General features: G+C 43.1%; 2 protein-coding genes and 1 pseudogene across 10 annotated transcripts; 1 reads left to right on the top strand and 2 right to left on the bottom strand.

Moving 5' to 3' along the window:
* Positions 1 to 81,087: 81,087 nt before the first annotated feature.
* On the bottom strand, positions 81,088 to 180,646 carry MTR (5-methyltetrahydrofolate-homocysteine methyltransferase). 8 transcript variants are annotated; one of them, XR_004302512.1, is made up of 33 exons: positions 176,747 to 177,704; positions 172,348 to 172,437; positions 170,109 to 170,178; positions 168,247 to 168,339; positions 166,744 to 166,850; positions 165,209 to 165,268; positions 164,354 to 164,448; positions 153,972 to 154,072; positions 152,778 to 152,839; positions 151,474 to 151,541; positions 149,029 to 149,108; positions 146,094 to 146,206; positions 142,681 to 142,821; positions 140,032 to 140,217; positions 128,065 to 128,244; positions 125,996 to 126,112; positions 125,587 to 125,727; positions 119,737 to 119,826; positions 118,325 to 118,477; positions 116,443 to 116,550; positions 115,210 to 115,310; positions 108,833 to 108,900; positions 108,131 to 108,251; positions 100,859 to 100,940; positions 96,755 to 96,853; positions 95,608 to 95,683; positions 92,726 to 92,881; positions 91,290 to 91,486; positions 88,404 to 88,604; positions 87,469 to 87,661; positions 86,266 to 86,378; positions 83,738 to 85,826; positions 81,088 to 81,824 (listed from the first exon to the last, which is right to left on the bottom strand). XR_004302512.1 is itself a non-coding variant. In XM_032430285.1 (33 exons), exons 1-33 carry the CDS (start codon positions 180,212 to 180,214, stop codon positions 85,740 to 85,742), a joined length of 3,798 nt encoding a protein of 1,265 aa, XP_032286176.1. In that variant the 5' UTR covers positions 180,215 to 180,646; the 3' UTR covers positions 81,088 to 85,739. The 8 variants fall into 8 exon arrangements, 6 of the variants coding, with proteins under 6 accessions (XP_032286176.1, XP_032286177.1, XP_032286175.1 ...); XR_004302513.1 differs by having other exon boundaries at positions 84,132 to 85,826; XM_032430285.1 differs by adding an exon at positions 180,181 to 180,646 and having other exon boundaries at positions 81,088 to 85,826; positions 176,747 to 176,961.
* On the top strand, positions 159,883 to 160,003 carry LOC116648463 (annotated as a pseudogene).
* A 13,817-nt stretch (positions 180,647 to 194,463) lies between the features above and the next one.
* ACTN2 (actinin alpha 2) lies at positions 194,464 to 263,820 on the bottom strand. 2 transcript variants are annotated; one of them, XM_032430291.1, is made up of 21 exons: positions 263,629 to 263,820; positions 237,737 to 237,851; positions 236,721 to 236,840; positions 235,858 to 235,944; positions 231,714 to 231,801; positions 229,986 to 230,064; positions 226,462 to 226,543; positions 223,582 to 223,667; positions 220,831 to 220,923; positions 218,845 to 219,075; positions 216,011 to 216,158; positions 214,101 to 214,251; positions 211,263 to 211,371; positions 209,698 to 209,838; positions 208,011 to 208,193; positions 205,215 to 205,349; positions 203,945 to 204,124; positions 203,163 to 203,309; positions 201,163 to 201,228; positions 200,204 to 200,362; positions 194,464 to 198,763 (listed from the first exon to the last, which is right to left on the bottom strand). In XM_032430291.1, exons 1-21 carry the CDS (start codon positions 263,752 to 263,754, stop codon positions 198,605 to 198,607), a joined length of 2,685 nt encoding a protein of 894 aa, XP_032286182.1. In that variant the 5' UTR covers positions 263,755 to 263,820; the 3' UTR covers positions 194,464 to 198,604. The 2 variants fall into 2 exon arrangements, with proteins under 2 accessions (XP_032286182.1, XP_032286184.1); XM_032430293.1 differs by lacking the exon at positions 223,582 to 223,667 and adding an exon at positions 222,332 to 222,417.
* Positions 263,821 to 288,358: the final 24,538 nt, after the last annotated feature.

Here is a 288,358-nt window from a genome sequence, read left to right as displayed (position 1 = left end):
TTAAAAGAAAAATCAGAGTGGAGGAATCTACCATCCAGAACTTGCATTAGGGAAATGCAATGGGGATGCCAGTAGGGGAGCTCCTTCCGTCGAGGCTCCAAACTTCAAGAGTGGATGGGGGAGAGTGATGTCACCAAGATGATGCAATTGGAGTCCCCAGCCTCTGGCCCCTAGCCAGGATCAACAATTTGACAACCACCCATGAGTGAAAACAATTCTGAGACAGCTCTGGAGTCCACTTAAGAAACTTCAGCAACACAATGGAACAAAAAGAATAACCACACAAGAATAACCATACAGGAAGAGAAGACAGCCTCCTTTTGCCTGCATCATCCCCTCCCCAAAGCCAGCATTGCTGGACACTGAGATGGCATTCTCTAGCTAGAAAGAATTTCCCTCACCAGGAAAGGGGGATGGGGTGACTGACTAGCTTCCCCAGCTTTTCGGGTCACAGCTCAAAAGTCCTGCTTTGATTTCACCTCACCCAGACAAGCAAAGCTCAGATGTAGAGAGTTGGCTAGGAACAAGGAAGAAAAGCAGGGACTAGTAATAGCAGCCACACAATGGAAGTGATGGAGGATCCCAGTGACGCCCAACCCTGGCCTCCACTGCCATGTGTACACCCATGGGGAGAGCCTTCAGTCACAGGAGGGCATACCAACAGGCAGGGCCCCTGCAGCTGCTTGTGGGCCTGGATCTGGCCCTATCTCCTGTCGCTGGCCTGTACCAGTAGGCTTACCTGCAGACAGTCCCTCCAGCTGTGCACCTGCATGCCCCCAGCCTGACTCCTGACACTGGCTTCCATTGCCTTGCACCCATGGTGAGAACCAGCACACATGGTAGTTCACACCAACATCGAGGGTCCCCAAAGTTGCCAGGGTGCCCACAGTTGGCCTCAGCTCTTGCTGTTTGCCCTGACCCCCCAGGTGGGCAAAATGGGTAAAGGGGGGGGGGAAGTACAAATTAATGTACAGCAGAGTGACTATAGTTAATAATACCACATTGCATATTCCAAAATAGCTAGGAGAGGGGAACTTTCATTACAAGGGGGAAAAAATTAACTATGTATGGTGATGGATGTTGACTAGAGTTATTGTGGTGATCATTTTGCAATATCTACAAATATCATTTGTACAAAAATCATTACATTGTGCATCTGAAACAAAAAAAAACTATAACTATAATAATTTGCTAATGGATACACAATACAAAAAGATATAAATTTTGATATGAAAAACAGAGTGTGGAGGTGAGGGAGTAAAAAGAGTTTTTGTATGTGATTAAAGTTAAGATGTTATCAGCTTAAAACAGACTGTTATATCTATGTTTCAAGTCAACCACAGGGTAACCACAAAACAAAAACCTGTAGTAGTTACACACAAGATAGAGAGAGGAATCAAAGTCTACCACTACAGGAAAATCATCAATTCACAAAGGAAGACAGAAAAAGAGGAAGAAAGGAACAAAAGAACTACAAAACAATTAACAAGATGGCAATACTAAGTCTTTACCTATCAATAATTACTCTAAGTATACATGGATGAAATTCTCTAATCCAAAGGCACAGAGTGAAGGGTGCTTGGGTTGCTCAGTCCGTTAAGTGTCTGCCTTCGGCTCAGGTCATGATCCCGGGGGTCCTGGGATCAAGCCCCACATCGGGCTCCCTGATAAGTGGGGAGCCTGCTTCTCCCTCTCCTCCCCAATCATGCTCTTTCTTTCTGTCTCTCTCTCAGATAAATAAATAAAAATCTTTTTAAAAATTTTATTTAAAAAAAAAGGCACAGAGTAGCTGAGTAGATTTTTTAAAAAACAACAAAGAGAAAACACACACACACAAACACACACAAGACCCAACTATATGCTGTCTACAAGAGGCACACTTCAACTTCAAGGACACACATAGGCTCAAAGAGAAAAGATGGAAAGAGATAGTCCATGCAAATGGAAACCAAAAGAGAAGAGAGGTAGCTATCCTTCTATTAAACAAAATTGACTTTAAGTCAAAAACTGTAATAAGAGACAAGGTAATTGTGATGATAAAGGGGTCAATTCATCAAGAGGCTATAAAAATTATAAAAATATGTGAAACCAACATCGGAGCACCTACTTATATTAAACAAATACTAACAGACCTGAAGAGTAAAATAGACAATACGACAATTAGCAGGGGCTTTGATATCCCCCACTTTTAACAATATATAGATTACCCAAACAGAAAACCAATAAGGAAACACTGGACTTGAACTACACTTTAGACTAAATGGACCAAACAGACATATACAGAACGTTCCATTAACAGTAACAGAATACACATTCATCTTAAGGGCACATGAAACATTCTCCAGGATAGAAGAAAATTAGGTTACATTCATTCATAGACTACATTCATACATGCATTCATATGTTAGGTTACAAAAACAGTCAGCAAATTTAAAAATATTGAAATCATACCAAGTACCTTTTCTGACCACAATGGTATGACACTAGAAATCAATAATAGGAGGAAGACTGGAAAGTTCACAAATATGTGGAGATTAAACAACACACTTCTGAATAAGTAATGGGTCAAAGATGAGAGAAAAAAAGATACTGAAACAAAAATGGAAACATAGCATACCAAAACTTATGAGATGCAGAAAAGACAATGCTAAGGAGGAGGTATATAGCAATAAATGTTTACATTAAGAAAAAAAATCAAATAAACCACCTAACTTTACAACTCAAGGAACTAGAAAAACAAGAACAAACTAAGTGCAAAGTTAGAAGGGAGGAGGTTAGAGCAGAAATTAATGAAATAGAGAACAAAAAAACAATTGACAAGATCAACAAAACTAAACGATGGTTTTTTTAAAACAAAATTTATGAACCTTTAGCTAGACTTACTAAGAAAAAAAAGGGGGGACTCAAAATTACAAATGAAAGAAAAGACATTACAACTGATACCACAAAAGTACAAAGTATTATAAGAGACTTAGGAAAATTATATGCCAACAGATTGGAGAATCTAGAAAAAAATGGATAAATATCTAGAAACATAGAACCTACCAAGACTGAATTATGAAGAAATACAAAATCTGAACAGACCAATAACAAGTAGGAGATTGAGTCAGTTATGAAGAACTTCCCAACAAAGAAAAGTCAGGGATCAGATGGCTTCACAGATGAATTCTACCAAACATTTAAAGAAGAATTAACAGTAATTCTTCTCAAACTCTTTCCAAAAACTGGAAAGGAAGGAACACTCCTCAATTCACCTTATGAGGTCAGCATTACCTTGATACCAAAGCTAGACAAGGACACTTCAAGAAAGAAAACTATGGGCCAATATCATAAATGAGAATATTCTCAACAAAATACTAGCAAACTGAATTAAACAACACATTCAAAGGGTCACTCGCTATGATCAAGTGGGATTTCTCCCTGGGAAGCAACGATGATTGGACATAGGGAAATCAACAAAGGTGATTAATAGAATGAAAGACAAAAATCATATGATCAACTCAAAGGATGCAGAAAAATCATTTGACAAAATTCAATATCCTTTCACGATAAAAACTCTCAACAATTTGGGCATAGAAGGAGCATATCTCAATATGATAAAGGCATATATATGACAAAGCTACCGTTAACATCATAGTCAATGGAGGAGGATTAAAAGCTTCCCCTCTAAGATCAGGAATGAGACAAGGGTGCCCACTCTCACCACTCCTACTCTGATTAAAAACAAAACAACAGGAACAACAAAAGAACAGTTCAAGGGCTTAATTTTTTTTTTTAAGATACAATAGGAATTTTATTCCGTTTATTTTGTTTTTTCAGTTCCATTCATTTTCTTGCTCAGGTCTCCACCAGCAAAGGTGCAGTCCAGCATTGGTAGGCTGTGGTCACCTCAAAGGCATGGACAGTAGCAGCAGAAAGCGTGGGGTTTTCCAAATCACCCGGGCAACAGCAATGGTGCTCACTTGGCTTGGCTGGACGAAATGTAGCCACACAGACATTTTTAAAGACTCCGGGCAGCTTTGCAGGACAATCTCCCTCGTTAAGTGCCCCTCATTAGCTAAAACAACAGCAGATAATCTCCAAAACCAAAACCATCCTGAGTGGCAAAGCTGTTATCTACTGCAATATAATTGCCCACACCTCGTGGCTTAATACAACCACCATTTTCCTACAGTACCTCACAGTCACGTGGGTCAGGAATTCAGGAAGCGCTCACCAGGCAATTCTCCTGGTCCACGTGGTCTCTCAGCGGAACTCACTTAGTGGGGAGCCCAGGACAGCTTCCGACCTTTGGTGGGGACGGCTGGAAAACTGGGCTCCTCTGGGATCATGGACCAAACTCCCAGTACATGGGAAACCACCATGCTGCTTTCTTCTGTATGAATTTGATGACTTAAAAGTAGATTCATACAATATTTTATGCTTTTGTGACTGGCTTATTTCACTCCTCATTATGTTTTCAGGGTTCATCCATATTGTAGCATTGTCAGAATTCCCTTCCTTTGTGTTTTGTTGTTGTTGTTGTTGTTGTTTTTAAATGTTTTATTTATTTATTCATGAGAGTCAGAGAGAGAGAGAGAGAGAGGCAGAGGCAGAGGGAGAAGCAGGCTCCCCGCCTAGCAGGGAGCCCGATGCGGGACTTGATCCCAGGACTCTGGGATCATGACCTGAGCCGAAGGCAGACGCTTAACCATCTGAGCCACCCAGGCGCCCTGTTTTTTTTAAGATATTATTTATTTGAGAGAGAGAGTGAGAGAGCGAGCATGAGCAGGGGGAGAGGCAGAGAGAGAAGCAGTCTCCGCTGAGCACGGAGCCTGCTCAGGGCTCGATCCCAGGACCCACGCCGGAGGCAGACGCTTAACAGACTGAGCCACCCAGGCGCCCCTCCCTTCTTTTTCAAGGCTGAATAGTATTCAGTGTACGGATGTGTACCACCCTGGATCCCGCTGTTTATCCGTTCATCCATCAGTGGATGCCTGGGAATAACACTGTTATGAACATGGGTGTACTAGTATCTGTTGGAGTCCCTGCGGTCACCAGAAGTGATTGTTTTGAGGACTCAAAAAGTGAAAAATCACAGGTGAGAAACTGTAAAGCGAAGAAGAGTTCCTAAAAAGAAATAAACACAGACTGATGTCTGCAGCTGCCTTCTAGGCATTTGGAGCGAGGCTCCTGTGGGCAGATGACATTTGTGTAACAGGACCAGGAACAGCAGAGCAACCTGCTCCGATCCTTGGACACATCTGAAGTTGTTCTCCCACTTCCCTTTGTGACCAAAGATAAACATTTGAGAACCATCTGGCTGAGATGAGGGAGTAGCCTGCGGCTATAGTCTCGGATGCACTAATTGTTCAAGAAATATTTACTGAGTGCCTCTGTGTGCCAGACACGGTCCTCGGTGCTTGGGATATACCTATGAACAAAGCAGACAAAAGTCCGGCTTCAGGGGCGCCTTGGTGGCTCAGTCATTAAGCGTCTGTCTTCGGCTCAGGTCATGGTCCCAGGGTCCTGGGATCGAGCCCCGCATCGGGCTCCCTGCTCGGCGGGAAGCCTGCTTCTCCCTCTCCCACTCCCCCTGCTTGTGTTCCCTCTCTCGCTGTCTCCCTCTCTCTAATAAATAAATAAAATCTTTAAAAAAAAAAAAAAAGTCCGGCTTCATCCTAGTGAGGGGGGGATGGACAGATGCTTAAAAATATGCTTCATGATTAAGTCACTTAGCCAATATTATATATCAGCATCACTGAATTCATCCACTCATTCATTTATTTAATCACTCAACAAATATTCACTGGATACCTTTTTATTCTTAAATAAAAAGGCATTTTAAAAAATAGAGCTAGGGGGGTACCTGGGTGGCTCAGTCAGTGGAGAGGCCCACTCTTGATTTTGGCTCAGGTTCTGATCTCGGGTCAGGTCATGATCTCAGGGTCCTGTGATCGAGCCCCAAGTGGGGCTCCCCGATCAGTGAGGTGTCGGCTTAAGATTCTCTCCCTCCCTCTTCCTCTGCCCCTCCCTCACTCATGCATGCACTAGTGTGCACACCCTTTCCTTCTCTCCTTCTCTCAAATAAGTCTTAAAAAGAAAATAGAGCTGGGACAGAACTGTGCATTGGACGACATGCTATTTACTGGCTCTTCAGAGCTAAGCTAACAAGCATCCTGTGTGTGAAATACTGTGCATTGTGTTTTCTTTTCTAGCACTGGTATTTATATTAAAGAAGACATGAAACAAAGATCCGAACTAAAAAGAAGACTAGAGATTGTGTTCAGTTGCTGGAAACTCAATTGTAATATAAATTAGAATCTCTATGATAAGTTGTATTAATGGCATTAAAAATGAGGATGAAATAAACACAGCGTTATTTGAGGCATGCTTCCATAATTTCAGACCTATTCTTCAGTTATGTTGCAATTAGAAAACAACAAGCCAGACTTCCCAAAAGCCTGAAAAAAATCACTAGACTCTAAAAATGTGCTTATGCATATTTAGCATCTCAATGGCAACAACTCTCTTTTATGCTTTTCAGTTCAGACTATTACTAATATCTGGTCAGAAAGCACAGCCATAAAATTACACCTAAGAGCTTATGTGTATCAGAATGATAAGAAATAGTCCATTGTGCACCAGTTCGATTTGACATTCCTTAAAGAATGGCATGTCATTTCAGGGCTGCAAAAGAGAAAGGAACATTTAGAAACTATCGAGAGATTAGATAAAGTAGAAACTAAGACCGATCATCCAGTTTGGCTAAAAAACGAGTTTCTTCCTCCAACTCGAGGGTCCGTGGTGGGCGGGAGGCTCTTCTATGCAGTTCTGCCTGGAGGAGAGTGGGAGGTTCCCCTCTGGAGCTCAGGCTGTCCCTGGGAGAGAGAGCAGCACAGAAGGACGGGCAGGAGATCACCCAGCCCCCACCTCCCCCACCCAAGCCCCTCTCTCCCTTCTACTTTCTACATTGGCAAAAAAAAAATCCACCTTACATGCTGCCTGCGTGTTGGGACTCTTGTGGAACACAACTCTGAATATTTTTATATTTGATCAAAAATATTTGATGAAAATACATGCAGTGTAAGCACGTGACATTAAGCTTTATGATTGTAATGTAGGTGCCCGACATTAGGCTTCTGATTGCCAAGACGTTCCCTGCAAAGACATCCATCTCCAATGAGCACATCGCCAGCCATAAGACACAGCTCTTAGCAAAATGTTTAGCCAGAGAAGGAATCAGGCCACCCCAACCCAGGAAATTCCCTCTCAGAAAGTCCTGGGTAAGCGACATAATGACAGTTTGAGTGACCCCGCTTCTCCCGCCAGTTGCCCCAATTCCCACTCTTATGCCTTAAATGAGCCAGTAAAGAGTGAACTCAAGAAACTCTACTAGACACCCTACCCTCAGACCTTAATAAAGGCAGAAATCCAGGTCCATCCTCTCTCTCTACTTAGACCTTGCTGTACCATGTACTCTGCAGGACCTGTGAGTAATACATCTTGTTCCTCAAAGTTTCCTGATAGTTCTTGCTGAAGTGCATCCTGCAACCAAAATAAGAACCACAGGGCTGGTCCAACCCCCACATCGGCTCTGGTCGGGGCATGTCTGCGGGGGCTCGCTATGAGTAATATCGGCCCAGGCGTTCCTAGATGATAGCATCCCTGTCAGTAGGCCAGCACAGCACTATGGCTCTATGGGATTAAGGAGCCTCAGTCCCTTCCCAAAGGAAATGCCTCCAACCTCCTACATATCCCGGGTTGCTGAAACGATGAACGATGCGGCCGGCGGAAAGAGCAAGGCTTTGAGGAGGAATCATGAGAGGCGCTAGTGAGCAGGCCATGTCTAGCTGGCGAGGGAAAGAATGGGGGTGTGAGGTCTGCCAGATGGCAGCCACAAGAACCCCCTTTCCATGCGGGGGCCAGGCCTGTGCCCCAGCAAATGGCTGTGATAGGAGGAGCACCCCATCAGATTTGCCAACTGTGTGCACATTGCCTCAGTTTCCTTGTTTGTGAAGGAGGGGTGTGGTGGGGATTAAAGCGTTAATAAGGGAAAGGATTCAGTAAGTATCAGCTTTCATCCTGGCCTCAGTCATCAAGGCAGAGCTGGCTCCCTAAAACCCCCCCCGCAGAGGGCTCATTGGTCAAATTCTCGTGGATTCTGAATGCCCAAACCAAAAGGAACTGTGTAGCTCCTTTGAGGGTGCTGTCTCCAGACACAGCGCCAGGCTGAAGCTTCCCCAGTCCTTCACAGAAAGAGGAAAAGGGGGGCACATCGGTGGATCTCTGTGGAAGGTAGCCCACTGTCCTGTCCTTTACTGGGACAAAATGTCCTATGTTGCAGGATTATTCACTTCAGGGCTGCCCATAGAATGTGGCTGTCATTACTGCACACACACCTCCAGAGGGCTCCATCCACAGTCACCACAATGACAGCCTGGCCTGCTCATTTGCTGACATGGATGGTCGTCGGTTTTCTTGTCTTTCCTCTCCTTGTCATCTTCCTCATCTTTACTCTCCTCTTCCTCCTCCTCAGTGTCCTCACCAGCAGTCAGAGGAAGCAGGGAAGCCACCAAAATGTAGGTCCAGGGGCGCCCGGGTGGCTCAGTCGGTTAAGCATCTGCCTTCAGCTCAGGTCATGAGCCCTGGGTCCTTGGATCGAGCCCCGCATCAGGCTCCCTGCTGAGCTGGGAGTCTGCTTCTCCCTCTCCCTCTGCCCCTTCCCCCTGCTTGTGCTCTCTCTCTCAAATAAATAAATAAAATAAAATAAAATAAAATAAAATAAAATAAAAAAGAAGGTAGCTCCAGAGCCAGTCTTCACTCACCTGGGAATGGAGGCGTAGCCAGGGCATGAATGGAGAAAAGAGAGATAGGATCAGTTTATGTTCTATGTTTCAAAAAGGACATAGCAAACCTAATAAAGCAAACAAACAAAAACTCACCAGGAAACCTTAAGCATAAGAGAAAGAAAGGAGGAGATACTAGGATATAGACCTATGTCTCCTTTGTCCTATCCAGACAAATATATCTACAAGTCCCTGGTGGATAGCTAATGAACGATACAAAGATGAGTATCTGCATTCTGAAGCAAGCCACCTAAACATTCTCCTCACTACTCATTTACTATGCCAGTTTTCCAATTTCTGTTCTTTAAAATTCCACGCAATTTCTATTCTTAGAAGAAGTGAATAAACAGGGAGTCGGGGTGATATGGTCAAAAGAGTATAGGATGACAAAACAGGATTACTCATGGGCAGTTAGTAGGGGTGCTTACCAATGGAGAGCTTGGTAAATTTATTTTCTCCAAACCTCCTTGTTCAAGTAAATGAGGGAATTGTACTAGATGCTCTCTAAAGAGATCATTCTGAAATTCAATGTGGATTTTCCCAGCTACATCAAAAAGCCTGGAAATGAAGCCAGGGCGTTTAATACACTGAAGGGCTTTAATTCGGCTGACCCCCTTTTCCTGCGCTCAGATGCCACAGTTTACAGAATCAGCTTCCATAAACTGTAACCATTCAGTGTAAATGCCAGAGCCTGGGACTCCCAGGGAAGCTACAAGCCAGGGTCATATTTATTTCCCACCCACTGGACAACTATTTGATGGACATCTGTTTGCCTGGCTCAGGACGAGATCCCGGGGACCAGACAAAGAAGGCAGACTTCCTCTCTTTAGAGCTTTCAGAATCCAGGGGGTGGGGGGAGTTCAGCATGAACAATCCCCACCACTGCGATGTATGCTTTAAGAAAGTGTGAAGAGGGTTGTGGTCACCAATGCAGGTGCGCCCCATGCCAACCAGGTCTCCATAGCCCTCTGCAACATGACTCACAGGACTTCCCTGCGAAGAAAGACACAGTCTTCTGGCAGCAAACAGTGACACACATTACTATCTTCACTGATGATTTGGAAAGGTCAAAACATACCCTTGTGACAGAAGCCAGTTCTGCCTCAGGGAAGGGAACCAATAGGAATTCAAGTTGCAACCGTGCCATTTATTACTTGGAGGAAGCCACTGGGCCCCCCTGGGCTCCAGCGACTCTCGGCTGGGAAATGACCACCAACTTCTGGGCCCAGGGATGGCAGGAGTGGCTATATCCTGGGGAAGGCAGCTTCGATTTAATTATTCAAGCCATACCCCGCCCCCACTCTCCCGCTCTCACCCCCCACCCACCCCGCCCTGCCATCTCCCCTGTCTCTCTGTCTCCTTCCCCGGTTCCTCTCAGCCATAGTATCTCTAAGAAGACAGAAGGGAAGGCGTTGTGTTCCCCACCACCACCGCCCCCCCAACACCACTGGGATTCAGTGACCAGTAGGTGAGGGAGCTCTGCTTATATCTGATGCTAAAAAGCATCCGAGGGTCCGCGGCTCAGCCTCTCCTAGTGGGAGAGGAATAGCTGCTCATGGAATATGAAATATTAATGAGGAGAATATGAGTGCCCGGGCTTCCTCTCTCCTCAGGCCAAACCAAATCAATACAAGTCCCAGCTCCTGCCAGCAAAGGGCAAAACAGAAGTGTGCATTACCCATGGACAGCCAGAGAGCCAGTGGAACTATAGAATATTTGGAGCTGCAAGGCCCTGGAAGCTCCCCCCAACTGGACAGAGAGGAAAACGGATGCCCAGAATTTTGGAGATTTAGCCAAATTTTGGTGGCAGGGTCTTGGTTCAGACCCGTCTCTGAACAGGCTTTGCTGACACAAGTCACAATCAGGAGTCCCATTGGCCTCACAAAGTAATGGGGAGACAGGTCAAGGGGTGACATGTTGCAGAGGAACCCCAACTTCCTTGCTCTCAAAAGGAACCCCCCCCAAGTGGGAATGGAGAGAGAGAAAGAAGCACACCCAGATTCACCCACTGCCTTCACCCTGCCTGGACCGCTGGGCACACTGGTTTCCTCTATGCCTTGGGAGTAGCGACAGACATGACAAGAACTGGAATCCTGCTCAGGGTCCATCTGGTGTCTGGGGAGAGCCTGGGAGGAACCAGAGCCAGTGAGCCTCAGCCTGCACTAAACCAACAGTCCCCACGCATTCTGGGCGGCAAGGCACATCCACGACCTGCCCAGGCTACTTGGCTTGCAAATGAGGTAATAATAACAAAGCTCTTCCGAGCCAGTCTCATTTTCTAGGCACAGAGTCAGATAACCTTATTTAGTCCTATAATTTAAACCATTTTTTTTAAATCCTGCATTGGGAATTTACAGTGCTTTTATTTTTTAAGACTTTATCTTTTTAGAGCAGTTTAGGTTCACAAAACAATGGAAAGGGAAGGACAGAGTTCCTATACACTCCCTGTCCCCACATACACATGGCCTCTCCCATTAGGAATATCCCCACTGGAGTGGTACGTGTTACAATTAATGAACCTATGTTGACACATCATTATTGCCCAGAATCCACAGTTTACCTTAGGGTTCACTCTTGGTGTTGTATTGGTGGAGCTTTTTGAGCCTTTTTATTTAACTGGTAGTGTTTTCTTCCTTTCTTCCCCAGCTGTGAGTCTGGGGAAAAGCCCATCCTTCCACAAAGTGCTCTGGGGGTAAAAGGGCAACCCCAACATAAGAGAAAATATAGCATGCCTGACCCCATCCCCCTTCTCGTGGCATGTGAAATCACTGAGTGACACAGAATGTCAGTGACCCTCAGATTCGTGGGGGAAATGAGGACACCAATCTATCAAAAGGGCCACAGCCAAGAAGGAGACAAAAGGCCACCCTGCATACGTGTTACCTCAACAGCAGAGTGACAAGAAGCTATTCTGTCGTTGTTGGCTTTGCCAAAACTTGTGAGCACAGTCCTGTCAGCAAGCAGCAGGGGAGGGGAAGGGTGACAAGGGACATAGAGCAGGGTGACATCCACAGGAGTGGTTGGCCGGGTGCACCTGACACCAAAAGCTCTCTGTGCCTCCATTCAAGGAAGTTGGGCAAGAGAACATCTCACTAGCATGACTGACTTGACCAGGCCAGAAAGACAACCACAGAGGACAGAAGGACACCAAGGATCACAGATTGCTTTCTCAGCATCTGGAATTTTTATAATATTCTACCCAAACCTCTGCCTAGCAAAGACCTTATCACCAATCATAATGAATAATGAGTACCCACCTCCCTCCTCTGTGCTCCCACACACACATTCATCAGAGCACCTCAAGGAAGCTGGTGTGGCTCCATATGCTCGGTCCGGAGACATCTCTGCTCCCTGAGAGTCCCCACTGAGGACTCCAGTGGAGTTGGTGACCCCAGAACACCTGTCTGCTCTGGGGCCCTGGGGAGCTTGCTCCTCCTACAAGAAAGAACTTATAATGGCCAAATACATTGGGGTGTAGTGCGGATGTCTGCCTCACCTTCAGGCCTTTCCCCCCGCTTACTTCAGACACCACAAGAAGCTCAAACCTCCAGTTCAGCATCGCCCAACTCCTGTTGCTGCATTACTCATACCTCCCTCACATAAGCTGGTCCTCAGTTCTTCTCCCCCACCCAAACCCTCCACTGGACCTTTGGAAGGAAACTGTGTTCTGTCATCAAAACATTCCTCCATATCTTCAAACCCTTCTCTCCAGTATCTGTTTGCCCCTCGGCTCTGAAGACCCTGATTACTTTGCATTCTCTCAAATTGAGAGTGAGTTAACCACCTCAGAAAAGATGTCTTAGACCCCTTATAAAAGGGTCCTACCATTCCCACCCCAGTCTCTTTATTCGTTACCTTGTTTTATTTTCTTCATAACACTTATCATTACTTGAAATTGTCATGGTTGTTTGTATGTTTACCTGCATATTTGTTTGTTTCATCCTCTAGAATGCAAGCTCCATGACAGCTGTGTACTTTATTCATTGCTGTAGCCCTAGTGTCCTCATGGGCCCATAGTAGGTGCTCAATAAATATTTACCAAGTGGATGAATGAAGGAGCTATCTGCAGAGAGCACTGTGATGTCATGGAAGCACATGGGAAGAATTCTGGAAGCATGTGACCCGGAATGGCAGAGAAGGGACGAAAGAGAAGAACCAGAGAAGGCTCAAGGGGAGGACTAATGGAAGTTACCCAAGTAAAAACAGGTGGCTGGAGCCTTCTGCATAAAGATGGCAGCTTGGACCTATACACTTACTTTTGTTCCCATCTCAAATGAAAGTAAAGAAAAATGTTTTAAAGGCAAAAATTCTCATGAAAATAAGACAATGGGGAAAAAACAGATGGTTGGCAAGCTATTGGAAGTGATAACTAACTGGAAGACCCAAGAAAACTGAATCCTAAACCAGTATTGGGGAAAGCCAAAACTCAATCTACTTTACATCAGAGAAAGGCCAAAGGCTCAGGAACTGGCAGAACTGGTTACCTCTGGAAGACAAGTATGTGTGGTGGTGGGAGTGGGGGGAGGCATAAATATTATGACTCTATTTTCCATCAAAACAATGAAATAAACCAAAAAAGAAAAGGACTGGCATGGGACACAGGGATTACAACAGGTTGACTGACAGAGAAGCAAGACCAAGTAGAATGGTGCTAAATTGTTTACAAAGAAGATCCATCCACTCCCTAACTCCTGCCATACAAATGGGTGGATGCCCCTTCCCATCCCAGTGAGAGACTAGAGGCTTATTCTGAAAAGGGTCTCTACTCTAGTGATTGCAGGCCAGCTGGGGGTGAGAGTGCCATACTGAAAGCAAGGGGATTAAGTGAACCTTTATTTTACAGATGCCCAGATCCATAGCCTCCTTCCCCAACTCAGCTCCCAGCATGCTGGGAGGTGTGATATTGGAAGATACTTTGGGAGCCTGAGTAGCTCTGAAAGAAGAATTAACACTACTGACAGAGTTTTCCAATGCAACACCCAGCTCCATTCCCTACAGTCTCACAAGCCCCATCAAAAACTCAGAGCTTCCAATGTCCTCTTAATATAGTACTCTAAAATATGAGCAGACAACTAAGCATCACCAAACATTTGAGAAAAGGCCCTAAGATAGGTGCAAGAATCCAAAAATGTTTTTTAAAATAGTAAAAAAAGAACTTGAAAGAAACAAAGTCTATATAAAAAGAAAATTCAACAATTTTCTTTAATATCACCAGAGAGAGAAGATATTACTTCCACAAAACAAAAACAAGATGCTTTTTCAAAAAAGAATATGCAGAGAATTAAAAAAACTCTTGGAAATTAAAAACATGACCTCCTCAAAATCAATAAAAATAGGTCAAAACCTTGACATATAATAATGAAACTTGCAAATGTCAGAGACAAAGAGAAAATCCTGAAAGCAGCTTGGGGGAGGTGGTCCATAACCTACATGGGTAGAAACATTAGACTGGCAGCAGATCTATCCACAGAGACCTGGCAGGCCAGAAAAGACTGGTGTGATACATTCAGGGTGCTAAATGAGGAAAATATGCAGCCAAGAATACTTTATCCAGCTAAGCTGTCATTCAAAATAGAAGGAGTGATAAAAAGCTTCCAGGACAAATAGAAACTAAAAGAATTTGTGATAACTAAACCAGCCCTGCAAGAAATATTAAAGGGGATCTTTTAAGCAAAGAGAGAGCCCAAAAGTAACATAGACCAGAAAGGAACAGAGACAATATACAGAAACAGTGACTTTACAGGTAATACAATGGCACTAAATTCATATCTTTCAATAGTTACTCTGAATGTAAATGGGCTAAGTACCTCAATAAAGACACAAGAGTATCAGATTGGATAAAAAAGCAAGACCCATCGATATGCTGTCTGCAAGAGACTCATTTTAGACCCAAAGACACCTCCAGATTGAAAGTGAGGAAGTGGAAAACCATTTATCATGCTAATGGACATCAAAAGAAAGCTAGGGTAGCAATCCTTATATCAGACAAATTAGATTTTAAACCAAAAATGGTAATAAAAGATGAGGAAGGACAATATATCATAATTAAAGGGTCTAACCAACAAGATCTAACAAGTGTAAATATTTATGCCCCTAACATGGGAGCAGCCAATTGTATACACCAATTAGTAACAAAATTAAAGAAACACATTGATAATAATACAATAATAGTAGGAGACTTTAACACCCCACTCACTGCAATGGACAGATCATCTAAGCAGAAGATCAACAAGGAAACAAGGGCTTTGAATGACACACTGGACCAGATGGACTTCACCAATATATTCAGAGCATTCCATCCCAAAGCAACAGAATACACATTCTTCTTGAGTGCACATGGAACATTCTCCAGAATAGATCACATTCTGGGTCACAAATCAGGTCTCAAACAGTACCAAAAGATTAAGATCATTGCCTGCATATTTTCAGACCACAGTGCTTTGAAACTTGAACTCAATCACAAGAGGAAAGTTGGAAAGAACTCAAATACATGGAGGCTAAAGAGCATCCTACTGAAGAATGAATGGGTCAACCAGGAAATGAAAGAATTTTAAAACATCAGGAGAACAAATGAAAATGAAAACACAACTGTTCAAAACCTTTGGGATGCAGCAAAGGTGGTACTAAGAGGGAAGTATATAGCAATATAAGCCTTTCTCAAGAAACAAGGTCTCAAATATACAACCTAGGCTTACACCTAAAGGAGCTGGAGAAAGAACATCAAATAAAGCTTAACCCCAGCAGAATAAGAGAATCATAAAAATTAGAGCATAGATCAATGAACTAGAAACCAAAAGAACAGTAGAACAGATCAATGAAACTAAGAGCTGGTTCTTTGAAAAAAGTTAATAAAATCAATAAACCCCTGGCCAAACTTTCAAAAAGAAAAGAGAAAGGACCCAAATAAATAGAAGCATGAATGAAAGAGGAGAGATCACAACCAACACCAAAGAAATACAAACAATTATTAGAACATATTATGAGCAACTATATGCCAACAAATTAGGCAATCTGGAAGAAATGGATACATTTCTAGAGATGTATAAACTATGAAAACCTTTTGAAAAAGGAAGAAATAGAAAACCTGAGCAGACCCATAACCAGCAACGCACAAAGAAATGGAAAAACATTTCATGCTCAGGAATTAGAAGAACAAATATTGTTAAGATATCTATGCTACCTAGAACAATCTATACATTCAATGCAATCCCTACCTAAATACCATCAACTTTTTTCACAGAGCTGGAACAAATAATCCTAAAATTTATATGGGACCTGAAAAGACCCCGAATAGCCAGAGGAATGTTGAAAAAGAAAACCAAAATTGGTGGCATCACAATTCCAGACTTCAAGCTCTATTATAAAGCTGTAATCATCAAGACAGTATGGTACTGGCACAAAAACAGACACATAAATCAATGGAACTGAATATAGAGCCCAGAAATGGACCCTCAACTCTATGGTCAACTAATCTTCGACAAAGCAGGAAAGAAGATCCAATGTAAAAAGGACAGTCTCTTAAACAAATGGTGCTGGGAAAATTGGACAGCCACATGCAGAAGAATGAAACTGGACCATTTCCTTACACCATACACAAATACAGACTCAAAATGGATGAAAGACCTAAGTGTGAAAGTGGAATCCATCAACATCCTAGAGAAGAACACAGGCAGCAACCTCTATGACCTCGGCCACAGCAACTTCTTGCTAGACACACCTCCAAAGGAAAGGGGAACAAAGGCAAAAATGAACTATTGAGACTTCATCACGATAAAAAGCTTCTACACAGCAAAGGAAAGAGTCGACAAAACCAAAAGACAACCAACAGAATGGGAGAAGATATTTGCAAATGTCTTATCAGATAAAGAGCTAGTACCCAAAATCTATAAAGACCTTATCAAACTCAACACCCAAAGAACAATAATCCAATCAAGAAATGGGCAGAAGACATGAACAGACATTTCTCCAAAGAAGACATACAAATGGTCAACAGACACATGAAAAAAGGCTCAACATCACTGGGTATCAGGGAAATACAAATCAAGACCACAACGAGATACCACCTCACACCAGTCAGAATGGCTAACATTAGAAGTCAGGTAATGACAGATGTTGGTGAGGATGCGGAGACAGGGGTACCCTCTTACACTGTTGGTGGGAATGCAAGCTGGTGCAGTCACTCTGGAAAACAGTATGGAGGTTCCTCAAAAAGTTGAAAATAGAGCTACCCCAGGACTCAGCAATTGCACTATTAGTTATCCACCCCAAAGATACAAATGTAGTGATCTGAAGGGGCACCTGCACCCAATGTTTATAGCAGCAATGTCCACAAGAACCCAGATGTCCATCGACAGATGAATGGATAAAGAAGATGTGGTATACACACACACACACACACACACACACACACAACACACACACACACACACACACACAATGGAATACTACTCAGCCATCAAAAACATGAAATCTTGCCATTTGCAATGACGTGGATGGAACTAGAGGGTATTGTGCCAAGAGAAATTTATTTAAATCAGAGAAAGACAATTATCATATGATCTCACTCATATGTGGAATTTAAGAAACAAAACAGAGAATCATAGGGGAAGAGAGGAAAACATAAACCAAGATGAAATCAGAGAGGAAGACAAACCATAAGAGACTCTTAATCTTAGGAAACAAACTAAGGGTTGCTGGAAGGGAGGGGGGTGGTAGGATGGGGTAACTGGGTGATGGACATTAAGGGCACATGATATAATGAGCACTGGGTATTATATAAGACTGATGAATCACTGACCTCTACCTCTAAACTAATAATACATTATATGTTAATTAATTGGATTAAAAAAAAGAAAAACATGAGAGCAAAAATGAGAAATTAAGCAGAAGCAATGAAAAATAAAACTGAGGCATTCTCTTGGAAAATGAAACAGAAAGAGAGATGAATTATAGGACAGAAATGATAAGAAATTTGAAGTACCAATGTAGGAGGTCTAACACCCAAATAGTAATTCAGAGAGAAGAGAGATAAGGAAAAAATTATCAACAAAATAATATAATTTCTTAGAACCAAATGACATGAGTTTCCATTTGAAAGGGCCCAGGAAGTGCCCCGGATAATGTCATAAAATTTCAGAATACCAAAGACAAACAATAAAGCTGAAGTCAAAATGGCACCAGAAACAAAGGACAATGTCAAAATGTTTCAAAGTTTTGAAAGGAGCATTACTGCCAATGTAGAGCACTACATCCAATCAAATGATTACTCTGATAACAAGATAAAGGCAGATTTATATGTGAAAAGCCTTATAAATCTACATGACAAAAACCTTAGAAATTATAATTACCTGCGGAAGCTATTTGAGTATATTCTCCATCAAAACAATGAAATAAACAACAACAACAACAAAAAAGGCACAGGAAACAGGGAACTCAACAGGTTAACTGATAGAGAGGCAAGATTCAAGCAAGACCACCAAGGCACCAGGCATACAACACAGCCAGTCAGTCCAGACTGAGCCACATCAGGAAGATGAAATTAATAGAATACCTGCTGCATCTAAGTGTATTGAGAAGAAACTGAGACACTAACACAGAGTTTGGGGTTGAATTAATGATTAGTATTGGATTAGTGATAGAAACTAAGCAAATAAGCAAAGAACACCCTGCTTTAGAGGAAGAAAAATATTTTTCAGGAAAGTTAAAATAATTACAGTTTACTTCGTGGCTCAGCTCTGAACAGTGTTTAAAAGGTCATATTAAAGTAAACTCTAAATATTGATCTTACCAAAATTATGATATAAGCAAATATTTTTGGAAGTTGGTGGAGGGGGGTCAAATAGGTGGATGTTTGCAATGGGGGAAAAGATGAAAGAGAGACAAATATTCATTTTCCATAATGGACTATAAATTGAAATTATCTAAAGCTAAAAAATCTAGAAATAACCATCCAAAAGTTTAGCATGTTTAACATGTTGTCTTCTGGGAAAGGGGCTCAAAGGAGAGAGAAGTAGCAGGAGGTGTTGCCTTCATTAGCAAGCCTTTTAAAATATTTGCTTTTAAACTGTATTTAAAAAAAAAAATGGAATAAAGCAACAACAAAAATAAAAGCAAAAGGTAATGATAGAGCAAGACATTCTTGGCAGAGGAAATGGCAAGGCCTTGATTCAACATCACAGAATGTTCTGCTTAAATAAGGCTTGGAGAAGAGGCAAAGAGATGTAAAGAGGAGAAAGCAAAAGGAGATGAGTCTGGGAGTCCTTCTCTCACCTATATTGTGCAGAGCTCCAGGAGAATGTTGCTCCTGTCCTAACAATGAGAAAAAGCAGGATAGTCCACAGAATCCTAACTTGTCTTGAATCCAGCAGAAAGCTGTGGTTTCAGGGCAATCAAGGAAGCTGAATTCCAAAGAGTGACAAGCCCCTCCAAGGACAATGGGATATAGTAACTCTTTCACCATTGGAAGAACATGGGAGGAAAAAGAGGCTGTGGTAGAAGTGAGTAAGATGAAATCAGCTAAAAAGTGACCCAATTCCTAAAGGCCACGTGTGGCTAGCCCATCAGTTTAGAACTGGGAGCCCCAGTCACACAGAAATTTTTCATTCACCCCAAGACTTTTCCATGAACCTCTACTTGGTGCTCACAAGAAAGATTGGAGGTGGCAGGTCAGGGGACCTGAAAGAGCTCCTCTCATTGACACAGATGTGTGGGAAGTGAATGCTGCCTTTGGGGCCAGGCACAAAACATCATCTGCTTCCCCAGATGTTCTTCACACATGAGTCAAAAACCTTAAGCCATGGAAAGCAGCAGCAAATCTTTCTTTCCCTAAGGCTGCTGAGGAAGAGGAATGAAACCTGTTCTGCTTCTAGGGGAGAGGTAAAAACTCTCCTTCTTGCCCTAGGAATGAGCCAAAGATTTACTGTGTCTGGAGAAAGGATAGAATCATCAATCATCTGTCCTTAGAGGAGGGGCAGGAAAACTTCACTGACCCTGGGATCCTGCACCAATACATAGCAGGCATCTTGCTATTGTGAGAGAGAGGCAGGAAGCTCTCTCCTGCCCAAGACTTTCTATAGATACAAGGCAAAGTTTGCCTGTGATGGAAAGAGAGATAGGAATTCTAGGAAAGCTCACACCTGAGGCACACAAGTCCTGCCTAAAACTGAAGCTAGACCAATAGGACCATGAGAACCTCCCTATCCCTTCCTAATAAATTCAGCACTAAGTAATCAACAATAGCAGTTTACCAATGGAGAAGAGGAAAGGGTATGGAGAACCTGTGCTTAGATGTACAAAGATGGCTGAAAGCTGAAAGTGGAGTGAGAACACTGAGAAAAACCCACTGGCAGCCCAACCCTGAAGGAATATGAAGCCATGGTGCACTGAGGATAACAAACAGCAAGAAAACTCGAATTTTGCTCAACTAGATTGACTCATTCCCACCACCATCACCACCACCACACACACACACACACATATACCCTAACAAATGAAATAGAGTTTCTATTTCCAGATGTAAATACTGCTTACCTAAGTTTCTACTGTTCTATGAATGATGCCCATCATTCAGTAACAAATTACAAGACACATAGAAAAGCAAAAGAAAACACAACCCATGTGGTCAAGAGACAAAGCAATAAATAGAATCAGATTCAGAGATGATCCAGTTGTTGTAACTCTTAGACAAGGACTGGAAAATAACTGTGAATTATATGTTACAGAATCTAGTAAAAAAGATGGACTAATGCATGAACTTAATTTAAGCAGAGAGACAGACACTATTTTTAAAAAGTCAAACAGAAATGCCAGAAATGGAAAGCACAATATCAGATATGAATAATTTTTGATGGGTTTATTAGACAGAGCAGAGGGACGAAAATCAGTAAACCTGAATTTATATTTTTAAAAATGATCCAGAATAAAACAGGTATAAATATTAGGGATATAATGCATGGTTAATAATGTGTTGTATATTTGAGAGTTCTTAAGACAGTAGATCTTAAAAGTTCTCATCATAAGACAAAAAATTGTAACTATGTGTGGTAATGGATGTTAACTAGACTTATCATGGTAATCATTTCATTATATATGCAAATAACAAAATCATTTCATTGTATACTTGAAGTTAATATAATGTTAAATGTCAATTATGTCTCAATACAAAGGAAAAACCAACAGAAAAATAAAACAGATTTTACTTTAAAAAAAAAGTTAATGGGAAAAATGGATAAACAATTTGAATAGACATTACCCTGAAGAAGATATTTAAAAAGCCAATAATCACATGAAAATGTACTGAACATCATTAGTCATTAGGGAAATGCAAATGCAAATCAAAACCCCAATAAGATACCACTTCACACCCCCTAGGATGGCTAGAATTAAAAAGACACTAACAAGTTTTGGCAGAACGTAGAGAAATTGGAGCTCTCAGGATTGATGGTAGGAATGTAAAATGGTACAGCCAGTTTGGTAAACAGTTGGAAGTTTCTCAGAAAGTTGAACACAGACTCAGCAATTCTACTCCTGTTTTAGGTATATATATAAAAGAATTGAAAACAAGTGTTCGGAAAAATATTTATAGTAGTATCATTCATATTAATGAAAAGATGGAAACAATCCAAATGTCCATCAACAAACACATGTATAAACAAGATGTGGTATATCCATGCAAGGGAATATTATTCATCCATAAAATAGAAATGAAGTCCTGAACTTCATTCTATTGCTACATAGAGGGATGCTACAATAGGGATGAGCCTTGACAACATTACGTTAAGTAGAAGAAGCCACTCACAAAGACCACAGATTGTATCAACACATTTATATGGAAATGTCTAGAATGGGCAAATTGATAGAGACAGAAAGCAGCTGAGTGTTTGCCAGGAGCTGGGGAAAAGAAAGAAGGGAGTGACTACTGGAGGGTTCATGGCTTCTTTTTGGGTTGATGAAAATGTTTTGGAATTAGACAGGGATGATGGTTGCACAACCTTGTGAATGTACTAAAAACCACTGAATTGTACACTTTAAACAGGCGAATTTTATGGTATGTGAATTATATTTCAATTAAGAAAAAATTAATGGGAGGAAGATGTTGATAAAGAGAGAGTATAGACAACTCTTTTTTCATCAACTTGAAGGATGTTACAATACTGATAAAAGTTTGAAGACAGAAGAGAGAAGAAAACAGATGGAGGAAGGGATGGAGAGGGGTCCCTGAAGAAGCTGATGGGATAGAATCTAGAGCAGCTTTACAGAAACTAGCCACAGGAAGAATAAAGCTTTCCATTTATGGGCATGAGAAAGAAGGATGACAGCTGCAGGTATACAGCTAAGTGGGTATGTAGAAGGTCCAGAAGTTGAGAGGCTTGCCAAGACACTGTAGAGGCTCAATTGGATGGGGGCCTGAGGGGAAGGGAGGCATCAAGGGTAACTGATGGATGCCTCTCGAATTTGGAAACTTAATAACCTGGGCATTACTGGTATGGAAGCAAGACTGATTTGGGGACATTGATGAGGTCCATTTTGAATATGTTGACTTCAACACTTTGGCAGGACATCGGGGTGAAATGGTTAGCAAGCGGCTAGAAACTGAGAATTCCACAAAGTGGTCAGAGGTACAGATGGGTTGTGGAAAAGAGATACACAAAAATAACAGCTGAAGTTGTAGGAGTGGATAATCTCACCTACAGAGACAACAGAGAAAGGAGAGAAGAAGGCCAAGGGCAGAAGTCTGAGATATGTCTGCTTCTGAAGATAGGAGAACACAAAGGGACCCATAGAGACAGCAAAAGAGTGGCCCAGAATAAGTAGCATAATAGGAGGGGGAAAGCATCAGAAAGCCACAGCATGGGAGAGCTTCATGGACGAAAAGGGGTGTGATGGTATAACAGGTTCCCATAGGGATGATAACTACTATAAGGCTATTGAATATTATGAGATCTGCAGTAATTCTGAAGGAACAGTTCTCTAGAAAGAGTGCGAGTGCGAGTGAGATCCAGAGTCCTCTCCATGATCAAAGTCTGAGAAAGCTTAGTGCTGGGACTACAGAATACAATTCACTGCTCTTGACTTCTCATAAGAACAAAGCCAGAGAGCACTTTCTGGCAAATAATGCTCAACACAGTCTTATAGTATGACTTTTCACCACAGAATAGAGCACACCAGGCATGAATATTCCAGCCTGAAAGCCAGTGTCAGACCAAAAGGCTCTCTGGAATTCCATAAATTGGCATGGCATGGCATTGTTAAAACAGGCTAGCTGCCAAGTGGTCCAGCCCTCTCAATTTTTAGATGACGCAAATCCAGATTTTCCACATTTGGACTAAATTAATTTTCCCAAGGAAATTCTTTGGGTTGGAAGAGCCAGTTCTATAACTAAGGATCTCTGTCTTCTTTACTGCCATCTGTCTCCCCCCAGAATATCACTCACCTTTGTGAAATAACCTCCAGTGCTCTTTGGGAAGTGGTAAAGAGTAAGCAGCAGAAACAATGCCTAGAAAAATCTGCTCCTTAGCCTATCCCGTTGGAAATCTGCTCAGCCTGTTCTGTAGTGGTCTTCCAGCTGCAAAAGCAGATGCTTGTCCATTTGTCATTGATTTGGTAAATCTAGTAGAACATTCCTTTCCTTTCTTTCTCATGATGATTCTTGTTGCAGTGTGTCAACTGGGATGTTAGTGGATGACAGCATTTATCCAGCAATGACAGTGGTTGCCCTTAACATCAGCCATCAGAAGAAGCTTACTAAATGTTATTTGATGATGGTAAGGGCGCAGGAACCATCCACAGCATATATTCCCTTGTCACTTTTTCTTCGCTGCTCATAATCACAAAGAAGAATCGCATCTACACACGCACACGTATATTTTTAGCTTCCTGTCTCGAAGCATTTGGCAAGCTGAAAATTCATGCACCAGACACCTGCGAGGACCATCTTGCAGCTCACGGAAATGCAGCCTGCTCTGAACCAGCATCTGTTCTGCAGTGCAGGGCAATGGCATGGAGGAGCTCAGGGCAGGACCCCAAGACAAATGACATAGCAAGTGGAGCAGCAGGTGGGATTCTAAGCAGCCAGAACACAAGGAGCAGATGGGAGAAACTGAGCAGCCAAAAAGGGCTTCTGTACGCAAAATCCTCTGGATTCCTTCATGACCCCAAATGCCTGAAACCTGGAACAGATGACTGTCAGATCTAGAAAACAAGAAAAAAAAAGATATTTGGAAAAAAATACACATCACAGTCACCCAATACCAACAGCAAAGTCTTCCCGAAGTCCTCTGTGTCTAGAGGGCTGGGTGGCTGGGATGTAGGCAACTGACATTCATGAAAGCACAGTTTCCAATATTTAGAATCAAACTTGCAATTTCAAGGTAGTGACCAAGTTTGGCTACAGGTAGTCACCAAGTACTTGCTGGTTTTGCCGTTGTTCAGAGAACGTACCTTTATTGGATTTCACTAGTCCACTACAGGGGGGACAGTATAAAGGTTCTTGTTTGCCCAAACAAATTAGAATTTAAGTCAGAAGGACATCTTAGATCTTTCACCTCATTGTCATGGGCCTGGGACCTCGAGAGACAAGCATGAACATAAGGGGGTCTTTCTAAAGCCAAAAACAAACACAAACAGTACATCTGCTCTTCTCTCTCCCCCCTCCTCTGCCCTGTTCCTCCTCACTATTCCTCCTCCCCTCCTTTTCCTTTCCTTCCTTCCTTCCTCAAATGTTTTTATTATAGTTTGCCTTTGACTTCTACACAATTGGATAAACCCACTTCTTCTGGGAGTAATTGCTAAAAATATCAGATCATTTCTGTCCCCGTTTTTTGTTTTTTTTTTTTTTGCAACGCTGCATTAAAAGCATGGAAACAATAAAGGAAAGAACTTGTTCATAATCACATCATCCCATCAGCTGTGTAACTTTTCCTTGTTGCCTTCCAGTCCTTGTTTATGGGATTTGTACATGCATTGCACAGAAAGGGATTGTATTTACAGTCTGCCTTTTCCACTGAATTCTGAACCCTCATTCTTTCCCTACTGCATCTGTCCGTCCGGGCCATGCACACCAGAGTACAAACTAGCACCAGCAGGAACTTGGTGGGCTCGGCTCACTGTTTCAGCGTCCATCATACTGGAGGCATCCAATACCTATTTTTGAATACATCTGATCTTCACAATTGTACTTTTTAACGGCTACTTGGGTTCCATTGAGTAGATCACATGGTTATTTCCTGCCGTCGAGTGTTTGCTTCCAACTTTCCACTCACCTATGTATAAAAATATATGTATAACAAAATACCAGCCATCATCATATCTACGGCTTTTTCCCTCTCCTTCAGTTATTTCCTTAATATGAAGGTCTCATGTGGGTTGTCCATGGTTTAAGTGGACTTAACGTTCTTATACTTCTTGATATGTATTTCCAAATTACTCTTCCAGCAGAGACAGTCTCTCGCCATGACTGAGCGTGCTTTGTCAGAGAAACTTCCACCTGCCTCCTAGGGGCAGAGCCAGACCCCTGGGAGATCTCGCTGCTTTCCGTCCTTGGTTTTAAAAGAGTAACCAGATGCTTTTCTTGTCCTCTGTGCATGTTCCCAAGCGCTTCCTGAAAGCCATCACCTCTATCTTTGGTTTAAATCACTAAGAGGAGGCTAGGAGCTGGATCCCATCTAGGAGCTGACGCTGACAGCAAGTTGGAGCACAGGGACGCCTCTTGGAGCTCTTGGCTGCCACGTGGGTTGAAGGCAGCCTTCACACATCTGCTCCTTGATTGCAGGACCTCATCCTCTGCTCCAGCATCGCTTACTTTGCACAAGATGTGTCTGTGTAAAAATTTTGTTTCCCCACCCACTCCTTCTCTGCAGTTACCCCATGCCCAGACAGCACCCAGCGCACTACATCTGTTGGGAGCACGTGGGACATCGGCTCCTAGAGGAAATTCACACAGAACTTACAGTCCAGCCACATCCAGGCATTGCCAGTTACCCTGCCATGTGCCCGTTGAGGGGACAGTAGAAGACCCTGGACGCTAGTGATGGAAGCCCTTGTTCTATTTCTAGAAGCTGCAAGATCATGAGTGATTCACTTACCACCTACAATCCTCGGTCCCCCTCTCTGTGAAAGAGAGAGAATAACAGCTCTCCTGTTTCTCCAGCTCCTGGTGAGAATCAGTGAAACAATGTATGTGAACACTTTGCAAACTGTGAAGTGTTACGCGATGTAGAGCATTGTTGTTACCCTGCAGTACCGACCATGAGGTACACAAGAGACCAGTGGGGTGGCAGGCGCCCTGTTGACCTTCCTACTCGGTCCTTACTCGCTGAACCCCAGTTGTGCTCGGGTGGCAGGTAGCTCTGTGGCTGGTGCACAGGCACAGGTCATGACTGATATACAGGGGTCACGGAAATTCCATGCCCTCTTTGCTGCTTTGAAGTAAGCACGTGATCTGATGCAGACCGTGACCCCTGCAGGAAAGCAAAGCAGTGAGGGGTGGCTGGCCCTGCGGGAAAGACAGCCCTCCCTCACATAAGGAGAAAGGCACGTGAGGAGAAAGCCTCCCCTTTCTCTCTGCTTGTGTTGCCACGTGAGTGCTGGTGCTTGGTGCCACTGGCCCTGGGCACGACAGCTGCCCTCTAGCACCGCAGCAAGGGAAAGCCAAGAGCAGCTCGGGTGCTGATCCAGGGTCCCGACTTGGTTGAACCAGTGCATCGACACCTTCTGGAACCGCCAATCTCCAGATTCCTTGTTTTGTGCGATTTGCTATGAAAACCAGTTATTCTCTGAAAGGCACAAAGGGGACATGCCTGGGGGTGATGCAGTGGTTGGATTGAGCACATCGTGGTGGGCATGCCTGATTCCTCGTCCTCTGCTTCCATTCACTCTGCTTTATTGTGGTTCACTCTTAAAATTACAGTAATGAGTACATCTCTGAGGCAAAAGCAAAACCATATATGAATTTAGGAGTGGAAATAAAATATGAAAACTATGCAATGAAGGGAACAGTGGGCACTGGGGACTAGCAATGGGCTGGCAGGTCTACCCCCCACCCCGGACACAGGGAGGCTAGGACAGAGAATGGGGCGGTGTGGGCATGGCCCTGGGTGCGGGGTAAACATGGGGATTCTAGGGCTTGAGGAGAAACTGTGAGGAGGAGAAAGACCTTCCCCCTGGAATACTGCCACCTACCCTCTATCTGGCTTTCCCCAAATGCAGCTCTTACTCCCATAATTAGGCTGGATAGTTTGCCTTTATTACCATAGAAGTTATCAACTTAGCTTTTTGTTTAGGTTTTGTTTGTTTGTTTATTTCTAATTAGGCTCCACACCCAGCGTGGAGCCCAACTCGGGGCTTGAACTCACAGCCCTGAGATCAAGACCTGAGCCAAGATCAAGAGCCTGGCACTTAACCAGCTGAGCCACGCAGGCACCCCTAGTTTTGCACCTTAAGTGCATGGAACTTTACCAAGTGCAATCCTTGGTTCATGACGCATAATCATCACTGGTCCTTACATAACCCCTCTTCCTTTCATGATTTATTTTTATTACATAACAAACACAGCTAAGCCAACCTCACCCGAGACTTAAAAATTTCCCAATGACATGCACCCACCTATGTGCTCATCTACTTCCCCGCCTGCTTCCTGCAGCAAGTTAACACCTTGGATTTTGTGTTTATCGTTCTTACCCCCTTTTTCCTCTTTGTGTGTGTTTTACTCCATATATTTTTTTGAATTTTAAAGTGTATCTGTTTAATTATAACCATTAATGCAACATCTGCCTCAATAATTTCATTTCGATAATAAAAAATGATGGTATAATGATGGTTTAAAGCTGGTTCAATCGTAATTTTAGAGGCTTACTTATCAAGAGTGAAAATAGAAGACTATTAAAAAATAGCTAAAAAGGTAATGTGTGTCATAGTGCTTAATGTTTCTGTAACTGTTGGTAAGGCTTACATCTAAATTTGATGCAGAATTCTTAATGGCACTGAAATAGTTTTCTCAGCCACATGGTATATACCGGTACTGAGTCTGGAAGAGACTGGCTATGGGTACCACTCCTTGTCTTCAGTTGTGACTGCGCAATATCAGCAAGTGCACTTTGTATCTTTTCCAGAATCATGTCCCCTCGATAAACAACATCCTCCAGACATGTAGCAGCTTAAGTGCCGTTAAGATCCATCCAAGTTGGGCGCCTGGGTGGCTCAGTTGGTTAAGTGACTGCCTTCGGTTCAGGTCATGATCCTGGAGTCCTGGGATCGAGTCCCGCATCGGGCTCCCTGCTCGGCAGGGAGTCTGCTTCTCCCTCTGACCCTCACCCCTCTCATGTGCTCTCTCTCATTCTCTCTCTCTCAAATAAATAAATAAAATCTTAAAAAAAAATAAAAAAATAAATGTACTTTAATCATTTAAAAAAAAAAAAAAAGATCCATCCAAATTGTCTCATGTGGCTGGCGCTAATCTATTTTCACTGTGGTTTGGTAGTCCATTGTGTGGATATGCCACAATTTATCTATTTTCTTGTCAAAGGACATCGGGCTGTTTTCAATGTCTTCATGAAAAGTCTTGCATGTATCTTAATGCACAAGTGCTAAAGATTCTCTTGAGTATTTACCTAGAAGTGGAATTGCAAATATGTAGGTATTGCAATAGACATGATAATGCCAAATTATTTTACAAAATGGTCACTACATTATTTTCCTACTGGCAATATAGAGGAGATCCCAATGACCATTTTATTGCTAATATTTAGCATTGTCAGATTTAACTTTTATAATCATATGGGTATAAAATAGGGTCTACTTGTGCACATGCTGTACAATCCCCCGAGGCTTTTACCATCTTTTTATGTATTTATTGGCCATATGTGGTTTGTCTTAGATAAAATACATTTTTATGTTTTTTTGCTCATTTTTCTATATTGGGTTGTTTTCTTTTTCCTATTGATATGTAGGAATTCTCTCTTATTCTTGAGTAATCTTATTGGTTATTTTTTTGTGGTGCAAATATCCTCTCTCTCATCTCTTGCAAGGATAGATATACAATTATTCTCAGAAACAATATATTCTAAATACACATTAAGAAAGACTTCAGTATTTGGTATTGTCAGCTTTTTGGAATTTGGCCATTTTAGTAAGTGTGGGATAGTATCTTGTTTTAATTTGCAATTCCCTAATGACGAATAATGTTGAGCAGCTTTTCATATGCTTATTTGCCATCTGTGGATCTTCTTTGGTGAGGTGTCCAGATATTTTGCCCAGTTTTTTTCAGTTGGGTCCTTTGTTTTCTTATTGAGTTTTAGGATTTCTTTGTATATTTTGGATACTAGTCATTTTTGCAAGTATTTTCTCCCACCCTGGGTCTTCTCTTTTCATTCCCTTAGCAGTAGCTTTTACAGAAAATTCTTTTGAATTTGAATAGAGTCCAGCTTATCAACTTTTTTCTTCTGTGCATCATGTTTTTGGTGTATCCAAAAACTCATCACCAAACCCAAGGTCACTAGATTTTTTTCCTGTGTTTTCTTCTTGAACTTCCTTAGTTTTGCATTTTGTATTTAGGTCCAAGATGTATTCTGAGTTAATTTGTATGGAAGTTGTATGGTCTGTGTCTAGACTTTTGTTCTTTGGTGTGTGTGTGTGTGTGTGTGCTTCTGCATATGGTCATGCATTTGTTCCAGCACCGTTTATTGAAAAGAATATCTTTTCTCCATTGTTTGGCCTTGCTCCTATGTCAAAGATAAGTTGACTACATTTGTGCGGGTCTATTTCTGGGCTCTCTCTCCCTTCCACTAATCTAATGGTCTATTCCTTCACCAGTACCACACTATCTGAATTACTGTGGCTTTATAGTATATCTTGACATCCAGAAGTCAGCCTTCTGTTTTGTCTCCGTTTTCAGGAGTGTGTTGGTTGTTCTGGGTCTTCTCCCTTTTCACATAAATGGTAGAATCAATTTGTCAATCCGCAAAAGAACTTGCTGGGATTTTGATTAAAATTGCATGGAATCAAGGGAGAAGAACTGACATCTTAACAATACTGTCTTCCTATCCGTGAACATAAAATGTCCCTCCAGTTCATTTTTAAAAAATATTTTATATTTTATTTTTATCTTGAATTAAAGGAATAGAGCATGAAGTGGAAAGAAATAGCCACTAAGGGGGTGCCTGGGTGGCTCAGTCAGTTGAGCATCTGACTCTTGGTTTCACCTCAGGTCCTAATCTCAGGGTCCTGAGACAGAGCCTCACATCGGGCTCTGGGCTCAGTGCAGAGTCAGCTCAGGATTCTCTCTCCCTCTGCCCCTCCCCCGGCTCATGTGCTCTCTCTCTCTCTCTCTCTCTCAAATAAATAAAATCTTTTTTTAAAAATGACCACTAAGGAGGTGACTCAGGTGGGACATGAGACAAACCTCTTCTTTTTAAATACAATTGAGAAAAATACCTTCAAATTAGGGAAAAGGCAGACCTTGGGTCACATATACAACAAATAAGCAATGACTAGGAGCTCTTTTGATATTTAGACCAAGTGTAGAGTGTATAAATAGGATTATTTCAGCCCTAAAACAAAAGCTCTCTGTTGAAAGAATCTGGTGCACATAAACAGTTGTCTGTTTGGAGTACCTGAAGAACTATAAATGTAAATCATAGTCAAATCTAAAAAATTGGTAAGTTGGACTCATTTTAAAAAGAAATAAAGTGGAAACTTCATTTGCTTATCATTAGTTAGGCCAGTGATCCATGACTGCATTGGGTGAAAATCTAATTTATCTTAGCAAACTAGGGCGTGGCCATCACTGACAAAATGAGGAAGTAATTTGAAGCGTTCTTGTTCTATTTGGGTCAAAATATAGTTTGATCTCAATTTTCTAGGTCATTTAAGTAAAAGTTGTCCCTGGGAGTGGAAAATCAGTAATTGCTTCATTTCTCTGTTTTCTATGGTAGGATGATTACACACTGGTATTTCTCAGAAGAAAACATAAGCACAACCTGGATCCAGTTTAGCATTAAGAGTGAATATGTTAATTATTCATTCATTCATTTATTTAGTCAACAAGATTGTATTGAGCACGGTGTGCCAGGCTATGTTCTAGGCCCAGAAGAGAGGCGTGCTCTGAAGAAATATAGGATGAGTGTGGGAGGGATGGGATGGCTGGGTGATGGACACTGGGGAGGGTATGTGCTATGGTGAGCACTGTGAATTGTGTAAGACTGATGAATCACAGACCTGAACCCCTGAAACAAATAATACATTATATGTTAATAAAAAAAACATTAAGAAAATAAAACACAACATTTATGTGAATTAAAGTGCATGCATAAAAGACAAAAAAAAAAAAAAAGATTCTCTCCACTACCTAGTAGTGCACTTGCGGGATCATAGGATAGCTCTATTTTCAACTTTTTGAGGAACCTCCATACTGTTTTCTAGAGTGGCTGCACCAGCTTGCATTCCCACCAACAGTGTAGGAGGGTTCCCCTTTCTCCACATCCTCGCCAACATCTGTCATTTCCTGACTTGTTAATTTTAGCCATTCTGACTGGTGTAAGGTGGTATCTCATTGAGGTTTTGATTTGTATTTCCCTGATGCCGAGTGATGTTGAGCACCTTTTCATGTGTCTGTTGGCCATTTGGATGTCTTATTTGCAGAAATGTCTTCTGCCCATTGAAGAGAGAGAATTTTAAGCAGGCAACATTCCCAGCACAGAGCCTGAAGTGGGGCTTGATCTCATGACCCTGAGATCATGACCTGAGCAGAAATCAAGAGTCGTATGCCTAACCAACTGAGCCACCCTGGCACCCCTTAATTGCCATTTTTAAAGGCTCACTCCTCCCATTACTCTTTAATAGAAGCATTTTCTAACAACTAAAGCTAAAATAGGAGCTCAAAGCTCAGCTCTGACACATGATCTTTTACAGGAACAGGTCAGAGGCAGAGTTAGAGACAAAACCACAAAATGTTCTAGTATATTCCAGAACCTCAGCCATAGGACACTAGTGAGTAATTTCCCAATAAATGTATTTCTCTATTAGTATTAGTCTTAGCAGTATTATTTTATTCTTCCATAAGAGGATTTTCATACTCTCTTACTGATAGGGAAAGGGATGCTTGCAGAGCCAAAGCATTTTCTAGAAGCTCTGCAGGCATGGGTTTCTTCTTTCCTCGGGGATTTGGGATATTTGATGGTTTGCCCACAGGAGCTTGAACTCTCAGGATGTAAAAGCAATAAGCTCAGAGCTTCGGTGGGGATAGTGGATGAATTGTGTCCGTATCACATCATTACAGGTCTTCCTAGGTTCTTAGAGTCCATCAAGACAATAAGCTCTGGATTGGTCAGTTATATGTTCTAAACAAATCAATAGCTTTCACAGGAAAGCAGTCTTCTTTATCCTGAGCCAAGAAGTATAGTCTATGGAATTATACAGACCTAAGTGGCAAGCCTGGTTCTGCCTTATTAACTGGGGGACCTTGACTAAATTACCCAGTCTTGCTGAGTCTTAGTTTTCTCTTCTGTAAAATGGGAAGTTTTGATGATGAACTGAGAACATGCCTGTAAAGTGCTTAGCATAGTGTAAAGTAATAATTAAAAGTCCACATGTGGTGGGTGCTGTAATTATGATTACTATGATCATTATGAGCTTCCTGCCATCATTCCCATCCATCCATCCACCCATCCATCCATCATCCATCCATCCTAAGCAATTGCTATCCATGCTGGCTTGTGTTCCACACCTTCAAGGACCCACAGGCCAGCATACCATTGCTATGTCTTTTAGTCTTTCCATAACCCACCCTTTTCTGTCACTTCCTAGCTCACATCTTTCTTGGTTGACACCAGTAACCCCCACAAGGGCTCTAGGTTGTGCCTCTGTGGCCAGACAACAGTTAATCTGTTTGGGAGTCTGTTCTTTCAGGGGAGTAAACTGGGTGGAGGACGGAGACTGGGCTTGCAATGAACATATCTAGGGTCTGCAGAAAGGTCTTTGAGACTGAGTGTGGGAACAGAGTAGAGTGTTCTTGCCTGGAAGAGATCTGAGATAACAGGGTACTGAACACCGAGTCAGGAGCCTCCTTGAGAGGTCTCTGTGCCCTACCTTTGGAAAGAACTATATGCTCTGGGGCAGTGTTGCATTTCAATAATACAAAAGCAGACTGAAAATCTCAAAGCAAGAGTCAGACGAATGCTTAACCAACAGTGCCACCTGGCACCCCAGGGTAAGTAAGGCTTTTCTGCTGAGCCACTGGGGGCATACATATCAGGAGGGCACCTTCATCTCATCTGAGCTCCAAAGTTTCAAAATAATCCCACTAGCACTTTTCTCTCTAATCCAATATGGTCTAGAGAAAGTTCTAGTTTAGGTGCTTGAGCTGTGATGCAAAGTGTGTGCAAACCTTCCTAACTTACTAATTTATCACCACCACAGGGGCCCACACCCCTCCACAGTGACATTTTAAGCATTAATGCATCCCATACAGAATTTACAATCAGATTCGCTTTTGTGGTTTTCTCCTCTCTTGGTATTTACTGGCCACTGACCACCAAACATCCCAGTTTTCTGCAGTCTGTCTTTGATCTCCCTAGTAGTGGGGCCCCCACTGAATCTAGTACCACCTACACCTACTGTGCTGCTGAATCTCGTCTCAGATATTTTTTCTTGAAATGTCAAGTTAGCCTAGACCTAAAGCCAACTTTTGCAGCAGCATCATTAAACTCAGCTCAAAATCCCTTTCTCACTTTCATTCTTTTGAACCAAGGGGCTGCCTCCTCCCCCACACTTCTCCCATCTAACTGGCTTTTTCACAACAGAAAATCATCACTAATGTCAAAGCCCTTCTCCCTTCCTGGGGCTCTTCAGTGGATCTTACTCTGAGAACAAAAAACTTGCTGATTTTATACTCATTGACAAAGCTTTAACTCTTCCCTTACCAAGTGATATAAAAAATAATGACAACCTGAACTGCAATGGTTTCCTTCTATAAGCGTAAAGCTCTTAAAATTAATATGGGATGAATTTCCATGGGAGTGAGAGAATGGAGGGCATGATACATATCAAGGCACCCAGCTTCCTTCTCTTTCTCGGGACCAGGAAAATTGAAGGTGGAGAACTTTACAGAGGAAGCAGAGAGCAAAAGCACCCCCTTTCTTTGGTTTGCAACCAACACCATTGACACATTGACATGGTAGATTTTGCGGAGGATTCTAGGGGTTAGGGCAAGGGTTTACATTGTAAGCCAGTTCAGCAGATAATTTAGAGTGGAGTGTTAGACATCCCTGTCCTTTGGAGCTCCTCAGCTGTCCCTTCCCAATTGGCCCCTTCTTCCCTGGTGCCAGGATTCTGGCATGGTTCTCAGCCCCTTCTCTCTCCCCAGACGCCCCCTATCTCCCTCCCACCAGCTTCCTGAAACCTTTGCTCAGAGACTTTGGAACATCTTGCAGCTCCCTTAGCCTCCCTTAGCCTATGTTTTTATATTTGTGGCACACAGGGTGTCCTTCTCCCAGCTTTCATGGCCTCCCCCTCTTCTACCAGAAAGAAGGAGGAGAGAGCCCTAAATGTTTGTGATTGACAAAAGCCAGGAAAGCAAACTAGGCCACTGATCTTGGCAGTGAGATGGGGGATGATACTAGAAAATGAAATTCTTCCTATTGTCACCGTGACCTCTTCCCACCAGTGTGCCATGGTGGGCCCTGTTCGCCAGCAAGGTGAGGCAGCTAGGCGGGCAACTGAGTGGCTGGGCACTCGCTCCTGCTCACCCACAATGGCAGATGGCAGAGAGAATCCCACTGAGTGTGTGAATCCCAGGAAGGAAGGAAGGAGGGAGGGAAGAAAGGTTGGATGGAAGGAAGGAAGGAAGGAAGGAAGGGTATTCAGCATCTCAGGGAGTCATTGGACACAGAAGAGAAAAAGTGCACAGTAGAATAACACCTCTTACAAGGTGCCACGAACCAGAGAATCCTGACGATTCATGATAAGAAACTTCTCCTTTTCTGAAACCTTGGTGTCTTGGGGCTGTAGGAAGAGAGTCCTGACAACAAAGGCCCCTGAGTACAGCAGGTGGGGTAGATGCTGCTGAGAGATGTGCCCCTTCCTGTTGGAAATTTGGGCAAACTGAAAATCAGTGGGAGATAGGTAGTTTGGTTCTCTACCTACAAATCCTGACCTGTACATAGTGGGGTCCTCCACTAAACTATCCCTTGGGTCACCGTGTCCTAATTCCACAGCATCACCTGTGTGCCTCTTGATTACCCCAACGTGAGGGGAAGGCTGGCCTGGACACCAGCAGAGAGTATACAGGAATTCTCCTTACTGCCCTCACAACTCCTCTATTAACCTGAAATTATTTCAAAATTTCATTTAAAAATCAAAAGTTGTTATTTTACTGCTCAAAACCTCCATGGAATTCACATCGCACCCTGGGTAAATCCTTATCATGGCCTCCTGGGTCCTGTATGATCTGGTTCACCTCTCTTTTTGATCTTATCTCCTCATTCTCTCCCTCTTTCTAACTCCTCTTGTTTCTACTGGCCTTCTTACTGTTCCTCAAACCTCAGAGCCTCTGTCCTGCAGGTTCCCTCGACCTGGCATAGTCACATTTTCACATGGCTTGTCCCAGTGCTGGATCCTAGGGTCATTCTATTTTTAATTTTTTGAGGATCCTCCATACTGTTTTCCACAATGGCTGCACCAATTCACATTCCCACCCAAAAGTGCACAGGGTTCCCTTTAGTACACACCCTCGCCAACACTTATTATCGCCTGTCTTTTGTTTTTCTTTTTTCTTTCTTTCTTTTGAGAGAGAGAGAGTGAGCAGAGAGGGAAGGGGCAGAGAGAGAGAGAGAATCTCAAGCAGACTCCACGCCCAGTGCAAAGCCCGACACAGGGCTTGATCTCATGACCCCGAGATCATGACCTGAGCCAAAATTGAGAGTCAGACACCTAACCAACTGAGCCACCCAGGCGCCCCTACCTCCTGTCTTTTTATGACAATCATGCCCACAGGTATAAGGTGATCACCTCATTGTGGTTTTGATCTATGTTTCCCTGGTGATTACTGATGTTGAACATCTTTGCCCAGACCTGTTGGCCACTTTTTGTATGTTTTCTTTGGAAAAATGTCTATTCAGTTCCTCTGTTCTTTTTTTAATTGGATTGTTTGGGTTTTTTGCTATTGAGTTGTATGAGTCCTTGTATATTTGGAACATTAACCCCTGACTGGGTTTGCGGTTTGCAAATTTTTTCTCCCATTGCATAGATGCCTTTCCACCGCGTCTGTGGTATTGGTTGTGGTGCGACAAGAAACAAATATACCTGCATAGTCACCCCGTGGGCTTCTCTTCCCCATAAGACAGTTAAACTCGGAAGAGCTTCACATCTGCTTTCTAGCTACATTTTCTTCCCTGGTAGTCTAATTTATTCCAATGTCCTTAAATACCGCCTATATCTTGATGACTCGCAAATTCTTATCTTCAACCCTGACAACGCCTCTCAGTGCCAGATGTATATATTCAACAGCTTGCTTTACCTCTGCATTTGGAGAGAATGTGCAAAGCAGAACTCTGCTTTCCTATCCTGCAAACCTGTTCCTCCCCTCGTCTTCCCCACCACGAGAGAGGCACCTTGCTGAGGGTGGGTTCTGCTCTCTCTCTCAACTCAGCTAGTTGCTGAAGCCAAGAATCTAGGTAACACCCTGGGCTCCTCCGTCCTCTCATTCTGCCCACCCCAACATCCCACCATTTGTATGTCCTGCCAATTCTACACCCAAAATATAACGAGACTCCGCCCACTCCTGCCACCCCATGGCCACCACCTGGTCCACGCCCCCATCATCTCCTGGTGATGCAGTAAGTTCCTGTTGCCACTCTGGTCCCTCAAAGTCTAAGTTTTCCATATATATCCAGACTGATCCTTTAAAAGTACAATCAAACTGTGGCCATTCCTGCTTGGAAAGCTTTGCTAGCTGCCCTCGGTGCTCAGAGAAAAGTTCAAGTCCCTAACCTATGAGAGAGTCCAGCCCAGCCTGGCAGCTCTCTTGTCTCTCATCATCTTTTGCTACTCTGCCCTTTGCTCATCACACTGCCAGGCTAGTGATACCGTGATAGTTTCTGAAACATGTCAAACAGTTCCCCCACTTTGCACCCCCACGTCCTGGCACCTGGGCTTGGCTGGCTCCAGCTCTTCCTTTGATCTTGGCATCCTGAACGTCCCCTCCTCAGAGGCACCTCCCTGACCACTCTCGGAAACTCCCGAGCCTCAGCCTGTGTGGTTCCATCATAGTATTGATCACAATGTTGTTTGTTTGTCTGTTATTTATTGTCTGTCTCTCCCTCCCGAATGAAGGTTCTGTGAGAGTGGGGCCACATCAGCTTGTCGGCAGCTATGAGAAATGCCAGTACCCCCTCCCCAAAAAATCATTGAGTGCGTCGGTGAATCAATACTCGGCCCCTTGGACCCTTCAGGCTGGCTGACAGCAGGCTTCCATATCTTGAGTTTGGGGAACAGGAAGTTAGGTTCTCTCAGGAAAATCTGGCACTGATTTGTGATCTCGAGTAAATCACTTCACGTCTCTCATTGCTCACTTCTTTCCCATGAGATGCTTCTTACTTAACTCTGCTCAGATGGATGGGCCCTGTGCCAATGAAGCAGGTCAGGCGGGAAACAGAGCCTCATCCTCATGGATGCAAGACGTTTGTTTGCAGGCACTTCCTGTGCAATGACTCTATTTATTCTAGAATCAGATTTAAGAATGCTCCCAGGAGGGCCCTCTGTTCCACTGCCATCGGTGATCCTAACTGCCTGAGTTGAAGCTATGGGGCAGGAAAACAGCACCATTTCTGGGGCCCAGAGCTGTTGTTCTTGAAGATTTCTGCCCCTGAATTCTCTTGTCAAAGAGTTCAGTATTGAGCCACCTTCCTGGTATGACATGATCAGAATGCTGCTCAGCTCATCGAACGTGTCACAGGACACAACAAAACAAGGGGACATGTCTTCTACGAAGGGCTCCAGATTGCTAATGAACTAGTACTTCCAGAAAGGACAGTAGATTGCACACACAGCTGTATCAAGGGCACGTCATCAGCCAGAGAGAGGAGGTAAGAAACACCAAACTGAGCATGACCAGGCATGCTGTACCCCTTAAATGGAATGGATTGATTTACTGCCCAAGACACATTCACAAGCCCAGAAAATCTTCACTACGGATGACATGTGCCTGAAGGACACAGTATGAGAAGATGCCATTAGAGAAAATGTTAATATAGAGAAAGATATCTTCCTTCTCCTTTTTTTTTTTCTCACTCTTTCAGAGATCTCTCTTGGGGGAATGACCCTGCAGCTATTCATTCCAACATTCAAACCAATCATATGACTGTATGAAATTAAGATCCTCAAGCACAGAGAAGAAGATCAGCCCTGGATAAGGTCTTCGATCTGTAAGTAGGACTTTGATTTCATTGATTTCAAGTTCCTATGAACGGAACAAGATGTGTGAGTCCCTTGAATTCATGGAGACATGATCTCCAGTTTTGAATGTCTTAATACCTACCTTCCCACACCAAAGCGTGTCCCCAGAAGCAGTAACCTCTGTTCCCTGAGTTTCTTGACTGTGCTGAGCCACTTCCAAATGGTGAGAGAGGACCTGAGGTCACTTATCAGAGTTTTGTGCTGAGACCAGGCCTTCTATTCCCTGGAAGGCTTCCTGAGAAAAGAAAACTACTTTGAAATTCTGCTCAAAATTAGCTCTGAGACGTCACCTAGGGATAATACATTCAGTTAGGTAAACACATTTCTCTCCAGAGAGAGTCAAATATAGCAGACCTTTTTGTGAATTACTTTGCCTAGACACTCAGTCACACGTTTATTCAATGCGTATTTATTACCCTCCAAGGCAGAGATCCATAAGTAAATGGAGTCATAAAGCTCAGGGAATGGGAGGCTTGGCTTGAGCTTTCTGGAAGGCCTAGACATTGTGGGGACTTTGGCTGGCTCACTGGATGGCCTGAAAGCAATGGTAAAGGAGAGAAGGAAGGAGGAAGAAGGAAAAGAAAACAGAGGAGGGGGAAAGCATCCAGTCAACCGGCCATTTTCCTGGAGCCCCAGCAGAGCCCCAGTGCCAGTGAATGGCATTGCCAAGTTTGTTCCTATTTGCTCTCCATAGCCACATGCTCTCATGTAGGGAAACTGTCTGGTTTATGGATAAACCAAAAACTTAGGACTTTTGGTTAGTTTTCAGGTCTACAAGTAGGACCTTCAGGTCATTTATTTCAAGTTCCTGTGAACTGAACACCCTCTATGAGCCATCCTACAGTAACGACAGTGCCATGATGGCAGCAGCTGATGCCACAAACATATGCACCGTGTCCACATCCCTCTGAATCTTCCTTAAGGGAAGACCTACATTGCTTTCTGTGGCCTCCAGCACCCACACGATTTGGCCCCTGCTACCTGGCTGGCCTCTTGCCATACCGTTCTCCTCCTCGCTCACCAATCCCCACCCACAGTGGCCTATCTGCTCCTTGAACACAGCCACGCTTTTCACTCACCACAAATGATTGTTCTTGATATACCTCCCGGCCTTGGCACTCTTCCCCAGATCCTGACGATGCCAGCTCTTTTGCACTCAGGTCTCCATCCTAGTGTCACTTCCCGAATTTTCCACTTCTGGAAGTGGTTCTCCTCCCGAGAACAGCTAGAAGACTGGTGTAGCTGTAACAACATCTGTTTGGAGGCACCAGAGAGCTATGAAAGTAGCAAGGAATTGCAGTTCTAAGAAAGAAAGAAGGCCCAGGGGTGAGCCTGGCGCCTGGGAGAACTTGTCCTCAGAGGCGTATGCAAATTCTGAACGTGGAGGCCAAAAGCCTGAAAAACTGAGCAGACTTCTCCACACAGCAAGAGACTATGGGTTTCATCATGCCATTTATATGTGGAATCTAAAAAACGAACCAAATGAAAAACAAACAAAAAGCAGAATCAGACCTAGAAATACAGAGAAGCAGCTGATGGTTGCCTGAGGGAAGAGTGGCGGTGGGGGGGGGGAGCACGTTGGGTGAAATGGGTGAAGAGGAGTGGGAGATACAGGCTTCCAGTTATGGAATGAATAAATCATGGGAATAAAAGGTGCAAGCATAAGGAATATGGTCGATGATATTGTAATGGTGTGGTATGGTGACAGATGGTGGCTTCACTTGTAATGAGCAGAGCATAACCTACAGAATTGTCAAATCACTATGTTGTATACCTGAACTGTGTGTGCTATACTTCAAATTGTGTGTCAACTATACTTCAAATAAAAAGAGAGACAGAGAGAGACAGAGACACCATGGGTTTCAGAAACAGCAGAGGAGGGAAGCCCAGGAAAATATCCGAGGCTATCATTTGCCTTGGAAATAAGTGTGAACCAACAGACCAGCCCTCTCAGGGTCTGAAGCTCAATTTCAAATAATCTAAATCCTTGATTGAATTAAGGCAATCTGGAATTGTGAGTGTTCGTAGCCTAGATGCCTGCCAGAAGCAAAAGTGCATCCTCTCTGGAAGACTATCACAGCATCAAAAGCCTCAAATGATCTCTGCAGATGCTCGTATACAGTACCCGGCACTCATTAAGACATAATTAGGCATGGAGAAGATAAAACATGACCAAAAATGAAGACAAAAATAGACAATAGAAACAGACCCCAGACAGCAGGTCCAGATAATAAAGCAGACACAAACTTCAAAATAACCATGACAAACATGTTTAAGAAATAAAAGGGTGAAGGATTTCGATGGATAACTGGAAATTTCTGTTAAAAATTGTAAAAGATGAACCAAATGGAAATTCTGGTGTGGAAAAATACCATGACTGAAATGAAGACCACACTGGATGGGTTTAATATCAGATTAGATAGAACACAAAAGAAAATATGCAAACTGGAAGCTAGGCCAGAAAAAAATAGAGATGAAGGAGAGACCCAAAGATGGAGAAAGAAAACAAGAGGCCCCCAGCCTTCTCTGAACTTCCATCATTCTGCCCCGGGAGCTCTGATTCCCGCTGCAGACAGATGGAGAAGCTTCCCCAGGTCTTGTCTGACCGGGGAATTCACCAGGTGACTCCCACTGGCAAAGCCTGCAGTTCCTTACGGATTCTGGGCCATTCGCTAGCAGGCTGTTTGCAGGCTGCAAATGTAAACAAACAACAGGCTTTGGATTATAGCTCGAGAGCTGTATGAAAACTAAGAAGAAAGCAGTGCTTATGATGATGGCCTGGATGTGGTGAGCCTCATTTCCTGCGAACAAGGACAGAGAGGCTGGAGCAAAATATTTCACCTATTGTTTTTAATGCACAAAATCAGCTGCAAGTGTGTGTGTGTGCGTGTTTAGATATGAAAGGTCCTTCCTCTCAGATTAACAAGGGATAAGGAAATCCCTCCTGATTCACAAAGTAAAATTATTTTTCATTTGTTGAGTATTTTGTTTCTAAAAGCTCCGACAGATCTCTGAATTCAAAGGCTGCAGTGGTGAAGGTGTTTCTGTGTGCATGTGCGTGTGCGTGCATGCGCACACACACACACCACATTTTCTTCAAGCAGAGTGATAATGGAAGTTTCTGTCCATCCCAGTCACAGAAGGATGAGTCGGAAATATCATTTGGAGAAGCCCCATCTCTCCAGGGGACAGGTGGAGTCCTGACGTCCTCTCTGAAGGACGCTGGTCGCTGCTGGGCTCGGTTGGCTGTTTTCTGCCAACAATGTAGCCAGATTCTAGCACTGAGTCTCTGAGTGACCCAAGGCAAGAGCTGGGTTCTTTTTACAAAAAGCTAAAAAAAAAAAAAAATCCCCTTTCTCTCTTGCTCCCCGCCCCAAACCACAGCAGGTAATTTATCTCCACTGCTGGCTGCAGCTGGAGCAGGGCTGGCTCCCCGACTGGGAGAAGCAGCGGCCGGTTCAGGGCTGTGCCCTTCTGCTGAACACTTCGGAGTTCTTCCTTTCTCAGACTCACATAATGCCTCTCCCTGTAGTACTCAACAGTGGGCAAGGCTGGCGGCTCAATTCTCCAGGCAGGGCTGAAACAGCTGCTGTCCAAGGAACTATTTAAAAAATACTGGTGTTCCTTAGGGGCAGGGAGGTGAGAGTGGCTTATTTCTTTGGAATCTGGGAAGAAAATGAAATGCAGTCCATCTACCCAGCGCCAGCCGTGTGTCATGGGCAGAGCAGGTGGCTGCCTCTATGTTGGTCTGTGAAGGGTGCCAAGAAAATCCCCAGCCAAAAATCCGCCCCCCCACACCCAACTGGTCCTGAGATGCTAGAATCTACCATCCTGTATCCAGCCCTCCTTTCCTCTATGATTCCTCCTTCAGCATCCTCGCCACCAATGCAAGCAACTTTAGAAGGAGGAGATCGTCGATCCTTAACTCTTTGCTATGGGCTGCACTGTGTTTTCCAAAAGTCTTACATTGAAGCTCTAACTCATAGAGGCCCAAAATGTGGCCATGTTTAGACAATGGACCTTTAAAGAAGTAATTAAGGTTCAATGACATCTTATGGTGGGTCCTAATCCAATCCGACTGGCATCCTCATGAGAAGAGGACATTTGGACACACAAAGAGATGCCAGGGGTGTGTAAGCACAGAGAAAAGACTGGGAGGGCCGCCATCTGCACACCAAGGAGAGGGAGGGGCCTCAGAGGAAACCAACCCCGCCAGCACCTTGATCTTGGACTTCCAGCCTCTAGAACTGAGAAAAAATAAGGTGCTGTTGTTTAAGCCGTCCGGTCTGCAGTATTTTGTTATGGCAACTCTAGCAGACTCATACACACCTTAATGTAAATTAGTTTATCCAATCCTCTGCTCTTTGTCAATTAGTGGAGGTTTGGATTGGAATGAGGAATAGGTTCTTCCCAAGAAGGGAAACGTCTGGAGAAAATTCCCAAAGAATTATGGGAGCTGAGCATGTGGGAAGAATGGTGTGATGGATTGGGAGAAAGAGCTCGGGAACAGGAAGGAAGAAGGTCATTATACCACTTATATCTGCTACTTATGTAGGATTATATGGTTCCAAAGTGCTTTCACATTCCGCATTTTATCCCGACAACTGTGTAAGGGAGATACATTCTCCATTTTGTGAAGGAAGGACCAGAATCTCAGAAAAGATGGGTGAATTGCTCAGGGTCACCTACAGAGCCTGGACTCAAACCCAATTCCATTGAGACGGACTAAAGACAATGTCTCTGGCTTCCCAAGTTTGCTGTGGTCAACCCTGTGTACCTCACTCTCTCCGCCACAATGCAGCTTCCTCCGGCCAGTGCGAGCTGGACTTTCCCAGGAACAAAGGGCCAAACCACCCCTGACCCCCCAATTTTATACTGCAACCTCTCCCACAACTGAGACCCCCTTTGGGGTCAGAACTGTGTCTTGGTCCCCTTTGAAGCCCTCGCCACACCTGAGGGAGAGCCTTATCTAGGAGCAGAACATCTGCCGATTGAACCAATATGACCCCACTTTATTTTTTGCAAAAGCCAGGTCTGGATTAATCCAAGGCACACACAAGGACTTATTCCAAAGATCCTTCAAAATGGAGTGGAAGGCACTAACCTGAACACAGGGGGCCCCTTTGTCAAGCGGGGCAGCCAGCTGCCGTTACCGAATCCAAGGGCAGTAGCTAAACTAAAATCACACCCGGGCCGCTGATGACACCCAGACCTGCCCTACCACGGGTTTGGGAAGAGGCATGGTGAGTGGCCAAGGGAGTCTCGGTGCCACAGAAGAACAAGGGTCAGAAGCCAGAAAGTTCTGTCCAAACTGCTGCAAGGACCGCTGGGAGCAGGGCTCAGACCCTGTAGAGAAGCAATGGGCAAAACCTGGCCGAGGAGTTCAGGGACCCAACCCCCCAGGCTGCGCTGAGGGGCTGGATCCCCGCCCAGCTGGGAAATGGGCTGGAAACTGGTAGCTGCAACTATTCCAGCAGATACGGAGGAAGGAAAGGAGGGAGGAGGGAAGCCGCTGTTCTCCCTCCCTGTGGCCCGGAGGCATCTGCTGAGCGAGGACTTCCCCTCCCCATGTCCCCTCTGGCTCCCAAGGGCGAAGGAGCTGAACCTGCTCTGAGAGCTACATTAGAACAGCCAGCAGCAGGGAAAGCCCAGCAAACAGAGCCTCACTACCAGGGGAAGGTCTTCAAGCTAAATCTAGACTTTTCCTCACCATGATCTCCATAGCTCTGGCTAGATGTGCCCTGCTCTGCCACTGTACAGCACCACATTTTTGTCAAAATCCCAGAATGGAAGAAGGCATGGCTCATCTTCAATGTCTGTACTGCAAACCTGTTTCTGCTAGGGGAGTAAAAGATCTCTTCTTCTCTCCACCGCTCCTACCCGCTCCCTCTCCCTCTCCTGCCCTAGATCTCCCTGGTAATAAACAGTCGCCTGAATGTTACTGGAAAGGCTGCCCCACCAAGCCTCCCATGCTTACCACAACCACCCACCTTGGCATGAGCAGCTGCTTTGAAAACTGTCCACCTGCGACTTGGTTGGGACTTGCTGTTTGCTTGATTTCTCCATGTGTCACGCACCGACTCCTAGTGTGGAGGCTTTCGCTTTTGTGTAAGAAATACAAATGGAAACACATATATTATATATTATACTTGGAATTATTTCTGGAGGTGAGAGTAAATGACTTCTAAGATTCCTGCCAGAATCTACTGCAAAGAAACCAAAATCTAACGGATAAAGATTCTACCTGAAATTATCTGAGATCTAAAGCACACAATCTCTGTGGACACAGACTTGCAAATGAGTCTAACGATAAGATGACCATAGCTCATGTTTACTGAGCACTAACTACGTGCTAACTGCGCCACCTCTGAGGAATGATCCTTAATATATCCCCGTGTTACAGATGAAGAAATCGAGGTTCGCAGGGCTTGAATGATGCCAAAGTCACACAGCTGGGAAGTAAGGGCGCAGGAACTTCCTGTCCATGTCACACCCATCTGACCACCTCGGCAGGCTGGTGTTCAGAGGAAGCCAGTCCCAGTGATGAACCTGATCCTGGGCCCTGGTTGTGGTTTCTCATGACAAGCACCCAGACTTCGGCGTGGTGACTTGGCTGGGGCTGCTGAGCCCATAGTTTTTCTCTGCTCCTGATGTAGATTCTGACCAAGTCTCACATCCCCTTTATCCCTGCACCATGTCACTGCTTCTTGGCCTCAACTGTGTGTTCAGATAGAATCTTTCCCCAAACACTCTGGAAATGAGCTGTTTGAGGTCAACAACTCTGGGATCAGAGGCAAGGATCTGCACCTTCTAGATGGGATACCTGGTTGGCATGACCCTCTTGCTTTCTTTCCGTATGTATCTACCAACCTTTACATGCTATCTGCTTCCATAACTCAATAACTGGAGGGTCATATTAGGTTGGATCCATTTCTATTTAGTAAATCTGATGAGCCACTACATTGTGGAGTCAGATCTCATTGCCCTAAGGCATATTTCAGTTAGTCATTGAATGATTTTGAGAACAGTGTCAGACCAGGACAGAGAAGTGTGTGTGTGTGTGTGTGTGTGTGTGTGTGTGCGTGTTTGTGTGTGATCTTCCCCATCACCCAGACCAGCAGTCTTCAGCTTGTCCACCCACACTCACTGGCTCCCCCTATAAGCCTGTATCATTCCCTTGGTCCCATAGACACTTTGTTTGGGGTCTCCTCCTTTCCTCTGACCCAGACAAACTCTACAGCCTCCTTTCCTACCTGCCCTCACCATCTTAATGCCTGAATTATCACCCTTAAATAACATCAGCCAATCATGGATCTTCTCAGTCCTACAGGAGTGGTGCCTCCAACCTCATCACCCACTGCATGTACCTTATGATTTATCCCACCAACCATTATAGAGCCAACATTATTGAGCTGTGGAGAGGACTAAACAAGATTTTGTATTTAAAGCCTTCAGAACAGGGGAAGACATCATTTCCCATGTATTGCTTAGAGTGCTATTCATGCTCAGATGGTCCTGCCTTTCCATTCTATCTGCTTCCTCTAGTCGATTTTTAGTCTCTCAAGACCAGGGACTGTCATTTATCTTTGCATTTCACTGCCACCTAGCAGAGAGTTTTGATCACAGTAGATGTTTAATAGATGTTGGCTTAGTTGAGTTCAATCGCTACAGGATCATAGATACGTTGGGGAATTTTAAGGTCATTTTAGCTATCCCCCTTTCTTCCAGTGGGACTTTCCTAAATCTAGGTAGATGAAAGTCTGGCCCACTGACAACCGATTCCACTTTGACATTTCAAACAAACTGCCTTCAAAGACCTTACACATCATCCCACGCAAGGACGACAAATAGATGCGCTCTTCTGTGCTGATCAATTCATCACCATGTAGCTATAGCAGTGCTATCATTCATTAGCGATGCCTGCTCCTCGCATGAGTTGGGTTATTGGGCACATGCGGGTAGTGTATTTGCTGTTCTCAGATCAGTCCCTTGCTCTCATTCGCACATAAGGAAACCAATGTCTAAAGAAGTTGAGTGACATCCTCAAGGCCACTCAGTTAGAAAGCAGGGTACAAACTAGAAGTCAGATGTTCCGAATACTAGTTCAATGTTTTTTGTTTCTTTTTTCTAGAGAGAATGGAGATGGAAGAGAAGAAGAAAGAGATGCAACTGTGAGTCTACACCTCATTTGCCCATGGATTTAAGTGTCCACGCTCATCACTCTGTGGCCTGGGGATTGTCTCTCTGAAGCATAGCATGTGAGCAGAAGTAATGTAGGGAAAGAGTGACTCCCTCGAACCATGGCACATCCTTCTCTCAGACAGCCTGTCCCAACCTGGAACTGCCAGATGGAGCCTGCCCAAACCACAGGAGGGTGAGGCTGAGTCCTGGCTACTTTAGAACCAGAGACCTCTCAAACAAATTCCCATGAATTTTAAACTCTTACAAAATAAGACAAGGTGCATGGTATTCCTCTCTTGGGGAAAAACACCCTCCATTTCATAGTGCTGAATTTGTGATTTCAAATTAAAAATTGAAAAGATTTTTGGGGAGGGAGCGAAATGATTCTGCAAGATCCCCCCCGCAAAAAAATGTTGTAACCTTCAGAAGTTCCAAATAAGCTGAAAAATTAATTTCTGAGGAATTCAAAATGCATGCCTTGTGTCAATAGAATCTAGGCTCTGATTATGTACAGACTAAAAGAAGTTAGGGAGCAGAGGGGGCACCAATACACAAGAAAAGAGCACTAAAAGGCAAAATTCATTAAAAACCAGGCATCTGCTCTCAGGAACGATTGACATCCCTGCTGTAAGCTATGCAGTCCCATGGCTGAGTCACATCACGTTGTAACTTTCCTAAACACAGCTTGATGCCAAGTATAAAATGGCACACCTTGTTGCACACAAACATTAGCATGTAGAATCATGGAACATTACAGCTGAAAAGGAAGTTAAGACCGAGGCCCAACCCCCTCTCTTTACAGAGGTCCCCCCAAAGAGTGGCTTAGTTGAGGCCACACTGCCAGTTATGGGCAAAGCTCGTCTATAAACCTGGTGGTCTCCATTCATTCTCTCTGCTGTCTAGTATACACATCCCATGGAAACATAGACCATTGCAAAGCATCCAAAGAAACTGTATTCATCCCCAAAGACCAGTATTTTTTGTCACCTGAGTTAACAATTCCATTTGTTATCTTTTGTTTTGAAACAGCCAAATAATGTTCATGTACCCCCCCCCCTTGGGCCCCGAGAGCGCCCCTATTCTTGCCTTACACATGAGTAGAGGAACCAGTATTTGCTGATTGCTATCATGTGCCAGGGCCCACCCACGTTACCTCACTAGAACCTCTCGATTTATTTTCAAGAATGTGATTCTTTGAGAGGTTTGGTTGCTTAAGACCATTTAATGATTGCTAACTGGTGGAGCCTGGATTGAAAGCCTCCAAATCCTATGGACTTTACACACCACCAAACTACCTCCTAAGACCGACAGGGTTAGAGGACATTTACGGTGTTATTTCAGAAAAGGCAGGGAGGGAGGCGGTGGGGGGCAGAGGCAGGTACCCTGTGTATTCATGTCGGGGCCCCCCCACGGGACTCGGAAGCATAGAATCTCATCCTCCCACTAGCTGCAGGCCTAGAGTCACAAGGACTGTGCGGAGTCTCCCGCTGTCCTCTCCCCAGTCGAGCAGGCCCCAACCATGAGGTGAGGGTTCATTTTATGCATGGACTTGGCTAGGCCACGGCACCCAGATACTTCTAGAGGCTAGAACGCGTATCGGCTTCTCAATCTGGACTCTGCATACATTTCTGGTGGGAAGGAAGGAACTTGCAGCAACCAGCCTGGACCACTAGGGTGGGCATCTGGCACCTGAGGAGTAGCTCCAGTGAAATTGTGGGTCCTGGCGTCAGCCAGGCCAGGGCTCCAACCCAAGGCAGCTTCAACATCCCTGCTTCCTTATCTGTGAAACACCCCTTTTCTCCCTGTATTGATTTGAACATCTATTCCATTTCTACTCTTTTCATGGATACTTTTATAGAGTAAATAAGTACGGATTTGGTTGAATCATGTGAATATTATGTGAATATTGCCAATATTAGGTCATTTCTTATTTACAGAAGATGGTAATTCCATGTGGTTCAACCGGCTCCCCCAGCATAAGGATCTCCCAGGATCCTTAACACACTTTTTATCTCCCTCACGCAGATGTGCACACGTCATTCATCTCTACACACTACGTCGGTATTATCTGCAAATTGAGGTCGATATTTCCGATAGAAGGATGTTTTTTAAACAAAAGTACATTTTACTTACTTTTCCTCACTATTACACCTTGTATAATACTTCTTGCTGCCAGACTTTCATAGCTGCTAACTGGAATACAACCTCTGGTCATTTTCCAGGCAAAACCTATGGGTGATAACCTTCCAAAGACCTTAGATGACTTAAAATGTCTTTATTTCACTCCCACTCTTAAGTAATTATTTGACCAGATAAAGAATTACAGTTCACATTCTTCCCCTGGGCACTTTGTAGATACTCCTCCCTCATGTTCTGACTTCCAGTGTTGCCAAAGAAAAAGATGTTGCTTTTGCAAACGTGTGCCTTCTGTTTTCAAGGTATCCAAATAGCCTTTCTTCAAAGTCACGTGTTCTCACTTCAGGATCCACAGCTTTATGGATGTGACACCTCCTTCGTTCGAGAATTTTAAGTTTGCTTTTTTTTTTTAAGTTTTTGTGATAGTTTTATTGATGTGTAATTTAGATTCCATAAAAATACACTCATTATAATGGTATGCTACAATTTTAAAAAAATTATTATTAAAGTGTAGTTGACATACAATGTTATATATTAGTTTTAGGTGTATGATATGGTGATTCAACAAGCCTATACATTATGCAGTGCTCAACACAGTAAGCATAGTGACCATCTGTCACCATACAACGTTATTCTATTATTGACTATTTTCTGTATGCTGTACTTTTAACTCCTGTTACTTAATTATTTTATAACTGGAAGTTCATTTTCTCCCAGTTCCCTCTCCACTTCCCCTCTGGCCACCACCCGTTTTGTTCTTTGTATTCCAGAGTCTGTTTTGCTCTGTTTGTTTGTTCATTTGTTTTGGCTTTTAGATTCCACATATAGGTGAAATCATACAGCATCTGCCTTTCTCTGTCTGGCTTATTTCACTTAGTGTTACATGCTCTAGATCCATCCATGTCATTGCAAATGGCAAGATTTCATTCTTTTTCATGGCTGAGTAATATTCCATTGTGTATATATACCACATCTTCTTTATCCATTCATCAGTCGGTGGACACTTGGGCTGCTTCCATATCTTAGCTATTGTAGATAATGCTGCAGTAAACATCAGGATGCATATATCTTTTCAGATACTACTACCATTATTTTTAATAAATGTTCAGAGTTGTGCAACATCACCACCATCCAGTTCTAGAACACTTCCATCACCTGAAAAAGCATTGTTGTGACCATTTGTATTCAATCTTCCCATCCCAGCCTGAGGTCATCACTGATAGGCTTTTTATCTCTATTTTTTCCTTTTTTTGGAAATCTGGTCTTTCCTGTCTGGATTTTTTTTTTCTCTTAGCATAATGTTTTGGAGGTTTCTCCATGTGGCAGCATGTCTTACTAGTTTGTTATTCCTATTGTTGAATGGAATTCCATTGTGCCTCATTGTTATCAAGCACTTCCTATGTGCACTGTTCTAAGCCTACTTCAATATGGCTTATAGTCTACACAGGGGATATGGCCATCCACATCCAACCTGGAACCACTTCTAGAATAAGACAGTGTTGCTTCTTTAACAGAGCCAAGCCCAGCCTCATTACCTATCACTTCAAGATGAACAACAGCATTCTCCTTCCACAGCTAATTAGAAAGCAGGTATCATACCATGAGTCCAAGCTCCTGCCTTCATCAAGATCCATGGGTTTCAATAAATACTTGATTAAATCAAGATCCATGGGTTTCAATAAATACTTGATTAAAAATCAGCTTGGCTCCATGCTGGCTTCCAGGTCAGGTTAATCTTAGCTGGGTAAAGGCTGGGAGAGAGAGGGGAGCTGCCGGCATCCAGCTCTGGGGAGGGGCCTGGAAGCTGGAACTTTCCCACTGCCCCTTGTAGAACGACATGTCTTACTCTAAAGTGTGCAGCACAGACTTGGCTCTTCCCGTAAAGAAAACTGTTCTGAGTTTTCAAATGCTTAAGAAAAAGAGAAAGATAAAATATAAAGTGAAGGAAGGAAGGGAGCAAGGGAGGGAAGAAGGCAAGGAAGAGCCATTTCTACCTTCCTTCTCTTTCAAATCCATCTCTGGACACGTTTGTTGGCAGCCCTGCCAGCTATTGAAAGTATCTGGGAGTTGGCAGCAGGCTGTAGCGAGAAAAACCAAACCTCCAGAGAACTCCATTAGTGAGGTATTTAAACTGTGGCTTCATCTGAAAGAGCCGACAGCAGCCCACAAGGAAACCTCCCGTCTCCTCAGAGAGCTCTGAGAAGCAGCTGGGTCCTGTTTCTCAGGCCTCGACAACACTACCTACTCCTTCCGCCTACAGAAATATTCTGGAAAAAGACATTAGTACACTAGCGACACCACCTCTCCTCCCATGCTCCGCCGCACGCAGGCAGAATCCAGCTAGATGCATTTATCAGTGTTCCCGGCAGGCTGAGAATGTCCCCGGGACTGAAAGGGAGCAGAGGTGGCGCAGAAATCCTGCCCTCAGGCATAATCCTGTAGCTCTCTGAAGCTAAGAACACACTATTCATCAGAAGACTGACAAATTTGGCATACGTGTACTCAGAAGCATAGATTTATATAGTACGAGTGTAATTCAGAATAGCTCGTCTTCAATTTCAAAACCAGCAACATGGTACAATTTTATCTGTATGACAGTTTCTTTGGAAAACTCAGCATTCATTTTCCAATTAGATTAATTATCGGAAGCCATGGAAGTGTTTATAACATTGACCCCGGAATCCCACTGCAAGGAACATGCCCTACACCACCAGTTCAGCCTGGGTGGGAAAAGCCAAGATGTTCAAGGATTGTTCTTGTCATTACAATGCAGAACTAGATACTATCAAATTGTGCCACAAAGAAAAATGGTGAAGTAAATTAGGAGAAATCAGTGTGTTGTGACAGTATGCAAACACTGAAAGTGATTATGATGTCAATTATGTTGTCACATGGGAAAGATTTGTGACAATGAATCAGAAGATAGATCTGGTATGTGGCCCGAGCTTACAATTTCACGGAAATATTTATGTATATGGGTCTGCCAAGAGCATGTTACAGAAAAATGAAATTCGTTGTAGTAAAGTCGGAATAAAAGGGATAATAATAGGAGCAAAAGTTTTCTTTTGATGGTGCAATATTTTTTTAAGATTTTATTTTTAAGTGATCTCCACACCCAACAAGGGGCTCGAACTTACAACCCTGAGATCAGCTCCACCGACTGAGCCAGCCAGGCGTTCCCTTTTGGTGTAATAATACCTTTTAAATAAAAATGGAAATGAAAAACAACACAAATTTTAGTTAACTCCAATGCATAAAAGCCCTTTCAGCTCACATGCTGTTAATCTAAGTACCAATTGTTCCGTCCTCAGTTGTAGGGCTGCAGACAGGCTCTGCAGAAGGAAAATTAGAAAGAAGGGGCGGGGAGAAGAGACTCAAAGAAGGAGGGGGAGGCAGAAGAGACAATGGATCAGGACTTAACAACCACCTCATCTTTAATCTGTGTTAAACATTTTGTCTTAAATTGAACTTACTTCTTTAGCTTCCAGAATCAATTCCTCCCCTGAATTACATTTTATCGTTTTCTGATTTCATATCTATTTCTCTCCAAACTGACACCATATTCTCTCTTCAGTCAGTATTATGGTAAATCAAGATCCATGGGTTTCAATAAATACTTGATTAAAAATCAGCTTGGCAAATGAGAGAGCAAGAAAGTGTCTTCCTTCCAAAGGTTACTGGCTTCATCCATCAATTTATTGTAATGGGGATAATATTTTAAAACCTAGGAATATTTGATTTTTTACCTTTCTCATTGCATGACCTTCTTCCTACTTGGTCAAGAGCATCCATTTTCCTAGGGGCAGGCACAAATTGGGAGGAGGGGATGTTTATGGGGAAGTTTAAACATGTCACAGAAAAAGTATAAAGATAAATACAATTAATATTCAGCTTTTGACATGTAAAGTAGGATTAACTACAAAGTCAATAATAGTCTTGCAATAAGGCTGCAGCTTTAATAAAAGATTAAACATCTTTCTCTCCTCCGTTGGCATATTAACTATCAAGCCTGGATGACTCGGGTCATACAGTCATCCATATAATGAAGAAGTGGTAACCCACTGGCCCACGACAACCACATCGTAGAGATAACTCCATGACCTGAGTTCCTCTACGGTAGAAGCAGAATGTGACTGTATGAGTTGAATTGCCTCCCGTCTCAAATACATATGTTGAAGTCCTAAACCCCTAGTTCCTCAGAATGTGACCTTATTTGAAGATAAGGGCTTTGCAGTGGTAATTAAGTTAAATTGGAGTCATTAGGATGGACCCTAATTCAACATGACTGGCATCCTTATAAAAAGGGGAAACTTGGACACAGAGAGCTATACGGGCAGAATGCCATATGAACATAAAGATGGTCATCGACAGGCCAAGAAGAGAGTTCTGGGACAGAGTCTTCCCTCACTGCCCTCAGAAGGAACCAAGCCTGCTGACACCTTGATCTCAGACTCCAGCCCCCAAAACTGAGAGACAAGACATTTCTGTTCTTTAGGCCACCAGTTTGTGGTACTTTGTTATGGCAGCCCAGGCAAACTAATATAGTGACCAAGGGAAGATGAGAGGAAGACCCCTCCTCTCCACTCTGAGGAGCTGTAGGAAGAGGAGGAAAGGTGTGTCTTACCCTCCCATTTGGGGGTCTGGAAGAAGACCACAGTAACAGGCTTCCCTGTACCAAACCAGGATCCTGCCATGGAAAGGTAAACGTGGCCACAGAGGATAGTCAGGTGAGCAGGCTTTGGGCACATCTTGAGTGGGCTTTCCTCAGTTCAAGTGGGGTATGCTGTAGGGGAGGAAAAAGAATTTTCCCTCTACCCTTCTAGGTTCTAGGCTATGACACCATCACTGCCTCGGCTCCCCAAATAAAAAGGCAGATTACAGGAGAAAAACAAACAGAAGTTTAATAACATGTATACCTGAGTAACTCCCCAAAATGGCCCAAGCCACCACCTTAATACCGTCTCCAGTTGGAGACAAAAGAAGGTGTTAGGGTAAGAGGAAGGCCAGTTATGGGAGGTGACCAGAAAAAGCACGGTGAACAAGGGTATGGTTGTTACACAGATTTAAGTACCTTCTCCATTGATAAGAGTGTCCAGAGACTTAGCTATTCTCTTCTTCCTGATAGAGAAAGACAACCTTTCAAATGGAGATTTCCCTTATAAATGTTATAAATGTCCCTCACAAAACAGTAACTTTTACTCCATTTTTCAGAGATTTTTCCTACGTCTGCTGTTTCTTAAAAATAATAACCAACTCAAGATAGTCCTTATACCAAAGAGGCATATTTTGGGGTTTATGTTTTGCTCCCCTTCAATATACAAGACCCCCAGTGATTGACCAAGTCTGCAGGGTGGGAGCTGACCAGAGGAGGTCACAGTAGCAGGGATGTGGTGGCTCTGAAGGGCTACCGTGGGGGCCCAGCCCAGTGGGAGTCACAGCTGAGCTTCAGAAAGGATAGGGTCCCGTCTGGGCCCTAGGCAGACAGAGCCTTCAGCTGAAGCCCCAGCAAGGTGAGTAGCTTCCAACGGACAAGAGACGTCACCTCCAAAGATCAGAGCCCTGCTAAGCAACCCAACAACTCCCCACCACGCAAGACGTGTGGAAGCCTCACTCCACTCCATATACCATCTCAGAGAGGAAAAGTGAGAGAAACCATCTGAGAGACTGAGCATTTTTAGTCAATAGAAGCTGGGCACAACTAAATGATCAAATCAGACTAAATTTTTAAACTGGGATGGATATTATATTTTTCCTCATAGTACCAAGTCATTTTGTGAGTTTACATTCTACAACATATACACAAAATGCTTCAATAGCACAGAATTTGGGGACCATGGGGGAAGAAGTGGGACCACTCATCATCAAACTCTCTTTCCTCCACCCACAAGACACAAGTCTCTCGATTTACCGTTATCACTCATGTCAGTGTTAGCCGGAAACAAGAGCGAGTCATGAAGCTTCCTTCCACTTCCAAAACAAAACTTTAACTTAGGAATGAAGATGAAAGGATTTTTTTTTTTTTTCCTAAACCAACAGTGTAAACCAGCTGGACTGTTTTGTAAAAATATCACACCCTCTCGACACTTCAGTGGCTGATTTGCATGGTGCCAGATGATTTTCTTTTTCCCTCTTTCAATCAATTCAAGTAAATATACAACACTCAGCCAAATTACATCCTCTAGCAGGAGGAGAGGTTCTGAAAGGTTTTCTTGTTAATTGTTCACCTTAATCCGTTTGTTCACAATTTCTGGGACAGGGACGATGGATCATCAGAACAGAGTTACTACAAGGATTTTCAAGGGATGGGCTGCAGCTGGAGGTTTGTTATATAACTTCCGTTATATGGCTCTTTCCATTTTCAAGGTGTTCAGGAGACACTGACTAATTAAGACAGGAATGATTTATGTGCTTGAGCATCCCAGCTAGCTGCGACAAAGCATTTCACACTGGTATTGGAAAACATTCTCGTTGCTTCCTTGGTAATGCTGAGCCCTGGTTAGAGAGTAATGACAGTTCACTGTTGTCACTCTGTGAATGCTGGAGTAAGTTCATGGTCCACAGAACCTTGGGGATCATGCAATCCTCCCAATGAAGGGAATCCGGCCCCCCAACTTTGACACATCCCAGATTCTCCATGAACACATCCAGCGACAGCCAACTCACCAGTGCCAGGCAGATGTTTGCTGGGGTTCTGGTGGGTATGAGTCAAAGGGAGTTGTTCACACAGGTATTTTCCCCTTTGGGGGTCCCAGAAGGAGACATGTGACCCCAAGGGGCACCTGGAAAGATGTCCATCCAAGTCGGCTCTCATCCAAGGTCAGAATTCTCCCACTAGTGCTTGCACCTCTGAGTTTAAGAGATCATCACCATTATTTTCCATTATTATTTATTAAGCAACAATTCTGTGCCAGATATTGTGTGGTCCTTCAGGATGCAACTTAAATAAGACCTACTCTTTGTCTCCCAGGAGCTGACCATCTAGTTAAGTTTTAATTACTTTCAAGTTGGCAAAATAGAATTCGTCTTTTTTTGTAAGTTTCATCAAATATACATTAATTTATTCAATAAAAATGCATTGACTAAAAGTTACAGTCTGGTAGGGAGAGAGTCCTAAGTAAATTATTGCAAGTGCCACGTACAAGTTACAAGTGCCTTAATAAAGCACAGTTCACAACTGATCCTTCTCAAGGTAATTGGTCAGGGAAAGCTTTCAGAGGTGTTAAGGCAGAAAACTTAAGGGCATTGAACGCCTGTAGGAGTGGGCTTTGGGAGAAGGATGCTGCCAGAAAGATCACTTATTTTCTGATTCTGTTCAAGGGCAGCTCAGACATATGCAGCTGACTCTGGGAGTCCTTGGACAACACCTAAAATCATTCTTACCCACTAAGGTGGTATGACTAATGAGAGGTCTTGTGGTCGTGGCTTAATGAGGCGAAACGATTAAACTGTAATTAGCACATTTATTACCTTAATATGAATCAATGCTTCTAAAGTTCCTGAAATGAATTTAATCTCCAAAATAAATTAAGCCCTTCCTACAAGTGCCTTCATTCTAGTAACACACTGATTTTTTTCTTCTTGGTATAAATCACAAATTTCATCCCCCAGATAGTCTCAATCATACAACCAGCCAGGCTAAAAGGTAATTAAGTTTGATTGTAAATTGTTCTCTGGGCTTTTCTGCAAATCCCAAGGAAAGGCAAGGAAGAGCAGACCCCAGCTAGGATCGAATCCTGATCGATCTTGATGAGGGCACCATGTTTCTGGTAAAGCCAAAAACGGTGCTTTTCTGGCCAGAGGTCCTGCCAGAAGTTGGCAGGCAGCCAGATCTGTGCTTTCTGCAATCACCTGTTGCCTTCACACATTCATCCATCAGGCTGAACACAGAATCAATAACTAGTTGCCTAGCTGGATTTTTTAAGGTTATTGCTCGCAATCCTTCATTTGATGGATGCTTAATGTTGATCATATTGACTGAGAGTTGAGAAGTAGCCTTCTGATGCAGGTTTGATAAGTGACCATTTTCTGCCAGATAAAGAAGTTCCTACAAAAGAAGGATAAGTTGCTTTTCTGGACTCTGCTTTTGCTCTACAGGAACAGAAATGCAGCTAAGAGGCTTAAAGTAGAAACACCAGACAATTCAGGCTTCACCAAGGACGATGCTGATTTTTGAGAGGAAATTCCTCGTGTCCTGCACATATATAGTCAACCCTTGGACAATGCAGAGGTTAGGGGTGCAGGACTCCTGCGCCTGTGCATAGAACTTCTGACTCCCTGAAAAACTTTATCAATAGCGTACTCTCGACCAGAAGCCTTACCGATACATACACAGTCAATGAACACATATTTTGTGTATTATACACTGTATTCTTACATAAAGTGAGCTAGAGAAAAGATAATGTTATTAAGAAAATCATAAGGAAGAGGAAATACATTTATAGGATTGTACTGTATTTACTGAAAAATCTAGGTATTAAAGTGGACCCGTGAGGTTCAAACCCATCGTTCAAGGGTCAACTCCATTTTTAAAAACCACTGTATCTTTTTGCAAGAAAGATTTTTTTTTTTACAGGAAATCATTTTTAAAAGGAATTTCCTTTGGAAACTCCAAAGCAAAGCAAAATCTATTAGATATCTGAGATGTGGTCTTAGAATAATCCTAAACTCCGATCAATACATATCCAAAACCTGTAACTATCAAGTTACATTCTGGGATATTTTTTTATTTTTATTTTTTAATATTTTATTTATTTATTTGAGAGAGAGAGTGAGAGCGAGCATGAGCAGGGGGGAGACAGAGAAGCAGGCTCCCCGCTGAGCAAGGAGCCTGACCTGGGGCTTGATCCCAGGACTCTGGGATCATGACCTGACCCGAAGACAGACGCTTAACCAACTGAGCCACCCAGGCACTCCTGGGATATTTTTTAAAATTCAGATTAGAAAAGAGATACCAGAGTGCTGGCTTTGGCAACGGACTTTCCTTCTTTCCATATCTGTGACTGCTTTCTCCAGCAGGGAGAAACATGCCTTTTATTAATAAAAGTAGTTTTCTTTCAGCTTTATTGAGGTATAATAGATAAAACTGTGATACATTAAAAGTGTACACATGATCATTTGATAGACATATACACTGTCAAAAATTCCCACCATGGTGTTAATTAACACATCTGTCATCTCACATATTTGCCTTTTTTTGGGGGGGTGAGAACTGTTAAGTTCTAGTCTCTTAGCAAATTTCAATTACGTAATACACTATTATCAACTATAGTCACCATGTTGTAGATTAGATCCTCAGACCTTATTCGTGTTGTAACTGAAAGTTTGTATCCCTGTTTCTAGGAGTTTGATTTTTTTTTTTTTTTAAGATTCTACATATAAGTGATACCATACAGAATTTGTCTTTCTCTGTCTGGCTTATTTCACCTAGCAATCTCACCGCTTGCAATCTCTTATCTCTTTGCTAATAGATATCCTAACAGGTCTGAGGAGATATCTCACTGTGGCTTTGATCTGCATTTCCCTGATGGTTAGTGTTATTGACCAGTTTTTCATGTACCTCTTGAATATCTGTATGTTTTCTTTGGAAATTTGTCTATTCAGATTTGGTGCCCATTTTTAAAAATTGGGTTATTTGGTTTTTTGCCAGTGAGGTGTATGAATTCCTTGTATACTTTGGATGTTTACCCCCTATCAAATGGGTGGCTTGCAAATATTTTTTCCCATTCTGTTTGTTGCCTTTTCATTTTGTTGGCTTCCTTTGCTCTGAATAGAAGTAGTTTTAGGCACGCCTGGGTGGCTCAGTCGTTAAGCGCCTGCCTTCGGCTCAGGTCATGATCCCAGGGTCCTGGGATCGAGCCCCGCATTGGGCTCCCTGCTCTGCAGGAAGCCTGCTTCTCCCTGTCCCACTCCCCCTGCTTCTGTTCCCTCTCTCACTGTGTCTCTCTCTGTCAAATAAATAAATAGAAGTAGTTTTAGAATTGTTAGCCCAGGGCACCTGGGTGGCTTAGTTGGTAAAGCATCTGCCTTTGGCTCAGGTCATGACCCCGGAGTCCTGGGATCAAGCCTGACGTTAGGCCCCCTGCACAGTGGGGAGTCCGCTTCTCCCCCTCCCTCTGCCCCTTCTCTCTCTCAAATAAATAAATAAAATCTTTAAAAAGAAAAGGAATTGTTAGCCCAGACAACTGCAAAAAGCAAGCCTACTAAGTAGAGTTCAATATTTGTTAAATTTATTTCCCCTTGGGGTAAAATTTGCATGAAGTGCAATGCAGATGTCTTAGATGTACAATTCACTGAGGTTTGATAAACCCATACTCCAACCAGGATATAAAGAATCATTGCTCCAACCGAGACATAAAGAACATTTGTATTATCCAAGAAATTGCCCTCATGCCCTCTTCCAGTCAATCCCAGCACCCCAGACACCACTGCTCTCAAGCCTATCACCGAAGATTACTTCAGCCTATTCTTGAATGTCATATAAATGGAATCATCAAACTATGTGTTTGTCTATGCCTGGGTTCTTCTGCTCAACAGAATGTCTGCTTTTGCCATCAAGATTAAGCTAGGGTCATAGAAACAACTGGGGAGTATTTGATGTTTTATTATTCTCTAGAAGAGTATCTCTAAGATTAGAATTATTTGTCCTTTGAAAATTTGTTGGAATTTGCCTGTAAACATTCTCTGATTTTGGAGTTTTCTTTGTGTGAAAATTTTAAACTATTATTTCGATTTCCTTCCCTTGCAGATATTGGGCCATTCGGCTTTCTGTCTCTGTTTTAAGATGAATTCAGTATGTCATATTTTTCTATGAACTTGTCTGGTCTGTCTAAACTTCCAAATTTATCAGCATAAACCTGTTCGTAATATTCCTTATTTTGTTTTGAATTTTGCTTGGATCTGTATTAATATCATTTTTGCCACTCTCAATATTACTATTTTTACTCCATTAATCTCACCAGAGATGAAATGATTTTATTAGAGTCTTTTGAGGACAAAATTTTGGCTTTATTGATGATTTCTAGGGTATTTTTTAAAATTACTATTGATTTCTGCTCTTATTTTTAATATTCTCTCTCCACATTCTTTGGATGTATTCTATTGTTTTATCTTCCTCAATTTCTTTATATTGACAACCTTTCTTTTTATTTTTTTCTAAGGCAGGAAGAACTTCAGCATTTAAAGATTTATTTGTTTGAGAGAGAGAGAGAGAGTGTGTGTGTGCGCACAGGGGAAAGGGGGAGGGGCAGAAGGAGAGGGAGTCCCAAGCAGACTGCGCTAAGCATGGAGCCCGACACTGGGCTCAGTCTCACGACCCTGAGGATCACGACTGGAGCTGAAACCAGAAGTCAGCTGCCTAACTGACTGAGCCACACAGGCATCCCTTTCTTCCTTTTTAAAGTAAGCATTTAAGGCTATATATTTCATCCGAAGTATCAGTCATAAATATTTTAACATTTATATCTTGCCTCATTTGAGAAAAGATTTGTAAAGAGGCATATAGTACAAGATTTAGGGGCGCCTGGGTGGCTCAGTCGTTAAGCGTCTGCCTTCAGCTCAGGTCCTGATCCCAGGGTCCTGGGATCGAGCCCCACATCAGGCTCCCCGCTCAGCGGGAAGCCTGCTTCTCCCTCTCCCACTCCCCCTGCTTGTGTTCCCTCTCTCGCTGTGTCTCTGTCAAATAAATAAAATCTTTAAAAAAAAAAAGATTTAAAAATAAGATTATGAGGAGATTCTTAAAAGATGGTAATGGTGGTTGCGTAGGTTTGTTTTGTTCAACTGAGTTGTCTTTTTTTTTTAACTGAATTACTTCTTTACATTTACAGTGGGTTTCTTGTTGGCAGCATGTAGTTGGGTATTGCTGTTTTATCAAATCTGATAAAATCTCTACATTAGAATTGGATATTTAGACAATTTACATATAATGTGCTTACTGTTACAGTTTGATTTAAATCTTCATATAGCTATTGTTTTCTGTACGTTCCATCTGTTCTTTGTTCTTTTTACTCTTTTTATGCCTTTTTTTGATTGAGGGTTTTTTATTATTCAATGTTATCTCCTCTGTTGTCTTATTAGCTATAACTCCTTGTTGTGTTTAGTGCTGATTTTAGGGTTTATAGTACACATTTTATCACAGTCTACCTTCAAGTGATAGTATATCACTTCACAAATAACATAGAAAGCTTACAATAGCATGCTTCAATTTCTTTGGAGAAATGTTTACTCAAGTCCTTTGCCCATTTTTAAAAAAGGGTTTTGTTTTTTTTTTTGCTATTGAGTTTTAGGTGTTTCTTATATATTTTGGAAATTAACCCTTTATCAGATACATGGTTTGCAAATATTTTCTCCCATTCTGTAGGTTGCCTTTTCATTTTGTTGGTTGTTTCCTTTCCTGTGCAGAAGCTTTTTAGTTTGATATAGTCCCACTTGTCTAGTTTTGCTTTTATTGCCCCTGTTTTTGGTGTCATTTCCAAGAAATCATTAGCAAGACCAATGTCACGATTTTCTTCCATGCTTTCTTCTAGGAATTTTATAGTTTCAGTCTCATGTTATCTGTCTTTTTGAGCATAGCCATCCTAGTAGATATGAAGTAGCATTTCTTTTTTTTCTTTTTTTTTTTAAGATTTGAGAGAGAGAGCACGAGAGTGAGTGGGTGGGGGTGGCGGGGGCGAGGGAGAGGGAGAATCCCAAAGCAGATACTCCACAGAACTCAGAGCCCGACATGGGGCTTGATCTCATGACCCTGAGATCATGACCTGAGCCAAAATCAAAAGTCAGACGCTTAACCGACTAAGCCACCCAGGCGCCCCATGAAGTAGCATTTCATTATGCTTTTGATTTGCATTTCTCTGATGGCTAATGATGTTGAGCATCTTTTTATGTACTTATTGTCCATTTGTATATCTTCTTTGGAGAACTGTCTACTCAAATATTTTGCCAACTTTTAAATTGGTTTTTTTTTTTTATTACTGAGTTGTAATTGTCTTTCCATATTGTACATGCAACTCACTTATCAGATCTATGATTTGCAAAAAAAAAAAAAAAAAAAAATTCCCATTCTGTGAATTGTCTTTTCATTCTCTTGAAAGATACCTCCTTTAAGGCAGAAAAGTTGTAAATGCTTATTTTGCTGAATTCATTTGGTTTTTTTTTCCTTTTGTGCTTGTTCTTTGATGTCGTGTCTAAGTAACCATTATCTAATCCATTAGACATAAATCATTAACAGGATTTATGCCTGTTTTCTTCTAACACTTTCACATGGTCTTTAAAAAAATAGTCTTTTGATACATCTTGACTTAATTTTTGTATATGGAGTGAGGTAGGGGTTCAACTTCACTCTTTTGCTTGGGGATATCCAGTTGTCCCAGTATCAGGTCTTAAAGAGACTATTCTTCCCCCCACTGAATTGTCTCAGCACCCTTGTTGAAAATGAACTAACTGCAAGTGTTAGGGTTTATTTCTAAACTCTCAATTCTATTCCATTGATCTGTGTGTTTATAGTTATGACAGTACCACATTATCTTGAAAACTACTGATTAATAGTAAGATACAATGACTATTAGTTTAATGCACAAAATATCTAACAACAATTTTCAGAAAAGAGATGCAAGTAGAAAATGACAAAAATACAATAATAGAATTTAATTACTTCTATCACTCCAAGACCAATAAAATGGATTTAAAAACTAGTAAAACTATAGAAGACATAAACAATACAATCAATAAGATAGATTTTATAGAACTATATCAAACTCTGAACTCTAATAATAAAGGACACACATCCATTTCAAGTGTTCATGGAATAGTCAAGAACATTAATCAGAGTTTAGGTCACAAGCAAAAAATGCTATTAACTTTTGGGTAAAAGGTGAAACAAAATTAAATTGCAAATTCTTTAAAAAATAACAATTAAGAGAACAGTATATATCAGAAACTGTGGGATAAAACTAAGGCAGTTATCAGAGCATTAAATGTCACACCAATAAATATTTTAAAATAAGATGAATTAAACACCCAAGTAAAAAAGGAAGAAAAACAAAGCAGAGGACAGAAGAAATCTACAAACAAAAAAGTAATGATTCAGAAAACAGAAAACAACAGAAATAACAGAAAAAACAAATCAAAAAGCTGATTCAACAAAAGAGGCAAAACAATAACCAGCCTAATTAAGACAAAAAGTAATAAAGCATAAATATACAGAAGTATCTATGACAAATGGGAATAACCAACAAAGAGAAAGGTGAGGAAAAACCTATGAGACTGCTTTGCACAACTCTCTACAAATAATTTTAAAACCTAGATGAAAAGAATAATTTTTTAAGGTACAGTTTTAAAAAATTGATCTCAGTAGATACAGAAAGTCTTAACAGACTACCTGCCACAGAAAAAATAAAATGGTTGTTAGCATACACACACATGCGAACACACAAAGTAAACAAACAAACCAAACTTAGATGGGTTCTCAGGGGACTTCCACCAAGCCTTCAAAGGTCAGGTATTCCCAATTAGACAATTATGGAACAAAAACCAGATTTGCTTTATGAAGCAAGAATAACAGTGGTACAACATTCTGATAAAGATTGCTGTAAGAAGAAAGCTAAAGAACAATTTTACTTATGCGTGTTGAGGAAACGATCTTAAAGAAAATCATTAAATAAATACGAAAAGGTTCTCAACAGCAATGGTCATAAGGGAAAAGCAAATTGAAGTCACAATGTGACTTATCATCATACACAAAATGGCTAAAATGTTAAAGGCCTGGCAGCATAAGTGTAGCAAGAATGTGGGACATCAGATTTGAGTTCCCCCAGGGCACCTGGGTGGCTCAGCCATTAAGCGTCTGCCTTCAGCTCAGGTCATGATCCCAGGGTCCTGGGATCGAGCCCCTTATTGGGCTCCCTGTTCGGCGGGAAGCCTGCTTCTCCCTCTCCCACTCCCCCTGCTTGTGTTCCCTCTCTCGCAGACTTTCTCTCTCTCTCTCTCTGTCAAATACATAAATAAAATCTTTTTTTTTTTTTTAAAGATTTTTTATTTATTTATTTGAGAGAGAGAGAATGAGAGAGAGAGCACATGAGAGGGGGGAGGGTCAGAGGGAGGAGCAGACTCCCCGCAGAGCAGGGAGCCCGATGCGGGACTCGATCCTGGGACTCCAGGATCATGACCTGAGCCGAAGGCAGTCGCTTAACCAACTGAGCCACCCAGGCGCCCCATAAATAAAATCTTAAAAAAAAAAAAAAAAAAAGATTAAGATTTGAGTTCCCCCAAAGGCTGATGCTGAGACAAATTTTCAAGTGCAGGTAATTTATTTGGGATGTGATCCCAAGGTAGAGAAGTGCAGAAGGGAGATAGGGAATGACAGGCAGAAAATAAATTATGCTTTATCAAGCAAATTAGCAGCGGGGGTAATTGAAGCTTAATCCCATGGGAACTCTGAGTGACGCTGTAGAACACTTGCCTTAAGAGTTATCCTCCTTGCGGAGTGAGGGAACTAAGGGTTTATGTACCAACTCCTGTCAATTATTGGTTGAGAGCGCCTCCTGTAAGCAGTAACCTTAAGAGTATTTTCCAGTATGCCATCTGCATGGGCAGAGCCTAGGCTCCAGCCTTCAGAGAAAGCCCCTGGGCAAAGAAAGATGCAGATCTTGGCAGGGGGTATACCCAATAACCCAAAATGACTACTAAATGGAGTAACTGGAACTCATAAACTACTAGTGGGGCTGTAAACTGGTACAACTACTTTGAAAAATGTTTTTGGAACCATCTGCTAAAGCTGAAAACACCCTATAACTACTCTTGGGAATATACCCAATGTAAATGAGTGTGCATGTACACCAAAAAATAGGCACAAGAATGTTCATAGATGCTTCACTGTAACAGTAAAAACTGGAAACCCAAATGTCTACCAATAGTAGAAAAAATAAATAGTAGTATATTCAAACAACAGAATACATCAATGAAAAATTAAAGACTACTATGATACACAACATGCTATAATCTCAGAAATATAATGCTAAGTAAAAAATGCAAGACCCAAGAGTCCATATAATAGGATTCTATTTATATAATGTACAAAAAACAATCTGTGGTGATAGAACTTGGAATGTCTACCTACATCTGGGAGTGATAGTAACTGGGAAGGAACAAAAGGGAGGCTCCTCAGATGCTGGCAATGTACTGTGTCTTGATTTGAATGATGGTTACACTGGGGTTGACATTTGTAAAAGTTCTCTAAGCTGCTCACTGGTGATTTGTGCATTTTTCTGTATATAGTTGTATTTCAATGGAAAAACTTTTAAAAAATCACATTTCCCTGCTCTTTCCACTGAATAAAACAAGAACCAATGTATCAACACAGTAGTAATCAGCACCCCTGAGCTAAGACTGTAGTTTTGAAATACTATTTCTCATTAAAAGGACAAGGAATTTTACAGAAATGGCTGATTCTAAGGGAAAGGAAATGTAAAAGATAAGTCTGGATCACACCAAGAGCAAGGACACTATTAAAGATCACTATACTTACAGCACAGGGACTCAGGAGTGAATCTGAGTAATACCACACTGGTCAAAGGTAGGAAAATTTGAGCATCAAAATAAAACAATAAATGAAGAGGAGGTAAACACTTCAAATATGTTAATATCTATGAGTTAGCTCATAGTGTCATCAAATAAGCCTCACTGGTCAACTTTGGAGGATGGAAACATTATTTTGAGTATAAATAGGGAAAAGAATCAAGCATCAATTTTTGCTGTATTATCTGCACTGTAACCAAATAATTGAAGAGAACAAGTTTCTATTTATGTAAGTACTTGAGCTAAAAAATGAAGGGCTGGCAGAATGAGAATATCACCATTTTGCAGCTCCTAATGAATTAACAGATCCAGGCAATGATCATCAATAGCAGGTAACATCACAAAAAGAGACATTCCAGATATGATATCCCTCCTGATGGACATTCCCAACACCACCCATGCAGTAGTTGGGCAAAACTAAAACAACAAACAAAAACTTTGAATACACAGGTATTCTGCCAATTTACATGAAACATAAGGGACAGAGGAACACATTAAACAGCAGTATGGGGACCCAGACCAAATCTAGACCAAGGAAAATCTACAAGACAAACAACTTACTTTCTTAAAAGAAAATTACAATTAAACACATAAACACACACAAGAAATGGAAGGAGAACCTATAGACTTAAAGAGATTTAAGAGTCATAAGTCAATCGCAATACATGGGCCTTATCTGTATCCCAATTCAACAAACAAACCATAAGAAAATAAATAGCAAGACATAATCAGGAAAATGTAAACACTGACTAGATATTAAAGTATTGTTAAGTTTTAGGCATCAAAGTGGTATTGTAGTCGTATTTTTATGGGGAAAAAAGTCCTTTTAGAGGTACATACTAAAAAATCTACAGACAAAATAATGTCTGGGATTTGCTACAATAGGGAGTCAGAGGGATTTAGATGAAGAACGATTGGCCATGTTTTAACAATTGCTAAAGCTGAGCATAACTGTTTGCTAGGGCTGCCATAATGAAATAACACAGACTGAGTGACTTAAACAACAGAAATTTATTTCTTCACAGTTCTGGAGGCTGGAAGTCTGAGATCAAGGTATTGGCATGTTTTGTTTCTTCTGAGGCCTCTCTCCTTGGCTTGCAGATGGCTGCCTTCCCACCATGCCCTCACATGGTCTTTCCACTGTGAGCATATATATCCTAATCTCCTCTTCTTACAAGGACACCAGTCATGCTGGATTAAAGCCCACATATATGATTTCATTTTAGTTTAATTACCTCTTTAAAGGCCCTTTCTCCAAATACATTCACGTTCTGAGGTACTGAGGGTTAGGTCTTCAACATATGAATTTGGAGGGAACGCAAATCAGCCTGTAACACTGGGCAGTCATGACAATGTGTTCACTATACTATTCACTCTACTTTTAAGTTTGAAATTTTCCATAATAGAAAGTTTTAACATTTTTTTTAAATGAGAAAATCAGTGGAAGAGAAAAAGTTTAGCTAGTGTGAACTACTCCACCTAATCTAGGTAGAAACCTAATCACTTATCTTTTATTTTTCCAATTACTGGCTTGATAATCTGTAGGCCTACTAGCAGATCACCTTTTTATGTTCTTGAGGTGCGTCTATTCCAGTGTCTAAGAAAACCAGGGGTATATCCAATCCAAAGTGCAGTGAGACCTCCTCCAGTGCCAGGCACAGAGAGAACTAGAGTCTCCTTAGTTCACCACTGACTGGACTTTGCTGACACACAATGCTGCTCTTTGTTCCTTCACAATATAGCATACTTGCTTGCTTAGCACAGCAAATAAAAGTGACCTTGATGGCCTATATCGTGGCACACACTGAAATGTTTGAGGGAAGACAACTGCATCTCTTCATGCTAGGTTCAGCCACTGCACTTAGGTACCAAAGTTCAAGTCCTTAGCTCTCAGCTCTTTTAGTTCATTTATGCCATCTCTTACCAAGATGCTTCCAAGAGAACTGAGTCAGGACAGTTCCAACACATCATGGATTCAGAAGACCCAATTCATGAAGATGAAATAAGATAAATATCCAAATTAGCAAAATGGGAGAGAGTGGTTAATACCCACATAGAGTTTAGACAGCTGACTTCCATTTCTGGCAATATGACAGATCATGATAACTGAGAAATTTCCCACCTGGAAATGAAAATATAGTAAACATCCTTTTAAATACATAACAAAACATGCAAGAAAGTAAGGGAAATCCGTAAGGGCAAATCCAGAAACAAAATAAAAAAGCAGAAGTTCAGATAGCCCTCATGAATTTTGCTGGACTTAACAACTGTTGGGGAGGAAAACTTTTTATCTACTCTTCAAAGTTGTTCCAGCTGGTCTAAGAATTAAATTGGCATGAGAGGGCGCCTGGGTGGCTCAGTTGGTTAAGCGACTGCCTTCAGCTCAGGTCGTGATCCTAGAGTCCCAGGATCGAGGCCCGCATCAGGCTCCCTGCTCAGCAGGGAGTCTGCTTCTCCCTCTGACTCTCCTTCCTTTCATGCTCTCTCTCATTCTCTCTCTCTCAAATAAATAAAATCTTTAAAAAAAAAAATTGGCATGAGACCTATTAACAGGGGAAAAAACCCAATTTAATTAAGTGTGCATGGCAACCCAATGATAAAACTGACACCTAAAGAAATGGCTGAGGCAGGCAGTTTTTCTACCTTTTAGACAGATAGACAATAAATCTGTGAAGAATTGACAAGACAAAACTTACATTCAGGAGATTTAATTAGTAAGAAATTCTAAACAGGGCTGGGGTAGTAAGTAAAGTAACAAGAGTTGTTTATACAGCCGTCTCCACTCTGAATTCTCTATCTCTAGTAATAAGGATATCTTTATACCTTCTGGTATGAGGGAAAAGTACCTTTTACATGGGAGATTTATTTCCTGCTTTCTGGAGAAAAGGGGGGTTCAGAATCCTCTTTTGCATTGTTTCTTAAGTAACTCTTAATTTAAAATCATCAATATGCCAAAAGGGCACACTTGGGAAGCCTATCCTTGGCCCCTCTATGGCCAAGAAGCTATCATTTTAATAGCCATGTAAGGACCAAAAAAATAGCCTTGGATCCATGGTAGGAAAATGGAGCAGACATTCTTAACAAGGGGCACCTGGGTGGCTCAGTCGGTTAAGCATCTGCCTTCAGCTCAGGTCATGATCCTGGAGCCCTGAGATCAAGCCCCACATCAGGCTCCCTGCTCAGTGGGGAGTCTGCCTCTCCCTCTGCCCCTCACCCTGCTCATGCTCTCTCTCTCTCTCTCAAATAAATTTTTAAAATCTTAAAAAAAAAAAAAAAAAGAAGTTCTCAACAAGAGTCAGGACCCTCAAGACTGACATCTTCAGTAAAACTGTGAATTAAGAATATCACCCATCAGCAGTGATGTAACAAGATAGCTTTCTGGTTTCATCCTGTGCTTTGAGTCTAATTGTCTTTAAAATCAATACTACTCTGAGAGTCTTATCCGTGGACCTTTTATCTCCTGTGTTTGCAGTTCACATTTGTACTACCTTTGTGTACGGTTTTCTTTTTCTTTCTTTTTTTTTAAAGATTTTATTTATTTATTTGACAGAGAGAGAGACAGCGAGAGAGGGAACACAAGCAGGGGGAGTGGGAGAGGGAGAAGCAGGCTTCCTGCCGAGCAGGGAGCCCGATGTGGGGCTCGATCCCAGAACCCTGGGATCATGACCTGAGCCGAAGGCAGACGCTTAATGACTGAGCCACCCAGGTGCCCCTGTGTAGGGTTTCTACACTGAAAGATTCACATAAAAAAGCCATCTCAGGCTGATAATACCCCTGGTATACCTGAAAGAAAGAACTATCTAGAGGGACACACCTTTACTCAAGCCTACAGGAGTACAGCAGATAAAACTCCACCAAACGTGAGCACACAACCCATAATTATATGATACTTAAGAAAATGTGAGGATTTAACCCACTCATACATAACTGAACCATCTGAAACCCAGATATTTTAATGACTTGCCAAAGTCACATGGTTTTTTAGTGGCTGAGCCAGACCAGAGCGCAGGTCTTATGAACTGCTTGCAAATTATATATATATTTTTTTCTTCAGAAATATGCCTTTTTTTCGTATGGAACTTCTCTCTCTTGAGAATCTAAGGGAAAAACCAAGTCTAATTGTCTTTAAATTCAACATTCCAACATTGAAAAATGAGCCTTCTGCCCTCAAATAAACAAGTGGATTATGCCAGTATGAGTCTTCAAGTTCACAGGTATTCTGATCTGTATTCTAGAAATACTCTGCACCTGAAAAAATATATTTTAAAATGTGCTACTCAGCACTCTCATCATCTGCTGAGCAGAACATCCTTTTGGAACATAATTTTGTTAAACACACCAACAGTTTTCAATGTAATGTTCCTTGGAGTAAATCATTCTTAGGACATTCTCAGAGATGTGAACAAAGGTTTAGTGCTCAATTATGTTCACACTTTTGTAATCTACAATGACAAAAAATTAGAAACAGCCTAATGTTCCACAAGGAGGAATAGTTACATAAATTATAGAACATATTTAGAATAGGGGTTTTGTTTTGTTTTTGAGAGAGAGTGAGAGAGAGTGAGTTTGGGGGGGACAGAGAGAGAATCTCAAGCAGGCTCCATGCCCAGCACAGAGCCCAACGCGGGGCTCAATCTCATGACCCTGAGATCCTGACCTGAGCTGAAATCAAGAGTCGGATGCTTAACCAATTGAGCCACCCAGGCATCCCTAGAATAGACTGTTATATAGCCTTTAAAACAAAATCTTTAAAGACTTTGATACAAAACTGAGTGGAAAAAAGGTAATATGAAAATATACATGTATAAACCACCACTAGGATGGCTGTTACAAAAAAAGTAAGAAAATAGTAAATGTTGGCAAGGATGTGGAGAAACTGAAGTTCTTGTGCTCTGCTGATTATAATGTAAAATGATACAGGCGCTGTGGAAAGCAGTATGGCAATTCCTCAAAAAATCAGACATTGAATTACCATATGATCCAGCAATTCCATTTCTGGGTATACACCCCAAAAGAAATGAAAGCAGGGATGTCAGTAGGTATTTGTACAACCATGTTGTTAGCAACTTTACGCAAAATGGCCAAAATGTGGAAGCAATCCAAGTGTCTGTCAACAAATGAATGGATAAACAGAATGTGGGACATCCATACAATGGAATATTATTCAGCCTTAAAAAGGAAGGGAATTCTGACACCTGCTACCAAACGAATGAATCTTGAAGACATTACGCTCGGTGAAATAAGCCCATCACAAAAGGATAAATACCATATAGTTCCAAATATATGAGGTCCCTAGAGGAGTCAAATTCATAAACACAGAAAGTGGAATCATGGTTACCAAGGGCTGGGAGTGGGAGGAGAGAAAATAGGGACTTAGTGTTTAATGAGGACAGAGTTTCAGTTGGGGAAGATGAAAAAGTTCTAGAGATGGGTGGTGCTGATGGTTGCACAATGTGAATGGACTTAATGCCACAGAACTATACACTTAAATGGTATATTTTATCACAATAAATATATACGTGAATATATACAATATGTATAAAATATATGATACATGTTAATAATGTACATATACATATTGTACATATAATTATGTATATATGTATCTAGTAACATATAAGTCATATAAAGAAAGACATCATGTGGTAAATGAGTGAGTAGGTATAAAAACTGGTAAGATTCATGGTATATTCATTTCCTATCACTGCTATAACAAATTACCATAAATCTGATGTTTACAGTTACAGTCTCTTACAGTTCTGGGGGTTGGAAATCAGAAATCCATATCGCTGGGCCAAAATCAAGGTGTCAGCAATGCTGGGCTCTTTCCAGAAGGCTCTAAGGGAGAATCCATTTCCTTGCTTTTGCAGCTTCTAGAAGCTGCCTGCATTCTTTGGCTCATGGCCCTCTCCTCCCTCTTCAAAGCCAGTGGCATCTTGCTTTAATGGTGACTTTGTCTTCTTCTTCTGTGTCAAATCTCCCCTTGCTTCTCTCTTCTAAGGACTCCTGTAACTGCATTTAGGCCCCATTGGATTATCCAGAATAATCTCCCCATTTCAAGATTCTTAATTTAAGGCCATCTTTCATCACAGAAGGTAACAGTCATCCTTTTGCCATAGAAAGTAATATTCATAGGTTCTGGGGATTAAGACATGGCTATATTTGGGGGCCATTATTCAGCCTACTCACATATGGATGGAAAGAAAGAAGGAAAGGTAACAGAAGGAAAGGTCATGAAATATTAATAGTAGCTAAATGTGTATTCTAGAATCATGAATTGTTTTCCTCTATATACTTTTATATAGTTTATAAGCTTTTTGCAATAAACAAGTTTTATAATAAAAAAATACTACTTAAAATGCAAATATAGCTCAGTGTATTGGGGGTGCTTTTCCAGGTATGGGATGGATTTAACTAAATCTTGTATAACTCTCCTGATGACCACAGTAATCTATCTGTAGTCGTCAATCCTCTAACAGGAACGTTGTCTATAATGTAGAACCAAAATAAGTTACCCACTTATGACTTTGTTCAGGAATGAATCCAGTCAAAATTAAAATGAATTTCCTATATAGAGAAAGGTTAATTAAAAAAAAAAATGTGATGCTACAGTTAGAAGTCATTTCATAAAACCGAGCTCTTAATTCCCAGCATGGCCTTGGTTTGCACCCAGTTGGCTCATCTGTAATATTTATGGCTCCTTCTGGAAATTTTCCAGTCTCGTCACAGTTAGGTCTCTTGTCCCTAAACTCTTGTGCCACTAGCATTCATAATTAGATTTATACACGTTGTCTATAAATGAGGTATATTTGATGTGGTGTTGCATTCATTATTTTGGTAGCATGGTGAAATAGAAAATTAAATATCTCCCAAGGATCTTCACTACCATCCTTCAGTTAGTGATTTTTTTTAAGCAAAGCACCGTGCCAAGTGTGCAGCCACATCCCAGCGGACTCTCAGCCAAAGGTGGGTGATGGTCCAGAGAGAACGAAGACAAGACCGCGATCAAGACATAGGTGTACTGGGGGAACTGATATACAGGGAGTCTAGGAGCAGCCTAATGGACAAAGCATCTGCTCTGGGATCTACAAGCAGCAAGCTTTTATGGTGTAACAACTAGTCCAGCAACTATCTATAGCTTCTCCCTCCTTAAACAGCAAGCGTTCCAAGGCGATCAAGGCTTGCCATCCAGACACTCTTCATTACAAAGGAGATGCTTCAGGTTGACCACCCCTGGAGCCCTTGACCTTGAACGCTGAACCACATGCTCTTCCACATACTCTGCTTGAGGGAATACAGAGGGAGAATGGGATCTCTACTTTCCCAAGATAGTGATTAATGGGCATTCAGGGTGTGCTTGCACAAGCCAGCCTTCCAGCACATACCATGTAGCTGGGCGCTTTCTGTAGAGTACCACGTTCAAGTTCTTACACTAGCATAATGGTCTTTCTATAGGTGGAGAAACTGCAGCTTACAGAAGCCATGTAACTTGACCAAAGGCAGCCAAGCTAGTAACTGCTGGAGGCATGAGTGGGGGGCGGGGGGCATCTGTGAAGCAACACAGGATACTATGGCTGATCACACACCTGAGAAGATAAACAGTCTGACCCAAGTCCCCTCACACAACTGGTCACCTTAGGTCGGATTCTTCATTAGCAAATGCCTAAGTATCTGCTCCTTCAAAGTTTCAAAACATACAAAGAAAGCAGAAGAGATAGTTTTTGCTCCTTTAAATGCCCTACAGTCTAATTTGGGAGCTAATACATTATAGCCTATGATGTAAATAGAGTTACAAAGCAATACGTAATCTCAAGAGAGCCTCGCGCAAGTGACAGATGAAGGGCTAAGACTTACAAACTGAGGGAGCCGTGAGGCTGGCGTTCATCATAGAAGGGTATTGACTGGTTAAGGCCATTTATCTTTACTAGGCACTTGAGGGCAGACTGGTTTAATGCGATAAACCAGGGTTCTAGAGGTTTTGCTCACCATAAATATCCTTACTGACAACAGAAAAGATGTTGTAAGGTAAGGTGGGGGCTTTTTAAAATTTATGTTACCATCAAACTCCTATCTCCTCGTGTACCAAGGCTCCAAAAGCAAATTTTTAGGAAAGACATGAGGAGGAAAAAAAGAGGGAATCATGATTTAGAGCAATGGCAGGAAGGCAAGCTGCATCGATAAATCTCTAAAGAGCAGTTTGTTAAATAAATGGTTTCTCTCTGGAAGGCAGATGTTTATCAGTAAATACTCGTCGGAAGCACAGTTTGTTAATCTGCAGGGGGAGATTTCTGGGCACTTTTGTCCCCCAGAGGCCAGGGTGAGATAAGGCGGAGGGAAGCTTGACAGCTGCTCTTGCATCTGTGTTCACGAAGCGACGCAGAGCCGTGTTTCTGCTCATGGCTGATCGCAGACCTCTCCTGCTAAGATACAGGCTGGGGCCGCTTGCGCACACACGTGCGGTGCACACATGCGCGCACACACCCACTGCACCTGATTCTGGCAGAGCAAGAAGGAGATTAACATTCAGAAAGAGGTCTGTTACGGGACTGTACCAGTGTTTGATGGTACTACATAGCACACTGGTTTCAACCTGGGTTAAGCAAGAAGAAAGGCAACCGAGCTTACCTGGTGAAGTCTCAAATTGGGGCTAGTGAGGGGACAAAGCAAAAGGTCAACGTGTCCTAACCGCCTGTGTTGCACTCAGAAGCATCTTGGGAAGGAGGCCTGAAATCTACATGGGTGGTGCAACATTCCTCCAGGCCCATCCCCCCCCCCCCCCCCCCCCCACCCCCCCCGAGGCCAAGAGAGGGGAGGGATGCCTCCTCTGCTTTTAAATCTGCAGTGGAGGCTGGGTTTAAGGCTTGAATGACACAAGGTACTGGAGAGAGTCAGCTGGCTAGAAACTCTGCAGAGAATATTACTCTCCCTGAGCCCAGAGAATCTGACTCACTTGCTATCCTTGCATACCCAGCCCTAGAACGGGACCCAGCCCAATAAATAATCAATGAATGAGCACTGAAATGAATGAATTGAATGAATATGAATGAATGCACAAATGTCATCTTACGGCATGCATTCCCCCTCTTGGGGATCTCAGCCAGAGCAAAAGAGAGGTAACTTTCCCAGCCAGCATTTCATATCATGAGCCCTGTTTGAGCTCATGACAAAAGAAAAAAGTAGATGTCAACGGTTTTTCCTCTATGGCTGCAAATCTCAGGGCCCTGATCACAAGGTACCAACCAAATCTACAAAATAATAAAAGTTTTTCAGATTTCTACCCGAAAGGAGTAAGAGAAATTACTGTATTCATAATACCAAAGCCATTGGCAACGGCGTACACACATCTTTTTCCCTATGAAAGGCAGGCTTTATCCCTCTAATGCTGGTAAGAAAATATTTGGGTAAAGTCCCTCCTGCCCCCTCCCAAATATGCCCACAAATGTTTGCTACTTACATTACCAGACCCTTTGAAAAATTTACCCTCACTTCCCATCATCCAGAAATCTCAACTTTCCACAACCCCTCGGACCCTGCACACTTTATGAGTAAAAATTTACAGGTGGCATCCAAACCCAGTAAAGTCGTCACTAAACAAAACCCAATAATTAGTCTGCTTTCTAAAGTCAGATACTTCTGCTAATCGGATACAAACCATCCAAAATTAGCATCTTCCTTCCCCCTCGGTGCCAATGGCACTAAATGACTCAACCCCGCCATGTACCAGTCCCTAAAGCTCCCAGGGTATGTGCTGACATCCTTATCACGACACACTCCCTCATCCTGTAACTGCATTCTGTCTGCATCTTCACACTCACCCTGATGAACCCCCTGCCCTTCAGCATCGCTTGGTCTGGTTTAAACACCGTCAGGCTGGGGGCTTTGGCCACACAGTGATAATGGCAGAAGATACTCTGGTAGCTGACATGATGGGGGAAGGAAGAATTCTTCTTAGTCTGTATTCTGGTTAAGGGAGAGGGATCATGCTTCTCATACTTGTTGGGTGGCCAGCCTTCAAATATAGTAATTCGCACGGGAAAATGTACTGCATGCTGGAGTTATCCTGAATTTTAACGAGTCTTTGATGATTCAGAAGGCACTGCGGGATACTGCAATACTTGTGACTCATCGTTCTGAATATCAGTAATCACGGAGGAGTAGGTTTTGGAAAGGCCACTGACCGATGCTTCAGATTGGTTTCGGCTCAATTGTTTCTTTGCATTGAACAGGTGCAGCAAATCTCTGAATGTGCCTGGAAAAGCCCTAGGGAGTCCTAGCTGTTTTTATTATTACTATTATTATTATTGAAATATAACTGACATATAACATTGTGTAAGCTTAAGACCCACAATGTGTTGGTTTGATACATTTATATATTACAATATGATTATTACAGGAGCTTAGCTAGTACGTTTACCATGTCACATATCATTTCTTTTTTATGTGAGAACAGTTACAACGTGGTCTCTTAGCAACTTAGAAGTTTATAATACAGTATTGTTGACTATAATCACTATGCTGTGTATTAAGTCTCCATAACTTATTTGTCTACTAGTTGTAAGCTTACACCCTTAAACAACATCTCCCCAGGCCCACCCACCATTCTACTGTTCCTGAACCACCATTCTACTGTTTTTACAAGTTCAGGTTTTTTTCAGATTCTACATACAAGTGAGATCATATAGTATTTATCTTTCTCTTACTTCTCTCCCTTCCTAGCTGGTTTCTTGGTGTTTGAGCCTCTAGTATGATTTCATCCATCCAACAAATATTTAAGTTCTGTCTACATGCCTGACAGAATTTCTAAATTTTCGGTTCTGGCATTACCTATTGCAAATGCTCTCCTTCCTTGAATACCTCATCAAATAGAATAGATGCCATGCCTCCTTGCCTCCAACTTTCTGGTAAAGGTTTGTCTTTGCCCATTTTCTTCACGATGGTCAATTATGGTAGACAGAGAAGTTTCATAGGGCTCTTCTCTTGGCTCATCTGGTCTGGTGGGTAAGAAGGCACACAGTGTGAAACATGAAGAGGTTTTTAAATTATTTTGTTTATTGACCATTTTTCTAATTTTTAAAAAAGATTATTTATTTGAGAGAGAGACAGCATGAGCAGGGGAGAGGCAGAGGGAGAAGCAGACTCCCCATTGAGCAGGGAGCCTGATGCGGGACTCGATCCCAGGACCCTGAGATCATGACCTGAGCCACAGGCAGATGCTCAACCGACTGAGCCAGCCAGACACCCCCACTTTTCTAATTATAAAAAAGAACTGTACCCAAACTCATCCCTATGTCAAGCTGAGATGCACCCAAAAACTTATAACTGTACCCATCTCCTTCCTTTTATCATAACTCACTGATTTGAGGGTGGGGGAACAAGGAATATATTCACTCACTGATATTTGATGCTTAATTTTATTCAAAATTTAATTAATTTGAAGGCACGTTGGAGGGAAATAGGATTCTGCAAACCAGGGACCAACATTGGCTCTGCTAGTGACCAAGCTCTAACTTGGCTTTTCTGCACAACTTCCTGAACAGTTTTAAAGCAGGTACGTTATAACCTGCCCAGAGCAATGCAAGAGCAAGCAGATGACTGAACAGAAGGCTTTATATAAGACAAGCCACTGAAAAATGTCTTGGAGCTAACTGCTGCCTTTTCTCAAAAGAGTTGCAATCTTTAAAAAATAACCAAGCACTTTTGACACTCAGATGTTTTTCACTGAAATTCTTTGCATTTTCTTGATGTGCTCATTTCAACAGTATTAAAAAGCAATCTATCACATCAGGTAAAAATGTTTTTAATTAGTGATATTTAGCACTATCCACCAGGACAGCTGGATTTCACAGGGTTTTACTGAAGACATGCACAAAATAAATGGCTCTTCTTTTCTATAATAGGATAAACAATGCCACATGATTGAACACAGGTAAGCATTGAAATCCTTCAGAGAACTTGGGAGGAAATGTCACTTTTCTCTCTTCTTTCTCTCTGGGTAAAAGAACAAACAGGATTACAAAAAGTTCAGAGTTCCTTTCTCAGCAGCCACGAGCTTCATAGGCTGCAGGCTGCCATACATAACCCATTATGGAAGGCAGAGGCTGTGAGAAACATCACTCATCAGTCTGTCTGCTTTTTGTTTCTTCCATTTCGTGCGATATCTAATTTTAAGGTTCTCAAAAATCATTTAATCCAATCCTTTTCTAGGCAACAATTACAGAAATCACTTGTTTTGTGAGTCTCCAAAAGGCTATATTAATACTTAAAAGCAAAGGATGAGGCAAAAGATAGCCTTGAAAATCACATTTGAAGAAGGGAGAATGTAAGTGGAATTAGATACTCCACGTGTTGAGAAATGGGACCAAGTTTGGGGCTTAATTGATTTAAATCCTAACTTTTCACTCAGATTATTCAAAATAGCATCTATTTCAAGCTGAGTTTGTTGCCAAGCTAATCTTTTTTTAAAGTACAGCAATAGATGCTTGTTGTAGAACTCTGAAGCAGTGCAGAAAAGAACGAGCCATGCCCCAACCATGAGTCCCTCACCCCTGGTCCCCCAGTCCCATTCCCCAGAATTTGTGTACCCTTCCAGACATTTTCACTGCATGTACTAGTGTGTTTTCACATACACATATGGAATTAAAACATACTCTGTGTCCTCAGGAGGCCTGCGTGGCTCAGTTGGTTAAGCGTCTGCCCTTGGCTCAGGTCATGATCCCAGGGTCCTGCGATCCAGTCCCGCATCAGGCTCCTTGCTCAGCGGGGAGTCTGCTTCTCCCTCTCCCTCTGCTCCTCCCCCTGCTTGTGCTCTCTCAAAAATAAATAAAATCTTAAAAAAAATACTCTGTGTCCTATAATCTGACCATACATCCAGATGATCTGTAGCAAGTGAGCTATGAAGTGAGGTAGCTTTTCTGCAGGACTGTCAATGTGCTGTCTTCATGGGGCAGTATAGAGAATATGGACAGGGCTGTTTCTTCTAATATGAAATCCTGAAGATGGGTGTTTAGGGTGCTAGGGTTTATTTATGTCCCAGTCTCCTTCTGAGCAAGAGAAAATCATCATGGTTCTACTCCCGCTCACTTAGAAAACACTTTATGTAGTGAGTTACATGGCAGCTGGTGGGCTAGGCTCTGGGGGTTCTGAGCCTAGTCTGTGAGCTTTGGCCCTGCCCTCATGGAGCTTCACAGAATGCTCTCCCTATAAACCACTGTCCCCGAGAGAACCTGCTCATCTACTCAAGCCAACCTTTATTGAGCACCTATCAGGAACCGAGCTCTATTTCAAGCATGTTAATACAAAGATGAACAAGGTTTCAAACCTGTCCTTAAGAATCCCAGTCTAATGGGGAAATAGATTATTCTGTCACCATGGGAGCGGTGGGAAATATGCACGGTTCTATTGCCAGGCAGGAAGAGGGGTCACATAGCTTTTTGGGGACTGGAGGGTTGTTGGGAAGGTTTCCTGAAGCCCGTGGGTAGAGTTGGGGTGGGGTTATGTCGGGGGGGAGGAGACAAGGTGAGCAGGTACCTCCCTCAGAGCACGCACAGGGAGAACGTGGAAAGCTTCACAAGTGTGTAAGGACCTTGGACAGATCCTAGGCAAGACGGGCATACTGATCTGGGCAGCAGGATAGAGGTGGCCATGAAGGTTCAGAGAGCTCACTAGTAACAGCTGTAGGAGCCAGAAAACCCACCCAGCGGACTGAGGCCAGAGGAGAAATGAGAATCTAAGCCTAGGCAGGGTAGGAGAGAGAGACGTATTTAGTGCGTAAAATGGTCAGAGTATGGCCCCCAACTGGATGTGATGTTTCAGAAAAAGGGAGGGTAGGGACAACTCCCAGGTTTAAAATGTGGGGGACTGGTAGATGGAAGTACAGTCTCTCTGGACTTAGGTGAAAAATATATATATATTTTTTACTTTTGCATTATCTGTAACCCTCTTATATTTCCCCTTGGCATAAAACTCCTTTTCTATCTTACAATACTCTCTCCATTCTACCTACCACTCCAACGTTATTTCTGTTTATTTGTTTCAAGTTTTTATTTAGATTCTAGTTAGTTAACATATAGTGTACATTAGTCTCAGTAGAATTTAGTGAGTCACCACTTACATACAACACCCAGTGTTCATCACAGCAAGTGCCCTCCTTAATAGCCATCAACCATTCAACCCATCCCCCCACCACCCTCCCCTCCAGCAACCCTCAGTTTGTTCTCTATAGTTAGAAGTCTGTTTCTTGGTTGCCTCTCTCCCCGCCATGTTCACCCGTTTCCTTTTTTAAATTCCACATATGAGTGAAATCATATGGTATTTATCTTTCTCTGACTGACTTATTTTGCTTAGCATAATACACTCTAGCTCCATCCACATCATTGCAAATGGCAAGATTTCATTCTTTCTGATGGTTGGGTAATATCCCATTGTATATATATATATATACCACATCTTTACCTATTCACTTATCGATGGACATTTGGGCTCTTTCCATAATTTGGCTCTTGTTGATAAAGCTGCTATAAATATTGGGGTGCAGGTACCCCTTCAAATCAGTACTTTTGTACCCTTTGGGTAAATACCTAGCAGTGCACTTGCGGGATCATAGGATAGCTCTATTTTCAACTTTTTGAGGAACCTCCATACTGTTTTCCAGAGTGGCTGCACCAGCTTGCATTCCCACCAAGAGTTAAGAAGGTTCCCCTTTCTCTGCATCCTCACCAACATCTGTTGTTTCCTGTGTTAATTTTAGCCATTGTGACAGGTGTTAGGTTTTGATTTGTGTCTCATTGTGGTTGTGTCTCACTGATTTGTGTCTCATTGTGTCTCACTGTGGTTTTTGATTTGTATTTCCCTGATGATGAGTGACGTTGAACATCTTTGCATGTGTCTGTTGGCCATCTGGATGTCTTCTTTGGAAAAATGTCTATTCCTGTCTTCTGCCCATTTTTTAACTGGATTATTTGTTTTTTGGGTGCTGAGTTTCAAAAAAATGGTGTTGAGAAAACAGGAGAGCAACATGCAAAAGAATGAAACTGGACCACTTTCTCACACTATACACAAAGATAAATTCAAAATGGGTGAAAGACCTCAATGTGAGATGGGAATCCATCAAAATCGTAGAGGAGAACACAGGCTGCAACCTCTCTGACATTGGTCATAGCAACTTCATACTAAGGGTTATGTCTCCTGAGGTAAGGGAAACAAAAGCAAAAACAAACTTTTGGGACTACAGCAAAATAAAAAGCTTCCACACAGCGAAGGAAACAATCAACAAAATTAAAAGGCAATCTTTGGAATGGGAGAAGGTATTTGCAAATAACATATCTGATAAAGGGGTTAGTATCCAAAATCTGTAACAAACTAATCAAACCCAACACCCAATGTTCTTTAAATAACAGCTTTCTCACCTCCCATTCAATCTTCAACCCGCCACAGTCCACCAATGTGTCCCCACAGCCCCTGATTATGCCGCAGCTACACCCTCTCTCCTGGACCTCCGGATGTGGACTCTCCCAGAGGGCTGCCCTCCCACCCCGTTCCTGGAATCCAGTTCTGTCTTGGGCTCCCTCCTCCTCACGTCCTCCACAAGCTGTCCTGTCCACGCTTGTGGCCTGACCTCCATCTCCACACTGAAGCCTCCCAATCCTAAGGCCAGACAGTCTTCCTAAATTCCAAAGTCACGTATCCGACTGCCCGTATTCAGTCATGTCAACCTTGTCCCAAACTCATCTCTTCTCCCCTCCTATATCCTGTGCTGCAGCAAACGGCACTGTGTGCACTCATTCACCAAAGCCCACGCACAAAGCACCCCTCTACCCCCGCCTTTGCACTGCTGTTCACTCTGGCCGACACGTCCTTCCTTTCTGAAAAAAATCTATCTGACACATACACAACATTATATGCAAAGTCACCATCCCAGATTTTTGCTTATTCTGTCTTTATTTAAAATAGACTTGATACATGCATTAAATACAACATTTAATACATACAAAACTCTGTTAATAAAGAATAATGTAACAAACAGCCATAAACCTATCATACAACCCGAGAACTAGAATATTACTAATGACCTGCATCCACCTAGGTGTCCCTCTGCGATCCGCTCAGGTTCCCCCTCTCAGGGTTAATTCCTCTGCTCAATTTTGGTTTATCATTGTTACTTCTTTTTTTACAACATAGTTTTACCGGATACATGTGGTTAGACAACATATTCTTTGGTTTTGCTTGTTTTTGAGCTCCATAAAAATAGCATCATAGCCCATGATCTCCTGGGGTCTGCTTTTGTTCTTCTTATTTCCTGATATTCATTCTTATTGTCCCGTACAGCTGCAGTTCATTCATTTCCACTACTGAATAATAACCCCTTAGTATGAATATACCTAATTTATTTACCCATCCCCCTACAGACAGATGGACATTTTGGGTGTTTCGGTTCTTGACTATCATGAAGATGTTGCTATGAACATTCTTGCCCACACCTCCAGGCACATGTGTGCAAGTTTGTTGGATACCCGAGGGGGAGTCCGAGTCGTAAGCCAGATCCTAACGCATGCAAGAGTTCAACTTTGGGAGGTAGCATGGTTTTCTGAAGCAGAGATGCCTGGTCACGTGCCCGCACCCTGAGAGTTCTCACAGAGCTTCTTCGGCACCCCGTATCATCAGGCTCCTTAACTTCTGCAAAATATGGATGTAAAATGGGATCTCGTTGTGGTCTTAATTCATATTTCTGATCTCCGAGGCTGTGGAACACTTTTTATAAGCCATGTGTATTTCCTCTTCTGGGAAATGCCTTTTCAAGTCTAATTCTGCCGAGTTTCTTTTTTTATTAAATAGGAACCCTCTATCTATTCTGCCTACCAATCCTTTGTCAGTCAAGTGTAATACAAATATCTCAAGTCATGGTTTGTCTTTTCGCTACTTTAAATTGTTTATTAGCTTAACATCAATCTTAAAAAAAAAAACCAGTTGATTTAATCATCTTTTCTTTTTGTGGTTAGTGCTTTATGTCTCGAGGGATTCTTTCCTGCCCTTGGGCTTGTCCACGCAAACATTGAAATATATATTTTTTGTATTTAAGACCTTAATATATTTGGAATTGATGGTTGGATAACACGTGAGGCAGAAACCAAATTTCACCTTTTCCCTTCAGATAAGCATTGTTGCAGCACCCCGTGTGGAGTCACCCTGCCTGTCCTCCTGGATGCACCAAGCCACCTCCGCCATGTTGTCAAGGTCAACAACATGCACAGGTTATGTGACAGAATGGCTTCCTTAATTTCAGGCTCCTCATTTCACGGCACTGCTCGGAATGCCCACCTCTGCACCACATACAACGAAACCTACTACCTCATAACCTCTTCTTCACATTTGGTAGCACTCAGCCATTCTTGGTCCTTTGCTTTTCCATATAAATTTAAATATCTGCTTGTCATATTGAACACAGCCTCTACTATAATTTCTGTTGGAAATGGCACTGAACCTACAGATCAATTCGGGAAGATGTGATACCTTTCCAACCCTTCATACTCCTGTTCATGAACAAAGACAGCTTGTTCCTACCTTGTTTCTTCATCTTCATCCCTCACATCCCAAGTCAGGCCTTCATCTAAGCATTGCCTTCCCAAAATATCTCTGCCGCCATCCTGACTAAAATAGGCTAAGTGTGTCTTTCATGTGCTGACTTTTTCAGATACCTGCAATAGTCTAAGCCAAAGATGATATAGGCTAAGTGTGAGGTTTCATGTTGGAGTGGTGGCACCATTCTTCATGACTGAATTTCACAATTGGAGAGGAATGAGATGAGACACACTGAGGTGTCTGTCTGTCTGCCTGGAAGGGGCTGTTGGATGTACCCTGTGCTCTTCAGGACAGAGCTTAGATGGGGATACTGACTCAGTGAGATCACCCACTGGAACTACACATGCCAAGGAGGTCACTAATGCCAGGCCCTTGAGGACACCGGATTTAAATGGGCAGAGGAAGGAAAAAAAACTATGAAAATGGCTGAGAAATGATCAGAAACACAGAAGGATAAGCAGAGAGTGATGCCAAGGGGGAAGCAGGGAAAGGAGAGTTTTGAAGAAGTGGGTCTGCATTGTCCAGGCCCACGCAGATGACAAATCTCCGGGAAGTCCACTGGGTCTAACCTCTGAGGGGGTAAAAACCTAACCTCACTGGGTTAAAGAGAGAAAGGGGGAGCAGGTGGGGGGCACACAGCAGTCAGTCAGTATCTGCTGAGGGCGTGCCGGAGAGAAACAGAAAGAAAGCGGACTATTCTTACATGAGTTCAGCTGTGAGTGCAGCGAGGACATAGGAGAATATCTCAAAGGAGAAATGGGTTGTCATACACCCGATCTCCCCACCATCCCACCAACCAGACTCCTCAGTGTGGACAGCAGAGCAAGCAGCAGAGAGAGGAAGATGCCAGACAAGCGCCTCTTTAGAGGGAAAAATAATGTGGGATCTTCAGTGAAAATGATGACTATGAGTGGGTTCAAATGACAGCCACAGACGGTGACGACCAGAAGAGGTTCTGCATGGACAGGCACTGACACAGAAGGGACCCCACATTCAGAACGGCCACCTACCTGCCTTCCAAGTGTGTGACATAAACAAGGGAGGGGGCTTCAACTGGCACTTTATATTCTTCCATGAATATATAGGGGCTCGAACTTCCACGAACTGTTTCTGTCTTTGGAAAAAAAGGCATCCCTCGAGGGATGAGATGAACAGTACATTTAAGGAAGCCATTCTGTCACATAACCAGCTGAGGGAAGAGATGGTAAATACTTAATGAAATCAGGAGACTCTTAGCAACTCTAATTCTGACGAAACACAGTGAAATATTCGGAGGAGGTTACTCTTTCTGACAGAAGAAGGTACCAAGAATAACACACCTGTTACAGAACAGAAGATAAGTCTCCCGACTAAGTGTCTCGGGAAACTGAGTCCCATTCTCACTCACGCACAGACCGACTGTACCTCAAAAAGCACAAGGCTGTGTTTGCTTCGAGGGCAAGTGGTGGCTGAAAGGTCCGTTCCTCTGTAAGTCCACGTGGATACACTGCAGATGTGGAGGGTTCTCCTTCTCTGAAGATTTTTTCCTTTCGCCTCCGATGCACTTGAATGTACATTTGCTAGAACTGCTTTGGGAAGCAAGGCTTAAATCACGAGAGCCGAGGGAGAGGGCTGTCACACACAACATGAGTCCTAACGGTTCATGGGACACGAAGGCAGCTTCCCTGTCCCAGTCATAGTGTAAATGGGGCTCTAATCCCAGAAAGGGCACCTCGTGCAGGCGGTCCAGTCTTTATCACCTGCGATCCCCTGGTATCTTTTCGCCTGTTAATCTATTCCCTTCCCAGGAAGACTAACCGTGTGCTGAGCTGGAGGCGCTACCCACTGAGCCCCACAGAAGCTACTGTGTGTCAGATGCCCTGCTCCGTGCCCTACGTGCGTCACCTCATTTATCCACCCCTCAGGCCCATGACAGAGGAACTGGTGTCCCCATTGTACAGATGAGAAGACAGTGCTGGAGAGTGGAAGCAATCTGCCCGCGTTGCACAGCCCGCGGCAAAGGTGAAATGTGAATCCAGTATGTCTGACGTCGAAGTCCATGTTCTTAGCCATTTCCCCCAAAATAACTGAGAACACGTCAATGTGCTGTCCTACACTGCAGGAGTCTGCAGTCGCGTCGGCACAGAAATGGGGGAACTGAGTGCAATCTCGCTGCTCGTCGGTCCAACCCTGCACAGGACACCGCGGCTCAGCCAAGAGCCTGCTCAACTCCAGAAAACAGCGACAAGATGCTAACTACCCTGAGCAGCCACTTCCTCACCCCACCTCCTTCTTCGCCCTCAGGGCAGAGAATATGAAACTAGAAGAGGACATAAATGCTAGGAGAACACCCCTGTGTCTGACCACCCTAGGGCAAACAGCCTGAGCATTTCTAAGCAGTCAGCGGTGAGAGCGGACCTTCTGCCAAAGGGACTTCCGCACCCATGTAATCAGGACTTCAGAAAATGAAAATGAGGTCTTCCAGAGGGACAGCAGAGTTGTACTTTCTTCCCTGTCAGAGTGCTGTTGCAACCGTTTTAGACTAAAATGCCCCATTTCGCACAGGGTGATTTTGCCACGGGGTCACGTTTTTCTATACATTTCTCTACTCAGCTAAGTCTCGGGCCTTTTTCTAAGAGAGCAACAGAAAAAAATAATAATAATAAGTGGCCTCCTAGACGCAAGGTAAAAATGGAAAAAAAAAAAAAACAGCAAGCTGACTTGCTTTGAAAGGCAAAAGACCTCTAACTCCAGCTTGTCCCGTCCGCGGGGACCAGGAAAACCACCAGAGCTGTGCTTGCTGCTCTTCGTTCAAGGTCCCCCGGAAAGGAGCTGCTTGCTTCCCAAGGACACAGGAAGGCCCTGCTCCTCTACAAGGTTCCACCAAACAGTCTTCCGAAGCCTGGAGCAGAGCGAGGCGGCCGGGCTTTTACGTTGCTACTACTGCTGTTCATTTTAAAGGCACTCTGGACTCTATTTCCTTGAGGATCCTCAAGCAGAGAAAAGGATTTAAAAAATAAATAAATAAACAAGTTACTCTGTGTCGTATCCCAAAATGGGTCCCAGCCATTTCTCAACCTCAGCCACAGACATGTTCTTCCGAAGAGCATAATCCTCAATCTGCAAAAGATTAGAAGCGGCATATCAAACCAAAATGATAAGACTTTCTGAAGTGAGGTTCCCACAGGATTTGCTGGGAAACCCGAAATGCCTTCCATTTCTTGTCGTAATAGCAATCTACTGAGTTAGATGGAGATGGATATTTATCTGTTCACCAAGTCGCCTTATTCTCTGGGCAGAAAACAACATGCAGTAAGTTTCCGGTGCCAAGATGCTGGCTAGAGTGTGTGAGTGTTGGGGGTGTAGGTGTGCAAATGGGAGGGCGAGCATCGGGGTAACGAGCTGATATCAAATTAAGACATTAACTGAGGGTAAATTTCGTCACGCTTTCCCTCCCTTTTTATTCTCATTCACATGTAAAATAAAACAGGTTCTTCAGTTCCATTTAAGACAAGACAGGCATCTAGGGAAGCCATACACAAAGAAACAGCTAACTTACCTGATCCTTGGAAATCTTCCCCACTGCAAAGTATTTGGACTTCAAATTGGAGAAGTAAAGGCCGGATACTGCTGAAGCAGGTGCCATTGCTAGGGATTCCGTTAACCTAATGCCTGCAGAGAGCAACACGGGGGCGGGGGGTGGGGGCGGGGGGGAGAAAATGCTGATTTCTCCAGTGCCTAGCATAGGGCCTGGCGGTTGGCAGCACCCAATAAGCTCTTGTTTAGGAAGGAACAGGTGAATGAAAGTGAGCTCATGCCTTCTAAGTGGACACATGACACAGCATGAAATTCAGGCCGATCTCCTCTAACCCAGGGGGACAGACCTTGAAAAGACCGTCTGTACCCCCCCACCCCCCGCCATTCCTCCAATCTCAGGGACAGAGGCCTCCACTTGGTCCTAAACCTGGGCCTCTCAGAGAAGGAGTGCCAGCCCTGGGAGGAAGGCACCATCTGGACCCCCAGGCTCCTGCCTCTTGGGATGACAACAGTCGGGCCCTGAGAATGAGCCCCCAGGACACAGAGGGAGCACCGGGCTGTCCCGTCTAAGCCTCTCATCTTATGGACAAGGAACACAGCAGCACAAAGCTTCAACACTTTGCCGGAGATCACCAGGTAGCTCACGGCAGGGAAGGACTCGAACCCATATCTTACGGTTCTGGGAGTCCACGCCATTCCTGCCAGTGTCCAAAAGCCTCAGTCCCTCACCTGAACCCAAGTCCCTTTCACCTGATCGGCACTGACGGCACGCTTCTGATTCATTCCACTGACACTGTTAGTTGTGTTAATAAAGGGGAAAAGCTGAGGGGCGGGGGCAGCGTCCAGAGGAGGAGGATCTGACGGGAACTACGTCACTGAAGGCTTTGAAGGTCGCTAACGGTGAGATCAGAGGCAGTGAGAGCCCTGTAGCAGGAAATCAGGGCGGGAGATGGGCAGGCACTATGATAAGCTAAATTCTCATCCGTTACAGCCTAAGAGAAAGTAATGGGAATTGATCCATCTAAAAGCGAGGGGTGTGAGACGACTATTCAATAATGTAGATGTAAAACAGTGGGATCAAGAGCTAGATGGGAGGAAGGGGGGGATTCATTCCGAGCGTTCCCACGTGTTGACACGGGTGGCCACGTGTGCACTGCTGTGTGTGACCGGAGCAGGCCTGTGACCCGCATGGGGAAGGAGGGTGCCACCCACTCCCCGCACGCACCCGTGCACCGCTCCACGTCGGCGAGCTTCCACATGGTGAGCTTCTCGCTGTGGTCAGGCTGGCTGGGGTAGCCGGGCGCCGGCCGGATGCCCTCGTAGCGCAGCCGCCGCAGGTCGGTGACGTCCAGCTCTTCGCACCTGCAGTAGGCCCACAGCTCCCTGCGGACCCGCTCGTGGAGCTCCTCTGCAAAGGCCTGCAGCGGGGAGCAAGGCGTGCGTGTGGGCAGAGGCAGGAGCCCCCTGCACCGGCGCCCCCCGCCCCGCTCCCCCAATCAAAGCCGACTGGGGCAACCCCCGCCCTTGCCTGCACCACAGGCAGGAGGAACTGGGCAAGAGGGGCCGACTGGATTCTCAGCTCGCTTGTCGCTTCATCAGCTGCTCTCTGCCCAGTTTTGGCCTCAGCCTGGGCTCTGACGTATCCTCTTCAGTGATCTGAGGATTCGAGGGCCTTGAGCTGAAACACTTCCCTGACAGTGGCCACGAGGAGAAGCGGGGACCACTACAGCTGCCAGTTCCTCCCCTGCCAGCCTCAGGGGAAGCAGAGGGGACCCCGGCCACGTACAGGAAGATGAATCTACAGAGGATCGCAACACGAGAACAAGGAGCCCCGGTGTATTAATTTGTCCTGAATTTTTCAGGCTCCTCAGAAAAACGTCACACAACAAGCAAAGGGAGACATCAGAACTACAGCAAAGAGGTCGCGGTTCTAAGGACGGCTACAAACTATGGCATCGCTGGAGGCATTCCTTTGCCCAAAAGATGATGTATGAGAGCAATTCGAGAAGAGCCGATTTTTTAAAATTGCACGTGATGCTAAGGCCAGCCTCATCTGACTCGGTGAAAACAAAACGGCAGGACATGGATGCTAAGGGCTGCTTAGCACCTGGCGCCGTCACGCGCTCCCCACCCGGTCTGTCCCCAGCGCCGCCGCTCTACCTCAGCCAGCCGGTCTCCCAGAGCCTTGACCATGATGCTGCTATAGTCGTCACACTCCTGCTCATAGGCCTTGCTCAGCTCCTCCACCCCGAAGCAGGCGACGGCGAACAGACCCAGGTAGTCACGGACGCCGGAATGCAGCGGAGCAATGAAGTCCGAGAGGCACTGGTACGGGTCCGCGCTGGCAGGGTCCTTCTCGGCCTTCAAACCCAACAGACGCACAGACAGACCGTCAGCACGGACGTGGGGGCGACGCGCAACAGACAGCAACCTCGTCTCTTCAGACGGATCTAAGCTTCACAGAGCGATGTCCGCTTTGGTCCCTGTTACATCCCCAGTACTTAGAAGAGGGCCTGATACGTAGCGAGTATTCGATAAATATTTGTGGAATCAACAAGTGAAAGAAGATTCTAAAAAAATACATGACATGACATGACAGACAGTCAAGAAACCACTGAATTTGCTCCTTGCCACATTTATTGCATGCCTCCAGGCACTGTGCTGGGAACTGGAACCCTAAACATTCATATAAAACAAATTTCCCCCAAAAGTGTTTTCAATTCAAGATCAACATTAAATCCAGAAGTTACATCCAAAAGGGATCCACAAATGCCTAAGCCTCTACTTAGCATCAACAGATGCAGTTCAGCAAACCTCTGGTCAGCAGCCCAGAGCCCCGTGCTGCCCGCCACAGTGGTGGCTCAGGAGACCGCGAGGCCGCCCCTGGGCCGGCCTGACACCAAACCCAGCATTCGGCAGCCCAGCTTCGGGAGTCTCTCCTCAGGGCAGGTGCCCGCCCTTGCCCATTTCTCATGCCCAAATGGTGATGGACTCCCCCCTGCCACCAGGCAGACAAATAAGGTCGTATATATCTCTCACAATCAACAAACACTTGCTGAGAAGATAAAGAGCTAGTAACTAGTGTTCACCGAGTGCTCGCTGTACGTCAGGCGCTACTCTTGCTGCTGTACAGGAACTCGCTAATGTCACGCTGTCAACGACCGTGTGATGTAAGGAAGTGATACCATCAGCCCCATTTCACAGACGGGAAACCTGAGGCAGACAGAGCTTGATCAGCAAGCCCAGTGTCAGACGGTGCTAGGTCCGGGGGTCTGATACCACAACCCATGCTCTTGACCGCTGTACAGCACGTAAGACTGATCAATTAGTCGGTGAGCATCAGAGCTATTATTTGCTTGCTGGCTCTAGAAACAAGCATAGCCTAACCAACACTGGGCAGAAAATGGTTAAATGGCCAGAAGGTGTTTGGTAATGGCCCGCAGAAATGTCACAGAGCGCAGGGACCACGATGCGGGGGACATTATCAAATGATGTACTCTGTCCATCAACCATTCTTCACTAACAAAAGCCAGAGGCAGACACAGAGCTTCCCAGCACCACAAGCAGAGACAGGTCACAGAGCCCCTTCACAGCGCGGAAGAGACGGCCACTACAGTCTGAGACAGAAGCCTCCCACAGCAGTAAGTGGCTGTAGCCAGAATCATCTTCCGGAGCACTGGAAGAGAGCACCTCCTCAGCAAGAGCTATCTGAATGTGTCATACGTGCAAATCGAGAAGGCCTGCTGTTAAATGCCCTAACACGGTCTGCCACAGCCTGCCCGGTCACGAATGGTGTTGGACGTAAACTGGGCTAGGGCAGAGGTTTGTGACCCGAATTACACCTGCAGAAGAAAAGTCACCAGTTGGCTAGTGAGGAGGGGCGGGACCGTAACATTACAACCGGCGGCCTTCTGTTCTGTGGTGTTGGAGCCTGGGTGCAGACAGGAGTGATGTAGCTGCCCTCCCCGATCTTATTACGGTATCAGTGTCCCAAGTTTAAGAATCCCTTCGGGACGCCTGGGTGGCTCAGTCGGTTAAGCGTCTGCCTTTGGCTCAGGTCATAATCTCAGGGTCCTGGGATCGAGTCCCACATCAGGCTGCCTGCTCAGCGAGGAGCCTGCTTCTCCCTCTGCCTGCCACTCCCCCTGCTTATGCTTCCTCTCACTCGCCCTACTAAATAAAAATAAAATCTTTAAAAAAAAAAAAAAAATCCCTTCAGATGCTGTTACGGTGAAACTATCTGTCATTATGAATTACGTGGTGGTTATGATTAAAAGCAATACTATCGCTTCTGAATGACTGACAATGGTAGTGGAACTTTGCAGGATGATTTACTGCAACCCTCTGTTAATGGCTCTGGTGAGTTCTCGCTCCAACTCTGGATGAGGACAACTTTCATCGCGGCCACAGGGACACGCACGTGGTATCTGCATTCTTCCGGGTGGGGACACAGGAGAGGCAACCGTGTTGAGAAATGCCAGTTCTTGCCACACTGAGGGAAGCCACCGCGTGTGGACGAGCTGGGCTCTCCCCTCTAAAGCTGTGGACTTAGCACCATCTCCATCGGCCCTCATCCCCCTCCCCCTGTAGAATGGAAACATAAACTGTCTACAAGGCAGCGTGGAAATGAATTAAGACGGTCCATCCAGCACCCGCCTAAGCACCTGGCATGTCACAGACATTCAGCAAATGTGTGCTTCCGCCTGTCTTCCCTTTGAGAAAGGGAGCCACCGGCCTGTTTTAATAATATGCATGCACACAAACCGATGTTTTTGATCAAGGAAACGTCCGTCTGTGTGTGACCACCGAGGCAGCAACAGTGTGTCCCGGCAGCCTGTCCAACACCACATCCAACACCCCTCTCCTGCCGGTGCCAAGGGGCCAGCCTCTCAACCCACACCGGCTCCTTCTGTCCACTGTCCTCCCGAATGCCTCGGCCTTGGGCCTATGAGTGGTCATTTGGGGTGAGGTGTATCATGTATACACAGCTCAGGCTTGCTTAATTCCTATTTATGATTTTTTTTTTAGCACCGCGGTTCCCCATACCTGCTGCCTTAGCCCGTGGAAGGTGGCTATGGGCTCCGCAGCCTGGGGCGCTGCGTCCTCCGCGTACAGGTGGATGTCGTCTTCCACGCTCTGCGCCGGCCAGAACCCCACCACGCCCCTGGCTTGGAGCTTCTTCTCACTGATCAGCACTTCCAGCATGTCCTGGGCATCGTCATAGACCTTTTTGGCCTCTTCACCTATTAGGAAAACATAGTCAGAATTCACTTAAAAATGCCAGTGATAGCCAGCAAAAAATACTTCTTTTTAAAGCCACTCCCCCTCCTCAGCCAGCCTCTCCCATCTCCCTTTTATCCCCCCAAATACTTCACTGGTGCCTGTCAGCGGCTGAGGGTTAGTGGTTCGGGCTGACTGCAGTGCCCCTAAATGCCTCTGTTCAGTAAGAGGCAGAGAGAGCCCAATCTGGGGCTCCCCAACGCAGTCTCAGACAGCGAGTGAAACGAAGCCGGCCAGATCCTTCCATCACCGACCTTCCTCGTGCACCCATCACTCCAGTGACCTCACAGTGGCCTCTGGGGCCGTGGACCAGGTGGAGGAGGGAAGTGTGGGCCCAGCCCCTCTGCAGGGGCTCCAGCACTGCACTTGGGTGGTTGTCCCTGCACAATGGGCACCTGGCTCCCCTTGACCCTCACCCCAACCTCCTAGCAGAACACCCCTCCACCTTGCTCTCCTCTGGCTCTCTCCTAATCCTCTAGAGGCTTGGCATTGTGATCCCATGCCTCTGGGGGTAGATTCTGGGGGTGGGGCTGGGCCTGAGAAGTGGGGCCAGCGGTTTACCAGCTCACCCACATCTCCAGCTTCTCACCCCCTCCCCCCACCAGTGATCCCGGCACAATGGGCTCCTGGCATTTCCCCCAGTGGGCACATGTGACTGTGCCTTCCCATCCTGTCTCCTCTGCCGGGGACATCCTTTTCTCCAGGAACATCTCATATCCCCAATCCCAGTCCCTCCCATTTCATCTTCAAAAAGTACTTCACATACTACCTCCCCCAGGTCTGTCTCGTCATTGTGTGTTCATGAACGCCCTGGACTCAGCCCCGAGGCAGGAGCTTGGAGGGCCGCGCAGGAACTGCCCATCGTTGGCGGCCGCACCAGCTGTGAGCCCTGCACTGGAGGGCAGGGGTTACCCCTGTTACCTTCTGTTTATCCCCGGCGCCTGACACAGAGCCTGCCTCGTAACTGACGTCGATAAGCATTTTTCAAAGAACAGACCAACAAAATACCCAATTATCCCATAAATAAGGACCGATCTAGCAGTTTAAAAACCACAGAAGAGCTGAATAGGTGAACGATTATAGCAATAAACTCTATCTGGCAGACTCCAAACCCTCTGCTCGCCACCCTTTCTCCTCTTCAAAGTCCAGACACTACGTCTCGAATAGCAGAGCAGAAAGGAAGAAGGGCGTACTGAACTAACCTACAGTTTTGTCCTTAAATATCTTGGGAAAGCTTCGATTCGGGTACTTGCCCCGGAGCTGCCAGACATCGAAGAAGGGCTTCCAGTCGATGTAGGCCACCAGCTTCCTCAGGTCATAGTCTTCGAAGACCCGAGTCCCAAGAAACGTGGGCTTCACTGTAAAAAGAAGCCCCCATGTCAAGGCCAATGCCAGGGCCTGGGGCTGAGCCGCCTGCACCAGACACTCCTGGCAGGCTCTTCCCTGCTCTGGGGCTCCCCCTCTCCCTCCCTCCTGTTGCCTGTTGGACTTGTTTTACAAAGAGTGGAACTTTAAATGATCATGGAGAAGGAGTAACTCCGCAGCGAATTTAAATCAAATCACTCTTCCCGAGGGGCTGACTGTCTACACCGCCCTTGGAAATTCTTCCCTCAGCCCTTCGGTCCAAGAGAAGAGACTTGGGTTTCTCTTCACTTGCACAAATGAAGACAATACTACAATAAATGCCACTGTAGAAAGGCACACGCAGGAAGCCACTTAGAAAAACGTTAGAAACCTGAATCAATCATCTCTACTGCCCACTGCTATATACGTACGCAGGCAAAACATAAGGAAATGCACGGAAAGAAGGCATCAAATTCAGGATCCTGCAGGGGAGGGAGGGGCGCTAGGGCGACTTCCACTACGTATGTTCTGCTTTGTTTTTGTTTTTTTTTTAAATGGGCACCAGGTTCTTTTTTTTTCTCTTAAAGATTTTATTTGTCAGAGAGAGAGAGAGAGCACAAGCAGGGGGGCGGCAGGCAGAGGAAGAGGGAAAAGCAGGCTCCCCGCTAAGTAGGGAGCCCAACACGAGACCCGATCCCAGGACCCTAGCATCATGACCTGAGCCTAAGGCAGACGCTTAACCGACTGAGCCACCCAGGTGCCCCTACAGGTTATTTCTTAGGTGGCTAGCAGGTATATATGGGTGTTCAACATATTGTTCTTTACACCTCCCTGCGAGTCTAAAATAGACCATAAGTGAATTAATGACAAAGAATTTGGAGACAGATGGTGCCGCGGGGCCCTCTGGGACACCAGGAGTGACAATACTGCACCCTCGCCCCCCAAGCCTGGGGCAGGGTCGGGCAAGGGTCAGATGCCACGACCACCCCACCAGCTTCCTGGCCTCCGTGTCCTCAGTTCCCTGCTCTGTAAATAGGGATCAGAGAACTTACGTTCTCCTACTCATCTCAGGTGCTGTGGGATAACACCGGAGCCTCTGGAGTATTTTTGTGTCACCAGATAGTCAGAGGTAGACGTGAGAGGGAGAAAAGTACGGGGAGAGTAGGCACTGCTTCTTACTTCTGCCTGGAAATCTCTATCTTTTCATACATGCTCACGGTAGCTCTATCTCATTTGTTGCTGGTCATCTTTTTACTATTCAGAACAATCTCTTCTTCATAACATTAAATTGTGTTGATGTGTTTGACCATTAAGAAGAAACTAGATTTCCTCTGGATGAAAGCTCCCTCTTGCCTTGTAGTCACTGAAGGATGCTATTCTGGAATTTTACCACCAAGGACCTTGAGAGAAGAGCTCCTCTTTTTCCCTTTAGTGACTTCCTGCGACTACTAGAAGACTGGGTTGTCCTCAGAAACATCTCTGCGGGCTATACGTCAGGGCCTCTGCCCTTCTGAAGTAACAGGTGCAGAGCCCCACAGCAGCCCCACCCTGGGGACAGAGGGCCATTCGAAAAGTATCCCCACTGCTGCCTTCAGAGGACTGTCTCCGCTGAATCGTGCTGGATATTTGGGCTAAAATGGGACTTTCCCTGTGATGTTTTTCTAATTTCATAGTGAAAGGTAAAGGGAAAATAGTAGTTGGACTATCCAGTGATTTACATTTTTCAAAAGCTTATCTTCTTTTATCCTCACAATCTTCCATAGGGTAACTCCTTTCTACACATTAGAAACTGTCAACCATGGAAATGAGACGCTCAAGGTCGTTCAGTGATTCAGAGCGAGGAGCCAAACTGGGAGTAGAACCCGACCTCCTGACTCCCAATGTGGCATTCCTCCTACTCACCCACACTGAACTCAGCAGGACTGAAAGTAGAACCAAGTGCACCTACATTTCCAATTTAATGCTCTCCACTCTGCCGATCATATGCATAACACTGATGTTGTGAGCCAGGAGAGTGGATTTGAGGCATTACCTTGGAAATATGGATTCAAGTAATACAACCCCTGTTCACCCTGTCTCAGTTCTGCATTTGTACCTCATGCCCTTCTAAGCGTGTCAAAACATCTTCCATATTTTATTCCCTCATGAACAACTCCATAAGGCAATAGAGATGGCTGGAAATAAGAAAGGAAAAAAAAGAAAAAACAAAAGAAATAGAGGGAAGCATTCAGAGAGAGAACGGGAAAGAGTGCACAAGAAATAGGAGCTCTTGCTTTGCTGGAATGTTCTAAAGGTCTGTTCAGGGTGAGGGCATCTTCAATCTCAAGCACTCCATGTCTACACTTGGGCCTGCCCCGCGACCCAGGCCACCCAGGCAGGTCTCCAGAACTTATGTCAAGTTGCGGGGGCCCCTCGAGCCCCACACAGAGGAAAGAGTGTGGGGTCAGAATACAGACCAGAGAGAGAATCCCAGTAACCTTTCGTGTTCTCACCCAAAACTCAGGGTCTTCACATGTGAGTGGGGACAACAGCACATTCACTACAGAGTGCGGTCAGTCTGGTCCTCCGTAAATGGTACCTATTTCCTTTTCTTTTAAACCATCACTGTGCTTCATCACTATTATTAGACACAAGTAAGAGTCTCTAGCTGCACATTTGATTCTGTAGCCAAGTACATGCAAACACCTCTCCAGCCCTCACTATCACACGCAGCCTTTCTCTAACCGACAGCCAGACAGACCTGGAGGGGGCTCCGACAGCCAGTCAATACGGAAACCGTTTTTTCTAGCTTGACTTAAGGTTAAGTATCTTCTCTCCTATGAACAAAAGAAAAGTTATTTTAGTCGGAGACTCTTCTCTCTCCAGCTGCTACTATGGAAGTATGTCCCCAAAGCTAGTACGTGACTTGTGTAAAAACAAAACAAAACAAAACAAACACAAATGCTTTTATTAATGAAAATTCATATCATAAGAAGCTCTTCCTTTTCCACCCATATATGGCTCCATGTTAGCACCAGAACAATAGAGAGTAAAGATTCGGTAAATACCCATTAAATGTTGATATGTAGATCCCTCAACCCTGCAGTAAGCCTGGCAATGGAGCGGCATCCCGCCTGTCCTTTTAGAACATCCAAGGCCAGGGCTAACCAGCCTGCCGTCGACCGGCCCTAGGACCAGAAGGCAGAGCTAGGAAACTGTCAACTGTGGGCAGACCTGAGGAGAGGCGGAAAGCCAACCACAGAATCTTGGGCTAGTCAACACCTCAGAAACACCTGTTCTCTTCATGCCGTTTGTCATCTCCTTTCGCTCGCCTAACCACCCCCAAAGTGCCCCCCACCACGGACAAGGTCCAACAGGCAGATGAACCGGGAAGAAATATCCCAGCGACTTCTAACGAGTGATTACGTCTGTTGCCCAAGGATTCCCTGAAGCTTATATAGAGAGGGACAGTTCCTTTAACACCGCTCTGCAGCCTGCGCTAGGCAGTAGGGAGAGAGGCTGCAATGGTCCTGTCTGATGTCTTCATTTTCTTCCATTATTTCAAGAACAAGGATCCGGGGGAAACGGGAGAATCATGTCCACACACTGTTTCAGTTCCTGTTCTCCTGCTGGGTATGTTTCATTCGTTCTCATAACTCTGCTCTCGGGCACAGCACCTAACACCTACTGTGTACCCAATAAATGTTTGGTGGAATAAATGAAATTAATTTTAGTATAACCCCAAATTACTGGGAACTCAGACACCAGAGAATTCCGATTTGAACTAGAAAACAGGGCTTCTCTAAAATGATCCTAAACCTTTGCCCTCCATAAAACAATAAAGTCACATTCAAAAATGCAGGATCGTTTTAATGCCCAACCATCAGGGACCTGTTTTTGTCACTTACCTTGAGAGACTCGTAATGGTCCTGTCTAATATCTTCATATTCTTCCATGATCTCCTCAAAATATTCATCCTTTAGATTCTCATCTAATAGTTGCGAGCACTGAAAATGCAAGATCGAAATTCAAGAACCACAGAGGAGCAAAAGGAGACAAACAAAACAGGAGCAACACTGGTCAGTTCTGGTGACGCCTCCTTCAGGGAGCTTTCCCTCGCTCACGTCATTCCCTCTCCCTTCGCCAGCTTCGCTAATTCCTGCCGGGGTGTGCAGCCGAGGGCTACCTCCATAGACCTAGGATGTCCAACTCTCACACATTCCAGAGAAACGCCTGGCTCTTGATGGATCCTGAGAGATAAGCTCTAAGCCCTTGCGATATCCTGCCTGATAAGAGTCTTCGTCCACCTGGAGCCCTGGGCCACCCTGCATAGTTTACGCTAACAATGTGATTTTGGGGGAGACCTGGCTTATGTTGTATCTGTCTGACTCTGGAGTAACTAAGGCGAGTCAGGTGCTTAAAGCATTCCATTCCTACGGGACTGACTCCCAGGAGAAGCCCTGGATACCAAGGCTTGGCTGAGCTTCCCTGGTCGGCAATGCACTGCCCGTGGTGTCCCGCCTCACTCTCGGAAGGATTAAGCACTGTCCGTAGGACTCCACGGGGGAAGACACCTGGAAGCTGGTGCCTGGCCTTTCTTGGATTCCACCTTTTGTATCTTTTGCCTCTACCGATTTTAATCTGTATTCTTTCACTGCAATACAGCGTGATTGTGAGTATAACGGTATTTCTGAGTTCTTTGAGTCCTTCTAGCAAATCACTGAAACTGAGGGTGGTCCCAGGGACCCACACAACACATTGGTCAGGTACTGATCTTCTATGTTTCAAAGGTACTCGGTGCCTCTCTCCCTCATTGCATTTCCCACAGGCTTTTAGTATCTCTGTATCCACTTGGCTCACTAGAGGACAAGCCCTTGGAGGGCAGGACTGCACCTTAACTGCCTTCGTGTCCCTGGTTTCTAGCTCTGTACCTGGCACGTACAAGGTGCCTCCTCACTAAATGTCTGCTGAAGGAATGAGGCTGATCTTCACGGTCAACTACGAGCTTGTGCTAAGGAAAGAAAGGAAACCCATCATCTGAGAAATGTGAGGCGACTCAGTCAATTCTAAAACTAGGATCAGCTAAATCTGTTTATGACTGGGATTATCAAGGTAATGGGAGAATAGCCACCACCAAAGCTCAAAATACAATTATCCAGAAAGAGGAAATGGCTGCTGATCACCATCAGCTCAAAACCCTGCGCTGCCCCATCTCATCTCTCAGCCTCCAGCTGGATCTTCCAACACAAGGGCCTGGAAGGTCAGTATCATTATGTGAAACTGACCAAGTTAGGCTGGACAATGGCTGAGGTGCCCACTGGCTTGAAATGCCTTTAATTCTACATGAATTTTCTAAGTATCTCTAACAGCAATCCAATCCCCTAAGAGTTAGTATAAAGCCAAATCACTTTAAGGAACCTAATCAGAAAAGACCACTGTGACAAGCCTGAAAATAGACTCCTGAATAGTATTCACACCACAAAGTACCTCCCAGCCTTTCATCCACCTTAACTCAATGGGGTCCTCGCTTAGGAAAGCCAGCAGAGCTAAATGGAGACAGGAAGGAGATGCCTGCTGTTGAGCCCACCAATGCACATGGAATCGGTGTTTTTAAATATTGTTTAAAATAATTGTTTAAAATTCTGCATTCTGTGAGATTTTAGACCCTGAGAAAGCAAAATCCTGATTTTTCTAAACATCCAAAGGACTTTTAACAGGACTCTGACACAGCTCCCATTGGGTAGACAGGGCACACCAGTTTGCTGGCACTGTCCATACCCTGGGGGCCCCAGCTCCCAGAGCCAGAGTGACAAGCCCCTCCCTGCCCAGTCTGACTTGCTCATGGCCCATTATACGGGCTTATCTTTGTGATCTTTCCACCACAAATCAGAGCTCGTCGTGGGTTTTCAGGCCAACCATTCACACGTGTTTTATGCTTTTATTCTTCATTTTTCATAACAGCAATAGCACAGTGAGAGGGGAGAAGTTGAAAATACAGTTTATAATTTAGAAAGAACTAAATATCAGCACCTCGTTTTTTATTTAAAAAGAAAGGAAAGACAGCAGGGGCATCCTGAGGTCTAAAGCTCCAACGATCCCATAGTTGCCACATTTCGGAATCTTTCAGATGCTGGAGCCAGTGGTCCAGAGCATGGGCCTGGGCCACGCTCACTGGGGTCGGATCAAAAGACTCTGAACCGACAATCAGCCTAAATGAATTGTACCACTGACTCCTGAGAAGTCACCAGCAATGACCCAAATGACTTATCATCGCACTTATGTCTGAGTAATTTCAGAAGGGGGCCATCTCTTTGTATCTGAGAAGAGCTAACCACTGCCGGCTGTCCAGCCGGACCGACCGGCAAGAGCACCAGTACCCACGCCTCATCTTCGGGCTTTCGGCTCGGCCCCTGCTGCATTACTCTTCAAGACGGTGACGGAGTGCCCTCAAAATAGAATCCAGAGGCCAGTTCCTTCCCACCCAGAGTCATCCCCCTACCTGTGGGGGCAACGCTACCACCATGGACTTAAAAGAGGGCCAACAGCCTCGTCTCCAAACGGGAAATGTTCAGTCATTCATTAGCATTTGAAAATAGCAACAAGCCTTAAAAATAGGCCCAATGGTTACTCAATCGTGAACTCGATATAAGCTCGATATATGAAGCACAATCCAAATATAAGATACAAAAAACTGTTCTGAAATTGTAGAAATGTAGTTTATTTACACATTAGTCTACATCAACGGCAAATAAAAAACTGCAACTTTATGATTCCAGTCTGATTTAATTGTATCCTTTTGAATAAAGGAGGATCATTTAAATATTAATGGAAGCAAGTTTAACGAGGCATAGAGTTAAGACCACCTGCCTTCACACCCCACACCTGCCGCTTGACGGACGTGTGGCTTCAACCTCTCCATTCCTGTGTCCTCATCTCTCAAATGGGGATAATGAAAGTATCTGCTTCATGGGGGTTTAAAAAAAAAAATCCACGGAAAGCACTTAGCACAGTGTCTGGCACCCTATCAATTTCCAGTAATGTTAGCCATTATTGTTCAACTTCAATATAAATGAATTCACAGATCTGGAAGGATGCCTTTGGAAAATGGCTTAGGACATGTGGTCACCCGAGTTCAAGCCATGTGATGTCACTGGGCAGTCTCACGAATCATCAGAGCCCCTCAGTAACTCTCCTCGCCCGCAAATCAGAAGGCTGCACTACATTAGCGGTTTTTAAAATTGTGCTCTTTCGAGAACTAGGTGCGGGATGAAGGATGGAAGGGGCTGCTCTTATCCATACTGTGCTGTACTTGCAGACAAGGTTTCTGTGGCTAAAACAAACCTGGAAACCACGGGACCACATGGTCCCTCAGATTCTCTCCAGCTATTATTTCCTATTATACAATGAAACAAATGAAACACGTAACAACAAGAGAGGATACTGGGCTTCACTGATGGAGAGAAGCACAAAAACACACTCAGGTATGTTGTTTATTACATTTACTGAGAAAAAGCATCTATTATTCTGGGTTTTGAACATCTAGAGAATGTTTTTCTCTCTTTGGGTAGGGTCAACAGGCCCATTCCGGGTTAAGGGTCTTTTTATCTGGACACAGGTCATTTTTTAAAATTCCACATTCCTTTTAGCTCTGGTGTGGAGTTAAGACAGTATATATTCATATTTGTAAATGCATGTAAATGGCTGAAACCTCTCTCCCTCTGGGTTGGTGTCAAGGTCACGAGTGTCTTGGTACCATGTCTCTGTTGCTCAGACCAGCGTTCCACTGCTAGCTCAGGACGCGGTCTTCGAAAGCACAGGACACGTCACCTGGCACCCCCTTCCAGCAATGCAGACCCCCGCAGTGACACTGTGACAAGCTGTAGGCTCTTCTTCCACATTTTTTTTTAGTAGACTTGGACAAAAATAAAAGAAGATCTTGGGAAATACCCTGAACTCTGCATCTTCTCTTCTCCTTACAACATATCTGAAGGAACGCAAGGCCCCACACTTACCACCACCACACTCTTGGATGCGTCCAGGACGTGGATTACAGGCGCACTGTATCTTGGAGCTATTTTAACCGCCGTGTGGGTTCTAAAAAGAGGGGTCGGGAAGAAAAACACATCCATCAGGGCTGACAGTTCCTCCACGACACGTGTTTGGAACCATTAGAGATAATGTGTTTCTACAGAGTGCTTTCCAAGGAAAGATTGTAAGGTACTTCAAATATTGAACTTCACATTTCCCTTGTAAAACAAGGGGACTTCCTCCTCTCCCCCACCCCATAAGATGGGGAAACCGAGGGGAGAAGACGTGGATTTGTCGGCTCGCGCTACAAAAACAAAAATCTGTGACAAAATGCAGAAGACTGTCCTCAGCTCTCTGCCAACAGGCATGCGACCATGACCTTGCACTCATTAGCAGCCTGTCTGAACTGAGGGAGCTAAGCAGCCCGGGCAATTGCGCTTTGCTGCCACAAAAGTCAGGCTGAGTTCCTTCCTCCAAATGGGCTGGGAGAGCAGCCAGGGCCCCTGGGGCACCAGGCACCAGGTAGAGGACGCACACGCTAGCTCAGGACGCAGTCTTCGAAAAGCCCACCTCGGACTTGCAGTAAGGAACCTCAGACCCTGAATAAATTTGACACGAAGTAACACAGAGAGGCAAAAGTGGCAACAACATTCAGCCCCAAACCCCTACTGCCAGACTGGGAAACAGGAGCAGTGAGGAAGAAACACCCTTTAACCCTTGGAGGGGCCTAATTCACTGAAGTGCGCAGCAAGCTGCCCTCTGATCACTGAATCTCATAGCACAGGCTCTGCAGCGGCTAAAGTGAGACCCAGTCACACACCCTCCCCGACAGTGGTTACACCAGGGCCCTGAAAGTGGGACCCGAGTGTGCACTTTGCCACAAGCGCATTTAAAAGGGCGGCTGCTGTGGCTCCCCCAGGACGGGCTGTCCTTCCTGGTCTTTGCTCGCCCTATCTTGTCTCCCTAAGGTAGCAGCACTCTTCCCGGGGTCAGATGCTTTCCTGTTCTTCCCCCTCAACTAACATGCATTTTCCTGTGGAAAGATGTCCAGAATAAGCTACTACGTGGGGAGAAAACCAAAGTAACAGAACAGTCTGTTTAATACAACTCTGCTTTTTAAATAAACAAGTACTACCGCCCTGAACCTGCCCTCACCTGCCAACCTTGTATGTGTATTTAGAAAAAAACAGAGAGACACACATCAGATGTCAGCCCTGGTTACATGGAGGTTGGAGGTGGAATGGAAGGCGGGAAGGGAGAGACTAAATTTTACTTTCCATTCCTCTGAAGGGTTTGACATGTTCTAATAATAAGCGTGGATTACTGAGGTAATTTTTAACAACCAGGAGAATATTAAAGGCACAATATATGGGTGAGTGTGTTTTTAATAGGCTTCTCAGGGATGACTAAAAGTTCATTCCCAAGAAGACAGACAAGAGCCTGACATTTCACCTGTCCCCCTTTTTTTTTAAGATTTTATTTATTTATTTGACAGAGAGAGAGAGAGACAGCGAGAGAGGGAACACAAGCAGGGGGGGTGGGAGAGGGAGAAGCAGACTTCCCATGGAGCAGGGAGCCCGACGCGGGGCTCGATCCCAGGACCCTGGGATCATGACCTGAGCCAAAGGCAGACGCTCAATGACTGAGCCCCCCAGGCACCCCTCACCTGTCCCCTTTGTACAGGTCTCTCCACACACGGACAGGAAGCAGAGGACTAAAGCCCAAAGTCACAGGCACCGAGCTCTACAACAGACGTGCAGGCCCAAGGTGCTGGGCACAGGAGGCTCTGCTGGACCGGGGGGTTGGGGCGTACAGCGGCAGAGGGAGTCAGACCCAACACCTCCACGGCCGTCCCAGGGTGTGCTGTTGGTGCTAACTGTGTGCACAAAGATTTGAAAGTATCCCTGGTATTCTACAAGGCAGAAGATTTTCAAACAGTGGGAATAGTTTTAAAGAAGAAACTGTTTCCGGCTTCTCAAGAGAACACAAGTGAGACTACGCTTTCTTCCTCTTCCTCAGGTGGTCAGCTCTTCGAAAACGCAGATAGCCCTCAATATATATTCTGCATGAAGTTCCTCCGGGAAACATTAGGCCTGATGTGACTTGGCTACTTCTCTTAAAGGGAACCAGCGCAGTTTTAAATCTTAAAGTCAACACAATCAATATTCATTAAGCATCCAAGGATTCCCAGTGCAATTCTGGCCATTCTCTCATTGATGATCTTCTGGACAAGGGCACCGGGAAGAAATGGATGGATCCCACTATTTAAAACCAGCAACAACAAATAAAAGCAAAGTGCTGTTTTCCAGCGTGCACGCACGCGCACGTGCGCGCGCGCGCACACACACACACACACACACACACACACACACACAACAAAGCTAAAGGAGCACAGCCATGAAATTTGAGCTGGCTCAGCCATCAAGAGCACTACTGGTTTCCTTATAAAATAGTATGACATTGAGTCTACTTTCTTCTAAGCTTCCATTTACGCATCTGTCTCCAGCGGGAAGCAGACTTCTTTCCGAAGCCTGAAAAGATGGAAAACACTGGAATCTCTCCTCCCCTCCTACAGACCAACAGCACAGGGCTGGGCCCTGAGGCTGAATCTCAGCTCTGTCTCTGCTGAGTCCCTCAGCAATGCTGGGGATTCAGTGAGTCACCCCCCACGGTTGCCCAACAGGCAGGACAGTGTTAACTTCAGAAGGTCTTTTTAAAAACTCTGAAAAAGAACAAGTTAATTCAAGAATTTTTTTTAATGCCTTATCCTTCCAGAATTAAAACGTTTTACATAAATGCAGCATGACCAAAAAAACCCTTAGAATTTGATGAGAAAAATGAGAATCAAGGGAAATGAAGATGGGAGGCAATCAGCAGTGGGGTCAGATGCAGAAGTTGGGTCCGTGAAATCCTCCCCCCGCACCTGAGCTCCAAGCTTCCCCGTAACCAACGCCACGAGGAAAACAATGCTAGTTATGCGATTCAGCATCTTACCTCCTAACAATTCATAAAAAAAACAAAAACATGGGGCGTCTGGGTGGCTCAGTCGTTAAGCGTCTGCCTTCGGCTCAGGTCATGATCCTGGAGTCCCAGGATCGAGCCCCACATCGGGCTCCCTGCTCCGCGGGAAGACTGCTTCTCCCTCTCCCACTCCCCCTGCTTGTGTTCCCTCTCTCACTGTGTCTCTCTCTGTCAAATAAATAAATAAAATCTTTAAAAAAAAAAACAAAAACAAAAACTCGGGAAATGACCTCTCTCTTCGAGCAATGTGACTTCCTTCTGAATTCTCCACTATTCACAAAAAAATAACTGAAAAAGACACTGTGAAGTTATGGGTTTTGAACCATTTAAAAATTGAGTGCTAACTACCAGACTTGTGCCTTTGAGAAGCTGTGCAGCTAACAGGGTCAGATTTCCATGCAAGTCATTTCTAGCTTGTGATACAAAACAATATGCATTACGGACAGAAGAATATTCAGTTTTCTATCCTCTCAGAGCTACAGGTTAAAAAGGGAACTCCAGGCATGTTTCCATGCGCACATGACCCCAAGTCTGTAGAGCCCTTTCAACTCGTCCCGGGATCCATCAGTCAGCCGTAAGGCTCATTGCGAGTGTCCTGGGAATAGGGTTCTAATTCCATCATGCCACCACGGGCCACTGAGATCTGGAAAAGCCATGGACATGGTACAGCCCCTCATCTTCTTTCATGACAACTTGGAAATCCTGAGCTGCCATCTGCTCAAATAACAGTTCACAAAGGCAAAAAATGGAACACGGCTGCTCTCTCAACAGGTCTGCAGGAGGTAAGAGTAAGAGCTCCCAGAGGGCTTCTGAGATATCCCAATTCTCCTTGTCTTCTAGCAAAGCTGACTCTCCCAGGAGTAGAGGGCGTTCTTAGAGAGATGCAAAAAGCACTAACCGTAAAGGAAGAGACTGATAAATCAGACTTCCTGAAGATTAAAAACTTTGTTATCCAAAAATACAACTAAGACAGCAAAAGGCAAGCCATAATGGAAGAATCTATTTGCCATATATTTCTAACAAAGGGCTTGCATCCAATATAAATAAAGAATGCATACCAATCGGTAAGAAAAAAGGCAGAATACCGAATTAAAAAAAAAAAAACAGACTTAGAAAGCAAACCCAAACGGTCAACAGATACATGAAAAGGTAGTCAACATCATTAGTCAGCAAGAAAGACAAGTGAAAACCATACCAAGATACTATTAACATATGTACTGAAATGGATAAAACTGAAAAGGGTGTGGAGTAACTGAACTCTCATAGTTGCTGGTGGGAGTGTAAATTAATACAATCACTTTGGAAAACTATCCAGCGACATCTAATGCCAATGATCGTATGCACAGGACCCAGCAAGTTTGCTTCAGGGCAGAAATACGAACACAGCGGCATTCTGCCCAATAGCCCCAAACTGGAAAAACCCAACATCCACCAACAGTAGCCTGGATAACTAAACCACAGTATAGTACACAATTATACAATGGAATATTATATACACCATGGTGGAAAAACAACTACTATAACCACCAGTTTGGGCCTCACAGGCAGAACGGTGCACAAAATAAGTGGGACATAGAAGAACACATGCAACGGGATTCCACGTCTATGAAGCTGAAATGCAGGCAAACCCAACCTACGGTGATGGGAGACAGCACAGTGGTCATTTTGTTGTCAAGGATGACTAGGTGGGGGACCAGCCAAGCGCCCAAAGTGCCAATAACGTTCTATTTCTTTATCTAGAGGTGCTTACGTAGGGGGTTCAGTTTTGTAAAAATTCATCGAGTTGTAGATCTCTGACTTGTGTACTTTTCTGTATGACCGTTGTATTTCAGGAAAAGGGCTGCCTTAAAGAAGAGGGCTGGATTAAGCAAGACTGAGTGAGGCTTCACCCACTGTCACTACTTTAGAACGGAGTCAGAGTCGGGGAGTTTTACGCCGAGGTTCTTAGAATCTAAGGAATCTATCCTGCAAGGGCTGTTCTAGCAGAACAATGGAGAAGAGAACGTGTAACTGGCGACTGGCTTTTATTTTCCAATTATTTTCCCAGAAACTGTAAGAGGCATGAAGAGAACAGCATGAAAAAAGGCGGAGTTCATACAGAAAAAGAGCACTGGAGAGCTGAAGGAACTTTGTGAGGTCGTAGGACCTAGATTTCCACCTTCGGGGAGGATCACGTCACCAATTCCCAGACGAAGAGAACAGAAGTTTTGCAGGAGCACGGAGAGACAGTGGGTAACTTCTGACCTGCTTCTAACTTGATATGCCAGGTTCTAACTGTTAGGAGGCACGCGTGGCTAATTTTGCATATGGTATATCTTGGGAAGCTAGTTATGTCGCTTCCGAATGTTTTTTTAAAATCCTCTTTAATCTGGTGGCCCTTACTTGGTAAGAGATATAACAGAATGGACCATTTATAATGTTCCAATTTGCATAAGAGCAATACGTGGTTTCCTGACGTTGAACTTCTCAGTGTGGTGTCCTGCCTTAAAAAATGGTTTATTTGGAAACCAACATCACATCTATTTATTCTGTTTTATAACCGTGATCTTAAAAGGCATTTCATCCTCACAACAGTCTGTAAATTCTGATCATTCTCTTTACTAAGCTGATGAATATTCACATTAAAATCATCAGTTACCCAAGACCCTGCTCACTGAAACCCCAGTTCTTGATGGGTGGTCAGATCCCTAGAGAATAATCTGCCCCATATCCTAGTGGGTAAGTCCTGGGTGGAAAAACAAACCCAGTTTTCTAAGGTGAGCAGCAATGGCCACATTATGGAGTCCTTCAAGTATGAAAAGCAGTTAGTGAATAAATGACACATAACACTGTTACTACTTGTGAAAATGATGCTCTCAGATTATAAATGGTATGATGGTTCATTTTATGTGTCCATTTGGCCACACCATGGGATCTAGGTTTTGGTCATACACCAGTCTAGATGTTTCTGTGAAGGTATTTTTTTAGATGTGATTTAACATTTAAATCAGTAGACTCTGGGTGAAGCAGATTACTCTTCCTAGTGTGGGTGGGCCTTGTCAAATCAGTTGAAGACCTTAAGAGAAGAGACTGAGGTGCCCCAAGGAAGAAGGAATCCTGCCTCCAGACAGCCTTTGGAACCAAGACTGCAATATCAGCTCCTGCCTGGTCTCCAGCCTGCTGAGCTTCCCTGCAGATTTCAGTCTTACCAGACCCAAAAATGGCATGGTCCAACTCCTTAAAATAAACCTCTCTGTATACATAATATATAGTATATATTAAGAATATAATATAGAGTAACATATATAACATACATAAAGTAAATATATACATATACATCCTATTGATTCTGTTTCTCTGGAAAACTTGGTTAATACGACTGGCTTAATGTACAGTTGTTTCTAGTGTGAAAGGAACTTTGGAATATCTTTGGACTCTATTGTATTCTTGTATTAGAAAAAAAATAAACTGCGTGCTAGTAGGATCATCAAGTTCAATGTTCCACCTGGGCATTATTCCCTGCCAAAGTAAATAACACGGGGCATAAGGAACATGTCAGAAAAAGTCTAACAGTACCCATAAATTAACATATTTCTCACCAAATATCATTATGATCACAACCCCAGGAAAAATCTGACAAAATGAATAATGTCATGGGACCAACTTATAACTTTCTCCTCCTTAAATTGCTTAACTGAAAGTTTCTCAAAAGGTTCCCCCTTTCAAAAACAACTTCCCAAGGTGATCCTTTGGTTCATTCTTGCTAGCTTGGCCTCCTGCCTCAACTATTACAAAGCTGGAGTTTCTTCAAGGGAACCTGTAATTACTCAATCAGACACCTGCTTCCAAACAGAGAATGGGCTAAAGTTCAAGCAACATCTTTGTACCAAAAGATATACCTTTCTCCACTTGGTTTGATTTCAAGAGGAGTGTTTATCAGAAATCTCAGGAACTGAATGGGAGGTGAGGGGATTAAGGAAAAGACAATTGACAAGCCAAAGGAATCCAAAAAAAGGCACAGGGTGGGGAGATCACAAAGGAGCTTCCTAGACCACGCTCCAACAGCACGCTGGCTCTTGTCCAGGAAGGCTGGAGGCTCACGGGCTTACACAGAAGGAGCCACCGCACTAAGCATAAAAAACCAAACCAACAAACAAACCCCCCCCCCCCAAACCCCACAGGTTTTATCACTGTTTTTAAACACTGGCATTTAGATGAATTTAAAGGAAAGCAAAAAGTTCATTAGCATGACTTACCTCGATGTGGTTGCTCCTCCAATCAACAGTGGAATCTTTATCGCCAATCTCTCCATTTCTTTGGCAACAAAAATCATTTCATCCAGGGAAGGAGTGATGAGTCCTGATAGGCCAATTATATCTATTATTTCAAAAAGGAAAAAAGGACAGTGAGGAGGAAGATGAGAGAAAACACAGAAAAGTACGCAAGACTCATTTTAAAACCTTTGTAATAAAGACCAGAAGACCTTAAATGAATTCCCAACTTCTAATTCTAAGACATCTTTTCTGGGGAGTTTCAATTTATTTGTTTGCTTTTGGTAGTAAATACGATTTGTAGCTTCAAGTTGCAATAATGTGCTTGCCACAGTTTGGGGAAGCCATGCAAATAAAATGCACTGTTTAGGATTTCCCAGACTTAAATGCATCACAGTGTCTCAAGAAACATAAAAACGATGATACACAGAGAAAAATCTGATATGACCCTGTAATAATCCTGTTCCCATTCCCCATCTTCCCAGCTGGGAGGAGTTTCACCGGTCCCTATTCACCAATCAAACCCCACTATAAACGACAGTGAAAGCCCCCCACGCAGGAACTGGCCCCTAATTGCCTGAGTGCCCCACTGGTCCCACGCGGGCTGGGGCGTCACCGGTTACCGACAGACACACCCTGCTGGTGAGGACATCCAGTGGAAAGCCCAGAAGCACAGGTGGACCGTACCTGCTTTGTGGTCAAGAGCAGCTTTCAGGATCTTGTCGCAGGGAGTCATGACTCCTAAATCAATAACTCTGGGGGACAGAAAGGAGATGTGAAGAAATTAATGAGAACCCATCAGAGACAAAGCCGAGATGAACATTTTTACTCAGCCACCAAACACTCTTCTAATGTCAACTGGAGTCACAGGGACATGCTCACTAAGCACCGACAATCATCACAACTACAATGACCACTTATGAAGTACTTACCACATATGCCAGGTGCTATGCTAAGATTTTTAAAGCAGCTTTATTGATACAGAATTCACACAGCATAAAATTCACCCATTCAAAAAATACGATTCAATCATTTTTGTCATGTGGCATTATTTTTTTTTTTAAGCTCTGGTAAAATATGTAAAATATCGTTTGCCCTGTTACCCAATAAGTTTACCCAGAGGCGCAAATTACAGTCAGTCCCGATGTTGTGCAACCATCACCACTATTTTCAATGCCCTGTCATCATCCCAAATATAAACTTGGATCATTCAGTAACAATTTCCCATTCCCCCCGTCGTCAAGATGGAGAAAGGACCCACCATGCCAGTCATTTTTACAATTTAAGTTTATCATGAGTTTGCATTTCACAGCATGCACTTTCACTTCTTTTACAATGTCATTAAAATAGGCAAAATATTTTTTTTTTCTTTTTTAAAGATTTTATTTATTTGACAGAGAGAGAGAGACAGCGAGAGCAGGAACACAAGCGGGGGAGAGGAAGAGGGAGAAGCAGGCTTCCCGCTGAGCAGGGAGCCCGATGCAGGGCTCGATCCCAGGACCCTGGGACCATGACCTGAGCCGAAGGCAGACGCTTAACGACTGAGCCACCCAGGCGCAAAATAATTTTAGATAAAAAAAAAAAAAAATCAGTGCTACGAACTACTACTTGACACAGTATCATCTGGTGACAGTGGATGCCGGGCAGGAAGGAGTTTGCTTCTTGCTATATACGTTTTATACTGACTTTTCAGCTTGCTCCCATATCACTTAAAAATTTTTTAAAAAATAAACTAGCACATACAGACTCCTCAGTAAAAAACCAAGACAATTTCGAATCAATAATAACTATACTCAGGGTGTTAGCACTAACCTGGTAGAGGAAATGCTGCAGATTTTAATGCTGTGGTGCCACCGGGTATAACAAGAGTCAGAGGACACCACCCTTTTTTTTTTTTTAGCATATTGAAAAAGTCTGGTAATTGGATTTTTTGCTAAACTATGACTAAATATAGACTGTTGCATATAAAACTAAGCAAAATAGTATACTGCCTTTATTTTTTTAATTTAAATTCAATTAATTAGTATATTGTCTTTAAATCAAGACAAAAAGGCATACATTTCAAAGCTGACTGTATTCAACATTGTATATGTATTTTTAAAATTCAACTAAAAATCGCCAGTATGATAGTAAGAATCAACTTGCTCTCGTGTCTTTTTCTTGTTTTAAGCAATGTGTCTTTCAGGAACATCTTTGCATGCTTGCTTGGTTTGAGGACAGTAAGGAGACCTTGTGACTGAACAGAATGGGGGAGAGGAAACTGGAGGCAGAGAGGTCAGGGGGAGGAGGGGGCATCTTAAGGGCCACAACTAGTTCAATTTTCAAAATACTAAGTTTGAGATTTCTTTCTTTCTTTCTTTTTTAAGAGAGAGAGCAATTGAGGATGGGGGGGTGGCAGAGGGAGAGAATTTTAAGCAGGCTCCCCGCCCAGTGCAGAGCCCAATGTGGGGCTTGATCTCATGACCCTGAGACTATGACCTGAGCCGAAGTCAAGAGTTGGACACTCAGTCGACTGAGCCACCCAGGCACCCCCTAAATTTGACATTTCTTTAGTTATCCAAATGGAACTTGAAGCATCCCAGGAGGGCGATACCTCAGCTGAATTTTCAAAGAAAAAGTAGGTATCAGCTAGATGAAGGAAAAAAGAGGGCAGGCCAGGAAGAGACGAGCACTAAAGGTCCAGAATGAGGAACCAGGTGGCCCTGGGGAACTTCGGCTGAAGGAAGGACCTGAAGCCTGGAGGGGAGGGGTGGGTTACAAACCCAGCCCTGCCTTCCGCAGCTCCCGCCCTACTTCCCACCGCCCCCTTGCCGTTGTCCCTCATCTTCACCGCCATGTCCTGTTTCCCCCACACCTCCATTCTCCATTCCCCCATGTTTTCCCTTGGTTTCCCTTCTCCACCTGGAGCCCTATGCCCCATGTCCACAGGCCTCTTCTTATACACAGTCTTGTATTATGCCACGTGAGAAATTAAAGAGAATAAAAATTAATGTTACGGGGGCGCCTGGGTGGCTCAGTCGTTAAGTGTCTGCCTTCGGCTCGGGTCATGATCCCAGGGTCCTGGGATCGAGCCCCGCATTGGGCTCCCTGCTCAGCGGGAGGCCTGCTTCTCCCTCTCCCAATCCCCCTGTTTGTGTTCCGTCTCTTGCTGTGTATCTCTCTGTCAAATAAATGAATAAAATCTTTAAAAAAAAAATTAATGTTATGGGAAAATGGTGATTTTAAAATCATCTTTCTAAAGTGCTTATAACAGCTGTAAACGCAAGCAATAATTTGGGCTTCTAATTCAGAAAAAAATGTAAGCTGCACTCGCTGCTTTAGCAAAGGCATCCAATACTACCTAAGAATACATACAATTTAAAAAGTACTGTAATAGATAAAGTCCCTTGTACTCTCTGGAAGAATTAAAAAAGGAAACTCAGAGCCATGCATCTGCATTCATTCAGGGTGCCTCCTATCTGCTGCAGTCTCCAGAAGTGAACTGAACAAAGACAGAATTTCCTTTCTGATCTTGCAATTCACAGGTGCTACCACCAGATGGCAGTACCCTACTACTCTGCAGTCCCCGTGGCCCGTTTCCAATCTGAGGTTAAGCGGAGCTAAGAGGGTCTGTTTCAATTTCTCCTTTTAAAAAAAAATAAATTCTGGAAAGTCTCCCTTTCAAATATAATAAGTTGAGCAGACAAACTGAATAGCTATTTTTCCAAAGAAGACCTATAAAAGACCAACATGTATATGAGAAGATGCTCAGCATCACTAAGCATCAGGGAAATGCCAATCAAACCCATAATGAGATATCACCTCAAACCTGTTAAAATGGCTGTTTTCAAAAAGACAAGTGGTAACAAGTGTTGGCCAAGACGCGGAGAAAATGTTCTCACCACAAAAAAGAAATGATAATTATGTGAAGGGATGGTGGTGTTAGCTAACACTATGGTGGTAATCATATTGCAATATGGAACCGTATCAAATCAATACGTTGTACACCTTAAACTTACAAAATGTTACAGGTCAATTATATCTCAGTTAAGCTGAAAAACCATGTAACACACACACCCATACACACACATACTCATATACACACATCAGGTTGAAAGCCTATGAATAATCATCAAGTGAGCATGTGTGGTCAGGACAGGGTGGATTAGTGTGCCCTTGACTTAGTATAGTTGAACACCCTACCATTATTCTGTTCATTCATAACTCTTTGCTGCTTAATTTTTACTTATACTCCACAGGTAGATTAGCAAGCACTGGTTAAAATATAAACAGGCCTCTGTTATTACATTTCTCCAGATCCATATTTTTAAAGTACTAGATATAGGATATCTAATTTTAAATTTTCTTTTGACATATCCTACTTTTTCTTACATAATTCAACAGTGTGCATTACCTGTTAAGTGGGAAAAATCCACATTTTCTATGTAATAATTAGTAAGGAGTATATCTAAAATCCATTTTCATGTACTATCTGATCAAAAATCAAATTACGTAAGAGGAATTTAACTAGAATATCAACATTAAACAGTACAGTTAAAGTTGTTTAACTTTATAACTAGAATCAATACTGGAAGATAAACTGACAGAGCACAGGGTCCTGACTTTTGGAACCAGAAGCCCTGGGCATATGGCCTGCCTCTTGCTGGCTGTGTGACCATGAAGAAACCGCTTAACCTCTCGAAGCCTCAGTTTCCTTGTGAGAAAGTGAGAAAGACAGTAATTGAAGCAGGCAGAGCAGGATCAAAACCATAAAAAGAAAGGAAGGATGAAAGAAAAGAAAGGAAAAGAAAAACATCAGGAAAAGAAGACAGAAAAAAATCAGTGCTATGAAAGCACTATCTAATTTGTGAAGTGGTAAACTAATGTTAGGTATTAGTAGACTCTCAGTGGATACATCCCTGAGGTCTATTCAAATTCTCAAATTTATACATTCTATTATAACATAGAATCTAATGCGTCATCCCCATAAAAATGTTCTCTGTCTAGACAGGACTATCGTCTTTAGTCCCCTTTACTTCCTTTTCCTTCACAAAGAAGGAAGTTCTTTCCATTTTATTAAATTCTCTGCATCAATGACAAACAGCCAGGAACTAGAAAGTTGTATTAGGATTTGGTACCAGATGGTTTGTTAGACTTACTCACTAGCTGGGTGGTTCACCCCAAATCCAGCCTAGAAACCTGATGCTCAGCAAAAGTACACATTTAACTACATAAGGTAGATTTTTGGGGCACTTGTCTACTAGCTGACGCCATAAAATTAAACTGACCAGGGGGCCACGTGTTAAGAGACACAAGACCCAAAAGGGTGTCTGACGGGATAGAAAATGTTTGCACATTCACTTATATTTTTATAAAAGGAATAATTACAGTTTCACTGGAGAAGATATTCCTCCAGTTAGACTTATGAGCAAAGATAAGCAGACTTTCAATGCACAAGACAAAGGACTAGATGTGCTGGAGGAAAGCCTTGGGTTTAATAAACAGGCTTTCACAAATGCTGACATTCCGCACTAGGAGCACCCTGGAGAAATGCCACAGTTCTCCCTGGCCTCTTACAATGTCTCTACTGGAGGAAAAAACATTCCTAGTGCGACTCTCTTGGCTACTTATCCATTTTTCAAAATAAAAAATTATAAACACTTGACAATTATATCTCAAGAATTGCTTTAGGAAGTTTACCTACAAACTGCTTTTTTCAACAGTTTCTGTTCCATGATCACGGTTGACTATGTAACCTGGCTATTTAGTAAACAATAAATTCCTTGAATTCTTGAGAAACGCCAACTAAACCATATCTGGTGTCACTAGTACAATGTGTGGTGTATAGGAGATGATCTATAAACATTTACGAGCTGAATTCAATTTTAACTAATTATGATGAATGCCAACAGAAGCCAACAACATGGGACTTGAAAAGGTGAAACAAGAGTGGAGATGTCTTATAGATTTCAGGAAGCAAACACCTTATCCAAATACTTATTCTACTGGGGAAATCTCATTACAACCACCTCCGCAGTATCTCCAATATATTTATCATTTAAAAAATAATGAATGCATTCCAAGAACAATATTCATTTCCAAGGACAAGAAGGAAGTGCTAAGTGTTCTGACAGTGAGTAGGCAGCAAACAGAAACACCAGTGAAGACAGAGGCAGAAAGGTGCCATCCTGACGCGGCTCCTCCATCTGGAGCCTCCCTGAGTGCTTCCTGGTTGCACTGAATTGCCTGGAAGGCAGAGATGGTTAACCAAGATGAGAGAGGGAGGGGATCAACGGGGAATTGTCACGGGACAGCAGGAGACACCTGTGAGGGGCTCCCTACTTCACAGAGAAAACGGCACATTGGAAAGAAGTCCATGACTCAAAGGGACTGGTGGTTGGACGTGGACCAGAGAAGGCATTAGTTACATTAGGCTTCTGATCATAAAGAATATGTTGAAATCTGGGCAAAATGTACACTTACGGTCATCAGCTCTCACACGGAAATAACTGAGGGCTGAATATTCACTCTAATGAGATATGTCAGCCAGAGATTTTACTTCTATACAACATTTCAAAATCTAGCTTCATTGTTTCCAAGAGGGATGCATGGTCCTGTTCTAAGCAGAGGAAAGAGAGAATTGTACAGTCACAGCCTTCTTACAACACCCCATTTAGCCAAAGTCTTATAAGATCTCAGTTCTAAAACATGGCAATTTATGGAGAAGAGAAACAGAATATGCCCCATGCCACTGGCTGTGGGCAGGAGCCCAGTGTTCTAGTTATTAGAGCCTAGGCCCAAGGTCGATTCTCAAGAAGCCTCTTGGTTGTTCTGACCCTGCTGGAATAGCTTTTCCTGTTCTTTTTGTCCTTACCACACAGATCACAGATTAATTACTAACTTACTTCATTTGAAAAGGTGTATTCAATGTAGAGAATGTACAAAACAGAGTCAGGAAACAGAAATGAAAAATCATCTACAATATCCATGGCCATACCCTCCCCCTCCTGACCAATAGGAATCATCCTGTTAATGCTTTTATTTTTAAATAAGAAAGGGGTTGAAAGAGGTGAGTCTTAACTTACCTGAAATTATTGCAGCCAAGGACCACGCCAACTATGTTCTTGCCTATGTCGTGCACGTCGCCCTTCACGGTAGCCAACACAATGGTGCCCTGGTAAGGATCCTGGGGAGTAAGCCACGCAGCTGAGCATTGCTGTGCTCACTTAGAGCAGATCACCTAATTCCCTAGAGCCAGACAGGTGTTGCCACAGAAAGCACTTTCACAAAACCAAGGCAACCTCAAAAGCAGACCTAGAACCCACATCACGTGCTCTGCCAGTAGAAAGCTGTAAGCCCGAGCTGTCTAAAGGAGGCCTGCCTCGTTGGTCAGCCCAAGAAGCTTCAACCGGGGGTTCCGTCACCTCAAAGAATAGGTTAAGGTCAACTACAAAACAGTCCCATAGCTGAAGAACATATCCTTAACTCCAAAAACGCTGTCTGATGAATATTTATTGTGAGCAGTAAGGGAGAAGGAGGGACCAGAGGGAGAAGTTGGAGAGTGCATACGGCCCATCGGAACCCGAATCACCATCTCAACGGCCCACTGCAGGGGCATTTCATTATATTTTGTTTCTTTAATACCATCGTGCTATGCACTGTGGGCACCCCTTCTCCCAAATACGTAACTAAATGAATGAATAAATCATTTTTTAAAAAGAGAAAAGAAAAGGGCATGCAAGGCAAGTGGGATTCTACATCTGTCAGAGCCATTGACAAACTCACATCAATATAAGAATTCAGAATCCCACAGGCCAAAGCCGGCTGAGCTTCACAGGGCACTAAACAAGGTCAAAGCTTAATGATTTACTCTGGTGGTGCAGCCAACAGGAGTTAAACTGGATCCAGAAGCAGTGCCGGAACGTTACCAGGGTACAGAGACGATCAGTGAAGAGGTTTTCCAAAGCCAAACATCACTCAGTTACCTCAAGGGCAGGGACCAAGCTCTGTAGCTACAGTGTGGAGCACCGTGCTGGGCACATAGTAGGAGCTCTGTTAAATGGTCAGCAGATGAATGAATGAACTGGTTTTGATTTGAAATCATGGGCTTTATCTGAAAAACTACGTTCATATTAAAAATTCACAAAGCCACACTCAAAGGAAAAGCCCAGGGTATTCTGAGACCGGGTCAAAGAGATTGTTGCTCCATTTTATCTTCAATGAGAAGCACAGCCAAGCCCCATGGTCCCTACCCCACCCCAGTAAGTCTTTGAGGCCAATTGCTCACAGGGCTCAGTGGCCTGGACAAAATGACTTGCCTCTTCTTCTTCTATGCCAGCATGCATTTTATTTTCTTCTCTTTCTTTTTCCATGAAGGGAATAAGGTGGCCAACAGCCTTCTTCATGACTCGAGCTGACTTTATAACCTAGGAAAAACACATGGAGTCAGGCGTCTTTACCTGATCCTGAATGGTTGCTGATGGCCACTTGTGAATTTCAGCCTAAATCAAGAATGCAAGCTTTGACCACTGGAGTCCACTTTTGACAGCAGACAGGATAAGGAACAAGTTCCTTGTGGGGAAAAACGATGAACAAGGCATAGCAGAAGGAAAACAAGGCTAGGACCCGCATGCTGTGATTTCTGTCTTCCAAACTTCTGCACGGTATTTTTTCCTCAGCCTAGAAGGCTGTCTATCACTTCTCCAGGTTCTAGGCATCCTTTTCCAGCATGAGCCCTTTCTCAGCCTTCTCTTCTCGATCCCCAGCATTACAATTCACTTATAATTAAGGCTCATGCTTAAGCAAGAACACGGCCTTTTACAAAATTCATCAATGTATCCTAAAATTCATGGGTGGAAGTATGATGGGAAACAGGATATTTGTTCAGTCTCCAAGTTTCTCCCTACAAGTAAATTCACAGTGCAGGAAACCTAGCAGACACCATTAACCAAATGAGCAGAGTTCTTATAACCATTAATGAGACCCAGCAACATTCTGGAATTCCTGATAAGATCCACTGTGAGGGGCACAGCAACGCTCTTATTCTTGCCGAAGAATGAGCAAACATCAGACAAACTCAAACTGAGGAACAGTCTACATAATAACTGTACTGTACTGAGGAAGGTAGGATAAAAAAGCAGTGCGGGATCTTGGAATAAAAAGAAAACAGTAGTGGAAAAACTGGTGAAATCTGAATGAGGTCCTTCTTTAACAGCATTACGTTGATGTTAATTTCTGGGTTCTGCTAACTGCGCGAGGGTCAAGTAAAAACGCTAACATGAGTGGAAGAAGTTGGGGGAGGGATACAAGACATTTTTCAAACTACATTGCAAAATGTCTAATGTTTACTCAAAAATGCTAAGTGAAAAATAAGTGAGCACCATGAAGAACCAAGACCGAGGAACTGTCACAGGTTGGAGGAGATTAAGAGGACAGGACAACGAAACGTTCCTTAGCTCAAGTTGGCGAGAGTTTCACTGGTGCATGTGTTAAAACTCATCAAACTGCATCCTCTAAATATGTGCACTTCGTTGTATGTTAATTATAAAACAATAAAGCTGTTTTAAAAAGGGGGTAAATGTTATAAAGGAAATGGGCAATGAATTGAATACAGAATGAGTAATAAAAAAAACAGAAACAAAAACAGGGCCTTTAAGTTTTGTGTAATGCCTCGCAGCCCTAACCGTGATGGCTCAACACAAGTTTGTTCACTGATATGGTCAACAGCTTCTATAAATCAAAATGAGAGTTCTGGCTTTCTCGAAAGTTACAACGTAATGTATATCACTATTTTAAATGGGAACGATTTGTTCAAAATACACATCCTTAAAGATGAATACTTGCTGGCAAATCAAACGCGAATGCTATGAACTTTACATTCATCTTGGGTTTTATTGTAACTTGGGGGAAGAGCAGATGGGTGTTGGGAGTAAGAGATGGGACACAGATCCAAACATGGAGATCAGAATGCTAACAGTTTCCATTGACCTCTAACCTGCACCTCACCCTAAAGATGGACCTTCCAGACACTACTCTTGAACACATTTAGAGAAAGAATGACCCGATCTCAAATGTCCACAAGCTCTTATCAAAACCAAAACCTGAGAAATATACCCGAACTTACTATTTATTAAAAGACAAAGTCTTTTTCTTCCGGTTGTAAAAACTACCCCCCCTCCGCTTTCCCCATCTTTTGCTAACCTGAGGTAGAAACATTTTTCCAGCTCCAAAAAGGTCACCGACAACTTTCATGCCGTTCATCAGAGGCCCTTCGATTATATTCAGAGGCCGGGGATATTTTTCCTGGTTTAACCTGGCTTCCTCAGTGTCCTCAATAATATATTTTTCAATACCCTATTAAAAAAAAAAAAAAAGTTAGGGAAAAAAATCACATTAAAAATTGGCTTAAGTCCAAATACCCAATAAAGAATGAATCATGGAAATGCTTAAGAGTTCAGGTTTTGGAATCAGATTGCATGGGTTCAAATCCTGACTCCTATCACTAATCTTAGCAATTTACCAAGCCTCAGTTTCCTAAATTAAATTGTCATATAGTACCTGCCTCAGGCGGTTATTTTGAGGATTAAATGAAATACCCTATGTAAAGTGCTTAGCCGACTGGACTGACACAATGTAAGTACTCAGTAAAAGTGAGTTCCTAGTGAGAGAAGAAATACTAGTAAGTAAAGTTCAAATTCATCATAAAATACACTTTGCATCCTAGTGGTTCAGCAGAGTATCCATTACTAAAGATCTCCTGTGAAATCAGCATGTTTTGTCCCTATGAAGCTCTGGGGCTGGGGGAGGAATGACAATGGGCAGGACCCTGAGGTGAAGTTCAAATCCATGAAGCTTCCGCGGGCTTCTCCAGCCATCACTGATCAAGCCCTAATCCTCCGTGTCCACAGTTTGAGATCCCTTGGTTGTGGCTGACTGATTGCACAACTTCAAATATGCGAATCTCAAAAGCTTCAAGAAGTTAAAAGTTAAATTTGAGAGCCAAAAAAAACCCTGAAATTCTCCAGACCACAATGAGGACAATGAAGCCAAGAGATTATGTTGTCTAAAATTCCAATTATCAGGATGCCTATGTGGCTTAGTCGGCTAAGTGTCTGCCTTTGGCTCAGATCATGATCCCAGGGTCCTGGGATCGAGTCCCGCATCAGCCTCCCTGTTCAGCAGGGAGTCTGCTTCTCCCTCTCCCTCTGCCGCTCCCCCTCATTGGGCTCGCTCTCTCTCACTCTGACAAATAAATAAATAAAATCTTAAAAAAAAATTCCAATTATCAGCAGAAGAGCCCAGACTTGCCTGTTGATCAAAAGACAGCAATCTGGTCTAGGAGAGTGTTTCTCAACCTTGGCACCACGGACATTCTGGGCTGAACGACTGTCATGTGGAGCCTATCCTGTGCACTATGGGATGTCCACAGCATCCCTGGCCACTGGATGCCAGGAACACCTCCCACCCCCTCCTGTGACAACCAAAAATATCTCCAGACTGAGCCAACGGTCCTGGAGGTGGTTGGTGGGGGGGGCACACTCCCTCGGGGCTGGTGTAGGGACTCTCCCCTCCAGCCGTCCGGTTCACGCTCACTCCAGGCTCCTACAACTCACCTTCACGAGGGCGTACTCCAGGCGTTCTTCGATGGGGCCATTCCTCCACTCATCAGTCTGGATGACTTTCTTCCCTCCTTTGCCATGAGTCTGAGTTGAAATTAGGACAGACAGATGAGTATAACAGGCCCTCCTTGAACTACGTAGGAGCAAAAAACTGTGCCTCATTCTTCTCATATACTACCAGCGCTTAGCTGAGTATCCAGCATGAATTAAGGTCTCAATAAATGTTTGCAGGAAGGAGAGATAAGGAGAGGTCTTTCAGGATTTGATCCTGTAGCAGAAGGACACAGTGAGGCCCCCATTCTTCCTTTCCTACAAGGTAACAATTTCAAACGAAGGATTTCCAGGGCAGTAAGAGAAGCTCTTCCCCACATGTGAGGGGCCTCCAGAGCCCTCCACAAGGAGCATCATTACCCACAAATATGTGCAGAGAGCTGATGGGTGGAGTCAGCATCCAGGAGGTGGGCATGCCAAGAGCCACAGGACACGGCCTACGCCCTCCAGGCCTTGGCCACATCCTAGGGGAGGCAGAGAGGGCAAGCCACCAGAGAAAGCATGTGCCGGGGTCTGAATGAGCAGATAATACAGACAACTGCGTGATACAAACTAGACCGGGAACTTTGAGCAACGAGTCATCATCACAAACCAGGGTGGAGAGAGACCTCGAAGAAATGGATGGATTCAGCAAAGGGACAAAAAGTGCCACGATCGTGGCCCATCAGGTGAACTGCATGACCTTATTATCTGTTTTCTCCACATCAACTGGTGGCATCACTCGCCCCAACCAAAAATCTATGGAACAGTCTTTAATATTCATTCCTCTCGTTCGGTCACTCACCGAGTCCTAATGACTACACCTCCTCTAAACTCCTCCCTGCCCCGTTTCCACATTTTCATGGTCCAAGCCACTAGCTGGTCTCTGCAGCCCAGAATCCCCCCAGTCTACAGTGTATCTTCTGCACTGTAACCAGAGGGGCCTTCCCAAACTGCAAATCTCATCAAACCACCCCACGTGACAAAAGTCATCATAAGTGTCCCATTCCTCCCAGGATAGAGTAGCTTCCATGCCAAGCACTCCTTTTCAAGGCTGCTCTCTGTGCCATGCAATGCCCCCACCTGGCTTTCTCCGATTGCTTCATCTTCTGCCATGCCCAGCAAGCTTAGCTACCCCAAACATTTCAGTTCCTCACACTCTCTGTCATCTCTTTCACCTCTGGGCCTCCACATTCATTCGCGTGACACACGTTTATTCAGCACCTACCCTCATGCCGGTCCCCGGCTAGACGCAAATTCCCCGCCCTGGCAGGGACCAACAGCCCTGCACTCCAACGCCAGAGCCCAGCCTGGCTAAGTCCCATTTAGCTTTCATGTCTGCCCTGACCCGCGCCTCCTGGGAAGCCTGCCCGGACCACCTCTACCTTTGGGATCAGGGGCCCTCCTGTGCGTTCTCACAGCTTCCTGCACTTGCCCTATCCCAGCACCAACCCGACTGGGTTACAACTGCCTCTCGCATTTTCGTACACCTCACTCAACCGTAGGCCCTGGAGGGGCCCATCTCTCTTACTGGTTAGATCCTCTATGCTCAGTGAAGTGCACAGCACAGAACAAGAGCTCAGTAAATATTAGCTGAGTGATTTAATGCTGAACAAAACCAGATTTTCTGGAGCCACGTTTATGCAGGATAGTAGAGGACAAGTCACAGAGCACCAGAAATCCATGCTATCGAGTTTGGATTTAACCTTCCAGGCAGTTGGGGCGGGGGGAGGTGGTGAGAGCAGGACCAAATTCAAAGTTCTGAAGCTGCTGGGGTGCCTGGGTGGCTCAGTCGTTGGGCGTCTGCCTTTAGCTCAGGTCATGATCCAAGGGTCCTGGGATTGAGCCCCGCATTGGGCTCCCTGCTCGGTGGGAAGCCTGCTTCTCCCTCTCCCACTCCCTCTGCTTGTGTTCCCCTTCTTGCTGTCTCTCCCTCTGTCAAATAAATAAATAAAATCTTTAAAAAAAAAATTCTGAAGCTGCAGAACAGCAAAGCAGTATTTTTAAAAGCTCAGAAGGGGGAATAGATTTTAAAAGTCCGTGATCAAGGCCTGGACCACAGCGGTGGTGACAGGAAGGAAAGAAGACAAGCATAAAGACATTACGTAACGGACAACACGTTAGAAGAGAGGGAAGGAAGGACCCAGGGAGAGCCCCCAGAACCGCAGGGCTGGGGTGCTAACGGCAAGACTGATGGCACAAGGGCTTCCTCCCCTACCAGAAAAACTAAAGATGGTGACTCCAAAAGAATGACTGGCAGCATTATTGCCAGTAGCCAGGCACAGAAGCAACCTAAATGTGCATGGGTGGATGAACAGACACAGAAAATGTGGCATAGACACATACAAGGTAATACTATTCGGCCATAAAGAAGGAGAAAAACCCAAACCAGAGTTGTGTGGCACTGCCAAAAGAAAACCAAAAAGAGAAGAGAAGAGGAAGTCCTTCTGAAGCTCACAATCCTCTCACTTGATACGTGTGACGCACCATTTGCTCTGTTAGCCATGGCATCAGGCCATTCCTGCGGGTGGGACAGAGTCTGAGGAGTGAAAACAGGACAGGGTTCCTAACACTCTTGGAGAAAGGACCTGGCGTGTTCACAGAAAGATCCCACGGTGCGCAGCGCTGTGGGGCGGGGAGCGGTCAGGACCTATGTGACGATGAACAGTGGCTACTGACGATCCGGGGAAGGCCAACGAAGATTTCACCCGAGTGTCAGAGGCTGCAATGAATGAAAACTACCCCACCTGATGACTGTGCTTCAGAAAATCAAAACTTAAAACAAAGGGCACATTTGAAAGCTGCTATTTCAGGAGTACAACATGGCATGCTGAGCCCACCTTGCTTTCCAACTAGTTATTCGAGAGAACCCTCTCCACAATCTAAGTGCAAAATCCGCACAGGTGGGACCACACACCTGCCACGCTGTGGATGCTCATCAAACACGAGGTTACCGAGCAAACCGACCAACGGTCATGTCCATCTGGCTGTCCGTGTCTCTGTCACTACTACTCTAGAGTAGATCCCGAGTCAGAGGCTCCCCATGGGATCTGTGCTTTGTTTCTGACAAACAAAAAAGCTGGACAGGCATCAAGGGGAGTAAACTGCTCGAGAGGAAGACAAAGAAGAACATGACCTCCAGTGGCAATGAGGAAGATGAAGGCCAGACCAAGGATCCAATAACTTTTTTCCCAGAAAAGCATCAAAAATATTCTCACAACCCAAGGTCATTCAGGAGCCACTGTCTTCAGAGCAGAGATCCTTCCAGGCCAAAGGGGTCATGACCTCTATTAGGGTACCGCTTAATAAAGAAACTCCATGGGAAAAAAAGGAAAGAAAGAAACTCCATGGAAATCATATGGTACCATGATACCTGGAACTTTTCATTACCAAAAATAATTTACTTACCACAGGTCAGCCTGTGCCAAATTTAAGTAATTATTTTTCAATAAACCCATTAACTCCCCCGAAGTGGGATTAGAGAGCTTAGCAAGATCAGAAAAAAGACTCTTTCCACCTTTTAAGATTTTATTTGAGAGAGAGAGAAAGAGAGAGAACAAGCAAGCAGAGGGGCAGAGGGAGAGGGAGAAGCAGACTCTCCGCTGAGCAGGGAGCCCGACGAGGGGCTCGATCCCAGGACCCAAGATTATGAGCTGAGCCGAAGGCAGATGCTTAACCAACTGAGCCACCCAGGCGCCCCTCCACCTTTTCAATAACATATCACACAGGAACTTGGGTACAGACTTCATCATTTAATAACAAAAAGAGATAATCATTCTCTTGCAAAGAAAAAAAAAAATCCTTGCCCCTTATTTGCCTCTTAATTTCACTGCTTTTTATGCTCCATTTGCACTCAGTATATCCTGAGAAATGCTACAGAGCTGGCAACTCCTGGGACTTATGAAGTATACCTGTTTTGGTTATTAATTCCCTTAATGGTAAGAGAAGTCACCTTGAATGTAGACAGCCTACTTGACAGAGGGGTCAATGGCTTGTAATAAGTCCTTGTGGTTACATTAAGAGGGAGAAAATTTCTTATATGATGGATTATTAAACTCTTGCAATTGCTATTAAGATTTCCCTCAGTTTGGCCGTGCCCCAGAGGCAAAACCTCTTGACAGCTCAGCACAACGTGCAGAAAGAAAAACTTGTAAACAAATGCTAACAGTAAACAGAGCCAAAAGAATGACTGACATAAAATACAAAGTCAACAACACCTTAAATGAGAATAGTCTTTCAATGAAGGAGCCCGATCTTTCCTACGTGACAGAGTGGAGGAAAAATTGAAATAGCGCATCCTTGAGTGGGTTAAGAACTCTTTAGTGCAACTTCATGTTTATAGAACCCGCGATGCCCTTTTGGCCTTCAACAGAACACTGTCTCAGTTATTATTCCACTGGGTGGAAGACAGGTGAAGAAGAAAACAGGGTAGTGTTCCACACTCAGGGGCTAAGTACTTTGTCTAGATGAGCAGAAACAGCCCTGGAAAGATGGGGGGGAAAATCTAGAGACTGTTTCTTATGCAATGAGCTGAGAAGCAGAACATGATTATATTTGCAATAATCAAGACCTGAGACATTCTGTCCTGGGTCCACAAGAGAAATCAACAAAGTTTTTAAGGAACTGGGAGGAGGGTCCTGTGCTCACCGGCACAGTCTGATCTCCATCAGCTTTGCTGAGCCTACGGCAATTTCAGAAATTTAAATCTTGCCACCCATAAAGCTGACAAATCAAGGATGCAGTTAATCCTAAACCATCCTAGCCTTCTTCCAGAACACTCTAGTACTCACTCTGCAATGGAAGAGGAAAAGTAAACATTGCTGCCAGAGTTATATTCAGATTTTAACACGGAAAACATTAACAAACGGGACAGCATCCATGAAAGCGTTCTACCACTTTCCCCACGTACTTTGTGAGAAAAATGTCTTCCTTGCCATTGCTTTCTGAAATAAATTAAAAAGTTTTTTTTGAGGTAAAGATGTCATCTCTCCTTAAACAGGATTCCAGGAAGCAGCACCTATGATAGATGCTTAATGTACCTACGACTGCCTGGCACACAATAAGAGGGAAACAAGAAACCGATTTTTGGATTAATTATCATATTCTCATGTCTTTAGATCAAATGTGTATAGACCCCAAGCCTCAAACTGCGGAACCTTCCCACAGATGGACCAGATCCTGATATAAAGAAATGTAAACACATTGCAATGAGTACCAAGTAATAACACAGCCACACAAGAAAAGCCAAAACAGCGAATTTAAATTATGAGGTGGAAAAATATCTCGTAAAATGGAAAGATGTTCCCAATATACTGCTAAACAAATAGGTTACCAAAAAGCATCTAGAATAGAGGTCTGTTTTTGTAAAACTGTGTGTGTGTGTGTGTGCGTGTGTGTGAGTGTGCATGTATGTATGTGTGTGTGTGTACACAGCTGTGAGGACATAATCATTTCGAAAATAAACCAAAACCATGACTGGAAGGTCATAACATCTCAACAGTGGTTAACTTTGGGTGACAGGGTTCTGAGTGATTTTTATTTCCTTCTTTTGCTTGTCTATATTTTATAAATTTTCTAGAATAACTATGTGTTACTTCAGTATGGGACAAAATTAGTTTTACAATTTAAAACAGATTTAAAGAAACCTAGACCCTTAACTAAAATGGCTTCTCTGGGACTCTCTGTAGAAATCTTCAGTGACCCAAAGACATGATTAGATGCCTGCTCCTGGTCTACAACAGAGGTCAAATAACTGTAAGTGCGTGACAAGTTCGAAGGCAGGAAAAGCCCTAGTCAGAACACTTTTCTCTCTACCTGAGCATAGCGCAGGAGCTTCTCAGTGGCTTCAGGGTCTTTATTCCAGATGAGATCTTCACAGAGCTGGAGAAGCTCCTTGTGGATATCATCATATACGGGGAGGCTTCCCGCATTCACTATCCCCATGTCCATACCAAACTAAGGGCAAGAAAAAGAAAAAAATGAGGATTTCCAGGGATACTCTACATCAGGGGTCAGCAAACATTTTCTGTAGAAAATATTTTTAGGTCACAGTCTCTGTCACAGCTACTCAGCTCTGCAACCGTCCCAGAAAAGCTGCCATGGACAACATATATAGCACGAACAGGACGTTATTCACAGAGACTGGAAGCAGGCCAGAGCCAGTCTGTGGGCCAAACCCCTGCCCTAAGTTGCTTTCAAAGGGCAAACAGGTGTTCTACCATACCTTGATTGCGTGGTAAAGGAAAACCCCATGCATTGCTTCTCGAATGGCTTCCATTCCGCGGAAGGAGAAGGACAAGTTGGAAAGACCTCCACTTACTCGGGCTCCAGGTAGGGTTTCCTGGCAAAAATTTTAAAATGTGAAAAGATTTCCCTATTTTGCCAAAAGCAGGAATCACAGCCCTCAAGCTTTATATGTAAGAGTGGAAAGTAAAAAACATGAAGTTCGACATAATCCAGAGCTTCTTGTAGTCAGACAGAGACCAAAACTTGCCATATTATGGCATCGCGGAAGCACTGCCTCATAGAGTTTCTCCTACTAGACTCTAATATCCCTGAGAGAAAATAAAAAATTCTGCCTTATCTCTGTAGGTCTCCTCAGTGGGCCTGATGAGGCCGCGGTACCTAGTGAGTGTGCCATAAAATATTTCCTGAATCGGTAACAGACACAGAGAGTACTTTGTCATTCACTCAAAGGCTTCTGGAGCCTGAATGAACCAACTCCCTAATTCACCATAAACTTGACTAATTCTAACAGGACAGAATGAAACTGAGATTCCCAGCACACCTTAGGACCATGTCCAGCATCAGCACGCATGTGGGAACAACAGGAACTCTTACTCCCTGTCAGCTAAAGTGCAAACCAGCTCGAGTGTTTAGGGAGACAGTTCGCCGTACCTACTGCTGTGACCCGACCATCCCACTTCTGGGGTATACGCTATAGAAAAACACATGTGCACTCAAGTTACACATACAAGAATGATCACGGCAGCATTGCTCATACTGTCCAAAACGGGAAACAAACCAAATGTCTATCAACACTAGAACAGTTAATTGTGGAATAGTTACACGATGAAATGTTATACCTTCATGAAAATGAACAAAGTCCAAGCTACAACAACATAGATGAATTTTTTAAGTAAGTTTGGGTAAGCCAAAAAGGCCTAAGAATCTTAAGACTCTATTTATATGAAGCTCAAAAATTGGCCAAACTAAACTGCATTGTTTATACAGCCGATTCTCGGTATTTGCGGGAGTTATGTTGTATAAAGTCACTGTGAACAACGAATTCGGGAATATTGAGAACCACTGCTCCTCGGGGGAAAAGTAGAGTTATGCTTCCGTGAACCCCTGGTCACACAATTTTCATCTACTCATCAATACAAAAACCTGTTTTATGTGTGTTTCTGTGTAAAAACATCTTGTTTAATGAATACTATTGATTCACTAACACTGAGCTCGTGGCCAACTGGCTCTCAACGACTCACGTCTAAACAAAGCTTATCTAAACACAAGCATTTTCTCCGTAAGGCTCGTCACGGCCTTCCTGCAACCAGGAACATTAGAAAGCACTTTAGCACTATACTTGGGGGCCATTTAGACAGAGAAATAAATTACCATGAGAAAGGTCAAAATGGTGAAAAACATGGCACTACGTAGACCATGCATTGGACACTTGTTTACAGAATGAGAGCTGAAACAAGTAGCAGAGTTTGTGGACCTCATCTGGGAACACGTGGGTTGGGCCACTTGAATTGTTCACCTCTCTGCAGAATGATTGCAAAAGCACCAAGAGAATTGATTTTGGGGTCACAAATAAACTTTAGCAAGTAGGTGAATCTGCAAACACAAAATCCATTGATAATTCAGACTGTACATAAGCGATAAAATGATAAAGAAAAGTAACAAAGTGGTATCATAAAACAGGATGACGGCTGCATCACAAAATTCAAAAGTTGAGGGTGTAATCTGAAAGGGAGAGTCACAGGGGCGCTAGGCATGGTCTGTTTCATGACCTAAGTAAAAGCTATTATGTGCTTCCTAATTATTTATTATACCCTGTATTTTTTATATATTTTCTCCAGTATGTACATTCTACTTCATAGCGTAAAACATCACATCAAAGAAAAATAATAAAGGGCCCTAAGTTTCAGAAAACCAATTTACTACCTAAGAGTAAACCGTCAACATTCCCAGCCAATAAACAGATATGTTAGCTCAAACTATTCACTGGAGCCATGACATAAATTTGAGTGATGTCCTGAGTAGAAGAGAGAAAATACCCATACTTACTTTAATGATTTTTGTTGCCTGGATAAAATTAACAGCATACAAGTTGTGCTCTTCCATCCCGGTACCAATGGTGAGGATGTTAGGGTCAAAGATGATGTCATTTGGATTAAAGCCCAGTTTTTTCACAAGTAGATGGTAGGCCCGCATGCACACTCTGATTTTGGTGTCTGTTTCTGTCGCCTGGGGAAAGGAGCAAAAGATGTAATTTAAAATAGAAAAATGAAGTGTTATCTATGAAAACAGAAGCACATTTTACTTTTCAAAGGCACTTAACTATCAATGCTTGGATTTCATAGAAATCCAAATGCCAAGCAGCCTCTCAGCATTTATCAAATTATCTCAGAGGAGGAGATGGTTTAAAGTCACTTTGTGTTTTCATCCGTACAACAGCTACGCTGCTTCTGTGAAAATCACATCTTACACACACACAGATGGTAGATTAATAAACAGGCTTCATACAAAATACACACATGCGATAAAGATTCAAATGCTCCTAAGGAACAATGAAAAAATAAGCATCCCTCCTGTCCCGAACTGCCCGCAGTACCTTAATGCATCATCCAGGCAACACTACCACAAGCTTCTGAGATCTTCCTGCTCTGACATTCCACAAAGATTCAAGGATATGTCCCCAGCTTCTTCCCAACCCCCCAAACACTGGCTAATTAATGTGGGCCTTAAGCCATCAATATAAATTAGTATTGCTCTTCAAAATAATGACATTGGAAGGCAAAGGAGTGACTCCAGCAAAGACTCGAACTCCCAGTCACTTCCCCTCATCCTCAGAATCAGGGCCCACATCTCTGGTTTGATTTCCTACCAACTGCCCCTCCTCTACTCTACTCTCCCCCCAGTTCCTCTGACAGTCCTGAAACCTGCCCAGCTCCTCCTACCTTAGGGCCTTTCCATTTATCGATGCCACTGCTCAGGACACACCAGGACGTGGCCGTGTGCCTCACGTCACTCGAGTCTCTTCCCAGTAAGGCCTTCCTCACTCACCGGCTCCAAACCAGCCCCTCCGCCATCTTGCCTGCTTCCTTTGTCTTCTTTATGGTACCTCTTTCTAGAACTTGTATTTATTTGGCAACTTCTTTATCTGTTTTATTATTTATTATTAACTTGTTGAGCCAGAATGCCAATCTTGCTATACCCCCCAAGTCTACAGCAGTGCCTGCCCAGAGTATGTACTCAATACTGTTCACTGAATGAATGTATGCTGCTTTTACTCAAAGCCTTTCCAAACTCTGTCATGGAGACTCTCTTCCCATCTAATTTACAACCTCAACACAGAGCTTATGCCCCAAAGTACATTCTGAGTGATTTTTTATATAAAAAAATCAAGTCTGGGGTGCCTGGGTGGCTCAGTTGGTTAAATGTCTGCCTTTGGCTCAGATCATGATCCCAGGGTCCTGGGATCGAATCCTGCATTGGGCTCCCTGCTTTGTGGGGGGTCTGCTTCTCCCTCTCCCTTTACCCCTGCCCGCCCCCCCTCCCCCTGTTCTCCCTTGCTCTGCTCTCTCTCAAATAAATAAATAAATAATCTTAAAAAAAATTTATCAAATCCGCTCTGAAGAAAAGCTGAACACTTGCTAGCACTAGAGTGGTTCCAAAATACTAAGTCACATACAATTCTGAAGAGATGTGCAAAATGCTCCTGGAAAGTGGCCAACACCAATGAACCGCATGTTGAGTCTCCAAGCTGCCTACATTGAGGCAGGGCGCCCTTGGCTAGATGCGGACACTAAGCATGGTGAAGACTCAGGTCCTGATCACACACATTCTGACCTCTGGAGAGGGCTCTCCAGGCAAGCACACAGATGAGGGTGGGGACACTGTTGTAGCTCCGGGGTATTCAGGGAGGCCCCACCTTCCAGAGAAAGACATGGTAGTCTAATTACACAAAGAGCTCGCGCTTACATCTAGGCTTTCAATAGCTTACCTACTTTGGTATCCATTCAACTATTCCCTTCAGTCTCGAATGTCTCCCTGCTTCCTGCAGCTGGTGGGGTTAGATTTCACCTCTGGCTGCCTCAAGGCCCCCATGACGAAGCAGACCAAGGGGCCCTGGGAGAGGGAGACAGGAGTGGGCTCTGTGGCCTCACTGCTCCAGGCTTTAGGGAAGGTGGCAAGCTCTCATCTTCCTTAACTGAATTTCTTCAACAACTTACTTACTCCTTCAGTGAGAGTGACAAGGTTAAGAGCAAAATGTGGGCCCAGAAGAAAGGAGTCAGGAGCAGGTCACCCAGGGAAGCCTTTAGTTTTAGACTTTGGTTCATCCTTTACCAGCGAGCCAAATGAGAATTGGAGGTTCCAGGTTCATGGCCCAGCTAAGCTCCCTAAGAAAGAAGGTACAGGGGTTTGGGGCTACGAAGCTAGAAGCTAGAGCTTCTTAGAACCTAGTTTGGTTGGTAGGTCAAGAAATCAAGGTCCTGCTCATTTCTCCAAGCCACGAAGGACACCTGGCCTTATCTGGCAGGCTAAGTATGCTCCTCACAGGGGAGCAGGAAGTCCAGCCACCACACACGCAACAAGGAGGAAGGTCTTCCCAGGACAGAAATCCTTTTATAGGGCCGGAACAGAATCACCAACTATCAGCCCCAGAAGGATGGGGCCTTGTCAAATTGTTCCTGTAGCACCCAGCAGAGTGCCTATCACCTTAACAGACAACTCCTATCTGCTGGATAAACAAAAGAATCTCAGAATGACCAGGCTTTCAGGGTACGGGCCTTTGCCAGGAGCAGGTCATATCACGTTAGATTCGCCAAGGTTTTCTTTGTCGTGTTCCTCGGCCAGGGTTATGAAATACACACATCAGTCAGTCTCAGTCATGCCTGAGGATCTCACAGACCTGGAAGAGAGGTCCAGGAGACCTGGAAGAGAGGTCCAAGAGACCCGGAAGAGAGGGCCAGGAAAGAACGGAATGGGAACCTTCCTCTATTTGCAAGGGCTCTCAACTCTGGTTGCACATTATCGCTGGAGGCTTCTTATTCGTGTGCTAATACCTGGACTGCACCCTAGACCCGTTAGATCAGGATCTTGAGAAGAGACCTAAAGCAACAGTATTTTTAGGAGCCCCTAGTGATTCTAACATACAGACAGGATGGGGTCCCGGGTTGGTGAGGCGCCATCTTCTCCGGTCAAGCTATGAGAAAACCTGAGTGACAATACCACAAATCTAGGGGTCAAGAAGGAATAAATACTTTTAATGATTTTATGAGTTACCCAGTTTACTCTTGAGCTTCAGAAAGCTAGACAGCCATCAGTAGGTAGAAGATTTAGTTAAGAAATCCAACAGTCAGGCTTTGCTAAAATATCACTCTCGGGGAAAAAGGAGATAAAACAATTTTTGATTGACTCATCAAGGTGGATGCTGAGAGGAAGAGATAGAAAAGGTGGAAGATACCTAGAATCTATAAGAATGCAGCCAGACAAGGAACAGGGAAGGAACAAGACCAACTGCTGAGGTAGGTCAAAGGTTCCCCGCGGAATGAGCTTCACATGGGCCACGGAATGCGGCAGGAGGCCCATCCTGCTGCCACCAAGTCCCCAACAGCAGTGATGGAAAGGGACGTCTGTGCCACCATCAGGAGGGCACTGACAAGTCAGAAGGAAAAAAGCCAGAGAAAGGTTTTACGTTTACTTAAAAAGTTTATGAGGACAAACGCTCTGGCTTTTCAGAACCACTGAGGGCGTCGGCTTAGTTCAGAAATTTTCTGGGTGGACTGTCCACTGTGGGCAGGAGTTAGGGATGCAGAAGCAGCATCTCGAGGTCAGAAGCGAAGGCACGGGGTGAAGACGGGGGAGATCCTGCTTGTGGCGGAAGAGCAGAGTAGAAGAGTGAGCTGGGGTCACTGGAAATGCAAGGCCAACCTGGAACGTGGTGCCCGCCAGCACAGCTCATGTTCCAGCAGGGAATCCGGAAGCCAGGGACTCGGGACTGAGCAGGAAACAGACCCGATGTCAGACAGGGAACGAGACTGAGAGGCGATCTCCACAGTGTGCCAACACCAGGGAGGAGAAAAGGGTCTCATCTGGGACTACTGCTGACAAAGCAAATGAGGAAATCAGAAACCAGACTCATCTGCCTGGTCATCATCGTGATCCAATGCCCACCCATGGCTTTTTTTCTAGAAACCACAGGCAGAGGCTGCTTGCTGGAAAAATCCTACTCGGAAGTGCCCAGGTGAAGCAGCACCATATCCTAACAGGGGGCACACGACCCGGTTCCAATCTTCTCTTTCACAAACAAGAATGCCAGGTGTGTGTGCTGGGAAGCCAGAGGGCCTGAGCTGAGGGAGACGCCAGCTATATGCTGTGCTGTTACTCTTGTGAAGTCAATGAACATCCCAGGCTCTGTGGATGTCTTAGGACTGAGTGCTTGGAGGCCCCCTATTCCTCACATCCCTGCCATGAACTCCCACCTCTGAAGGTAATCTAGAGAAGTCTCTTTCTTACTAAAAATTTAAGACTTGGGGTGCCTGGCTGGCTCAGTCAGAGGAGCATGCAGCTCTTGATCTTGGGGTTGTGAGTTCGAGCCCCACGTTGGGTGAAGAGATACTTAAATAAATAAATAAATAAACTTAAAAAAATAATTTAAGATCTATAGTCCATCTTATAAGGAAAGGCCCAAGAATGGAAATAATCATGTAAGCTTAGCCAGGGAGTGGGGACCTCTGTAGAGCCACTGAAAAGGAGGCACTTAAAATGCAGAAATATAGGTCGGATTTTCAGAAGGTCAGAGGAGAACATGTGAGAATCAGTTCCTAGGTGTGGGCCAACTACCTTCAGAGAGGTAAAAATAAAGGGAATGTTAAGAACTATTACTTCCGTTTCCTAGAACTATTTATAATACCATGGTGCGTATTTTCCTGGAAAATACAACTGAAAAACAGTATCAATTTATCTAAATTCAATAAAGAGGCCGTTACCAAATAAAAATCCAAAAAATCACTACCAAAGGAAAAATATTTACGAAAGGAAAAATAAGCCAATCACAACAACAACAAAGCAACACAAAATACCTAGGAACGTTCTTGAGATTTCCTATTTAAGAACAGCTATAAAACTTGATTAAAAGTAACTGGAAAGACATACCATGCTCCTGAATGACAACTTTGAATATTGTCAAAATAGCACTATTTTTAGGTTAGGGTTAATTAAATTTTAATCACTATCCCAATGGGGCTTTATTACTCCATAAACTGGAAAATTATTTTTCACATCAGTTTAACATAGGAAAATGTGTTGAATATAATGGATGCATTTACAGAATACTGATTCTTCTTTTATATAGTTTGCATAGGTGCAAACAAAAATGATACAGCCCATTCTATCATGTGATAATTATATTTCTAAGAAACCGACCTTACCAAAAATTATCATTTAAAATAATCATTTCAATTAGAAAAGGAAAATTAAATCTAGAAGTGAGTAGGAATAAAGTTACTTTCCCATAGAAATTTCAATGATAAAGGTGTTTAGTATTTTGTTAGAGTTAAAGTAACAGGCGGGGGCCCCTGGGTGGCTCAGTCAGTTAAGCATCCGGCTCTTGATTTTGGTTCAGGTCATGATCTCAGGGTTGTGAGAGTGAGCCCTGCATTGGGCTCTGCGCTCGGCACAGAGTCAGCTTGGAATCCTCCCTCTCCCTCTGCCCCTCCTCTCTCTCGTGTTCTCTCTCTCTCTCTCTGAAATAAATAAATAAAATCTTAAAAAAAAAACAGGTGATCAAAACTACTGACATCAACAGAAGACAGAGAAATGCTTCCTTATTCGCCTTTTATTCCAGAAGTTTCAGGGCCAGTCCCCTCTGCCACAGATGGCTTTGACTTGGCAGTCTTCATTGTAACATGAATCATAAACGTAAACTGAAATCGCAGGCAGATACTGCAACAAAAGCAGGTGTGAGTTCCTCTGCTCTGTTCAGTTGCAACAGTGGTTTTCCATCTGAGAGAGCCGCATTCTCCTTAGAAGCAACCATGTCATGCACACAAAGCGGATTCTGGTTAACTGACTGTTACACCCAAAAGCGTGACGAGAACTTGTCGACAGAAGACATGCTTTATACCAAAATATCTGGATTGTTGGTTTCTGAGCTTTGCAAATATATGAATTTTTTGTTTTGCTCTTTATAACTGCTTACCACAATCCTTCAGTGAGCATTTATGTCTATAGTCATATAGAAAAATTACTTTGTAATAGGAAAAGCAGTATTTAAAAGGAATCTTTAGTTCTACCACCTTACTCTAGTAATTACTTCCCTTAACAGCATTTTCTGCTCATCTTTATCAAATGTAGTTTTTACATAGTCATATACAGTGTCTAATTTTCAGTTTTACATTTTTTATTTACATTTTTTATAAGCACTGTCATCCTGCTCCATAATCTTCATAATTATTATCTGAATACTCTGAATAATATTCCAGCAGAATGATGTAATCTAAGTTAGCATTTCTCTCCAGTTGGGCATTTAGGTTGTTTTTTTCTTCAATAAAGCTAGTGAAAAATCCTTGCATATATAGCGTTCTTATGCTGTTGAATTCTTTTATTGGGATAATTTCCCAGAAATGAGATCATTAGCTCAAAGGGTAGGAACATTTTTATGTCCCTTGGCAGGTATTATGGTGTTTTTCAAAAGGACCATCTCAGTTGGTGCTACGCTCTAGAATGAATAAGGCTTTCTGTTTACTACTGCTGGACCAGCACAGATCTTGATCATTTTTAAGTTTACTTTTACTAACTTAGTATGGATAAAACACTACCTTAATATTGCTCTAATTTGCATTCTTTCATAACTAGCAAGTTAAAAAATTTTTTGCCCTACACTTGCTTTTTCTTTGTAGTCACATTCAGATCTAAATTGGGAAGGCTTGTTCTCAGACAGGATCAAACACTATGCAATGCTAACAGATAAAGCATGGGGATTACACAGGGCTTGGAAACATGCATCAGTCTGCAGACTGGCAGAGCAGGGATCCAAACTTGGCTCCAGCTTGTCCTAGCTGACCTTGGCTCACTGTAAAATGGGACGACAGCTACCCCAGGTGGTTGCTATGAGGACTGAGATCCACTCTGCTGGTGGTTTTCAACCAGAGTTACACATCACCTCTGCGGCTTTAAAATTCCTGAAGCCAGATTTTAAAAACAAAACAAATGAGCAAAGGAAGAAAAGAGAGAGGCAAACCAAAAAACAGACCCTTGACTAGAGAATCAACTGATGGTCACCTGAGGGGCGGGGGCAGGGGGATGAGTGAAACAGGTGATGGGGTCGTGATGAGCACCAGGTGATGCAGAGAACTGCTGAATCACTATACTGTGCACCTGAAATTAATGTCACACTGTGTTAACTATACTGGAACTTAAAATTTGAAAAAAAATGAAAAAATTACTGAAGGCAGCTCTCACCCCCGACCCAGTGAGTCAGGAACTCCAGGGGTGGAGCCCAGGGACGTACGTGGTTTTTAAAAGCACCCATAGAGACTACCCTTCCCCACAGGAATGTTTCTGCCTCACATTCCTGGTTAAGCACCACAGACACGCAAAGCACACAACACTGCATTCTCATTCTCATTCTCAGAGCTGACCTTGCTTCCTACCTTCACTGAGAAAACAGAAGCAATTATAGACTCCCATCAGCACACCGCCCAGCGTGCCTCTGGATCCGCACTCTTACACTCGGCTTCCTCTCCCGCCGCGTGAGCCAGGCTTCCCCTCCACTAGCACGCTGATTGCCCTCCCTCTCCACTTACAAGGTCACGGACCCAGCAAATGCCCCCTTTCTCTGGTGCATCAGTTCTTCCCTCTCTACCAGATCATTCGCATCATCAGCTTACGGATATCCGGACACATACTGTCACATCACCCATCTTCTCTCTCTCTCTCTCTCTCTCTCACTCACACACACACACACACACACCCTTCCTTAACCTCCTATCCATGTCTGGTTTCCACACTATGTCTCTGTTCCCTTTTACAGCAAAACTCCTCAAAAAAAGGCTGTTTACACCTGCTGCCTCCAATTCTCCTTATTCTCTCTTGAACCCACTCCAATCGGGCTTTCATTTCCTTAGAAACAGTACAGCAAGATCATAAACTACCCCATTTCTAAATCCAATGACAAATTCTTTGTTTCATCCAACTCAATCCACCACAGCTCTTTTAAAATAGCTCATCATGCCTTTCTTGAAGCTTGTTCTTCTCTTGGCTTCCAAGTGAACCCTGTCTTTTGGTTCCTCTCCTACCAAATAGGATGCTCCTCCTCAAATTCTTCTTCTGATGATGGTGTCTCCTCTTCTCCCCAGCCCTGAGCACTGCAGCTCCAAGATGCACTTGGTCCTAGGACCTCTGCTTGACAGTCATTCCTTTGGTGATAGAGTAGTCTCCCTGCTTTAAATCCCATCCATGTACAAATTATTCCCAAGTTTATCCACATATGTCTATATATGTTGGATGATGTATGTGATCTGTGTTTTTGTTTCTTACTCCCTTTGCCCTCTAAGAATATAAATTACACAAGGACAGAGACTAGGTTTTTCCCTGCAGTCTCCCCAGGGCCTGGCACACACTAGGTGCTCAAGATAGATTTGAAAGGATTAAGGCCGGTATCTGCCTCCATCAAACAATAACAGATTTCCGTATCAATTCTTAAAAGAACACTTAGATAACAGCAACAACAACAACAACAACAAAGAGCTCCTAGAAAAAGAAGAGATAAAGACTCAACAGTGGGTTTGGAGAATAAATATAAGGGTAGAAATCTCACACTGGGCAGAGCAAAATGCTAGAGCTGAAAAAACAGGAAGGACAAGAAAATTAGGCAATCTTTTCAAAACATCTAGTATCTGAATGCCGCACATGCCAAAAGAGAAGATAAAACCATTCAAGAAAACTTGCTACAACTGTGGCTGCAAGTTTTCCAAATGAAAGGGCCCAATGAGGGCCCAACATAACGGATGGCTCATCGTCAAGCGATTTCAGAACATCATGGACACAGAAGGTGCAAGAAGCATCCAGAAAGCAGGAAGATAAATAGGTTTTGCAAAAAAGAACCAAGGGTTAGAAGAGCACCAGTGTGGAAAACGATTCAAAATGATGTTAAGCTTGTACTCCGATACCCATACAATTGTCCCGGAAGTGTCAAAGTAGAATAGGGCCACTTTCAGACATGTAAGGCTTCAAAAATATTTACTGCCATGTTTTCTTTCCTAGGCAGCTGACAGAGGACGCACTCCACCAAATGAGAGATTAAGCCAAGAACTCAGACATTATGAGATGGAAAAGCCCGAGAGAGGGGCGAGAAGAATCCCTGGGATGGTGGCTCAGGGACCAGCTGGGCAGCCAGCCTACGACCTTCCAGACCATGTCAGGAGACCGGGAGGGAGAATTCTTCAAGAAATCAAAATGACCGTCTACTGAGTGTGCCCGGATACACTGGATATTGGAAGTGTACACAACCAGGGGTATTCTGAACATATAATCTGTAAGAAACAAAGCAGACAGAAACTCCTGATCTCGGGGTGCAGGAAAGGACCGGAGCTCTTGCACCCTGTCTCAGCCTGTGCACTGCTTACTGATGTGAGCGCCGAAAATAGTTACAACTAAAATTAACTGTACTGGGAGGGTGGGGGGAGAAAGGAAAGATGTGGGAAGGAGGGGGTAGAGGAGAGTAAAAATGCCAAATCTGTGGGCACTACAGAGAGGCAATGAATAACAGCGGAAACTGGGATTTGGAGATAAGGAGGTAAATGCTACAAGGAGCAGATAAGAAAGCTGACAGCTGGTGCCTCTGGGGGTCTGGAGGGCTGCGGGCTTCTGTTTTCCATAAAGAGCCACACAGAACCATTTGTCTCTGGAACTACCCTCATAGACATCTGATGGAAAAATAAAAATTATGTCAGAGGGTCCCACCACACGGAACTAGCAGTGGAAGAGGACTGGGTAACAACTTCGCAGACGCACGAGTTAACAGCGCGTGTCCAAATGCTGCACGCGCATGCGCTTTGACCTAGCAGCCCCACTTCCACGAACAGACGAGGAAAACCAGGGCACAGGGGTAAAGGACTGAATGAATTAGGGTATTCGCTGACCACACTCATTCCACTAAAAAATCAAGAAACAACTATCATTTCACTCTGCTGAATGATAGCAGATCTCGGCTCAAATCCTAGTACTACTACATGCTACTTGTGACAACAGGGACTCAAGTGCATGGAATACAAAAATAATAATCATATATACCCAACATTTATACGTTGGGAGGAAAAGCTGATTTAACGTGTGAGGTGTGCCTGCTTGGTAAAAGTAAAGGTTCAATACCCGTTCATTATCAAAATGATCTCCTCTGCACTCTTCTGAATTATTTGAATTTCTCTCCTGATGAAAATACATCTTTTGTACAAATACAATAACCCTTTAGCTAAAAATAATTTTATTCTAAAAATACACAAAGCAGAGAAAGAAAAACAACATATAATCCCACCGTTTGTCAATTATATAAAAGAAGTCAGTATGTCCCCATCTGAAACCATCCCTACCCTCCAGTTACCTAGCAATTTTTTTCTCTGCTTATACAGACACACATACACCCATATAAATTCTTTATTAAATAAAACCAGAATCATGTCACCTGTTTGTTTTTTTTTCCCATTTTCCGATATATTGTTTCCATGGCTCCCATCACCTCATTCTTTTTACCTGGTACACAGTATTCCTTGTGGCATGTAGTAAGAACCGAGGCATTCCACTACTGAAGAACTTTCAGAGTATTTCCCATTTTTCGCTACCACAGAGCCACAATAAGTGTGAACACATACCCTTACATATCAGCTTATTATTAAATTCCAAGAGGGGGCTGATTCATAAGGAATGGAGTTTTTTTCATTGTTTTTTAAAAAATATTGAATAGACACAAAAATAGTCGTAAAAGTCATGTGAGGTATATAGCAACAACAGGGGCGCCTGGGTGGCTCAGTCAGTTGAGCATCCGACTCTTGGTTTCAGCTCAGGTCATGATCTCAGGGTCATGAGATCAGCCGGTCGGGCTCTGCACTCAGTGGGGAGTCTGAGTGAGGATTCTCTCCCTCTGCCCCACCCCCCACTCATATTTTCTCTCTCTCTTTAAAATAAATAAATCTTTAAAAAAAAATAAAGCAACAATACAATATAATCACTGCACGCCCTCCCTCGGATGAACTATCATTATGTTTGAAGTTTCCCATTGCCCCTCCCTGACTCCACAGCAGAGACATTATGAGAGGTGCCGTGTGTCAATCTTTTACTTTTTTTCTCTTTGCTAAAAGAAACAAATATCTCATTAATGCTTCCTTTTTCCTATCTTTAATCATTACAACATATAGTATCTTCTCATAGGTTTATTGGCTATTTGCATTTTTTTTTTCTATAAGCTGCTTATTCATTTCCTTTATCTTCTTTTGGGTTGATTTGGGTGTTTTATTTTCTGATTTACGGAAACGCTGCATATTGGGGCTATTAACCCGCTATTACTACTCATGTTGCAGATAATACCATGCCCTTCACCAGAGAAAGTGTTACATTCCCATGCGGATAGCTCTATTAATTTTCCTTCTGGCTTCCCAACTTTAGGTGAGGATTTGCCCATACACTCTTTAGAATTTTGCTTTATATGTTTAGATCGTTCATTAACGCAGACTTTATTTTAGTAGATGGTGGGAAATAGGTCTGTACTTTATTTTCTCCCAAGTGCACAGCCAGTAGGTCTAATAGCTTTTACTGAATAATTCCTTTCTCCATCGATACAACGACTACTACACATCCAATTTTCACACACACACGGATACAAGTATCTGTACATGTGTATGATGCACGTGTGTGTGCCTATGTGTACACATACACATTTATGGTGTTTACACGGCTGTTTCAGACTCTGTTCTCTTCCACTGCTCTGTCTCGCCCAGGGAACGCCATGGAGCGAGGTCCAAAGAAATCACTCACCTGCCCTTCTTCATCAAAAGCCATGACCACCGCAGCAGCTCCAAACTTCTTAATCTTTCTAGCCTTCGCCAAGAAGTCATCCTCTCCCTCCTTCAGGCTAATGCTGTTGACAATGCACTTGCCCTGGCAGCACTTCAAGCCGGCTTCAATCACGGCAAAATTGGAAGAGTCGATGCACAAGGGCACCTAGATCAGAGGGGCAGGAAGAATCAGGGAAAAATCACAGGTCACCACAGATTCCCTTCCGAGCGCCAGCTCCCAGTCCTCGTATGTAGGGAAACACTACACCAATAACAGTGTGGCAGAAAAAGGATTTTAATGTACTTGTTCTTTTAAAGCCCATAACACTTGGAGTGATTCCGGTCCTACAGGAGACCCCATGCATGAGTCCAAAATTTACACACATCAAAGATCACAGCTAAATACCAGGATGAAATCACAGAGCTCAGCTCATCTGCTTCATCCCCAGTTTACACCTTCCAGTGCCTACAGCTCAAACAGGATTCCGGTATCCCTGATCTGACTCTGGGATTAAGGTTTGGCCTCACACCCTCGGGAACAGCCCTCCAGCCAAGTTATTCACATCCAATCTTCCCTTTAGAAAATCAAGTTCCTGACTGGATAAGACAAACAAAATTTTACTCTTAGAAAGGAAAAGACGTAATATTTAATAAATGTATATAACTACGAGAAAGGACAAAGTTGGAAGGCACAGATGAGAACAGGGCCAATTTTACTAGTCTCCATGCATTCATGCCTCTGTTCCGGGAAAGGTGAAAGTAAGGGTTTCGAGGCAGGACTAGAGTCAAGCACAGAAATGAAACAGGGCAGCTGATCTAGGCTCCTTTGCTTAAGTCACTCAATAAGTATATAATTAAGCGACAACCACATTAGGCCGCACGCTAGCCTTGGGGGCAATGACAGAGTCGGTGGCTCCCTGGCTTCCCCGAGCTGTATAAAGATAAACGATTTAACAAGTAACGACATAAAGTGTGGGGGATGTGAGGGCAGGAGAGGGGCATAGCTGTCATGAAAGCCTGCTTCAGGGGCACCAGACCCCACCTGTGCATGGGGGGGGGCAGGAGAATCACGGAAAGGTTCCCAGGGCAATCGGCTCTTCCTCAGGCCATACCTCCAAAGGAGAGAGAGCACAATGGAACAAGGGATTCTCGATTCTACCCTTTCCCAGCACGCTGGTAATGACAGGTTTGTGGTCAAGTACTAGTGCCAATACCAGGCCAATGTTTTAAAGTGCTGGCTGAGTCTGGTGTCCCAACTCCGCTGATGAAAATGTGCTAGTCGCACCTTTTTTTTTTTTTTTTTTTTTTTAAAGATTTTATTTATTTATTTGACAGAGAGAGACACAGCGAGAGAGGGAACACCAGCAGGGGGAGTGGGAGAGGGAGAAGCAGGCTTCCCGCTGAGCAGGAAGCCCGATGCGGGGCTCGATCCCAGGACCCTGGGACCATGACCTGAGCCGAAGGCAGACGCTTAACCGACTGAGCCACCCAGGCGCCCCCTAGTCGCACCTTTTTATGCTTGACTCCAGCTGTTCATAATTTGGTCTCAAATAAATTATGGTAGGAGGTCCAATCCAGGAAAGATAAGGAAGAACAATTACTGGAGCAATCAGAACAGTAATTAATTAACAATGTCTTAAGTTACACAAGGCTGTTCACAGTGAAGGCACTTTTATCTTCAGGGTTCGAGAGTCAGACACAGCACGTATGACTGCTCCCACTTCAGGGCAGAGGAAGGAAACTCGGGTCAATGGTCAGTTGGCCTGCCTGGGACCGTAAGAGTCTCCGACTCCCAGCAGAGCCCCCTTCCCACCCCTCAGCTGATGAACAGCTGCTCCCCCTTCTCCGTACCTTAAATTCTCAAAATATTTACTCCCAGAGGAGCGATGAGGCTTTTTACTGAGGAGTTTAAAGACACAAATGAAAGATGGGTTAATGTAATCCACTGCTTACCGCAAGACGCCTGACTTAAGCACTGGCTGAAGGCCTAACGAAACACTGACAGCCCCGTCTCTCAAAGCACTAGGAAGTTTCTTTAAAAAAGAACTTCACAAATCACTTCTCCATCACAAATTCAATGGTAGAGAAATGAAGTAAAAACTTTAAAGATTTTAGGATCCACCTAAAAAATGTTTTAAAGAACTGGACACACAAATTAGTTTTCATCTTTTAAAGAACAAATGTAAAAGCTGACATATGCTATTTTGATTTAATCTTGTTTTATAGTTTTGTTTACTCTGATAAGCCCCAGAAGGTCTCTTCCTCCTGCAATAAGGAAGAACTGCCTGAGTGACCCTGTGCTCAGAATAGAACTAATGTCTTGGTAGGAACAGGCAACTAATGTCCTTCAGAGACGTGGGAAGGAGGTTCTTAGTCCATCCAGACATCAGAGGAAACTCAATTCTTGTGAGCAATTCCAGAAGCCTTGGAAACAGCTGAGCTGAAGTCACAACTCTCTCTGGTTTATATCGAAAGACTACCATTAGGGAAGAAAGTGACAAACAGAAACCGTTCACTTTCACTGTAGGAAAACAGAACACCAGGGCGTGAGATGACGGATCCCTGGGACAAGTGACAAAGTTAAATGAGTGACAGATGAGGGCAGGTAAATCCCCTCATTTTGTACAACCTTTGCGATGTCGGGCTCGGAAGCAATGAAGTTGCAAAATCTGGTCATTGCACTCGAACCATCCAGCATGCCATCATCCATGTTGATATCCAACACCTGCGCTCCCATTTCCACCTGCACTTTGGCAACACTCAGTGCTTCCTGAAGGAAGAATGCCAGAGGAGGCAGCATTAGGAGAAGGTGACTCAAGAGAAGGCTACAAAAGTCATCCCTACCACCCCAGCAGTCCTTTCAAATCAGACTGGATGAACCAGCCTCCCCAAGTCCCGGCCTGCTCTCCTCCCATCCATCATCATAATCTGATGACTGGCCTTTCCTCCACATCTCCTCCCTCATGTCAGTTCACGACTCAGAATCCACCAAGGTTCTGTCCTCCTGCCGTAAAGAAGCTCAACTCCCTCAGCCTGGCGTTCAAGGCCCTCTGTGACCCGGCCCCACTCTTCCCCTCCTGGTTCCCTTCACCCAACCACATCTGTTTCCACTTCAGGGTCACAGATCACGTTGTCTCCTCTGCTTGGGATACAATCCCCTTCCCTTCTATACTGTTTAGGACCCAGCTCAAGCCCCAGCTCCTCCAAAAAAGTCCTCAGAGAAACCATCCACAACTTCTGTGACTCTTCAGTGTTTGCCAAGACATGCAAAGTGTGTTGCAGACTGTTGGTAAGAGTTACATGAAATAGGAGTTAAATAAAATCCAACAGATTTTTATACTGGAAGGCTCTTCAAATCCTTTAATACACTGTCACCCACTGTAAATATCCAAGAACAGAATACGCAGCATTTCCCAACTTGTGACCACTGAAGGAGTATCTTGTAGGCTCAGTGCTCCAGAAAACATACTTTGGGTGGGAAACACGGCTTATTCCACAATGACCTGCTGCCTCTGTAACTTCTGCAACGACTGTGATCATTACATCATCGTGGTCTATGAGATCATCGTTTCCCTGGGATTTCATGAGTATTAGCTTATTCCTCAAAATAGAGTGTAAGTGTTTGGAACTCTGGAAAGGTCTTAGGTTTCTCCTGCTCTCCTTTGAACAATGCTGGGCAAAACATACACGTTCCATAATGCTTTCTAACTAACTGAGAAAACAGAGAGTTTATTTTAGGTCTTCATCGTACACTTTGTAATGTAATAAAATAAATAAGGATAAAATCAATAGTAGCTTCTGATGTTGTCTTATTTTTTCTTTAGCTTAAGAAAACGACATCGAAATTTTAAGCAATCATTGTGACAGAGCAGGCATGAGACCTTTTGCATATGCCACAAGGAAAGACCATTCGTAATGACCCAAGGTTACACAGGAAAAGGATCACAATAAAATTCAGCACATCAAAAAATGTTTTTTCAGTATCGGCAATGTGTGAAATACTATAAAGAATCGAAAGCATGCGTCCCAATCCCTGTTCCTGGAGGGCTTACATCTAGCTGGGGGCATATGACATAGTCACACAAACAGCCAGCAGTGTTGCCATGTGAGGTGTGAGTCAAGTGCGAGACGGCCTGCAAAGCAGGAGAGGGCCAGTCTCTGCGGACTGAAATGGAGGAAGCCACCTCAGAGGAACAGTCTTCAGCTGGCCCCTGGGAGACAGACTGGAGGAAGCAGAGCGGAGACAGCCAGCAAACTGGTGAGACCAGAGATCGAAAGAGCTGGAAAGCAGAGATCCCAATACCTGACCTTTCTATTCCAGAAAAGTCACAGAGTAAAACCTTGGAGGTCCGACCCTCCCAAATGGGCTCACTACGATGACGTCATTTGTACAAGGTGAGCAAAATCAGCCCTGGAGCTTCTTTCAAGGTCAGTGCTCCTTCCGTTAAACCACAAAGGCTTGAGGGATCGCTAACTCAGGGAAAAGTAGAATCAAATGAGGAGTCAGCCCTAGCGGCCCCCTGACAGATCCCACTGCCTCCTCCTGTGTCCTGCAGGCAGGGACAGCAGAGTGGCCTTGGGGTCTATCATTCACTTGCTGTGAACAACAGGTGAGTAGTTTGCCTTCCCCCAGATGTACGTAGGAAAAATGGGGGTAACAATAGAACCTATCTCATGGGTCTGTGAGGATTCGGTGAATAATGATGGAAAGCACCTCGCACCGTGACTGGCACATAGTAAGACCCTACTGAAGGCTAGATATTATTACTCCCATCCGCTTTCATGTTCCTAAGTTGCCCTCTGTCCTCAGTATCAAATCTATCAAATCTGACAGCTCAAAGGGACACCACAGAATGGCCATAAGAATCAAAAAGTAAATAGAAACATGGCCAACTGAAGAATGCTATGTAACTACTAAGGGTCATCAGGACGTCAGAGAGGAACAAACAAGAAAAAAAAGGCATGGGTGCAGAAGCAAGCCTTCTGGAATGTTCGGGTGACAGGTTGGGATGGGAAGACAGTCTGGTGTCTAAGTGAGCGAAATGAATGGTGGCCTAAAGAGTTTGGATTTTCTCCCATCTGCACAAAATGTGACCCTGTGAAAGCTTCTGATCTGGGGGAGGGCTGTGACAGGAGCTCACGGCAGCAGCAGCAGGAATGCAGGGCAGAGGGCAGACGGGACCTGCCAGGAACCAGCAAAGCAGCTAAGCAGGCCGTGTCGGTGTGCCACAGAGGGGCGCCACCGAGTGCTACCGTGGAGCAGTAACTAATAAGTCCATGAAGGCTGATAAATGGCTCCTTTCTTGGTGATTAAAATGAAGTCTGCTTTGATACTGATTTCTGGAAAATCTATTTCCTAAAGCTTGCAAAACCTCCAAGTGACAGTTGATGATAAATCATCACGAAAGCCCAGACTAAATTCCTCCAATGTTTAACTTACTATTTTAATAAGAAAAAAAAAAAATCTATCCGGCTGTGTAGGGTAGGCTCTATGGGGATCAGAGTTTGCAGACCCACAGAGTGACCAAGCTGAGAAATACTATGGCTAACCCGTCATGTAGACTCTCCAAGGCAGGGGCCTATTCCTTCTTTTCTGTGTGCTTGTTTATTTTAGTCTAGAGCCAGCAGAATCAAGACCACTGCACTAGTCAGCTGTTGGATGTGGTCACGAGGAAGTGACTAGGAAGGCTCTTGGCTTCCCCTTTCCCTGGAAGGATTTGTGAGAAGCCAACATGAAGAGTATTCTCAAATTCTTAAACTTACTTCACAGTTAATAGAAACAGCCAGAACCTGGATCCCTCCCACCTCACCCCACTTCAGATCCCGGAGGCAGTTCTTTTTGACAAATATTAATAACAGCAGCTTCAGTCTCCCGAAGCCGCAGGCTCCCACCTGCCCACCTGCTGCAGACACACGTGACCGTTCTCCTCACGGTCCCCAGAAGCTCTGCTAATAACACTCTCGAAGGCAGAGCTGTCTCATTTACATGCTGTCTAGCCAAAAACATGGCAGATGCCTCAAGGGTCTTAATGAGATGCTCACTTCATAGTTTCCTGCCATGATGAGTTTAGCAAACTTCCTGGATCCTGCCACGTTACAGCGCTCTCCAATGTTAACAAAGTTGGTGTACGGTCCGATCCTGAAGGGCTCTAGACCTTAAAAGGAGAAGCATTTTGAAAATTTTCTGAAAATTCATATGATGACATGAGACAGACAGAAAACAAATGTTTTCATTGAGAAAGAAGCTTCCGCGGCACAGCCCACAGGACTAGACAGGATCCCTGATGTGGGATTAGAACCATGGCCTCCTCCCCCAGGGATATTTAAACACAACAAAGGCTACATGTTACAGCTACATGGACACCCAGAACTCCCAAAAGAAGTATTTTAGGAGTGGAGATGCAAAATGTTTCTAAAGAACTGCTTCATACCAGCTCTGAGAAACAAGGAAACATTATCATCATACCCCTATTTCACCAAGAGTGGGGGGTGGAAGCCATGAAGTTAGAATCAGAAGGATCACTCTGCAGCTGTCCACCCAGACATCAGCTTGAAGCCGGATGGAGTAAGCTTTCGTAATCACACCAGCTGTGAGCTGAGAGCTTTACCTTATGTCTTTGATCCAGAGGCCAAGAACCCATAACCAGCAAGGACGAATGGGATCACAAGGAAGGACCCAGGCTGAGCCCTGGGAGACAGGATTTGCCGCGGCACACCCCCCACTCCTGAGCTGACGCTGGGAAAACTGGGGCTCTCTGCACCTCTCTCCTTGTATCTCTCCTGTTACAGGCCAATTGAGGGGCAAATACCAGCTTTCTAATTATGAACACATTCACGGAGGTAAAAAGCGAGATGAGGCGTAAAGTATCACTACAGAAACAGCCCTTAACTGTTTTTGCTCTACTTGTTCTATTGAAAGTGTGAGGCGAGGGGGGCTTGCAGGGTGGTTACAGGAAGGATGGAGGGACAGCCAGCCGCGGGTTCAAAGCCCAGGGACACTTCTTTCATAGCTTCTGATCGTATAAAAGAGAGACGTAAAAGGATGGTTTTTCATACTTGTTTCATACATTTCATGGCACTATTGTAAAAATGAGACTAGAGAACACTGATAAGCATAAAATTAGCACCAGCAATCATAGCCGTTGTTGTCAATAAAAGAAAATGGCTTTTGTGTCCTTCGTCAAAGCACTGGTTGAGAAAGAACAAAATATCAGGGAGAGGAAAAAAAGGAATATGAGATGAGCAATCACAAAAGTATTCCAGACTGTTTAAGGGACTGGGGAAGCTATCCCTTCCCAGTTTTGTCCTATGATTTCTTCCCACTGGGAGTGACCCTCCGAGTGAGCCGCAAGGTGGCCCCGGGCCTTAGTCAGACCCAGGGGCACACAGGACAGGCAGACAGCTGGGCCGACGCGTAAATGCTCAAGGGGTCCTGCATCATCGCCCTATGAGCGCCGCATACAGAGGGCTTCTCATCAGTTACACATGTGAAGTATCTGATATAAAAACTACGTTTTTCTTAAGTTTGTAATCCATGAAAGAGTATGTTTGATGTCATTCTTTAAAATCGGATTGAAGGTGATTTTTAAAGCAATTTAGAAATAGCACATGAAATTCAAATCAGAAGAAGAGGATTCTTTTATTCTTACATCTAAATTCTTCTTTAAAAATCATATCTAGCAGCGCCTGGGTGGCTCAGTCAGTTAAGCATCTGCTTCGGGCTCAGGGCATGATCCCGGGGGTCCTGGGATGGAGCCCCATGTCGGGCTCCCTGCTCAGCGGGGAGCCTGCTTCTCCCTCTGTCCCTCCCCCTGCTTGTGCTCTCTCTCTCTCTCAAATAAATAAAATCTTAATAAAAAAATAAATAAAAATAAAAATCATATCTAAGTGGTTCTCTTCTTGTTTCAATTGTGGCAAAGGCTGACTATTTAAACTGCTAGTCCTTGGCTGAAGCAAACAAGTTTTAAGATCTAAGGATGAAATAAACTATCCTACCACACCTCTCTCTGTTTTCTGGAGAACAAAAAGAAAACAAGGAAGACTGAAGAAGGTTTTTAACCCAACTTCACACTCACTCACTGGGATGAATTCGATGAAGTTATATTCCAACTGAGAAAAGTAGGTGTTCCTTTTACTTTCCCTTGTATTTTATTTCAATTTTCTTAGAGGAACATAAGGAACAAAAATATTTCAATTCAGAGAAATGCTAAATTCTAAATTTTTAGGGTGCCTAATTTCCCATGTGCGCTATTTGCATGTTCTCTAAGAATCTGTGTGTGTGTGCGTGTGTGTCTATATATATATATAGACACACACGCACACACAATTATTTTCCTGAGAAATACTACCTAACAATACATCATTGAAGTATTATGGGGAAAACATAAAATTTAAAGTTATGTTTCTAATGGATGGCACGATAAACTTTTATTAACGTTCCTTACTTGAACATCAACACTCATTCTCAAAAAGGGAAGCTGCCCACCTTATGGGACTGTCGAGCACCAGAGAACAGTCAATACCACACCTCTCTGTAAAGTCCTAAATACGTGGTGAATCTCAGATGGCGACAATCATGTTGTAGAAGCAAGCACAATTTTCTACGAAGAGGCTGCTGTCGTGACAAACCACTGAGCCTTGACAGTTTGGAATTTTCAATAACTAAGAGCAAGTCTGACGATTACAACAGTTAGCCTGTGGCCGAGAGTATGTTTTCAAAGCAGTGCCTCACAGAGCCAGGGCCATGTGAGTTCTAAACCCAAGCAAGGGCCCCACCTGGGCAAACCACCTGTGCCTTCTGCCCATTTCCCACCCCTGATCTTCACGAGAATTCATCTAAATGCAAGAAAAAATATGGACGCTTCCCTGACCTAAGAAACAAGTTGCTTGGCACACACATCACTACCACTTAGGATCAACACGAAATTAACCCACAAATGGTTTCTGAAATGATAAAAATCATGTCTTTATCACTTACCAGATAGTAACATATGCTCTTCAAAAACAGTGGCAGGTGGAACTCTAGGCTTACAGTTTTCCACAGCTTTAGCAATCTCCCTGAGTTAAAAGAGAAAACACTATCTCCATTAATTCGGAATAAAATAAATTTAATTAAACTAATTCCCAGCTATGAAATTAAGTCTATTTAACATAATTATGCACATAATTATATACCTAATTCCAAATGTGCAGCAACAGTTATGCCTTTTAGTTTTCTCAGCAATGCAGAAAATGAATGTGTCAACTTTAACTTTTCTGTATTTTCCCAGTCTGCTGTGTACTGACTGCACCAGTTTCTGCCCTCAAGAGATAGAAACCGAGATACGTAATGGTTTACGCAAATGCAAACAGCAAATCTCCTTTCTTTCCCAAACCCATAGATGCCCTTTACTCCATGAAATAGGTGCTTGCTTCTTAGTGGTTTAAAAGAAAAAAAAGCTTCATCATTAAGAAGGAGGAGCATACAAGAGAGGGGCCAGGAGTGGAGGCCCGTGTTTCAGGTCAGTTTTTCCTGAGCACAGAAAGCACAGAGTAGGGAGGGTCCATGGTAATAAATCACTAAAACTCCAAGATGATTAGTCTTCAAAATTTGCTTTGATTATGCATACACTTTTTAACCTTATTGGCTCTGGTAAATTATGTCTTTGGTCAACCTGGAAAAATCTGTCTACTCCACTAAATTTATCAGGGCCAGTATGAACTCCTCACTCTGCTGCCCCCTAGATTGGTATGCCAAAGTAAAAGCAGCAAACACACACACACACACACACACACACACACACACACACACAGGTAGGTAGGTAAGTAGATACAGACATACATATACCTGCATGCCGATACACAGACACAGAAACACAAACACACAGGTATTTTTAAAACAACTTTTTTTAAAAAGGAGGCGATAACCTTAAAAACAAAAAGAGATCCAAAGATTTAAAAACAAAAAGAGGGCGCCTGGGTGGCTCAGTCAGTTAAGCGACTGCCTTCGGCTCAGGTCATGATCCTGGAGTCCCGGGATCGAGTCCCGCATCGGGCTCCCTGCTCAGTGGGGAGTCTGCTTCTCCCTCTGACCCTCCTCCCTCTCGTGCTCTCTGTCTCTCATTCTCTCTCTTGCAAATAAATAAATAAAATCTTTAAAAAAAAATAAAATAAAAAAAATAAAAACAAAAAGAGATCCACCTTCAACTATTGATAGCTTTTAGATACTATTTAAAAGATATTTCAGGGGTGCCCGGGTGGCTCAGTCATTAAGCGTCTGCCTTCGGCTCAGGTCATGATCCCAGGGTCCTGGGATCGAGCCCCACATCGGGCTCCCTGCTCCCTCTCCCACTCCCCCTGCTTGTGTTCCCTCTCTCGCTCTCTGTCAAATAAATAAAATCTTAAAAAAAAAAAAAAGGTATTTTAAAAATTCCATAGGCTCTTCACAGAGTCTATCACAGAAGCCAACAAAAGCAGTGAACTGTTAGGTAATTCAGGATGGTGGACACATCGCGTGCACAAAAACAGACTCAGAACAGTGAGATGACTGGCTCAAAACAGGATCATCAGTCACGGGAGAGAAAAAACAAATTACAAACAGTCTGAAACTGGATTTTATTCCACTTCTTATTCCTCTTATCAGCCACAAAATGGCAAGGACTTGAACACAAACTCCACCAGGCTCTTCTTCCACACCACCATGCTTCACACGCTCACTCAACAACATGGAGTATGCAATGACCTTAAGGTACCTGGTTGTCTTACTGTCTTCCCCTTCCATGAGACAACTAATGGACACACGTACTTGCCCACAAGATATATGAACCGTTCCTCCTTAATTTTCTGAATACTAGTTAGGTATTTAAGTGATAGAATATCATGATATCTGGAATTTGCTTCACAATATTCTAAGGGGGAAAAAGTTGGAAAACAGACAAAATAAGAATAGCAAAATCTAGAAAATTATCGAAACTCTGTGGTAGGCACATGGAAATTCATTTTATTATTTTTCTACTTTTATTGGAATTTTTCACAATATAAAGGCATCTCAGTTTGCTAGGGCTGCCAAAATAAAATACCACAGGCTGAGTAGCTTAAAGAGCAGCAATATCTCAAGGTTCCGGAAGCTAGAAATTGAGACGAAGGCATGTGGACAGGGCCAGTCTCCTCTCAGGCCTTTCCGGCTTGGAGACAGCCGTCTTCCCCCTATGTGGTCACTCAATCCCTTCCTCTGTGTGTCTGTCTCACAAAGACACCAGTTACACTGGATTAGTGTCCACCCATAGGATCTCATCGTACCTTCATTATCTCTTTAAAGATCCTATCTCCAAATACAGTCACATTCAAAGGAACTGGGCGGTTGGAACTTCAACACATGAATGGTGGGGGGTGGAGGACATGATTGGTCCCATGACAAAAGAGCATATTTAGAAGTGATTCCTACCTGATATGATCTGGTGTCGTACCACAGCAACCACCCACTATATTGACCAAGCCATCCACAGCAAAGGCCTGCATTTCGGAAAAGAAAAAGTTTCACAGAGCCCATTTGAATTCTAAACTCACTTCCACCAATTCAGCAGGAGATCTATGTTTCCTGAATAACGAATTTTTCATTGTAAAGAGAGTTAAACATACTTAATCCAAGATATAAAGCTTTCACGCGCCCTGGATGTAAGTTTAAAAGCAGAAAATAGTCCAGATGCTATGAAATCCTTTACACCATTTATAAGTACAATGACATAATCATTTGCCTACTTGGCCATAATAGAGACTTTTTTTTTCCCCATATGCTGAGGTGAATGACTGTGAGCTGGATAGTGTAACAAATAACACATAAAGTGAGCATCAGTTTTTATATTTAAGTTAATTTTAAATTTTAATGAACTAAAAATTTAGGGGTGCCTGGGTGGCTCAGTCGGTTAAGCATCTGCCTTCAGCTCAGGTCATGATCCCAGGGTCCTGGGACTGAGTCCCATATCGGGCTCCCTGCTCAGCAGGGAGCCTACTTCTCCCTCTCCCTCTGCTCTTCCTCCTGCTCATGTGCGCGTGCGCGCTAAAAATTCAGTTCCTCAGTCACATTTCAAGTTCTCCAATAACCACATGGTAGTGGCTACATACTGGGCAGTGTGGGTCTAGAGTTTAACCAAACGCTAGTTAGCGAAAGACAGTAACTGAGACAGGAAGTCAAGAAACTGAGAAGTCAGAGTATTGGAAAGATCATCTACTAGATAAGGAACTGAAATCACAAGAATCAAGTCAGAAATCATTTAGGAGAGAATGTTAGTGAGCCAGAAGCTGAAAGTTCAAGGAATGAGGAAGGGACCCAGGGGTTAGTGGGCAGTATGGTCCCATGACCTGGGATTCAAAGATGGGAGGTGTGTGGGTGATAAGGTGTGCAGGCGACAACAGGGAGCAAGGAGGATACCTACTCCACCCAGCAGTTTGGTTGGGGTGGAGTGGGGGAGGGAAGCCACCACATGAGAGGACTGCAGAAGACAGCGAAGTTTCAATTAGTCTGGGTCCAGCCTGACTGGGGATTTTCCAACGGCCCCAGGGCCAGATGGGGAGAAAAATGCTGCTGGCGAGCCCCTCCCTCTGCCTCTACCATCGTAATTCAGAGTGGGTAAGCTTTTGTTATATAGACACTGGGATTTCTTTAGGAGAAAATTCTACTTCTAAATATTCTAAATCTAAGATTTCCATTACTCCAACTCTTAAAAAACCAAATGAAAGACCATCCTTAACCTTTAGTTGCGTGGCCATCATATGCGGAGTTTCGTCATAGTCACCAAATGTGTTGGGAAGACCTAAGAAAGCACATTTCAAGCATTACTGAAAACCATCTTAACAAATAGGCTAGTGTTTGTGAGGCTGCAGGTTTAAAAGTTAGGAAATTTTATATTTATAATTAAATGGTGATTACTTGCAAAAACAAATAACAGTTCTTAATATCGAACATAGTAAATGCAGAGATACCACACCTCTCCCCGCCCCCCAAAAAAATCACAGAGGCAAATAAACATAGGCTATTTCTCTTCCATTTGAAAGAAAAAAGTCACTACTATATGGGACAGAATTTCTCCAACCCCATCCCATTCCCACAGAGGACGCTCAATCTTGTCAGCTAGCTGCTTGGGGGTAGAAGTTGGGGACTACTACATACCCTTTGAACTAATGAGCACCTGGCGATATGAATTAAAAACAAACTCAAAACACAACCAGTTCTCAAATAAATTTTTCCAAGTTCAAATGTTCAAATAAATCTTCCCAAGTAAAATTTTAGCATTGAATTAACCAATTTCCTATTTTATTTATTAGCTCCTTCCAGTTATCTTACTCCTTCTGGGGAAATAAAATTTGGTGAGCATTAAGATATACATATTTGGAGAAAGAAAGCTGGAAAATGATTGTTAGCCCTAAGGAGCTAAGCAAATACTCAAAAACATTCACCAGGAAATCTGGTTAATGCAGAATGGGTTACTAATTTCTAATTGAATAGTTTTAGAACGGTCTAAAAATATCTGTATCTATATCTATATATAGTAAGCTAGCAGTGCTAACTTTTAGAAAGGAAAAAGCTGACAAAGGTTGTTAACACAGAACAGAGAGGAGGGCTCCTTCTCCTCTTCTTTGCACTCATCTCTTTGGCTGTGTTCCCATGGCCAGCACTGTCACCTAAAGCAAGGCTCTGTAACTAGACTTCATCCCCCAAAGTTCTGTCCAATCCTGAAGCTTGTAGGCTGAGTCAAATTGTTCCTTCAGGTCTAGAGGCAAGCAGTGGTCTAGACCCAAATACTCTTCATTTAGAAAATGGCCACTGAATTTCAACTACGTACCAAGACCTGCAAAACAAATTCTTTTGGCCAAACTCTTTTAACCCTACCTACCCCGTCGTGTGTATTTGGATTTCCCCATGTGCAACTCCCTAGAGATACACACCTGCATTGGGATAACAGAGTACATAGGCTGTTGTACATTTTCCAATTGTTTCAATAAAAGGTCTCATTTCAGCTGCACCCAGAGCACAGTTTAATCCAATGCTGTAAAAACAAAAAGAAGGTATCAGGAGCATTATCTTGTATGCAAGGTGTTTATGTATATAAAACATTACAATAAAGTAAGGACTATATTTAAAACCAAGCAGATAATAAATCTCCACGTTAGCTTTAGCACCTTTATTCAGATATAGTCAAAGCCATTTCATTGAAGTCCCTCTGAATGTTTCTGTCCATGTCTCCAATGTCAGATGATCTTACAGCTAAAGGACCCTGCCTATGGTAGTTCCTTGAAGAATTTGACAGTTTGGTTACTGGTATACCAAAAACAGAAATGCCAGCAAACTACCAGTGCTAACACACGTCTGATCTGAAAGCAATACTTATGAGAAAGAGAAAGGAAAATCATGGAGGTAGAAGAGAAGGCACAGTAATGATACATGGAAGCCACTGTGCGAGTCCAGAAGACCAAGACTGAGTAGTCGTTGCTCTGTAACTGACTTGCAAGGTAACCTTGGCCTTACAGTTTGTCCTCTTATAAATTAAACTGGTTTATCTATAAAACCAAGTTTCATTTTGCATATGAAACTTACTGTCTCAAATGAAACAGATCCAAGCAGAGCTGCCCTAACTGAAGTTTTCAGGGTGGAGGGCCTGAAACCCCTCCAACACCACTCTCAGTGGGGCCCCTGGGGCCCTCAGGAATTCAAAAATTAACTAGGAAGCTACTAGACTATTTCAATTGTTTTCTTTTACTATGATTCCTAACTGCAATGTGATACACTAGATTAGATCCTGAGGCAGAAAAAAAGGGCAATTGTGGAAAAACTTGAAACCTGAATAAAGGCTGGAATTTAATTAATAATAATACTATTCTTAGTTTTGACAAAAGGACCATAGTTATGGAAGACGCTAACGTTAGGGAAAACTAGATGAAGAGTATATGGAAATTCTCTCTACTATCTTTGCAACTTTTCTGTAAATCTGAAATTACCCCAAAATAAAAAGTTTATTTACCAAATATAACACCCATTCATGATAAAAACTCACAGCAAACTAGGAATAGAGGGGAACTTCCTCAACTTGATAAAGAACATCTACAAAAAAACCTATAGCTGACATCATAACTTGATGTAAAACTAGACACTTTTCCCCTAAGATTGGGAACAAAACAGAGAATGTCCATTTTCAACTCCTACTTGACATTATACTGGAAGTCCTGGCTAATGCAAAAAGAGAAGGAAAATACAAGGTATACAGATTGGAAAGGAAGACATAAAACCATCTTTATTCACAGATAGGATGTAGAAAATCCCAAAGAATCAACTAAAAATTTCTTGGAACCAATAAGCACTGATAGCAAGGTTGCAAAATACAAGGTTAATATACAAAAGTCAATTGTTTACCTATATCCCAGCCATGAGCTATTGAAATTAGAAATTAAAAACACAATACCATTTGCATCGGCACCAAAACAGATGAAATAGTGGGGTATAATTTTAACAAAGTATGTACAAGATCTACATGAAGAAAACTACAAAATGACAAGACTCAGAAGAAAGAAATCAAAGCAAATCTAAGTAGTGAAAAGATATTCCATGGACATGAACAGGAAGACTCAGTATTATTAAGATGCCAGCTCTTCTCAATTTTACATATATATACACATATACATATATTCATTCACACAAACCCAGTGAAAATTCTAGCCAAGTATTTTGTAGCTATCAACAAAATGACTCTAACATGTATATAGACAGGCAAACAACTCAGAGTAGCTAATACAATATTGAAGGAAAAGAACAAAGTTGAAGGACTGACACTAAAAGCTAAAGTAATCAACGATATTGGTGAAAGAAGAGACAAATAGATCAATGGAATGAAACAGAGAGTCCAGAAAAAGAAACACACAAACACAGTCAACTGATCTTTGATAAAGGAGCAAAGGCAAGCCAACGGACAAAGGACTTCCTTTTCAGCAAACAGTGCTGGAACAAATGGACATTCACATGTGAAAAAATTCGATGAGACACAGACCTTACACCTTTCACAAAAATTAACTCAAAATGGATCACAGACCTAAATATAAACTGCAGAACTATTAAAGATATAAAGATACATAAAAAGATAACGTAGCCTGAAACTAATATTATACTGTATGTTAACTAACTGGAATTTAAATAAAAACTTGGAAGAAAAAAAAAAGGTAACACGGGAGAAGACTTAGGTGGCCATGAGTTTGGCCATGAGTTTTTAGATAAAACACTGAAAGGAGGATCAATGAATGAAAAAGCTGATAAGCTGGACTTCACTAATATCAACAACTTCTGCTCAGTGAAAGACACTATGCTGTTAAAAGCATGGGAAGACGAGCCACAGATTGGGAGAAAATATTTGCAAAACACATATTTGATAAAATAAGTGGTAACCAAAAGATAAAAAATTCTTAAAATTCAACAATAAATATATGCACCTAACGTAGGAGCAACAAAACATATAAACAATTATTAACAGACTTAAAGGGAGAAACTGACAGCAACACACCAACAGGGGACTTTAGTACACCACTTCCATCAATCGTGATCATCCAGACAGAAAATCAATAAGGAAACACTGGCCTTAATAAGACACATTAGACCAACGGACTTAAATGATATACAGAACCTTCCATCCAAAAGCAGCAGAATACACATTCTTCTCAAGTGTACACCGAACATTCCCTACAGCACATGTTAGGCCACAAAACAAGTCTCAAATTAAAGAGAAATCATACCAAGCATCTTTTCCAACCACAATGGTAGAAAACTAGAAATCAATTACAGGAATAAAATTGGAAAAACTACAAATATGTGGAGATTAAACATGTTACTGAACAACTGCTGAGTCATAGAAGAAATCAAAAGAGAAATTTAAAAATACCTAGAGACAAGTGAAAATAGAAATACGACACATCAAAATCTATGGGAGGTGGGGCACCTGGGTGGCTCAGTTAGTTAAGCAGACTCCCTTCGGCTCAGGTCATGATCCTCGAGTCCCAGGATCGAGTCCCACATTGGGCTCCCTGCTCAGCAGGGAGTCTGCTTCTCCCTCTGACCCTCCCCCCTCTCATGCTCTCTCTCTATCTCATTCTCTCTCAAATAAATAAATAAAATCTTTAAAAAAAAAAAAATCTATGGGAGGCATCAAAAGTGACTCTCTAAGGGGAAAGTTCAGAGCAATAGAGGTCAACCTCAAGAAACAAGAGAAATCTCAAATGAACAATTTCACTTTACACCACAGGAACTAGAATAAGAATAAATGAGGCCCAAAGTTAGCAAAAGGAAGGGAATAATAAAGTTCAGAGTCAAAATAAATGAAATAGGGCACCTGGGTGGCTCAGTCGGTTAAGAAGCCAACTCTTGGTTTCGGCTCAGTTCATGATCTCAGGGTGGTGAGATCGAGCCCCACGTCAGGCTCTGCATTCAGCCCGGAGTTGGAGCCTGCTTGAGATTCTCTATTTCTCTCTCTCCCTCTCCCTCTGCCCCTCCCCCTGCGTGTGTGCGCTCTCTAAAACAAATAAATCTTTAAAAAATATAATAAAAAAATAAAATACAGACTAAAAAGACAAATAGAAAAGATCAATGAAACTCAGAGCTGATTCTTTGAAAAGATAAAACAAAACTGACAAACCTTCAGCTAAACTCACTGAGAAAAAAGGAGAACCCTCAAATAAATAAAATCAGAAATGAAAGCAGAGAAGTTACAATCGACACCACAGAAATACAAAAGAATCATAAGAGGCTATTATGAACAATTATATGCCAACAAGTTGAAACTTCAAGAAGTGGAGAAATTCCCAGAAACTTACAACCTACCAAGACTGAATCACAAAGAAATAGAAAATCTCAATAGTAAGGAGCCTGAAGCAGTAATCAAAAACCTCCCAAAAGGGCGCCTGGGTGGCTCAGTTGGTTGAGCGACTGCCTTCGGCTCAGGTCATGATCCTGGAGTCCCTGGATCGAGTCCCACATCGGGCTCCCTGCTCGGCAGGGAGTCTGCTTCTCCCTCTGACCCTCCCCCCTCTCATGTGCTGTCTCTCTCATTCTCTCTCTCTCAGATAAATAAATAAAATCTTTAAAAAAAAAAAACCTCCCAAAAAACAAAAGTCCAGGACCAGAAGCCTTCACTCGTGAATTCTACCAAAACATTCAAAGAAAATGTCATACATATCCTTCTCAAACTCTTTCAAAAAATTGAAGAGGAGGAAATGCTTCCAAACCTCCTTAAGAGGTCAGTATTACCCTGATACCAAAACCAGACAAGGACAGCCCCAAAAAAGAAAATTACTGGCCAATATCCCTGATGAACACAGATGCAAAAATCCTCAACAAAATATTAGCAAACCAAATTCAACAATACATTAAAAGGATCATACCATGATCAAGAGGGATTTATTCCAGGGATGCAACAATGGTCCAACATCTGCAAGTCAGCCAATGTGTGAGCAGAATGAAACCTTAAAAACCACACGATCATCTCAAAAGATGTAGAAAAAGCATCTGCCGAAATTCAACATCCACTTATGTTAAAAACTCTCAACAAAGAGAGTATAGAGGGAACATACCTCAAGATTATAAAAACCATATATGGCAAACCTACAGCTAACATCATACTCAACAGTGAAAAGCTAAAGCTTTTCTTCTAAAACCAGAAAAGAAAAGGATGCCCACTCTCTCCACTTTATTCAACACGGTATCAGAAGTTCTAGCCACAGCAACTAGGCCAAAAGAAATAAAAGGCATTCTAATTAGAAAGAAGTAAAACACACTATTTGCAGATAATATGAACTATATAGAAAACCCTAAAGACTCCACTAAAAAAAATTGCTAGAACTAATAAATGAATTCAGTAAAGTTGCAGGACACAAAATTCATATACAAAAAAAATCCATTGCATGTCTATACACTAATAGCAAACTATCAGAAAGAGAAATTAAGAAAACAATCCCATACAATTGCATCAAAAAGAATAAAATACCTAGGAATAAATTTAACCAAGAGGTGAAAAACCAGTATACTGAAAACTGTAAGACACTGATGAAAAAAACTGAAGATGACACAAAGAAATGGAAAGATAACCATTCTCATGGAATAAAAGAATCCTGTGAAAATGTCCATAGTACCCAAAGCAATGTACAGATTCTACAGCAATCTACAGCACAATCCATATCAAAATTCCAATGCATTTTTCATAGAACTAGAACAACGAATTCTAAAATGTATATGGAACCACAAAAGACCCTCAAAGCCAAAATAATTCTGAGAAAAAAAAGAAAACTGGAGATATCACATGCCTGGATTTCAGACCATACTACAAAGCTGTAGTCATCAAAATAGTATGGTATTGGCCTAAAAACAGACACACAGATCAATGGAAGAAAAGAGAGCCCAGAAATAAATCCATGCATATACAGTCAATTAATTTACAATAAGAGAGGCAAGAATATGCACTGGGGAAAGGACAGTCTCTTCAATAAATGGTGCTGGGAAAATTGGACAGCCACATGTAAAACAGTGAAACTGGATCCCTGTCTTACACCAGACACAGAAACAAACTCAAAATGGATTAAAGACTTGAATGTAAGAACGGAAACCATAAAACTCCCGAGAGAAAACATAGGCAGCAAGCTCCCTGATATCCATCTTAGTAATGTTTTTTTGGGGGGGATCTGATTCCAAAGACAAGGGAAACAAAAACGAAAATAAACAATTGAGACCACATCAAACTAAAAAGCTTCTGCACAGTAAAGAAAACAATCAACAAAACTAAAAGGCAGCCTACAGAATAGGAGAAGATATCTGCAAATCATACATCTGGTGCTCGCTTCGGCAGCACATGTACTAAAAACAGAATGATACAGAGAAGATCAGCAGGGCCCCTGCGCAGGGATGACATGCAAATCATCTATCTGATAAGGGGCTGATATCCCAAATATATTAAGAACTCATGCAACTCCATAACAAAAAAATCCAATTAAGAAATGGACAGAAGATCTGAATAGATATTTTTCCAAAGAAGATACTCAACAGGCCCATGAAAAGATGCTCAACATCACTCATCATCAGGGAAATCCAAATCAAACCCCAGTGAGAGATCACCTGACACCTGTCAGATTGGCCAGTATCAAAACGACAAGAAACAACAAATGCTGGGGAGGATGTGGAGAAAAGGGAACCCTTGTGCACTGTTGGTGGGAATGCAAACTGGTGCAGGCACTATAGGAAACAGCAGGAAGGTTCCTCAAAAAATTAAAGACAGAAATACCATATGACCCAGCAGTTCCACTACTGGGTATCTATCCAAAGAAAATAAAAACACTAATTCAAAAAAAATACATGTATCCCTATGTTCATTGCAGCATTACTTACAATAGCCAATGAGGGTATGATGCTAAGTGAAATAAGTCAGACAGAGAAAGACAAACATCACATGATTTGACTTGCAAGTAGAATTTAAAAAACAAAACAAACAAAATGAAACCCAGACTCACAGATACAGAGAACAGACTGATAGCTGCCAGAGGAGAGGGAGTCTGGGGGTGGAGGTAATATGGGTGCAAATCAAGAAGCACAAACTGCCAGTTACAAAAGAGTAAGTCACTGGGATGTCATGTACATCATGGGGAATATAGTCAGTAATACGGTGTTAACTTTGTATGCGGACAGACGATAACTAGATTTATTGTGGCAATCATTTTGCAATGTACACAAATGTCAAACCACTATGTTGTACACCTGAAACTAGTATAATATTTTAAGGCAGTTATACCTCCATTTAAAGAAAAAAAAGAAGATTGCACAGCTAAGTTACAAGTCTTGAATAGACCTGTTTGGTTGCACCAGTCTCCATTTGGAATGCTTTTACTCTTTTTTTTTTTTTTTCTTTTAATCTTGTGCTACTGTCATCCACACTCAACACCAGGTAATAAACTAAATTTTTTTTAAATCATCACATTATCATTAGAAAGGATCCTAGAGTTTTTCTAAACTTCGTTCTGATCCTAACTCATCTGGTTCAATAGTAAGGTGGCTTCACGTCCTCATTTGCGGCATGAGAAAACAATGCCCAATCAGCAGTGAGGGTCAAGTGAAAGTAACATCAGTAATACGAAAACGTTTCAGAAAAATGCAGTCCTTCTCCTGCTCTTTGCTCATTCTGACACATCCATCTGCCTCTGCCTAGCGAACTCTGACTCATGCTTCAAAAACCAGCTCAAGTGTCACCTTCTCGACAAAGCCATCCTTGAATCTTGCAAGGACACCATTAATCTGTCCTCTGTCCGGCCAGATTTGTGTTCATACTTCTGTACAGCAGTTGATATTTTATATTTTAATTTACTTATGTATTTCTCCTAGTGTGGACTATTTCACATTTGCCTGTATTCCAAGGCACAGAGTAGGATTTCAATTAATGTTCAATGAATTAATAATAATAATAATAATAATAATAATAATAATATAAAGGCTCTGTCCCATTGTACTTTGTGAACATATGTACAGTTTGTGAGAATCACAAATCAGTAAGCGATAGTTTCTTACACACTTTGTTACATACTATCTGTTTACATATACACATATATGTGCATATACACATTATTTTAAAATTATCATATATTTGTTAACAGGACTCCTCTATACTGAGATCGACCCTTAGTACTGAACTAGAAAGAAAACCAGTAGGCACTACTCAGAGTTCTGACCCTGGAACAATATAAATAGGACCTGATACAATTCTCCAATTCCTGGGCTGCCTTCCATCCACCTATCTGCCCCTTTGGTCTGTAAGATTCCTAACAAATCAGAGACCAAATATATTCTCTCTGTGAATGGCCTACAGATGAATGTTGAAGACACAGAAAGAATTACAGGATAACAATAATAAAAAAAAAAAAAAATGAAACCACTGAGTGGGTCAAAAGTTAGAATTCATTGCATGTTTGCTTAAGGAACAGAAATATAAATTTTTGAAACTCCATTAAAATATCATCCTTGGATTCCCACCGGTGAGGCAGGGAGTGGGAGAACATCCTCGAAGGACGTCCTCTGGGAACAGTCAAGCAGACTAAAGAGCAACATGACACTTGGGGCAATGCAGGGGGTTTCATCTACACATCTAGGGGTTCCAACCAGATCATGAATTAAGACTCAGTAAAGGGGGTGGGGAAGAGAGCAAGAGAATAAGAGGAGGAATGCTCAAAATATATGAGGAAAGACAAAAAAAATCGAAAGTAAACTAGATAAGGTTTGTCCTCAGAGACCCCTACATTTTCCTATCCCCCGTTTTCCTGTTAAATATTTACCGTAGCCATCCTACACACCAAGGACTCTGTTAAGCACTAGAGACATAAAGATGATGAAGACATTGCTTTGGAAAAGCTCATAAGCTGTTAAGGGGTCAATCACAGTCCAGTTCAATACAGTTACTTTCTTAATTATCAGGCCCAGTCAACTGGATAACAATGCACTCTAAATTAACAGCAGCTTTTAAGAAATCACACGACCACACTAACTCAACTGTAAGGCATGTCGTGAAATTAGAAACATTAGAACATGAAAAAAAACAACATCAAATAACTGATAAAGAGTGGTAGAGCCCCTGGCTGTGAGCATGCCCCTATGCCAGACCCACTACTGACTGCACGCGGGGCAAGTCACAACCTCCGAGCGTCTCTGTCCCCTTCTCATCAAAATGAGGACATGAACAGCAGGGCCCAGCTCAAGGTGTTGTTGCTGGAATTAAAAGAAGTCAGTCACATAAAGCACTTAAATCAGCAAACTCTCAATAAATGCCTATTACTATTATTTTTACAGCAAAGACTATAATAAAGTAAACAGAGTGCTCTGAGGACATCAACCGGGGCTAGTCAGAGAGGGAGAGTTCCCTGGAAAAGACCCTGGAGAGGATTCTTAAAAGCTAACAAGGTGTGTGTGTGTGTGTGTGTGTGTGTGTGTGTGTGTGTGTGTGTGTGTGTTTATATGCGTGACTGTGCGGGGTGGGGACAGGCACAGCTTCCAGGAAGGAAGGAGCCAGGATCCAGCAGAGCATGACTCTGTGTGTGTGTGTGTGTGTGTGTGTGAGTGTGAGTGTGTTGGGCAGGGACAGGCACAGCTTCCAGGAAGGAAGGAGCCGGCAGAGTATGACTGTGTGTGTGTGTGTGTGTATGTGTGTGTGTGTGTGTGTGAGTGTGAGTGTGTTGGGAGGGGACAGGCACAGCTTCCAGGAAGGAAGGAGCCAGAATCCGGCAGAGCATGACTCTGTGTGTGTGTGTGTGTGTGTGTGTGTTTATGTGCGTGACTGTGCTGGGCGGGGACAGGCACAGCTTCCAGGAAGGAAGGAGCCAGGATCCGGCAGAGCATGACTCTGTGTGTGTGTGTGTGTGTGTGTGTGTGTGTGTGTGTGTGTGAGTGTGTTGGGCGGGGACAGGCACAGCTTCCAGGAAGGAAGGAGCCAGGATCCAGCAGAGCATGACTCCGTGTGTGTGTGTGTGTGTGTGTGTGTGTGTGTGTGTGTGTTGGGGGGGTGGGGGAGGCAGGCACAGCTTTCAGGCAGGAAGATCAGTACATATGTGGAAAAGGCACAGATGACAACAGTGTATACTCTTGGAGGTTCCATTTCATTCATGGTATGTAATTTAAAACATTTCTGACAAGAAAAATAGAATGTAAAAGCCAGGTGAATTTTTTTTTTAAGATTTATTTATTTTAAAGAGACAGCACAAACGGGAGGGAAAGCAAGAATCTCAAGCAGACTCCCTGCTGAGTGTGGAGCCTGACGCGGGGCTTGATTCCAGGACCCTGACATCAGGACTTGAGCAGAAACCAAGAGTCGGACACTTAACTGACTGTGCCACCCAGGTGCCCCAAAGCCAGGTTAATTTTAAAGATAAAAATCTGAGCTTTAGAATTCCCACCTTATTCCAAGCTGGACTGCTTCTGTTTGCTCCATAAGCATGGAGATAAAACACTTTGCAAAGCCCTGCCCTAGGAACGTAAGCACTGTTTTTGCAGCATTACGACTGAGCCAAGCACAGCCTTAAATTGTGAGGGGTGCACTTACAAACAGCCAACCGTGTGCCTGATCCAAGGGGCAGGAGCACTTGCCCAGCCCCTCAAACTGACTCATTCAGGCAGGGGTCTTCTGACACCCTTAAGAAAAGTCTGAATGTACTTCCCAGAAATCCAACATCCCATGCGGGTGGTTCAGTGGAAATACGCAGGAGTGATTTTTGTTGCCATGAGAAAAGATCCCTCTAAAAGGAATGGGGTCAAGGAAAGAATGATCACTTACCAGAGTGGGTCTGCGTGAGACACACTGATGACAAATGCCTCTCCTGTCTGTCCGGAAAGAGTTCGCCCACTTTTATCAATAATTGTCCCTGAAATCTGAATTAACAAAGTAAACTCAGTCAACAACAGAGGCTCAAATTAAGAACACGGACACAAAGATGAAATAAAAACAGAAAACTGTTCTTTTACGAGGAAGGGGAGTGTGGAACTCTCCCACAGAAAGCACTTTTCATCATGGTCAGAAAGGACACGGGCAAAGGGATTGTGGGGAGGAGTCAGGAAGCCATAAACACAGAAAACAGGGAAAGTCACTGAGGCAAAAGCAATGACCAACAAAGCTTTAGAATTCACACATCCAGTCCCATCGCAGAAGGCTTTACCAGAGACCTCAGGCTGTCCTGGCTATTTCCCCTGGTTCGTCTAACACCCCTTGATTTGATTCTAGTCTTTTCCCACCAAGCAATCTTGGGACTCTCCCGGGGGTCTGTCTACTTTCAGGCTGGTGTCATCCAATCTGGGAACTTCAGTCAGCATGCAAGCCCACCTCTCCTGGGGCCCCTATCAGAGGGAGTCCCGAAGCCTTTGACTTCAGGGGACCAATTCAGCCAGGCTTCTTTGGAATAGCCTGCCTTCCACCAGCCACTTCTGGGTTCACCTTCTTTGCATTTCCAGAGCTGAGACAGTTACTGGTTTACAGCTGTCGGTAGGAGGAAGGTGAACAGAGGAAGCTGAAGTGGGTGGTTCCTTAAAGATACTGCAGCTAGTTCTCCTATGCCAGGAAAACAAAAACCCTACCCTCGAGTTGACAGTATTAATAATAAAAGACAAAAATCATCATGCAAATTTTAGAACTTACAAAGATAGGCCGGGGGCGATATTCCTCTTCAAAAAGTGTTTGGAGTGCAAACAAGGCAGCCTGTCAGTGGGAAAAAGAACATCTTTATTTCTGAGAGACTGTCCCCCCGGTCAGTCTAACTGGCTGATGAGAATGCTCCCTTTTCCAAAACCTCTCTAGATGTGATCAACATTGCACACTCTGGGACAGACACGCATCCTCTCTGTAAGGTACGATACTGACACCCCTTTCTCGAGGAGAACACAGTACCTACTGAAACAAAACAGATGCTGGCTCAGAGTTTACCTACAAACTAATATTTTCTCCGAAGAGGAGCTCAAGAGCTATGCTCTTTCTTCCTTCTCCCAGTCAAAATTAAAAATAGATGAATAAGAATGCCTCCACCATCCACATCCTCACAGATACACGGGAGGTACAGAAATGAACAGCACACGCTGTTCCCGTGCAAATTAGAGTGAGCACAGAATGGGCTGTGCAGGTACTAACGCTAAGTAACTCGGTGCATGCCCGTGATGCATTAAGTTCCAGGGAACATCTTCTCCTTCTTTTGATCACTGTATTTCCTGATTCCAAGACGTGCACATTTTCATAATTTGCTGAAGTCAGAATGCAACCTGTCTATAATGTTTTCCTTTCATGGGGATGGTGGGTTTCTTTCGGATAGAAAGGTATTAAATCAACAATATGAGTTGTTGTTTTTTTGTTTTTTTGTTTTTAAGAACTAGCCAAGTTGATCCTAAAGATCTTATGGAAAAGTAAATGAGGAAGAATAACCAGGAAAATTCTGGGGGAAAAACAGAGGGTGAGGGAGGTTAATGAAAGCCTACCAGTTATTCAAGAGGTATTTTAATCGCAATGCTACGGAAAATAGCAGGATAGGAGTGTGACATCAGACAGATGACTGGAATAGATTCTACCCAGATGCACTTCTGAATTTAGGGTGGTACACGATTCCTATCACTAGGAAATGGTAGGATATTTAATAGATGGTGTTAAGAAAACTAGGTAAACCTTAGAGAAAAAGAGTACCTAGTTAGATCTCTACCACATTCCTCATTCCAAAATAAATTTGACGCGTCATGGGGACAACCTGTCCCTCAATAATCGAAAGAATGTAATGTCACACTTTCCTCTACCTGCGTAGCATCTCTATCAGGACCCCCACGCCGGTAACAGCTGTCCCAGGAAAGACCTTGATGCCCAGGGAATAGGGGAAGGAAGGATATTTATTTTTCACTCCATACATTTATGTACATTTTAAATTTAGAACCATGTATATATATTTACTACATCTGCATATGTGCACCTAATTAATAGCTATATGTGTATTTACTTTCATAATTAAAAAAAATGCTTTTGAAAGTTAAAAAGATAATCTTTTGAGGTTTTTCTCATCCCACTGGCCTCAACTAGAAATGCTCAAAAATAGAATGGAACAGAAGACTTTTATTTAACTTTGACAATGGCTTCTCGCCCCACTGGGGGACTCATCACAGCCCCCACCCCGGCTGTCCCTTTCATCTCCCTTAACTCACCTTGGCATTAGCAGTATCAAAAATAGTTTCAATGAGTAAGATATCAACCCCACCATCCAGAAGCCCTTTGGCCTGCTCTTTGTATGCTTCAACGAGCTCATCAAATGCTGCAAAAAATAAATCGCATCCAGTCATAAAAATCCTCTCAATGATCAGGACATGCTATGTTCAGGCCTGGCACCTGTCAGCTAACTATTGCTGGTTTCTAATGCTTAATTTAAGGACATCACCTTTTGTGAGAAACCAAATAAAGAAATGGGGCATTGATGTTAATGAAACCTGTAGACAGAACACAGTCACTCCTAAACACTTACCACACAACCTCCACATCCCACGTATGAGCCAAGAATGAGTGAGTGAGCAGGTCCATGGTTTAATGAGCCCTGTACCTTATTTTCGACACCTTCAAGGTACATCATTCTTCCCAGGAATGGTTTTAGTCAGTCCAGTTAAGGGATGAGTGCGAGGAATAAGTAGAGAAACACATCACCCTGACTTGGAAAGATGGCAGGTCTAGTCACATTCTCTCACACTGGCTGTGGTAAAAGGCTACAGTCCTGTGGACTTCACTCCTGCCCGAGAGAAAACCTGCCTTGAAGGGCAATTTCGGTCTGAAACCAAAGTGTTCAATCATTCCTGGGTACAATTTTTGTTAGAAACATCTTGAGTTGTCCATTTCCATTTGAGAGGTCATCCCTCTCCCCATTTACCTCCCAATGAAAAAAAGACAAAGGCTTGGATATTCAATAGGAAAACCCAAGTAGTACCTTTATGCTTGCTGTATACAGCACAAGAGAAAGGAAAACTTAGCCCCTCATGGTCATGCCTGGATCAAAGAGGGCATCGACCACGCATAAGCCCAGTATGAGCAACCCCTGGTGAAGAACTATGATATCACCACATGGAAAGTTCTATAACCAAAAACCTACAAACCATACTTGCCTGAACTTGTCATCTACACAAAATTCTTCACCATACAAAGTATCAGTACTATTCAGCTAAGTTTAATTCTTTTTGTATTTCATTGTCTTGATGCTTAAGAAATTGACCTAGATATCTAGATTTTTTCATGAAATCTCAATGTAAGTATGTTTCTATACGTTAGTTTATAATGTCAACAATGCTAGTATGTTTATATAGTTTGGAGTGATTTCTGACATAAAATGGGGGCCCAGTGGGTTATTCCATAATAGACCAAGGCCTAGTGTCCATATTTGCTCAACTTCTCAGTTTAAAGCTTTCTCTTGATTAGTTTTCTTTCCTCAGGTGATAAAGAAGCATGATCACAATACCATGTACATTTGAAATAATAATAGAGTAATAATAACAAGATCTTTTTGTTTAGATGTTTACTACATTCCAGGGACCGTTATAAGCCCTTTATGTCCATTAAGTCACAATAACCCTGAGGAAGAGCCTATTATTGGTCCCATTTTACAGATTTTAAGATCACTGAAACAAAGACGTACTTGCAGGAGGTCAAAGATTATTTACAATACTCACTAATGTTCCTGTAATCTGGTCTCTCCACAGACGGGGACACAGACAGTGTCTTATTAGTTGGACCCAGAGCTCCTGCCACAAACCTCTTAATTCCTTTGGGAAAAGAAAAACAAATGTAAAAATCTCTAAAGAGCTTGACCTTTTTGTTGTGACTCAATAGGCTATAAGATTTTCCCCTAGAACATAGGTCTATAATCCTTTATCCACAACTCGGAAATACAAGAGCACAGATTATTTTCTTAATTCATTTGACAAGAAAACTTGACTTCTCCTGAACCAACAAGAGGCTCTTTATAGTCTTTATCACACTCAGTGAGACAACGCACAGATTTGACTGCAAATGTGTATCCGAGGATGGGAGCTATCCCGGACCCCACTGGGAAAATTATGAAATACAGGGATGTGTACAGCTGATTGCCAATCCAATCCAAAAGACTCCGAATTCTCGCCTATCGGGCTTCAAAGCGTTTCAGTAACTAACTCTTTTTTGTCTCCACAGCCATGTTTGGATAAATTACCTCCCCTTACTCTTAAGGAATCTTGAAGGTCCTGAACCTAACACAGATTCTACAAAAGCTGCTCACAGTAGTGTTCAACTTGAAATGCTCTCCAGTATCGGGCTGCAGGCCCTTCACTGGGGGGAGACTATTAGATCAGGATTAACAATTATAAAGCCTAAAATTAAAATATGAAACTGGTCAAATCTTACTGTAAGCACTCTTTTAATAATTCTTTAATAACCTTTCCTCCGGGCTAGAGTCCAGGTGCTTCTAAAAGAGCCTCAAAAGTTAGGTTCATCTACATGTCATAACTGAAGCCGGGGGTACACGGCTCATCACCTTTGGTGATGGTAACCACTCAGTAACCTGGGTTACGCTTTACAATTTAAGTGGTGAAGATTACCAACGAGTTGATAACCCAGCCTTTGAACAGGTTACCTTGCCCAAAGCTGAACAATAATGTGCGTATAAGAAAAATGTCCTTATCTTTCCCTGCTTTCGCTGGTTTCACATTCTCTGACCCGCGACTCTGTTGGGGTAACAGTCTATGCACATCCGTGGATTTAAACACTATCTCCCAGAGGCAGAGTTCCCATAAATTGCTTCGGTCTTTCTTCATTAGTATGCTGTGCCTCACTTCCTAGCAATTTTGCTTTATATTTTCCCCTGTTGGCAATAATTTTACATTTCCGAATCTTAAGGGGCTCCATATATTTCTTCTATTCCTTTCCCTCCCTCAGAGCCTCCCCACCAGCTGGCGCCCAAGTCATGTTATGGCAGCCAGCCAGGAGGGTAGTTATTTCAAGAGGCCGCTTTTTACGTTCCAGCAAGGCTGAGTCTCATGCCACACTCCTGTGTGTGCTGCACAGAGCCTTCAAGGACATTAGGGATAGGACACAGAATATGCTCAAAAGGCAATGGCTCTTCACCTACAGAAGCCAATCACAAGGATGATGGTAGCTTCAAAGATATTTGAGAACATCAAATATCTTAATGTTAATCGACATAACCAGAGCAGGCAACTGTCACCTGAATGTGCTTCCAAAAGGAGAAAAATCACCTTAGCTGTAAACATGCGAAGAAGCTATAACTATGAAAAGAAAAAGTAGCTATAGCTACAAAGTGAAGCTGGAACCCGCAGTAGAGGAAACCCCGAGCCCAAAACCCAGGGAGACAGAATCAATTCAGAGAGACCGGAGAGGGCTTGATTATGAAACTGCAAAGAAGTCACCTACCCACAGGTACGAAACAGCAGCTGAAGTGTTGCTGGTGGGCCACTTGTCACGGAAGGGAAAAGCGCAATGACGACAGCGCATGATAGCTGCGACTCTCAAAGGAGCCATCCTTGCAGCCGTGCCTTACCTGTCTGGAGAGACACCTCCTCGGCTGCCTTTCTGGCCACCCCCGCAGAGCACTTGTTCATCTGGTAGGCCTACACATCAACACAAACGTTAGCTAGCACTTCTCTCCCTCCACCCAATAAATTAGGGATTTGTGACCTTATAAAACCCAGTTTTATTCAGTAAGGAAACGTCGAGTGAATTAATAGGAGGTCTGAGCGAAATCTTCGCCAAGAAGGAAGCAGGAGAGCCAAGAGTCCTTGAGAACCACTCTGAGCTTCTTCCCCTTAGCCATGAGCTAACTCATAGAAAAAGGGCAATCTCTTGGACATCTGTTATGTCAAAGAGTAAGCTGATGCAGTTAAATCCTCTGCGAATCAGAGAAAGCACAGGAATGGAAAAAGCACAGGCTTCAGAGACAGGAGACGGGGGTTCGAGGACCAGCTCTCTCAGGGCCCGCCTGGGCAGTTCCCTTAGCCACTTCTCCGGGCCCTGCCTTCCTTCTCTGTACAGTGGTTGTACTCAGGGGTTCCGAACTTCTCGCAGATTATGAGCCTCTTTAGAATTTGGTAAAGGGCCATGAACCCCCTCACTAGGAAATAAAAAGTATGCACATACACACAAAATAATGCCTACAATTTAAAGAGGTTCATAGGCCTCCTGAAACCCTTTCCCAGAACAGGTTAGTAGGTGCTAGACTTGTGGTCTTCATGAGCCCTTCTCAGATCCTATGCGTCGTGGTCATTAAGAAACCAGAATATCCTAAAATAGGGGTTGGCAAACTCTATAGGTCCCAGGGCAAATCTAGCCTAGGCCAGTTTTATAAATAAAGTTTTACTGGGATACAATCAAGCTCATTCATTTGCATATTGTTTACTGTTGCTCTTGCACTATAATAACAGAGTTGAGTGGTTGCTGTATATGGCCCACAAAGCCTAAAATATTCACTTAGCTGGCCCTTTACAGAAAAAGTTTGCCAACTCCTGCCCTAAATCACACAAAACTAATCATTTTCCCTTGATAACCCAAAAGACGCGAGATCTCACAAAGTCCCAACATCATGAGAGAAATCAGTGTTGCATGAAAACAGAGGCATGCGTCTGGAAAAATCCCACACAGACGTGGGTACGGCAGCATCTACTATGTACTCCCATCATCCACATTTTACAAAATTTGAAAAGGAGCATCATATTGATTAAAAAGAAACCAGATCCTTCACCCCACACCCACTAGGATGGCTACTATCAAAAAAAAAAAAAAAAAAAACGAAAAAACAGAAGATAACAAGTGTCAATAAAGCCGTACAAAACTTGGAATCCTTGCATACTGCTGGTGGGAATATAAAATGGTGCAGCCAATGTGGAAAACAGTACGGTGGTTTCTCAAAAAAGGCAACAGAATTACCACTTCTGAGTATATAATCAAAGGAAATGAAAGCAGGGATGCAAACATTTTCTGTACACCCATGTTCACAGCAGCACTGTTCACAATCACCAAAAGGTGGAATCAACCCAAGTGTCCCTAACAAACGAATGGATAAACAAAATGTAATACATATATATACACACACACACACACACACACATACAGGGGAGCATTATGCAGCCTTAAAAAGGAAATTCTGACACTTGCTACAACATGAGTGAACTTTGAAAACGTTAAGCGAAGAGTCATAAAAGGACAAAAACTGTACGAGTCCATTTACGTGGGGTACCTAGAGGAGTCAAATTCATAGAGAAAGAAAGTACAGGGGTGGTTTCTGGGGCCCAGGGGGGTGAGGGGAGGACAGGGAGTTACTGAATGTAATGGGTACGGAGCTTCAGTTTTACAAGATGACAAGAGTTCTGGAGATGGATGGTGGTGCTGGTTGCACAGCAACATGAATATATTTAATCCCACTGAACCGTACACTTAAAAATGGCTAAGATGGTCAATTTTATGTTACACGTGTTTTGCCACAATTAAAAAAAAAAAACCTGCCACCCAGGGCATAAAAAGGGTGCACACACAGCTGATCGTTGTGCCTTTATCAGCAGCCACTGCTTAATAAGTATCATTTTTACCTGATTACTTGCCCATTAAAGAAATCAGTTAGAAATGAATGGTCTGCTGTGTTCATAAGCAGAGAGATTCAAAGCGTTTTCCCAGTCTGACCACAGGCATCAGCTTGACGCTGCAGCGTCTGATGGTTTTCTCACCAGCAACTATCAAGGCAGTAAACGCCCAGAAACATCTTAGTTTGAGAACAATGGCATTCTTACCAAGTGTTCAAGGCCATAGTCTGCTTGGGCAATGTGAGTGCTGCTAAAAGTGTTTGTTTCGATGATATCTGCCCCAGCCAGCAAGTAATCCTGCAACGAGATAGCAATGTCAGTGCTCGGAGTTTCAAAGCCCCTGTCACCCAGCAATAAACACATCTGTTCATCCCCACCAAACACCTTGTGACTGCTCCCTAAGCGCAGGCCCTGCACTAGAGGCCAGAGAGGCAAAAAGATACAAGGATTTCACAGAAAGGAATGTGGTATAAATAAACAAACGCAGAGCTTGAATTCAGACACAGTTCACATGCTAAGTTGGGTGAATGGAATCAAGTTCCTTAAACCCTGAGTTTCAGTTTCTCATGGAAAGTACTAGAACCCAGCTCCATGGCATGGCTGTGTGATGACACAAGTTCTGACCCAGGATGGCGCTCTCCAGCCTCAGCACAATTTGATCCCCACTGGCAACGGCTCTATGTCTGAGAGCCCAGTCCTGCCCGTAATTGTTTCAGTCTCTCTCTCTGCGGGTCCCTCTGAGCCAGATCGGCACTCCTTCTAGAACCCTGAGGATCTCGGTGCCTTCCTATCCTCCCTGTTCGAAACCCATCTTCCTCATTTCACTCTTTGGACGACACCTCCACAACCTCAATGCGATGAACACTCTGGAATCCCTCGACTCCCTTGATTTTCCAATAGTGACTAAACCCAACCCCTCCCAAACTGATGAACACTGTTTACAGAATAGCTGGGAAATGAAAACCAAGATTTACACATATTTATAATAAGTCACAAACATCCTAAATATCCACCACTGGAAAAAACTAAATAAGCTAGAATGTATCCATTTTATAACATGCTTTGTGGCAGTTAAAAACATTGTGTATAGCTACATATACTGACATGGAAAGATCTCCAAAAATATTGAGTAGAAACCAAAATTGATTGATATGTAAAATGGGACACCATTAAGTGTAAAGCATACATGTATACAACAGTATGAGTTTTCTACAGGTAAGTATGTATACACATAGATATATATATGTAAATGCGTAACAAAGAAATCTGGAAAGACATACAGCAACTAATGTAAATGGTTATCTCAGGAGAAAAAATAGAAATTTGGAGTAGTGGTCAAAAGTGAATTTATTCTCATCTATGGGTTTTGTTTTATGAGAGCAAATTAAATTAAAAAAAAAAGAACAAGAAAAACTGGAAACAACATTAATGCCTAGGAATAAGTGAATTAGTTAAGTAATTAATAATATATACATAGAATACATTATGAAGTTATTAAACCATGTTTCAGAATATTTAATGCTCATGTATACAGATAAAAATGCAAATTATAAAACAGTATAAAGGAATATAATTAAAATTTAATTTTTAAAATCCCAGTATAAATACTAGATTAAAATGTAAGTTAAAATATGTGAATGGATAGTAGTTATGTCTTGGTATTGATATGTCCTGGTTTTGATTTTCTCTTTTATGGTTTTCTTTTTTTTTTTTTAAGATTTTATTTATTTATTTGTCAGAGAGATAGAGAGAGAGCACAAGCAGGGGGAGCAGCAGGGCAGAGGGAGAGGGAGAAGCAGGCTCCCCACTCAGCAGGGAGCCCGATGTGGGGCTTGATCCCAGGAAACTGAGATCATGACCTGAGCCGAAGGCAGATGTTTAACCATCTGAGCCACCCAGGCATCCCTCTTTTATGGTTTTCTATATTAGATTATCTACTGTTTTTTTAAGCAATAAACATGTATTGTCTTTACAATTAGGGAAAAAAATTTCTAAGTTCACAGTTTTCTCCAATTTTGTGTAGATTTGAAAATTTCCATACTGTATAGTTTTCTACAGATAAGTATGTAGGGATTTCTTCTAGCTCTTCATCCTCTCTCTGTGACTTTTCTCCTGGCTCAATATCCCACTTGTGGACTCCAGGCAGGACGTCCCTCTATTCCAAACCTATTCTTGCCAATTTCCAAACCTATTCTTGCCAGTTTAAAAAACGTGTGATCTGAGGCACGTTACTGAATTTCTCTACTCCTCACTTCTCTCATGGAGAACGCTGTCAGGAGGCGAGGAGGACGTGAAGGACAGCATTTGTAGATGCTAACAGAGGCTCTGACTTCTGTCTCCTGAGGGAGCTGCTATGGGCTAGCAATGCCTGAGGTGCTCACCCGCACTCCCTGCGGACAGCTCCCACACGTTTCCCCGGGCAGAGCCCAAGGTGTGGCGACACCAGCCCTTGTGGTATGTCAGCAACAACCGTGGGAACTTTTGGGAGAAAAAGGTATATTACTCACAAGTCCTGGAGGGTACAGGCATGCCCAGGGCCATGCTTCAAAGGGCGAGGGGCAGATGGGCGGTGGGGGCGCTGAGCACAGACATGGGGTTCTGCCTTTTTGGGGGGTACAAGGATGGGGCACCTAGGGTTTCACAGTTTCACTCTTTACTGCTGAATTTAAAATGGAAGAGTGAGGATCAGGGTGTGGAAAGGGAAAAATGAGAACAGTCAGTTGTCTGGGTCATCCAGGGCTCTCCAAGAGCAGAACTCATGGGTGGGAGCAGCCTGCTATCTAGTTGTTCAGCGAGTAGCAGCGTCATGTTTAATACAAGAGAGATGTCTCTGAAATGGATATCTTGGCAACCCAAAGCCTGATGTCAGGCATTTACATTACCACCAAAGCAGCTTACTGTCAGGCACCTACATTACAAATATAACTTGGACATTCCATTAAAATTAAACACCAGGGGATCTGATCTGTGGTCACTAGCTCCAGTAGAAATAGCCACGTGTGAAAAAAACACAGTCTGTTTACCTTCTTCATCCATGAACACGACATGCTCTCCATATCTCCAGCTAGTAAATGCGCCCCCAGAAATGGGACACCCAGGTATACTTTATTGTATTTACAGCCATTTTTGTTTCATGTACCTATCATGGGAACCTCATTGTTCCATCTAGATGCCTACCTAATACACAGGGCAAGGATTCTTTCCTCTGTTGAGCGCCTCCTATATGGGAGAAATGTTCTAGGCAGTAGGGATTTGGTAGTGAAAAAGAGGCATAAATTCTTGCCCTGCAGAAACTTATAATCTAGTGATAATCCACATGAACAATAATGACAAAACCATGGGCATGATAGTTCATGTGATTTCATCAGCTACACTGTAGGAAGTGTATTTGTGGGGCACCCAGGTGGCTCAGTCATTAAGCATCTGCCTACGGCCCAGGTCATGATCCCAGGGTCCTCGGATCGAGCCCTATGTCAGGCTCCTTGCACATCGGGAAGCCTGCTTCTGCTTCTCCCTCTCCCTCTGCCTCTGCCTGCCACTCCCTGTTTGTGCTCTCTCTAATAAATAAATTTTTTTTTTTAAAAAAAAGCGTATTTGTAACCATACCAAGCAATTCATACCCATGATGACATTCCCAATCGACTAGGATTTTGTAATAGAATTTAACTACATATTCTCAAGGCCTAGCAGAAACACTTAGTTACCATTCTTCTGGCAGAACCACACCTTTTCAAGGACCAATTTTCAATCTTCTAGGACCTAGAATTCCCATTATGAGCAAAGGAAAGGCATTCTTAGCTTTTCTTCAAATGAACGCCATTCTGCATGTAACCTAAAACAAAGTCTTGACCACGCAAGAGAATGATCCCTTCCATTCCCGATGGATCATTTAATCACAAAGTGATTTGTTTAAATGACTTTTTTTTTTTCCTTAAGAAGAGCCTGAACACACCTACAGCAATGCCCTTCTCCAGAAAATAAAACTTTCTCACTTCACTGGTAAATACACTTTGTCCTAACTGAATCCAGACCAGGAAAACAGATTCAATCACCTCAATATCTCTTCTGGTTGTAATTCTGTGAAATTATGATGATAACCTATCAAACAATTTCGTTCTGTGTTTATTTCTAAATTTTAAAAACCTACCACCCCCAGTTCCTCATTTCTTTATGCCAGCTAACCGTTTTTATTGGAGACAGAAAAATGGAAAGAAAGAACGTAGGATTTCAAGTGAGGAAGCCTCCCTAACATTAGGCTCTGGGAGCCTCAACTTCCAAATCTTCAAAATGAGAATAACCACCACCTTTTGGTTTTTCTTTATCGGGACTGTTGTGGTGACTTAGGTAAAGTAGTGTATGTGAAAAGCCCAATTTGTCCAAGATTTTTATGGTCTTTCACTGGAGTTTAACTGTCTCGAAGGCAGAAAAACTACCCTTCTCATCTCCTTATCCTGAATGCTCATCGCAGTGCAAGACCTTTATCTCGTGCCCAACGCCTTCTTTGTGAACAAATCACCTCTTTCTTCTGTACTTTCTAGAGCCCTCGATATGTGGAGCGGCTTATAGGATAATGGACTGAGAACAGGAGACACGGCGGATACTATACCTTATGGATTTGGTAAATGACATTGGGTTGAGTTATACTTAAAATGTCATTGTTGCCTTTCAGCGGCCTGGCGTGATCTTGAAATTCGTGACCTCGGAAGTCTTCTTCACTTAGCTTATGCCGCTGGATCATGGTCCCCATCCCTCCATCCAGCACCATGATCCTCTCCCGCAGAATGGCTTCAATCTCATCCTGCAGGCTTTTCTTCACACCTGCTTCGAAGAAAGTGAAAATCTGACTTTCAAAACCAGGGGGAAAAGATGTGTGGAAAAGGTTTCTAAGAACTACTGGAAATCCACAGAAACTATGGTGATTGGAGTCCCCGAAAATTCCTAACATGGAGCCTCCTCCTTGGTCAGCTTTTCTTGGCTACCCTCAACACAGCCCACATCTACTGTCCCAAACCTGCTCTCTTTTAGCTCCAAATCCTCTCCCTCTGTAGGAGATCCTACCTAATCCCATCCAAAGAAGTCTTCTATTGGGAGCTCCAAAATTCACCCCACCCTCCACCTCATAATCCTCTTACAGCTTGGCTTCCGCTACTTTCCTTCTCTCTGCACTCAGGGAAGAGCACGTCTGTACCCACCGCAGGTCTGACGGTGAAAAGCATGCCTCTATTCCTCCTCCCATTTTCATAAAAAATCTAAGCACTTTCCCATGGGGTCCCTACGGTATTCACTTCTCAATCCAGAAATATAAACTATTTTTGGTCTTTAAGACAGTTTAGTATTTACCATAAAACAACCTCGCCCCCACATATACAAGTTCTGAGATCTTGTGAAAGGAGTCATCATATACGCAAGAAATCAAAGCTTTTTTTTTTTAAACTCTAAACAAAACATCTGATTTTTTATTAGAAATTTGACAAACATATTCTATAATTTATGTGGAAGACTAAAAGTCCAGAAAAGGCTAAGTTAACTTTGAAAAAGTAGAAAGAGGTTATTTGACCCACTAAATATTACAACATACCATAAAACTATATTCCCATGAAAAAGGAAAAATAAAATATAGAATATCTTCATTACTTAGAATAGAGAAAGAATTAAGTCTCAAAAAGCCCAACCTATAATATTAAAAAAAAAAAGATGAATTTGATTCCATAAAAACTAAGGATTCCTATGAAATGAAAGTTACCATAAACAAAAATAATAAACAGATTATGGATTGGGGGAAGATTTTGCAATGTCTAAAACTCAAAGGGACTAACAGCTATAATGTACAAGGAACTCCTACAAAGATACGAATAGTCAAGTCAAGGAAGAAGAAAATAATACCCAGCAACTATATGAAGAGATGCTCAAACTCATTAGCGAAGATGTGAATTAAAACAAGATGATACACATTTGCACCCAGTAGATGGACAATAATTAGAAAACTGGATAATGCCAAAGAAAACCTGAACCCTCCAGGATGCTTGCTGGACAGAGCCATTCTGGAGAGCAGCCTAGCAGAACTTGGTAAAAATTAAGTATGCAGAAAACCCAGCAATCTCAATCCCAGGTGTATTTCCCAAACAAAATCTCAGATTGATCCATCAGTAACACCGAAGAGGATGTTTGTAGGAGTGGCACGTTGGAGACAATGTTGGGAAATGGCCAAGTAAAATGTGGTGGATACTGGTGGGGAACACTGCACTGCTATACGATAACGATGGAATACTGAGCGAAAGGGTCAGAAATCGTCAACTTACCAAGATACTATTTACATAAATTAAAAATACATACACAGACTAGAGTACAAGGAAACATATGAATACATAGCAATATGGGAAACAGGCCATCTGTGGGAGCAAGAGAACTGTGAACAGAAAATGAGATTAAATGGGATACATAATAAAATGGGAATTGCATGCATTGGATACAAAACTCCCCTCCAACTGAGGCCCTTAAAAATCCCCTGCTTCTACATCATCCACATGCTTATTCATCCTTTAGGGGATAAGATTTCCCTTGTAGAGAAACTAAGAGGTCTTCCTGCCGGATTTGTTGGTTTAAGTGTTCACTGTTCTTATCCTCATGTATTCCCCAAGCTTTTCCAGTAGGGGGTTATCATTCACTGGCTTCTAATCACTGCTGCCCCTCCAGAACCTTCTCATAAGGGTAAGCCACCTTAGCAATTCTCCTTTCCCTTGGTAAGGTGAGTGGTCACTGAGATCTTCCATGAAGAACAATGATAACCTAAACACCCTCATATTTATCTATATTCGGTTCATCGCATACCGAACATTCTGTACAGTTTACTCCTGACTAATCAGGTTCTTAACAGAGCAGATTCTCCCCAACATCTCTCACAGTGAAAACAAAAATATATAGCTCTGCATTTCCCCCATTTAGCCAAGGCATTCTGCTGCTGATAAATTTAGATGAAAGGGAAATCACGTATTTCCTTTTTTAATTAAATGGAAAGGCAAGAAGTCATGAGGCAGAGATATTATTCAAAGAACTATATGATCTGCCTCTCTACCTCTTCTTTTATAGCAACAGTGATAAAATGTTTCACAGTCACCTTTCCATTGGTTTCAAGAACAATTTTACCAGTCCCACATCAGAACTCTAGAATCAACAGGGTCACTGGCTCACCTCTGATAAATTTCCTTCTGAGTTATGAATTCAATATTCACCCCCTGCCAAGCTGAACACCCTCATTCCCCCACAGCCAGCTATACTCTGTCTACTTAGGACTGGTTCTCTTCTTTCTACTTTTCCTACCTCATACCTCACATGTTTTTATGGGTATGTTTGACCATAGATTTTAACCAGGGATGACCTTAGAGGCTCAGATCCCATTATAAAGCTGAAATTATTGTCAGTTCTTGAGCCAAACTCGTTTTTTCTCGTTAATCGCAGACCCATCCACATCAGAATCACTTGAGATTGCTACTCCGCATCACGACTCACCGCTCATTTTACACAGTGATTCTATGCCACTGGAGTTTGCAGAACGACTGCTCTAACCCAGATGTGGAAAAGAAACGTTTCCTGTAAGTTTTAAATAGTTCTCTGGGTTTCCTTATCCGTCCCTCAACACGTGAACTTTTTTTGTATGAGCACAGTAGGTGCTCAATAAATATGTATTGAATTGAGAACGTTAACTCGGGCAAAACTTTCATTGCGCCCCGCTGGAATACGTTGCACCGAACTGCAAAGTTACTTTGACATGAAGAGGTGTTTCGGGCGCGCGGGGAGAGAGCAGTGCCTCGTGGCTGCTGATGGTCTGTCTGTCTGGGGAGGAAGGGGTGCAGGTGGGGAAGGAATCCAGCAGAACAACGTGGAACCTCCCGGCTCCTCCGCCAGTTCAAAGGTGCCGCCCTCCCGCCCGCGAGGAAACCTGGCGCGCGTCTCCAGGTGGCGAGGAAAATTACCCCAGGGATTAGCAGCCCACAACAGGAGTCAATAAACAACCCAACCGCGGAGAGCGGGTGGCAGCGTTACCGGAAGGCGTCAGCTCTGGCAGCGCGGGTGACATGCCGCCGAGTCTCCTCCTCCACAGGCCAGGGGCGAAGCCGGGAAGTCGCACTCTGCACAGGAGGACAGGGCCAAGAGCGACGCCAGGCAGCACCGGCCTCAGAGGCCCAGGTCGCTGGGGGCACCGAGGGCCCCGGAGCCCGCGGTGCCCGGGGCCTTCCGCGCACCGCACGCCGCGCGGGGACCTCCCGCGGGACCTGGGCGCGGCGTGGGGATGACAGGCGCGCCTTCGGCCGCTACAACGCTCGAACACGTGCTTTCTTCCCGGTCACCCGGCCTGTCCTCGGCGCGGGGCTGGCGGCCATACACGCGCGACCCGAAGTCGGGTCGCGGGAAAGGCGCAGACTGGACCCGAAGAGGAGGACGACGTGGCGCCCGGGGCGCGGGACCGAGGATCTCAGCCCCTAGGGCTTTGGGACACCTTACAACGTTAGTTTCTCCGCTCAATCTAGCCTCTGCGTGGGAGGTCCTGCCCCTTCCGGCCTATGATTGGTCTGCACGAGCACGTCGCGGGTATTGGCGGATCCATTTTAACCAATCACCTGAGGGTTTGCCCCAGGGCTCTCTGGGAGATGTAGTCCAAGGTCCCACGCAGTCAGTGTTGCCGGAGCCCAAAACTGTAAGGCTGCGGAGGCTGGGCGCATCTCCAAGCCCGATATCCGGCAGTGTGGCCTTCGTGGCCTCTCCAAGTTTAAGTCGTGGTGCAAAGTGGGCGCTGGTTTCAACCTGTTGCGGTGTCCAGAGCGGGGAATTTGGAGTCAAGACCAAGTTCTAGTCACGTTTTGCTACAGACTGGTGTGGGGCAAGATAATTAACCTGAGTCTCACCACTCTACAAGCAGGAAATGATAGGGTGGCAGTAACTGCTATTTTATAAGATTGTAGCAGGGAGAAAATGAGATCGCGCGAACGCTCTATGAAAACTCTTAAGTACATATGTGCGTGTTAATTGTCACTTATTGACAGTATAACTATGTATCATGCATTGGGCTACGCACTTGGAATGCAAAGAAAGACAAGCTACATCTCACCCCCGGGGGCTTCTGTCTTGGAGAAAGAACTCACAAACTAGTTAAAACTAACAATTGAACAGGAAAAAAAATGAGAACCACATACAGTGTGCCAAAAGAGCTGCATTAGGGACGCCTGGGTGGCTTAGTTGTTAAGCGTCTGCCTTCAGCTCTGGTCATGATCCCAGGATCCTGGGATCGAGCCCCGCAATGGGCTCCTTGTTCGGTGGGGAGCCTGCTTCTCCCTCTCCCACTCCCCTTGGTTGTGTTCCCTCTCTCACTGTCTCTTTCTCTGTCAAATAAATAAATTACATCTTAAAAAAAAAAAAAAGGAGCTGCATTACTCTAGGTTTTGGGGGAAAGCTTCAAGGAAGTAACTGGGACTTGAAGTAAGAGCTCTCTGGGGGGAAGAAACTTCCGGAGTAGAACACAGCACTTGAAAGAATTTGAAAATGAAGGACAGCTCTGTAAGGATGAGCATGGTAGAGGGGAGGAAAGCAAATGAATCTAGAAAAATAAAATTGAGACCAAATTGCGAAGTTTACTGATCTTTTTATTTTAAAGTATAAATTTGCATGCCATTCTCATTTTACTGTATGTAATTATACCTCAATTTTTTATATCTAAAATAGTATAATAATAATGTGTATAGCGTCTTTGCCAAAAATGGTCATACTTGGAGATGGAAAAAGCGGAGTGGGGGAGAATGGAACAAAGAAGAGCGTGGGAGGGATAGAATGGCCCTAAAGAGCTGAGGATCTTGTTAAGGTTGTAAGGTTTTAAATTATCACCTATCTCACTGTTTGTTGAGGTGTCCCTTGGGGTGGGGGGGGGAAGTCTTTTGGGTACCTAGTTACTTAGTATCCTCTATCTTAGCAGAAATTGCAGGAATTGTGGATCAGACTCTGTGTTTAACAAGTCATCAGATATTTGTTTTGTCAGCTAAAACTGACCAGACCTAGGGTTTTCTTAGTCTTAAAAGAGTAGCAAATAAGACTAAAGGGGCCGTGAATTCCTAGTACAGAAACTCGCACAACTTAAAAGTTCCAAGAATACTGTTATGGGTTGAAATGTGTCCCCCAACAGATGCAATTGAAGGCCTAAACCCTAGTACTTCAGAATGGAACTTACTTGGAAATAGAGTTGGTGCACATGTAACTAGTTAAGATGAGGTCCAAGGAGAATGGACCCTTAGTCCAACATGAGTGGTGTCCTTGTTGGAAGAGGAAAGAGATTCACAAGGAAAAAACAGCCATGTGACAGCAAAAACAGAGGTCAGCATGGCCCTGCTGACACCTTGGTTTTAGACCTGTAGTTTCCAGAACTGTGACCCAGTACATCTGATGTTTTAGGCCACCCATCTTGTGGTACTTCATTACACTAGGCCTAGGAAACTAATACAATTACATCTGTAGATGAGGTAGGACCACTGAGACAAAGCCTCAATTTCTCTATTTCTGTAGTAAAGCATCTATTATCTTATTTTGATGAAAATCTGCTAGCCCACCCCCCCACCCTCATCTTCACCCTCTCATTAGGCTCATCCATCACACATCCAGTATGTAGAGGTAAAACTCCAAAAACCCCTCGGTTGTTTTTTGGTTGTTCTGGGGTTCTCTCCCAGTGGGTTTGTCTTCATAGAAAGAAGCTCTGATTGATGAACCTCAATCTCCAACTCTTACTGTACACCAGTAAGTAAACTGTATTCTAGCTTTATACATTATTCTATGGGCTTTGGGTGGCTCAGTCGGTTAAGCATCTGCCTTCGGCTCAGGTCATGATCTCAGGGTCCTGGGATCAAGCCCCACATCAGGCTCCCTGCTCAGAGGAGAGTCTGCTTCTCCCTCTCCCTCTGACCTCCTCCCTGCTTGTGCACATTCACTCTCTCTCTCTCTGTCTCAAATAAATAAATAAAATCTTTTAAAAAAAAAATTCTATGGGCTTGATTGTGTGTGTGAAGCCCATTGGGTTGCTTTGGTGTCCTGCTAGTCAGAGTCTTAAGAATGTCAACTGAGAGTCAGTTCTGGAATAAGGGATTGCTACCCCTGGAGGGTGTCAAGGTGACCATGGCTTTCCCCAGAAGACTCTTGACTTTGTCCTTCTTCCCTCAAATCCTTTCATAATCTCAAGATTATGACCCACTCCCAGAGTCACATAGGTCAACAACCACTTTGATAACTCACCTGGATTGTAGTAATTGAGCTGAATTTACGGAGTCCGTGATATACAGTATTGTTGCCAAGTACAAGGTAGTAAAAAAGAATACAAAGGAAATTTGAAGTTATTTTATTGTCACCAATAGCCCTACAGAGGCCTTGCTCCCCCTTTTCTCCTGAATGAAGAGAATTACCATCTCTCTCTCTGTAGGACTTTGGCACCTGGGGAGGTCAGTTGGCTCAATTCGTTCCACCTGCTGCACTAACTCCAAAAGCATTCTTTTTTTTTTAATTTTATTTATTTATTTGAGAGAGACAGCATGCTTTAGTGGGGAGGAGGGGCAGAGGGAGAGGGAGAAGCAGACTCCCCGCTGAGCAGGGAGCCCAACGCGGGGCTCGATCCCAGGACCCTGGGATCATGACCTGAGTCGAAAGCAGACACTTAACCCACTGAGCCACCCAGGCGCCCCTCCAAAAGCATTCTTAGTCATCAAAAGGTAGCTCATCTTCGACCTGGCTAATTACGCCAGCACCGTATGTAGGCATCACGTTTGACTAAAAGGAAATACAAAAAATGGGCTTGATCTGGTTACATGGTAATACTGGCTCTTGTGTATGGAACTCTTAAGTTCTTACGTGCCATCTCTTATTTTAATCTTCATGTTTATAAAATAGGATTCATATATTTGTTCCTATTTTAAAGAGGCAGAAATTAAGCAAGAAGGAAATATCCAAGGGCTCATACAACTAGAGAGCAGTAGAGTGGGGACCCAGGCAGCCCCACGCCAGAGCCCAACACAGTAAATTGTAGGTTGAACAAAAACTTAATTCCAAATACTGAAAATATCAGCATTCAGAAGACAAAGAGGAGAACATTTGTGGATTTAATTGAGAGGATATTTAAAACTTTTTCAGAAAATCCGAGCAAAGTGTGGAGGGTTAGGGTTTTGCTTTTACAATTGGGGGGAAAGGGGGAGGAGCAGAGGGAGAGGGAGAAGCAGACTCCCTGCTGAGCAGGGAGCCCCACATGAGGCTCCATTCCAGGACCCCCGAGATCATGACCTGAGCTAAAGGCAGATGCTCAACCTACTGAGCCACCAGTCACCCCAGATTTTGGCTTTTTAAAATTTGCTTTGGCTTGGATTTTTAGTTTTGAGCTTTGGGGGGATGGTTGATTTGGTTTGGTTTGGTTTGGTTTGGTTTTGCCTAGGAGTACAGCAAATCATTTTTGTTTAATAGACAGGAAGGTGGTATTTAATCAGTTTAAGATGATGAACTGAGAGCTAAACTTTTAGCTAACTGCTAAACTTTCACTTTTATAAATGAGATATAAGGAGGCACCTGACAAACACTTTTTGAAGTCTTATCTTTGAAGTCGAAATTTATTGTATAGACCCGGAGTGAAATCAGAAAATAATTTTTAAATTGAAAAGAGTTCATTGAGAACCAACTCTTTTCTCATAACTACAAAAAGAAATTGGTTAGGGTTCAGTGCTGAAAAAGTTCGGCAATTTTAGCCAAGTTAATATTTTGTTCTTGTTTTCCTTTAAAGGGCAAATTTTAAAATATAGGTGATTTAAAACATTATTTTCTGGCCATACGTGGGAAGCAGGGACGCAAGTTCCAATTAAGATGTGTACTGGCATATAAAAATCTGATTGCGTGTGTCTGGGTGGCTCAGTTGGCTGGGCGTCTGCCTTCAGCTCAGGTCATGATCCCAGGGTCCTGGGATTGAGCCCCACATAGCATCGGGCTCCCTGCTCAGCAGGGAGTCTGCTTCTCCCTCCGTCTGCCGCTCTCCCTGTTCATGCTCTCTCTCTCTCTCGCTCTCTCACTCTCTCAAATAAATAAATATTAAAATATAGATATAATTTTTTTAAAAGATCCAGTTGTGGAAATCCTATGAATTGTTGGCGTTATTATTTGTTTTGTTTAACAAATATTTGTTGACACTGGTCAGGCACTGGAGCTAAAATAATGAGACAGACCCAGGCCCTGCAGCCTAGAGCCTAGGAAGAATGCTAATCACATGTATCATTATAAAGCAAGATTAGTGCCATGCAAGAGGATCTCCATAAGCTAGGTGCTCTTATTACCCTTGTTTCAGGATGAAAAAACCAAGGGAAAGAATTTGGCTGGTCTGAGTGCAGCCGTAATTGATCACCAGTTACAGATTTCTTTGTACCTTCTCCACTTGCCTTGCTTTACTGATTAACCCAAAAGAAAAGGACAGAAGAGAGAGAACTTAAACAAGTTGCCCAAGGTCACATTTCCAGTGCACGCAGCTGGTCCTCAAACCTGGAAAAACTGGTTTCAGCGTTCATACACCTTGTCACTAAGCCAAGACTTCCCTGTGGGCAGCCTTTTCCCCAGAAAACTGGATGTCCCAAATTGCTTATAATTTCAGCTGTCACTCAGATGCCCTGGCCCTCATTTACAATAAATATAACATGGGTTTATAAAATGTTACCACTTTCTTAGTAGTTAAATAAATGCCATCCTCATTCCCGAAACCCTGAAATTTTAAATATGCTACATTTTCAATGGGAGATACTCGTACGTGGCTTTTAGGGCCAGATAAAAATTTAATGTTCAAAGGAAGATCACAAACATCATCCCCAGAGTGTTAGTACAAGACCTTCCTGAGTTCTGGTAGGTCAGGTACCTTGCCTGCTACCCTGTCTGCCCTTTTGCCTTGCATACTTAAGTCTTTTATTCAGTTTAAGAAAGTCTTTTTTTTTTTTTTTTTTTTTTAGATTTTATCTATTTGAGAGACAGAGAGCACCAGTGGGGAGAGGGTCAGAAGGAGAGGGAGAAGCAGGATCAAGCAGGGAGCCGTACTCCTGGGACTCTGGGATCATGACCTGAGCTGAAGGCAGACGCTTAGCCAACTGAGCAACCCAGGGGCCCCAAGAAAGTCTTATTTAAGTACAGACTTTTCTGGTTCTGTCCTAACTACATCTACAGCAACATCTAGTACCTGGGCATACAGTGGTAACTGAATACATGTTTGCAAGAATACATTACTGGGGCACGCCTGGTTGGTAGAGCATGAGACTCTCGATCTCGGGGTTGTAAATTTGAGCCCCACATTGAGTATAGAGATTCCTTAAAAATAAAATCTTAAAAAAAAAAAAAGAATGAATTCCTGGAGAAACATGGCAGTCGCCATTTTTCAGACCTTATCAAATGAACACTGCTAGCTCAGATTTCACAGCAGACTCTAGAAAAGGCACAGAGAGAATTTTGTGTGCTTGTTTTCGTTTTTACCAGGATATCACTTGAAAGCTATAATCATTCTCTAAAATTGGAGATGTGATTCTTTTGTTTTCCAGTGGTAAGATAAATCTCACAGGGTTAATACTAAATAAAGTAAAATAATCCCCGGATGAAGGTGACTATAATTTAATGAAAGGTGATAATCCTGGTAGAGAAACACCGTGTTCCTCAGAAAATGAGGGGGACTGGGTGTGGCTGAGTGTGGGTGAGGAATGGAGGCACAGAGAAGGGACTCGGGAACGTCCACCTTGCTAGTGGGCTCTTTACCCTTGTTTCTGGTGCAGTGGGTATGTATACTAGAGAGCATACCTCCGGCTGTCATGGTTTGACAACACTAACCTTCAGAGTCATCTAACTATTGCCTGGTGACCAACTAGTCCTTCTCTGCAGACAGACAACCATGCTGGGATAGTTCTTTCCGTTTAAAGTAGGACAATATGGGCACCTGCGTGGCTCAGTCGTTAAGCGTCTGCCTTCAGCTCCCGTCACGGTCCCAGAGTTCTGGGATCGAGTCCCGCATCAGGCTCCCCACCCAGCGGGGAGCCTGCTTCTCCTTCTCCCTCTGCCCACTGCTCCCCCTGCTTATGCTCTCTCTCTGTGTCAAATAAATAAATAAAATCTTAAAAAAAAATAAAAAAATAAAGTAGAACAATAGTATACCTGGTAGGTGATTGAGAATACTCATGTGTAAGTATCATGTACTTCTAATAATATTTGGGGTAACTTTCTACTTGGATGACCCTTTGGTGTCAAGGACCTTGATATAAAGTCCTTATTAAAGCCATTAATTTGGACGCCTCTCAAAAATGAAATATTGCCTGACAACGTTACACAATCTATGTTTTTCTTCAAGTAAATATTTAATCAACAATCACTTATTCATTCTATGTGTCAAACATTTCAGTTTACATTGCAGGGTTAATTCTGTAGTGTGTTAAATCTGGAATTTTTTTTTCTAGGAGCTAATTTAATTTCAAAGAAATTGAAACCTATGGCATTATTCAGACTATCAAAATGTATAATTAATGTTGACAGCAGAGCCTTAGAAAATTCAATAAAACAAATACTAATTAAGTGCTGGAAGTAGATAGGTACTATGTCAGGGGCTTTGGGGGAATACAGAGATGTTCAAAATAGGATTTCTAGGGGCGCTTACGTGGCTCAGTCAGTTAAACGTCTGCCTTCAGCTGTTAAATGTCAATACTACCTAAAACTATGTACAGATTCAATGCAATCCGTTAGTGACGGCACTAACTCCCCATTCCTCCTCATCCCAGTCCCTGGTAACCTATAATCTGCTTTCTGTCTCTATGAAGTTGACTACTCTAGGTACCTCATGTAAATGGAATTATATTTGTCCTTTATGTATCTGAGTTATTTCATTTAGCATAATATTTTCAAGGTTCACCCACATTGTAGCATATATCAGAGCTTTGTTCCTTTTTAAGGCTAAATAGTATTCCATTGTACGAATACACCACATATTGTTTATCCATTCATTTGTTCATGGACACATGGATAGTTTCCACCTTTTAACTGTTATGACTAATGCTACAATGAACACCGGCAGACAAGTATTTGCTCCAGGCCCTGCTTTCAACCTTTTGGGTATATAGTTGGGAACTGGAAATGCTGGATCATACGGTAATTCTACATTTAGCTTTTTGAGGAACTTCCCAACTGTTTTCCATAGCGGCTGCCACATTTTACATTCCGACCAGCAATGTAGAAAGGTTCTAAATTCTCTGCATCCTTGCCAACACTTGTCATTTTTCATCTTGATAACAGCCATCTTAATAGGAATAACATGTTATCTCATTGTGGTTTTGGTTTGCATTTCTCTAAAGATTAGTAATGCTGAACAACCTTCCTGTGCTTATTGGCCATTCATCTATCTTCTTTGGAGAAATGTCTACTTAAATCCTTTGCCCATTTTTGAATTGGGCTGTTTATTTTTTGTTGTTGTATTATTTATATTTATATATTCTGGATATTAATCCCTTATCAGATGCACCATTTGTGTGGGTTTTCACTCTCTTGACAGTGTCCCTTGAGGCACAAAAGTTTTTAGTTTTGTTGAAGTCCAATTCATATATGTTTTCATTTTATGACTTGTGCTCTTGGTGCCATATCCATGAAATCATTGCTAAATGCAATGGCATGAACATTTTCCCCTATGTTCCCTATGTTTTATTCCAAAATTTTTGTAGTTTTAGCTATACGGATTAGGCCTCTCATTCATTTTGAGTTAATTTTTGCATATGGTGTAACATAAGGGTCCAAATTTATTTTTTGCATGTGAAATCCAAATTTTCCCACCACAATTTGTTGAAAACTTTTCTTTCCCTATTGAATGGTCTTGGCATCCTTGTCAAAAATCAATTAACCATACATGCGAGGGTCTATTCTTGGGTTCTGTAGTTTATTCTATTGGCCTAAATGTTTATCCTTATGCCAGTACCACACTGTTTAGCTTTGTAGTACATTTTGAAATCAGGAAGTGTGAGTCCTTCAACTTTGTTCTTTTTTCTCAAGATAGTTTGGTTATTTGAGGTTCCTTGAGATTTCAGATGAATTTTAGGGTGAGTTTTTCTATTTCTATAAAAATGCCATTGGGATTTTAATACGGATTGCATTGAATCTGTACATAGTTTTAGGTAGTATTGACATTTAACAATATTTCAATTCATGGGTGTGTGATATCTTTCCATTTCTTACAGCAGTGTCTTATAGTTTTCAGTGTGCAAGCCTTTTGCCTCCTTGAGTAAATCGATTCTTAAGTATTTTATTCTGTTTACTGCTATGGCAAATAGAATCATTTCGTAAGTTCCTTTTTAGATTGTTCACCGCAAATGTATAGAAATACAACTGATTTGGGGGTGTTGATTTTGTTTTTGAATCTTTACTGAATTCATTTATTGGCTCTATTTTTGCGTGTGTGAATTCTTTAGGGTTTTCAACATAGAAGATTGTGTCATCTGTGAACAGAGATCATCTTACTTTCTTTCCAGTTTAGATATGTTTTCTTTCTTTTTCTTGCCTAGTTGCTCTGGCTAGAACTTCCAGTACTTCATTGAATAGAAGGGATGAAAGCAGACATCCTTGCCTTGTTTCTGATTTTAGAGGAAAAGCTTTCAGCCTTTCACCATTGAATATGATGTTAGCTGTGAGTTTTTTATTTCGTATGGTCTTTATCATCTTGAGGAAGTACCCTACTGTTTCTATTTTAATGAGTGTTTTTATCGTGTAAGGGTGTTAAATATTACCATATTCTTTTTCAGTCTCAATTCAGACAATCATGGGTTTGGTTTTTTCCCCCCTTCTTTGTGCACATTAGACAAAAAAGATAAAACTAGGCAGGGACCCTAAACTGAGTGGTTTCAAATTAGGACTGGATGACTCTGCGGAGGTGTCTCTGCTCTTCTGCCTCTCTGCCTTAGGCCAGGCCCTTATCTCACACTTGGACTCTTACAACAACCTTCTCAAAATATGTCTTCATTTTAATGTCAGCGGATCTTGGAATGATTGTTACTAGCATACATGAAAGAATTTTCTGTCTTAAAACTGCCTAGCACTCTATGGGGGATGGAGGTGGGTGCTGCTGGCCTTTCTCAGGCTCTCTCCCAGTCGCTCCATCTGCACACTGCTCACTGTCTGACCAATCCTCTTAACACCCCCTCTCAGCAGGCCCCTCCTTCATTCACTAGTCGGCCCTCCTCATTTCTGGCCACAATGAACCTTGAGGAAATTGGCAGTGAGCAGTGAGCTCTGGAGTATGTATCCTTTCTGTTCCACCAATGAGCTGCCCTGGAGACAGCCATCAGCCAGGAGCCATGGTCTCTGGGAAATACCTGGCGGCCCAAGCCCCGGAACAGAGGGAAGCAGTCAAGTCTTGAATAGTGGTGGGCATTGGCATAAAGCAGGTGCAAGCACTGACTGTGGCCATGTATCCTGTGCCAAAGAAAACATACTTAGAAGAAGCTTAGACATCATTCATTCAATGAAGATTTATTGAATGCCTATTTTATGCAAGCATTGTGATAAGCAGTAGGGATTAAGAGAAATAAGGCATGGCCCCTGTTTTTAAAAACTTGTGGTCGGTCTGCCGGGGATAAAGAACTTCCAATTCAGTGATCTTATTGGACACTGGACTTTTAATGAAAGACTACTGGGTTGCATTGTCTGAGAGACCTGGTTGTTCCTGATCTCCAGGCTCTAAGTAACCTGTTTCGTTTTTAACCTCATAATAATCTTGAATGTGTACATATGTTAGGACATAAATGTAAATATTAAATTAAGTTTAGTGTTTAAATCTAGAGTCTTAAGGGCTTTCATACATCTGAAGCAAACAGTCTGCTTCTTATATGTTTATTGCTTAAATGAATACTCCAGTAGGCCGGGGATTCATCTGGTTTTGCAAATTTCACACATATTTCCATTTAATATTTTATCTATTTATCTTTCCCTGAACCGTTCAGTATGGAACATCTCATGCATCACACGGATTTGGGTGATTCGGACACCCGGCCTGGTGGGGAAAAAGTGTGGATTTTTTGAAAAAGAAGAATGGCTCTTACAGTCCACCGCAGCAGGAAATGGAATGTGGCCCTATGTGCGGTATTAGAATCAGATTCAGAATTGCCTACCTTCAAAATTCATTTTGGGGTAATGGATAAGAATAGTTCTGGAAGTCCCAACTCTGCTAGCTGGGCAATCACAGTCACTTAACCATGATGGGCTCAATTTTCTGCAGAATGAGGATAATAGTCAATTCAACGGGACTGCTGTGAGGAGCAGCTGTGAAAATGGGTGTCACCTTTCTTCTCTGAGACTCGTTTCTACCAAATGAAGGGATTTGGATGAGATTATCTCTGGGTCATAATTTCCTGAAATCTTGTTTATATCTTTAAATTGGTATTTCCCAAAGCATGTTTCACAAGAGGATTTTAGGTATGTGACAGAACAGTCCTTATTTTATTAGTTATGGTGGCAGACAAGGAAGAGTTGACCAAAGGGCCAGCACTGTTCAGGGTATATGCCTGAGGCCTGCCGTCAGATTTGCTGGGCCTCACAAATCCTCAGCTGCCTATCAAGACTCTATCCACAGCCTTCCATGAGTATCAAAAGTAAGTGGGGTGATGAATGGTTGGCTTTATGATAACCACTTGGGGGCCATCAGATATCGGAAGAAGCAGCAATAAAAGTTTAATTCCATAGCAACAACTTGGTGCCCATAGAGCTCCCCACTGGGATTCAGATGTGTAGATTCCCTTCGGCATGTGAGCTTCTGGAGGAATCCTAAAGTAAACCCCTCAGCTGGAGAGGAGAGAGAGCTGGGGCTGGGACTACCGTGTGGACCCCAGGCCCGAGGCCCACTGCAGTTTAAGGAGGGAACGGGCAGTGGCCTTAACACTTGTGGCTGATGTCTTTGGTTCAGAAGCACTGTGGTAGCAAGAGTACAACAGAATGGCAGGCCGAGGTGTATGTGGTATGACATGCCAATATAGCCAGCATCCCAAACACACTGGGTGATCGGGGACCAAAAAAATAAAATGGCGAGGAGTGAGGCAAGGTTGACCAGCAGCCTTTCCCCACTGATGCCATCTTCCCATAAGAAAGTGACATCACAACGGAAGATCCAAGTGGAAGATAAGACATTTGGCACGCTTATCCTTCAAGATCCATATCACATAGTCTCTTTTGATAAAACAAACAAACAACAACGTTCTCGAAAGAGAAGAGAGATTATTATTTGGAACAGAATAAATGGATGGGTGGGGACAGGAGAAAGACAAAGAACCTTAGCCCCAGGAATAAAAGTATCCTGTGTCAGCAAAACTGCTTACATTCACTCTGATGGGAAAGAGAGGGGCATTGGATGGTAAAACCGTGTAGAAAAGAGAGGAAAAAAGCATGTGAAAACAAAGAATGTCTGAAAATTGTGCTTAAAATTATATGCCGTGGTTGTAAAATGAACGAGTAAATGGATGGATTGAATGAATGGATGTGTTGAATTTGGTACAAAATGTCACTATCTTCCATTATTAAATATATATAAAGATGAGTTGACAAAAAAATGTGAAAATATTTAGTAGAATCTAAAACACCATAACTAGGGGCACCTGGGTGGCTCAGTTGGCTAAGTGTCTGCCTTTGACTCAGGTCATGATCTCAGGGTTGTGGGATTGAGCCCCAAGTCGGGCTCCCAGCTCAGTGGCGAGTCTGTTTGTTCCCCCTCTGCCCCTCCCCCCACTCATGATCATGCATCTTCTAATAAATAAAATCTTTAAAAATAAAATAAAATAAAATACCATAATATAGCTGTGCAACCAGGTCAGGAAACCGTCAAGGTTCCTATTGTATTATTTGGGGTAAAGCTAAGCCGCTAAAATAGAGATCCTAAATACAGTGGCTTAAAGCATATACAGTTGACCCTTGAACAACATGGCGATTAAGGGCGCCAACCCCCCACCCAGTGCAGTTGAAAACCTGCATAGAACTTTTGACTCCCCCCAAACGTCACTACGAATAGCCTACTGTCTACTGGAAGCCGTACCAATAACAGTTGATTAATACGTATTTGTATGTTACATGCATTATGTACTATATTCTTACAATAAAGTAAGCCAGAGAAAAGAAAATGTTATTAAGAAAATCATAAGGAAAACACATTTATAGTACTGTACCATATTTATATATATTTTTAAAAACTCTTCATATAAATGGACCCATGCAGTTCAAACGGGTATGTTTAAGGGTCAAATGTACAAGTGTGTTTCTTTCCCTATGGCAGTCTTGAGGCGAGCAGCCCACATCACTGGGGCGAATCTGTCACACAGGAACCCAGATGTCTTCTCGCCTGTAGCGTTCCATCCCTTGGACTTAAAAACCGACTGTTGGTGACACTTGCTGTCTTTCTCTTACAGACTCCTTGTTTAGTCCATTATACTCAGGAAGGGTTGGGGGCAATTGTTCATTTCAACACACCTTTGCCAGTATCTCTTTGAAAATGAAATGCTTTTATTTTATCATGTGCTTTAATTGTATTTCCATCAAAACATCGGAGCTGCAGCTTTAGATAATTGAAAAAATGGAAAACGTCTCCATGGAACCCAATTACCAAATTCAGGCTAAATGGTTAACTACATCAGTCTTACTTCCTGTCATTAAAAAAAAAAAAAAAATCAGACTTTATTCTTCCATTCAAATAAACTGTTAACACATTTTGAGCAATAGAATAAAAACCACTGAGAGATAAAGGATGCAACAAATCCTGTAAAAGCAGTTAAGTCAAGATTAAAATGCTGTGGTGCTAATAGAAATTGTTCATTATGTAAATTTTTCTCATTTACTTATGCAACATAATATGTAGCTACAATTTTCAATTATTCCAAAAGCTAAAAGGAATGATACTCCTTTGATACATCTGTATCCTGAACTCTGGTGTTTGGAAACAAATACAAATCATGTATAAAATTAAGAAGTAATTCCATTAATTTTTTTAGACATACTGATCAAACTTTTTCCAAGTATTTAGTGAAAGAGTAAGGACAGACTGCTAAAAATTAATTGGTCTGGTAGCTAGTATAGGTTTTATTTATTTATTATTTATTGCTAACATGAAATTACATACTAAATTTTTTTTTTTTTTTTAAGATTCTATTTATTTATTTGACACAGAGAGAGAGAGACAGCAAGAGAGGGAACACAAGCAGGACTGGGAGAGGGAGAAGCAGGCTTCCCGCAGAGCAGGGAGCCCGATGCGGGGCTCGATCCCAGGACCCTGGGATCAGGACCTGAGTCAAAGGCAGACACTTAACGACTGAGCCACCCAGGCACCCCTAAATATTTTCTAAGATGAAGCAAGTTCAAGACTGCCACTGGAATATTTTATATGCCTGGATAATTATATTTTTAAATACCGTTTTATGTAATACACACCACAGCTTAGAGAAGTCATGTAAAAAATGACCACAGGCTTCATCTGGTGAAATTTGCAAACTGTGGTTGTCTCAGAAAACACTCCTGTGCTGGCCTCTGATGCTTTGGTTGTTGGGCGGTGCTTTTCTAACAAGCTAACTCATTCTAACGATTATTCTTGAGCGTAGCTGAAAAGAATTGCTTTTGCTTAAATACAGGACCAAAAAAGCACCATTTAGATGGTTAATCTTTCTTACTAATGCTCTGATTTTCCTTTTTTACCCCATGAATATATCTTTCTATTTATTTATGTCTTTTTAAATTTTTACCAAGTAACTATTGGTAGTACAAAATTTGGTTCAATGAATCACACACCTGAATGTAATGGTAACACTGCTCAGGGTTGGGTGCGTATGAGGTGTGTGTGGGAACAGTGGCTAGAGAGAAGGCTGGTTCCCTACGGGCACTCACTGTTACTCATGCATGGATTTCCTTGTATTTGTCTGCATATCCCATTGGCAACAGTCACGGAGCAGACCACAGAGTCCCGAGGCTCCGAAAAAGCCGGGGTGCTCAGCCTCAATGGTACATTAGATTGATCGAGGGAAAAGACTAGTACCGTTGACTGGCTTCTCCCACCTCCACTGCGATCAAATATTCTGATCTGAGTGCTCTACGGTGGGGTCCAGGCATCAGTAAGGTAATTGTGATGAGGGAGGTGATTTTGATGAGGGCTGCCCTCCTTGGGTTTGGGCACTGGTCACCTAGGTAATTCTGAAACTATACACTGAAATGCTGACCATCATACCATTTCATTGTTCACACTGAGTATTCAAAAAGTCATTTTCTCTTTACAGTTAGTTTACATAGCTAATCTTTCTCCATCTCTGGTAGCTTGTCCCGTAAAGACACATCATGCCTTGGCTAGGGGTTCCCATTGACAACTCACAACCACCTCCAGCTCCCAGCTTCAAAAGAATGATGGTCTGTCAGTTTCTCAAGGATGGAGTTATTAATGAATGTGTAACATCTCCTTCTCCGCTGGTTCCATGAAAATGTCCCAGACAGGACAGTATAATCCCTGCCCAGGCAGCTGGGTATTTAAGAAAGCTTAAGGACACAGCTGGGCACACTGAGTGCCTTCTTATCAAATAATCCTGGGAAACTGGGGGTTGGGGGTGAATTTTTGTCAGCTTGTGGTAACAATTAGCAACTTCACCTTAAAGTACAAGTTTTTAACTTTGTAGCATTTAGATTTGGTATTTTCACTTAAGGGCCAGAGGGAGCTCATCTCCAGCTTCTTCACTCATGAACATACATGAGTCAGGTATGCAAGAAGGCAGAATACCAGGCCAAATGTACCCATCTCAAACTAAGTCCTTACCTGGCATTTCTAGGTCACCAACCAGACGGTGCCGGAGTTTGGCCATTCGTATTTGTCCCCTTTACCTTCCCAGTAAGAGCCTCTCTAAATCTTTTAAATTTTTTTATTCTGCCGATCCTTTCCTTTACCTCTAATCCAGTGGATTTCATTATTCTTTATTTTTTAAAAGATTTTATTTTTAAGTAATCTCTACACCCAACATGGGGCTCGAACTCATGACCCCAAACAAGTTCCAGAGTCACACGCTCTACTGACTGAGCCAGCCAGGAGCCCCTAATCCAGTGGTTTTCAATTAAGTGCTATTAGAATACTCCATGGAGCTTTTAAAAAAAAATTTCAGATGTCCAGGTCTTAACCCAGACCTTCTTGACACTCTGGGGTGAGGGCTGGATATGCACACATTTCAAAAATACCTACTGTGCTTTCTGAAATGAGCTCCTAGGTAAAAATTCCTTCCTAATCCATTTAGTTTCCCCATCCATTCATCACTCACCTCTAACTGGGTCAACCTTAATGCCTCATCTCAAATTCACCCTTCACCCCACAAGCCCATCTCTGATTCTTCAAAGTGGACAAATATTAGCTCCTATGAGACTTTTAAAATATGACAGAAATTTTAAGTGATGGAGTTTGTGGTTAACCAAAGAAACCAGTTATTGTTGGGAATAATAAAAAACAGGAATTCTTTTCTTTTTTCTTCTACAAATGAAGTTTAATTGATAATTCAGCTTCAAGAATAAAAATAACTTCTAAAAGGAGACTATAAACATATGTTTATTAAGTGTTTTTCAGAGTTTACTTCTTCTCTTCACTTATTTGCATATAGTGCTGATCCATTCTCTTGCCTGAATGTCGTAAAGAAATTAAGATTTCAGGTAGATGAGCTACCTACTTCCATCCTAAAACACCACAAATCCCCCTGGTCGCCCCAAAGGCAGAATGACTTTCTAGTGTTTCCGTAATGTTTATGGCTGGAATATAGCACCTGCTTGAAATAAAACAGGGAGTCAGAGTTCACCCTAAACATGACCCCAGAAGTGTTTGGCATTAAACTCATGGACTCGGATATTTCACCGGAATTCGCAAGCTATCATCTACTTAATAAAATGAAGCACATTACATTAAACTTATAAAGGTTGAGGGTTCTAAATGGGCCAATGTAGTAAAAGCAGTTATGAATGGAAAATATCACATTTCTGTTGCTGGAAGTCTATAAAAACCCGAGGAAACAGACTGTAGGTAATAAGCACATTACTGCCTTTTCTAGTAACACTTTAATTGCTGCTCGCAACTGTTTTTGTTTGTTTTGAATTCCTCTCCTGATCATCATTCAGGGCTAAGATATAAAAAGAATTCCTGCTTTATTCTCTACAAGCTGTCAACAAGATGGAAGAACAGAGGGGGCAGTTACAGCTTACGGCAGCAGGAGCAGAAAAATGAATGAGCAATGACAAGACCGAGACGATGCTGGGAGCACGTGGGGTGGCCACATGATGAGGCTGCAGATGCGGACAGAGCCATACTCAGACGTGTCAGCGTCCACCAGCCAGTCACAGCGGCAAACGCACCCCACATGCTAGCAGGAACATCCAGTAATTCCTGCTGCATCAAAGGAGTCAGGAAATGAACTGGGAAAGAACTTACCTCTGCCCCGGGTGAGAAATAAGCTTTTCCTACTGTTTCCTACAAACTCCTTCTCCTTACCAGGTCACGAAACCACAGGCATAAAGAATATTCTTCCTGGAGAGCTATAAGGGTCCCAGTTTCTGACCTGTCCCCTCTCAGGACTGCTACTACGGACACTTGTTTATATAAAAACAGAGCACTTCCATACGGAGAACCTGTGCTAACAAGCTCTAGAAAAAGCACAGAGACCTGGAATCAATAAATAATCCTAAAAAAACCCTCATTTTATCTAGTGCTTTTATCTTCCTCACTGGCAATTAAACTGACTTTCGTATTTCCTGAGGAGGTCCCTACTTTGGAGGATCAGAAAGGCATTGAAACCCACTAACTGACTACATTAATCCTAAATGATAAAGAGCTGACTACAATCTCTACTTAAAAGGTTTTCGAGACTAAAGATCTTTTGGGTAGTTGGTTTTTATTCCCTGGACAATATTAAATTCAAATATACCTAATCTTTGGATAAGCAAGAAAGTAAAACACTAATATACCAAACATACTGCGCTAGGGATAATCACATAAACATATTAAACACGAAGAATATTTTTCAAGTATCAAACGTTCACCTAATTAGTGATATTTTTTTTTCTCCTAATCTTGAATCTTGGGTATTTTGCAATTTCCCATTTTTTTTACTTTTCTTCTGTCCCTAGAGCCTCCTAATTTCACACTGCTTGAGCCATCGGCTGTTTTATCAAAGAAACAAACAAAAACCTGATTATCTCACTGTATTCACCTACAAATCCAGAAATAAAGAAACCTACTCATGAAACACGCTACCTTGGGCAACCATAGAAACTTCACTTCAGCCATGTCACAATGCTGGCAACCTACTGAGCTGCAAACTATTTTTTCTCTCTCTTAACTTAATAAAGCTTGTCAAAGGTTCCAGGAAACCAACTGTGACTTCAGCTTTTATTGCGTTCTGATGGGATCAGTGATTACAGAGCCCCAGCATCACAGATCGCTCTCCCCGTACAGGGCGGAGGAGAACGCAGTGTAATCCAGGGCGCCGGGCACACTGCCCGGGCCAGAGTAGGCGGGCATCCTCTTGATGCAATACTGGGCCTGATCCGGGGGCAGCTCTCGCCGTAGCTCCTCCGCCAAGATGTACGGCTGGAAAAAACACACACAAGGGTTTGTAAGCTCAATCGCGGAACACGCTGTAATATAAACGGTTTTGATCCTTACACATGCCTTGCATTTGTTGAATTTAAATAAAGGACAAAAGGCAGGGGGTCTAACGGGCATGGGAGCAGAGGACCAACAGAAGGCTGCGTTTCACTGCTAAGAGCAATCTGCAAGGTGATTTGTCTTGGGGCCAGCAGGAAATTTAATAGGCTTCATAAAGGCAGAGAGAGGACTATCATCAATATTTCTCAAACTGAGCCATCATGCAAGTGAAAAATACTGTGACCTAAGAGTCACAGTGGAAAGATAAAGGGATAGTTGCGGTTTATATTATATGCTGATGAGAATACAGGGACAGTTAACATGATCGTTTTCTTTTTTTTAACGTATGTGATACGTGTTTTTAGAAAATGGAGTCATTTTTCTACTCAGGTTATTAAAAAGCTAATTTTGCCACTGGAGAAAACTTCTTTGTAAAGCAAGATAAAACTGACATTTAACAATGGAATGTACGTATTTTTTTAAATGTCATATGTCCAACAGGAAACAGGATAATTCCGGTAAAACAGACCAGTTGGGTAATAGTCAAAATAAATAAATAGCAAATATGCTTAACTTACAGTAGGGTTTTTTGGGGAATGGGTGGGTTAGGTGAGCTTTGGTTTATTATCTCCTGATCAGATGGGCTCTCTCCCTCTACCCCCATCCTCAGGATATGGGTTTAATTTTAAAACATACATTATTGTTGGCAGGATAGTTTATCTTGTCTGATGTTGTAAGGTAATATACACGGCTCTGCTGATGTTTCAACACGCTAAATTCTTCTTCCCTCTCAACCAGAACACAGAGTAAAAGAATCCTATTCCACACTGAATTTATACCTACTAAGATGTTGTTACTGTTTGGGGAATGAGACTCGAAAATTCTGAACTTGCCGTTAAACTCCTACTTAATTTCTAGGCTATGTGTAATACAAAGCTTGCCAATAGTTTAAATGACTGAATGGCTATATTTAACTTGGCTTCCATGGTCGGGCCCAAAGTCAGGGTAACCGATCCTTAAGAAAAGGTTCCCAGTTCCATAGTTACCTGAATTGTGCAGTTTCTTCTGAGTCTCCCGACCCCAGAATGTAAAATGGAGTTTAACCAGTGAAACACACACAAAAAACTCTACAAAATATGCACTGGGTTCCTTCTGACAAACTCCCTGGGAGGCCCACACAAATGCTGGGAACAGAATGTCTGTGTTTTCTCTGTTCTGTGTGGGCCATTGGTAGGTTTACTTGCGGCTCTCTGAATTCATTGCTGATGTGATACAAAATACACTAATATCAATATGGTTTTTACTTGGCAACGCTGCTCCCTGCTTTACTAGAACAATGCCATGAGCTCGCACAAAAGCAGAAGGAAATCTGTCGCTGCAGACCTTATCAGAAGCCAGGATCCGGAAGGAGGCGATGACCTGCTCGGCCGTGTCGGTGTCGGCCGTCTCTCTCGTCATGAAGTCGATGAAGGACTGGAAGGTGACGGTGCCTTGTCCGTTGGGATCCACCAGGGTCATGATGCGTGCAAATTCAGCCTCGCCCTGAGGCAAGGTTGCAAAGACACACGTACTTCAACAAGACACAATCCTCAACAGCACCATTCCCCTTAACTCCTGACATGCCAATCCTAATGGTCTGCAAAGTTAAATAGTCCCTGCATTTCCCTTCAGTCTTTGGAACAAATTCCCCAGAGGGGCGACTTAAGTTTATTGCCATCAGATGATGTTACAAGTTACTGTAACATCAAGCCAGAAGCTCCCGAATGTCCGAATTCCTTCCTCTCTCTGTCCCATGTAGCCGTCAGGCCTGAACGTACTTCTGGAAGAGGAATTGGGAGAGAGTGAGGGAGAGGGGCCTTTCCTCTGACTACAACCAACAAGAGTAACATTGCTAAGTAGAAGGCAGTTCAGAACACGGCTCTCGTGATTTTTATTTTAAGGGCCTGAAAAGAATCAAAGCAGCTCATGTTCAAAATACACATTAGTATCAGAGGGAAAAGCACTTTGAAAATCATCAGGTTACTAAAAGCCATTGAAATGTATACACTTTATATGGGGAAACTACAGTTTGCAATAAAGCTGTTTTAAAAAAAAGTTCATGTTTTCTTCCTTCACTAGGAAAAACAATCTGACCAATTACTGAATAACAATACATGCTCTGGTTCTATGAAATGATTTTCATACAGCAGCAGGCAAAGCTTCCAAGAAGATCACCCTATACAATGAAAGGGAACCGATCCCAAATGTGCTATCATACTCGAAGCTAGTCATTTCCTGTAACATAAGCCCAAACTCAAGAAAATATCCATCCAATCCTTGTAAATTTTTAGCTTCTGTCTTACCAAATCATAGCCCATGGAAATCAAGCAGGCTCTGAAATCCTCGTGATCCATCAGGCCGTTCTTCCTCTGCCGACAAATAAGAACAGAGACGCTGAGAAATAGGGACAAAGCGAACAAGCGAACGGAACAGAATCCAGTAAGACGGGCCCCGTGGAGCCCTGCCAAGGAGACGGGAAAGGTCACCACTGACTTATAAGGGGATGGAGCCAACACGGAGATGTTACAAAATAGTTTCTTAAAAAGGAAAAAGCAGGAGGCGGGGGGCGGATAACTACCAGGTAAAAATGACAGGAGACTACACATTCATGAAAGCAGCTGAAAAAAATCACCCAGGGCCACAAGAACGACCCAGCAGGAACCAATGACTGCCACCTGCTGGTGAGAGAGCCTGAGGTGTTGTGAGAAATTATCCCACTCTCATGGCCCCTGGGGGGTCCTCATTTGTGAAGCTCCCCCCAAACAACAGCACTCCTACAACTCAGGCCCACGGACCCCACAAGCAGTCTCAGGCTCGTTGGCCAGGATGGCGTGGCCCATCCAGGGATCACAGCCCCCCCACCCCAAGTGCCATGGGGGTCTGCACAGGGCAGCGAGCAGGAAGGCCCACGCGGACAACCGCTATCACAGCTGAAAAAAGGCCAGGTCAGGACAAATGGTGACCCCAGCTCTACGGACACTGAGGCGTTGACACAAAGCCCAAGACCTAACGTGCTGAGACCCTCTGCTCACTTCCTCTCCCTGCCTCTGACCCTCCAGGCCATGCTCACCGAGGCGGCTGCGCACATTTTTTGAAGCACAGCCACGATCGTGTTCTGTCTACGCTCTAAAAGCTCCGGTAAGAGCCCCTCGGGGCACATCTGCTGTGCCCTCTGCTGTTCCTACCCTCAGTATTCAACCAGAAGATGAAGAGAAATGGATCCGCGTCCCTGACACCTCTCCCCAGGACTTCAAGCAAACTTCTTTTCCCCCAAAACATATACTCCTTAAGATTTAAATGCATTTTTTTTAACTTGGCAGGTTCTGCATTGTCCTCCTTCGGACTTCAGTTGCAAAAAACAATCTCATTATCTTGGATTCAAATAGCTGTGCCCGTTCTTTATTACGTCTCAGGCCCCCATCAGAGGTCTACAGTCTGAACTCTCTAACAGGTCTGAACCTGAGACTTCTTTTGGCGGGGGGAGGCGTGAGGAGGGGCAGGGCGAGAGAGAGGATCTCAAGCAGGCTCCACACCCAGCGCAAGCCTGACCCGCGGCTTGATCTCACAACCTGCCCTGCCCAGAGGCATTCTGAGAACCGTTTACTGATCACTGTAAACCACATACAATGTCCTGCACAGAGTAACAGCCTATCCTTGTTTTAGGGATCTTTAGCAAACGGTATGCGGCCTAAGAAGTCATTTTTAGCCATATGATAAGCAAACGGAATCTTCTTATAAGGAATTGGTTTTACTTAATATGATTCAAATCAAAATCCCAGGTAATATTTTAAAAGCAGCACGTAACTTTTTATATGCCTTTACCATGAAAACGGTCATCATTCGGTTGGTGCATTTTCCTTAAAACATGTCACGAGTCCATTTTATTAAATAAAAAATTAAATTTTACATGTCAAGACAGTGGTTAAGTTTTCATTAGGTGCTTCACCTAAATAGTAACTTGGGAAAAGTACCTCAGGGCTTTGCATTTAAGTCTTTAGAAAAGATCTAAGTCCAACAACCACAGCGCATGAGGGACACACTTTTCCTTCGAACGAATCTAGCTTTGCCATCGGCTACAAAGGCATCCATCAGGTCACCTGCAAAATGCTGCCCACGAACCTCCACTTCGAGTCCCCGTGTGCAACGTCAGAGCCTAGCACTGCCTTTCTGGTGGCTGTTTTCCTTTGGCATTAATCATCCTGTTTCCCTGTAATGTTTACAGGGCACTAAGACTTAAACTAAGAGCATGAATATTATTTCACATCCCCAGTGTCGCCTTTTGGGCAAGTCCAGGGAGACGTACCCTGTCGAAGTGGTTGAAGGAGGCCCTGAACTCATTCATCTGCTCCTGGGTGATGCCCTTGGCGTCTCTCGTCAGGATCTGGGTCTCCACTTCATTGATGGTTCTGGCGATGGTCGTCAGCAGCACCTCCCAGCCGACACGAATGTGCTACTCGAGGAAAAAGGAAATGGTCAGCTCTGGGTCCTGCCAGCACATCAATCTTGCCCTCCTGATCTTCCTAACCGGACGGCTTAGACCCAGAGGGAGAGAAGTAGGGCTTACTCAACTCTGTTATTATTTATATTTTTTTCATTCTAATTTTTCACTCTTCCTAAGATTCCATAGTGGGAAGCGCTCAGAAGTGACAGCGGGGTTCTCACAGGGGCGACCAGCACTTTGTAAATAAGATGCACAATGGAGAGTCTATTTGTCGCTGGAAATATCTTTCCATTTACCAAGTAGCAGGATGGGCCCTGGGTTACACCTGCCTGCTCCCAGGGGGAGCAAACGGGGCCAAACTGGTAGAAACGTGAACCATTAGTTACTCCCTGAGCGAGTGGCGCAATGAATTCACTGTCGTGCTAATGAGGATGATGACGGAGAAAACTAACACTTTCATAGCTCTTGACACAGTTCACAAAGCTTTTTCACGTACAGTGACAGGGAAGGCTTGAAGATCCCTCGCTTTCACAGTGTAGCACCTCCCACAGGAACAGAGACAAGTGGGGTGGGAGGGACACCCCGAGAGGAGGTGAAATGGTCACAACCGGAAGCAAAGCCACCCAGCCCGTGGGGCGCTGTACCTCCATGGTGTAATTGGTGTGCTTGTTGTCAAAGACCAGGGCCTCCTGGATGAGCTGATGGTCTCCCTCCAGCTTGTCGATGTTGTTCTTATAGTTGATGATGTTGTGCTCATACTGCTTCAGCTGATTCATCTGGTCTTCCAGGGCCCCCGTGATCTGGATGGAGCTGCGGGCAATCTCCTGACAGAGGCAAGAAGAGGGAGGCAAACCGGTGAGTCGGCCTCAGATGCTACGCTGGGGCTCGGCAGCCGCCAGAGTGCCCCGATTTTATCCTGTGAGGTGGGAGATGGCAGTCCCAGAGCGTGACAGCAGCTTGGCGGGGTGGGGGTGTGGGGGGGGGGGGGCATCAACCAAGATCCAAAACAGCAAAGGAGGAAGAGTGGTTAAGAGAAGAGTTATTTCTTCTTTGGCCGAAGATGGAAGCTTCCCTGCATCAGAGCTGCCCCGTTCTGGAGGAGGCTGGGGGACGTTCTGCAGGAAAGAAGCTGTCAGACAGATTTAAGAGCACTGGAGGGTCAAAAGAATTTCCTGTATTTTTACAGGTTCTCCCTTTAGGAGAAAAGGTAACATTTTATCACCAAAAGGGAGGTTGGGAGAAACACAAGAAGGGCAAATATATGTCTCTTGGCTGCTCTTAGTGATAAAATGAACCCAGAAATCAGTGTCATTCCAAGATCACTTTTCTTTAAATGTTCTGAAAATGCAAAGCATTTGTGACTCTTCACATGTCCTCCTTAGGGACAGAGGGTTTAAAATCTAGGTCCTGGGCGCCTGGGTGGCTCAGTTGGTTAAGCGACTGCCTTCGGCTCAGGTCATGATCCTGGAGTCCCAGGATCGAGTCCCGCATCAGGCTCCCTGCTCGGCGGGGAGTCTGCTTCTCCCTCTCCCACTCCCCCCTCTTGTGCTCTCTCTCTCACTCTCTCTCTCAAATAAATAAATAAAATCTTTAAAAAAAAAAAAAAAATCTAGGTCCTACAGAGGCTGAACACCCAAGAAAGAGCCCTGACATCCTTTTTAATGACAAAGTGAACAGATGGCAGCAAGAACAGCCTCGGCCCCCTTTTTAGCGGGCCCCCCCACGCACTGCACCGATGCCCACAGGCTACACGAGCTCGGGGGCCCAAAGGAGTAAAGCCCGGCGTGACACGAAGGGCCCTCACAGCACTGAGCGGGGCGACCAGGACAGAAACAGAAGAGGTGTCATTGTTGGGTCAACGCAGGGACTAATTTCAAGGGTTGCAAGAAGCTCTTTGGAAGGGCACCGCCCTACCTCCATCTTGTTCTGGATCCACGGCCCAATGGCATTGGCCTGTGCAGCAAACTGACGCCGCAGACGCTCATTGGCGTGCTGGCGGGCTAGCTCCTCCTGCAGGGACTGATCCCGGATGGGCACGAGCTGCTTCACCTGTCAGGGACCAAGGGCAACAGGGATTAGAGGTCAGCTTGCATCCAATAGCAGTGACCAAGATATGTGCCAACAGTCCAAAGTGTCGGGGTGGGAACAGAGGGAGGGTGGGGAGGAAGGAGAAGAGGGGAAGAGGGAGAAAGAGGAAGGGGATGTAGGGAGAGGAGGGGGGGAGCGGGCGCCCCTACTACAGGAACTAAGGGAGAGCTGGGTCTAGTCTTGGTGGCCAACCAGCGGAAAGACTGGGTGTGTCTGCATTAGGGACCTGGATGTCCCTGCAGCCAGGGGGTGGGGGTGGGGTGGGAGGGATGGGGGGGATGGGGAGGTGTTTCAGGGGCCTGGTCCAAAGCGCAGAGGATTTGTGAACTTGAAGGAGGCAGAGCTGACAGCTTTATTTTCACGATCTCTAACTGAAAGTTAGCATTTCCTTCGATTATGAAAGTGGGCAGCAAATCCACAGTCATATTTAGCCGTGCTGTGACTTGACCACAGTAGAAATCACAGTCTCATATAACATTAGTTATTGCCTGCTTCTCAAAATAGCATGCACACTCATCCCTGCTTCAAAATGATCAGATCTGCTGTTAGACCCTGCTTTTAAATGTGTCCGTGCAGAAGCACATCTGCTACCACATGGCAACTTTTTAAAAAACATTTTAATGGGGGCACCTAGGTGGCTCAGTCCATTAAGCGTCTGCCTTCGGCTCAGGTCATGGTCCCAGGGTCCTGGGATCGAGCCCCGCATCGGGCTCCTTGCTCAGCGGGAAGCCTGCTTCTCCCTCTCCCACTCCCCCTGCTTGTGTTCCCTCTCTCGCTGTGTCTCTGTCAAATAAATAAATAAAACCTTTAAAAAAAAAAAACATTTTAATGACTATATTTAACATCATTTGTTTCTGTTGCTACCTTAAATGTTTTTATGAATTTACAAATATAATTACCAGAAGGGATCCACAGGCTTGGAGGGATCCAAGACACAAAAAAGTTAAGGACCCTAGTTAGGCTCATGAGTTCAAGTCCTATCTAATGTGGGATCGCAGGAAAGCGTTGTACCAGCCTACGTCTTTCTTGTTCCATTTGTACCCGGTGATTTACATTTTCACGCCCTGCCTGAGTTCTCTTTGCGTCCACAGACAAAGGAACTATTTCAAACGTCTTTTTTGCGTTTTCTGCAAAACTGCTCCTACAGACATCACTGTTCATAATGTCCCGTTCACAAAATCCACGTGCCCGCTCTGCTCTTTAACTTCGGGCTGGGAGAAATGTTTGACCCACTTTAAGAAAGGACATATTTCCCGGGTGCCTGGGTGGCTCAGTTGGTTAAGTAACTGCCTTCGGCTCAGGTCATGATCCTGGAGTCCTGGGATCGAGTCCCACATCGGGCTCCCCGCTGAGCGGGGAGCCCGCTACTCCCTCTGACCCTCTCCCCTCTCATGCTGTTTCTCTGTCTCTCTCTCTTTCTCTCAAATAAATAAATAAAATCTTTAAAAAAAAAAAAAAAAAAGAAAGGACATATTTCCCTTTTCCTCAGGAGGACGACTTAGCTCAACATGTCTCCCTTTTCCATGATGGCTGTCAGAAGGCCCGAGCTAAATTTGAAGCTCAAACGCAGTCAGTCGGTCCTGTCTCTCAGATTCCCTCTCTCCTCCCCATACCCGGTCTGCTCCTCTTTTGCACTGTTGATAACTGCACAATCGTTGCACGTGTGTTTTCATAGCAAGCCACCTCAAATCCACCTGGTGAACTTATTCCTGGGAGGCTCTGTAGTAGCATACGGAGATGACTGTGCTATAATTTAAACCATGAAAATAATTTTTTAAGAACAAGACAAAAAGGCTCAAATGATCCCATGTGGACTATAATTAAACCTGTGGACAGTTTCCCAAAATCTAAAAGGCAGCAAGTCAGCAGGAGTACTTGAGTTCCCCAGTTTTCTAGGCGATTTTTCTGCATTTAAAATTCACACACATTTGGGAAGTGTCTATCCCATATTCTAAAAATTATTTAATGAAGTACGTACTATAGGCAGGCTTGAGCGCACCAAATTTTCAGTGGGGGCTTTAAAAATAGTTTCCCTTATGGTATTAGTCTCATAACCTATACTGATTTTGCCAACATTTTGTAAGATCTTCCTTAAGGAAAAACATTTCTAACTTTCTCTCCTTACAAATCAGAGGCTGCCCAATGGCATTTAAGAGTCTAACATATTTCATTTGTTAAAAACGAGACAACAGGCCCCAAATGGAGTCACTTAGGCTAAGCCCCACATCACCAACCCAAGACTCAATTCCAGTTTCTGCTTGCCCAGGAATGGAATCTTAAACAGTCAATAGCCTGATCAGCACTACTAGGTCATCTGCCTGACAGACCCCTGAAGGAACATAGCCTCGCAATAACCAACCGGCTTTTTTTGCCTGGTATAACTTCTCTGTTCCCGCTTCCCTCTGCCCATAAAAGTCTTGCATTTTGTACAGTGCCTCAGAGCTCCTTTCTATCTGCTAGATGGGATGTTTGCATGATTCAAACACTGTGAAATCTGGGGTGAACGAAAACCCCGACCGTCATGCAAATCAGTCACTCTTGTTCCCCAAGTATTTACCTCTTCCCTCAACCGTGGCTTCAGGAATGCCCACCTTGTCCCACATCCGGTCCTCAGTCACCCACCTTGTCCCACTTGGCCCGGAGCTCATCCATGGTGACAGTGCTGTAGGGATTGCTGGAGCTGATTCTGATGTTGTAGCTCTGGATCACCTTCTCCACCTCGTTCTGGATGGCCATGATGGACTGCCGCTCACCGTCCGCCTCCGGCAGCGTTGCCTTGAACTGCTCGTGGGCAGTGATCAGACTCTAACCCAGGGACAGAAGTGGGGAGAACTTTACTGTCGTGTGAATTTTACAGGCTTCGCTGTTCCTTCTGCACACGTGTGAATGCCTTTTATGAAGGCAGGAATCTCTGCAGGGAAAACAAATTCTGGATGTTTTCATAAAGCTATTTGCTGCACCAAAGTCAGGTTCCTTGAAAATGGAAAAGAAGATAACCGTGATGACTAATTGATGCCTATGAATCCAAAGTCTTCAAAAAAAACAAAAAAACAAAAATAAACCTGTTTTCTTTTTTTAAAAAATGTTTGTTTTCATAATTTTTGATCCCCAGTTACTGTTTTGGTCTTACTCTCCATCGACAAACAGAACTTAGCTGCCATATTTGCTGCCTTTATACTTAAAGACCACCAGGAAATACAGCCCTACTTCTCAAAAAGAAAAGGCCACAAAAAAACAACTCTTTCCCCCTAAGGCTTTAAAATCCCATTTATCAAACCTATCCTTTGGCCCTAACGCATAAGACAGTGGCCCCTTTGTTCTGCTGTGTGTAGATGCCACGTAAACCACCTCCCAGTGCCAAGCTAACAGTCATTTTAGACACTACAAGAGACTGGCTGCAATAGAGAGATCGACCTTTCACCAAACAAAGAAACTACATCATGCATCCGGTATGGCTTCCATGGCAAACTTAGATGTCTCACTTACTCCAAAAATAAATGATTTTAGGTTGCTAACCTGTGCTTAAGAATGCATGCAAATAAAAAAAAAAATGCAATGTTCAACAAAGTAATTTCTTTCCCCCTACACCCAGGTGCAAACCCTTCTAGAATATTCCTTGGCAGGGAGGTGTGGATTCAAATTCCTTTATATTTGGAACCTTCAGCATTCCTTCATATTTGGATTCTTTTTGATGATTTACCTATTTTACAGAAAGAAGAATTTAGAAGTATTTTCCCTTAATATTCCATTGTACATCAAATTCATTGTACACTGGTCTCTCAATAGACTGGGTCCTGGCTCTTTGAGAGTAACCCTCCTCCCTAACGCGACTACTTATAGAAGTCTTACTCACAACTTTGAAGTTCTGGAAGAAATCAGAAGCAGAACATTTTGGTTTGTGGGAGACAGGAGGTGCTGCTTTGTGGTTTCTTATGCTTTAGGAACCAGCAAAACTATATAGATCTTAACAAACAGTAATATGCATATATTTGCAAAGTACTTAACTCAGCAGCCAATAAACTCATACCTTCCCACGAATACCTCCCAAGAGCGTAGATGTCTATGTTGCCCAATGATTCCATGGTATTTTTTAAAGAACAGGTCCCTTTAGATGTATTCACCATTGTCTGATGGATGTTAATTTTTCAGTTGCAGCAAAGAGAAGTATACACGTTTTTAAGATAAGGGTCAAAGGGTAATTTGGGCTTCCTAGCTACATTTTTTTAGTAAAAAACAAAAGAATTCTACATTTTTAAAATTACAATTCATCTCTAGTGCAGTACGAGCACGAAGCTGGGGGTTCAGTTACCTGGATTTCCTCAATGCTGTGGACAATGAACATGTCTTGTAGGTCCTCCATGGCACCTTCCATCCAATTGTTGAAAGGAGCCGCTCTCTTGGCAAACTCCAAGTGAAGCTGATCAATGGTTTCTAGCAATTTCTCAGTTCTCTGGAGGTAAGTTAAATAGAAGTGTTATCACGGATGAATAAAAAAATTCTCTCCGAAGACAAACAATCAACCTATTATCTGACATTGTGTTAATCACAATGCGCTCATCACTAGCATGTGTATACACAAGATCAGCCAGTGTTCATGATTAGACTGAGCCCAGCAGGTCCCTCAAGTGGCTTCTGAATCAAAAAAGGATTTAATAACATCCACAGTAGCCTTGTTTTCAAAGGAGAGTCCTCTGCTCCATGCTACTTTTCTGAAAACTGAGAATCCGTAGGGGGGATATAGTAACTTGCTTTCGGCTAACATAGTACCTTTAATGTTAGCTCTGATGCCCTAACTACGCTAGGTAACAACACTCAACACACCGTCCTCACTTTATAGACAACAGTGTGCAGAGAAGATGCACGCCTTTCTCAGAATTCACCTACCTAAGTGAAGACACAGAACTACAGTTTAATGTTCTCAAATCCTCATTCAGGATCTAACACAGAGCTCCTCTCGGCCTTTCTGGCCACATGGAAGCAGATGGCTTCGAGCCACAGAAAACACTGTACTTGTTTCATGGGGCAGAGATGCTGGGGGCAGACAGGGAAAGCACCCCCTATCTATAAGTCTTCCGTCCTTACTCATTTTTTTTCTCCTGTTCTAAAGTGTTTGTGGCGGGGGCAGTCTCTGTTTCATGCATGGTCCTTTATCTCTCACTTCCTTTCTTTAGGAGACTATGTAACAGCCGTTTGGCATCTAGGAAGCTGGATGTCATGTATTTTAAAAGTGAAAAGACTCAGAAAACTGGCCATTGCCTCCTTCCTTCGCATTATAGGAGTCTTCCATGGTGAGAGACAACGGGGACAGCTAAATACCATCCACTTTCTGCTGCTTATCCAAGTTTTATACTTGACTAAGGCCAAGTTCATCCTGGATCTTTTCATATCCCTTTTTCTTTCAACGTTTGCTGCCATTTTGCGTTTGCCTGGCAACACGTGAAGTTCTTCCTGATTCCCCAAGTCAATATACTCTTTATAGAGGGCCCTTTGGGAATTCACTGTAATCACTACCTGATACAAAATGGGTTTATACCCTAATCTTATTAGCTCTGGATTTCTTTTTTTTTTAATTCAAAAGTATGCATCACTGAAAAAAAAAAAGCATGCTTCACTGAAAAAAAAAAAAAAAAAGCACGCTTCCCCACTCTATGGATAAATTATGGGACAAAACTACCAACTTTGCATTTCACGCTTTATCCTATTTTTCACATTCTCTGTGGCAGCTCCTTTCACGAGACAACCTGTTTTGTTTTAGACGCGGCATGCCACAGAAAAACAGGGAAGATTAGTAACAAGGACTTCATTCAAGAGCCTCTGTGAAAAGATCTCATGTCAACAGGTGGCTGACGGGATGTCAGGTCACCAGGGCTTCACCTCCAGGGCCTCCCTCCTCTTCTGAGTAAGCGTTCCCAGTCTGTCCCACTGGTCACAGATCTTCTGACACCGATCGTTGATGTTCACGGCGTCGTGATAGTCCAGTTCACTGGGGGAAGTGAAAATGAAGATGAACTCTCCCTGATGTTATGAGGAAAACAGACAGGGGCTCAAAATAAACTGATTTTTTTTTTTTTTAAAGATCTGACAGAAAAATGGCAGGGTATTTCAGGGTTTTGTCAACTGTCACCAAGGCAAACATGATCATTAGTCTTTGACAGATTCCAGGAAGAATGAGTAAAACTCTTGCTGGTCCAACAGTTTTCTACACAGACAGAAATGCTGTCTCCTCAGTGCCCCAAGCTGACTTCAATCTGGCCCAGCCCCAGAGTATTATTTTTAAGTGGCAGTATACCTGTAAACAAAGCCAACCACCTGACCTGGAGGACAGTCCTGTGGGCCGCCTGAAGCCACAGTGACTGGGACAGCAAAGTGAGTCAAGGGGGAGGGAAGTGTCAGCTTGCACCCCCTTGTGTCCTTGGTTCCCCTCAAAAGGCACTGGGCTTCAGGGCTGGGGTGGAGTGCCACGTCCAGAAAGGATGCTGTGGCTTCATCTAGCACTGCAGGGACCTTGAAAAACTAGCAGACCAGAGAGCCCTTCCTCTTCTGGACAGAACTTCTGACTTGTCTAATGCCCCTGGTGTGACAGCAAGAACAACATGGTTTCTTACAAAGTAACCCCTCTTCCCCACCAGCCCAGTCTATGCATCCTACTGTGGTCTTTGTAAGGTGAATTTAGCATTCAAACAAATTCCCAACTAGAAGGTTCACCTCATATCTCTGGGGATAAAAAGTTAAGATGAAAGCAAGACTCACAGACGTTTAAAGACACCTTTAGGAGAGACTTCTTTGCAAACAGTCCAAGGCAAACTTTAAGGAACCCCCTTACCCCCATCCCGCCCACCCACCCATCCTACTAAATCCATTTCCCTGAGGCTTAAGTTTATTTCTTTCTTCTTTCGACTTTAAATTAAGACAATGGTTGCCCACCACGTGCTTTTCTTTTCCTCTTAAATAATATTAACTTGTCCGGTCCCGAATATTATTGCTTCTGCTACTGAATAAAGGGCACACTCCGTGGTTGTGAGCTGAGGGTTCTTGCAGGGGGTAAAGCCTGTTCAGCTTACAAGCAGCTTTCTACATACATATAACCCTTCATGCAGCTGAGATGTACTTAGCTTCTTGGGCTCTTTGCTATACCCCGCAAAAAACAAAACATACCAGCCATCTGCACAGCCTTGAATACAAAGTCAAAAAGGCTATGGCTCTTCAAAATGCAAATATCACGGAGAATAAAGACTTCAAGAATAAAAACCACCACCTGAGATCCTTCTTTGGATCCACAATGGAGACACCAATGCTCACTTCCCCATCATTACCTTTAGGGGTATATCCATTTCTCATTTTTCTAATTCATAGAAAGGTCACACAAAGAGTTCTACAAATACCTGCTCTCAAGGAGTGAGGGTTTGCATAACTGTACATACTGGTTTTTCTGCACTTTGAGAGCTGCACGAGCACTTTGATTTATTACTTTAGGAAAGGTAAAAAGGACAAGGAAGGAATACATTGAGATGAACGCAGATTTAAATTTTGTATGTGGTGCCTCCTTGGACAGTGTGAAGAAATTGACACTGGGGATACCAGGAAGAATAATACAAAATTACTCCTTAAATTTTATGGGCAACACTTAAAACCATTCCGAATTACTCACGGGAGAAGTTATAGAGCATTAAATAGCGTGAGTTTCTTTCCTCCCTTATTTTAATTGCAATTGTTAACAAGTAGCCAGACACCCAACATTCAAGAAGCATGCTCTTGTAAAGACCACAAATCTAGGGTATAATCTAGTGTACAAATTGGATTCTGAAGATCACAAATGAGTAAGAGTTTATTTACCAAGGCAAAAAAATAACAGGATACTCTTAAAAGAGGCCGTTATCTGTTAGTTCACGAGTTTGCTCTAGTCAAAAGTGAGAATGTGAAAGTTTTAAACTTTAACATAGGAAAATAAATGTTTATTATATGTTTTTAAAACTTATTTTGTGACAGTTATCTTTATGTAATTTTGGCTCTGAAACTTCTGCAGGTATGTCTATGATTACAATGAGGGGGAAGGGAGTTGGGAATGACATCCGGTACTTATCCAAAGGGGGCAAGGGTCTTTAAAAAGAGGCTTCGAGAGACTGCAGGGAGGTGTCTCCCCACAGGTGGGCCAGAGCCAGAGGCTGCACCCCACAACAAGTGGGACCTGAGAACTCCCCCTGGGGCTTACACCAGCCTGGACTCAATCCATGTTGGTCCCTCCCATAAAATAGAAAGCACGCAAATGAAATAGCACATATTTGATGACCCAGAAAAAGTGGGGCCATGGTGTCTCCTCCCCCGAGGTAAGGCAGGCATTTCTGTTTGGTGTGTGGATGTCCTGCACCCCGGCCTAGGAGAGGTGGCCTTTCCAAGCTGGACCTGGCGTGACACGCTCACTTCTCACCCTCTTGGAAGCAGAGCTGCCTGGGGTGGGGCTGCGGGGTGCTTGTGGATGGGAGGGCACGGGGATCCTAGCCCATCCAGAGAAGCAAAGCTGAAGTCTGTCGAGCTGCTTAGAAACACAGAAGCCTCCAGCTTGGTTCTCCATAAACTGAGTATGGAAACTGCCCTGGAAATGCTCTGGGAAGCTCTCAGGGGATTCCTTCCATTGTACCGCGGCCCGTGGGCTCGGCGGGCAGAGCTGTGCGGCTGCATGGGAGCACCTGGGCCTGCGAACCCAACAGCACGTACTTGAGTTCCTGCGCGATGGCCGCTATCTGCTCCACGCGGTCCTGGTGCGCCGCCAGGTCGCTCTCAAAGGCCTCGTGTTTCCGCAGCAGGGCCCGGACCTCGGTAAGAGAAGCCGACTCGTAGTCCTTCTGCAGCAAGATCTGTTCTTTGCCTGCAAGGGTTGCAGAAGGGAATACGAACACTCTGATGGCCCACATCAGCTTCCTGGCACTTGCAAAGTTCTCGGTGATGCTTATGATTCCAAAGAACCAGGAGAAGGGGGTAAACACGGTGGTGCTGTTATCAGTTTCCGGGCTGTAACTGTGCTAACGTTGCCTGAGTCCCTCTGTGTTCTAAAAGCTTGTGTCCAGGGCGCCTGGGTGGCTCAGTCGGTTAAGCATCTGCCTTCGGCTCAAGTCATGATCCCAGGGTCCTGGGATTGAGCCCCGCCTCAGGCTCCCCGCTCGGCAGGAAGCCTGCTTCTCCCTCTCCCACTCCCCCTGCTTGTGTTCCCTCTCTCTCTCTGACAAATAAATAAATAAAATCTTAAAAAAATAAAAATAAAAGCTCGTGTCGACACATAAAGGGGGGAAGCATGCTGAGTCCAGGTGAAATAACAGATCTGCATTCTGCATAATCCTGAGTAACAAGTATCTGATTTTCCAGTGTGTGATGCTCAGTTAATAATTATTAGTTCACAAGAATTACCTGGGATAGTTAGACAAGACACTTGTACTCTACCAGGCTGCCCTCAGTTGAACCTTGACCCCAAACCTTTTTGTTGGAAAGCTTTATTTTCTGTGGTTAAATACAGGCTGTGGTTTTTTTCCTGACAATACTAGAAGTTTCTCTCTCTGAACCTCCACCTATTTCCCCACAAATATTTCTTAAATCAAGCAACTGCTGTGGTTGTAGATGGACTCACGTTTATTCCCTGGTTGATGACCTTTAGACTTTAATTCTATAAAGCTTGAAATGGAAGGCAAATTTTCACACATTTAACAACGACAACACAGCACTTCCTATGCGCCAGATACGGATTTAAAAACTTTATATTGTGAACTCATTAAATCTTCATCAAAAGCCTCTGTTGGAGGTATTATTGGTATTCCACTTTGAAGAGGACACTGAGGCACTGAGAGATTAGGAGCTCATCCAAAGCGCATAGCTAGAAGTGTCAGAGCTGGGACTCCAACCTCCCTGGCTCCAGGCCCATGCCTCTCACCCTCTTGCTGGGCAACATCAACAATCAGACAACACCAAAGCAAAAGGGAACCAAAGGATGAGGGGAACGTCTCTGACCTTTCTCAAAATAGATGATGTGATGGGGAGAATGTTATGTTCCTCTACCTCAGCAAAGAGCAGACAGCCAAAAAAAAAATCATATATATATATATGATCATAGTATCATGGCTATGGAAAGAGATATGTTTGCAAGGACTGAAAGTAGATGAATCTAAGTGAAATAAGGAAGCTAAGACTGTAGAAAATGGTCCCTTGCATTCCTCCTTCCAAGCAGATTTTCTCCATGGGAAATTCTGTTGCTTCACGGCATGTAATAAACATGCTAGCAGCAGAAGCTAGCTTCTGGGCCCGGGCTGTCTGACCGACAGGGAATAAACAGATCCTTGTGGATCGAATGGAACAAAAGTGGGGGAAGACAGAGGGAGGCCAAGACTTATGTAAGTAAGTGTGGGAAGAATGCATTTCGAGTGCCATTTTGTGAAAAAGTACATTATCTGCTCCGCTAGAAAAGAAGTCTCCCCACCCACCTCCTGAAGAAACCCAGGACTGGGACAGCGGTGTGGAGAGGGGCGGGGACACCTTCCCACAGGGTCACTGACGGGGTGTGTAGAGGCCGCACACTGTGGCTCTGCCCACAGCTCAACCTGGATTTTCCGGGAACCCAACCCCAGGCTACTTGCACTTGCCGTAAGCCCACGTCTCGTGCGTCGAAGCCTTCTGCCTGAACTTCTCCGCTAGGTGCTCCACGCGCTCCAGCCTCCGTATCTCGTTCAGCAGCCACTCCTCGTAGCCCTTCTCCGCCTGCTCTAGCCTCTGCCAGGCACCGGCAATGTCCTGGGGGCATTCAAGGACAAGCAAAGGCAGGTTTGTTAACCTGTGGCCCGGCTTTTCTACAAATCCCCTCTCTGCCACAAGTCTGACCGGTTTTCTTTTGTGTTTTCTTCTCCTTGCTTCCCCCTCGTCCAGCCCCCAAATAACCATTCTGCTGTTTTGGCTTTCAAAGGTTTTACTTACCGCCCGGCCTTTTTTAAAACTAACATGGTTGTTCTCACCAGCCAATAAATGCCTGATACTTGTCCAGATGTGGACAAAGGCTTACAGGGCTTTAATTTTCTGGCTTGAAAAGGACGACGCCTCTAAGTGACTCAATTCAAATCAGACTGGGCTCAACCAGCCAGCCCGCCATCAACAACCATTTCCTGGACGCTAGCAAGAGAATTTTATAGAAGAATAAATGACACCTATAAGGTTCCCTGCCCCTGAGTAGCTTGCATGACTGCTGGGGGAGAAAGGAGAAATAAGTACAGTTGACCTTGAACAACACGGGGCTTAGGAGCGCCAACCTCCCGCACAGATGAAAGTCAACGTACAAACTCTGACTCCCCCAAAACTTAACTACTAACAGCCTACTATTGACCAGAGGCCTCACCAGTAACGTAGACAGTTGATTAACACATTTTGTATGTCATATGTGTTATATACCGTATTCTCACACTAAAGAAAATGTTATTAAGAAAATCAAAAGGAAAATACATCTACAGTACTGTCCTGTATTTATTGAAAAAAAACCCATGTGTAAGTGGACCCGTGCAGTTCAAATTCGTGCTGTTTGAGGGTCAACTATGATTAAACAAGGTCACTGCAGAGAGTGATTGGCTCTGAGGTAAAAACTAAACGCGGTCAGGTGATGCTGAGAGCCCAGTGTGGGGGGTTCCTTCAGGTTGGTCACTTGGAGAAGACGCGTCTGAGGAGATGGCATGTGAGCCGAGTACCTCAGTGACAGAAAAACCCAGTTACGTGAAGAGGTGGGAGTGAGCGCTGAGGCCTGAGGGGGACTGGTCCCATGTGTGGGGGGCAGGTGAGGCCACGCGGGAGTGGGGGGTGCAGCAGCAAAGACCCATCTGCAGGGAGTGGAGGGGGTCAGATCACATGGGATCCTCTAGGCCAGGTTCACGAATCTGGATCTTAGTCTAAATACTCTGGGAAGTCACGAGAGGGTTTTGAGAAGGGGAAACACACTCTGGTTTCCATTTTAAAAAGCGCCCAGCTGCGCCTGGGTGGCTCAGTTGGTTAAGCGACTGCCTTCGGCTCAGGTCATGATCCCGGAGTCCTGGGATCGAGTCCCACATCGGGCTCCCGGCTCAGTGGGGAGCCTGCTTCTCCCTCTGACCCTATCCCCTCTCATGCTGTTTCTCTCTCTCTCTCTCTCTCAAATAAATAAATAAATAAAATCTTTAAAAAAAATAAAAAATAAATAAAAAATAAAAAGAGCCCAGCTGCTGCTGTGGAGATAGTGAATTTTAGGGGCCAGTGAGAGGGGCATTGCGGGGTGCAAAGAGAGAGAGAGAGAGAGAGAGAGAGAGGTGGCTCAGCAGATAGCGATGGCCATGCAGGTGGAGCGCAGAGCACAGATTCAAGATAGAATCTGGATGCCAAGCCAACGGGACTGCTGAAGAACTGCACACAAGAAGGTGACGGAAAGGAAGAAGCCGGGATGCCACCTGGGCTTGGGGCGTCCGTAACTTAGGGATGGTGATGCCACTTGCTAAGACAAGCATGAAACAGAGGGCCTCGGGAATAGGTCGGGTCTGAAATGCTCTGAGACGTCCGCGCAGATACATGAACCTGGAACTGGGGGAAAAGTCCGAGCTGGAGATGCACAGCTGGGGAGGCACTGGCCTTCAGGTGGTGAGGAAAGCCACCAGCCCGGGGGAGATCCCCTGGGAGGTACGGGGCAGAGGGTCAGCACCATGCCCGGGAGAGGTCCTCCCACGGACTGGGGTGGCGGTGGGGGGCGAAGCTCTGCGCGTGTGTGGAAGGACTCTGTGGGGTGGGAAGGAAACGGTGAGGTCGAGAGTAGAAGGAGTTTCAAGGAGGCGGCGTGGTTAACGGCGTGGTTAAAAGGGTCAAAGTGGCAGAGAATATGGAAATGGGGCCTCTGAGCCCAACAGGAACGGTCTCTGGAGGGGACAAGCCAGGTGGCTGCAGGGTGAAGAGTAAAAGGAGTAAAGGAGCAGTGAGGGGCTAAGAAGGGTTGCCACCAGCGACTCCTGGAGGTTCTGCAAAAAGGGCAGCCGAGGGCCAGCACTGTGCTACGAGGAGCAGAGGAGGTGGCAAGGTTTGCGATTCTCGAGTCCCAGGTGCGGGTGCAAGTGACTCTGGAGAGCAAGGAAGCCAACCATGCGGGGAGGGAGACCCATGCAGCACCAGGCCCTGGAAATGTGACCGGGTCCTAAGCACAGGTTAGAGAGGGCACGTGATGCAGGTGCCAGAAGGTCCAGCGGGAAGACACGGCCAGGTCATGGGAGGGCAGGGGAGGCGGTAAAGGCCGCTCTGGGCGGGGCACCACCCCAGGAGCAACTGGGGCCAAGAACCGCACGCTGGTGGGGAAAAAACATCCCGAATGACGCGGTTACAGGGCCCACATCCTAACCATTCGCTGAAAGGACCTGTGGCCTTCTGGGCGGCCCGTCAGAGAGGAGGCTTCAGAAACAAACCGGGTCCGGGGGCAGGCACTCACCGACACCATCTTGCCCTCGGAGGGCATAAAGGCGGGCCGGTTGCTGATCCGCAGCTTGGTCTGCAGCGTGTTGAAGTTGATCTCCAGCTGACACTTCTCCTGCACCTTGGGCGGCTTGTGCTTGCGCCGGTAGTCCCGGAAGTCCTCCAGCTTCTTCTGCATGGCCTGCATGGTCTTCTCGGGGGTCCGGTTCTCCAGCCAGGGGATCGTGCGGCGAATCCATTCCAACAGCTGCTCCCAAAACACACAAATACTGCTGGAGACGCCAGCAAACCCCAGCCCCCCACCCCCAGGTGAGAAACAGAAGCACCTAACAATTGGAATGCATTCCACCGAATGTTCCCAAAATGACAGAGTATGAATAGAATACTCTGGACTGAAGGGAGAGGATAAAAAGGCATCTTTAAGCACATGCGCTGTGGCATGAATGAAAACTTCAGCGCCGCCCGCCCCCGACCCCACCCCATGGCCACTGGTGATCACCCCCACAGTCCCACATACAGGTCGAAAACTGAAAGTCAGCACGAGTCATGTTTCACAAGAATGTGACATTTACAGGAAACTCAGGGACTAGACATTAGCAGACAAATGCTGGATGGAGCTTTCAAATGAAAAACAAAAACCTGACATGGGATGGAAACTCAGAAAAGGACTGGGTTTAACTTAAAATGTAATTCTATTTCAAATAAGCTCAAATCTCATGAATCTATTGACCAGAAAGATACATTGTAAATCTGGGACTGACTCAATGCCAAGTTATATTTTAATTTATCATTTTGAGGAAATCCACATGATAGAAGTGAAAATGGTAGTGAATTCCTAAGAATGAAGTATATATGCCCCCTTCTCTCAAATTACGAGCAAGTTGAAAAGCCACTAATAATTGATACTCGTAATTACTTGGAAAATGACAGCAGGTAAGAATAAAAATTCGCTAAAATGGTGATACACCCACAGTCGAAGGGTTTGAGGAAGATAAATGAAGGACCAGGGAAGAAAAGGAAGGACAGAACTACTGTCTGTCCTTTGGTCCCGGTCGTGCCTCTACCCTGAAGCTGGTCCCTGGGTTAAACAATGCTGCCAAATCGAATTTTCCCATAGCAGCAATATGAAAACATAAACTCAATATCATCAGATCAGATTACTATTAACCACTCCTTTGGAAGACTTATTCCAAGTATCCTGACACTCTTCCCAGGACAGACCAAATATCAGGTAAATCAAGTCAGAGCAAAAATCATTTGGTCACAGACATGTGTCACTGTAACTGAGTTCAACCCAGAGAGGGTGTGGTGTGCCGCTCACTCAGCCCATCCCTTGACTGGGGGAAGCAACATGGCAGCAGTGATGAGACTGCTTTGTTGCTATTTATGCTCTAATCAGAACAGAAAGAAGAGCAACATGGAAAGTGCTATTCTAACCAAGAATCTGGCTGAAGAGCTGCAGAAGGCATCATGGACATTCATGCTCAAACACCTTGGATGGGGGACTCTGTCCTCCCCACATTTCCCTCTAGATATTCATAGACACGCACACAAGGCCGAGCCGTGTCTCACAACGGGCTGGGCCAGTGTCTGGGATGCTCAGTTGCTGCGTGGAGCAGGGCTTCTGAGTAACAGAGGGCACACTAGGTGAGTTGAGTAACCAATGAAGCAGGAAAAAAAAATTAGTAATGCGGTGTCCCCTGGGGGGTGTCCGACCCTGGCAGTGCAGAGCTGAGCATAGAGTCACATCCCACGTGTCTGCAAACATGCAAACTACCTCTATGCTTTGGGACAGTTGGGGAGCCCATTGTGATGACTTTTGTGCCAATCAGTATGTTGCTACAAGATGAGCAACCCCTGAGATCAAGTGGATTTTCCCACTTTGATTCTGTCCGAGACGAAAAATGCAAAGAAAGAAAACACTGACAGCCGGTGTGTCCCCCTCCATGCCTCTCCCTCTGGGTGGGAAGGGACAGGACTGCCGGGCACCCGCTTCCTTTACCTCACTTGCTAGCCTCTCATATTCTTCCATCAGCCTCTCATTCTCTTGATTCACAGCAAGAACCTTACATATCCTGTTAGCCGCTGTCTCGGCCTGTAAAACACAATAGGTAAACAGAACAGCTCCGTCGACAGGGATGCGCATGCACAAAACAGAACGTGGTGGGGCAGGAGAGGAAATGAGGAGATGGCGTGCTGATTCAAGGTTGGGGTGGAGGAAGACTGAGGGTATGGCTGTTGAACACCATGAGTCATTTCACACCTTGTTTTACACAGACTTACACGGCAGGCTGAATGTACTGTGGGGAATAATGGGGAGATACCATTAGTCTAAAACGCAAGCTTCGTAAAACATCAAGCAAGTTAGTGACAGAAATATACGGGTCAAGGAAGCCGAAATCCCCCGTCCCTGAATGTCCACATGAGCATTCTACTGACCTCATGACTATGGGGCCAGAACTCTCTAGATAGCATTAGCCTTTGGAAATCAAAGCAAAAAACTAACCGGGTCCTGAATCTATCTTGTCATTGCACCGAGTTCGCTGAAGCCCTCTTGTCCTGAAATGAATACACCAGAACTTGCTAGATGGGATCCTTCCCCAGAGCTAAACCTGCTTTAAGATTTGTGTGACCTCCATGAGACGTCATCAAGGTATACAGAATTCTCGGTTATCATCTTGTGGAGGGGAACTTGGGCCAGGGGTGGCAAAGTGCCCTGAACCATGACCATGTGACGACTTAAGAAGAGCAAGCTGCCCCTCCTGGCCTCCAGCCCGTCCCAAAGCCTTGCCTCTAAAGCCCCGTTTGCAGTTAGCATCATTTGCTGGTGACGGTCGTTGAGAAATCACAGAAATGACACATACTGTGTCCCCCACCCCCAGTCCATCCGTTTTCTCCAAGTAGATTATGTGAAGGGGCGAGAGACAGGTGAATAAGGAGAAAGCTGAGGGACGTTCGCCCACAATGTGTGTCTTAAGAAATGTGAATTTTTCTGAGGTTTTCACATCGTTATCCTTTCACTATTTCAATTCAATTAAGATTAGTCTTGAAAGGTGTTAGAACAAATCACTGAACAGTGAAGGCAGTTTCTAGGCGGAAAGAACAAGGGGCACCAGGAAGGCGCTCATCTGTCCTTGTCAAATCTCCCCGTCACTGTTCAGTGACCGTGGCGCCATTTTCAAGGCACTTTTTTTTTCCTAAAGCACCAACGTTTCCCACAATTAACTAACGAAATCAAAGCAACATCTTAGAAGGAAGGAAAGATTTAAAAACAAAAACAACAACACTTCAGGAACTGTCTGAAGTTAAAGCTGTTAAAAAACACGAAGGATTCACAGTTTGGAACTTGGCGTATTAGGTCATCACAACACACTTAAGATTCCAAGGTAAGATGTGAAGCGCACGAACACACACCCACGTACGCGCACGCACACACACGCACACACAACTAAAACCGGTGCAGAAGAACTGCACGGCAGCCCCGATCGACACGTGCTGAATACCTGCTCCGCGCCCGCAAACGCGTGGTAGAAGCAGGAAACGTAAGTCATGATAGCTCTTTCATCGGGTTTGGGAGTGTTCACAATGTCTGAAGGGAGGGAAAAAAATAACACAGAAAACAAACACACATACAGATGAAGAGTAGAAACCAGGGTGAACAGAGGGAAGAACAAACTGGTTTACACCGATCCATTTTCTGTGTGTGTCTGGGGCCCACAATCCTAAAGCTCAGGAAGGCTCTCCAGCACGGACACGGTTTGTGAACAGAAGGGCTTGAATGACTTGAACCAGCATGTTTTTGTTGTTGTTTTTTTTTGTTTTTGTTTTTGTTTTTTAATAATCAAGCTGAGGGCTTTCCGCCTCCCCCGCCCCGTGATGAGCTTCTACAAGTGCAGTCAAGGCATGAATACGGGGACCATGTGCTACGTATCAGGGCTTGTTATCACTTCCTAGTGACTCGTGAGGCCACGTCCGCTCATCTGTTGACCATATCAGGTCCTCTGTCACTGCTGCTCTGAGTGACACGTCTCGCCTTGGGAGTGACATGCTGGGAACACTGGCAGCACCCCAGGGCCCCCTCTCTCCTGCCCCTTCCCCACCCCACCTTCCTGTCGGCTTTCTGGCTCCTGGGTGGGGCGGTGGGGGGGGGGGGGAAGACTCACTGGAGAGGACGTGGCTTTTAACCTCTTCTGTGCCTACTTACCTTGCCATTTACAGAAATCACCAAGGGTAACAAAACCTCTAAAGAGAAGGACAGACATGGCTCGTACTTATTGTCATTCTTGCTACCGTTTGTATTAGCTGCCGAAACCACCAACGGGAAGAGAAAACAGGACCGTGTGAACACACAACCTTTCTCCTTCCACCTTGGCGACACCACTGTTTGCTGAATTGCTTTTTAACTTTAAACTTCGTTCAGTCACTGGATAAAATGCAGTTAAAAAGAGACCGTGTAATTCCCTAAAGGGTGAAGCCTAGTCATCGGGTTTTCAGAGGGTATGCCTAGAAAGGATGTGGGGTTGTGTCACAGCATGGAATCTTCTGGAAAACAAACATGAACAGCATACTACTGCATGGACAGAAAGTAAGTTTCAAAAAAACTAGACTAAAAAAGACAAATGACTGCCTCCTCAGAACCAGACAGGTCTCCTTACTCAGAGGAGAGAGGAAAAGAGAAAAACAATTGGGAAAAAAAAAAAATTAAGACACAGAAGGTGAAGGGTGAGTGGTGATTCATGTTTTACATCCTCACCTTCTGTGCACCAGCAAAAGCATGATAGTAACAGGAAACATAAGTCATTATGGCTCTCTCATCAGGTCTGGCAGTGTATACTAAATCTGTGTGGAGAAAAGAAGGTTAACTGCTCGGATGTTCTAGCACCCGCAGGCTTCGACCAAGTGCTGCCTTGGAGAAGTCAAAGCAATGAATCTCCCCACCGCACCCCTCCCACACTTATGTGGTTAAAACGTTGGCTCCAGTCAAAGAAGTCGGACCTACAAAGTCATTACTCTCTGTGTACTTTTGAGAATTGCCAAAGAGAAGGACACAGCTAATGCAGAAGGGCCCTAAATGGGCAAGGAGGTCATGGCCAGAATCGGAGTTCTGGAAGCCCACAGGATGCACGTGACAGAACATTCCCTGAGACTTTCTCCCGCTGCAGACACAGAGGGAGTCAACTAAGATCCCTTCTGCGAGTCCACACAGAACCTACACACCCAGGAACCCAAGCCTGGTGCTCACCTTAAGGAAAGGTTTGTGGAGGAAAATAGAGAAACAACTTCCAGAACCTTTTAAAAAGCACAGCAGATGGTTAAGAGGAGGATAAGTTTCTCCAGTGTTTACTACGGGTAACAGTTCATGGGAGAGTGGCCCAAGGAGCCACTTGAGAATCCCCACTGAGGGTCCAGGCCCCCACACAATGACAGGAATTGAGGTCAACAGCAAGGCTGCGCTGGAGGGACGAGCATTCTGACAGGAGGCAGCCAGCTCAGGACTTGGCCGAACCAAGGACATGCTAACACAACGCTGTGGGGGTGATAAGTCCAAGGGCAGGTGTAGCAAGGATACAGAGAGTCACGGGCAGGGAGACCTGCTGGGTAGTCCTGTCGCAGTGAGCCCCACACCCAAGTCAGTCAAGTTCATGATTGACAGAAGATTCCTGTGAGAAATTACACAGAAAATACTATAGTATGTAAGCATTTTTCTGAACCATTTAAAAGGAAAGGAAAAGGAAATAGACGAAAATGTGTCACAGGGGAGGAGGAAATGAAGGGAGTACCAGCGCATCTCATTGGCCTAAAAGGATTCACAGGATGGACACATGCCCAGAGCAGGACTCAGAGGCTAAGGAAAAACCTACCGACTAAGAAGCGTGTCAGCAGGCCAGAGGAATATGATGGTGACCCTGAACTCACCCTCGATTGCAGTGTATCAGGGAGGCATTAATTTACTAAATGTTGTCTGTTTTCTCCTCTCTTTAGTATCCTAGCTATTAATTCGAGTGGGTACACTCTGGGTAGTTATTTACTCTATGGAAAGGTCAAAGGAGATGCCACACAAATGTAAACTTAGCTTAGAGAGGACAGACAGACAAAAAAGGAAAAGGAACTATTTATTCTATGTTGCTACTTCATTATTTTACTGACTCTCTCCCTCTCAAGAGTTTTTGAAAACCATCAACAGATTCGGAGGAGCGTATTCAAGTGTTAATGCCCAGTAATACAGGTGTTTGTTAAAATGGTTAAATTAATGAATGGGTAAAATTAGAATCCTACTTTGAAGGTCACTGTTACAAGTTGCACTGTGTCCCTCAAAAAGATATGCTGAAGTCCTAGGTCCCACCCCTGGTAGCTGTGAATGTGACCTCACTTGCAAGTAGGCCTTCGTAGGTAGAATCAAGTTGAGATGCGGTCCTCCTGGGATAGGGAAGATCCTTAATCTAACATGACTGATGTCCTTATAAGAAAGAGGGAATGAGAAGTAGAGACAGAGAGGGAAGAGTAATGCTACCAGAAGCCAAGGAATGCATGGGGCTTTCTGAAGCTGGAAGAGACAAGGAAGGAACCTCCTCTAGAGGCTTTGGAGGAAGCATGGCCCTGTCAACAGCTTCGTTTCAGACTTACAGCCTACAGAATCATAAGAGAATAAATTCCTGTTGCTTCAAGCCACCTAGTTTATGATAATTTATAATACAATCACCAACAATAAGGAGGAACAGAAGATTGACAATTGACTATAATCAAGTTCTTTGCTTTTCCCCAATAATGCCAATTAGGGGAAGAAATGGGCCATGACGGAATAATAGTATTAACAACAAACACACAGCAACGTAAGTTCCTTGAGGGCAGGACCCTACCTTATACATCTCATTCTCTCCCGAAGTACCTAGCAGAAGGTCTTGCTCATGGTAGGCACTCAATCTATGTCTGTTGAGTGGTAAGTGAATCATGAACAAGTGAAATGAATGGATGGTCTCCACATATCTGTGCTTTCTATGGTGTGCGAATTTATCACATATACAGCGCACAAAAGTTATTTAAAACTAGTCCCCAGCATGAGTGATGCTCAGCTGCAAAATACTTAGACGTTCTTTCAGATCTAACTAAACTGAAGTTAATTTAGACCCAAAATGAAACGTGGAAGTTTGAGAGGTACATGGACGCCTAAATGTTCCATACTCTCTATTCCGATTCTCTAACTTCTGGTTGGAAGGAAGGATGTTTTTCCTTGTGGAGTCCTGAGCACTTCACAAGAAGATTTATTTGCTAAGCTTGTCTCCATGTGGTAAGAAAAATAACAGCGTGTTGTTACAAAAATAAAAATAGTTAAGTTTTTCTTTGCAGATCACAAACTAATGCATTCCGTTTCTTTGCCAAAGCTGAACCTTTTACCAAATTCTTTCACTATAGTTTTGCTGGTGTGGTTTTGAGCAGGATTTTTAAAAAGAATTCATGAACGAGCTGCAAATGAAATGCTCTTCACACTCCTGTGGCCAATGACAGAAACTTCTTCAGATTCCTAAGTACACCAGATATAACCTGGCTACAAAGTTTTATAAATCCCCACTGCACGGCCACTGCATGACTAGGCCACAGACTTTATGTAGGTCAGTAAACATAATTTTCCTCTCACCTTCAGCATCCAGCATTTTGGGAATATCCAGGTGCTTCTCTGCAATTTCCATGGCCAGGTTAATATTTCCTATTGGGTCATCCTGCATGAAAAACAGCAGAGCAAGTGTTTGAATATATCTTTTGAACAGGAATTATGAGTAATGTGTTTTACACTCCTCACTTTTAGAAGGAGACCTCTCCACGCACATAACCACCATAGTGTAAGTAATCTTCCTTCTTATCTTTTTCCAGTCGCTTCAAACATTTAGAGAAACACCAAAAATGATACGAACCCCACACAATGCATGCACACTCCAAATCATAAAATGTGAGCCCAAGGTTTAAGAGGACAACTGTTTTGCAGACAGGAGAAAAGCTGTCAGATCTTTTCTCATGGGCTGGAAAGAACACTCCGAATACCTCCGAGCTGATTTTCAACTCTATTGATAACAACCTTTAAATGATTCCAGAAGAAATCATGAAACGGACATTTTCCAGATCTGGAAGGTGATCACAGAGAATACTTAGTACAATGCTTTTGTTTGAAATATAAATACAAGCTAAGGGGTAAAGAGAAGGAAACATGCTAGTTGGTGAAACTTCTGGATCCCCAAAGAAGGTGACAAGATGGCTATAAAGAGCAAAAATCATGCTTCTAGGATGCCAAAGACTGAAATTGTAAATGAAAACTGTGAGAAAATTTTTGTTCTTAAGATTATGTTTATCTTCACTGTGAAACTGGTTAAATATATATATTTACATACATATATATATAATATAATAAAATAGATTTAACCACAGGTGTATAACCGAAACACCGAAAAATTTGAAGACTTGTTTTGATCCGCTTAAGACATCATTACAAACCTGAAATGGGATGGGGGTAGTTAAGATAGAAAATCAAACTGAAAACTAGTGTTAGTTCAGGGATGGCTTTAATGAATTGTAACATCAAAGCCACTTAAACACTGTAGAAACTGCAATGCTTTACAATGAGTACATTTGAAGAGGCTGAAGTAATTTTTTTTTTTAAGATTTTACTTATGTATTTGACAGAGAGAGACACAGTGAGAGAGGGAACACAAGCAGGGGGAGTGGGAGAGGGAGAAGCAGGCTTCCCACCAAGCAGGGAGCCCGATGCAGGGCTCGATCCCAGGGCCCCAGGATCATGACCTGAGCTGAAGGCAGGCGCCCAACAACTGAGCCACCCAGGCGCCCCTAGGCTGAAGTAATTTTAAAGGGCAGACTTTAAAAACACACTCACGAGGCTCAATGAAGAAACCCAAGTAAGTTTCCTGGCCTCACAGAGTATACATTTCAGGCAAAACATTTTTTTCAAGTAAATGTTTTAACAAAGCATATAATCATATCATTAAAAGAAGCCATATTATAACGTAAGTCTTACCTGTGTATTTTATGCATATGTTTATAAAGCCAAATTGCTGAGTAAAAGTTTTTCTTTTTGTTTTAAATATATAAGAAAAATTTCAGCGTTAAAAATAGATTGATTCTGAGACTCTGTGAACACTATCTCATTTATACCGTAACTGAGAGGGAGAAAATATGACAGTGAAATATTTTCTTGCCTCAGCTACTGGCCATGTGACGTTGGGCAGATTGCTGAATTCTATACTTCCTTCATCTGTAAAACTGGGATAATAACAGTACCTACTTCATCAGTGCATTATATTTCACTGTGCACTGTGAAGACTGAATGAATGTGCATGTATATGTAACATACACATAATAATATGTATGTGTAGGGCGCCTGGGTGGCTCAGTTGGTTAAGCGACTGCCTTCGGCTCAGGTCATGATCCTGGAGTCCCGGGATTGAGTCCCGCATCGGGCTCCCTGCTCGGCAGGGAGTCTGCTTCTCCCTCTGACCCTCCCCCCTCTCGTGCTCTCTCGCTCTCTCTAATAAATAAATAAAATCTTTAAAAAAAAAAAAGTATGTGTAACATACATATTAGAACATGTACAAATAGACATATATAAATATGTGTGATATATGTGTCACATACTTATGAATATATATGTACATATATAATAAACACGTGTATTTATTTATAACAGTCTAATCTAGAACTATGTAAGTATTAACTGCTACTGCTCATTACTATCATTTTTCGCTCATCTTCGATAGCCAATGGTCTGTTGACCATTTCTAAAAAAAAATTGACCATTCTAACCTGCTAACGAAACTACTTCAATCTAGAACAATCCCTTCATTTTGCAAATGAGACAGAGATGCATTGAAAAAATATACACCGTCTCCATGTTTGAAACATCAAAATAACTCCAGAATAAGAGAATATGGGCTTTGAAAAGTTGAGGACCTCGGGCAACCTTCTGTTATGGAACTGTAGGATTCATCTTTCCCTACAAGTCACTTCTCCATGAGCTCCCCTGCAGTCATCGGGGACGGGCCAGCAGAGAGGCAACGAGCAGGTGACAACTAAAAAGGGGGCAAAAGTGACCTCTTCCAATGACCATGCAGAGCACACGGGTGAGGGCGGCATGCGGGGACGGATTCCACACAACACGGCAACTCCAGTGAGCAGACAACTGAGCACCAGCAACCAGAAGGATCTGTGCCCTAACCACCACCTGTGGCAATGTTTTCGGGGCAGGCAATGCCTTTAGTCCTAAATCTTTACAGCACAGATGTCTGCCACAAGGCTGAGAAGGGGCATGGACTTCTTTTCTCTGTCACAGATTACATTTTTAAACTACTTTTCTAAAGAAAGAGTTCTGAGACTATTTGAAACTTAAGTGCACTAAAGCTTAAGCTTAAAAGGAGAGAACAAAAATGTCATCAGTTGAATTTTCTAAAGAGAGCAAAACCAAAATTAATAACAAAAACCCTTTTCTTTTTAAAAAAAGTTTTTTTAAAAAAGATTTTATTTTGAAGTAATCTCTCCACCCAATGTGGGGCTCGAACTCACAACCCCGAGATCAAGAGTCGCACGCTCTTCCGACTGAGCCAGTCAAGCGCTCTCAAACACTCTTTTCTAAAGCTACAACGAATATCTTCTCTCGATCGCAAGATAATGATAAAATGTCCCTCGTGTGAGAAGTAAGTTAATCAGTTCTGAGTAAAAATGCCTGCAACTAAATCCTTCAGAAAAGGTAAAGGGAATTTAAAAAGAAGGCTTAGAGTATTTGAACCTTTCTTCCCCCGCTCTCCCCCAAAAAAACCCATATATGCTTCCTTTCTCATATTTACAATCTGGGAAAGTAAAATCAATAAAACCCTTCAGAGTAAATCAAGCCAAACCGACAAATGTGTCTTAATTTAAAGGGCCAAAAGGGTGGCTTGGCTTTGGGTCTTATCCCACCCGATTTAATATTAGTGATTAATTAATTACGAATCAAAGTATTTTCCTGGCTGTCTTTCCCGTCTGCGTTGCGTGCAAGGCTAGCTGGGAGCCTCGGCTGGTGGCAGCCTGCGTGTTTGTGTGAGTTCAGTGCTGATGTGCTCACTTTCAGGACGACATGCTGAGGGGCAGAGCGGACACGGCATGCCAGGCCCCCAGAATGACCTTGTTAAGCTTTGAGTAGTCAATGAGGTCGGGCCGGTGTCTGTGGATGAGCGCACAGAGTCCGAGGCCATCCTTCCAGCTGCGCCATGGTCGAGAAGAACAGGAACACCCGTTAATGGAGAGAAAGCAAGGCAAGGATCTGCCCTTGGTCAGACGTAGGCCTGCAATTTGGGACGCAGGGCCCCTCATGTCCTTCTGTCTGACTTAATGCGCAAAAGGCCCCATGTCCCTGCCCATCTAGCTGACCCAGTGACCTTGCGGTCCCTTCCTTGAACACCAGCCTTCTTCCTGGGGGCTTCCTGGGGTCCCCTGGGCTCCTCTTCCTCTACAGCTTCAGGCCCATCCTTGCCCGGGACTCCTCCCCGTCTCCTGGCCCAGTCTGGTTCTGGGCTTCGAGAACCAGCAACGGCCCTCTGCTCCACCTCTGCCCTCCTCCCTGGTCAATGCCCTCTGGTCCCGACACCCCCCTCCCTCTCTCCTCCCAGTCTCCGAGGTGGACGCTCCTGCAGGGTCTGCCCAATAACCATACACAAGGATGTCTATCCTGAAATGTCCAGGACTCACTTCCCCCCAAGTTCCTTAGTACACTTAAAAAGTCACTATCAGCTCCCAGGGACTCCTCTGTCTTCCTTCATAATGTTCTTTACATGTTTTCAAAAAGGCAAAGACATGTTATCACCCGAGGGACTCAGCAAGGAGGACCTGCCTTCCTGGTCTGTTTCCCCGGAGACGCTCGTGCTAACTGTTCTCTAGACAACTCCGGGTGACCAGGGGTTCACCGAGGGCTGTGAGTGGGAGTTCTGCTCCCCAAAGGGTCAGGGGAAGAAAGAAACCCCAGGGGCTACACAGCTGAAGTGCCTGGGCCAATCTTGGGCCCAAGGAGGAAAAGCAAGACAGTCAATGAGAGGCAAGTTGACTTTCACACTAGCAGAAGGCCTGCCTTCTCCTTCAAGGCTCCTCCTGTCCTAGAGACAGCATCTTGTAGGGACAGGGAAGTCCTCTTTCCCACCTTTGTACGCTCAAGGCCTGGCTCAGTGCCTGACACTTGGTAGACACTCTAATAATATTTGTCTATCTAGGAGAACCTCCCCCATTTTTCCTTGCGGCTCTGATTATCCATGGTGGCTGGGGACCCATTTCGATTCCTGGGTAACCCACCATATAAAGGGTGAAAATACAGGCAACTCTTCTACTCACAAATGATAATGACAGAGCAAGTGGTAAAACCATGCTCTGAGATTATATTTAGGTTTCATTCATGCAGGTTCCTGTCATGTTACAAACATGAGATTCCTCCTTCTCTCGAACCCCAGCATACAAAGCTGGCTGAGGAAGGGTCTGTCCAGGTAGCACTGAGGGAGGCATCGGGGAGGAGACAGTACATCAGGGGGACATACAGACTCTGCCTCAGTATCCTGCTCGCTGAGAAGCCACACCTGTCAGCTTCCCCCAGCAGCAGGGGAAGGCCACGGTGAGGTGCATGCCTGCACCCCCAAGTTGTGAAGGCCTGTTCGGGTGCTTAGCGGGACCGCGCTGTTTTACCAGCACCTCAAGTCTTAATCAGACACGTTCCCCACGATCTCAGGCATCAGAGATGCTACAGCCTCGGGTCCATGGCAGACGTAAAAGCGCGTCTCAGGCAGGAGCCGGAAGACCCTGGCGTATGTAACCACGGCCCTCCCAGGACTCCAGTGAGAATCTAAGTAGCCCAGGGCCCAGCTTGCTCACCTGGTGTGGAAGTTCTGAATGTTCACATTTCTATAAGGAGCTGTTTTCCTTTGACACCAGAGCAGGAGACCTTCTTTGGCAGAGGTTTCTGTAATGACAGCCAAGAAAAAGTGTCTACATGGAAATACTACTTAATGCACCCAATGCCTGGGAACCTGATAAAGAGACCTCCCAGGGAGCCAACCACCAAATGCATCATCTCTTCTCATGAGCTCTGCTGGGACCCTGCTCCCGGGGGCGGACTGCTGATGACACCGAAGGGACTTGAAAAGGCCAACACGAGAGCAACCACAAGTTATGATGTCATAAACATAAACCCAGGCTGCAGGGATGTTGGCAATGAATCATTTTTCTTTTAAAGTTTCGTTTAAAAACTACTACTCCTCACTAGTTTATGACCTCACTAACCTGTCATTTGATTCTCTTATAGTCTTAGGTCAATGGAATTCACAGAGGCCGCTGTGTCTCCGATTTATTCCCTTACCCGGTGATTTTTATAATACCAAAAGGCTTTCATTAGTACGTTTCAGGTTTGGCGACCTGAGTTTTGATCAAGTAGAAACAACAACAGGCCCCCGGGGTAGAGCAGGGCAGGCCACAGAGGTCCCAGCTGCTACACTCAGAATCCAGCCCTGCATTCCCCGGAGGCCATACCTCCTCGTGCTGCTCCAGCCCACGACTGAGGGAGGGAGGGGCACGGGAGCTGGGCCATTCCTGCGTGTGTGCGGCTCCTCAGAGCAGCCCAGGCTAAAGGGCTCCCCATCAGACCCTTCTCCCTGCAGCCCTCCCTTTCCTTCTCCCATACAAGTGTTGGCCAGGTGCACTGGACTGAAGATTCTCTCTCGGCCATTTTCGGTTCTTCATAGGCATTTCTTCCAACGAATCTCTGGTATGTCTGACCTGGACTAAATGTTTGTATTCCCCGCCCCCCCCACCACCACCACCAAATTCCTATGTTAAAGCCCTGACCTTATTTAGAGATGGAGGCTTTGGGAGGCAATTAGGGTTAGATGAGGCCATGAGGGTGGGGCTCCCTTGATGGGATTAGAGCCCTTCTGAGAAGAGGGTTCTTTCTCCCCCTCTGCCCTGCAGGATGGAGCAAGAAGGCGGCCATCTACAAGCCAACGTGAAGGTCCTTAGCAGAAATGGACCATGCTGGCACCCTGATCTTGGACTTCCGGCCTCTAGAACCATGAGAAAATAAATTTCTGTTGGTCGGGCCACTCAGTCTATGGTATTGTGTTACAGCCCAAGCCAACTAAGACAGTGTCTAATACCCACCTGGCACTGGCTTCTTGGAGGACCCAAAATTACATGCATCCAAACAGCTCCTCAAAACCACTCCCAAAATCTAGGATTCTACCTGTATTTAAGGGCTAACAATTTAGAAAACCCCTATAAACACGTGGACTCTTGACTAACATTGGGCCCTGGCCTTCCATTTTAGTAAGGATTTAAAGTTGATTTTTTTTTTCTCTGTAAAAAGCATTCTGTAATTATTTATCTAAATTGCCCATTCTAGTTCAGACTTTCCTGTGACCCATAACCCAGTTGAAATAAACACACTCCCCAAATTTTTCATGTGCTACAGGAATCATTTGAATGACTCCTATTCATGTCTCTTTTAGAAAATCTTACTGGGAAAACCAACGGAAAGTTCTAAGACTTTATTCAAATATTAACTGGTAAAAAGGTTGAAAAATGGAACTCCATACTGCCTGCCTTTGGGGTCCCGACCAATGTAACCAATAAGAAAAAGTACATCAGAAGGAAATAACACACTGTATTTTACAAAGTTTAAATGAAATTTCAGCTAGAAAGGCAAACAGAGGTAAAGCAGATCAATACAATCTCGTAACTGCTACTGAAGTTTAAATTTGCCACTCACGGAGTTTCACCTAATTTCTGTCTGGATATGTCTGAATACTCTGAGGCGATGAATGTCGAAGTTTTCTCCTTATTTCACTGGCTAACCTAATCAAAAAGGAATTTCTCCTTATTTTACTGGCTAACCTAATCAAAAAGGAATCTCTCCCACCCCAAGCCCATTGTTAGGTTTTCCTAACCAGGCCTATTATGTCCCTGGCTGTGGTATACCCCACTCCCTACCAGGATAGCTTAAATCTGAAACATGGCCTTTTGGCACACACAAAATCGTAGTGTGAAAAGCACATTATAAATATGTAGTGCCATTTTTCATTCCATCACAAAATACCATAGGATGCACCAAGGAACCCCATCCACGTATATCGGGACTGCCCTCATTAGCAGGTGTATTTAATCTCTCATTTTATTTCCTGGAAGAAATCCATCATCCTCTGGAAGGAGACTGGCTTTTCAAAGAATTCAATCATAATAACAATGTCTTTTTGCACATGCTACACATCATTAAAATAAACTAAGATCATCTTTCTATAGACCTCCAGAAATTCAGTGAGGTTGTTAAGAAATGACTCCAAAAAAGTAAAACAATAAATAAAATTTAAAAAAAAGTAAGTCAGCCAACTACCTCCTGAAAGACATCAACTTGGAAGAAATCTAGGGACTTTGCTAATCAAATTCCCACTTTTGAATGTTCAATTTCTTAGTCTTTTGAAAAGCAGATTAATACATCTTTTTATTGTGATATTTCACAAAATATTGTGATTTTATTATCTTATTTGGGACACATTATTAATCACTTCAGGGAAAATGAATAATGGATAATACCACTCATAGCTACACTTCAAATAGAAGTTATAAATTAATATTATCACTAATGTGAAATTTGTAACCAATCAGAAAAACCCTGCAACAACCTCTGTAATATTTGTGGGAAAATGATTCACTAGTCTAGCAAATGCAATCATGTAAACAAGATTTTTTTAAAAATAGTATTTGTTCTTTAAGGGGGGGGGTTCAACTGATTAAATATTTAAATTTGGAAGCATATAAAATTGGTAAAATTATTACAAATTACTCTTTTTTAATAAAGCAAGAACTTTTAAGAAGCATCTTGTTATTTTCACTAGAATGAAATGAATGTACTTTAATAAAAGCACATTGCATGAAAGTTTTCAAATTCAGACTGTTTATTAATTCAAACTGGCTGTCATTTCTGAGCCTGAATTATTGAGATTTTAATATCATCCTATCTTCCTTGGATTTTTAGATGACACAAATGGGGCCAGAAGGAAATAATCTAAGTGGGTCAGAAATTCCTTAAGGGTAAATACCTTAGGCTTCATGCCATCCCGTACAACAAGAGGTAAATTATTGGTTTTTAATGTTTGCTGGTTGATTAGTAGCTACCATCACCTACAAAGACCTGCAATTGGAGGGCACTCCGTCCTGGGCAGAAATATAAACAACACCCCCACCCCTCACCGTTCAGGTACCTGGTTACCTGTTAGGTGACGAAAGTACAGGATGCTGACTGGTTGGACAATTCAGACCGCCTTCAAATATGTTCTGCAGCTATACATTTTGTGATTCGAGGGCTAAATAGTATTGCAAAGTTCTAATTCTACGAATGTCATTTTGACACTTTTCAACAGTGCTGAATTCATCAAAATATTTAGGAGTACAGTGGGCATAAAAGACTATAGATTTTCATCTTCAGTGGCAGTGCCAAGGACTATGATTCTATTATAGCAACAGAACAGTTGTGAGGCCAAAAGATACAATAACAATGGAGATTTTGTTAACAGAAAGAAAGAGACAGAGACAGATACAGAGACAGAGAAGGAAGGCAGGGAGAGAGGGTGAATGAATGAATGAACTCAGATTTCAACTGACTGGTTTTTTGCACCTGAAAAAAAAAAGTGTTTCAACGGCAAGTCTACAGAACTGTTAGAGTTGGGAACCTGTGAGTATAATAAGCAATTAAAAGCTCAAAAAATGCTCATTTTAAAAAGCGACTTCTGTTCTGAACATGTGCTCATCTTTTCCAAAATGATTCCACCCCCATGAATGAAACAGTATTGCTGGGGTCTTTCCCATACAAATATAAAACCTGTGAAAACCCAACTCCCATATCTTTCATTAAATCATGTAAATGACTGTTCAATTTTACAGGGCCCTATTTAAATTCTACTTTATAAATTCAATTTACAAATTACTCTAAGTATCCTAATACAATCAGATTTTCAACCATGTCTTTTACCTTCAACTGAAATATCCTGAATAGCAAAGCGAAGGATGATGGTCCAGATCATACCCAGCGTCATCTTCACGTTGCCATCCACAATTTCTTTAGGAAAGAAAAAACAACAAATTTGTGTAAAGATAACATAACCAGTGCATAAATTTTTCCTGTAGCTTGTACGTTTCCCCTAAGTTCTGACTTCAGAGCTACTGGAAAATATATATATACATGGGAAGACCAGTTCATGTTTTTATAAGTGTCGCAGTGTGTCTAGTTATACAGTATTCATAACCAAATGTCTCTGGTTTAAATGAATTCTGAGTTAATAATAAGCACATATCTTGCAAATGCATAATCACTGAAAACAACCCAAGAGTTCCCAAAGCTTAAGGACTAGATGTGCCAAGGTTCTAAGTAATCAAGTTCAGAGAACACAGGCTCATCTTCACCGTGATCCTTCCAGCGCTCCCCAGGTGGGCCAAGGTCACGGCCCTCAGCTGTATAAAATAAGAAGCAGAGTCATCTCAGCTCCTGCCAAACTCACTGGGGCTCCCAATCTCCCAGAGAATGAATAGGTCACTTCCCTCCTACTAATTAGTTCTTCTTAAGAGTCACCAGGAAGGTTAAGCTCTTTCTCATCCCGATTATCAGGCTGAAGAAGACAGCATTATATTTGACTCTATTTTTTACAAATCATCCTAGAGCCTGGTCTGCCCTTCCTGGTACTTCTTCTCATCTCTGTACCCCAGAGCCTAGCAGACAGCCTGACATGAAGCAAGCACCATAACTGGTGGGAGGAATTTGCCCAGTTGCAGGCCCACCCACCCTCCACTGGGAGGTCAGTGTAGCAGACAGGGTCATTCCTATTACACCTCATTTACCTTCAGCCCCGATGGACACCAGTTTCACGCCTTTGCTGGCTATGTAATCCAAGGCCTTGTTAACATTAGCAATTTTGTGGAACCGCATTTTTCCTCGGTCAGGTTTGGGCAGTCTTTCCCCTGTCGGATGGAGAGAGAATAGCGTAGACACAGAGAAAATAACCCCGTGACACAGAATCGAGATGCCAAAACTCAGAGTCCACGCTTCCTTAAACGTGACCGTTTCTGATGGGTCTCTGGTGTCTGTAAACCACAGTATGGAGAGACCATAACCAAAACAACTTTCAAGACCAATGGACCAGCACAGACCCATATGCTTTTCAGCTCTGCTGGGAGAATCCAGTCGGGTCTGCAGGCCAACTTACAAAGGGGTACAGAGGAAGGCTGGTTGGCGTCCTGGGAGCCTCTGGAGTTGCTGACTAGCTATTAGAGGAAGTCGGAGAGCCTGGTCCAAATCACAGCGGTGGCTGCCAGGGCCCATCACAGATAGCTGATTATGAAGATATATGGAGCAGGGCAGACTTGCCATCGTCCTCCCAGTCACACTTCAAGGGTGATCCCTTCTCTCATCCAAAGTCTAAACCAGCCAACTGAAATTCAGGGCAAAACATAACCCCTCTGGGATCTGAGCTCATGTTTTCAGAGTTATGCCAACATGTATCCTGGTGTTCTGCATGGAAGACAACGTCTGGGAGATGCACTCACTGAGTTTAGAGCAGGGAGGGCAGCATGGTGGGGAGTTGCATAGGTCATTTTTTCTTTCTCATTTTGTTTCGAGGCAGGTGATGCAAACATGATTTTAATAAGTCAATTTTAAACAGAATTTACTCCTTTTTCAGAGCAGAAAAATAACTCCAGGCAGATTGCTCTTTGGAAAGGCGTTCTCTGCCATGTTCTGGCCCAGCCAGGGTCAAAGGGAACTTCTGAAGCAGTTATCTCTAAATAGATGCATCACTAGAGCTCACGCATGGACGCGCAGGGTGGGCTAGGACACCTACGTAATGTCTAACACCAACCTGAAATGACTTCCAAAAGCAGCATGAGCTTGAGGCCATTCCTGAAGTCTTCCTCGATGTTCTCAATCTGGGTACCAGCTTTCCTTAGGTGTGAATTACACCAGGCAGTGAAGGTCTGCAACGAGAACCAAGCACTGCTTGGCACAGCCCCATCAGCAGGCAACCCCACCCCCTCCCATGCAGACAACACTTGACATCCCACACACTCCAGGGAGTCTAAGAGGCTGGAGCTCCTGGGGCCTTCTAGAGCAAGCAGACTTTGGTGGAAAGAATGACGTGAGGCCTAAAGTAAGATTTTAGTAGTTTCCCCTTTCAGAACCTCCCCCACTCCAAAAAATCATTTATTTGATATACCAGCCTGAGGGATTTGTGCCTTCGGTTTAAAAAGGTACCACATTGGGCACCTGGGTGGCTCAGTCGTTAAGCGTCTGCCTTCGGCTCAGGTCATGATCCCGGGGTCCTGGGATCGAGCCCCGCATCGGGCTCCCTGCTCCGCGGGAAGCCTGCTTCTCCCTCTCCCACTCCCCCTACTTGTGCTCCCTCTCTTGCTGTGTCTCTCTCTGTCAAATAAATAAATAAAATCTTTAAAAAAAAAATAAATAAAAATAAAAAAATAAAAATAAAAAGGTACCACATTCACACCTATGCCCTCACCTTCTGAAAACCTCCTACTTTGTAGGAGATACGGACTAAATGAGAGTGTGCTTATTCCCTGCATGCAACAAAAATAAGCTTGCTTGCAGAATGGATTGAATAAATAATGTTTAAATAATGTTCATAACGTCTTACTTCAGAGCAGAGGGTGGGCGGTGTTGTGTCGTAGATAGGAAAAGAGAGGAGGGACCCAAAACCACTAATTATCTGCATCTTAGTTTATCCTGAATGCACAACAGTGTTAAGCTAGTAACTAAATTAATTAAACAAATTTGCAGTATAGTCAATCATTAAAAAGAATGATAATAATGATAGTAATAATGACCTCCTCCTGGCATATGCCAGGCCCTGGGCTAGACCCTGGATTTCAAAGACAATTAGATACAGCCCAGCCATGGAAGGGCTCACAGTCTAGCCATGTTAACAAATCACAAAGACAATCTTCAGTGGAAAGATGGACTATGTATTAAGCGGCATCCAAAGTCATTCTGTTTATTTTTCAAGCTACTTTTAACTTGGTTTCCACTTGTGCACTATTTCCTGCCAAAACCATTTTAGAAGGGCTCTGGCAGCTGCTGGCTAAGAATGCAAACTGTCCCCTTGTGTCACAACAGCTGTGGGACTCAAGAACAAAGTGCCCAGCACGTTACTCTGTGGGGAGACACGCAAATAGGGTCTGTGTTACAGAAGAGAAAATGAATCCCTAAAAAACAGACAGCTTCCATGCAAGACCACAAGAAGATACTGTTTCCATAAAAATGATTTTCCTGGGTAATAAAGATTTTCAAATCTAACAGTCACTTATTTCAACAAATACGCAATGGCATTAAGCTCGAGGGCAAAAAGAATGTAGGCATTTTCTTGGACTTAAAAAATTCATTTTACTGAGAGCCTAAAGGAATAATTATTTCTTCTAAAACACCTCTAAACTTCAGTCAGCTCAAAACAGAAGAGATATTCGAAACCATATACTCTAGATCTACCCCCAATCAATATGGTAGCCACTAGCCATGGGTGGCTATTTAAGTGTAAATTAACTAAAATGAAAGGAAATTAAAAATTCTAGTTCCTCAGTTGCATAAGCCACCTTTCAAGTGCTCAAAAGCTGCACGGGGCTGGTGGCTACTGAGCTGGATGGTGCCCATACTGAACATTCCAGCATCACAGAAAGCTGGATGGGACAGTGCTGCCCTAGGTAACCAAACTTTGGAATCTGAAGCTAAGATTGTTAGGAAGAGTCTATCATGTATTTATTTCAATATTAGTTTTATCTATTTACTTTTTGAATAGGCGATGCATTTCCCTAGCTCAAAATTCAAGGGCCACAAAAAGGGGATAAAATGAAAAGCGTCCCTGTCTTCCTATTCCCAGGTACCTAGTTCTGTTCCCCAGAGGGAACATTCAGTTTTGCATGTTATCTCTTCAAGGATCTCTGATACATATGTAAGTACACAGACACACACTTTTTTTTTTTTTTTTGTCCTTTAATCCATATCAGAATATAGACGTTGTTCTGCACCTGGATTTTTTTTTTTTTAACCCACATAAAAAATACAACCTAGAGGTCATTCCGTATCAGTACAGATCATTCCTTTTTATGGTCGCATAATATTCCACTGTAGTGCATACACCATACTTTATGTAACTAGCTCCCTGTGGATAGACATTGAGGTTGTTTCTAGACAGTTACCTCTCAATAAAACACATCCTAGGCCCCATTTTCCACAAGCAAAACGACTTTAAACATGTTTGGGTTTTATTTTGTTTTATTTTAACTGACAATACGGAGACTAATCATACACCTAACCTTTTGGGAAACGCACAAGAAAACAGGTTGTGATTTTTAAAAATGGAATTGACAGAAAAATATAATGATATAAAATATTTAGAGTTGCCTTTATTTAGATGCGACTTAAAAATGAGCAACTACGGCTGCTGCAAATTACCTTATCTTCTTACCATGTTACTTAAGTCCCAAGTGTCATAATAATAAAAGTGTCAGAAACACTTCTGAATATAACCCCAAAGCTGCAAGCATCCTGACCCTGCTATGAAACACTGGGGAAGTCTGCCTGATACTACCTTTTTATAGGTATACCCCCAACGAAGGTAATTTACCATAGGTAATAATTCCTTTGTGCAAATCCGGAGAACAAATTTAATCTAAAAGGTCAGTTTATTTAGTTGGGTCTAATGAAGTGTCCCTATCTTTAATGAGCATTCCTAAGAGCCAATAAAGGTGGTAACCAACTTAAATGTGAAAAAGAACCCCCGACAGCTCTGGGATAACAGCTTTGCAAGGAGGCCGGTGCACTCTGGAAAGGAATTTTAAGCTTTATTAGAATGTTTAATTTTCATTCTATTTACAGTTTTAATTACCGTGGCCTATAGAGACTGTTCTTAGGCATTTCCAATCATCTTGAGTTTCTGTGAAAAGCCTAATTATGTAGGAGACAAAGCACAACAGCAAGAGCAAAACCCCACACATTTTACCTGAAGGCTTCCTTGTGGCTGGTCTTGCTACTTGATAGCAAGGCGCATCTTTAAAGTCCATGGGAACTAAGTCTTGGAGGACTAACGTGGCAGGGAGGTAGGTCCACATGGGTTTAGAGGCAGGCTCCTTGGGTCAAACCAGACTACCAAGCCAGATGTCCTTCCTTAAGGGAAATGGTGCTCCATGAACCAGACACAGCCCACCAAGGAAAAAGGCTGCAGTGTCTACAGGCCCTGGCTCAACCCAGAAGCTGCTCAGTCACACGTGAGGTCCTCCAACCTCCTCTCCTGCTTCCTCTACCTCTCTCCTGGAGAACAGCTCATTCCCTGCTCCTCTGCACCTAGGGATAAAACCCAATGCTTTTGGGTTAAGCAGCTCAAAAACAGGCACATAAAAAAAAACCCTTTCAGAGCCATACAAAGAGAACCAAGATGGGATACCACAGACCCACCTACAGACGTTCCTGACTTACGATGGTTGGACCTAATAATTTTCTGACTTCACAGTGGTGCGAAAGCTGTTCGCATTCCATAGAAACCACCCTTGGGATTTTGAATTTGGATCTTTTCCCAGGCTAGTGCTGTGTGGTGTAAGCCTCTCCTGTGAGGTTGGACAGGGGTAGCAGGGTCCAGGCGGCCACGGGATCCCGAGGGTCACCAACCCACACACTTACCAACATTCTGCACCCAGACGCAGCCCTTCTGTTTTTTACTTTGGGTACAGTATTCAATCACGAGACAGTCAACGCTTTATTATAAAGTAGGCTTTGTGTTAGATGCTCCTGCCCAGCTGTAGCCCAGCGTAAATGTTCTGGGCACGGTTAAGGTCAGCTGGGCTGGGCTATGATGTCTGGTAGGTTCCGTGTAGTGAATGTATTTTTGTTTTTTTTTAGATGTATTTATTTATTTATTTGAGAGAGAGAGAGCATGAGAGGGGGGAGGGTCAGAGGGAGAAGCAGATTCCCCGCTGAGCAGGGAGCCCGATGCGGGACGCGATCCCAGGACTCTGGGATCATGACCTGAGCCAAAGGCAGTTGCTTAACCGACTGAGCCACCCAGGTGCAGTGAATGTATTTTTGACTTGAGATATTTTTAACTTACCATGGGGTTATCCAGATATAACCCCAACGTGAGTTAAGGAAGATCTGAATCTCCAGAAGAGAAAGGCTGATATCTGTGGTTCTTAACACCTTCCAAAGAAGCTCACGAGAAAACGAAGGGAAAGGGTGTTCAAGACACATGGAGAAAAGATGGAAAATCAGAGGAAGGCACTGCCTCCACATGTATATTCCGCAGACAACAGGAACAAATGTCGGCATCTCTTCCCCAAACGTAAGGAATCACAACCCAGGAGGCACTGGCCAGGATGGGTGGTCCTACGGGTGCAGATGGGTCTCTGGGCCCATAGAGGCCCACCTTGGCTGTGGCACAAAATCTCTGCACACAACAGGGTGCAAAGGAGAAGGGCCCAGAGGTTAAGGCCGTGTTTCCATGGCTCGTAGTATTATGTTTTCATGCAGGAAGTCTGAAACATACTCAAACTATCCTCAGTCCCTCCTCTGTTATATTCCTGAACACAATCTAGAGGCCCAGAAAACGTTCCTCAACACCCAAAACATGGCAGTTGAGAACAATACCAGTGGAAGGAGTTTCCCATGAATGGCGTTAGCAAGAAGTGTTAGTCTCGTTCACTGGCAGGTCAGGCCAGTCCTTCTTTCCTGAAGAACCTACTGGCAAAGTCCCTAGTCCACAAGAACTGTGAGCCTATCGTCTTTCTCAAAGTTAAATTCTATGACAATCAGCACAGCGTGCATAATGGCAAAGAAAGTACCATATCTTTACTGACATGTTGAGATAAGCCTGTGTTACTGAATGATATCCATTTGCTTTTGGTTTCTTTTTAAGTTAATTAAGCCTATAGACATAACAGCCTACATTGTAGATTTTTCCACAGAGAGAAGGGAAGAAAGGTCTTTTAATCAAAATGATTTACATAACATGAGTTCATATCTCTACCTGGCAGAGATTATTACCCAGATAAAGACCAAAAAAAAAAAAATCAATCTTGTGTCTGACACAGTTGTCTGAACACGAGTTCATTTCATGCTAGCAGATAATTATCAATTCTTTTCAGAAATAAGGTTCTAGGCCTGGTCTGTCTCCTCTACGACGATCTGTTCAACTTACTATTCTGTTTTCTTCAAACCAAAAATATGGCAAGACAACATCTATAAATTTCCTTTATACTTTTTACACTAGCTTTTCCTCTGATAATAATGACATAAAATACTAATTTCAGATCCCATTTCCCAAAATGGGTACTCAGAAAAGCTTGTGGGGTTTTTCTGAAGGGAGGAGAACGGGGCCTGCTGAGGGCTGGGACATTCGGACAGAGCCCACAGTATGAAGCTCGGGGTGGGGGGGCGGGTAGGAAGTTCTGAAGAAGCTCTCAGCTTTCAAGCCCACCGATTATCACACAGCTTGTCTGTCAGGACCCAAACGGTTTGGGGCACTGTCAAAGTGTTCTGTGATTTTGAGATTGCCTACAGCTTGCTTTCCTCAGTGAGTGAAGGCATCAGGAGGCTCGCCGTGCCGATCCTGGCCTGCATCCTGTGGGGTGGGACGAGCGGGCCCCAGGAGATGGGGAGGTCGAGCCCGGTCCAGCCCGCAGTTGTGGCTCAGAACTCAGATTCTATTTCTGACTCAGACACCATGCAATTATTTGTCCTTCATGTCCTGACACTTTCCCAGCTACAGAAAAAAAAGGGAGGGGGGATAATAATTGTTATGATCAACTCTAGGAACCAGTTCAAAAGGTTATCAGGAGGAGAACAACGATAAAAGTTGGCTGACCAACACTACCTATCACGTTGGTTCTGAACACATTCTCACGTAGAACTAGCAGAAACCACTCTGTGGTTTAAGTTCATTTTCTAAATATGCTCCATGTATTTTTCTATTTACATGAATCACTTTAAGGGTGTGTTATTTTCCACCTCATAGACTTCCAATCTGGCAAGATTCCTTCTAATCACTTACCCGGGTTTTTTTAAAATATTTGAAAAGTAAGGAGGTGGGGAGCATCTAGAAAGCTGCCCCCATTTGTAAACTCTCCGATTAAGGCAGGAGAGGAGGTCAGAGCTGTTCCTCGGAAGTAAACGTGATCTCAGCCTTAGGGTTTAAGAAGGAGACACTGCACAGAGAGGGCAGAAATTCCTGCCCCACGTGGCTGGCAGAAGCAGAACTTTCTGGTTCACAACAAAGCTTCACAATCCCCTCAGCTGAGAGATCCCAGTCCACACACCAGGTGAGGATGCACACTGGGTGATCCATACAACGAGGCCATAGCAGCATGGCCTTAAGTTTAAATATTCAGACACGTAACCATCTTGTAAAAACTTTAAGGAAGTTCTCTGGACCCAGAAGCCACTCACGGTGATGACTGGTCAGCCTAAATCATCTGATCTGGAAAAAGATTCCAAACCTTCAAGGTTGCCAAGTGCCCAGGTACACCTCTCAACTACTCACACGACATTTTAAAAATTCAACCAGAGAGAGAGAAGTGTGTCAGCATCAAAGTGTCCATTCTAAGGATCCTGCATGGGTTGCAACCGACTGTAAGATGTCTTGGAAGTCCATCCGGAGCCCTCATGTTCTCACGAGTTGTGTAACCAGGCATCTAACTACACGGTGGGCAGCCCTTTTGTTCTCTGCCCACAAATCTATGCTGAGTCTCCAAGATCCTGCTAGATAACACAGCAGGCGACAGCTCAGTTTAGCACCGCTGAAACACAGCGGCCCTAAAACCTGATTCCTGGCTCTGTGACCCATTGAGAGTCCGGTGTGGGCGAGTCAGCCCCTCTCCCCTGTGACTTGCTGCTTCCCCCATGGAATGCACTGTGCACCTAATTCAACTAGCTGACCGTGATGTATGATAAATGAAAGAGAATGCAAACTACTTCCCAAATACAGATGCGGGGTGCCTGGGTGACTCAGTCGGTTAAGCGACTGCCTTCGGCTCAGGTCATGATCCTGGAGTCCTGGGATCGAGTCCCACATGGCAGGGGGCTCCCTGCTCAGTGGGGAGTCTGCTTCTCTCTCTGATCCTCCCTCCTCTCATGCTCTCTCTCTCATTCTCACTCTCAAATAAAATCTTTAAAAAAAGAAAAACAAAAAACAAATACAGATGCGACAGAAACACAAAAGAACAGCAGTCGGTGATGGCAATTCAAAGAAACTTGAGGTGCTTTGGGGTTTAAATTAAAAGGGAATAAGACCACTGCATAGAAAAAATAGCCTACAGTCACGACTTAAGGCTACTAGAGAGTAAGAGATATTCCACCTCCGATAACTAAGCACAAACATGCTGTTGCTTAGCACATTTCATCAACTGTTACAGTGTACAGACAGAAAAAGGAGAGGAGAGGGTCTGGGATCCACGAATCCAGAAAGATGCCAGGACTTCATCTTTTCCTGATTTCCCCCAAGTACTCACACCACTGTTCAGAGAACAAAGACCATCATTAGCATATCTTAACTTCCTCAAGGAACAAGGTGTTCAAAGCATTAGTTTTTGCCCATAGCAGTAAACAGATTTTGTCCCTGCATTTTTTAAAAAACTTATTTCCATGAGGCCATTAATATAAAGGGCTACATTTGAATCAGGACTTGGTTCAAAATACACTAAGTATAAAGAGACTCAAAATTAACTCTTGTTAAAAAAGCAAATCCCATTACATTCCATTGCAAATGGCAGCCCCATAACTGGTTTCTAGGACCACAGCAGCCTCTGATCCTGTCTTGCTCACCGTTCTGGCCCCTAAAGAACCCAGCATCCAGCAGGCATACCTGTATCCACAGAGAACTAGTACCCCTTCAAATTTTCAATACTTTAAAAGGTGACAATTGCAGTCATAAATAAGTTGGAACCTCAACAGTACCAAAATACGGCTTTTTTAAAAAGAATTTCTTTCTTTCTTTCTCTCTTGCTTTCTTTCCTTGAAAGAGAGAGACTGAGAGAACCAGGGGAGGAGCAGAGGGAGAGGGACAAGCAGACTCCGTTTCAAGCGCAGAGCCAGACGCGGGGCTCGATCCCACGGCCCTGAGACCGTGACCTGAGCTGAAATCAAGAGTCAGACGCTTCACCGACTGAGCCACCCAGGCGCCCCTAAAATACTGCTTTTCACTTGACTTCCAGAGATACTCAGAAATACAAACTTAATTACTCCGAGACCAAGTAAGAGGGGAAAAAAAGAAGTAGCCTTCTTCCGTTGATTCACGCCCAACAAGTTCTGCCAGCAAGCAGGGCTCGGGGTCTCTGGCTACCCAAAGTTAGGGTACCCAGCAATCTCAAATTGTGGGGTAGGAGAGCCCAGGAACAACTCAAGGGGTGCCGCTGTCACTGTTAGAGTCCTTTAAGGACTTGGTAGGAAAGTGGGGGAAAAAAGTGCTGTCAGAAATACCTGGAATGTGACACCACTTGTACACTCCCAGAAACACTGGCGAAAGTGACACAGACGCAAGCAGGGGTCTTTGCTTTGTGCTCTGGACAGTACCTGGCACATAGTGATGCTCAATGACTCTCTGTTGCATAGGATCTGATTTGTCAGACTTTCTGGGACAGAGTAAAGAAGATAGCAATCAGATTTTTTTTTTTTTTGACTGAAATTTCAATATAAAAAAGACTGAGGAGTTGAAAATCTGTATCTGCTAGAAAAAAAAAAAATCTCTATCTGCTCAAGTTCCAGGTTTTAAAAAATTATCATGTCAAACTTAACTACAGAATCCTTAAATGTTAAAAGAGACTCTGTAATCTTGCCAAAAAAGAAAAAAAACCTTGTGAAAAATAAAAGACAACCTCACGGCTGAGGGCATCTAAAAATAGAATCCGGCTAATGGATGATTCTTTAAGTGGGTAGGTTAAAGATGTCTCTCCCAGCACTTGAAAAGATTATTCTACCCATGTCTGGTTTTAATCAGGGATTTGGAACCCTGAATTTTAGGCGTCAGTCACCGGGCTCAGAAGACGGGCTACCATTTAGGTCCTGGGCTGTGAAGAATATATAAAGAAAGGTGCTAAAAGCTCTAAGACTGCCTAACAGGAGACAAAAACAAATGCTCTTCAGGTTTTTTAACAAAGCCAAATCCAGCCCAGACGGATTCCGGCTTGAGGGACAGCCTCTCTGGTATGTGGAATCTCCTCCATACCTTCCAGAAAGGACGGGACAGATCAAAGTTAGGGAATTTGGAAAGGTGTCATGACAGTTAGTAAGGCTACTTTATATAAGGAAAAGTCTGGGCTTCAATGGGAAACCTGATCATTGTCCTACAGCACACCTTCCATGCTATCCCACAACTCATAAGTCATAGATAAAGGAGAACCGTGCAAGTAATTCTTGCCTATAGACAAGAAATGCATTCTGTTCGGTACAGAGACAATCCTTCCTCCCAGAGGGACATTCATTTCACTCTTCCTAATCTATAAATGTGCCTATTCTTTGAATTTTTTTTTTTTAACTGCTTGCAACTCCTCTCCAGTTTTTTCTTTGCCAGTGAGTTAAATAACATCTTTAGCATGTGTTCATTTTTATATTTGTGTGAGAGTCATGATTTTTACCTTTATGTAAGAATTGTCTTTTAATACTTTAGGATCTAAAGAGAGGTCAACATGCAAATATGCTGAAATATTCATTATTCCGATCTAAATGTTACTGATTTCGGTGAAGACAAATAGTAACTGATACACAAGAATGATACGCAGAACTAACTGAAGTCTATCATTTGCTGATCTTAAGTTACAGAATGCTTCCCCTGTCCTGTGAAAATGACAACTGTCCTAAGTCTCAGCTTACTGGATTCCTTTTCTATGTCAAAGCCTCCATTTAAAGTCTAATACGTGTCCCCATGTTCCCTCTTATACGAATCACCATAAATAATATTGGATTTGGGCTGAATTATTTAGCACTTTTCTGTTTCATATAGATCTTACATTTATCTAGAAGCTAAAGTATTTCCATCTGTTAATTTCCTCCCTGCTCAAGAAAATTTCCCGCAAACGTTTTATCACCACTTACAGGAGTCCTTATTACTCATGCTCCTGATTCTTTTTTTTTTTTTTAAGATTTTATTTATTTGACAGAGAGAGACACAGCGAGAGAGGGAACACAAGCAGGGTGAGTGGGAAAGGGAGAAGCAGGCTTCCTGCCGAGCAGGGAGCCCCATGCGGGACTCGATCCCAGGACCCCGGGATGATGACCTGAGCTGAAGGCAGACGCTTAACCGACTGAGCCACCCAGGCGTCCCACACTCCTGATTCTTATTTCTCAGCTGCAATTACTCATCTCTTCGTCTCTATTATCGGCAAGGCATGTGAAGCAACACAGCAAGGACATCAAACCCTTCTCTGATCCGCTGCTTCTCAGGGTTAGTTGCAACTTAAGCTACCTCTACTTTCATTCCAAGGGGTGTTTTAAAATTCTTGAAACAGGGGCGCCTGGGTGACTCGTCGGTTAGACGTCTGACTCTTGGCGTCAGCTCAGGTCATGACCTCATGGGTCGTGGGATCAAGCCATGGGGCTCTGTGCTCAGCGGGGAGGCTGCTTAAAGATTCTCTCCCTCTGCCCCTCCCCCCACCCGTGTTGCTCTCTCTCTCTCTCTCTCTCTCTCTCTCTCAAATAAATGGATAAATCTTTAAAAAACTTCTTGAAACAAAATTTTTATATAAAAATTTGTAAAGCTTATTTTAAAAAACCTTTTATTTAAAAAAAAAAAAGCTCTAGCTTTCTTTCTTCCGAAGGACAGTTAGCAAATGATCTTGATGAAACTCTCCATTTTAACTGTTACATGGAAAAAAGGAGGTTAGAAATATACAGATTCTTCCCAAACTATTTTACGGCTGGAAGCATATGTTAAACTAACCAAATCAAATATCTTCAGAGTCAAAGCCTCAGTCATTTTTGCTCTAAAAGGTTTAAAAAAAAAAAAAAGTGGTAAACTCAAAGAACCACATGAAAGTGCTCTGGGTGCTTGGTCATGCAAGCTTAGAGCAATCCCCAGGCCATGAGCCTGACTTAGCCACTGACTGGGAGTTCTGTGGGGTCACACCTGCCTCCCCCAAGCTGGCATGAGCTACGTGGAGAATTCCTTTGAGGACTTTCTGGTAAGCAAGCATTTAAGGCTCCCAACAAACAGCCTTACATATGATTGATCCTGAGCTATGCTTCCCAAAATAACCTGTTCCCTTGGAGCCTGGGTAATTATGAGCAAGATGTGGCTCTGTGACAGGGCAGACCCAACTGTTGCTTGGTTTTAGGCAACAGCAAACGTTGATTATACTTTCATTATTCTCTTCTTGAGGAGGAATTCAAGATTTTCTTTAGAAAAGCCAACTGATGTTTCCCTCCTCGGCCCATCCCGGCAACAGGGGAAGCAGCTTGTACGACACAGACAGCAAAATAAATATTCTTTAATTCAAGTTCACCATACTGTTACTATTTTCAGGGACCCAAATAAATGGCTGCCTACACAGAGGGATTAAAGCGTTCATTTAGAACGAAACAGCTCTCTGTAACACACCACATTCTGTGCATTAGTATTTTGGACCAGAGCACAGTTCTAAGTCAGGAATAGCCCCCCCCCCCCCCCAATCAGGTACGTCTACAGGTTTCCTCTCCATATGGTAAAAGCTCTATTTAACAGTAGGGGTAAAAACAGGGAAGCTGGGCATTCCCAAAGTTCCTGCTCACTCCACACTGTAGGGAACCAGGCAGGGATTTCCTCCTTCAAAAAGTTCTTCCCTAGGGCTCGTGCTGAGTGGAGAGTAGTCACAAAAATATAGAATGAAGTCCTCATATCCTGAGACATTTCAGATAATTACATATTAGAATATAAAATTCATCAACATATGCTTTCATAACATAGTGTTCTAGTAGACAATATGGCCAAAAGTTAACACAAGTTTTCTCTAGATTGTGACTTTTAAGAATTTCTTTTCCATATTTTCTGTAGGGAATGTGTATGACTGATGCAAAATGTATCTTAAAAAAGTAACTCGGGAAAGTATATACAATTTGTTAGCTTAGATTCTTTAGTCTTCGTGGTTATCTGTAATTATGTTAGCTAGTTCTACTTCATTAGTCCTCCACATTTCTCCCTGAAAAAAAAAGAAAGACTACTTAAATTGGATATAATTAAGCAACCCCAGATTTCTGAAGTTAATCAACGAAGCGCTGCTTCAGGATTTTTTAAAGTTTCACATTAAAATCCCTATTTCGACATCGCATTTCAAAACCCTAATGGAGAAGGTACACACTGTCCAAGTTCTAGGACCGCAGAATAGAAATCCTTTGGAGTCTGTAATATCCAGTTACCCAGACACCAGTCACAGCAATAGAACCCACTGTCCCACACCAGGTATTTCTTTTCTTTTTTTTTTTTTTTTTAAAGATTTTATTTATTTATTTGACAGAGAGAGACACAGCGAGAGAGGGAACACAAGCAGGGGGAGTGGGAGAGGGAGAAGCAGGCTTCCCGCGGAGCAGGGAGCCCGATGCGGGGCTCGATCCCAGGACCCTGGGATCATGACCTGAGCCGAAGGCAGACGCTTAACGACTGAGCCACCCAGGCGCCCCCCACACCAGGTATTTCTGACAGGCTTTTTCCTCCTTCCTTACCAAGTCCTTAAAAGTCCAACACTGACAGGCCCACCTGTGTCTGAGTATAGAAACAAGGGCAATCTTTACAGTAAACGTGAATTTATCACACAGTAAATATGCTTACCACCACTTCACTCCCAGATTTCCAAGGGCCTGAACACACACACACATATATATACATATATCTATACATATGTATGTGTGTGTATATATATATATACATATATATATATATATATATATATATATACACATATACTTTTTTTTTAAAAAAAAAAAGAAAGACTTAAACTGCCTGAAGAACAAAACCAGAGATTTGACTCTGGTGACTGGTCCGCATATTTAAATAACGTTAACCCTTCGTTTTTCAGACGTGCAAAATAAGCATCCTTGAAGCACAGCACATATTATCAAACTGTCTGGAGTCTATACAGTATTTATAAAACCATATAGATAGCATATCAAATACCAAAAGCGTATGGCAGCATGCATTTCAGAGGGGAACCTGGCCCACCAGTGGGGTCGGTGGCCCTGCGTCCCTCCACACACAGAGCTCACTCCCACAGCTCTCTGCAAGGCTTGGTCTTCTAAAGGATTCGTGAATTAAAAGATTCAGAAATTACTAACTAGACTCTGGTATTTAAATCTGCCAAACTATAAGAAATCTCACTTCACCGATATCTGAATTTTTTAAAGTTCAGAAATGGGCAAGTGCTTTGAGAAAAGGCATTACTATCCTATATATAAACTATTTGGGTCTCAACATTATTTTACCATTCTCTGAGGTCGCCATGGGTATGTCCTCAGAACAGAGTGACCATTGAGTTATTGCCTAAACTGGATTACTTCTGCGAGCTGAAGCAGAGGCAGTTTCTAATTTCCAGCCACAACTGGGACCATCCTGGGCCGACGTGGATGCAAAGTCCCTACCTCTCACTCCACCTCCTCATATCCTTTCATGAACAACAGAGGGCCGGAGAAATGAACAACACATTGCACACCGTAAATTTACACAATGTTGTATGACAATTACAGCTCAATAAAGCTGGGGGGAAAATATAAAATAAATAAAATAAAATGAATTTTTGCAAGGAATGAGGTGGCCTACAGCTGCAGCATGTATGCAGCCCCCCATCACTCCCAGGGTTCCCTAGAAATGCACACATGTAAGCAGGCAGGGGCCCGATCTGTGTCTAAATAAAATCCCCGGAAGCAGTCTTGGCAAGACCGCCCCTAAAAATAACCTTTCCCCAAGAACCCTTTAAATGTCTGTTCTCTCCTTCCTCCGGCTGTGCTCTGGGGGTGGTGGAGGAAACGAAGATGTACGAGTATCAAATTCAGCATCCTCAGACATTTTTCCCACCTCCTGTCTCAAATCCAAGCTCTCCGTCCAAAGCAGTGACAGCAGTGGTCATAGGAATGGAGACAGAACTAGACCAAAAACCCTGAAAGAGGTTATAGGGTCACTTCATCAGATCAGTCTGCAGCGGGAGGAGAGAGATACTCCTTACACACGGCACATACCCTATCAGTACTGACTTCATACATGGGCTCAAACTCCTAGCAGTGAACCATTCATATTTTCACAGGATGTGAGGAAGCTCTGAATTTGCCCAAAGTGCTTCGCATACTTCCATCCTCTTCTCATGGATAGCCAGAAATCTACCCTGAGGGTCCCTCCTGGAAGTAGACAATGGGTGGTTATCATCTTAGAAAGGTCACCTCTAAAATACAGGTGATCTCTGGAAAGGCAGGTGTTGGGAACCTTTCATTTTTAAGAACATGAGAAATCCTTAGGAAAATTCAGGGGCGAGGGGAGGTGTACAAGCAGGGCAGAGGAGGGAGGAGGCCCAGATGCCCAGAGGGGTAGCAGGAAGCATGGGATTTGGGGTGAAAAGAGAGGTGCTCTGAGAGGGAAAGGCGACAACCGGCCTCCTTTGAAGTTCTGCTTCATGCTGATTTCTTTCAAAATTGTGTTTAGGGAATGAAACACTTGTTGAACATAAAAACTTTGTTTTTCCTCTTAGAAGTAGACATCCCTGGTGGCCATTTCACGATGTATGCACACATCAAAACATTCTGTACGCTTGAAATATATACAATTTATTATTTGTCAATTATACCTCAATAAAGCTGGGGTGGTGGGGGAGAAGCAGACATTCACTATCCAGAAACTTGGGTTTTCCTTGACCAGCTGGGTTCAGAAGGATTCACTATGTTCTATATTCTCTCGGCTCCTGTGTATGTTTGAAACTTTCCATAATAGGAAGTTAAAGAACAGAAAAGTGGGATTTTTTTTTTTTAATGTAAAGTAAAGGGAGTCCTTGGTACTGCCACGTCACAGTGTTTAGGCTGAATCTCTGTGGACCCCAAATCTTAGAGAGCATTGCTGTCCACTAAGACATCACGCCTATCCTAGAGGATGACTCTAATCTGTGCTCTTGCCTCTTGGAGTCCCATCTGCTGGTTCCAACAGGGAGTTGACTCAAGTACTTAGGCATCCTGAACTCTGGCGTCTTTTGGAACTGAGTCAGCCAGACCAGCGGTTAATTCCAAAGCTACGCCCCTAATGGCGTGTTCTACTACACTCCGTTTAGAAGTTTACTTGGCTTTTCCTGTGGTCCCTTTTCTCCTCCTTTGGCATTTCTGTTGAACACGCCAACTGCTATAGCCTGACCTAGAGAAAACCTCCGAATGACAATGTTCCCCAGGCCTCAAAATTTAGTTCTCTCATCTCATCAGATGCCCCCAATTGTACCCATTTAGGAACGAAAAATTCACAGGCACATACCCTTCCACAAAGGCAGTCGGTGACAGGTAAAGTGAGAAATGAGGAATACTGAATCCTGCGCTTCTGCTCTGAGTTGTAGGTTATGCGTAAGTCTGGGCAGAAAGCAACAACAACAACAACAACAACAAAAACCCAGAAAGTGCTTAGTAGTTAAAAGCACAGCCTTCAGAGTTAAGTAACCTGGCTCCAAAATTCAGCTCTGCCACTTGTGGACCAGAGGACCCGGTAAAATATTAGTACCTCCACATTTTATAAAGTTCCCATTGAGAGACAGAGCCGTATCTTTGTACTTTATTATTCTGTTCCAGCTACCCTTCCCCGCCCTCAACAACCCTTGGACAAGTTACTTAACTTCCTTGGCTAAAAAAGCAATGCGTCCATGTGCAGGTAACATACTCGGCTCTCAAGACTGTTGTGAAGAGTGAATAAAATAGCATCGATGGTTAAAACAGTGATTCTCAAGAAATAGCTACTTTGGGGCGCCTGGGTGGCTCAGGCGTTGGGCGTCTGCCTTCGGTTCAGGTCATGATCTCGGGGTCCTGAGATCAGGCCCCGTGTCAGGCTCCCTGCTCGGCGGGAGGCCTGTTTCTCCCTCTCCCACTCCCCCTGCTTGTGTTCCCTCTCTTCCTGTCTCTCTCTCTCTCTTTCAAATAAATAAATAAATAAAATCTTAAAAAAAAAAAAAAAGAAATAGCCGCTTTGCCCCTTTACACTGAATAGTTTGGGATACTAAGAATAATACGCCAAATCCCCTCCCCCTCTTTTTCTTAATCCACTAGCAAACATTCACATATTAAAATATCACTTTTACCGTCTTGTTGGAATTCTTTTTGTTTTGGTGTTATACTGAGAAAAAATTTTTTTAAGTATCCTTCTGTTTTAGAATTTAACAATAGAGATCAAAATAGGCAATAAAATAACCAGCCACCTCCTATTTCATAAAATTCCAGTAACAGAATAGAAATTATACAGTTTGCAAGATACAAAATGCATGGTTTGCCTTTTTCCAACTAATGTCTCTCCCCCCACATCCCAGCCCAATCTCACTCTCACCCCTTCCTCCCCTGAAAAATGTGTTTGTCTCAAAATAGAAAAATATTATCCTCTGTGGGTAATCTCTAAACTGATTACAATTCTGTATGTGTCTTCTACCGTTTTCATGACTGATGCTCTCGAACACCCAAAATACCAATAATGTTTTCTAAAAGCCTTAAAACAAAACATCTAAATGAGGGCAATAATTTGTTTCATTGCCTTAATTTTATAAATGATAAAATAGAAAAAAAGGAAACCTATCTTGGAGTTAAATTCTACATTTAGTGTAAGATGAAACAAATTCTACCTTTTTCAGTAATCCTTACAAATTTTCAATACAATCTTCCTCAAGAAAGCCTATCGTTGGCCATTTCAACTGCAGAAGGGTTTTATGCCCCAGACCTGAGCGCACCACCATAAATAATTTCTCGCAGCTTTTCACTTCCTTTGAAAGCATAACTTATCTCATCGGCTAAGAGATATCCCATCCCACGAGCCAAATCCCTGGGCTTCTCTTCCAGCAGCTACATCAATTCAAATGCCAGATTCAGCCTGGCAAAGTTCCAGTGCAATACCAAGATGAGATTTCTCCAGGAAGAGAATCAAAGACATCTCGGCAGTTCGAGTGGTTCCAAGTCGTCTGAGGCATGCACATCATGCAGAGAAGCAATGCGTCCATGTGCAGGTAACATCACCGCTTCCTGCGGAAGTCCTCTCCTCTTAGATCTTCCTCCACGTTCCCCTCCCCATAGTTTCAACCTCTGCCTATGAGCAGAGAGCTTCTATGCCTGAACCTCCAGCTCGACCCTTCTCCTTGATATTTCCATTGGATATCAAGCCCTCGATCCAAACCTCACATTTTTAACTAGGACAAACCCCAATGATCCCCCTTACTTTCCTAAATGAACACCAAAGGCGTTAGAGATAAGGTTAGAAACGATTAGGATTCAGTTTTCTGGTTTGGCTACCGCGTTGGTATCAGTCAAGGATCTCAAACACAGTGGGACAGAATAGTAGCATAGTTTTATTGGGTTGAACTTGAGAAACTGCAGTTTTTGGAGGTGAAAATGGTCAATGTCGAGAGTTTCACGTGGTTCAACCTAATATAAAATTCCTCAAAATTCTAATAAAGACCAACGACATTACCTAACTTCTAAATAATTATTATTGTCACATCCTATTTGACTATCATGAAATAAAGACTCCTTATGACTCTAAAAGGTAGGATTTCTTGATTTGCCATTCTCAATTGTAACTGTCTACATAAGACTCAATTACAGGTTCATATTAAATACGGTTCTCATTTCCCCCAAACGACCTCATATTCACCGACTTGTCCATTTGGTCCTCACAATTGCTAAAAAAGGAAAGTTTTTTTTCCCCAAGATTGCAGGTCTTTTAGTGAAAAGGTTGTCACAGACACTACTACTAAGAATCTATTTTCAATGTATAATTATTCCTGGGGATTATAACTAATACCTTTACCTCCTACAAAAACAAACAAATGAAGCAAGACAACTCAAAGTCATGCTAACTTCTTAGTCTTGGACTTGGCATTCAGGTCGATTCTGTTCCAGGAATGCACACACTCTTCCGAATCACCCATGTCTATTCACTATTTTCCAATTCCGCTACCGTGAAGCACAGCATGTTTTCCAAAAAAAATCTGTTTTACCAAAACCACACATTTAAATTTATACTTATGTGAATCATTCACGTAATTTTTCTTTATTAAGTGGGTAAAGATTTTCAATCTGCAAAAAAAACGGTCATTTCAAATCAAATTTACATGACCAGAAATTTTGCTCATTAATATGGTGACACATTATAATTTAAATAAATCTGCATGTATGAATTTTTAATTCCAAAATTCTCTAAATTCCAATTTTTTTTTAATTAAGCAGCTTGTCTTTGAAGGCTCAATCTTAGATTAAAAATTAAGTCAGATAACTTTATTCATTTTGAGGACGTGAATAAAACACTTTTTTAAAACCACTACAGAACAGGCATGAATTGGAGTTAATACATATATAGCTCAAGGATAAAGACTGTTAAAAAACAAGTTTCTTAATTATTACATTTAAAATTTTTAATTGTACTAAACTAAATGCTTTTCAGAAATAGGACTCATAATTTTCTCATTCCACAAATGAGTATAGAGTCTGAGTGGGCTCAGTGCTTGGCCTGGGGAACCAGAGAAGAGCGTCTGCTCGTAGTCCTCAGAGAGACCATGACAGCCCCAGGTGACCCATGTTCTAGAAGGCTGGCCTCTTGGAGGAGGGACTCCAGAATGGGCAGAGGAGGTCAGGGCTGGGTCTATGGCAAAGGGGTGAATCAAACATGGTGAGGGCCACTCTGTGGGGTTGGACCTTGATCCTGTTGGGGGGGAAATGGAATAGCAGACAGAGCTTAGCTCAGACCTGGCTTCACAGAGCACTGTAGGAGGTCTGAGCTCTCTCCTGAAGACAATAAAGAACCACAGAGGGACTTTAAGCAGGAAATACCATGAGCAGGCTTGTGTTCCATAAAGATCACTCCTGCCAGCATCATGGAGGAAAGCCCGAAGAGAAGCATGAACCATGGAAAGGTGACAAAGCAGGAGGCCATCACCCTAACCCAGGCAGGAAACACAGAAACTCTGAAGACCTTAAAGTATGGGACAGGAGGAAGGGGCAGGGTCCAGAAGACTTTAGCAGGTGGGCTCCATCAGAGTTGGGAGAGAGGGAGGCACCAAGGATAACTCCCAGGATCCCACCTGGGTGGCAGGGAGGAAGATGTTTCCATGTACATGACAGCAAACCACGTGGAAGAAGCGTTTTGCAAATACTCTCTCCTTTCCTTCGCCAGCCTAGTTGAACTGGGTGGCCCTCCTCTGCGCTTTGCACTGACCTTTCTGTCTCTTGAACCAGGCTATAAGCTCCTTAAGGCCTAAGGCGGTGTCAACTCAATTCTCTATCCCTGGCCCCTAGCAGGCCCATAATAAATGTCAAGTGAATAGAAGAATGAATGGCCATGCCTGCGCCCCATTTATATCTTGCTCTTCACTAGGGTTGCAGGTCAAAGCATCTCCTAGGTTCTGGCAGAGAAAACCGTGGGGAGGGGAGGGGTGCGTGTGCCCCCCGGCATGCCTGCACGGGCTCAGATTTGTTGTTTGTATAAAAAAATGTTCCTCAGACTCCTTTAGAAAGACCAATTCCTTGCACTCAAGATTCTCCTGCCTTCGGAATTTGTCTAGCACAGCAGTTAGCAAACGTTCCCCCTAATCTCTGCTTTCTGTTCTTTCTGGAAGAATTCGCACCGTTCCCAGGGAAACAGTGGTACGACTCTGACTGTCCTCCAACGTATGCCGTACCACCTCCTCTGCTCATCATGGTGGCTCCCCCACCCACTCGGGTCCTGCGCCTTTTCTGTAGGTGTCTCCCAGCTGCAGCAACTGAATGCAGCGTGCGCTGACAGCTTTCTGAAGCCGCGTTCGTTACGTTTCCCAGCTAAGAATTATATTTGTCCTCCCACACTCTTGGAGAATCTTCTCTGGAGTTCAAGTTTCTCCCGCGGTGAACTGGGCTGAAGGGGTGAGGCACGCTCCGGGACATATCCCGGGGCCTTGGGGAGGGTCCAAAGACAAAGAGTGACTTTTCCGCCTTACGCCCTGTGCATCTGTGATCATCTACAGCAAACCAAGTGCATTTAGAAAAACAGTCCCTCCGGGGGCAGAGGTTGCTTCGGGCTCATCCTAGATTCTGCCTTTCCATGCCTATCCACCAACATCTTTCCCTGGACATCAAAGTCCCCTTGGAACTCCAGCCCTCCCCTTCAAGCAGTGGCCGCAGGGACACACCATCCTACCCTCCGCCCTGGAGCGCACCCCGCCCTGCCCTGGATGACATAGGCTGTAGATGTGTGGCTTTCTCTCTCCTGGCAGGTACACAGACTCTCCTCATCAGTTTGCTTGTTTCTTGCCAATACCACGGTCTTGAGTTTCCAGTCCAGGAGCTCTCAGGGTGGGATCATGTCTGCTTAACTGGACTTATACAGCAGCCTGCCGTGGAATAGCATGGGGCCATTTAATACTTCTATAATCCCTCCTGACCACTCTCAAGTTGATGCTTTCCTCACCATTGCTCCTACCAGCCCCTGGTTCTAATCCTCACCACTCTACCCAGCGGGTCCTATCTTGGGCTCCTGCCTGGGTCTCCCGGTCTCAGGTCCTCAGGCATCTGATTCGTTCTGCAAAGTCTGCTTCTTTAAGCATGGCCCTCTGGAGCTCCAATACCTGCAGGGCTCCACCCTCACCCCAGTCCGCTATAACCTGGCCCCCTCTCTCTTTTCTCTGTATTCCAATCTGCACCGTGAGCTTCAGCCAAGCCTGTCTCCTCCTCATGTTCCCTCAAGCACATCACAAGCAGTAGACACCTCCAGGAACATGGAGCCGGGCATCCTAGCCTGGCCACCTTGGCTACTTTCTCCTTTTAGACTCCCCGTCTCTGAGCTTGTCCCCTCAGCCCTTTGTCAGAGGGTGGTGAGTGGGGCCTGGGAAAGAAGGGGGTGAGGGTGCTTTCATGGCACTAAAGGGTGACATAAACACTTATTATGGTGACATCCCACTTATCAACCCCCCACCCTCTGCCCAAGAAACACAACAGTCTCTTCATTCCATTTCTCCAACCAGGAATATGATTTTTCTCTCCTCTCTACTCAGCTAATGTTTAGTTACTACTCAAATTAAGGTCTGGCCCAAGTCCTACTCGCTCACAAAGCTACTTCCTCATTGTCCTCACCCACGATAGCTTTCCTGATTTGACCTATAATTTCTGTTCTTTACACAACAAGCACCTGCCACTTAATATTAAGCCATGTATTATTTTCTTCGAAGTGTTCAAGTGTGTAAATCCTCTCTTTACAAGGACACATCAGGATGATGGGAAGTTAGTGTTTTAATGGACCCGGAGTTTCAGTTCGGGGCAATGGAAAAGCTCAGAAGAAGGGTGGTGGTGATTGCTCGATATTGTGAATGTATTAATGTCACTGAATCGTACACCTAAGAATGGTTAAAATGGTAAATTTTATGTGATGTATATTTTACCACACACACAAAACAGTACAGCAAAGTCACTAAGGAACAAATCTGTGCTTCATCATCCCCCACCAGTCCAAGTGTGGAGCTGACTACTGTTTCGCCAGTTAATAAAAATATTTGCTACACGAGAATAATAACATTTGAAACTTTACAGCATATGGAGCCCCTTCCACATGGACTAGTTTAACCATTTGATCCTGAAAAACACGATGAGGTAAGAAAGGTATCATTTATCTTTATTTTCTAGGTAAATGGACATGGGAAGGTTTAGTGACTTGATTATGGTCAGAGAGTACTAGAGAGTGCTGAGAGTCCTCTGGGTTTCATGACTCTGAGAAAGTTCACGTGCTTTTCGATAACTGTTCACCTTGTTGAAACACGTAGTGCTTTTTCTCCCAGGGAAAATTCACGCAAAGGCAGATTTCATTGGGCAGGGGAGAAGAGGCTTCAGTGTGCACCCTTCATCAGCAGGTGCTCTCCACGGACATTGGAAGGGGCAACCCTGAGGTTCCCCGGCTCTCTATTTAACCGGGACCCTGTGGGCAGATGGTCCCACACATGTCCTTGCATGCTGCCTGACCTGACTCGGCAACATTTTAGCCCGGGTGACAGGATGAACAGGAGATACTCTGAGGTGAATGGTGAATCGGTCCATCTCAATTATGACTATGCAGAAGAACTTGACTTTCTCTAGGGATGATTAAAACCAGTGAGAACTCCAAATGGGGAATAAATGAACCACTCTCTTACTCTCCCAACAACTGGTAAAAAAGTTTATCGCTCAGCTAGCCATATACAAATTAAGGATGTAAGGACCCTTTAGGTCTCAAAACACACAGTCATTTCCTTAAAAGGCCTGTGCTAGCCTCCCAGAGTGGTGAAGGACAGCGCCCCGTGCTTACAGAGATAGCACACATAGTCAGCATTGCTGTTCTGGCAAATCACCTCCTGATTAGGCTTCAGTTGAACTGAAGGTTGAATGTGTTTCTTGGTTCCAAGAGGAACGTGCTTCTAACTATCAAAGCTTTAGAAGCTGCAAAAGTCCACTGAAACACAGCCTAATTTACATGAATGTAAATATCCCTACCCCTGTTTACTAAACACCCCTGGAAGAGAAGGGGAGCACTTTGAAATGCCTGTACATACTTAATGCTAAATTCAATGTCTTCTAAATTGCCTCCTTTTGGGAAAAGCACTACGTTTCCTCAAGATATTGAAAATGGAACTACCACATGACCCAGAAATTTCACTTCTGAGTATAAAACCAAAAAAATTGGAAAGCAGGGTCACGAAAAGATATTTGTACACCCATACTTAGACAAAAGCAACCCAAGTGTCCATCTACAGATTAACAGATAAACAAAATGTGGTACATACATACAGAGGAGTACCATTCAGCCTTAAAATGGAAGGAAATTCTGACTGATGCTATAACATGGATGGACCTTGAAAACATTATGCTAAGTGAAATAAGCCAGACGCAAAAGGACGAATACTGTCGGATTTCACTTATATGAGGTCCCTAGAGGAGTCAAATTCATACAGACGGAAAGTAGTAGGGTCGTTTCCAGGTGCTGAGGAGAGGGGAGAATGTAAAGTTACTCTCTAGTGGGTACACAGAGTCTAGTTTTGCAAGATGAAAAGAGTTCTGGAGATTGGTTGCATAACACAGCAATGTGCAGGTACTCAACCCTAATGAACTGCACTCTTAAAAATAGTTAAGATGGTAAACTTCTTGTTATATGGATTTTACCAAAACTTAAAAAAATCACCACCAAAGGAAAAAAAAAAAAAGCACTATATTTTCACTAAGTCCTTCTGTAGCAAGGAATTCCACACCAGAGAGCAAGGATTACCACAGCCTATGAGACTCTCTGAACTGTGGATATAATTAGGCACCGCATCAATTAAAACGCTACGGACGTCATCATGTGTTACCAACATCTGTTGACAGATCTCATACCCAGCATATCACTGAAATGGGGTGTGGAGAAGGTAGCCCACAATAGAAACAATGGTATTTTATCCTTGTCCTGTTCCAACAGTTTGTCTCATGGGACATAAATAGAGACCACTGCTCTTACCCTGAACTCACAGTTCAATATTATTTTATTGACTTGAGTAGGTTCTATACCAAAAGTAGAAATAGAGTATCTTCTAGATCTGTTCAGATCTGTGTCCTAATGCAGTGGGGTTCCCCCCTCCCCCCCTCCCCCCCGCATCTACAAGACTCAATCTATCTAGGAAAAAAAAAAAAGAATTCTCACTTTAAACTTTCTAGCATTCTTTTGAACTGGGATTGGGAAGTATATCCACTTTTTAATAACATATGTCAAGTGCTATACAATTACAATAATACATTCACACAGGAATCCCAAACCTAAAAAAAAATTACAATGATGCCATTCTATCCAAAAATATTGTGAATACGTTAAAAAAAATAAGACAGGAGATATATGTCAATGTGGCTTTTGGAAACTGACATTAGCTCTATCCTGCTATTGTACTGTAAGAAAAAACAAACACAAAACACAAAACAACAGAAATTATTGTGATTAGACTATTACTCCTAAAAATGATGAGCAGACTACCTGTCCAATCTCTTAGCTACTTTACTATTTCTCGTAAGAAAAAAAGGCAACCTTTGAAACTAAGACTTAGGAGTTAAAAAAAAAAACACATGAAAAACATAGTAATCAAAACTGTGGGAAATTCTTTTAAAGAAAAACACTCATGCTGAAAGTTAAAGTCGCTTTTTAACTTCTTGCTGACTGATAATGCATCAGCTAGACCAGATGACACATTAATAATCCTCAGGCCATGTGTTTCTCTCACAATGTCATTTAAAAAACAGTAGAAGGTTTGAAATGTTATTTTCCTTTATAGACTCAACTTCTATTTATCACTTCCATTCTCTTGTTTCCAAAAAGGTGGGGGTGGTAAAAGTCTCAGGAAACTAAGGTGGAGAGCGAAACATAGCCAAATTAGAGCTTTAAAATAATAATAGTAAATGGTATTTGACCAGAAAGGGTAGACAACAAAAGAGAAATCCTGATATAAAAATAATGTCCTGTTATTTGAGAATTATCCAAATAGGGAGAGATCCTCCCAGCTAAAGCTGTTCATTGGGAGAGGATGGGATGTGTATGTGTTGCCCACAGTCCTACGCTAATTTAGCATGTCATACAGCACACTCACTCACAGGGGCAGTTACACAGAGCACTTCCCATGCACACATATGGTCAACAGAGGTTATTCACTTAAAAGCAAGTCCTTCGCAGGGAAATCCACTTTGCCTCACGCCCAGAAAAATAGGGGGGAAAAGTGCAAGGCACTTTGCTTTTGTCATGACGCCATCACAAAGTTGGGTTAGCAGGTCTGGGTTGGCATGTCTGACTCCACCAGGCTCTGTGCCCAGTCAAACAGGAGGTGGGATTTAGCCTCCTGGTGAGCATTCCCTACTTGTTCTAGCCAAGGGGATCAAGAAGAAACCTTGAAATAGTGGAATATTCCATTGGGCCTCCTGAAAGCACCAACCAAGAAGAGCAGGGAGCTTTCAGAGCTGGCTGACTCCCTCCTCCCTGGGTGCTTACCTCAATGAACCATAAATAGAGTGTGAAATAATTATTACTTTATTGGTGAGTGTCTGGTGTTCATACAGCATCCCTCTCTTAGGAGCCCAAAACATTTAAGAAATGATTTGCAATTTCTCTTTGGGCAGCCCTGTGGAAAGCCGAATGACACTGATTCATCTGACATCTTTTATTTGGGGAGAGATGGGCTAGGGGGCAAATGAACACAGTGGTGCAAGTAAAGTGGAACTCCTGTGGCCAAGGTCACAGACTCAAGGGGTCAGGAGCAGACCTGAGACTCTTTCAGATTCTGGTCTAACGCTGATTAAAGCAGGAACACACCTACAGAGCACTGTTCCTCTTTTAACATTTTTCGTTCTGTGACTCTTACGTTACTTACACACGCGCGCGCACACACTGGACGCCCAATTTCGTGCCTGTCCCTGGACGTGTTCTCCTTCCTAACGGGACACCCGGGCTACGAGGACACAGGACAACACAACACCTCCACCACGCGCCCTCTCGCTAATGCACGCAGCCGGCGAGCCCGCGGGGGACTGGGACACACAGACACGGGCGCCGAGCCCGCAGACGGCGGGCACGGGGCCCTTGCTGACCTTCCTCTGCTGCTTCTCCCAGGCCGGGTCGAGCAGCAGGTCGCGGTCCCACTCCTCCTCCTGGATCATGTACTCGTCATCGTCATAGACGTAGTTGTACTGCACGCCGGGCTCTATCTGGTTCATGGCGCTCGGGGAGCCGGGGCTGCGGCGGGGCGCGCGGGGCTCGGACGGACTGACGGACGGGCGGGCGGAGACGCGGCGGGGCCGGCGGGACGCGCGGAGCTCGGCGGAGGCGCAGGCGGCGGACTGGCGGGCGCGGGGTGACCTTCGCGCGGCTCCTCTCGGGGCTGCACGCCTACACGCTGGGTCGCGGGCGAAGCACCAGCTCGGGCCGCGAGCAACGGCCGCGCTGCTTAATACCCGCGCCGCGGGTCACGTGGCCTCCCGGCCGCGCCCCCGCCCCGCCCTCCGCCCGCCCCGCCCCCGCCCCCGCCCCCGCCCCGGCCGCTCAGAGCACGTGCGGGTGGGCCGGGGCGCCGGGCGGCCAGGGGTCCGCGCTCACGCCGCTGCAGCAAACTTCCTTGGTAGCGAGCTGAGCCTGCTTGCATCAGCCCACGCCTCCCACTTACCCTCTGGCTCGCGGTGGGCTTGGCTTCCCGGCGCCTGGGTCGGTTACGGGGGGGGGGGGGGGCGCGGGGAGAGAGCGGGGGTGACGGGTGTACGCGGCCAGGGGAGGCCTCCACCTCCAACGCATCCCAAGTTTTCTATATATCATTTGCATATTCGCGTTTTCCACATACTTCCACAGATATCATGCACCTACACCCCTGAAAAGTATAGTTTAAAGGCTACAGAATCCCTTCTTCTTCTCCCTCCCTCATCTGGGGAAATCAAGGAAAGAGACTTGGATCAACCATATTAAAATGGCAGGAACCAAACCAAAGGCGGAAAGTGTCAGCTCTCACCTGCTAGTCATAAATTTAAAAGAACTGACAATGGTGGACAAGCAGCCAGCTTCATGTTACACTTCTATCTCGCCGTCATATGCTCCACATAAGCATTTCCATCCCTGTGGTTCTGCTTAGCTGTTCCCTGTCAATTATGTCCGGAAGGAATCAAGTCGAGGTCCTCTGGAACCAGCAGGTTGAAATCTTTTCGTCACCTTATTTATTAAGCACCTGCTGTAATCCAGACACTGTTAGGCACTGGGGATCCAGAGGCGAACTGATAGGCAGGGCACTTTCCTTCTGAAATTTAAGTCTAAATTGAATAAAAGCTGCCCGCAGATGCTACACAACTGTTTGTGCTTCAAGAGCTTTCAATTTGTTGACATGTTTCAAGCTGAAACTATGCCTAGATTTATCATTGTTCCTTAGAATTTTGACATCACTTAGTTTTATTGCTTTGAGCTTTTTTGCAAAAAGACGTTGACAAATTAGCATATAGGCTGCATTCACATTTTGAAAAACATAGTCACTAGAACATGAACTCCACGAGAGCAGGGATTTTGTCTTGTTCATAGCTGTAACTCCCAGCAACTTGAGGGATATCTACTACATAATAGGTGCTCAAATATTTGTTGAAGGAATAAGCAGTCTTGGAAATAGTGATTGAGCTAATTTACCTGGATTAAATTTAAGATTTTAAGTTTATATTTTGTATTAAAATCATATGCTCTGAAAAAGTTTATCACTAAACGTTAACTATTAGAAAATTTATCAACAATTATAAAAACTGAATCCTAGTCTTCAAAACTAACTGTGGGGACTTCAGGTTGCAGATGAGGTGAAATAAAAGGAACCAGATTTACCTTCCTTCCTGAAATAACCCAAATCTGGGGAACAAATATATATGAAACAAAAATTTTCAAGACATTGGTCATCAGGTAAAGAAGGGCGATGATGTAAAGAAATAAACAACATGAGCACTATGATTGCCCCAGTCATTCCTTGTCCCATCCATGAATGCATGGGAGAAAAGTACCTGAAACCAAGGAAAGAAGCACCCAAAAGAACTAGAAGGAATGGTCCTTGGAACCTCTAAAGGGCCTGGAATAGTTCCTGTTTCCATTAGCCAGTGTGGAAAACCTCGTAATTCACAAAGCATCAGATGGAGTATTCAGAAGTGGAGGGATATTACCCCTAAACTGAATTATATCATTCAATTATATCATTTGCTGGATCTGCCAGAAAAAGCTCGAAAGAGCTCCAAAAGGACCAAATGGTTTGTTTCCAAGTCATTTAACCATGTCCCAGAACAAAGCTCAAAAATGTCTATAGGAGGGGTGCCTGGGTGGCTCAGTGGGTTAGGTGTCCGATTCTTGATTTCGGCTCAGGTAATGATCTCAGGGTGATGAGATTGAGCGCCACATCTGTCTCCGTGCTCAGCGGGGTATCTGCTTGGGATTCTCTCGCTCCCTCTCCCTCTGCCCCTCACAACTCTCTCTCTCTCTCTCTCTCTCAAATAAATAAATAATCTTTTTTTAAAATGTCTATAGGAAATCAAAAACATTCAACACTTAAACCAAAGTAAAATTTACAATTTCTGGCACCTATCAAAGATTACCAGATGTGCAAAGAAGCAGGAAAGATCCATAATGAGGGGATCACTCAAAACTGACCCAAAACTGACACATGAGTAGGAAAGAACATTAAAAGTAATTATCACTGTATTCCATATATTCAAGTAGCTGGAGGAAAAATTTAACATGTTAAGTAGAGATATAGAAGAGAATTTTTTAAAAAGACCTAAATTTAATATGTAGAGATGAAAATATGATATCTGAGCTTAAAAATACACCAAATGGAAAAAAAAATTAAAATATACTGAATGCGCTTAATTATGGGGTAAACATTGCATAAGAAAAGATGAATGAACTTGAAAACATAGCAATAGAAATAATCCAGTATGAAACCCAGAGAGGAAAAGACTTTTAAAAAATAAGCGAAGAATCAGTAAAGTGTGGGAAAACTTTAAGCCGCCTACTATCTGTGTAATTGGAGTTTCTGAAGTGGGAGGACAGAAAAAATTATTTGAAGAAATAATAGCTTAAGTCAAGATATTAATAAGAAGACTTCTACCTCTGGCTCAGATGGAGTAAATGAGGACTGGGATCACCTCTTCTGAAACAATAAAAAAAAAAAAGACAAAATATATGGAACAATTGTTTTCAAGAAACTGGACATCAGACAATGAAGTACAGGAATCCCAAGAGATGGGAAATAAATGAGGAAAGTCCTCAAATGGTCTCATTTTATAGCCTTGAGAGAACTTGTAAGCCAGAACATTGAGGTAGGGTCTAGGGGACTCCCAGAGTTGAGATGAAGCTGAGTCTGTGCAAAAGTACAGCTAGTATTCACAGGGCAGGATATCAGAGGGGGAACACTACAGAGAGAGCTCTGGAGACCTTCAGTGTCCCATTGAGTATTGGCAGAGCTTGGAGCAGAGCGTGATTGTGAGGAAAGAACCCAATACCAGGGAGACAGCCATCTGAAAGGGGTAAGGGAATGGTGCACAGCAGTCATGCAGGACCAGGTGGGTGCCTGAGCCAACCACAGGACTGCAAAAAACTCATAGGCCACAGAGCAGTGGGTAGAGTGCTTAGGAAGGTCGTGCCTCAGCAGTGTGGAATTAATTATTCCTAGGTTACTCCTAGAATGAGCCTCACCTGAACCCAGCCTAGCAAATCATAAAACAATCATAAAGTCACAAATGCAGGACCCAAGAGAATAAAAATGTTTCCAAGTAACTTGTTTCCAAATGACTTAACTGTTTCCAAGAAACTGAACTACATCACAACAAAAGCTCAAGAAGATTTATAGGAATACAAAAATATCCAGCACCCAACAATGTCAAAACCACATGATCTGACAAGCAAAGATTCCCACACGTGAAACAGGCAGAAAAACATAACCCATGATAATGAGAATAACAATCAATCAAAACTGACCCAGGGTTGAGAAGTTAGTTACCAGATAAGGACATTAAAACAGTTATTACACCTGTGTTCTGTAGATTTAAAAAGTTAAACAGAAACATGGAAGATATTTTTTAAAGACCTGAATGAAACTTTTAGAGATTAAAACCACCGTATTTGAGATGAAGAATACACTACATGGGATTAAGTGCAGATTAGACATTGCAGAAGAAAAGATTAGTGAATTTGAAAGCATAGAAATAGAAACTCTCCAAAATACAGACAGAGAAAGATAATCCAAAAGAATGAAAAGAGTTTCAGCGATGTCGTTGGAGGGGTGACTCACCGTGGGTTCTGAGGATGCCCATATAGTCTTGCCAGTATACCAAAATTGCAGGACCCTAGCAGCAATTTACCTGGGCCATTGCTCAAGATTGTATTTGCAATGAGCAAATTTGACAGATGAGGGAAACAAAGAGCAGTGTTCCTCCTCCTTGCTATTAAAGTTATGAGTCCCCAAGTTCAGTGTTCCTCTCTTATGAAACCATCTATGTGAGCAGGTTTCCATTACGGGCATCACCCCCCTCCGTGAAACTGGGGGATTATAGAAAACCACCATGAACAGCAAGATAGATCATAGTCAGGGCCATAAAACAACTCTCAATAAAGTTAAAAGGATGCAAGTCTTACACAATATGCTTTCGGACCACAACAGAATTAAATTAGAAATTAGTAACCAAAGGATCTCTAGAAAATCCCCAGATATTTGGAAATTCAGTAACATCTAGGTAATCCCAAAATCAAAGAAGAAATTAAAAGGGGGAAATTAGCAAGTATTTTTTTAATGAATGAAAATGAAAACACAATAGATCAGAAGTTGTGGGGTGCCACTGAAACAGTAATTAAGGGAAAATTTAAAGCATTAAGTGCCTATATCAAAAAAGAATGATCTTACATTAATGACCTCAAGCTTCCATCTTAAAAAAAAAAAAAAAACTAGGAAAAAAAAGCAGAGTAAACCCAAAGTAAGCAGAAGAAGGAAATAATAAAGATCAAAGTAGAAATCAAGAAAACATGTAAAACAGAAACCCAGCAGAGGAAAATTAATAAAATCAGTAAGCCTACACCAAAACTCTCTTTAAGGAGATCAATAAAATTGATACATTTAAAGCCACACTCATTGTAAAAAAAGGAACACAAATTATCTATATCAGGAATGAAAGAGGTGACCTCATTATAGAATCTAGAGATATTAAAAGAATAATAGGTGAATATTACTAACAACTATATGCCAATAAATTCAACAGCTTAGAGGAAATCAACAAATTCCTTTAATGACACAAACTACCAAAGGTCAGTCAAGAAGGCATAAAAATTCTGAATAGCCCTTTATCTATTAAAGAAACTCAATTGGTAGTTAAAAACTTCTCCCACCCCACCCCACCCCCAACACACATAAAATCTCTTATGGCCAACTTGCCTTCCGTGGTAAATTTTATCAAACACTTAAGAAAGAATACCAGTTATACACAACCAGGAAATTGAAGAGAAAGGACTGCTTTCTAACTTGTGCGATAAGACCAGTGTTAGTCTGATACCAAAAATAGACAAAAACGTTACAAGAAAGCTACAGATCAATATCTCTCATGAAAATAAATGCAAAAATTCTCAAAAAAATTTAGCAAATTGGATCCATGATGTTTGATCATAGAATTTATTCCAGGAAATTCAGGTTTGGCTTAAATATTCAAAAATCGATCAATTTTTATTTATTTTTTTAAATGAAGTATCGTCAACATACTATATTATATTAGTTTCAGGTGTACAACATTGTGATTCAACATTTATATACATTATGAAATGATCACCACGGTAAGTGTAGTTGACCATGGGTCAACATACAAAGTCATTGCAATATTATTGACTATATTCCCGGTACTATCCTTTATATTCTTTGACGTATTTATTTTAAAACTGAAGTTTGGGAGCACCTGGCTAGCTCAGTCAGTGGAGCATGCAATCCTTAATCTTGTGGTCACGAGTTCAGGCCCCACGTTGGCATGGAGTCTACTTTAAAAAAAATTGGGGTGCCTGAGTGGCTCAGTCAGTTAGGCGTCCAACTCTTGGTTTCAGCTCAGGTCATAATCATAGGGTCATGAGATCAAGCCCCACATCAGGCTCTGTGTTCAGTGAGGTGTCTGCTTGGAATTATCCCCCTCTTCCTCTCCCTCTGTCCCTTCTCCCACTTGCTCTCTCTCTCTCAAATAAATAGATAAATCTTTAAAATAAATAAATAAATAAATAAATAAATAAATAAATAAATAAAAGACATTAAAAAAAAGAAAACTGAAGTTTGTACCTCTTACTCCTATTTCACCCCACCCCCTTCTGTTCTGGCAACCACCAGTTTGTTTTCTATATTTATGACTCTTGTCTCTATTTTGTTTTGATTTTAGAATCCATGTGTAAGCAAAATCATATGGTATTTGTTTTTCTCTGACCTATTTCACTTAGCCTAATACCCACTAGGTCCATCCGTGTTGTCATGAATGTCAAGGTTGCATCCCTTTTATGGTCATGTAATATGCCATTATATATATATCCATTATATATATACAACAAATATATATATTATATATATATATATCTCACATCTTTATCCATTTATCTATCAATGGACACTTAGGGTGCTTCCATATCTTGACTATTGTAAATGATGCTGCAGTGAACACAGGGGTGCATATGTCTTTTCAAATCAGTGTTTTCATTTTCTTAAGATAATTACCCAGAAGTGGAATTGCTGGATTGTATGGTATTTCTTTTTAATATTCTATTTATTTATTTGAGAGAGAGAGAGCAGAGAGAGAGAGCACATGAATGGTGGAGAGGGGCAGAGAGAGAGGGAGAAGCAGACTCCCCGCTGAGGAGGGAGCCTGACAGGACTCAATCCCAGGACCCTGAGATCATGACCTGAGCCAAAGGCAGACGCTTAACCGACTGAGCCACGCAGGCGCCCCTGGTATTTCTATTTTTAATTCAAAAATTGATTGATTTAATTCACCATCTTAACATCCTCAAAAAGAGAAACCTTAATAGATATGAAAAAGCATTTGACATAGTCCAACAACCATTACCAATAAAACTCTTAGCAAAATGAATTATAAAGGAACCTCCTGAACCTAATAAAGGGCATCTAAACCCAAAAACAAAAAAGCAAAAAAACCATAGCTAACATCATAATTACTGTTAAAAAATTGAATGATTTCCTCCCTAAAATCAAAAACAAATCAATAACAAAATAGTTATGTCTGCTATCATACCATCTATTTAACATTGCACTGGTAAGTCTAGCCAGGGCAATCAGTCAAGAAACAACATAGTCATCCAGATTGGAAAAGAAGAAGTAAAACAAACTGTTTATTCCCAATGATCCTCTATGTAGAAAATTCAGTGGGTTTTTCAAAAATGTTACTAGACTAATAACTGAATTAATCAGTGTCACAGGATTACAAGATCGATGTAAAAAATAAATTGTAGTCAGAAATCTCCGGGCCCACCTGGCTTTATTGGAAAATTCTAACAAAATTTAAAAAAGAAATAACTCCAATCCTACACAATCTCTTCCAGAAAATAGAAAAGGAAGGAACATTTCTCAGTTCATCTTATGAAGCCAGCATTACCTTAGTACCAAATCCAGGCAAAACAAAACAAAACAAAAAAAGAAAAAGAAATAAAATTACAGACCAATTTCCCTAATTAAGACAGATGCAAAACTCCTCAACAAAATATTAGCAAATTGAACTCAGTAGTGTGGAAAAATAGTAAGAGCATTTGCAAATCACATATCCAACCACAAACATATCCAAAAGTATATTAAAAACTCTATGCAACAGAAAGAAAATGAGCAATTCCATGGAAAGATGGACAAAGGCCTTGAGCAGATAATTCATCAAATAGGATAGACTAATGGCAACTAAGGGCATGGAAGGATGCCCAACATCAGTGGTCATTAGAAAGATGCAAATTAAAACCATGATGAGATACCACTACCCACCTATGAAATTATCTAAAATTAAGAAGTCTGAACATGTCAAGTGTTGGTAGGGACATAGAGAAATTCAAATTCTCACGCACTGTTGGTGGGAATATCAAATGTTACAACCACTTTGGAAAACAGTTTGGCAGTTTCTTAAAACGTTAACCATATGCCTACATATGACTCAGCCATTCCACTCAAGGTGGGTTTATTCAAGAGAAAAGAAAACATGTGTCCATACTTGGACACAAATGCAGCTTTATTTGCAGTAGCCCCAAACTGGAAATAGCCCCAATGTGCATCCATGGGAGAATGGATAAACAATTGTGGTAAATTCATAAATAGAATACTATTCAGCAACAAAAAGAAAAGAAATCTCTCAAAATAATTATGCTGAATGTAAAAAAGGAGACATAAAAGAGCCTATAAAAGAGGCTTTGCCCATTTATATGAACTTCTAGGAAAATGCAAGCTAGAGTGGGAAGGAAGATTGCCAAGGGGCATAAAAGACTTTATGGGTGTTCAACGTGTTCATCACCTGGACTGCCATGGTAATGTCATGGGTGTACATATATATCAAAACTTATCAAATTGTACATTTTAACTATGCATAGTTTATCTAATGCCAATTATAGCTCAATAAAGCTGTTTTAAAAGTTAACTGCGTATTTCTCTGTTCCCTCAACAGTCTGTCCTGCTTTGGCATCTGCTGATGGTAGTTCTTTCAATATCTCACAAGTTTTGATTTTAAAATTCTGCCTGTGTTTGGAGGCCCATCTAATATGCCTTTTCCTCTAGGGGTCCCTGGGTGGCTGAGTCAAACATCTGACTTTAGCTTGGGTCATGATCTCAGGGTCCTGGGATCGAGCCCTGTTGTCGGGCACCCCACTCAGCAGGGAGTCTGCTTCTCCCTTTGCCTCTCCCCCTGCTCATACTCTCTCTCAATAAAATCTTTTTAAAAAATGAAATAAAATAAAATGCCTTTTCCTCTAAAACAACTCTTGTTAATTGCAGCCCAAAATGACTCACCTCTGCATTCTAAATAACCGTTAGATACGTAAATAAAAAAAAAAAAACTACCTTGAATCATAAATAATTATATATAATTTTAATGGATTATATACTCCTAGAAGTCTTATACAGTTTGGAATACCAATTACACCTGATACCAAAAAAAAAAAAGATAGTATCTGGTAGGTGTTAATAATTAAAAAAAAAAAAAACTAAAAAATGGAGTCAACACTTTTAATTGCTTTGTGCCAGGAACTACGGAGAATGTTTTGAGTGCTACCTAATTTAAATCTCACAAAAACCTTATGTCTGAAGTAAATATAATCATCCCCATTCACACATTCTCGCTTAGAGAAATTGAGTGATTTGCCGAAGATGGTATGACGAATAGTTGGTAAAACCAGAAGTTGAACCCAGGACTGTTGTTTACAACTACTAGGTGATTTGGGGACCTGTTTGAGATCAACGAACCAGTGACAGAGCCCCAGTTAGAGGGCATGGCTCCATTCTCACCGGCTCCTCATCAGGCCTTCTTTGAGGTCAACTGCTTGAACCCTCACCCAGCCATTCTCTCATCTCAAGCTAATGAGAAATCCCATGGCTCAGGAGTCACAGTCTCTCTCCACATCTCCAAAATGTCCTTGACATGCATAAGAATCCAAAAAACCTGCCAAGGATATTCAAACCTTGGCTGTTTGCTTCCCTGCTGGCTTCCTCCTTCCACTGTATTAATATTCAAGCCCTTCTATCATCTTTTCTTGGGCCCTCCCAGCTGCCTTTCCAATTTCCCACTGCACTTGTAATCCCATAATCCTTGCTCCCCAAAGAAACTTAAATTGATTTTTTTAAAGATTTTTGTATTTTTTTTTACAGAAAGAGAGAGAGCAGGAGCCAGAGGGGCAGAGGGAGAGAGAATCCCAAGAAGACTCCTCACTGAGCGTGGAGCCCAACATGGCGCTCAATCCCAGGACTCTGAGATCATGACCTGAGCCAAAACCAAGAGTCGGACGCTCAACTGACTGAGCCACCCAGGCACCCCTGAAATTGATTTTATATTGATTATATAAGATAATAACTAACACTGTGAATTACTTGTTCATCCTTTTTTTGAATATGTATATTGAGGCCATTTTGATATATGTTAATAACTTTTAGATTCATGGAAATTGAGGAATTTCAGATCTATTAGATGTTAGCTAGTCCAACTTCCACCCACTATAGGAGTCAACTGAAAAACACCATTAAAAAAAAAAAGTTTTTTAACTTGCTTACTTGCATTATTTCCAGACCTGTGGGATGGCTGGGATGACCCAGAAGATAATTTTCTAGTCCCAGAGGAGGTACTACCTCAAAAGTGACTCATTTGGCGGTAGATTCACTGAATCTTACATTTCAGAGATCTTTGCATGTACGACCCTTTTGAAGACGTTGTACCAAATTTCAGGTTCATAATATTGTGTTCTTTTTTCTTAAATAAGGCCCACCAAACTAAATAATCTAGGGGCCCCGAACTCATCTTATTTTTGGAAAAACTGACATAGCCTCTATCCATCAGTAACCCCATCTGGCTTCTGGAGCTCCAGAGAAGATGTCTTTCCTGATTCTACATGATCAACTTTCAAATCTTTTAAGACAATCAGCAATACACAGAAAGTTCGTTTCTATTATCCCATGATAATTGTTTTCCAGATTAGTAGTATCTATTAAGGCCTCTTTATATGATAAACTCTGTGCAATCTTGTTACATAAACTATCTCATTTAAATCTGCACATCTACCCAGGAGGGAAGAGCTATGATTCCCATTTTATGAATGAAGAGAGTGAGATTTGAAGAGGTTGTATTACACGTCCAAGGTCATACAGCTCGAACATGAAGCGGATTATTACAAAACCCATGCATTCAACAGCTATGTCATATTATGTTCTTAATTTTTTCTTCTGAACACACTCCTGCCTGTATGTGTGTGTGTGTGTGTGTGGGTGTATGTTTCTAAAGTGTGAATTCCATGCCACCTTTTTGGAAAGGATTTGTTACTACTTATCAAAAATTGTAAATGTACCCTTTGACCCAGAAATTGTGTTTTTGTGGATCGACCCTAAAGACATGAACAAGTGTCCCCATGTAGGCGGTTGATGAAGGAACTTACGGAACACCTCTAAATTTTGATGTCTGTGATTTAGAACCAAAAAGCAATTTTCCAAAAGTGATTTCTTTTGTGGAAGAAAATTACCTATGTCTATAAAATGTTTTGCGTTTAGAAGAAAACACTCCAAACCGTTCCTATCAGTGAACCACAGGGAACAGGAAAGGGGGTGGAAAGTTGCAGACACTCCAACTATTTATTTCTCATAGTTTTGTACTATTTGGTTTTTTACTGAGTACATGTTACATTTATAATAAATGATAGCTTTTATTGCTCCAACTGTGCTCTCACCAGCTCAGAGAACAATACGTCACCAAGCACTGAACATCACATCCATTAGTCCCACTTAACTTTGCATTTGATGTTTTGTCCGCCCACAGTTGGTTTCTATTGAACTTGCCGTCAGTTAAGACACCTAGGTCTTTTTCACAGAACCTGAAAGTGGTGTGGGTAAAATTGCAAGAGATAAAAATCCATTCCAATTATTGTTACTTCTCGTTGAGAACAGACTTAAGACAGCAGGAAAGCTTGGCTTTTTCATTTGTTCATGAACCAACCCACATCCTCGTTTTCTATTGATGATGTTTACAGTTTTCTTGAGTTGCCCGAGGTTCGGAGTCCCTCAGGGAAGTGAACAAGGACAGGTGGGTGGTGTGCAGATACATCTATTCAACAAGACTTCAGGGTATTTCAATCAGCTTGTTTTTTATAAATGTAATGCTTTTCCCTAGCCCTACAGACAATTGGTGTTGATGGATTCTTGTGGATCCTTTCAGAGTTTTGTATGCATATTCACAGGAGTATTTTTTTAAACTATATGAACTGGTATGCAACTTCTTTTTTGTTAAGACCTTAACACTGGATCTTGCATATCTTTCTCTTTCTTTCATGCAGATCATTCTTCCTAAAGACAGTACTGTCTCAATAATGTTTATTTAAACTCTTGACCATCAGTCTTTGCGTGTATGTGGGAAGAAGGGTAGAGAGGGGAAGGATATGTGTCCTCCTGAAATTTCAGAAGGCAAGGAATACTGGAAGTCCATCTGCTCAAAAATGTATGTCCCCAATACTCCACTAACTGGACAGCCATTTATTTTATTTTATTTTTTTAAAAGATTTTATTTATTTATTTGATAGAGAGAGCGAGAGGGAACAGTAGAGAGAAAGGGAGAAGCAGGTTCCCTGCCAAGCAGGGAGCCCGATGCGGGGCTCGATCCCCGGATCCTGGGATCATGACCTGAGCCGAAGGCAGACGCTTAACCATCTGAGCCACCCAGGCACCCCTGGAGAGCCATTTAGGTGGATCGACTCTTCCTTTAGGATGTAGATGTTGTTTCGGCAGATTACCTTCATGTCACAGCCCAGAATGCACCTGGGCGGCGGCAGCCTTATCTCGGGCATTCCTGGAGGTCCCCTCCCGTTCACACAGTCCACCAGGTTCTCATCTCAAGTCCATGGCTCCCCCCACACCCTGGACTGTTACTCCATCTCTTAGCAATCTGCCTCAGTCCCTTGCCCTTGTTTGGGCAATGCTTTTGAACTCCCTTCCTTCCATCTGACTCCACTCTCCCTATTGTCCATTTTGGCAAATTCAAATCTCTAGGGAAAAGACCCTCTCCTTACCAGACTTACCCTTTAGGATCCACTCAGTCCAGGTTAGCCCCAGGAGAGCATTCTTGAACATTCGGGGGGGTTGGAGGGTTGGACGACATACAGGGTTGATGAACCATTCGCAAGCATCCATTTGTGCCAATTGTTTGAGAAGGACTTGGTGAATTTGAGTTTAGGTTCTAGGGAGTCTGATGTAATTTGAACTTTTGGATAATGAGAACACTCAGGTAGGTGGGATGTAGGATGTTAGATAAAGGGCAGAGCACAGTCCTAGAAGGGAACAAGGAGGAAGTAAGAGAGGTAGGCCAAGACTTTGGCATGTTTTGTAATTTTGGTGGAACTTGGGTGGTGGCTGGAATAATTCCTTAAAAACTCTTTCATGCAAATACCATATTGATGTATTTTTGGTCCCTTAGGGTGTCAGTGTCTGAATTTTAGATGTCAGAACTAGGATGGGATTGTAACAGTAACATCTACCATGTGTCAAGGGCATGCAGGATATAGATGTAGGCATGTGCAAAGTGCATCACTAATATTAGATCTCATTATTCCCAGAATCTAGAACAGTCTCTGGCATAGTTGACTATGAAAAAGATTTATTGTCAAATCAATGAGTAAATCAGCCCACATGTAGTAAATGCTGTGGTTAGGATTCAAACCTATATCTGTCTGATTTCAAACTTCTTATAGCCACTGTGTTATACTGCTTCTCTCAAAGTCTTCTCTCAGTCTATCTCATGTTAGCTGGTTGATTCTGATCCAGGCTAGCCAAATATCCTCTGATTAAATTCTTGAATTTAGTCTAGTGATTCTCCCCAAGAGAGCGTAAGGAAACCCAAGGCCAAAGAATTTGCCAAACACGTGCTTGGGGAAAGTAGGTTCAACTCTTGTTCTTGAATGACCCAACTCCCTGGCCCACTCCAATTTAAGAATATTCCAATATAACAAGAGAGAAATTTCTAGAATTATCTCTGAATCCGCTCTACCTTAGCCAAACAATTTGGATAAGGCAGGTCAAAAAGTTCAAGTCTTTATTCAGCAAATATTTTTTGAGGAGGGGGAAACATTGTGAGATCATTTTGAGACATGTCCAAGAGTCAGACCCAACTTGTGATCTGTAGGAGGGAGATCCGGTGAGGAAAGATTTGAGAAGCATCAGTTCCGGTATGGATTGCTCAGGGATAATGTCCTGCTAAAGCGTGTTTCCTACGTGAGGTTTCATGCTCAGGACGAAGCTTATTGGTAGGGCCACCTTTCACTAACAAAGATTCAGAATAGTTATTGTTAGTTTGAATTTCATCAGGATATATGGATCTACTGAATATACCAAAAGGCTAGTTGTTTCTCTTTGGCAGAAAGCCTGAAATTTTCCTCTTCTTTTGTCTTTTTCTTTATTGTGTATGTGGTGCTGAGTAATGTGCTTTCTTCTTTCTGAGCGTTCATACAAATACTCTTGCTTTCTGGAAAAATCATAAAATCCCTAGGAATTTTTATCCTCCTTTAGCAAAAAGAAATCTTCAAATGCATCTTTTTAAAGACCCATTGCACTGTGTCTCTTTCTCAATCCCTCATAATGGCCCCTGAGAGTCTGAACAAAATAAAAAGTCAGCAGTGGAGAGATATAGAAAGACCACAACTGAGGAGCTATTAGTTTCCTTCCGGGAGATTGGGCTATAATAAGGGACAGAATGATGAGTTTTTGTTGTTTTCTCAGTCACAGAAAGTAAGCCAAGTTCCAAGTCGTGTCCCCCCCCCCCCCCCCCCCCCCCCCCCCCCCCCCCCCCCGCCCAATGTAGTCCTTAAGGCAACTCAGCTGAAAATAAGACAGCGTTATGGGGCTAAAGGCAATCAATTTCCTCACTTGACGGAGTCTTAGAATCAGAAACTTGCTTCTAAGAGCAGAAAGTACATTCACACTTGAAGTTTTATTTTAAACACCACTTTGTGCTTGGCTTAACTGCCTTTGGTCTAAAGTTCTACAGTAGGAGGGGGATCCTCTTCTTCTTCTCTTCCCATACAGGAAATACAGGAGATACAAGTTTAAGAGTATCAGAGACAGTGGAATCTAGAGATCATGTCTAGCTCTCGCAATTCACAGATAAGGATACGGAGGCCGAGAGATTAAGGGGCCTACCCCTGCTCTAACCTTCCCTGCCATCTGGAGAGGCAGTGGGCTATGGCAGAAAAGAGCTGGTGTTAGATCAGGCCGAACCCCTGCTACTCAGACAGTGGTCTGTCCTTTGTTCACCCGGAGCCACACCTCACCAGGGACGATTTCCACAAGAGTTTTCCTTAACAATCAGGAGGTCTCAGACACCAGCTGGATGTCCTCCAATTGAACTCAATGCTGATACTATCTACCTGGAGATAGTATTAGATCCCACAGATTAAGGTCTCAGTCCCACAAGACTGCCCCCATCCCACACACATCATTCAGACACAAGTCGCAAGCCCGGGTAATCACCTGTGCTTCTGACCAACCAGCTATAGATTGAAGGTTTCAATGACACCCTCTCTGGATTTGATTACTTTGCTAGAGTGGCTCACAGAACTCAGGGAAACACTTAGGTTTACCAATTTATTAAAGGATATAATAAGGGATATAAACAAAAAGCCAGATGAAAAGATACATACATAGGGGAGGTCTGGGAAGGTCCCAAGCACAGGAGCTTCTATCCCCATGGAGTTGGGGTACATCATTCTCCCAGTGTGGATGTGCTTACTAATCTAGAAGCTCTCCAAACCCTGTAGTACTGGGATTTTATGGAGCCTTCCTCATGTATAGGCATGATTAATTATTAACACCATTTCTAATCTCCCTTTTCTCTCTGGAGGATGGAGGGTGAGGCTGAAATTATAAGTTTCTAATCATGGCTTGGTCTTTCTGGTAACCAGCCCCCGTCCAGGTGCCCACCCAGAGTTGCCTCATTAGAACAAAGATGTTCCTAGTGCTCTTATCGCTTAGGAATTTATAAGCGTTTTAAAAGGCCCGTGTCAGGAAAAAAAAAAAAAAAAAAGGCCTGTGTCAGGAATGGGGTTAAAGAAAAATATTAGAACAAGCTGTGCTTCTTGTGTTCTTACCACTTAGGAAATTGCAAGGGTTTCAGAAGCTCTGTGCCAGGAACCAGAGGGAAAGACCAATACATATATTTTATATTATCTCACAATAATAAAGGAATATTATAAACAACTGTGTGCCCCCCTCCCCGCATTTCAATCATCAACTTAGGTAAAAATGGATGGATTCCTTGAAAGACTTAACTTGCTAAATCTCACTCAAAAAAAGTAGGTGTCCTAAATAACCTGATTGAAGAAATTGAAATTGTAGTTAATTTTCCACAAAGAAAATTCCAGACCCAGATGACTTAACTGATAAATTTTACCAATGGATTTTATAAGGTTGCAGGATACAAGACTGATGTACAAAAATCTATTATATTTCTATATACCATCAGTGAACAATTAGAAAATGTAATCCAAAAATAATGGCATTAAAGATAGTATCAAAACTATGAACTACTTAGAGATAAATCTGACCAAAAAAATTTAAAATCTATACACTGAAAATTATAAAATTTTATTTTAAAAGACCTAAATAAAAGGAGTAATACACTGTGCTCACAGGTCAGAAAACTCAATATTTTTAAGATGTACTTTCTCCCTAAACTGATTTATAGATTCATCGCAATCCCAGTCAAAATCGTAACAGGTTTTTTTGTAAAAAGTTGAAAAACTGATTTCAAAAGTTACATAAAAATGTAAAGAATCTATAGTGGCCAAATTTGAAGAAGAAAAAAGTTGGAGAGCATTACCTAATTTCAAGAATTTTTATAAGGCTACAGTAAACAAAACAATGTAGTATTGACATAATGATAGACAAATAGATCGATGGAACAGGTAGAAAGTTCCAAAAATAGACCCACATATATATGAGCAACTGATTTTTGACAAAGTTGCAAATGCATGCAATGGAAAAAGGATAGTCATTTCAAACAATCAAATAATCATATGATAAATAACCAAAAGAAAGTTTAAAAATAAGCAATATGAAAAATTAAACTTTGATCTCTACCTTACATCACACACAAAAATTAACTCAAAGTGGATCATAGACCTAAATGTAAAACACAGAACTGATAATTTGCCTTTTGGTTAGACAAAGTTTTCTTAGATATAATACTGAAAGCATTGCCCACAAAAAGAAAAAAATGGATAAATTAGGTTTCATAAAGATTAGGAAATTCCACCTTTCGAAAGACACTGTTAAGGGAACAAAAAGACAAACTGCAGTCTGAGGGAAAATATCTGCAAATCGTATTCAGTGAAATAATCATATTTAGAATATGTAAAGATGTCCCAAAACTCAATAATAAGAAAACAACCAATCCAATTGAAAAGTGGGCAGTATGTTTGAAAGACACTTCATCAGTGAAAATATAGGGGTGACAAATAACCACAGAAAAAGATGCACAACCTCAAGAGTTATTAGGGAAATGCCCACAAAAAGCACAATGAGATAGCATTATATACCTATTTGAACAGCTAAAATTAAAAAAGACTTAATATACCGAAGAACCATGAGAGACAATGGACTCTGAAAAACAAACTGAGGGTTCTAGAGGGGAGGGGGGTGGGAGGATGGGTTAGCCTGGTGATGGGTATTGAGGAGGGCACGTTCTGCATGGAGCACTGGGTGTTATGCACAAACAATGAATCATGGAACACTATATCTAAAACTAATGATGTAATGTATGGGGATTAACATAACAATAAAAAAAATTTATAAAAAATAAATAAATAAAAATAAAAAAGACTTAATATACCAAGTGTTGGACAGGATGCGGAAACACTGGAACTCAGACACTGCTGATGGAAAGTGGTTTGAGAGTTTCTTAAAAAGTTAAATATATGCCTACCATATGTTCCAATCAATCCACTCTTAGATATCTACCCAAGAGATATGAAAGCATATGTCCATACAAAGATTTATGCATGAATTTCCATATTTGTAATAGCCAAAAACTGAAAATAAACCAAATGTCCATTAATAGGTGAATGGATAAAATAATTGTGGTATATCTAAACTGAAAAATTGCCCCCCCCCCCCAAAGACATCCTGATGCCTTGATTGACGTTTACCTTATTTGGAGAAAGGGTCTTTGTATATAGGATTAAGTTAAGGATCCTGAGGTAAAGAGATAATCCTGGATTATTCAGATGAGCCTTAAATACCATCATAAGTGACCTAATAAGAGAGACATGCAGAGAAGGGAAACAGGAGAGGAGCAGGCCATGTGACCACAGAGACAGAGATTACAGTGATGCAGTCACAAGGAAAGGAATGTAGACAGCCCCAGGAGCTGGAAAAGGCAAGGGACAATTTCTCCCCTAGAGCCTGGCAAGAGTTGTCTCGCTGGATTTCAGTCTTGATTTCTGTTGTTTAAAACCATTTAGTGGCTTTAGTGTTACAGAAATCTCAGGAAACAAATATACATACAAAAGAATGTTTTTCAGTAAAAAAAGGGATGAACACATGATCCGCACAAAATAGTATGACTAAATCTCAAAATAATTATGCCAAGTGAAAGAAGCCAGGCAATAAAGAGTACACACTGCATGATTCCATCTATATAAAGTTCTAGAAAATGCAAACTACAGTTACAGAGAACAGATAGTGTTTGTCTGGGGGATAGAGAAGGGCAGATATTGATGAGATATTATGAAGGGGCACCAGAAAACTTTTGGAGATGATAGATAAATTCATTTTCTTAATGGTGGTGATAGTTTTACAGGTACATGTATATGCAAATTCATCACATTTTGTGTACATTATTATATGTTAATTGTGCTTCAATAAAGTTTTTAAATAAAACAAAACCAAAAAATGGTCATCAGTGGCTAGTGTCCACAGCCACCTGGTATAAGGAAACCCAAATGCTGTCCACAGGATCACACACCTTAAACACTGGTGTCAAAAAATCCCCACCAGGGCGCCTGGGTGGCTCAGATGGTTAAGCGTCTGCCTTCTGCTCAGGTCATGATCCCAGGGTCCAGGAATCGAGCCCTGCATCGGGCTCCCTGCTTGGCGGGAAGCCTGCTTCTCCCTCTCCCACTCCCCCTGCTTGTGTTCCCTCTCCCGCTGTCCCTCTCTCTGTCAAATAAATAAATAAAATCTTTAAAAAAAAAGAAAAAAATCCCCACCAGTTAACTTCACAAGAATGTGAGCTCATGTTCAAAATTCACAAAACACATAAGGAATTAAGGCAGAAGAAAGAACTCACAAAAAAAATTTTTTAAGTTATCAAAATCAGACTCACTAACATTTCAGGTATTGGAATTGTCAAAATCAGGACATAAAACCTGCTTAAAATATTTAAAGAAATAAAAGAGAATTAATAACATGAGGAACATACAAGGGACTATAAAAACAAGACTTTTAAAATAATGAAATAAACTAAAAAATTTTTAAAAACCATATAATAATTGGCAATTAAAACCCAAAATAATTTAACAGCAGGTTCGACACAGCTAGGAATATACTGTGGTGAACCAAGTCATATCCTCCCCAAAAATGTCTATTTCTTAATCCTTAGAACCTATGAATATGTTGTTACATGGCAAAGGGGATTTTGTAAATGTAATTAAGGTTAAGGATCTTGAGATTATTCTGGATTCTCCGTGTGGCCCAGTGTAATCATGAGCCTTTAACAGTGGGAAACCTTTCCCAGCTGAGGTCAGAGATAGATACAGCAGGAGAGAATCAAGGGAGATGTTAGGAGTGCCAGAGAGACTCGACCCACTCTTTTTGGCTTGGAAGACAGAAGAAGGGAACCATGAACCAAGGACTGAGGGCAGTTTCTAGAAGCTGAGAATAATCCTGATTACCAGCCAGCAAGAAAGTGGGAACTTCAGTCCTACAGCCATAGGGAGCTCAGTTCTACCAACAACATGAATAAACTGGAAACAGAATCTCCCCTAGAGTCTCCAGAAAGGAACAAAGCCCAGGTGACACCATGATTTCAGTCTTGTGAGAGATAGGCAGAGAAAAACAGCCAAGCTCAATGGATTTCTAACCTACTGATTGGTGAAATAATGAATTTTTATTGTTCAAAGCCACTAAATTGTGACATTTTGCTATGGAAGAAAGAGAAAACTAATTTAGATATTCTGAAAAGAAAATAAATAACCAGAGTTCGATGGGGGAAAAAAATCCAGAATGTAGCACAGAGAGAAAGAGCTAGAAAATATGAAAGTTTTAAAAATATGGAGGAGAGTGTGAGGCAGTCTAAATATTACCAATAAGATTTGTAGGAGGACAAAATAGAGAATGGGAAAGAGGCAGTATTCGAAGAAATAATTACATAAGATTGTCCCAACTGATGAAAGATCCTACTCCACAGATTCTAGAAATTATTGACCCTCAATCAGGATAAAAGAAATTCATATGTAGACACATAGTTAAACCCTCGATCACCAAAGAGAAAGAGATCTTAAGAGAAGTCAATTAGAAAACCCAGATTGACTACCACAATCAACAATGAGGTTCACAATGACCTCTCAATAGCAACAACAGAAGCCAGAAGACAGGAAGAAAGTGTGATAAAGTATTGAACCCATAACACTTTACAGTGTTATAATAAAATTACCATCAACATAAATCATATTCAACAAAACTGTCTTTGGACAGCTAAAGTAAATTAAAGACATTTCAGGGAAAGCAAAATTCTGAGAGAATTTGTCATCCGTGGACCCTTACTGAAGGATATTCTAAAGAATGTACCTCACACTAAAGGAAAGGCAACTCAGTCAAAGGTCTGAGAAACAAGAAAGCACACCCCAAAATGCGGCAAATATGTAGGTAATCTTTCAAAAAAACCTATGAGGGGTGTTTGGGTGGCTCAGTCGGTTAAGTGTCCAACTCTTGATTTGGGCTCAGGTCAAAATCTCAGGGTCCTGAGATTGAGCCCTGCATCAGGCTCCGTGCTCAGCAAGGAGTCTGCTTGGGATTCTCTCCCTCGCTCCCACATTGGGGCTTAAGATTCTCTCTCTTCCTCTGCCCCTCCCCCCCTTTGCAGCATATAGACAGACAAAAGAGAGTTTAAAAAAAAAAAACTACAAAACAAAAATAGTAATGTCTTGATGGTTAAAAAATCAAGATAGAATACACATACAATGGAATATCTGTACAAAGTATAATAATAATTATATTATTGTAAGTACAGTAAGTTGAGTAATTGAAACAGAGACCACATGTAGCCAATAAAACCTAAAAATACTATCCAGCCCTTCACAGAACACATTTGCCAACCTCTGCCTTAAAAAAAGCTCAAAAGTAACTGGAACACTATTTCATTTTCCCTTTATAACCCCAAAGTCACTTGATCTTACAAAGCCCCAACCTCACAAGAGAAATCAGTGCCAGAGCACTTAGACTACTCGTGTGAACACAAAGCCGTGTTTCGGGAAAAATTCCAGAGAAATGGGAACTTCAGTATCGACCATGTTTTCCTATCATTGACATTTTGCAAAATTTGAATGTGGAAATGTCATGTTGATTAAAAGGAAACCAAATCTGCCACCCTTTACCCAATAGGATGGCTACTATACAAAACAGAAACAAACAAAAACAACAACAAAAAGCAAAGCAAAGCAAAACAAACAAAAAACCCTAAAGACAAAAACCAAAGAAACCGCACGCAGAAGATAGCAAGTGTTGGCAAGAATGTGGAGAAATTGGAACCCCCGGGCATGGTTGATGGGAATATAAAATGGTGCAGCTGCTGTGGCAAATAATATGGTGGTTCTTCAAAAAATTAAATATAAAATTGCCATATCATCCAGCAACATAGAATTACCATATGATTTGGTATATACCCCAAATAATTGAAAGCAGGGACTCAAAGAGATACTCATTTTACCTATGTTTATAGCAGCATTATTCACAATAGCCAAGAGGTGGAAATAACGTCAGGTGTCCATTCACAGATGAATGGATAAGCAAAATGTAATATATCTATATACACACACACATATATATGAGGTGGAAGTAACCTCAGGTGTCCATTCACAGATGAATGGATAGGCAAAATGTAATATATATATTACACACATATATATGAGGTGGAAGTAACCTCAGGTGTCCATTCACAGATGAATGGATAGGCAAAATGTAATATATATATATATACATATATATACACACACATATGTGTGTGTTTATATATTTAAGTATAGAATATTATTAATCCTTAAAAAAGAAGGAATGTTATTCATCCTTAAAATGCGAAGAAATTCTGATACATACTACAACATAGGTTACCTTGAGGACATTATGCTAAGTGTAATAAGCCAGAGATAAAGAACAAATAGTGTATGATTCCATTTATATGAATTACCTAGAACAGTCAAATTCACAGAAACAGAAAATAGAATGGTGGTGGCTGGGGGCTAGGGGGAGAAGGGAATGAGGGAGTGAATTATTTAGTGGGTACAGAGTTTAACTTTGCAAGATGGAAAGGTCCCGTAGACGGATGGTGGTGAGAGCGGCACAGTGATGTGAAGGTATCGAAGGCCAATGAACTGTACACCTAAAAATGGTTAAAATTGTACATTTTATGGCAAAAATATTTTACCACAATAAAAAAAATTCAAGATGGAACTTAAAGGCATGACAACAATAGCGTATAAGTCTGAAACAGGTGCTCCGCACTGCAGCGACTAAGTTCCTTGCATCCTCTAGGAGAAAGATAAGGATGTCTTATAACTCTAGAAGCTATTAACTTATTTTTATTTATTTATTTGAGACAGAGAATGAATGGAGCGTGAGAGAAGCAGAGGGAGAGGGATAAGCAGATTCCCCACGGAGTGCGGAGCCAGACCCGGGGCTGGATCTCATGACCATGAGATTATGACCTAAGCTGAAATCAGGAGTCCGATGCTTAACCCACTGAGCCACCCAGGCGCCCCTAGAAGCTGTTAACTTCTATATCATGTTGCAATTCGCATGTAGTTTCTATAAAAAGTAAACAAACGATGTATAACTTCCAGAGTAGTAAAGGGGAAAAATTGGATTGAGGAAAAAAGCACTTTATCCACAAGGAGTTAAGAAAAAAAGGGAAGGAAGTAGAAAAATAGAACACATTAAAGCAAATCTGAATGTTAAGGGAAAGAATCCAGGAGGGAGGAGAAGAGCAATGATTCCAGGGAGGAATGGGAAATGGGGCAGAGTCTCCAGGGAGGGGTGGGGGGAGCGGAACACACATGGAAGGAGGGACCAGGGAGAAGACATGCACAGATGCAGGTTGGCTTGTGGGCTTGGTCCCTGGAGGATGAGGCAATCAGTCTGATGGCTCTTGGAGTCAGCAGTGACATAAAGGAAGCAAAGACATCAGCCCAGAGTGAGAGGAAGGGTGGGGGTGAGAGAGGGCTCAGAAGTTCTGCCCAGAGGACGTCTGAGTGGCTCAGCTGATTAAGCATCTTGGTTTCAGCTCAGGTCATGATCTCAGGGTCGTGAGACTGAGTGCCATACCGGGCTCTTCTCAGCACAGAGTCTGCTTGGGATTCTTTCCCTCTTCCTCTCCTTCCCCCTCCGCCCCTCCCCTCACTCGAGCTCTCTCTCTCAAATAAATGAATAAATAAAATCTTAAAAAAAAAAAGAAGTGCTGTCCAGGAAGGGCAAAATTACTAAAAATTGAACCAAAAACAAACACAGTCCTTCACCTTTGGGCCTCCTTTCCTAGAGGAATTGCTTCCAGATCATAGAGACACCACTACAGCTGAGCCTGACTCAAAATGATAAAATGGGAAACAAAAGCTTCCATTTCATTTTTGCTTCATGAGCCATCCAACCTTCCTACTTTGTAAATATCCCTGTTGAATTAAGTCGTAGAATTATGGAAGCTTGGTATCGGAGAGCGTAGAGGAAATTGGAGAGCATGTTTACAGATGAGAAAGTCCCATAAGTATTAATCCAATTTTCTTCCCCAGACCTCTGCTTTATTAATTTTATTTACAAAGAAGACTGTGGTAATACAAGATGATGAGCCGTTAGCATTTCTGCAGGATTTTTCTTATTGCGTGGAAACTTAAAATAAAATTTACCATTTTAATCATTTTTTAGTGTGCAGTTCGATGGCATTAAGTATATCACTGCTATCCATCTCCAGAACTTTTACATCCTCCAAAATTGAAGCTCTATACCCACTAAACATGATTAAACTGGATGTCATTCTTAACCCACACATTGGCTGGCTCAACAGCATCATGTGCATTAACGATAGCGTCTTAGGCCCTCTGGAAGCGTCCCAGAGTTATTTCTAGAAAATTTTAGGGGATAATCCTCATGGTCTCACAAAGCAATTTGTTCACTTCACTTCCCCACAGTGCCAGATCTTACCTTCCTTGCCACTTGTCTATGGAAGGACCCTGGAAGCCACTTTCGGTGATTGTCCGATAGTAGGACACCAACCCTCGAGCCCCAGTGCTTCCAGTACTTGGAAAGTCAGGGTACTGTCAGAGTCTGTGCAGAAGACAGGAGATGAGCTTTCTTGCCAACTTTCCCTTCTGGAACACCACTGAGCTCTGCTTGAACTTAAGAGTCTCTGTTCTTGAAGAGTTCTTTCAACTTCTAGTTTTCACACTCCTGCTAAAAACCCCTTCACCAACCTGAGTTTATAAACAGCCAGTCCATCCTTTCTGTCCTCTTTCTTTCATGCTCCCTCCCCAACCACAGCCTCTTCTGTCCACGTCCATTACAAAACACAATTTCTGGATGCATATCAGTTGAGGCAAACTGATGTGTGTCTGACTATGTCTATATGTGTGTATGTTTGGTTGGGGGAGTTGGGGATGGAGATGGGGAGAGAGAGGAGTTGTCACACACTCTGGCAAAAGTCAAACAAAATCGCCAAAAGTGCCCTGTCACACATGAATCACCCTTGGGACCCATTGCATTAGGCTCTCAGAACTTTATCTCCATGGGCAAGATAAATCAAGTTTTCTAGGGCATGGTCCTGAAGAGCTCCCTAAGCACAGAAAACTAAAGGCCAATAGCTGTCACTTCCATTGTGG

Source organism: Phoca vitulina, unplaced genomic scaffold (assembly GCF_004348235.1).
Source record: "Phoca vitulina isolate PV1807 unplaced genomic scaffold, GSC_HSeal_1.0 scaffold43, whole genome shotgun sequence".
In the NCBI taxonomy this organism is placed as follows: domain Eukaryota; kingdom Metazoa; phylum Chordata; class Mammalia; order Carnivora; family Phocidae; genus Phoca; species Phoca vitulina.
Note: the sequence above shows the minus strand (reverse complement) of the source record. Positions and strands in the feature narration are given on the sequence as shown.

What these genes read in the sequence shown, in the direction of transcription:
- MTR (XM_032430284.1), bottom strand. Translation starts at nt 177,085, where the DNA reads ATGTTAGGAATTTTCGGGGACTCCAATCACCATAGTTTCTGTGGATTT. An exon ending in TCTCACGCAGACCCACTCTG is followed by an intron (nt 154,073 to 164,353) that starts GTAAGTGATCAT and finishes TTGTTTTTACAG; the next exon opens with CATTGGATTAAACTGTGCTC. An exon ending in AGAGCATATGTTACTATCTG is followed by an intron (nt 146,207 to 149,028) that starts GTAAGTGATAAA and finishes TCTCCTTTTAAG; the next exon opens with GTCTAGAGCCCTTCAGGATC.
- ACTN2 (XM_032430291.1), bottom strand. Translation starts at nt 263,754, where the DNA reads ATGAACCAGATAGAGCCCGGCGTGCAGTACAACTACGTCTATGACGAT. An exon ending in GCCATCGCGCAGGAACTCAA is followed by an intron (nt 211,372 to 214,100) that starts GTACGTGCTGTT and finishes CACTTCCCCCAG; the next exon opens with TGAACTGGACTATCACGACG. An exon ending in CCTTCAACCACTTCGACAGG is followed by an intron (nt 201,229 to 203,162) that starts GTACGTCTCCCT and finishes ATTTGTCGGCAG; the next exon opens with AGGAAGAACGGCCTGATGGA.